We start from the raw sequence: 218,934 nt of genomic DNA, 5'->3' as shown, positions 1-218,934 counted from the left end.
AAGTATAACCCATAAGTGCACATAATAGACCCTTTTCTACTTCTAGTGTTCGTAGAGGTATAAGCAAGAAAAAGTATTCAAAGAGAAGTTTCATGACAGAAGTCTTAATCTGTGAACTCGGGAAAAGCTGTTCACAACAAGGATGCCATCCTCGTCTTGGGAGAAATTTCCCTGATTATTTTTACCTTAAGGGTTCCAACGGGTGCACAGCTCCAAGAGTGTGGAGGGACCCTTCTCAGTTGTGACATTATAAACCCAAAGTTCAAGGTCCTGAAGTTTTGTTGTAGTGTGGATGGCAAGGACAGTCTTTCTCTGATGTTCCCAGAAGATCTGAACCATAAAAAGCCTTTTTTCAACCTGGTGAAAATATACTGTGACAAAATAATCTACTGTTATAACATCAGTCCTCTTGCATGGGAAAGATTTTATACAACCAGAACACATACATCAAAAATAACAACTGAATGAAATCCCTTTATAAAATGTTTAATGGCTCACCAGGTGACCAAATGTATCTGAAGCTTTAATTGTTTTCCCAGGAATACGGGATCAAGCATTGGTTATAAACTATTTTACTAATTTGTAAGTCACTACACCAATGTATCCAATTTGGATCATTATATCGTTTCTATGATGAGTCATGGAATGCAGAAGTTTTAATAATAAAAGCTTTAAGGACTCAGGAAGGACAAGGTGGCCATCCTGGTTCTCCATGAGTCCATGTTTATATCCTTTTGGATACCAGTTGTTTTTCCAAATTAGGTGCATAGCACTGACAAGGAAATTTGGTTATTTTTGTGGTTCACAATAAAATAACATAATAACCATAATTATAATTGATGGAATACACTTAGACATTAGAATTTTAGAAATCTCATATAATTTAGGAATATATATTAGTATTATTCACAAAAATACAACCTAAAGAAGATTGAGCATAATTGTGGCAATCCTGTGTACCTAAACACATCAAATAATTCTGTTTACCTCATTTCTGGATGCTTTCAGGGGCTCTCTGATTCGTCCAAGAAAGCCAGGCATTAGGAAAGACAATTTTGAAACTGAAGTTTGATTTTGAAATTCCAGATTACCATTACTTACTTATTTTGTCAAAATGATGACTCAGACATTTTAAAGAAGGAAAAACCTTTTATAATCTTTAAAAAACACACACATGGCTGGCCGCGGTGGCTCACACCTGTAATCCCAGCACTTTGGGAGGCCGAGGTGGGCGGATCACCTGAGGTCAGGAGTTTGAGACCAGCCTGACCAATATAATGAAACCCCGTCCCTACTAAAAATACAAAAATCAGCTGGGCATGGTGGCATGTGCCTGTAATCCCAGCTACTCAGGAGGCTGAGACAGGAGAATCACTTGAGCCCAGGAGGCAGAGGTTGCAGTGAGCCGAGATTGCGCCATTGCACTCCAGCCTGGGCAACAAGAGTGAAACTCCATCTCAAAAAACACACACACACACATAGACACACACATTCTACTGTTCTTACACACTTTGCATGTAAAGCTGTTTCTAGCAGTCTTAATTGCATGTTATAATGGTGAATTTTAATGTAAGACCTGGTAAGTTATGTTCTGATACAGTTTGGCTATTTCCAGCACAGCCAGGGGTGTGGCCAACTCCACAAGTCCCCAGACCTTACCTAGCTGGAAAGCAGGCAAGTCCAACAATTTTCAAAACCCAAAGAAACAGTTTATGACCTTAAAGCATTTAGCAAACCTAATATTTGAACATATTTTAGACCATACGTTTACATTTTGAAGACATTTGTATTTTACCAATAATCTTTAAAACCATTTTTATTTCCCAAAGATTGCTAAAGTCACATGAACTAAAGGGCATTACACTTTCTACTTTTCTGACAAAATATTGGATTTAAGCTCTTATTATTATTAAACCAATTAATTTAAAACTTCACAGAGGAGATTCACCAGTTTGCAGAGAGAGAAAGAGGCCAGAGACTGACGTAAGAAATTCTTCCCCTTTTGCCGGCGTGCCAGGTTTCTGGGTTCTCTCTCCCTGAGCGGCCCTGGCGGCCCTGCCTGACTGTATGCAAACAAACACAAGGCCATGAATTCAGAATATTCACAGGTATAGTTGACACTTTTTGAAGAAACTCAGCAGAGAAAGAAAGATAACTCAAATCCTATTTGTAAGAATATACTCAACACGCTTAAAGTATCAGGAAGCCTAAAATCCCCAAAGTTCATTTAAGGATAAAAAGCTGGTGTACTCCATTAATTCCTGCATCCCGACAAAGGTAGCTTGGGAATTCCAGATAAATGGAAGGAATGATGACTTCCTAAAAATGCAGAAGAAACAAAATAACTATTCACAGAACGGAATAAAAGTCTTCACTCACATGGTTTTATATATGTAGATACACAAGCAAAGCCAGAGAATAAACAGCAAATGAATGAAAACTAAAAGCAAAAACAAATAAAAAACCAATCCTAAATTTTCATACTAAATGTGCCCTGGAGGCTATGGTTACGCAGGGCCCCAAAACACCCACATAATGAATATTCTATTCCTGATACATGATGTAATGTCCTTAAGTTTCCTAATATCATTAGACCTTCTGCGCAATCCAGAAATCCACTTTAGGCACATGACTGAGAAGTACTCCAGCACTACCCACACTAAACAAGAAACAATTTTCCAAAGTGTGAAGCATGTATGTGAAAATTGGCTTCACACTAAATCCAGCTTCATGCTTAACTATATTTTAAAAAAAAAAATTGCCAAGCTGCTGATGCATTTTACAATACTTCTTATTTTACTTTAATCAAGACTAAGAGCTTTAACTATGAAAATGTTAATTAGCCAAATGTCTCCAATTCTCTGTCACGTTTTAAAGATTTTATTATTTAAACTTTTTCCACATCTTTCTCCTGTACTTAATGGTTCCTTACTACATTGTTTCAGAAATAACCTTTTCAAATCTGTAATTTGAACTTTTAGATAACTTCTGAATTAGACAAAATTATTCTTTTTTTTTTAAACTAATAACGTAACCCTTTCTGGTACATTTTGTATACAGAATTACATGTTAACTAGAATTTTATCCTTAGTAACCTAAAACTTCAGTGAAATCCTAAAAAGCAGGAAATCCTGAACTATCAGATATTGGCATTTATAGATAAGAACAATTTCACAATTTCAGAAATATATTTCCCCATATCACAACCCTTTCTTTATTGGAAATGACCCAGATATTGAATGAGCATCAAAAATAACTTTAAGATTTTAATTTACACAAAAAGTTTACCTAAAACATTTATTTCATTCACTGTACTTAATTTTTACTTTCAACAAAGGAGACAGGAGATGTCAGTCAACATATTCAAAATGAACATTGGTTTGGTCCAGAAAGGTGGGAAAACTGGAGGCAGCAGGGAGGAGGCTTAGGGGTTTTTAGATCACAGGTGGGAGACAAACAGTTGCATTCTTCTGCGTTTCTGATTAGCCTTTCCAAAGGAAGCAATCAGATATTCATCGATCTCAGTGAGACTCTGAAAAGAATGGGGGGCAGGCTTGCCCCAAGCAGCTGCCAGCTGGAATTAATGCTGACATTTTAATCCAGCAACGACAAACATCAAATTCAGACAACATGTATGCTGACAATTTTGAAGGCATTTCTATTTTTATTCCACCACTAATTTTAAAGCTAGCTTGTTTACTAAAGTTATACTTGAGTCATGTGAAGTTGAAAATTGCTTAGACTTATTTACTTAATTTATGAGCACTCTTTTACTTATAAGCCAATTTGGTAGACACAACATATAACAATAAGTGTACATACAAATAAACACATCTAGACGTGTATACACACACATAAATGAAGACCCAATAGCTTGGAACCTTAGCTGTGAGATTGCAGTACAAGCTCGCCGGTTTGACTTTGCCCCAGTAGGTAATCCAAGGAAGGCTGGGAACCAAAATTTCGGGTAAAGCAGTCTCAACAAAGGCTAAACCTCCCGAGACTCCAAGGAGCACTGGAGCCAAACAGTACCAAAGGAGGGTGTCACGTTAACCAGGCCCCCTGCTTAGAACAGCAGCACAAAACCCTGGATCCATGCGACGCCATCCCACTTTCCCATTAGACAGTAAACTTCAGATTCTAAAAAATTTGGGGGCCAAGCAGCATTGCAACCGTGAGAGAAAATTCTAAGGAGGGCTTATTACTAGACCTCAGAACCTCTGCTGAGAATGTCCTCTTTGAAGAGCTTGAGGTCCGGAGGATCCCCTGAAGTGTCCTTCTGTGGGGTCCAATCTTAGAGCTCCAAACGTCTCTGGCCTTAGGTGGGCACCGGTGCCGCTCTGCATGTGTTCCCTCCAGCGCCCACTATGAGCTTTCCTTTGGTACCTGAGTGTAATCCCTGACTTTTAGCATCCTTATAATTTCATAAGGCCATGCTTTTCCCTGCTTCCTGTTCCATGAACTTTAAAGACAGGAACTGGAGGCTGGGTGGGTTTCCTTTGCCCTTTGCCAGTAGAATAGGGGAAGGGACGAATTTAGCATAAGAAAGGTTTTTTTTTTTTTTTTTTTTGAGACAGAGTCTTGCTCTGTTGCCCAGGCTGGAGTGCAGTGGCGAGATCTCCCCACAACCTCTGCCTCCCAGGTTCAAGCGATTTTCCCGCCTTAGCCTCCTGAGTAGCTGGGATTACAGGCACCCACCACTACACCCAGCTAATTTTTGTATTTTTAGTAGAAACGGGGGTTTCACTATGTTGGGCAGGCTGGTCTCGAACTCCCGACCTCGTGATCCGCCCACCTCAGCCTCCCAGAGTGCGGGGATTACAGGCATGAACCACCCTGCCCAGCCAAGAAAAGGTTTAAGTTGCCTGAAACGCGTGCGAGTTTGCTCCGAGCTGCGTCACACTTAGGGATCAGGGCCACGTGTCGAAAATATATATATATATATATATATATATATATATAAAGGCCTTTCCCCTTTGGGGCAACTATTCCCATTCGTTCCTAGGCCCTCAGGCAATACCGGGGTGTGACCCCAGCCAATTGCCCTCAATTCCAAGGAGCTACTAGGCAACAGCCACTGAAAGACTGAAAAAGAGAGGAAAAAAAATGAAAAAGACCCTGGTCCCTTAAGCAAATTGGTGGTGGCAGTCAGGTTTCTCCACATGGAAGCCCCTTAGTTTCACTGGCCACCGCCGGAAACCTACAGTTGCTTCCATGTTTAGGCGCTACCTACACATGGGTCCCAGTTTGGAAAGGAAAAGAGAGAGAAAGAGATTGCCCTGGATGAAGCAGAAAGGAAAAGGAGAAACAAACTTTGGGCTCACCTCTTTCTCCTGGCTGGCTTGCCAAAATATGTTAACGGTGGAGCGCGTCCAGGTTCTTGGTGTCTTGAACAAAGAATTGGACAACACGCACAAACAAAGCAAGGAAGAGATGAAGGGATCTATTGAAAATGAAAGTGCACTCCACAGGGTAGGAGCCGGCCCGAGCATAGGGGCTCAAGGGCCCCGTTACAGAGTTTTTGTGTTTAAATACCCTCTACTTGGGGTATGTCCTATGTAAATGAAGAGGATGAAGTAAAGTTACAAAGTCGGTGTATAGCCCTATGGAGAGGATATTTCCTGTTATAGTCAAAGTGTGAATCAGCCTCATGCTTCCTGCCTGCAGACCCTATTTTCCTGTCTCAAGAGGACAGCTTCAGCCAGATAAGGTGGCTCACTCCTGTAATCCCAACACTTTGGGAGGCCGGGGCAGGCAGATCACTTGAGGCCAGTTCAAGACCAGCCTGGCCAACGTGGTGAAATCCCATCTCTACTAAAAATATAAAAATTAGCCGGGCGTGGTGGCGTGTGCCTGTAATTCCAGCTACTCAGGTGGCTGGGGCCGGAAAATCCCTTGAACCTGGGAGGCGGAGGTTGCAATGAGCCAAGATTGTGCCACCGCACTCCAGCCTGGGTGATAGAGTGAGACCCTGTCTCAAGAAGAACAAGAGGTGGGGACAGCTTTGACTCCCTATAATTTCATCCCTGAGCCAACCAATCAGCACTCCCGACTCACTGGCCCCCTACCCACCACATTGTCCTTAAACACTCTGATCCCTGAGTTTTCGGAGAGACTCATTTGAGTAACAATAAAACTCCTGTCTCCCACATAGCTGGCTCTGGGTAAATTACTCTTTCTGTATTGCAATTCCCCTGTCTTGACAAATCAGCTGTCTAGGCAGTGGGCAAGGTGAAATCCACTGGGCAGTTACAGCAGGTGTTACAGGAAAGCAGTCCCAATCCAGACTCCAAGAAAAGGTTCTTGGATCTCATGCAAGAATGAATTCAGGCCAAGTCCACAGTGCAAAGCAAAAGCAAGTTTGTTAAGAAAGTGAGGACTAAGCTCTGATTTTCTCATCTTGCCCAAATTCCTGTCTCAGGGGTCTGGGGAGTCATGCCCTACAAACCATAAATTCTCATCAGATGGGTTTTATTTAATCCTATATATTGTGACTTACTTTCCAACCTGACCCTGGCATAATTTTATGAGACAAGGAAGAAAATCAAAATATTTAACCCCAAAACATGTTTCTCTGCCATATCTTGAGATGGCCCTACAAAGCTGTCCTTCGTGGGGGAAAATGTGCAACTGTGAAGAATCTCTAGAGACACAGCCAGATCTTTTCTTTCCAGGCCCTCCCAATCCTAAAGAGGTTAACTAAGAGTCTAACACCTTTTGAACATCTGAATAGGAAAAAATTGTCATCTATTGTCTCTAAGGGCAGCCACTATGAGACTTCAAAAGAACCTTGGTCTCCACAATCTTTTATCTTAACCTGAATATTTCCTTTCTATGGTTCCCAGGTCTTTAGAGAAACTCAACCAATTGTCAACCAGAAAATGTTTAAATTTACCTATAGCCTGGAAGTGCCCTCTCCCACCCCCACCCCCACCCCCTCCCACCCCCACACCCACCCCCACCCCCACTTAGAGTGGTCCCGCCTTTCTGGACCAAACCAATGTATTTCTTAAATGTATTTGATTAATGTCTCATGCCCCCCCCACCCCACCCCACCCCCCGCTCCATAGAAGATATAAAACCAGGCTGTACCCCGACAACCTGGGGTGCAGGTTCTCAGGACCTCCTGAGGGCTGTGTCATGGGCCATGGTCACTCACGTTTGGGTCAGAATAAATCTCTTCAAATATATTACAGAGTTTGACTCTTTGTTGACAAAAGTGGTGAAGGAACAGATACTCCATAGACAGAGTAGGGTGTTCCCAAAAGTAAGAGGAGGAATGTGTCCACCCACAGTACAATACTTGTTTATACACACGATAAAAAAAGATCATGGGGAGATGTGCTCTGCTACGAGGGTTTGTGATGAAGAGTTACTGTTCTTAATTACTATATTTTGCAAGAATCGATATTATCTTTAAAGCAAAATTAGGACTGCTTCTGTTCTCAAGATATTGGGATATCAGGACACTCTTAAGTCTGGATCTGTTTAGTAAATGTTGTCAATCTTTTCCCTTAACCAGAAACATCTAGAGGCTGGGAATACCTAACTTTCCGGCACTACAGCCCAGCAAGCCCCAGCCTCCTTTCCCAGCCCTCACTCAAGATGGAGATGCTCTGGTTTGAACCCCCCAACATGAGGAGCCCCCTCCCAGGGAAGGAGGCTCAGAAGTGGGAACTGTGGCCCCCACTGCCATCCTCAGCCTCTGTCCTCCTCTCAGTGCCTTGGGGCTCAGGTGGACTAAACGGACTAAACGGGGCCTACAGCACCCCAGTGTAACGGCCCAAGGGTTCACCTGGCCTGCTGCCTAGACAGAGCCGATTTACCAAGACAGGGGAATTGCAACAGAGAAAGGGTAATTCACACAGAGCCAGCTGTGCAGGAGACCAGCGTTTCATTATCACTCAAATTGGTCTCCCCGAGCATTCAGGGAGCAGAGTTTTTAAGGACAACTTGGTGGGTGGGGGGAAGCCAGTGTGCCAGGAGTGTGATTGGTCAGAGATGAAGTCACAGAGAGTTGGAGCTGTCTTCTTGTGCTGAGTCACTTCCTGGGTGGGGGCCATAAGAGCAGATGAGCCAGTTTATGGATCTGGGTGGTACCAGCTGATCCATCAAGTACAGGTTCTGGACAATATCTCAAGGGCTGATCTTAGGAGCAGTTTAGGGAGGGTCAGAATCTTGTAGCCTCCTGCTGCGTGACTCCTAAACCATCATTTCTCATCTTGTGGCTAATGTTAGCCCTACAAAGGCCATCTAGTCCCCAGGCAAGAAGGAGGTCAGCTTTGGGAAAGGGCTGTTACCATCTTTGTTTAAACTATAAACTAAGTTCTTCCCAAAGTTAGTTCAGCCTACGCCCAGGAATGAACAAGGACAGCTTGGAGGTTAGGAGGAAGATGGAGTTGGTTACGTTAGATCTCTTTCACTGTCTCAGTCATAATTTAGCAAAGGTGGCTTCACCCCGAAAGAATAGCAAATCATACTCCTGGAGTAGCTTGGAGGGAATTTAGAGCAAATATATTAATTGTTTTTACCCCTAAGAGGGATCATAGCACACCATAAACGTATGACATTCTTGGCCAGGCACAGTGGCTCACACCTGTCATCCCAGCACTTTGGGAGGCAGAGGCAGAGGGGTTACCTGAGGTCAGGAGTTCGAGACCAACCTGGTCAACATGGTGAAACCTCATCTCTACTAAAAATACAAAAATTAGCCGGGCACGGCGATGCATGCCTGTAAGCCCAGCTACTCGGGAGGCTGAGGTAGGAGAATCTCTTGAACTCAGAAGGTGGAAGCTGCAGTGAGCCGAGATCGCGCCACTGCACTCCAGCCTGGGTGATAGAGCATGAGTTTGTCTAAAAAAAAAAAAAAAAAGGCTAAGGTGAATTGGCGCCTTATGCAGATGAGGGGATGCCCTGTGGCCACTCCAAGGCCCTCGCCCTCTTGGTGGAAGTGGGAGGGCTGTAGGGAGAATGGCCTTTGATCCTCTGTTACGGGGTGGGGAGATGTTTTTCCTTTTGATCCAGCGTTGAGAAGTCAGCACAAATTGGCCTCAGATTCCCTGCCCCCAGACCCTGGTGTTCTTCCTTGATTCAGCACGCATTGGCCTGAAGTCCCTGCCCCCAGACCCTGGTCTCCCGCTCCACTGTCACGTGCGTTGCTTTCTGTAATCCTCGGCAAACTCAGTGAAGTGGGTTTTAGCACTATCTGCATTTAACAGACGGGAAGAATAAGGCCCATGGGGTGGCCTTGGAAATACTGCACACACTCTCTGTACACTTCTCTCTTTCCTTTATCCCGTTCCGGCAGGACTGGGCTCTGTGCTCTGCCAGGAGTGATGCAGAGAGAGGGAGCAGAGGACCCACCAGCCTGCACATTTTCCAGATGCTTCTCCCGAAAGCCGAGGCTCAGGGAAAGGCAAAGAGGGTCTCAGGGCAAAGAGCATGCCCCGAGGATTGGGGGGTGTGCAGTAGCCCCTCCCAGATGGCAGCCAGGGATGGCAGATGCTGGAGCAGCCAGCTGAGGGTGCCTGGGGCCACCCGCACGGGGCAGCTCCATTCCCAGCCAAGCTTGGGGCAGCAGAGTCCAGGGGACCACAGGGCCACCCGATGGACGTCTGCCAGCAAGCTCTGAAGACCGATAGTCCATTCCCTCCCCAAGGAAGACCACAGCCCTGGGCACACCCCCAGGGAGGACCTTTCCTCCCACCAGCTGAGTGCAGAGGGGCCTCAGAGGCAGATCAAGTTGTTACACATGACAGGGGGCTATTTCCTGAGAGATAACACCTGGCAGCTGTGAGAGGATCAGGTGAGAATTCGCAACTCTGGTTCAGGGAAGGGAACAGAGGGCGGGGCTGTGGGGAAAAGGCGCTCACTAGGGGATGAAGAACTCAGCATCTCTTCTATGCAAGATAGTGTACCTTCCACGAGCTCCTTTATTTTTTTAGAGACAGGGTCTTGCTCTGTTGCCCATTCTGGAGTGCAGTGGCGAGATCATAGCTCCTGTAGCCGTGGCCTCCCAGGCTCAAGTGATCCTCCTGCCTCAGCTTCCTGAACAGCTAATTTTTTTTGTAGAGATGGGATCTCACTTTGTTGCCCAGGCTGTTCTTGAACTCCTGGCCTCAAGTGATCCTCCAGTGTTGGGAGTACAGGAGTGAGCCAGCATGCCTGGCCTTTTTCTTTCTTTTGAGGCATTAATGTTGTCGATGAAAAGAGTCGAACTCTGTAAAATATTTGAAGAGATTTATTCTGAGCCAAACATGAGTGACCATGGCCTGTGACACAGCCTCAGGAGGTCCTGAGAACATGTGTCCAAGGTGCTCGGGCGCAGCCTGGTTTTATACCTTCTACAGGGGCATGAGACACCAATCAAATACATTGGTTTGGTCCAGAAAGGTGGGATGACTCAAACGGGGGCTTCCAGGCCACAGGTGAGTTTAAACATTTTTTGGTTGACAATTGGTTGAGTTTGTCTAAAGACCTGGGACGGCTAGAAAGGGAATATTCAGGTTAAGATAAAAGATTGTGGAGACCAAGATTCTTCTGAAGTCTTCTAGTGACTGCCCTTAGAGACAATAGATGACAAATGTTTCCTATTCAGATGCTTAAAAGGTGCTAGACTCTTAATCCTTTTAGGATTGGGAGGGCCTGGAAGAAAAAGATCTAGCTATGTTACTAGAGATGCAACTTTTCCCCCACGGAGGACAGCTTTGCAGGGCCATTTCAAGACATGGCAAAGAAATATGTTTTGGGGTAAAATATTTTGATTTTCTCCCTTGTTTCATAAAATTATGCCAGAGTCAGGTTGGAAAGTAAGTCACAATATATAGGGTTAAATAAAACCCATCTGATGAGAATTTATGGTTCCCCAGACCCCTTAGATAGGCATTCGGGCAAGATAAAAAAATTAGAGCTTAGTCCTCAATGTCAATGAGCAAAAATGGTGATAGGAGAAGAGAGAATGTGCCCAGCTGGGCATCCTGGCCTCCCACCTCTGTGTGGGCAGGGAGGATGGCAGGTGTGCGCCTGCGTGGCTGGAGGCAGGACAGCCAGATAAGGTGCAGCCTTGGTGGTAGGTGGGGTATTTGCTAATTCCTGGATGTTGGGAGCAGACATGGGAGAGCTGGTGTCCAGAGCTGCCTTGCGGAAGAGTACACAGCCAGTGTCTCTTACCCTCTGAGCAAATTGCAGGGGTGACTTTTCCCAGCAGCTGTGCCAGATAATGCTGTTACTGGTGGAGGGTGTCCAGGTTCTTGGTGTTTTGAACAAAGAATTGGACAAAACACACAAAGCAACCAAAGAAAAGCAGATGTATCAAAACAAAAGCCCACTCCACAGAGTAGGAACAGGCCAAAGCAAGAGGCTCAAGATCACGGGTTACAGAATTTTCTGAGGTTTACATACCCTCTAGAGGTTTCCCATTGGTTACTTGGTTTACACGCTATGTAAATGAAGTAGCGGCCTGCAACCAGTCTGATTGGCTGAGGAAGGTGGCCAATCACAGGCTGAAGTGAAGTTACAAAGCTACACATGAAGACTTAGCCGGAGACCAGTCTAATTGGTTGAAGGAGGGGAGCAATCAGAGACACTTTCATTTTTCATCTGCAAAGCAGAAAAGTGAGGCTTGCAAAGGGAGTAGCCTCTGGTCCGTTTGTTACTTGGGTGTGGAGAGATGAGGGTTTTCCTTTTGATTCAGTTCTAGGTAGTCAGAGAGAATCGGCCTTAGGTTCCCTGCCTCCAGACCCTATTCTCCCTGCCTCAACGCTGCTCTCTCCTGGTGATCCTAAGCCTGAGTCCTGCCTGCACCTGGATGTTTATTCCATAGTCACCCCAGGCACGTGAGCCCCACTCAAAGCCTCCTTCCCTGCCTTCCTACCTCCCGCGGGCTCCTCTTCCTGTAGCTGTGTCTTGGCAAACAGCACGGCCCCCTCTTTAGTCACCTGAGCCAGCCTCATTCTGCCGGCAAGTTTGGCTGTTCTTCAGCTGAGTGTCGACGAAGAGAGTCGGACTCTGAAATATTTGAAGAGATTTATTGTGACCCAAATATGAGCGACCATGGCCAGTGACACAGCCCTCAGGAGGTCTTGAAAGCATGTGTCCAGCCAGGCACGGTGGCTCATGCCTGTAATCCCTGCACTTTGGGAGGCTGAGGAGGGTGGATCACCTGAGGTCAGAAGTTCGAGATCAGCCTGATCAAATATGATGAAACCCTATCTCTACTAAAAATACAAAAAATTAGCTGGGCATGGTGGCGGACGCCTATAATTCCAGCTACTCAGGAGGCTGAGGCAGGAGAATCGCTTGAACCCGGAAGGCGGAGGTTGCAGTGAGCCGAGATCATGCCACTGCACTCCAGCCTGGGCAACAGAGCAAAATTCTGTCTCAAAAAAAAAAAAAAAAAAAAAAAAAAAAGAAGCAGCAGCATGTGCCCAAGGTGGCCGGGGTGCAGCTTGGTTTTCTGGATCAGAGGCTACTCCTTTTGCAAGCCTCACTTTTCTGCTTTGCAGATGAAAAATGAAAGTGTCTCTGATTGCTCCCCTCCTGCAACCAATTAGACTGGTCTCAGGCTAAGTCTTCATGTGTAGCTTTGTAACTTGCAGCTTGGTTTTATACATTTTAGGGAAGCATAAGATATCAATCAAATACATTTAAGAAATACATTGGTTTGGTCCAGAAAGGCAAGATAGCTGGGGTGGGGTGGGGGGGGGTGGGGGGATGGGTGGGGGGGCGAGCTTCCAGGCTATAGGTAAATGTAAACATTTTCTGGTTGATAATTGGTTGAGTTTGTCTAAAGTCCTGGGATGGATAGAAAGGGAATGTTCAGGTTAAGATAAAAGATTGTGGAGACCAAGGTTCTTTTGAATCTCATAGTGGCTGCCCTTAGAGACGATAGATGACAAATGTTTCCTTTGCAGATTTTTTTTTTTTTTGAGATGGAGTGTCACTCCGTCACCCAGGCTGGAGTGCAGTGGCGTGATCTCAGCTCACAGCAACCTCTGCCTCGCAGGTTCAAGCCATTCTCCTATTCTCCTGCCTCAGCCGCCCGAGTAGCTGGGACTACAGGCGCGCACCACCATGCACAGCTAATTTTTGTATTTTTTAGTAGAGACAGGGTTTCACTATATTGGACAGGCTGGTCTTGAACTCCTGACCTCATGATCTGCCCACCTCTGCCTCCCAAAGTGCTGGGATTACAGGCATGAGCCACCGCGCCCGGCCCTATTCAGGTCTTTAAAAGGTGCTAGATTTTTAAATCTCTTCAGGATTGGGAGGGCCTGGAAGAAAAAAATGTAGCTATGTTACTAGATACTCCATTCTTTACAGATGTAGATTTTCCCCCACAAAGGACAACTTTGCAGGGCCATTTCAAGATATGGCAGAGAAACATGTTTTGGGATAAAATATTTTGATTTTCTTCTTTGTCTCGTAATGTTATACCAGAGTCAGCTTGGAAAGTAAGTCACAATATATAGGGTTAAATAAAACCCATCCCATGAGAACTTACGGTTTGTAGGGCATGACTCCCCAGACCCCTAAGATAGGAATTTGGGCAAGATAAAAAAATCAGAGCTTAGTCCTCATGAGTTACTGGTCATCAGGGCCTTCCCTACAAAGCCTGGCCTGGGCCCCCTCAGTGTACCCCAAAAGAGCTCCACCATTCTCCTTTGACCCAGGGAAAGGGCTCGGCTAGAAGCGCAGGGCTCTTGGAGACAGTGTCTCTGAGCTTGGAATGCGAGCTCTGCCACTCCAGACGCAGCCTGGGGGCTTCCACCGAGGGGCAAAGCTGTTGTGCCGGGCTGGCTTTTGCTGGGGCTCTTGCGGAGGCCAAGGCTCAGTCCTGCCAGCTCTCGGCTCCAGCCAGTGCTCTGTCTTCCACTTGCCCAGCCAGGGGCCCCGAGGGCTGTCACACTGGCATTTTCTGGGTCCCCTTGGAGGGACCACTCTTCCCACCCTCCTGCCCCTGCTTGGCCCCTCTAGCTGATCACTGATCCTGTCTGTTTTTGGTGACGCAACGCGAAATGAGGCCAGCACTTACAGCCATGAGGGCCTGTTTCCGAGTCCCAGTTCATGTGGCCATGGACTATCTGAGCCTCAGTCCCCTCCTGTGCGAGATAAGGAAAGCACACCTCCCCTCGCTGGCTATTAGGAGGTAACAACACAGGGCAGGAGTGTCAGGCACAGGCACCACCCACCAAGCACTGTAATTTGCCAGGCACCAAATGCAGTGCCCTCGTGAACTCACGGAATCATGGCAGCCTCAGAGGGCAGTGCTGTTGTGGTCACCCTCATTTTAAAGATGGGGACCTTCACAGAGGTGAGTCGCTTCTCCAAGTGACACAGCTTCTTAGTAGCAGAGCCCAGATACCAGCCCTAGCTGTCCCCTGCTTTCTGCTCCCCTGCTATCTGCAGACTCTCCCACTGCCACCTCACACAGTGGCAAAAGCCTGTGTTCTCTTCTCTACTCCCTGCTGACCTTTCCCCATCGCCACCACGTGTCAGCAAAACTGTGGACTTGTGCTTTGAAAGAGACAGAGCCGGGTGTAGCGGCTCATGCCTGTAATACCAACATTTCGGGAGGCCTAGGTGGGAGGATCACTTGAGGCCAGGAGTTTGAGATCAGCCTGGGCAATATAGTGAGAACTTGTTTCTACAAAAAATAAAAAATTAGCCAGGCCTGGTGGCACATGCCTGCAGTCCCAGCTCCTTGGGAAGCTGAGAAGAGGGGATCCCTTGAGCCCAGGAGGTCAGGGCTGCAGTGACCTGTGATTGCACCACTGCGCTCCAGCCTAGGAGACAGAGCAAGACCCTGTCTCTAAAAACTAAAAATAAAAAAATGAAAGAGACAGGGTCCACGGGACAGACGAGTGTTAGGCATGTTGGTCCCATGTCAGTGTGCAGTGAAATTGACAGGAGGCACTGGCTTTGGGCAGGGCTCCCGCACTAAGCCCAACAGACCAAACCCAAACAGGGTTGTTTGCGCTGAGTTTCCACACCACCAAGAGAAAATTGTTTGAGCTTCTAAGAAATCAGGAGAGAAGGAGATCGTAGCCAAATCCCCAAACAGGCCAGTTTCAGCTAGCACAGTAGGGAAGCCCTCTGCTTAAACCTTTAACTGTGAAAAGACCAATCAGCTTTCTGTTCTGGTTTCTGCTTTCCTCGGCCCTTTTCTCTATTTTATCGAACGAGGTGTTGCCCATTCTAGAAGAGCAAACGCAAGCCAATGAAGGCCTCTAAACTAGATCTGCTGTAACTCTGTCTTCTGACACTACCTTGACTGGTTATTCCAGCCAGAACATTCTGCAATCTCTCACGGAGGAGCAACGGAGCTATTGCTTCATGTACCCAAGGACAAATAAACACGCCCGCCCAGCACTGCTGGGATTCCGGCCTGGGGGATCACGTCTAGCCTCCGGCAGGAATGTGACTTGAATCTAGTGGCTGCTTCCTGTTTTGAAGGTTTTCCAGCAAGCAGTCCAGCCTCTTTTCAAAGATCACCCTCTGCTTTCCACTCACCAGCAAAGTACAAGTACACACTCGAGACATGTTTGTGTGCACACTGTTTACAATGCGGAATATTTCATCATACCAACTCCTAACAATAGCCCCAGCATAGTACAAATATCATTGTGAATTCATAGAAAAGTGTTTTCCTGCAAGAGGGAGGGAGACAGATCAGTCTGCAGGCGCACAGCTGGGTGCCACAGAGGTGGAAGAATTACCCCTCCAGCGCCCGCCCCCTGATGGTCCCCTGTGCATATAGTGTCACTGATGTTTGAAGGTAACAGAAGAATTACATTCATTTGAATAAGCCCCCACCCACTTTTGCAGCTTTGCGAGTTATTAATAGAAGAGAAACAAATCACTTGTATTGTTCCTTCCCCCAGTGTTCTTCCCCACCCCACACCCACCACCGGGTGAAAATCTGGCCCCGTTTTCATGCCCATTTTCGATTTGGTCTCACTGAAGTAATTTTTGTGTCCTGGCCGGTGTAACCATCAAAACTCCCAACTTTACTCTGAGTTGAAATGCCTCCTGCTCCAGCCTGGGCTCTGCCCACTTCCTCTCCAGTTGTAGCTCCTGACCCTCTGGGGACAGCCCAAAGGCCAGCGGCAAGGGCCGGGGGTCTTTGCTGCCTACACACTGCTTGGGCTCCCAGGTGACCAAAGCTGACTGTCCCTCTTGGGCCACTTTTTCGGGGTCTGGAGTCTCTCTGCCTTCGGGTGAATACTTCCAGCCTCCTTCAGTTTCACTCTTCCAGGTCCCCACTTCAGGCAGATTCTAGACAAGCCCAGCCCCACTCCCCTTCACATGGGGTCCCCCTGGGTCCCAGAAGCCAGGTCCTTGACCTGCCTGCAAAGGTGCAGCTTCCCGCTCTGCTCAGCAACCTTTCATTTAGAGGGGCAGGCAGTGTGATCCCAGCTCTGCCCTCTCTGTGTGCCAGGACACGAGGACATGTTTGGGTGGTACCAGGCTGGGGAAATGTAGCAGTCAACAAGTGTCCACTTGAGCTGGTGGCCATGAATTTAAAATGAAACCAATCCACATGGCTGTGTCTCCTCTCTTTCCACTCCTGGCAGCTTGGGTGCAGGCCCGGTGCCCAGCTGGGCTTGGCCAACTGGGTGAGAGGGACAAGGCAGCTGAGGGTGCACTCCAGGGAATGAGCAGATGGAGCTGGACTAAGGCGTGAGGAGCTACAGGCAGCGAGGGGCCGTGGAGGGGAAGCAGGCAGGACCGAGACCCCTGAGCTGCCAGTTCCCAGCAGTGAGCACAGCCGGAGAGGAGGAAGGGCTTCATTGCTTCAGCATGACGTCCCTGCGGCTGCTAAGGCTGCGCGTCTTTTCAGTTCATTGGCCATTTCTCTGTTTTCATGAGGTGCCAGTTCTTTTTCGACTTACCAGATTGTACTGCTGGGGCCGGGTATGGTGGCTCACGCCTGTCATCCCAGTGCTTTGGGAGGCTGAGGCAGGTGGATCACTTGGCTCAGGAGTTTGAGACCAGCCTGGGCAAAATGGTGGGACCCTGTCTCTACAAAAAAAAAAAAAGAAAGAAAGAAAGAAAAAAAAATTAGCTGGGCACAGAGGGGTGCACCTGTAGTCCCAACTACTCAGGTAGCTGAGGTGGGATGGCTGCTTGAGCCCAGGAGAACGAGGTTGCAGTGAGCTGAGATCACACCACTGCATTCCAGCCTGGGCGACAGAACCAGACCCTGTCTCAAAAACAAACAAAAAAAAAGATTGTGTTGTTTGTACATTTACTGTGATTTTTAGATCCATTTGCATATTCCGTTACTAATCCTTTGCCTATTATGTGGGTGGTGGATATCTTTTCAGTTCAGTCATGGAGTGAATGTACAAAAATCCATTTTACCTCAATAAAACGGATGCGCCACTCTGTAAAAAAAGAACAGTATAATTCCTGCCTGCATGAGTCCTGGACAGTGTTAAACGGGTCATTCAATGGCAAGTGCTCAGAACATTGTGGGGCCCAGATAAGGCAAAGGAGAAGCTGAGCTGTCTTTATGATCACCGTTATGATCAGTTTTGTCCTTTAAGAACACGCTATGTCTTATAATCCTTAGTAATGGCTTCTTTTTCTGTTTTTAGAGAAGACCCGGTCAGCTTGGGTGCAGTCCTGGGTAGGATCTGGGGGCCCTGAATAGTGTCTGTTATATTTTAACATAAAGTTTTATGATTTTCTTTGTACGTGTCTTGAGTCTTGAACATTTTTCTTTTTTTGAGACAGGGGTCTCACTCTCTCACTCTGTTGCCCAGGCTGGAGTGCAGTGGTACGATCTTGGCTCACTGCAGCCTCGACCTCCCAGGCTCAGGTGATCCTCTGACCTCGGCCTCCAGGTAGCTGGGACCACAGGCACCTGCCACTATGCCCACCTAATTTTTTGTATAGATGAGTTTTTGCCACGTTGCCTAGGCTGGTCTCGAACTCCTGGCCTCAAGGGATCTTCCCACCTCAGCCTCCCAAATCTTTTTTTAAAATTAAAAAAACTTTTATTTTTTACTTTTTTAAGAGATGAGGTCTCTTTATATTGTCCAGGCTGGTTTCAAACTCCTGGGCTTAAGAGATCCTCCCACTTCAGCCTCCTGAGTAACTGGGATGACAGGCACAAGCCTTTCCTTGAACATTTCTTCTTAAATTTATTCTTAGATTTTGTTGTTGTTGCTCTTACAAATGAGGTGGTGTTCATCTCTAAAATGGTCATCACCAGCATATAAGAAAGCTACTGATTTATACATGCTCACCTCTCAACACATACTTTATTGCATTCTTATTTGTCAAATAGTTTTTCAGTTGATTTTCTTGGATTTTTTAGGTGAACAATTTTACTATTCTTTGTGAATTTATATTCAGCAAATGTTAACAGAATACCTGCTATATACCAGGCATGGTTCTAGGTGCTCAATGTACAGCAGTGACCCTAAAAGACAAGGATCCATACCCTCATGGAGCTTACATACGGTGGGGATGATAGTGGGCAATAGAGACAGTGTGTCTGTTTGGTATTTGAAAAACTTCATTTCTCCATCCTGCCTTAGGGCATGGCCTAAGCCCCTCAGAACACAGCTGAGTAGCAGGGGTGCTGATGACAGCCACTGGCCTGCTGCCCACTGAAATGGAAATGCCACTCATATTTCACAGCCAAGCACGGTGCTCACGATGGACTTCTGGTAAACATGCTTTATCAGGAAAGCTTCTGAGTTGCAAGTAATAGAGACCAGCTCTGGCTGATGGAATTGGAAAACACCTTTGCTGACAGTGTTGGAGGGCTCACAGGTGGCTGGGAGGGCCCAGATTTGAGAACTGGGCAGGAACAAAGAGCAGCCACATGGCCAGGACAGCAGAGTCAGCCAGTCCTGCAGGTAAACCATGGCCATCGAGGTGGAGCATGAAGCACAAGCACTACCCCTTCTATGCTGGCACCAGGGGTGGCTCACGCCTATAATCCCAGCACTCCAGAAGGCCTAGATCGGCAGATCACTTGCGCCCAGGAGTTCAAGAGTAGCCTGGGCAACATGGGGAAATCCCAGGTCTAAAAAAAATACAAAATTTAGCTGGATGGGGTGACATGCACTTGTATTTCCAGCTACTTGGGAGGCTGAGGTGGGAGGATTGCTTGAGCCCGGGAGGTCAAGGCTGCAGTGAGCCAGCTGTGACTGTGCCACTGCACTCCAGCCTGGATGACAGAGTGAAGCCCTGTCTCAAAAAAAAATTTCCCCTGGAGCCTCTGGAGGGAGTGCAGCCCTGCTGGCACCTTGGTTTCTGCCCAGTGAAACTGATGTTGAACTTCTGGCCTCAAGAACTGTGAGAGAATAACTTTGTGGTAATTTGTTATAGCAGCTACAGAAAACTAATATACTAGGACACAAGAAGCATGAACTATTAAGGAAATCAATAAATTGGACTTTGTAAAAATTGAAAACTTTGTTTTTCCAAAGACACTTATGAAAAGGCAAACCATAGACTAGGTGTAAATATTTGCAAACACATATCTGACAGAAGGACTTGTATCCAGAATAAACACAGAACTCAGAACTAAATAACACAACCCAGTTAAAAACTAGGCGAAAGATTTGAACTGACACTTCACTAAGGAAGATATACAAATGGCAAGCAAAGTTTGTGGGTTTATGAAAAGATGTCACGATAGGGAAATGCAAGTTAAAATCACGAGACGGCAGCACACACCCATTAGAATGGCTACAATTAAAAAGCCCGGCTAAACCACAGTTGGCGTGGGTGTTCAGCCACTGGCACTCTCCTGCTGCTGGGAAAGTAACATGTGCGAGCACTTTGGAGAACACGATGGCAGCTCCTTAAAAAGCTAAGCACACCCTCCCCATACGACCCAGCCGCTGCACTCCATGGCATTTACCTGCAAGAAATGAAAGAACATGTCGATACAAACGCTGGCACATGAATGTGAACGTTCCCAGCAGCTCGATTTGCCAGCGGCAAGAACTGAAAACATCCCAAATGTCCAACAGGTGAACAGTAAACAAATGGTGGCACATCCATACAACGGATGCTGCTCAGCCATAAAGAGGAACCGACTACTGATGAATGCATGCATCACCGACGAATCCCAAAGTCATTACACTGAGTGGAAGCAGCCAGATGAGGAACCTTTTGGAGATAACGGGCATGTTCATTATCCTGACGGTCTTGTGGTGTCTACAGATGTAAATTTCATCAAATTGTAACTTTAAATATGAGCGGGTTTTGTACATTAATTACATCTCAATAAAGCTGGTTTTAAAATTGCATAATTTTAAGGTCTTACGAAGCCTGAATCTGCTTCTGCTTTTGGACATTCTAGATTGCTTCCTCGTGTGTGTGTGTGTGTGTGTGTGTGTGTGTGTGTGTGTGAAGAAACAGGTCTCGCTCTGTTGCCTAGGCTGGAGTGCAGTGGCGCGATCATAGCTGACTGCAAGCCTCGAACTCCTAGTCTCAAGTGATCTGCCTGCCTCAGCCTCCCAGAGGGTTAGGATTACAGGTGTGAGTCACGTGCCCGGCCTTCCTGTGCTCTTTTATATTGTCAGTGTTCCTGTCACTTTGTCTTCTAGATGCTATTAACGCTGGTCCACTGAGGAACCCACTCTAGTTCTCCTCTCCATTGTGGGTTTAATCTCTTGCATATGTCTTTACTGTCATTTCAATGAGGTCTTGAGAGGAAGGCAAGACTAAAAAATGTGTTCAGTATGCTATAATTCTCACTTAGGTTGTAACACATATCGACTTCATAATCTTTTTTTATTATTGTGAAAAATATCCAACATATACAATAGTAGAATAACATGGACCCATATGTACCTAAGACCCGGTTTCAACAACTGTTAAGTCGCAGCAAATCCTGTTTCATCCATACCCTCAGCCACGCCCCCCTCCTGTGCTATGTTGAAACAAATCCAAGACATCATTTCATTTCACCCATATTTCAGCAAGCATATAGGTGACACATTAAAAGATAAAAATGCCAAAAGAATGCCAAAAAAAGACTGCGATACTATTATCACATCTAAAAGTAATTATCTATTTTAAATCTTCAAATGTCCATGCGTTCAAATTTCCAATTCCTTTTCTCTCTCCTTTTTTAGTTTGTTTAGATAAGGAACAAATCCATCTCCTATTTTTCCTCTTGCAATGTATTTACTGAAAAACTCATTTATCATACTTCGCCACTTGCTGTATTTTGCTGATTCCAATTCCACAGTATTATTTGTCTATTTTATTTTTTATAGAGATGGGATCTCACTGTGTTGGCCAGGCTGATCTCAAACTCCTGGCCTCAAGCAATCCTCCCACCTTGGCCTTCCAAAGCCCTAGGATTACAGGCCTGAGCCAACTTACCTGGCCCACAGTGTCATTTAATACGTTCCTCTGTCCTGAATTTGGTAGGCAGTTCTAAAGCCTGGATCAGGTTCAGGTTCTATTTTGCAGGGAGGATGTGGGAAAAGGACAAAACTATTTCTTTTTTTTTTTTTTTTGAGATGGAGTCTCGTACTGTCATCTAGACTGGAGTGTAGTGGCGCAATCTCAGCTCACTGCAACCTCCGCCTCCCGGGGTTCAAGCGATTCTCCTGCCTCAGCCTCCCAAGTAGCTGGGATTACAGGCGCCCGCCACCACGCCCAGCTAATTTTTTGTATTTTCAGTAGAGACGGCGTTTTACCATGTTGGCCAGGCTGGTCTTGAACTCCTGACCTTGTGATTCGCCCGCCTCAGCCTCCCAAAGTGCTGGGATTACAGGCGTGAGCCACCGCACCCAGCCGGACAAAACTATTTCATAGACTGTGTTAGGCTCTTCCATCAGGAGGCACAGGATTTCTATCAGTGTCTCTTTTTGCAATACTGGCAGCTGTGATTAGTAGTTAGATTCACTGATTCATTAGGTGTTATAAAATGTGATTTTTTTTTTTTTTTGAGACAAGGTCTTGCTTTGTCACCCAGGCTAGAGCGTAGCGGTGTGATCATGGCTTACTACAGCCTTGACCTCCTGGGCTCAAGCGATCCTCCCACCATGGCCTCCCAAATAGCTGGCGCCCTGTTAGTTTTAAAATCATTTTGGTAGAGACAGAGTTTTCTCATGTTGCCCAGGCTGGTCTTGAACTCCTGAGCTCAAGCGATCTGCCTACCTCAGCCTCCCAAAGTGCTGGGACTACAGGTGTGAGCCACCGTGCCTGGCCCTCTTTAAATTTATGTTAAGAGTAACTTAGAAGGATTTTTTTTTTTTTGAGATGGAGTCTCACTCTTATCACCCAGGCTGGAGTGCAACGGCGCTATCTCGGCTCACTGCAACCTCCGCCTCCCGGGCTCAGGTGATTCTCCTGCCTCGGCCTCCCGAGTAGCTGGGATTACAGGTGCCTGCCACCACGCCCAGCTAATTTTTGTATTTTTAGTAGAGATGGGGTTTCCCCATGTTGACCAGGCTGGTCTCGAACTCCTGACCTCAGGTGATCCACCTGCCTCAGCCTCCCAAAGTGTTGGGATTACAGGCATGAGCCACCGCACCCGGCCAGAAGGATTTCATAATTAACAATTGGAATGATTTCTGGCGGGAGGTTTTCTTTTTGCAGATGATGTTGAGAACAATATTGTATTCAGAATGCAGCCTGAATAATTTCTACTTTTGATAATTTGAGGTTTTCTGTTTTAAAAAACTGACCCAACACCTAGCAGATTGGAAAAAAAGATCAAGGGTGTTTGATTTAAACGTGTAGTTTCTGTGTGTTGCTATGAAAGTTCATATAGACATGTAAAATCAAGTTTGTTAACTGTTTTATTTCTATACTTGCTATTTCCCCTTTCCTATTGCTAGTTTTCTCTTTTTTTCTCAAGTAGTTTGAAAGTTGAGGGCCTAAATCTAGTCTTCTAGTGGTTATCTTTATATATATATATATATATATATATTTTTTTTTTTTTTTTTTTGAGACGGAGTCTTGCTCTGTTGCCCAGGCTGGAATGCAGTGGCATGATCTTGGCTCACTGCAACCTCCGCCTCCCGGGTTCCTGCCGTTCTCCTGCCTCAGCCTCCCAAGTAGCTGGGACTACAGGCGCCCGCCACCAAGCCCAGCTAATTTTTTGTATTTTTAGTAGAGACGGGGTTTCACCGTGTTAACCAGGATGGTCTCGATCTCCTGACCTCATGATATGCCCGCCTCGGCCTCCCAAAGTGCTGGGATTACAGGTGTGAGCCACTGCGCCCGGCCCAGTTATCTTTATATTTTAAGAAACATAGTTCAACTTCTACTTTTTCCATCAACATATTTAACATATTTCTATACACATCAGTATCTACAGCCTTTTCTTCCTGAATGTCCTGTAACGTACAAGTTCCTTGCCTCTCTTCCAATTTCTAACTGAAATCCTGTGGAATTTTAGTGCAAGATTATATTTTTATTTCATTCTATCTCAGGAATAATTTATTAACAATTACCTTAGGGTTTTCAGCCACATTAGCAGCAGTTATTTTCTACTGTGATGGGAGGGCATTGCGGGGTGGATGACACATGCAAAGAGGGGCGCTTCTCCCTTCTGGAAGCTTTCAACGACTCAGTCCAGGAAGTCACTTCTATTAAAGGGTTTGAAGTTGAGAAGCTGTGAGAAACCTCTCCTTTTTTCATGTGAAAGGCAAAGAAACCACTTGATCTGGTAACATTTCTAACTCTCCATCAAGTTCACATTTTCTATCTCCTTTTCTCTTAGTAGACCAGCTGGTCTGGTAGACAATTCCAGGGCCCTCCTCTTTCCCTTTATGTGTCATTGGGGCCTGTGCGGTGGCTCATACTTGTAATCCCAGTACATTGGGAAGCCAAAGCAAGAGGATCTCTTGAGCCCAGGAGTTAACGACCAGCCTGGGCAACATAGCCAGTCCCTGTCTCTATTTTTTAAAAAACATTTGTCATATGTCCGGTCACAGTTATCTCCCTCTGCTCAGTTCTTACTTTGTGCCTTTCAGGGACTGGGCTTCCCTCTGCTGCAGTTTGTACCTCCATTTACATGCTTCATTTTGCTTCAACTAACTTTTCTTTGAAAGGACTAGAGTCTGTAGTAGTTTAAAACAGTAATGTTTGGGCTGGGCGCAGTGGCTCACGCCTGTAATCCCAGCACTTTGGGAGGCCGAGGTGGGTGGATCAGCTGAGGTCAGGAGTTTGAGACCAGCCTGACCAACATGGTGAAACCCTGTCTCTATTAAAAATACAAAAATTAGCCGGGCGTGATGGCAGGTGCCTGTAATCCCAGCTACTTGGGAGGCTGAGGCAGGAGAATCGCTTGAACCCGGGAGGCGGAGGTTGCAGTGAGCCAAGATCGTGCCATTGCACTCCAGCCTGGGGGACAAGAGCTAGACTTCGTCTCAAAAACAAAAAACAAAAAACAGTAATGTTTGTCCTTAAAAACTCTGATCCGGAATGCTCAAATGCTTGAGACTGATTTGAATAATAATAAAACTCCAGTCTCCTGCATAGCCGGCTCTGTGTGAACTACTCTTTCTCTATTGCCATTTCCCTGTCTTGATAAATTGGTTCTGTCTAGGCAGCTCCACAAGGTGAAACCACTGGGCGGTTACAATATAAGTGGAGTTATATAGTATGTATTCTTTTGTGTATGGCTTTTACCTAATGTTTATGAAATTCATCCATGTTGTTACGTGTATCAGTAGTTCATTTCTTTTATTGCTGAATTCTATTATATGAATATACTGTAATTTATCCATTCTCTTGTTCATTGACATTTGTGTTATTTTAGACTTTTGGCCATTATGAATAAGGTAAATCTGTAAACATCATTTTATGGATATATGTTTTCATTTATCTTGAGAAATACTTGAGAGAATTATTGGATCACGTGTTTACCTTCACGAAAAACTTGCAATCAGTTCTTCAAAATGGCTGTACCACTTTGTTACCACCAGCAATATATGAAAGTTCTTTTTTTACCTTTTATCTTTATTTTTTACATTATATTTTAAGTTCTAGGGTACATGTGCGCAACGTGCAGGTTTGTTACACATGTATACATGTGCCATGTTGGTGTGCTGCACCCATTAACTCGTCATTTACATTAGGTATATCTCCTAATGCTATCCCTCCCCGCATCCCATGACAGGCCCCAGTGTGTGATGTTCCCCTTCCTGTGTCCAAGTGTTCTCATCGTTTAATTCCCACCTATGAGTGAGAACATGTGGTGTTTGGTTTTCTGTCCTTGTGATAGTTTGCTGAGAATGATGGTTTCCAGCTTCATCCATGTCCCTACAAAGGACATGAACTCATCCTATTTTTTATGGCTGCATAGTATTCCATGGTGTATATGTGCCACATTTTCTTAATCCAGTCTATCATTGATGGACATTTGGGTTGGTTCCAAGTCTTTGCTATTGTGAATAGTGCTGCAGTAAACATACGTGTGCATGTGTCTTTATAGCAGCATGATTTATAGTCCTTTGGGTATATACCCAGTAATGGGATGGCTGGGTCAAATGGTAATTCTAGTTCTAGATCCCTGAGGAATCGCCACACTGACTTCCACAATGGTTGCACTAGTTTACAGTCCCACCAACAGTGTAAAAGTGTTCCTATTTCTCCACATCCTCTCCAGCACCTGTTGTTTCCTGACTTTTTAATGATCGCCATTCTAACTGGTGTGAGATGGTATCTCATTGTGGTTTTGATTTGCATTTCTCTGATGGCCAGTGATGATGAGCATTTTTTCATGTGTCTGTTGGCTGCATAAATGTCTTACTGTGAGAAGTGTCTGTTCATGTCCTTCGCCCACTTTTTGATGGGGTTTTTTTCTTGTAAATCTGTTTAAGTTCTTTGTAGATTCTGGATATCAGCCCTTTGTCAGGCTGGTCGTTGCTTTGGCTTCCCAATGTACTGGGATTACAAGTATGAGCCACCGCACAGGTAGATTGTAAAATTTTTCTCCCATTCTGTAGGTTGCCTGTTCACTCTGACGGTAGTTTCTTTTGCTGTGCAGAAGCTCTTTAGTTTAACTAGATCCCATTTGTCAAGTTCTTGTTTCTCTATATCCTGGTTAGCAGTTGGTATTGTCAGATTTCAAAAAATAATTTTTGTCTATGAAATCATAAAAAAAAACTAATGTACCACTTGTGATGCCCCCTGCAATCCTGCAGCAGACTTTTTTTTTGTTTTTTGAGACGGAATTTTGCTTTTGTTGCCCAGGCTGGAGTGCAATGGCGCCATCTTGGGTCACTGCAACCTCAGCCTTCCAGGTTCAAGCATTCTCCTGCCTCCGCCTCCCGAGTAGCTGGGATTACAGGTATGCACCACCACGCCCAGCTAATTTTGTATTTTTAGTAGAGATGGGGTTTCTCCATGTTGGCCAGGCTGGTCTCAAACTCCCGACCTCAGGTGATTGGCCCACCTCGGCCTCCCAAAGTGCTGGGATTACAGGCGTGAGCCACTGCGCCCAGCCCGTTTCTTTAAATATCATCAGCAGGCCACATTTTCTGGTGTACGAGCCTTCACTGGTTAACCCTGCAGAAAGTAACTTCTTTAAATATCATCAGCAGGGCACATTTTCTGGTGTACGAACCTTCATTGGTTAACCCTGCAGAAAGTAACTTCTGTAAATATCATCAGCAGGGCACATCTTCTGGTGAACGAGGCTTCATTGGTTAACCCTGCAGAAAGTAACTTCTGTAAATATCATCAGCAGGGCACATCTTCTGGTGAACGAGGCTTCATTGGTTAACCCTGCAGAAAGTAACTTCTGTAAATATCATCAGCAGGGCACATCTTCTGGTGAATGAGCCTTCATTGGTTAACCCTGCAGAAAGTAACTTCTGTAAATATCATCAGCAGGGCACATTTTCTGGTGAACGAGCCTTCGTTGGTTAACCCTGCAGAAAGTAACTTCTGCTTCTGGCTGCACCCACCTCTCCACTGTTTCCAAACAGATATTCTCCAAATTAGCTCCTTTTGGGATTCCTACATCTGCTTTATCTACCCAGAGCTGTACCAAGAAGAAATCTCAACCCCCAAAACTCTGGGGACTCCCTGTCTGCAAACCTAGTCCAATAATTCTGAACACACTTGGCAGCTTTTACAGGGACTAGGCACAGAATCCTCCCAAATCCTGGACCACTGAGGGCCTCTCCCACTCCATTCCTGCCTGTAGAAGCTGAGTTCTCACCAACTGCCTGCTCCCTGCTGTCCTGCCACACATGACAGCTTCATTGTCCACTGTTGCTGCCGGAAAATAACCGTTTTCCTTAAATATCTGCATCAGAGACAGCAGAGGCGATGACAATGGGTGAGTGAATCCAAAATTTAAGGACAGAGAGGTTTATTTCACTGAAACAAAGATTCCCTAAAACGAAGCAGGTGGATTATTCAGTGCTTGCTGGAGAGCATTGAAGAGAGGCTCCAAGGCCGGGCACAGTGGCTCATGCCTGCAATCCCAACACTTTGGGAGGTTGATGTGGGTGGATCACTTGAGGTCAGGAGTTAAGAGACCAGCCTGGCCAACAAGGCAAAACCCTGTGTCTACTAAAAATACAAAAATTAGCCAGGTGTGGTGGTGGGCACCTGTAATCCCAGCTACTTGGGAGGCTGAGGCTGTAGTGAGCCGAGATCACACCACCGCACTCCAGCCTGGGTGACAGAGTGAGACTCCGTCTCTAAAAAAAAAAAAAAAAGGCTGCAGGTGGGAGATGGCCTTGGGTGCGGGGAAAACAAGTACATAATTCCCAGAGGACAGTGAGATTCACCCAACAAGCCAAAGTGTGAGAGCTGATGGGTAGGGCTTTGGTGCTCCACCTTCCCGGTCAATTCCAAAGCCCCCCTTTTTTGAATAAGGACTTTAGCCAAGGCTCTTCCTGATGCCTTGCCCCAGTTCTTTCCTAAAAATGTAGATTGGAGGAGAACTCAACAATGTACTCAAAGGTCAGACAAATCTCTGCTTAGATGTTTTGAAGGGTTTGTAAAAACCTTTAAATAATATTCTGGAATGCCTGTTAGCCTCCAAGATCATTAGAATGACTCCTCATAAATTCTACTTTCCTCAGTGGCTTAAGTGAGGGTTTGGTTACCTAAGTTAAAAAGATACCAGCTTAACCGGGTGAATATACAAACCCACAAATTAGTAAGCTATGCAGATCAACTTCCTAAGACAATTCAGAAGGAAGAAAAAAACTAAGGTCTCAAAGATTATGAATTTGCAACTACAAGAACTGACTAACCAAATGAGGCCTTTTAAGAAAAGACAGGGCCTCCTTCTAATGACAAAAGGGCTGTTTGCTTCTACTGTAAAAAGCCTGGCCATTTCAAAAAAGATTGTAGAAAATTTAACAGCAGGACCAGTGAAAAACCAGGATCCCACATGATGAACAGGATTGCTCTGATGATCGAAGGGAGGTGTTCCTATTTCTACTAATGCCTTAGGAGAAATGGACATTGCCATAAATGAAGAACAGACACATGCCCTCAAAGACACTGGTGCCACTCTTTTCGTCCACTTTAAGTTGTCTCCTTCCTTGGAGTAATGGAACTGTACAAACGGTAGGGTTATCTCATCAGCCTATCACTGGATACAAGTCCAAGCCCTTAGAATCCCAGGGCCCTCATTCTTTTCTTCATTCCCCCACCTCTCAGACATCTCTTAGGCAGACATTTTGTGTTGGAACGTCACAATGCATGCTTTCCTTCTCCCAAAAGGAAGAAATGGATTTAGGTTTAGAATGGAAGGAGCAAATGGAAAAACTACAGAATGAGAAATTACTGAAATTATAAAAATACAGATCAAACAACTTTTTTTTCAACTGGCACTAATGACACGGATGGCTTAGGGCAAGCTTTGTCAGACCACTTATGGTCAGAGTCTTCCACCGACATTAGTAAAATATATTCAGCCACTTTCATTAAAGTGGAAGTAAACCTGATTAATCCTTTACCCAATATCAGACAATATCCTCTAAGGCCTGAAGCAAATGAAGGAATAAGATCCGTAACAAAAGACTATATTAAAAGGGGTCTAATTATTCCTTGCGCCAGCATGTAATACTCCAATCCTTCTTGTAAGGAAGCCGAATGGGAAGAGCTGGTATTCTGTACAAGATTTGAGAACCGTCATCAACACTGTGATCCCCAGACATCTGGTAGTACCAAAGCCCCATCCTCTTTCGGCAGCTGGAAGTGAGACACTGTGACTCATTTATGTAGTGCCTTCTTTAGTATTCCAGTGGACCTAGAGTCAGTATTTGTTTGCTTTTACTTGGGATGACTGCGAGCATATCTGGCCTATCAGGAAATATTGCTGATGAAACTGCTGCCTCCATCACAGCCCAACAAAAAGCTACTGACTCACTGGCTAAGGCTGCACTGGACGACTGCATTGCTTTCGATTATTAGCTGAGCAAGCAAGTCTATGTATGGTGGCAAATACCTCTTGATGTGCATAAACCCTTTCCACGAAGTAGAAACTCATATGGGAAAAAGTACAAGCCACTAGGCTACACTATTCTGAACAATTCTCCATTTGATTTTCTTCGTAATACTTTTAGTTGACTCCCTCGAATAGGTTCCGTTTTTCATTCTGGCATACACATTCTCTTTTTCATTGTAATCCTTATGTGCACCGTACTTGGTAACATTTTTGTTTTAATAGAGATGGAGTCTTTCTGTGTTGCCAGGTTGGTCTTGAACTATCAGGCTCAAGTGACCCTCCTGCCTTGGGCTCCCCAAATGCTGGGATTACACACAAGAACCACTGCCTGGCCAGCACTACAGTTCTACTATCGAAATTATTAATGCTATGCTATGTATCTCTGGCGGTTTTTTTTTTTTTTTTTTTGAGACAGGGTCTCACACTGTTGCCCAGGCTGGAGGGTAGTGGCCTGATCATGGCTCACTGTAGCCCCTACCTCCTGGGCTCAAGGAATCCTCCCACAGCAGGTGCCACCATACCCAGCTAAGTTTTTTGTATTTTTTTAGGGGAGAGAAAGCGTTTCGCCATATTGCCCAGACTGGTCTCCAACTCCTGGGCTCCAGCGATCCTCCTGCCTCGGCCTCCCAAAGTGCTGAGATGAAAGACATGCGCCCCACACTGGCCTCTGGATGTTTGTTACTCCTGAGAAAACTAAAATCATGGCACTCCAAAGACTAGAGACGATTCAACAGGCAAGAGCAGGGATGAAATGCACGCAGCGACTGAGGTCTGGCTTCGCGGCTCTGTGACCCCGGTTCAGCTTCTGAGCGCCTGGTTCCTTGGCGGGACGCCTCCTCCTTTCCCGCAAGACCAGACACGACTGTCTGGGAAGCAGCGTTTCTGGGGCGCACCTTGACACTTGGATTTGGATCAACAATGCTTTCAAGAAGAAAGACTTTTGATCAAAAGCGGGAAATGAGAAAGCGACTTTCCTCTGAAAAGTGCCTCCCAGTCCCGAGGCTGCGAGGCCCCCACGCCAGGCTGGCTCCCACGGAAGCCGGGCACCCACCCGGCCCGACCAAGCGCCACTCCGCCCCGTGGACGGGGCGTCCCACCCCGGGGACGCCCGCCCCACACCGCGTTTGCACCCCGGAGGCCCCTTGCCGCAGAGGCGGACGGCGCGCCTCTCCCGGGCCCCTGGGGTCCGCGCCTCCCTCGGGCAGACTCTTTCGACTCTGCTCGAGCCTCCGCTTCTTCCTGCGGGCGGACGCCCCGGACACAACGGGCCCCGCTGTTCACGCAGGGGCGCCCCGGCGGGGCGGGCAAAGACCCGGGGACGCGGTCCCGTCCCGAGACGCTCAGCTCCGGCCCACCGCTCGCAGCTCCCGCCCCGGGCGCAGGTCCCGACCCCACGGGCCGTCTCGGAGCCGCAGCGGCCGCTTCCCTGCACGTCCTCACGCCCCCCGCACGGACGCCGCCAGCCCCGCGCCTCAGTTTCCCCACTAGCAGGATGGAAAGACGGGCCCCGCCCCGAAGCGTAGCGGCGTCTCCGTGGTAGCCAGTGCCCAGAGAGTCCGCCGGTCCCACCGCCCCTTCAAAGGAGAACCCGGCCCACCGCCCGCCGCGGCGGCGACCGCGCAGCCCACTCGTCACGCGGCCCGCGGCGTCCAGCCCGGGCCGGCTCACCTCAGGCGGTCGCTGCCGCCCTCGCGCCTGCGCGCCCCTCGCCCCGCCCCTCTCCCCGCCCGCGTCCCGCGCACCGCAGGCCTCTGCCCCTCGCCCACCGCAGGACCCGCCCCGCGCACGCGCCGCACGTGCCACACGCACCCCACGCCCCTGCGCACGCGCAGGCCCCAAGTCGCGGCCAATGGGCGACGCGGCCGCAGATCCGCCCGGCCCCGCCCTGCCCTGTGAGTTCCTCCGGCCGGGCTGCGGGGCTCCGCTCAGTCCGGGAGCGCAGCTGGGCCGCGGCGCTCCGACCTCCGCTTTCCCACCGCCCGCAGCTGAAGCACATCCCGCAGCCCGGCGCGGACTCCGATCGCCGCAGTTGCCCTCTGGCGCCATGTCGCAGAACGGAGCGCCCGGGATGCAGGAGGAGAGCCTGCAGGGTGAGGCGGAGGAGGCGGCGCGGGAGCCGAGGGGGCGCGGGGGGGAAGCCTGGGGAAGGCCAAGAGGGCGCCAAGGGGAGGTTGCCGGGGAGGCCTAGGGGGCATCGCGGGCCGGGCGAGGCTGCGCCATCCTCCCCTTCCGTACCCACCCCTCCTGCGGGCATGCGGAGCCCGGGGCGTGGGGACCCCGCGTACTGCCCGGGGTTCGCGGCCTCGCCACTCGGGCGGGGGTTGGCTTGGACCCGGGTCGGACCGCACGGGAAAGCCCCGATTCTCCAGCTCCGCGCGAGCTAGAATTCCACCTGGAGGTGAATCTGCGTCTCGCAGTTGGACCGAACAGCCTCAAAGTCCACGTTGCCCTCCGCGGTCTGTAGTTCAGACCAGTATTGGTTTTAATGACCAAACACCAAGGCGTGGCAAGTGGCCTGTTATGAGCTTTAATTTTGTTATTAATGTTTATATCCATGGTGACTGTTAGGATTTCCTCAAGGGTGAACGCGGAGATGGGAGGGGGTTACAGCGTTTTTAAAATATGGCATTAAATGGGCATGTTCCAATTTCACTAGAGGGTCGTTCCAAAACAAAGCTTTAAATGACTTACGGGTTAAGAAAACACAAGCAAAAGGACGCTGCCCGTGCAGCACTCAGTCGTTACAGCCTGCCTAATGCCCGAGTAGAGGCTCGCTGTGTGCCCTTGGCTAGATTCGCAAGACCATCCGTTCACGCAGCGGGAAACGCAGGCCCGGGGTGCAGGACTTGCCCCACGCACAGCCGGGTGGCGTGGAGACCCACCCCACCCGGTGGGTCCGCGTCAGAGTCCAGACGAGCCTTTGCTCAGGGAAGCGGGCACTGAAGCCGCCTTCCCAGGGTCCCTAGGGCCAAAGCCTCGGAGGAGGGACCTGGTGGCAGCTGACCTTTGTGTTCTTTGAAGCCAGAGTTTACTAAGCAAAATTAGCATGTAAATAAGCTTGGGAAAGGACTGCTGAAACCTCTGACAGTGAACTTTTAATCTTCATTGAGAGTTTTTAAAACCATATATTCACATAAATTTAGTGAGTTGCTAATTTTATTACAAAAAAAAAGATTTTACTAGGCAGGACTTAGTTACCGTAATATATTGAATAATATATATATATACATATGAACACTACAAGCTTTTTTTTTTTACCTTTTTTTTTTTTTAAGAGACGGGGTCTCACTGTGTTGCCCAGGCTGGTCTGAACTGGGCTCAAGCGATCCTCCCGCCTCGGCCTCCCAAAGTGCTGGGATTATAGGCCTGAGCCACCAGGCGCGCCTGGCCTAAAACCATATTCTTTAAAATCCTGTAATTCGGATTTTTCCTCTTGAAATTTAAACATTGGCTAATTACTATTTTGAAATAGATTAAGAGGTGTTTTCCTATCTTTTGTCATAAAATAAAGTCCAAGGGATGTTTTTATAAACTCTTTGCCATAAAATCACCCATTTTCCGGTTGTGAAGCCGCGTTACTCCTGACATTGTGCGTTTCACTGTCCGGCTGGGATCTGGGCGCTGGGAGGTGGAGGGGGCTCCGGGGGGCTCGGTCCTCTCTCCAATATGTAACTTACACAGGCTGCTGAGTCATTGGCAGTGCAAGGCGGCCAGCGCCGGAGTTACGAGATTTTTGTTTTTCTGTTTTGTTTATTCTATAAAAAGATAGTTACCCGCGGGGTGGATCCCATGTAGGCGATTCCTTGGGCCGCCCTGAGTGTCCGCGCGGCAGGACGGGGCCACTGTGGGCTCGGCGTGGGCGGGGTTGGCCGGTCCCGCGGGCTCCAGCTGCCTGCAAATCCGGGACGGAGCGGTGGCTCAGGCAGCGCTCACCTCTGCCTGTCCGATTTCACTGCCCCTTGTTGACCTCGGAACAGAGAACAATGGGAGCCTTGCAGCCAGACCCACGGATGGAAGCAGCAAGCACTCTCTCCTCTGAGTGTACCCTCTGGGGCCAACTGCTTTTCCTAAAGAGTTAATGGCAAAATGGGCTGATTCTGTTCCTTTCTATCTCTTGATCATTCTAGCTAAAGTTGTTGACTCGCAGGATGCTCGTATTTGTCCTTTTCCTTTTTTTTACAAGCCCAGTCTTACTCCCCCAGGCTGGAGTGCAGTAGCACAATCATTATAGCTCACTGTAGCCATGAACTTGGCCCTTTTCTCCTAGACATGTCACTGCTAACATGCAGGAGAGGTAGGATTCTGTGACGAGACCGTGTCACGGTGGCGGGGGCATCACTTCCTTGAAGGACCCACTGTCTTCACCAGGAGGGCATCAGTTCAGTAAAGTGCATGCCCATTTACTCTGGAGGGCCGTGTTTAATAATCCAAGCCCTCACCTCTTCACCCACTGCTGTGTCTGCAACTGGCAGATGGTTCTCTCTCTTGTCAGAGGCAACTCACCATGGGCAAAGTTGTATGAGGGGAAAAGATGTTTTCTACTTATTTTGGAGTGGAGTTGTAGCATTGTGTGCTTTGAGACCTGAAGGGGTTGCAGACATCGAGATTCTCGTCCAAGACTTGCATTTCATAGATGGTCACAATGAGGTTCTAGAGGTGGAGTGAAAGATAAGGCTGGCAACAACACTTAAGGAGAAGCCAAGGTCTCTGCATGAGGCAGCAGTGGGATACCTGGAGCCCAGATGCCTGAGGCTGCGTGCAATAGGCCCTGGAGGGTCCTGGAGGAGAGGAGGCCAGAGGTCCTGGAGGCAACAGGAAGGTGGAGGGAAACGAGCCCCGTTGGAAGCCAGGGACCTGATTTACCTACCCAGCTGACTTGATACTTGAAATCTTTTGTCAGGCGGGTCTCTTTTGTTCTCTCCCCACTAACCTGAGAAGCTTTAAAGGTAAAACAGCAATTTCTTAGAGCCCACCTCCCCTGGGGAAGAAGCCCTTTGTATGGTTTTGGGGTGCTAGTTCCCTCGGGGGTTCACAGCTCCTCTGCTTCAGGTTTTTTTTCTGGGATGCTGCCTCCCTCTGTTCTGACATTTATCCCAGAGCTTTTTCAATCTATTTGCCTGGATTCCACCCCAGCATCCCAAATAGTCACTTTCAGAGTGGGCTGAGGCTAGGCTTTTGGAGAACAATGAAAAAACACCACAGGTGATTCTCCCTTCATAGCCAGAGTTGAGGTTGTCACCCCAGGTTAGGGCATAGGGTGGCCTTGAGAACTTGGCCCTGTGTTTACTCCACGTGGGGCTCGTGGCTGTGGCCCATGAATCCATGTTGAGGAATGGGACCCAGGGAGTTGCCCTGGGACATACAGAGGGCAGTGAATCGAAGGGATTCCCTGGAGTCTGTCACTGGAGGGAGAACTGCTTTGGGCACCTAGAAAAGCTGGATGTCAGATGATTTTTTTTTTTTTTTTTTACACAAAGTGAGAATAAGAAATGGATTAAGAACTCTTGTTGGACTGTATTTTGTCTCTGAGGCAGACCTATCAGTTTTCTTTTTGTACTGTGATATAAATATTTATAGTCTAGGCTTTTCAAAATCTCATCTACCTTGATATAGGAGGGAGGTAAGATTTACTGGCTGTGTGTCTTGTTAGCAATGTAAATTATAAGTGAGTGAGGAGGGGGAGGAACATGAGAGGGACGCGAAATGAGATTAGGAAGGAGGGCTTTTCTTGCAGCAGCAACAGCAGCACCTTTCCGTCTGGGGCCTAATTATACTACAGTGATTTGAAGTGTAAACTGCTTGTGATTATGAGCAAGTTTTCTAAGGTTATTAAGCAACCTTACTGTAAGCCCATCTTTCTTTGAAAAGGTGAACGATCCGAGTGGAGAACTGTAACACGTGAGTAGATACACAGCACGCTCCATTCTCCAGGAAGTGCCTTCCTTTCCTACGCGGTTGCTGTGGGTTAATAATAAAACTCCTGTCCCTTAGTAAATCATTCCTGGGAATACAGCTTTTGGGCCCAAAGTCATTAGCCATGGACAATCTGGAGTGAGTTTTTTTTCCTTGTTTCCTGGATTTTTAGGTCCTTTCTGGGGTGATGTTTAAAAAGCACTGCTTTGGTTCGAATGTGTTCCTCCATGTTGCCAGTGGGATGGTAGTAAAAGGTGGGCCTTTAAGAGGTGGCTCGGCCATAGGGGCTCCTCTCTAGTGAATGGGATTAGTGCTCTAAGGGGCTGGATGGAGGGAGGTGGGTCCCTCTGTAGCCTCATTGAAGGGATGAGGCAGGAAGGCCCTCAGCCGACACCAGATGTTGGTGCGTGGATCTTGGACTTCCCAGCCTCCAGAACAGAGATCAGTTTCTGTTCGTAAATCACTAAGTCTGTGGGATTCTGTTGCAGTAGCGCAGAGGATGACAGAGATACACTTGTCTCTCCTTCATCTTCCTCTCCCTGTTGTCTTCAGCCTGCCCCTTGTGTGATAGATTACAGTATGTGTTTGGTCTTGACCCTACCTACTTCCTGGTGCAGAGCACCTAAACCCCTGGGGCTTCCTGAGCAGTGTCTTTTTTTTTTGTTTGAGACACAGAGTTTCGCTATTGTTGCCCAGGCTGGGGGGCAGTGGCATGATCTCGGCTCACTGCAACCTCCCCCTCTCAGGTTCAAGGGATTCTTCTGCCTCAGCTTCCCGAGTAGCTGGGATTACAGGCGCCCACCACGCCCAGCTAATTTTGTATTTTTAGTAGAGACGGGGTTTCACCATGTTGGTCAGGCTGGTCTCTGACTCCTGACCTCAGATGATCTGCCCGCCTCGGCCTCCCAAAGTGCTGGGATTACAGGCATGAACCGCTGTGCCAATAAGTGTCTTAAGCATGTTTATTAAAGAAAGTAAAACAGTAAAAAGATGGTGACTCCATAGGCAGAACAACCTGACCAGTGTGTGCGTTATTCATAAAGTCACCCTATTAGCAGTGTACTCCAAAAGTGCTCCTTGGTTAACCATTTTTGGTGTAAGTTGTAAGGAGCCCCTTCAGAATACACTGCTAATACAGTGGCTCAAGGGTGGCCCCAGGATAGTTACTTGAGGTAGAAATTCCCAGGGCAGCCCCTCCTAGGAGGGGAGGGGACTGGAGATGGAGATGGGGGAGCCATGAGGTGCGGGTAGCATGGTTGGGGTTAGGGTTGGGACATGTGGGGTAAGTGGGAGTCTGGTTGCAGAGAGTGTGGTTGGGGTTAGGGTTGGGACGTGTGGGGTAGGTGGGGATCTGGGCTGTATGTCATTTCCATTTGTCTGCCCTGGAATTGTTTCTGGTAAACTGATAAATGTAAGTAAAGAGTTTTTCTGAGTTCTGTGAATTGTAGTAAATTACTGAACCTGAGGCAGGTGTGTGGGATCCCCTGAGTAGGTAGAGGCACTGGCAGAAATACGGGTAACCTGGACACCCCATTCTCTGCTTGCATCTGTGGGAACAGTCTTGTGGGCTCCACACTAAGTCTAGGTAGATAGAATGGAATTGAATCGTTGGACACCCCGGTGGTGGTGACTTGGTGTCCCACATTTGATGTTAAGAGTGGCATCAGAGAAGAGACACCACACCTTCAAGTTGCATTTGTGTTCCATATCGTCAGATAGCTGAACAACACTTTAGTCAAGTAAATTGAAGCAGGCCCAGAATCTGAATACTGTAGATTCAGCGGAGAAAGACAGCTGGCCAAAACAGAGGCTGTGGTGCCGTTCTCTCAGGGGCAGGCCATGGCTAGCCGGCCGCATGGCATCTTGAACCGCAGAGAGGGAAGGAGGGCTAGTGAACATCAGAGTACTTGGCAATACTGTCTGGTCAGATGAGCGGCTTCAGGAATGGTGTGGTCTGTACATCTCAGAAGGCACCATGTAGCCTCTGCCAGAGTGTGGGGCAGACTGGCCTGGGCCTTTCTCCTCCATTGAGCTCCAGGCTCCGAGACAGACCCTGGCTTGCCTTTGTATTAGGGATGTGCTTCGTGTAGGCCAGGACATGAGGCAACGTGAGAGGCCAAAGAGAACAATCATGCGTTCATTTGAAAATTTGTGTGATCATTTCGTTAGCAGCTTACTGGGAGACTGTTGATGGCATAAGTTGCAAATCCACTTTTCCTTCCTGGGCCTTCGGTTTGCTTTTTTCTGGTTAATATGAAATAGACTCTGCAACAAGTGGCGTATGGAGCCTAGGCCAGCCCTCTTTCAGGAGAGATGCCTCGTGTGTGTGGAAAGCTGTGCACCTGCCTTTGCTTCCAGCGAACATGACGGATGAAGAGGCTGCTCCTTTCCCCCTAATTGCATGGTGTTATTAGTGCTGTGTTGGTTTAAGGACAGTCAGCAGCTCAGGGTGATTATTCTGCTTACTAAAATTATAGTGACTGCAAAAATGAGATAATTCCATTGTTCTCGTCCATAAGTTTCCCTGTCTTTTGTGGCCTGCACTTTCCTCCCACTGCACTCCATCCTCCATACGCTACCAGAGGAAGCTCCTACCAGATTTGCTTTAAATAAATAAACCTATGACACAAAGTAGAGAGATTATCTGGGGCCCAGAAATAGACGTGTGCCTATATGCACGCTTGATTTCTGACACAGGAAGCAGCCAGCGCAGAGTGAGGCGGGAGCTGTCTGCAGTAAATGGGGCATCCGTCTCACATCAATGGGAAAATTAATCCATGTAGATTTTGGATCTAAATGTGACTGTCATAACAGTAGAGCTGTGTGAAAATAATAGAATAGAATATCTCAGCTCAGGAAGGGATTGCTGCATTTGACTGAATTAAAATCAAGAACTTCTGTACATCAGAAGACATCAGAAGTGAAAAGAACAAGCTACCGAGGGAAAGTTACTTGCAACATATTTAAATGCAGAAAAACATATATCTAGAATACAGAATTATCCCAGAATTGCACTTTTAGCAGTAAGGGAACGGGAGCAGCGTTCCAGCCTCAGTTTCTATTTATAATGGTGACATGGAAAAAATACTGCTGGATGCCCACAAATAAGAGAAAGACAGATAATAGAAAAGAATAAGAGATTCGAAGAACCAGTTCAAAAAAGATGCTATCCAGATGGCTAGCAAACTTGTAAAACCGTCTTCAACCTCGTTAGAAATTATATAAATGCAAAGTAAGCCACACGATGCAAGTCATAGAGGCTGGGCATGGTGGCTCACGCCTGTAATCCCAGCACACTGGGAAGCTGAGGTGAGAGGACTGCTTGGGCCCAGAAGTTCGAGACTAGCCTGGGCAATATAGCGAGACCCCATCTCCTAAAAAAAATAGCCAGGAGTAGTGGTGCATGCCTGTAGTTCCAGTTATTCCGGAGGTGTCAGCTAGAGGATGGCCTGAACCCAGGAGTTTGAGATTATAGTGAGCCTTCATCGTGCCACTGCACCCCAGCCTGGGTGACAAAGCGAGACTCCGTCTCGAAAAGAAACAAAAAATAGAGCTTAAACCTTTTAAAGAAAACTTCAAATCCCTTAAGCTTATGTTGACATTAGTGTTGTTGTTGTTTTTTTTAAAGACCTCTTTTTCCAAATAATAGCCTTTTTCTTATAAAAGCTCACTGCAAGGAAGTATTCTAATTGGATTCTGTTGACTCAGCAGAGTTATTGGACATTGGCTTGGTATAAAGGGACTGCAAGAGCTGGACAGATACATGGTCTCAGCCCCAGGGGGCTTCCTTCCTGTACCCAGGGAGTGTGTGCGTGGACAGTCACTGCCATGAGAGTGGGCAGAGGGATGTCTTCAAGTCGGGGTTGAGGGATGGTTCCTGGTGTGGCACCATTGCTACCTCTTGGAAATGGAAGGGCAGGCTGGTTAGATATCAAGAGCAGATTCCAGAGTGGGTAGAGAATTCCATCTGCGCCCCTTTTTTTGTCCCCATCAGGCTCCTGGGTAGAACTGCACTTCAGCAATAATGGGAACGGGGGCAGCGTTCCAGCCTCGGTTTCTATTTATAATGGAGACATGGAAAAAATACTGCTGGACGCACAGCATGAGTCTGGACGGAGTAGCTCCAAGAGCTCTCACTGTGACAGGTAGGCGCGCATCAACAAGTGTATGTGTTACAGTGCCGATGTCTTCAGTGGGTGACAGTCACAGCTGGAAGTGCCCGTGTCACCTCTAGGACAGTGGGCTGCTGTTCGCCTCGGGCCGCGTTCTGGACTGGCTCCTGCTGCAGTCCGTCCTTATATAGGAGCCTCGCCCTCTTTGGGGATGCAGTGACCTGGGACTTAGTCTGTGGGGAGCCATGTTCAAGTCATCAGTAGGCAGCGGAACAGCCACAAACCCCACTCTGAGAAACGCACTCACGCGCCTCAGCGGGGCTGTGGTCGCAGGAGGAGCGGTCCCTGGTTAGCAGTACTTCTGAGTGACTCCAAGGTAGAGTGGCCGACAGTGGTCAAAGGTCGCGTGCCCTTGAGAGCTGTGCAACAGACCCAGACCGTGAAGGCGGCAGGTGACAAAGCCAGCTGCTTGCCAGTTGCCCCTGCGTCTTCTCTGGAAGACTGGCTAGCTCACTCCTGTCGTGCTCAGCCAAAAGGGCTGAGGAAGAGTTTGGCTCTGGCAGGTGCTGGGTGGAAGGGAAGACGCGTACGCTGACTGGCTAGAGCCCCTCATCACGGAGGCGGTTCACTGCCTTTGGGGTTTGAGCTTCTAATGATAGAATGTTCACATGATGTTCTGTTTTTCCCATTCTATTCACATCGCCAAGCCCACCTCGCTCGCAGACACCACAAGATACCAACAGAGCTTCTGAAACAGATACCCATAGCATTGGAGAGAAAAACAGCTCACAGGTAAGCTGGAAGGAGAATGTGCAGTTGTAAAAGTATTTGTGATCTGTTTGTACAGGAAACGGTTTTAAATGTAATTGAGCACCTCAGAGAAAAGTCGGGCTTTAAGGGTGTTTCCTGCTTTAAAAAAAACAAAAAAGCGAAACAAAAAAACCAAGAAACTGTGGGTGGGAACATCCACAAGCACATGGGCTGGACACTCAGCTGAGCGGGGGAGGCGCCGAGTGGGACAGGCAGCGGGGGCCTCCTGTCCCTCCCTGCCTGCCATCAGGGATACACCGGAAAGGAGGAAGGGCTCCCTGGTGGCTGCAGCCTAGAGAGGAGGGAGGGACCATTGGAAGGGGTGGCAGTGAGCCAGCTACTGGCTGGTCTTTCCTCGTGGTTGCTGGTTGGACAGTGAGTGGGTTTTAATATTTGCATGCTGTGTGGGACTCAGGAGTTACCCACGGGGCCATCTAAGGCCATGTGGCCACTGTGGCTGTGACTCTGAGGTGTCTTCCTCATTAGACACTCACTACCTGCCGGAAATTACACCCTGTGCCTTTCCTAGCATTAGTCCTGAGCTAACTGGTGCCGGAGCAGTGTAGCATTAGCGGCTGATCAGCCTGATAATTTAGTGTAAGATCACTTTTTCTTCTTTTTTAAAAAAGTTTTTTTTGTAGAGACGGGGTCTCCCTGTGTTGCCCAGGGTGGTCTTGAACTCCAGGGCTCAAGTGATCCTCCCAAAATACTGGGACTATAGGTGTGAGATACTGTGTCCAGCCTAAGATGACTTTTCTGTTAACAGCTATTGAATGGGCTTTACAGAGCGGCCTTCAGCATTGTTGTGAAAGCGGAGTGAGTCTTAGAGGAAAAAGTGTACCTGGGGTTATTGCCTTGGTGTACTATCGTTCTCCCTTCCTACTCCGGCACAGATAGGGTTCGAGGCAGTGATCAGTACTGTCTTGCTCAGTTATATCTGGCAGTGCCTTACCTTGCTGCAGATGAGATGCGCGATGTGTTTTCTTGGGTGTTCGTTGCTGGTGAGAACTTTGACGACGGACTGTGTTCTGTATTTTGGAAGCTCTGTGAGGAAGCATGGCCTTCCAGGCAGGGTTAGTAGCTGACCCTTCCGTGCTAGCGCTTCCCTCAAGGCTTTCTTCACCAAGGAAACAAGGAGTCCCTGTTACCCAGGCTTTCTCAGGGACATCCCCTGGCCCCACTCCGAGGGGCAGCATGATTTCGGGAGCCCCAGGAGCCCTGGCTGTGGGTGTGTGGGTGCATCCAGGGCGTGCGGCCTGCTCCTGGGCACTTGGGGCTGTACCCAGCTTGGGTGTACCCAGATGTTTGGTGGGTTTGGGGAGCTATATTCTTGAGTATTTTCAATTTTATTTCTTTTTTTTTGAGACAGGGTCTTGCCGTTTTCACTGTTTTACACAAAACTTCCCCTAGTTTTAAAAGGAATTAGATGTTCAGGTACAGAATTTTGAAAATGCAAAAAAGTAGAGAAAAACACTTAGACTCTCAGATTTAAAATCCTCTTTAATGTTTCGTGCTGTTATATAATTCTGAGGATTTGGCCGCAGCTGTGGTTATGTGGACATTTCTGCCTTTTCCCTCCTGCTTATCCCGGAAGCATCTTGTAAACCTGCTCACTATACAGTGTCCCTTCCTTCGTCATGTCCCTGTTTTGAGCCGTTTTCGGCTGTTTTCATTTTCTTTTCTTATAACCAGTGCTGCCGTCACCATCTTTGCCCTCATGTCACGTGACTTCCCTAGGACAGTGTTTGCCGCTGTCAGTACCCCCAGAATCTCACAGTGAACCAAATGTATTTACGCCCTGAGTGGGGCTCCCCCAGAGGTGATCTGTCCCTGGAGGCGGCGAGCGTGCTGTGAGCCGGGAGTGCGGCGCGGCCCGGGGAAGGCCCCCAGCCCCAGGACTCCCCTTGGACCACGGTCCGAGGCACTGACATGTGCCTCTGGGCTCTTGAATTGAGCCTGCGGATCTGAAGCTCGGGTGGGAGCTGGGTGCTTTCCCGTGTCACGTGTGGTACACTGATCTGCCTTTAACATTGACTTTATCTTAGTCTGAGGAAGATGATATTGAAAGAAGGAAAGAAGTTGAAAGCATCTTGAAGAAAAACTCAGATTGGATATGGGATTGGTCAAGTCGGCCGGAAAATATTCCCCCCAAGTGAGTGTGTTCTCAGTGTCACGGGGGCACCCCTTGACAGAGGACACATCAGCTGACACGTTTCTTCCCGCCTCAGGGAGTTCCTCTTTAAACACCCGAAGCGCACGGCCACCCTCAGCATGAGGAACACGAGCGTCATGAAGAAAGGGGGCATATTCTCTGCAGAATTTCTGAAAGTTTTCCTTCCATCTCTGCTGCTCTCTCATTTGCTGGCCATCGGATTGGGGTAGGTGATGTGACTGTGTGACTCCTGTCATGGCATGTCGTGGGGCGATTCTGGGTTGCAGTGATTTATTCGTAACCTGTTTCCTGAAGTCCAGATCATCAGTTACAGCTTGGTGCATTTTCACAAACACCCACGTAGTCACTGTTCAGGTCCAGAAACCACCAGCCTGCAGCCCCCAAAGGCCCCAGCACAGGCGCCCTGTGGTGCTGCTGTCTGGCCTGACGAGTCTGCCTGTTGCTCACTGAATATAAACGGAGTCAAAGCAGGGCTTCTTAGGTCTGACCTCTTTGTCCTGTGTGTAGGTGAAAGCAGTCTCATTTCTGTGTAGTACTGTGGCGGGAATGCACCCAGCTCTGCTGTAGGTGGAGGGTCTCAGTTACCTGCTGTACTTCCTCCAGACAGGACTGTTGTTCTAGTAACTCTCAGCAATGAAGGAACCAATGCAGTCTCCGACTTTACTGGCTTGAGTTTCGCTCTTGTTGCCCAGGCTGAGTGCAGGGGCGTGATCTCGGCTCACTGCAGCCTCTGCCTCCTGGGTTCAAGCGACTCTCCTGCCTCAGCCTCCTGGGTAGCTGGGATTACAGGTGCCCACCACCAGGCCTGGCTAATTTTTGTATTTTTAATAGAGACGGGGCTTCGCCACGTTGCCCAGGCTGATCTCGAACTCAAGGGATGGCTCACCTCGGCCTCCAAAGTGCTGGGATTACAGGCGTGAGCCACCGCGCCTGGCCTTTCCTGGCTGCTTATACTCACTCACCCTGCAGAAAACACAGAGACCAGGCAGGCGCCGCTGTGGGTTCTGAAGAGCGTTCGCCGCAGCGGTGGTGAAGAGCCAGAGCGGGAAGCCAAAACGGCTCCTCCTCGGGCTGGTCCCAGCCTCTCAGCGGGGAGGAGGGCTCTAGTCCTGGCGTGCAGACAGTGTTCTGTGGCTGCCGTGTGTTGGACAGACTGGAAAGACCGGAATGCCACTGGGGGCAGGTGGGTTAGGTAGGTTGGCCAGAGGGCTCACATCTGGGGTTGAAGGAAACGGGATAAAAGCCACTGAGTTTCCTGGGCCGGGACCTGAGCGCTGCCCGTGTCTCCACCTCGCCCTCCCGTGTGCGTGGCTTTCTCCTAGCTCTTGGGCACATTCTCACGTCCCCCCCATAACCCGTCACCTTCATTTCTGCTGGTGCTTTTGGGAGTCAGACCTACAGACTGCATCAGCATCACCAGGCAGTTTGCTTTCTGGAGCCTTTTCCAGAACTGTCAAGCAGACTCTGGGGGCAAGGCCTCGGGATCCTCATTTTAAATACAAGGTTTAAGCCCTTCGTTTCAGGATGGATTTCTGCAGCCACTACTTCCCAGCTACTGTCCTTCGTCCTGCCCGGGTTTTCAGAGCCTGATGCTGCCACTGGCGACCCACACCCCCTCAGCTGCTTTTCAGAACCACACGATAAAATCTGCCCCGAAAGCTGCTGCAGCACTGTCTGCGCTCACAGTGCCCACCACACCACCGCCCACAGGCCAGGCCAGCCAGGCTTCCGATTCTGCCCTTTCCTGGAGACCCATCCTCCTCCCTCCGGGAGTGATGCCCGCTGGTCAGCTGGAGCGAGCCTCTCTATTGCCGAAAAGCCTTTTCTGACACTCCTGCATCTTTAGTTTGGGACATCTCTCCCACTACCAAACTTAAACCACATGAGGGCAGGGGCTTCATTTTTAAGCAGTTGGCTTTGGTGAGGCTGGTGGTGATGAACTAGCAACACCATCTTGCCCTGGTAGGTGACTTCCCCCAGCACTGAGTTGGAACAAAGCAGAAGCTTTCTGTGTGGAAACAGCATTCGGTTTGGTGATCCTTCTATGTAAGAATACGATCTGATGTTTTCTAAGTTAATTAATACAAAATACATATTGATAAAACACTAGATAAAAGATCACAGATAGATTCATTACAAAATTTTTATAATGGGTATAAAATCACCAGTCCCCTTGCATAAGCTCTAACCACAGTGAGCTACCCTGTTTCAGCTGTAACACAGTCTCCTGTGAATCACAAGATACATTAACTACTGATAATTTTTCTGTGAAGGATCTATATTGGAAGGCGTCTGACAACCTCCACCAGCACCTTTTGATGAAGAACTGGAGTCTGACTTGGTTCGTTAGTGGATTACTTCTGAGCTTGCAACATAGCTCACTGAAGAGCTGTTAGATCCTGGGGTGGCCACGTCACTTGTGTTTATTTGTTCTGTAAATGCTGCGTTCCTAATTTAGTAAAATAAAAGAATAGACACTAAAATCATGTTGATCTATAATTACACCTATGGGATCAATAAGCATGTCAGACTGATTAATGTCTACTGTGAAAATTTGGTAGTAAATTTTCATTTGATATTAGATATAAATATCTGAATATAAATAATTTTAATATACTAGTCATGATGTGTGTTGTATTTTAAAAATTATCTGCAACCTTAATTCAGCTGAAGTACTTTATATTTCAAAAGAATGAATAACATTGATAATAAAATCGCTACTTTAAGGGGTTTGTCCAAAATAAATATTGTGGCCTTATATATCACACTATTGTAGAAAGTATTATTTAATTTAAATGGATGCAGGTTGTCTACTAAAGAAAGATTATATATAACTATGCTAATTGTTCATAATCAACAGAAACCAAGATAGAGCTACAAACTCAGCTGTACAGTTCGTACACTAAACTCTTCTTGCTTTTGCATTATAAGGAATTAAGTCTCCGATTATTAGGTGATCACCCTGGATGATCAGTTTTCTGCTGAAGGCACCTACTCAGTATCTTTTCCTCTTTATCACTCTGCATTGGTGAATTTAATCCTCTCCTTTGTGTTCAACTTTTGTGTGCTTTTAAAATCAGCTTTATTCTAAGCAAATCTGTGTCTACTTTAAAAAACTGGAAATGGAAAAAAAAATAAATCTTTGCCAAATCCTTCAGATTACTGTATTTACATATGGTTTAAAATCAGACGTCATGATAGCTTCTTAATGAAACCAGGACTGGTCCCTATTTTGACATTATCTTTCCTACAGCAAACTTTTTAGAAAGGCTGCCTGCCGCCTTGATGTTTCACCTTTCCACGCTTAATTCGGGTGTTAAATCTAACGTTTTCATTTGTAAAAATCTTTGTTGATGCTACCTTGGAAGCAGTCATCTCTCAGTCTTACATTTGGAGAATGTGGATGGCATGACATCAGAATTCCTTTATATAATTTAACTTCAGAATAGTCTGAGATCATCGAAGCACGATGGTCAAGGGAATTCCGTTTTTGTTTTAGAGCAAATATGTTTGCTGTTTGTCTTTCATCACAAACATCAGTGGAGTTTCAGCACCTTACAGAGCTCAGTGAACCCCCTGGTCACCATCAAAGTTAGCACACAACAAAGCCAACCACGTGTCCCCCTCACAGATGACAATGGCTGAACTCTGAGTGAAACCACCTGTATGGCCGGGCACAGTGGCTCACGCCTGTAATCCCAGCACTTTGGGAGGTTGAGGTGGGTGGATCACCTGAAGTCAGAAGATTGGCCTGGCCAACATGATGAAACCCCGTCTCTAATAAAAATGCAAAAATTAGCTGGGCGCAGTGGCACGTGCCTGTAATCCCAGCTACTTGGGAGGCTGAGGCAGGAGAACCGCTGGAACCCAGAAGGCAGAGGTTGCAGTGAGTGGAGATCATGCCACTGCACTCCAGCCTGGGAGGGAGAACGAGACTCCATCTCAAAAAAAAAAAAAAAAACAACCAGTTGGAGGTACTAAGCTCTGGGACTGGGCCAGTGTGATGGCTCCACACCTGTAATCTCAACACTTTGGGAGGCTGAGGTAGGAGGATCACAAGTCCAGAAGTTCGAGACCAGCCTGGGGGAGCATAGCAAGACCCTGTCTCTACACAAAATACAAAAATTAGCCTCGTGTGGTGGCACACACCTGTAGCCCCAGCTACTTGGTAGACTGAGGCAGGAGGATCCCTTGAGCCCAGGAGTTCAAGGCTGCAGTGAGCCAGGATAGTGCACACGGCCTGAGCAAGAGCAAGACCCTGTTTCAGAAAAAACAACTCTGGGACTGGAGTGCTTTAGACAGATGGGAGACCAAGAATCAAGTTTTCTGGAGGTGTTTTTCGTTAGATTGTAACATTAGACATTTTATTAAAAATGAAACAAGTTTGATGTGTGTGCGTATCTGAATGTTTTTATCTTTGAGGTAGGATAATGGCAGTGTGCCTTCTGAATAGCTTCTGTAAATAACCCTTCTTTTCTACAGTGGTTAATACAAATAACTGCCCATAACACTCATTTTAATCATTAAGTTTATAAAATTAACATTAAGTGATTCTGATATAAAAACATTGGCCACTTGGCCACTATTTACCTGATATTTACTCTGATGCAGACATTTGCCCATACACATCTGCTTAGGGTGTGGAACGTGACGCCGACACGTTGCTTAGAAGGAATGCACATGGCTGCAAGAGAGAGGAGTCGGCAACACCTCAAAAAACTCCAGCCATGCATCTATGCTTTGGACACACAAACCACTTCTAGGAATTCACTCTGGAGACAGACCTAGAAACTTCTACATGCACATGCACAAGGATATAACTAAATACGCAGTATTTATTATAACATGATTGTATTAAAATATATGAAGCAACCGAGGTGCCCACGCATAGAGACTCGAGAGAACGACAGTGCTGCCCTGCAGGGCCGGTGCTTTGCCACTCATGCACCAAGGGGAAGAGCTCGCGATGAGAAGGGATTCCAGGGTATGTGAAGTAAAACACAGTGCAAAAATAGATGTCTCCCTAGCAGAAAGGAAAGAACATTTGGAAGCAGCTCCTTGAAACAGGAAACCTGTAGCAGTTTGAAGACAGCCCCCGGCCAGGCGCTGTGGCTCACGTCTGTAATCCCAGCACTTTGGGAGGCTGGGGCGGGTGGATTGCCTGGGCTCAGGAGTTCGCGATCAGCCTGGCCAACATGGTGAAACCCCGTCTCTACTAAAATACAAGAAAATTAGCTGGGTGTGGTGGCGTACCTGTAGTCCCAGCTACTTGGGAGGCTGAGGCAGAATTGCTTGAACCCGGGAGGTGGAGGTTGCAGTGAGCCAAAATCGTGCCACTGCACTCCAGCCTGGGCGACAGAGCGAGACTCTGTCTCAAAAAAATAAAAGCCCCCTAGTTTTTTTGACAGCCCTTAATGAGTGATGGGGGTCTGTGCCCCTTCAGCTCTGGACTGGCCAACAGGATAAGGAGGGAGTGATGCCAGTGGTGCAGCACCACTTTCTGGGCCCACCCAGCCTTAAGAAACCGGCAGCCGCCACTTCCTGTCTCTGCGGGTGCATGCTCTTGGCGCCCAGCCTCCGTGCTGGGAAGAAGCCACATTGCTCAGTAGAGAGGCCTGGTCAGATAGGATCCAGCAGCTAGCACCCCTGCCAGCCATGTGGCCCCCTCTGTGGATCCTCCAGTGCCAGGAGAGATGCCCTCGCTGACAGTCTGGAGCACAGATGAACTGAACCTGCTGAGCCCCGTCCAAACTGCAAATGGGAGGACAAAATACAGGATTATTTAAATATATATATAGTATACTTTATGTGAAAAAAGCTAAGAAAAACACATAACTGCTCATTTGTGCAAAAAAATTAGGGTGAATAAGGCAGAATTAAATGAGATTGGTTACCCCGGGGTGGAAAGAGGTGGAGATGGAAAACGGAAGAGGGTGGAAGGAGTGCAGCTTTTTGTGTAACAGACTTAGAACCACATTAATGCTTCAGATGCTGCCAAATTCAATGAATAACTGTTTTGGGGGGGAATCCCAAATGGAATACCTACAGTAAGGGAACCTCACTGTTATAAATAATAAAGCCATACTGAAGGGGTGGGCTGGTGAGCTAAAGGACCAGAGAACACCATTCGGGGTGGATACTGCAAGGTTAAAGTGACAAAAAAAAAAAAAAAAAAACATAGTAAACTCTTGCTAGTGAATTTGCTTTCCATGGGTTGGCAATCCTGAAACCACAGGCATATTAACACTGTGTGATGTTACACGTAATGACAGCCTGATTTCCCACTGCTGGACAGTCACAAGGAAGGCTAGCACGAAGCCGTGGGCTTGCTGGGTTTGGGTTAGCAGTGAGTCGCGGTTTGAGCCGGAGCTGTGCATGGGGGAGTGTGTCTTTCCAAGTGCCACTCAACAAAAGGGCCTGGAAGCAATGATCCTCCAACAGCTGTGTGCACGGCCAGCCCTGGGTCCCGGTGGTGGTGACGGTTATTTGTCTCAAAAACAAAACAAAAAAAAAACACAAAGTCACCATTAGGCAAATACCAATAACTGCTGATTCGTCGACGGAAACTAAAGTTAGTGGGTTCTTGAGAGGATATTCTCATTGTGTCCCCGCAAGATACTCATTACACCAAAGAAAACAGTAACTCTACAGTGAAGAGACCTGGTAGACACCACCTACATCCTGATTTGATGCAGAGGAGGCCAGATCTCTTCCGTGTTCTTGCCAGAATGCATAATTGCAGTTTAATCACGAGAAAATATCAGGCAAACCAAAATTGAGGGGGAGTCTACAAAATGCCTGCCCACACTTCCCAAGTGCTCGGGTCCTGAAAGACTGCAGCAGAGACTGGAAGGCAGGGAGACAACGAAATACAACGTGGGCGCTTTGGGAGGGCCCTGGACAGGAAAAACCGACACTCGTGAGACAGCCAGGCAGGTGCCAAGGCAGGTGCAGGTGAGGCCACTAGCCCTGCACGGTGTGAGTCCCCATGAGGCTGCAGGACACACCATTGTTAGGGGGCTGGGTGAAGGCTGCAGGATTTCCAAAACCTGTTCAAAATTATTCAAAGTACAACGCTAAGAAGGAAAATAAATAGAAGATACCTTTTTACTAAAAAAGAAAAAAAAAGTGTGGTCCCTGGACTGGGGTGTCAGCGCGCTGCCTGGGGGCTTGTTAGAAAGGCAGAGCCTCAGCGCACAGCCCTGTGGCGTCAGAAGCCGCGTCCGACGTGTGGCAATGCCACCGTGCAGCAGCCAGTGAGGCTCCACGGACGGTGTGGACAGCCCGCCCAGACGCGCGCAGTGAGGACAGCCAGGCGCCCCACGGCATGCACAGGATGCTACCCGATGTGTAGAAACGGGAAACAGGAGTGAATCTTATTTGTGTTTGTATAAAAACTGGAAGTAACCCCCCAAGAAACAAGTATCCAAAATGATCCAGGGGGCCAGAGGCAAGGGCAAGACTTTGTCACCTCCTCTGGGGACTTGTGAACGCTGTACGTATGACCAGTTCACAGCTTCTTTAAGAAAAAACACTTCTAGTAAGAACCAGGGTTACACTGTGTTCAGATATTTAGGTTTGGATAACAAATTTCCCCTGAAAGTTCTTGGAATCATAAATTAGTGTTTCCCATCCTCCTGGAACAGACACACTTAAAAAGACATCCCAACCTTTTTTTGAGATGGAGTCTCACTCTGTCGCCTAGGCTGGAGTACAGCGACACAATCTCGGCTCACTGCAACCTCCGCCTCCTGGGTTCAAGTGATTGTCCTGCCTCAGCCTCCCAAGTAGCCGGGATTACAAGCGTCCGCCACCACATCTGGCTAAATTTTTTGTATTTTTAGTAGAGACGGGGTTTCACTATGATGGCCAGGCTGGTCTTGAACTCCTGACCTCGTGATCCGCCCACCTCAGCTTCCCAAAGTGCTGGGATTACAGGCGTGAGCCACCATGCCTAGCCCCAAAGATAATTTTCTAACAACTCCAAGGCAAGCAGACGGAGCTCTATCTGGACCTCTGATCGGCGGAAGTGCAGCCACCTCTCTGCCTTGGCTGGGCTGCGGTTGGGGGTGGAGCCCAGCAGGCAGTCACGTGGTCTGGGCCTGGCCATCTGCGGGGTTGGTGCCCAGTGCAGGCAGCCCCTGCCAGTTCTGACTGGGTGGTGCCAGTGTTTTGTTTTTGCATCTACACACCAGCGATGGACGGTCCCTGCAAATCTGCAAGGGACCCAGTCTCCAGCTGAGTTTCAGGTCCAGGAACACAGCCTGTTAGAAACGTCCAAGACACGTCCCAAGGATAAGAAGAAAATGGAGAGCTACAGAGCCTAAGACAATGGGAGTTGCAGAATCGAAAACTATTACTATCAGAAGCATTTCCCAGCCACCAAAAGGAAAATGAAAACGGAACGTGACTTTAACCACTCACCAGATGGAGACTGTGATTATTAAAGAAATCACAGGTTTCGCCTCTTTGCAATCTGCATCTGGTGAGTGAGTGAAGGTGACCGCGTGGAGCTGGAGAGCTTTCTTAGGACTGGACCGCCCCTCACCCCAAACCTGTTTCCCGTGCGTGATGATGACTTCACGAAACGCGGTTTCAGTTCTAACCTCAGCATTCCACTGTCGGGGATCCTGGCCACTGCGAGCCCCGCTGCTCGATTTGGTGTCATCACCGGGCAGCTAGTCTTGTATTTTAAGACACCAGTTTCTGTTATATTAAGAAATACACTAAAAAGGTTCTGATTGGAGATATTTATACAAAATCATCGTACAGGCCAGCCTCAGAAGCAGAGTCCCGGGCACCGGTGCTCCCCGGAGGGCAGTGCCGCCCCCTGGCCAGCTGCCTTGCTGGGCTCTCACTTCCAAAACCCCCGCGGGTTCTGACTGGCACAGGGGTGTGTTTATTCAGGAAATGCGTGCAGGAACTCAGGCGGAGGCGCATGAAATTAGGGACAGATGGGAGCAGATGGGGTGGGAGACTGTCAGTCCTTAAGATAATGTAAAAAAAAAAAACCCTGGAGGACATCAAGTGTGGGTTCCCGTCCTGGGTATGACACCACCACCTGCCCTGGCCAGAGGCAAGTCGCAGCCGCTGTGCCCTTGGGACTGGGTGCTGGCGCCAGAGCACACAAGGCGGAAGGTGAGGCCCGGCCCAGGACGGCAGCGCCTCTGCACCTGTCACAGCTTCGGGGGTGCCGCAGTTCCTAAAAGATCAAGGAGCCCTGGGTGTCCTGTAGGCAGCCCCGCACTGTCACCAGAGATCTGAGGGGCGTATGGGGCACAGAGGCACGGAGCTCAAAGCCAAGCCCAGTATCACCCCAGTGCCCAGCCGGGTGCTGTGGTGTGTGCGTCTGTGACCCATGGCCAGGGTGGCTGTAGGGAAAGCCCTGGCCCAGCGCCCACCTGCAGCAGGCACTTAGGAGGGGTTGCCACCCACAGCAGCCAAACCCCACAGCTCTGCAGGGCCTGAGCTGTGACAGCCCTGTGGGGCTGGGGGTGCTGCCTTTACTCACATCTGGTCTACACTCCACCCACCCCTGCACACCACCTGTGCAGAGAAGCCCACTGTCGGGGACTGCTGAACTTGGCTTTGGCAGGCAGCCCCCTCGGAGGACGGGACCCAAGGGAAGAGCGCGGGGCCCGCCAGGCCCCCAGGCCCAGGCCTCTCCCAGGGGTTGGGGAAGCGTCGGCCGCGGGCAGCGTCTGAAGGTGGTCTGTGGGCCCTTGCAGCTCCACCAGTTTGAGCTGCATTGTCTCCCCACCTGTGGCTGGATTCCTGGCTTGCTGTCTCACCAGCTCACGGACAGCTTCCGTCCCTCTCCCTTGGCGATCCCAGCACAGCAACGACAGGACAGCTCGCCACAGAAGATGCGGCTACAGCCCCACTCAGCACCCCTGGCCCAGCCCAGGACGAGCAGAGCCACGCCCTCATACAGCAAGCCCATCCTGTCCCTTTGCCTGCAGCTCTGGGAAGATGCGACCTCTGCTACCCAGCACAGCCCGGACTCCTGCTGGCTCTGACCTCACTCCCCCACTCCCTGGCTGATGCCAAAGCCGCTGGCCAAGGACGCACAGCACAGGTTTAGGAGAAAGCAAGCTTAAGGCCACCCGGAGAGCCTCCGCAGCCCCAGACCCACTCTTCCTCCCAAGCAAGCAAAGGGGTGATGCAGAGCAGCCGGGCCAGGCGGATCCAGGGCCAGCTTCTTCCGGCCGGGAGCAGGACACACACCAATCCCATGGCACTGGGCTTTGGGAGGCTTCTGGCACTGATGGTGATGATTTGGCTCCACACAGGACAGACAGACACGCACATGCTGCAGTCTCCAGCCACACCTGCCAGTCGTGTGGCCTCCAAAATCAGACTGAGTCTGTCCACGAGGGCATCATAAACTGGTTCATAGGAGCTCCATTTTTCTTTCAAAAAAGGCACGTTAAATCCACTTACGAAGAAAGTGTGTTCATGGAATCCGGGTCATCAGCCCAGAGAGCAGCAAACCTCCACCTGAACCACGGGCCCAGAATCCTCATCAATGAAAACTGTGCTCAGCATTAACCTTCAGAAGCTGATGACACTGTTCTACTTTAAGCAGGAAAGAGAAGTTTTCTCCGCACCTGTTGAGGGCACGTCTTCCTCCGCGCCTGTTGAGGGCACTTCTCTAAAGTGAATGGATCCTGCTTTTTGCGGACATAGGTGCGTGGAATTGCCAGCGCCTCTCAGAACATCAAGACTGCACTGGGGAGAACCCACAGAAACGGACAGGACTGCTGGCCAGGTGGCTTCCCCCGCAGGCGCCCCAGAGCTAGGTGACGACACCTCCAGGGAACGTGCGCCGCAGACCTCAAGGCAGTGGCAGTTCCACGGGAGCAGCAGTGCCACGTGGAACCTCTACACACGGGACCCGCCTGGGCTGCACCTTCTGCTCTGCCCTGGGGGTGGAGGAGGTGGGCTATTTAGTGGGAAATACATTCTAGAGGAAGATGGAAAAGGGTGTCCAAATACGCAGTGAAAATCCAGTTAAACATTTAAAATTTATTGAACTTTTTGGTCAAAATAGTTGAACAAATATATACAATCCCATTTTACTAGAACTGTCTTAAGGACCAGGGTTGACTAATGCTTAAATAACTGTTCCACACCTCAGACTTTGTAAATTGTGTCACAATCAATATACAGTATATAAATTATTTTTTAGTTAAAATAAAGGTACCTTTAGATTCTCAATTTCTAACTTAATGTGAACTCAAGTGGCACTGTGTTAGCATTGATTCAGGGTAATGACGGACATCCTGTTCTTGCCCATGTGGATTAGTAATCAGCACACACCTTCACCTCCACAGGGGGATGGGGGATCAACACACACCTTCATCTCCACAGGGGGACCGGGGATCAGCACACGCCTTCATCTCCACAGGGGGATGGGGGATCAGCACACACCTTCATCTCCACAGTGGGATGGCGGATCAGCACACGCCTTCATCTCCACAGGGGGATGGGGGATGAGCACACGCCTTCATCTCCACAGGGGGATGGCGGATCAGCACACGCCTTCATCTCCACAGGGGGACGGCGGATCAGCACACGCCTTCATCTCCACAGGGGGACGGGGGATCAGCACACGCCTTCATCTCCACAGGAGGACGGGGGATCAGCACACACCTTCATCTCCACAGGGGGACCGGGGATCAGCACACACCTTCATCTCCACAGGGGGATGGGGGATCAGCACACACCTTCATCTCCACAGTGGGATGGCGGATCAGCACACGCCTTCATCTCCACAGGGGGATGGGGGATGAGCACACGCCTTCATCTCCACAGGGGGATGGGGGATCAGCACACGCCTTCATCTCCACAGTGGGATGGCGGATCAGCACACGCCTTCATCTCCACAGGGGGATGGGGGATCAGCACACACCTTTATCTCCACAGGGGGATGGGGGATCAGCACACGCCTTCATCTCCACAGTGGGATGGCGGATCAGCACACGCCTTCATCTCCACAGGGGGATGGGGGATCAGCACACGCCTCCATCTCCACAGGGGGACGGGGGATCAGCACACACCTCCATCTCCACAGGGGGACGGGGGACCAGCACACACCTCCATCTCCACAGGGGCACGAGGAAGCAGCACACACCTTCATCTCCACAGGAGGACGGGGGATCAGCACACATCTTCATCTCCACAGGGGGATGGGGGATCAGCACACACCTCCATCTCCACAGGGGGACAAGAGATCAGCACACACCTTCATCCCCACAGGGGGACAGGGGATCAGCATACCCCTTCATCTCCACAGGGGGATGGGGGATCAGCACACACCTTCATCTCCACAGGGGGACGGGGGATCAGCATACCCCTTCATCTCCACAGGGGGATGGGGGATCAGCACACACCTTCATCCCCACAGGGGGATGGGGGATCAGCACACACCTCCATCTCCACAGGGGCATGAGGAATCAGCACACACCTTCATCTCCACAGGAAGACGGGGGATCAGCACACCCCTTCATCTCCACAGGGGGATGGGGGATCAGCACACACCTTCATCTCCACAGGGGGACGGGGGATCAGCAGTACACACCTTCATCTAGATAGGGGAACAGGGGATCAGTACACACCTCTATCTCCACAGGGGCACGAGGGATCAGCACACACCTCCATCTCCACAGGGCATGGGGGATCAGCACACCCCTTCATCTCCACAGGGGGACGGGGATCAGCACACACCTTCATCTCCACAGGGGGACGGGGGATCAACACACCCCTTCATCTCCACATGGGGATGGGGGATCAGCACACACCTTCATCTCCACAGGGGGACGGGGGATCAGCACACGCCTCCATGTCCACAGGGGCACGGGGGATCAGCACACCCCTTCATCTTCACAGGGAGATGGGGGATCAGCACACACCTTCATCTCCACAGGGGGACGGGGATCAGCACACACCATCTCCACAGGGGGACAGGGGATCAACACACCCCTTCATCTCCACATGGGGATGGGGGATCAGCACACACCTTCATCTCCACAGGGGGATGGGGATCAGCACACGCCTCCATCTCCACAGGGGCGCGGGGGATTGGCACACCCCTTCATCTCCACAGGGAGATGGGGGATCAGCACACACCTTCATCTCCACAGGGGGACGGGGGATCAGCACACCCCTTCATCTCCACAGTGGGACAGGGGATCAGCATATCCCTTCATCTCCACAGGGGGATGGGGATCAGCACACACCTTCATCTCCACAGGGAGATGGGGGATCAGCACGCACCTTCATCTCCACAGGGGCACGGGGGATCAGCACACACCTTCATCTCCACAGGGGGACGGGGGATCAGCACACACCTTCATCCAGACAGGGGCATGAGGAATCAGCACACACCTTCATCTAGACAGGGGGATGGGATGGGGGATCAGCACACACCTCCATCTCCACAGGGGCACGAGGGAGCAGCACACACCTCCATCTCCACAGGGCACAGGGGATCAGCACACACCTCCTTCTCCACAGGGGCACAGGCAATCAGCACATACCTTCATCTAGACAGGGTGACGGGCGATCAGCACACACCTCCATCTCCACAGCAGCAGGAGGAATCAACACACACCTTCATCTCCACAGGCGGACGGGGGATCAGCACACACCTCCATCTCCACAGGGGCACGGGAGCCCGACTCCCCACTCCCCTCGGGGACACGTAGTGGGCGTGTGTTAAATCCCACGGAAGCAAGCTCTGGTCACTCAGCATTGGTACAGCTCTGTATTATTTGTCTTGGAAAATCTTGATTTCTGGTATCAAAGATCCTACTTTGAAAATAAACCAACGTACTGGTGGCATCGTGTAATTAAAATTGCTTAATTTTGCTGGCTTGAAATGCAGGATGAAATTTAGCATGCATGTAATTTTAGCAATGTTTAAAAAGTATACTTTCCCCAAAGTGCTTTTTCAAAAGCCTTAGAAAGCAAGCACGTATTTCTTCAACTGTAGTGAATTTGAAGCTACTTTAAACCAGGCTTACTGGATGGCAGCAATTTTGGTTCTTCCTTGCAATTTTCTTTCTCAGAGGTGGCCTCGGTTCTGGCTTTTCCCAGACCTTACCTGGTGTATCTGATGGGCTACTTCTACAGAAACACAGCGGGCAGCAGCTTGGGGACAGAAATGCTGCACACATACCCCCACGCTGCCAAAGAAGGACACACATTTCTCAAACAGTTAGTTCCAAAGAAGAACCCTGCATAACTTCATTCTATGCAATAAAATTAAATAAAAAGACAATACTTCTGTTTGGATTTAAAAACACTTTATAGTGTGTTGTTTTTATTGAGCGCTCACACCCGAAGGGGTGGCGGCGGATGCTGTGGGTGAGTGGGGCCGCCTGAGCCTGCTCGGGCCACATCCACACATCCACAGAGTCCACCTGGACTCGGAGGAAGGCCGAGAGGACACGGACGGTGGCCACACCACGCTGCAGTGAAGGCCCAAGTGTGATGGCAGAGAAAGAGGGAAAGTTGGAGAAAGAGCGGTATCTGACAATAACTTTTCTCTTGGATGTTAATTTTTTGGTCTATAAATTGGAAAGGAAGGCTCGGACTGAAATAAATACATTTATTCTGAGTAATGACCTTTTGGGAGCAGTGTCCGTCAACTCTGCTTCGAGAGCGTCTCCACGTGAGCAGCAGCGCCTGTCTCGCGCCTCGCCGAGGCGGAACCACACCGGGCCTCCAGCGGAGGCGGCTTTCTCCTGTGTCTGTGAAGGGAAGTAGCAGGTGCGTCACTGTTCTTAATGGAGCGGACAATGATGCCTTTTCTCTGACAGAAAAATGTCCGGCTTAACTATGCAAGACAAGACTTGGTCCTCACGTTCGCGTCTCTAGTTGATTTTGTCCTGGAATATGTACAAGTTATTGGTGGCAGCCACGGCAATGACATTGTCCACGGGGTGCCAGGCTGTGTGCAGGATCTTCTTGTTGAAGTCCAGACTGTCCACACTGATCTCGTCTTTCCTCCGCTTACCCCCCGTACACACCTTCCGGGGTTTGAGGCTGGCGCGCGGTTTGCTGCTCTCTCTCGAGGCCTCCAGGGTCACATCCCTCCGCGTGTCTCTATCAAACATCCTGAAGAAGTTGTTATAGGACCCGGTCATGATGGCGCTGTTCAAAACAAGAGCAGACAGCAGCACTCCTCAGTGGGGGGAGCGGCAGCAAGGACTCAGACCCCACCCCTGGGGTGCACAGCGCACGCCACCCTCCCCCACAACCCAGTTACTTTCAGAAATCAGGAATGATCAATCACAATGGGCAGAAGAGAAATGCAGTGAAAATGTGTACCGAGCTTTATCTATAATCATGTCAGTAAGAATCCATGTCACAGGAGAAACAAAATAATGGAGTCACACTTTTAACATTAGTGTATTTTTTGAAACAACCCCACCTATTTATCTCACTCATGAATAACAGCACAGTTTATTTTTAAGCCTTATGTTCTGCAATTTGTCAATGATCCATAATGACCTGAACATAATCCTTATCATGTTCAACAGTTACTAGTCATATCTGTCAATGTTTCTTTGGAGTTAAACTGCTTTTCTATTAATTTCAAAAAGTTTCTTTCAAATGAGGCAACGGATAGAAATAGTAAAAATCCACTGGGCAAAGTGTGGCAGAATTTTAGAACAACTGCATTTCACACACATTCCAGACAATACAATACCGTCCATGCTTTTGTTTCTTCAAGATCAACTGTAATGGCTTTCAAATGTCTCTGCTGTCGAAAAATTCTACTACCGCACACATCCTCATGATATAACTTCATAATACTGGTAAAAACCTCTGCAATCTTACATTTTCTACAAAAATGACAGAAAAATAGCTGAATGATGCAAACGCTGCCATGATTTGACCCATGGCTTCATGAGTCCAGTTTCTGATGAAAGATGTGTTCAAACAATGCCCTTCTGGTTTCTCCAGCCGTCCTTGAAGCTCGCCTCCTCTTCCTATTTTGACACTAACCCGCGCCCTCACGTCCTGCCCCCATGGTCATGCGCGGTGAGAGGCCTTTCACGCTGGCGCGTCTTCAAGGTGCCATGAGAAAGAAGCGGGCCGCTTCCCTTCCATGGCCCAGCACTGACCCTGGCTGCTGGCAAATACCTAGTGTCTGACTGACCTTGTCTAAAACTTCAAAGCAGGGGAAAAAAAAAAAAAAAAGACGAACTCAGAGAAGAGAAACTGCATTCAGCGATCCATGTTTATTTCCCATCTCCTGCTTCCATCCAGGAGCCCACAGCGCCACAGAGGCGGGAGACACAAGGTGTGCCCAGCGCCCTCCAGCAATGCCAAGCTGTGCACGTGGTCTTGGAACAGGGGTATGCAGCCAAGTTGGCACGTGAGGGCCATTGACTGGGGGTTCCCCAAATTAGTTTCCACATAAAACACAATGTTTACGAAAGGGTAAGTAATAAGAATGTGTGAATCTGAAGCTTACATTTATGTTATTAAAACTCAACAGTAACCATTATTCAGAACACAGACGACAGATGATGTATGGCCGACACTGACTGGAATTGCTGGTGCATGGTAATAACGAAAAGCACATCAGCTTTCATACAGATTTATGATCACTTTTAAATTCTCGACAGATAGTGCCAGCCCCAGAGTGGGTGTTTCCACACTGCAAACAAGGGCGCTGCCCAGCAGCCTGGTGCTGGCCCAGGAAGGGAACAGCACAGACAGAGACACAGGCGTAAGCACATAACTGGTTCTGTGGGGCGACCTAGAACACAAGAAGGCGCTGCCACACGGAGAATCAGGATTGGGCTGAGGCAGCACTGAAACGCCTCACTCCCCTTCATCGCATCCCTCAACAGAAGTTTCCAGGTAGGAAGACTGGCGTGTTTTTGAGAGTGAATGGACTAAGCAAATGTTACTGGGAACGCTTTTAGATGTTCTTGGGGATATGTAATCTAAGGGTATTTTGCAATATTTGAAATATATCAAGAGGAATAAAAAATACAGTGACTATCCATGTACCCGCAAGTCACTGCTAAGACAGTGAACCCCCCGCACACTCGCAAGTCACTAAGACAGTGAACCCCCGCACACCAGCAAGTCACTAAGACAGTGACCCCCCCACACACCCGCAAGTCACTGCTAAGACAGTGAACCCCCCGCACACTTGGAAGTCACTAAGACAGTGAACCCCTGCACACCCGCAAGTCACTAAGACAATGAACCCCCGCATACCCGCAAGTCACTGCTAAGACAGTGACCCCCACACACACAACCACAAGTCACTGCTAAGACAGTGAAACCCCCTGCACACCTGCAAGTCACTAAGTGAACCCCCCGCACACCCACAAGTCACTAAGACAGTGAACCCCCGCACACCTGCAAGTCACTGCTAAGACAGGGACCCCCCGCAAGTCACTGCTAAGACAGTGAACCCCCCACACACCTGCAAGTCACTGCTAAGTGAACCCCCCGCACAACTGGAAGTCACTAAGACAGTGAACCCCCGCACACCTGCAAGTCACTAAGACAGTGAACCCCCGCATACCTGCAAGTCACTGCTAAGACAGGGACCCCCCCGCAAGTCACTGCTAAGACAGTGAACCCCCCCACACACAACCGCAAGTCACTGCTAAGACAGTGAAACCCCCCGCACACCCGCAAGTCACTAAGACAGTGAACCCCCGCAAACCTGCAAGTCACTGCTAAGACAGGGAACCCCCGCAAGTCACTGCTAAGACAGTGAACCTCCCACACACACCCGCAAGTCACTGCTAAGACAGTGAAACCCCCTGCACACCCGCAAGTCACTAAGACAGTGAACCCCCTGCACACCCGCAAGTCACTAAGACAGTGAACCCCCGCACACTCGCAAGTCACTGATAAGACAGGGACCCCCCCCGCAAGTCACTGCTAAGACAGTGAACCCCCCACACACACCCGCAAGTCACTGATAAGACAGGGACCCCCCCCGCAAGTCACTGCTAAGACAGTGAACCCCACACACACACCCGCAAGTCACTGCTAAGTGAACCCCCTGCACACCCGCAAGTCACTAAGACAGTGAACCCCCCGCACACCCGCAAGTCACTAAGACAGTGAACCCCGCACACCCGCAAGTCACTAAGACAGTGAACCCCCACACACCCGAAAGTCACTAAGTGAACCCCCCCGCACACCCGCAAGTCACTAAGACAGTGAACCCCCCGCACACCCGCAAGTCACTAAGACAGTGAACCCCCCGCACACCCGCAAGTCACTAGTGAACCCCCCGCACACCCGCAAGTCACTAAGACAGTGAACCACCCGCACACCCACAAGTCACTAAGACAGTGAACCCCCCCGCACACCAAGTCACTAAGACAGTGAACCCCCGCACACCCACAAGTCACTGCTAAGACAGTGAACCCCCGCACACCCGCAAGTCACTAAGACAGTGAACCCCCGCACACCCGCAAGTCACTAAGACAGTGAACCCCCCCCACACATGCAAATCACTAAGACAGTGAACCCCCCGCACACCCGCAAGTCACTAAGACAGTGAACCCCCGCACACCCGCAAGTCACTGCTAAGACAGGGACCCCCCAAGTCACTGCTAAGACAGTGAACCCCCCCGCACACCCGCAAGTCACTGCTAAGACAGTGAAACCCCCTGCACACCCGCAAGTCACTGCTAAGACAGTGAACCCCCCCGCACACCCGCAAGTCACTGCTAAGACAGCGAACCCCCCTGCACACCCGCAAGTCACTGTTAAGACAGGGACCCCCTGCAAGTCACTGGTAAGGTGGTGAACCCCCTGCACACCCGCAAGTCACTGCTAAGAGAGTGACCCCTCTGCACACCAGCAAGTCACTGCTAAGACAGGGACCCCCCTGCACTGTGTTGCCACTCTGGAAAGAAAGATGGTCTCCTATCCCATCCCCAGTTGGGGTCCTCACTTGCTAGAGTACATATGTGTCATCCCCACACACATTTATATTTTGTATACAGATTTTTTTTGTTTTTTTTTGAGACAGAGTCTCACTCTATCGCCCAGGCTGGAGTGCAGTGGCACAATCTCAGCTTACTGCAACCTCCACCTCCAAGGTTCAAGCGATTCTCCTGCCTCAGCCTCCTGAGTGGTGGGATTAAAGGCATGCACCACCATGTCCGGCTAATTTTTGTATTTCTAGTAGAGATGGGGTTTCACTATGTTGGTCAGGCTGCTCTCGAACTCCTGACCTCGTGATCCGCCCTCCTCAGCCTCCCAAAGTGCTGGGATTACAGGTGTGAGCCACTGCGCCTGGCCAATAGTTACAGATTCTTAAAACAAAACCGTCTTGTATGTCTTAAACATGTTGTATGTCATTGCACCGTACGCATTCCTCCTGAATTTTCTTTGTGGATTATCTTTGTGAGATCCACCTAGGTGATCCATGTAGTTCTAATAATTGATTCTCACTGCTTTTCAGTATATGTTATGATAGAGAACAACTTACCTGTCCATTCCTCTAATGATGCACCTGTGGGCTGTCTCCAGTTGTTTGCTATTTCAGGTATCTGAGCACGTTTTCTTGTCTGAACATGCAAGAAGCTCCCAACCCGACTGAATGTCACCAAGGAGGTCACAAGAAGGGTACTGGGTAAGACCACTGGTCTCCACCCTCTCCCCCAAACCATCATCATTCTGATGGGCATGAAAGGACGTCCCTCTGGCTTTACTTGCTGATCACTAAGAAGGATGAGCATTTCTATTTATTTTTCCATTTCTGCGAAACCCCATTCATGGTTTTTGCTCTTTTCTGAGTTGTTTGCCACCTTCTTGTTGACAACTAATTCTGCACCTATTCTGGATACTTAATCTCTGTTCGTTATCCTTTTGTGGATTTTGTTTTCACTTTTAATTTCAATATAAAGAAGTTTAAAATTTAATGTAGTTGAATTTCTTAATGTTTTCCTTGGGCTTTTGGGGCCTTCTTAAAGAAGCCCTTGTTTCCAGAGCTCACAAAGATGTCTTAGGCTTAGAAACACTCAGAGCTTATTTATTTATTGTGTGGGGCTGGTGAGGGCTCTAATTTTTCTCCCCCAAACACAGATAACTAAGGCCGTCCAGGTGGCAGAGCTTCAGAGTTTGCACTGCTCTTCCCTGCAGGCTGCGTTCCTCTGCCTATCTGTCTCAGCCCCTTTCTGCAGGGCCAGGCTCCCTTTACAGCTCGCTCTACTGAGTTTCCTGTTGTGATACATTGTTTCCCATTTGAAAATGCCTTTATCACAAGCAGATTCTTGAACGAGCATCTACTTCAAGGCTTGATTCTAAGCTGGCGGTGGAGAGTAAGGAGTCACACTTGCTGGATCTGTCACACGGCTTCTGGCTCCCACTGTGGCCGTGGCAAAGCCGAGTCTCAGTCTCGGTGTCCGCTCTCAGAGGTAATTTGCGTTTTTTCCTTGGGTGCATTTAAGATATTCTCTTTGCGTTTGGTGTCCTGCAATTTCATTATGAGATGGATGGATGCTGTGCTCCCGATCCTGTGTATTCAGGCTTTCATAATTTAGAGAAAATTGCTGGCCACTGTCACTTTAAGCCTCACACCCCCAAACTTTGTTTAAACGTGTGCTGTGCCTCACCCTGGCCTCCACGGTTCCTAGTGTCTCTTGTTTTCTGTTTGGCTCTTTAGCCCGCATTTCTTCTGGTTTTCCTTTCCATCCACTAATACAAGATCTGTTTAGCCAAAATGGACCTGCTGCTAAACCCACACAGTTTCATCTGTCATACTTGTCATTTCTAGATGTTCTCTGACTCCTTTCCAGTCTCCACGTCATGTTTGGCGGTCATGTATCATACTTGTCATTTCTAGATGTTCTCTGACTCCTTTCCAGTCTCCACGTCATGTTTGGCGGTCATGTATCATACTTGTCATTTCTAGATGTTCTCTGACTCCTTTCCAGTCTCCACGTCATGTTTGGCGGTCATGTATCATACTTGTCATTTCTAGATGTTCTCTGACTCCTTTCCAGTCTCCACGTCATGTTTGGCGGTCATGTATCATACTTGTCATTTCTAGATGTTCTCTGACTCCTTTCCAGTCTCCACGTCATGTTTGGCGGTCATGTATCATACTTGTCATTTCTAGATGTTCCCTCTGATTCCTTTCCAGTCTCCAGGTCACGTTTAGCGGTCATGTGGCTCCTGGTTCAGGCTGTTTCCTTCCTCTAGTCTGTGAATATCTCAAGCATTCTTAGTTTATCTTCTTTAACTTAGGATCTCAACAGCTGCCTTCTCGGAGGTTCAGTTCTGCTGTGGTTCTGCTGACTTGCTCACGGTGGCTTTTCCTGTATGTGCTTGGTAATTTTCACCTGTGAGCTCATGTTTAGATGATTTTAATGTGACGAAATCCAGAGAGACCTGGGTGTGCTGGCAGCAGCTACCCAGCATGCGTGTTCTCACGGAGTTTGCCAATGCCATTCTCTCCACCTGGGCCACTTCTCAGGGCTGTGCTTCCAGCAAGCGGCCTTGAGGAATGAGGTCATGTCTCTTCTAGTCAAAGTGCAGGTGTGTTTACTGCCCGCTGTGAAAGCAGTGGGGTTCTCCAAGCTCAGTGTGCATCAGCCACGGCCTCAAGTGTCCACCCGTGGGGAACCCAGGCCAACGAGAGGCTCATGCTGCCAGCTGTGCCATGAGAACCCGGGAACCTCATGTCTTCAGTCAACATCCGTGAGATGCTACAGGCTGGCAGGTCAGTCTGCAAACAGAGTAGAAGCCAGATCTGGAAACACGCCGGTCCCTCCCGATGCCCGCACACAGCCCTCGTGGAGGCAGGAGCTCCACAGTGTGAGATTTTACAGATCATGATGTAGCTGGCACAAACCCAAACTGCAAACCCTTGTGAGGGGAGGTTTTGCTTCCACTTCTCAGGGCAGTGCTGGCCACCCCCATGCAAGGCCTCAGACAGACAAACTGCCCTTTGGACCCTATCTGCCAGTGGAGGGAGACACCATCTTCAGGGGTCCCTGTTCCAACTCTACACCTCGTGTGGGCCAAGGCTTCAGCTCTTGAAAATTACCAAGCACATACAGGAAAAGCCACCATGAGCAAGTCACCTCGTGTGGGACAAGGCTTCAGCTTTGCACCATAACCTGCTGTTCACAGGGGCAGTGGTTCCTGCTATGGGCTGATGCTCCTGAGGCCAGCCGGGGCTGCAAGGCTGCTCTCGGAATAGACGCCTTCAGAGGCTGCCATTCTGGTTTCAGCTCCCTCTTAGTTTCTGGCCGTTGTGAGATTTCCCTTGCTTATCTGTGAGCTCAACTATGCACCTGAAGAGACACCTGCTGTATCATATCCAGCATTTCTAGGTGTTTATGCCAGAGGGTTTTGCAGAATATCCAGTCAATCACTTATTGCCAATAGACTCCTCTGTTCTCTTGAATTCTGAACAAAAATTCTATATAAAAATGGTGCAAGACAATCTTCCATCATCTGAAACGTAACTTTTTGCATAATAAAAAAAACGTAACTCTCAACCACACTAATCATAGCTATCTTTAAAGAATGTATACAAAATAAATTATCAAGGTACTAGAACCATCACATTATAAATTACATTGGTGTTTCAGACCAGCCATGACCACGCTGTGTCTGGGCATGACAGGCAGTGGCTCTGGGGTGTTTTCATCTACTTCTCTCCAGAAGGAAAGGCAGACTGCAACGCGGTCATTCCAGTGAGGTGAATCACTTCCCCACTTCCTTCCTTTTCACTCATTATCAGCATAATAAAAAGTAATACACTATCATTCACTAAGCATTTAACACATAGCCGGCCTGTACCTAGTGCTATACTTCTTGTCTAAATATAAATGGAATGACAAGCTAGGTGAGAAACTTGCTCAGAGATCCTATTTTCTCTACCTTGATACTATCATCCATCAATCAAAAGGTCTGGAAAACAACACCCTATGAGCGTCCTCCTCTGACGCTGGAGGACAGCTCGCCTCCCTCACTGACCTTGCACTCTCGGAAACCAGCAAGCTTGGGGCGACAGCTCATCTCCACGCAGGCCTTACCTATCCGAACCGTTCCAGCAACACTCAAACTTGTCAAAGATGCAGTCGTTCTCATAGAGAGAGCAGAGCTTGCTGCGCAGGTACTCGTGGACCTGGTGGGTCTCCACCGGCCTGCTCTCCATGTTGAGGTCCCACACCTTCACCGACAGGTAGTCTCTGGTCATCATGTACCGCCCACTATGACTGAATTTTACATCGGATATGGATGAAATTATTTCTGAGAAGAAGGACCTACTGCTGGGATCTTCAGGCTCTTCAAAAACTGAAAAACAAAATAAAATGTTTTCAGCTTCTGTTTAAAAATCAGAGAACAAATCATTTTCAAGTTCAAGTAGGAAGTGGCCCCTTCAGAGAGACTCTGGAAGGGCTTGGCCTCAACACTAGGTCTTCTGATCTTTCTGATTCTCTAGGTTTTCTGATCTTCTGTGACTTCCGTGGGCAAGAGCTTCGGATAAGACATTCTAGCACCAGCTATGGACAAGGGATGGGCATGAGAAGCGTAGACGCCCAAGTCTCACCCGGACCCTGAATGAGAATCTCTAGGCAAGGTCCTGGGCACTGCCATCTGTGGGAGCTCCTCGGGGCATCCTGATGTGTGCCCAGGTTCAGCACCACCGCATTCCTGTAGGAGTGTCTCCGCGTCCTCATGGCACCAGGCCCGAGCACGTGAAATTCTATCGCATACACATCACAGGAAGACACAAACAGCATTATATGGTCATGCAGACACAGCGGTCTGTGCCTCTAAGAAACTGCCTGCTTTTTGGAGGGTCGACAGTTTGTGGGTCTGCAGGAGTGACCACCTTGACTGGCAACGCTGTGGTCCTGATTTTAACCACCAAGACGGTCCCGCCGGTCAAAGCCAGCCAGCCAAGGTTTGTCTCCAATACTGAATATACACAAGCTCTACTGTGACAAAACTGGATTCCTATTTTCAGAAAGATCCTCCCGCCTCAACCTCCAGGGTAGCTGGGACCACAGGTGAGCACCACTGCACCTGGCTTGTGCTTCCTTGACCTGAAGCTGCTTTAGGTTTTTTCTCTTTTTTCTTGATGCAGGAGCCTGTGTTTGTCGGCTTAGCATCTGAAATTAACTTGAAGCCAGCTGTGCCGACGCCAAGCATTTACTCAAATAAATCACTCTGATGACAAATAGAACTGGAATCTGAAATTATTTACTCAAGAATTTTATGCTTAAGATACAGGCCAAATGCTACGAAACACTCATCCTCATCGCAGGAATTCTAGTAGAAATACGAATTCTTAAAAACACACTCAACCTCAGGAAAGAGAACAGGCGAAAAGGCTGCTGCACACGGTCCATGGGCACATTCCACCGAGGCACTGGGGGCGCCGCTGCACATGAGCAGCGGCTCAGTCTGGTGGGATTGACTGGCGGCTTCCCCATCAGAGGAAGTCACTGGACGTGTGTCTACCTGCTGGCACTGGAGGAAGGGTCAGCAATGTTTCAGGACACTGGGACACGCTGACTACAGTGCTCTATAAAGTCAAGCCCATTCTTTATGGCTAAAAATAAAAACAAAACCAGAACCTCCCTCACCTAAAAGGAGCTTGAAAGCTCACTGGATTAAAATGCTAGACTTTCAGCTAAGGGAAGTGGCTTCCAATCCAGCCAAGCTCAACATGAACAGGAGCTCATTCCAACAGCTGGGAATGGCCTCCTGTGTGCTGGCGGCCTCAGCCCAGGTCTCACGCACAGAGGCAGAGGCAACGGGTGGCTCTTGGCGGGACTCAGTGCTGGCAGCCTCTGAGGAGACACCCAGGCTCTGGGCAGAAGTGACCCCGCTTCTCGGTGGTGCCAAAAGCACACTCACCCTACAGCCATAAGCCTGTGGGAAGCATGACCTCGAGTTCCACTTATTAGCAGCAGCCTCTGACACAGCCACACTCGGACGGCCCCAGCAAAGGAGGGCTCCCCAGTTGTGCAAAGGCACTTGGGGAACAGGAAGAACTCTCTAAGTCTTTGGAGTGTCTGAAGAACAAGTGGCTCTAAATGAGATGCTTTAAAAGACGCCAGGCGTGACCAGGTGCGGTGACTCACACCTGTAATCCCAGCACTTTGGGAGGCCGAGGTAGGGGGATCACCTGAGGTCAGACCAGTCTGGTCAACATGGTGAAACCCTGTCTGTACTAAAAATACAAAAACTAGCTGGGCATGGTGGCACCTGCCTGTGGTCCCAGCTACTCGGGAGGCCGAGGCAGAAGACTTGCTGGAACCCGGGAGGCGGAGCTTGCCGTGAGCCGAGACTGTGTCACTGCACCGCAGCCTGGGTGACAGAGCCAGACTCCATCTCAACAACAGACGCACTTACACTTGGAGTGTCTGTCGCACAGGGCCGAGGAGCGCATGTCACACAGGCGGATGGTCCCTTTGCTACTGCTGTAGACGAACACGTTGCACTGGTGCGGGTGGAACTCGGCTGCAGTGATGACTTCGGTCAGCTCCTCCATGTTAGCAGGCTTGATGTCCACGATGTCTGGGAGTGCATGGTTAAGGCACAGTGCTCAGCTCAGCTGGTTGTTAATTAGTCTACATTCAGTCACGCGAAATAGGACGCCAAATAATCCACGCAGTGAGGTTTAAGGGATTAGCTATTAAGAAGGCTGGTTACACATCCCGAATTCCAAAGGAGCGCCTGGTAAGGGGATTGGGATGAGCACACTCAGACTACAGCAACGCCCCGGCCCAGGGGGAGACACAGACAAGCGAACACCGCTTTCATCTTGCTGCTATTATTAATGTTATACAGAAAGCCCTTAATAGCAAGATAGTACATACTTAATCATATAAATAGGAAAACCAAGCTAGTACCATCTGTGCAAAATCCCACACTCCCACACAAAACTACAACACAAGAATGCCGCCAAATTCCAAAAGATGCTGCTCTTCCTGACATGAAGAGCTTATTCTGTGTAGCTAGAACAGATCCAACAGAAATCCTATACAGAAATCCTTCAACTGAAAAAAATAAGAAAGGGCAGAATTCAGCTGTGGGCCAATTCAGACTAGCAGTCCCAGTTTCACCCTTCAAGCTGAAACAACTAAGAAAACCAACATACGACATGGAACCCCAGCTCAAGCCACTGGACAGCAGAGGGAGGACGGCAGGGACCCTGGAGAGGCTGCAGACGAAGCAAGCCCCATGCTCCCGGCTGCTGGCTGGAAAGGGGCCCATGTGAGGAGGGCTGGGGCCACCCAGACTGTGCACAGCCACAGAAGAACACAGGTTCTAACTGGAAGCTGCTGCTCAGATGGGTGATTAAACACTGCTCTAACCTAAGCCAGTATTTTCTATTATTCATTAGCAAATTTAGAAAAAAAAAAAGAACACATAATGTTGGTTTTTCAAATGTAGCCTATTTAAAACTGCCTCTGATTAAACCAGGCAGGCAGTGGACTTCAGGTAATTCCCATTATACAGATAACTTTTTCCCAAAGGTAGAAAGAAATTTGTATTTTTAGGGACAAACATTTCAAATCACAGAGAACTTACATCACAGGCTGCTGTGCAGTGATGGTATTTACAAGACTAGACTCCGAGATACAGGTGTATAAAGGGACGAGAGAAATTACTATCTAAAGAGCACCCTCGGGAAGACGCCAGTGTCCCTCTGAGGAAGGATACTAAAGCTTCTATCTGTGATTTCTAAGTGCCATAAATTAATTCTCAGGTCATCTGCAGAAAGATATGTTTCATGATCACTATTTACTGAAATGGAATTTATATGATATGTGTGAGCATTTGCAAAAATTCGCCGTGGACTCGCTTCTACCATAAGATCCATGGGCTTCAATATTGGGACCTAAAAATGGAAGGAAATAGGAATTCAAAACAAAGATCACAGCAGCACATAATTAGAACACTTATAGTAGATAACGAAAGAGGACAAGTTTATATTCATGGCTAAGTAATAATTCTGTACAGGCAATACCCCCAAATAACCAATTAGCAGAGTTATGAAAATATGCTACAAAATGGAATACTGTCTATTCCAAGTCTTCCCCTTGCTTCCATTACCGAGGTCGACATGTTCCTGCTGAAGAGAAGATCAGCTGGCAGGGTAACAAACTGCCCAGGCACCGAGGCCTGCGGCTCCCTCTCCTGTGTGTCCTCCAGTGGCCACACTGAGGCGCTGGACAGCAAAGTCCTCCTGGGTGGCTCAGCTGCACCCCTCCCTTTGTCCTCTCCTTGCAGCTAGATGCACACACCTCTTCTCACTGCACTAGGACTATGCTTCTCGGTGCAAACCCCACAAACCTCCACTGGCTCCAGGTACTGGCAGGGTGCACAGCAGGGTGCTGGGGAGCTGAGGATATTCCATTTCTTGGTCTGGGGCTGGCTACATGGGCATGTGCACCCTACAAACATTCATGGAGCTGGTCACTTATAGGGCAGATGTCTTATCTGGAGGTATGTATTATATATTACACTTCACTTGAGGTTAAAACAAAAAGTAGAAGGTACCTCCCGCCCCCATCTCTGTGTTGAGTGCTGTGGTCAGGGAGGCTTCCTAGGGAAGCCCAATTCGCACAGAAATAGAAAGGACAGAGAGGAGTGGGCGCTGGCTGCAGGCCGCCTATGGTCAGAGGTGAGAGCTCAGGCGTGAGGAATAGCATCACACATGAAAAAAGGAAAAAGGCCTGTGTCTCACTAACATCCAGCTGGAAGAAAAACATAAGCTTTAAAATCAAAACAAAAAATTAATGATAGTATTTTTTGTTATTCTTGTAATTAGAAACCAAAAGGGAGAGCCTTGAAAGCTTAGGGGAAAAAGAAAAGCTCTCAACTGAGTCTTGTCTGGCTGAATTCTGTAAAAAACCAACTTGGAAAAGTGTGTGTAGGGAGGCTTCCCTCATTTTAACCCAGGTAGTGCTGACCACACCCTTGGATTCTCTAGAGCAAGAAGAGTCAGTTCTACCAAGTTCAGGCTTAAAAACACACACCTACCCCAATCCTCTAACAAATTTCCCATTAATCAAAACATATGATAGCTGCAATACTTACAAAGATTCCTTCTTTTATTGAAAACATTTTAATTTGCATATAAAATAATTTGCTTTCATTTTTAGAGATGGGGTCTGGCTATGTTGCCCAGGCTGGTCTTTGAACTCCTGGGCTCAAGTGATCCTCCCATCTCGGTCTCCCAAAGTGCTGGGATTACAGGTATGAGCCACCATACCTGGCCAAGATTTCTTCTTTTAATTATATCCCTTTTCTGGCACTAAAATAATTTAAGAGCAAAAATTTAAAAACAGCAACATGTCTGACTCTTACCCAGTTAGGCTCAGATACATAAATAGCCCACTCTGAACTGTTAGAGAGGTAAGATCTCAAATACCGACCTAAGTCAATGTACAGAATTACCTGTCTGTGGTCTCTTCCCCATGCACCAACTAATGAAATAACTAGACTTCTCACACACCTTCAGTAGGGCCACCAATTATACCCGTTTTATTTAGGCTAAACCTACAAAAGCAGCCTTGAATAAAACCAAGACTGGGCCTAGTAAAGGCCTACTGTTCTCCCAAAATGAGCACGTGAGCTGATGGGTTGTGGCAGGGTCTGATCAGGAGGAACAGGGGTTTCTGAGGGTGGGGTGTGCACAGGTAACTGGGTGGGAGGTGGTGTTGGCTGCAGAAGAGATGGACAAGGCTGGAGGGGGTCAAGTGCCCACCCTCGGGGGTCCCATCACACTTCTACTTTAGGATCAGCAGTTTCATGATGATGGAACTGCACAACTCGTGTTACTGTCACTAAAAGTGATTTACACTAATTCAGGGGTGCAAAGGCGGCAGCACTGTGTATCAGACATCACCAACATTTTGGATCAAAACATCTTGGTTCAAATTAGGACCCTATAAACTAGATTTTCAGCAAATGCCACAGCCTTTCTCGCTTTGATGAACTCATAGGAAATACGGTGACAACATCGATGTGAGAAGTCTGAGGACACTCCTCCTGAGGAATGCACAACCCCAGGTGTAGCCACCCCACACGGCAAAGCTGGAGAAATGGCATCAGAACAGACCCAACATCACTCCCAGAGGCACATGTGTTAGGGAAAGGCTTCTGCGGTACAGCGTCCTCTGTAGCACTCTCCAAGACTAATGTGGAATGGGCTCACTCACTCAGTCTTCACTTGATAAACAATAGTGTAAAAGGGGCTGAAATCTCATTAAAAACCAACCAAACCACCCAACTCAACCACCCACCCCCCGCAACCAAACCACCCAACCACCCAAACAACCAACGGTTTTCCAATCTAGTAACGGCACCCCCTTGGGACCAGGCAGAGTTTCCTTCCAGGGGACACACCTCTGCACAGGTGCTGGTTTCTCACCAAGACACACCTGGGCTCGAGCCCAGTTTGCCGGACACCCTTCACCATGTTCCATCTAATTTAAGACAACATCAGTGGTGCGTAGCACCAGGCCAATTATAAGACATTGAGGTTTTGAGTTTTAGCCGGTTTCATAAATGTTAAAATATGAAAAAATTTAGGCATCAGAATTGATGAAATATGATCATTTCATACTACCAACAATGGAGCAAATAATTTAACAATTAAAAAAGTAATGATGCTCATGGATGGACAGGTGGAGAGTTCTGAACCATCAGCATCTGCCTAAACCAACCCCAAAGAAATTCCCCGAGAAGCGTCCTGAATGTACCTGTGGCCCACAGCTCATCTTTCGACCTGCAACCTGTGCTACTGCACCTGTGAGGTGTTCTGAATTTCATCTGAACTCCAACCTCCCAGGTGCTGTTCTGAACCTTCTGAGAGAAGGGTGGTTGCTATGTCCACAAAGATTTCTGCTGTAGAATTAAATATGAGTTTTCCCCTTAGTATTGCTGTGTTTCCTAAGGACCACATGTGACTTTCTGCCTTTGTGAAAACAGGAGAAAGACCTTGCTTTTAAACACACACATGAGTGCAAACGACTTTCAGGAATCACGAGGCAGACCTCACAGCAGACCTCACAGTACTCCACCGCGCAGCACTCTCCAGACAGCAGACTGAAACGTTTATTCTTAACTTCTCAACAGCATTGGATAAAGCAAAGGCAACGTGTACCCGTAGCGCCGTGATCCTAAATGGGTCTCGAAGTCTTCCATCTTCGTCTTTCAGGTTATAACCTTCTGCTCTTTTATCCCGTTCACTTATTTTCCATAATTTTATAGTTTTATCTGAAAATAAAAACCTCATTCTCCATATGAAAAGAAAAACTATAACATGCATCACTACTGTTTGAGTACTGGTATTAGAAAGCGGTGTGGTCCTATATTGGGTTATAAGCTATGGGGTCTCTGAACATGAATATTTCCAATTGGAGGTGTTTTGTACAATAAAGAAAGATGTGCAGACGTGCAGAGTAACAGCATAATAAAGTGCACGTGTGGTTTTTGTTGCATACTTTGAATTTTCAACCTATCACTTGCTACCCTAGATAACTTACCCTCCCCCCAAAATTTAAAGCAGGAATAACTTCTAAAATAAAAAGGAATCTACACACACACAGAAAATTAAAAATAAAAAACTAAATCAAACAGCCACTTAGAACACAATTCTTACCATTTGTAGACAGTAGAAAATGAGCAGCATTCTGTTGTGGTAACCACCTAATTTTATTAATTTTTTCCTCAATTTCTAGACTTTTCAAATAGTCAAACTCCGGTTCATGACTTTGAAAGGTGCTGTAAACATTATATTCTCCCCTAGAATGAGGGCGGCTTTTATTCTGCAAGGAAACATGAGAGCTGTTTTAATGAACAAAGCACAGTGTAGAGAAAATTTCAGTACTATAAATTTGAATATCAAATGACCATACATATTTTTTAAAGCTAAAAAATCCTGGCTCAAAAAAATCTCAGATGAAACTCAGGGAAAAAAAAAAAAAAAAGAACGAACTTGATTTCCGACTCTTCGACTCCACTTCTAGGTATGCATCTGGAGCAGGTCTGCCGAATGCAGCCTTGCTGTATTTTCTGGAGCAGGTCTGTCAAATGCAGCCTGCCGTATTTTCTGAAGCAGGCCTGCCGAATGCAGCCTGCCGTATTTTCTGGAGCAGGTCTGCCGAATTCAGCCTGTCGAATGTAGCCTGCTGTGTTTTCTGGAGCAGGTCTGCTGAATGCAGCCTGCCGTATTTTCTGAAGCAGGTCTGCCAAACGCAGCCTGCCGTGTTCTCTGGAGCAGGTCTGCCAAATACAGCCTGCCGTATTTTCTGGAGCAGGTCTGCCGAATGCAGCCTGCCGTGTTTTCTGGAGCAGGTCTGCCGAATGCAGCCTGCCGTGTTTTCTGGAGCAGGTCTGCCGAATGCAGCCTGCCGTGTTTTCTGGAGCAGGTCTGCCGAATGCAGCCTGCCGTGTTTTCTGGAGCAGGTCTGCCGAATGCAGCCTGCCGTGTTTTCTGGAGCAGGTCTGCCGAATGCAGCCTGCCGTGTTTTCTGGAGCAGGTCTGCCGAATGCAGCCTGCCGTGTTTTCTGGAGCAGGTCTGCCGAATGCAGCCTGCCGTGTTTTCTGGAGCAGGTCTGCCGAATGCAGCCTGCCGTGTTTTCTGGAGCAGGTCTGCCGAATGCAGCCTGCCGTGTTTTCTGGAGCAGGTCTGCCGAATGCAGCCTGCCGTGTTTTCTGGAGCAGGTCTGCCGAATGCAGCCTGCCGTGTTTTCTGGAGCAGGTCTGCTGAATGCAGCCTGCCGTATTTAAGGCAAGTGTTAGTGGAACACAGTCAGGCCCATGTGTGCACATACTGTCTCTGGCTGCTTCTGCACCATCTGGGTAGAGGTGAGTGGTTGTGAAAAGGCCGCATGAGCTATAGAGGCAAAAATGTTTGCAATCTGGCCCTGGAGAGAAAGTGTCTGCTGAGTCTGCTCTAGAGGAGAGCCAGCACGGGCCTGAGGAGCGTGACACAGCGATGTGGCAGCTCCAACACAGTGGTAGTGAACCAGACGCCACACATATGCCAACCAGAGGCGAAGGGCAACAGTAAGCCACAGGGCCATGCAGGGACCACCACGAAGCCGCTGAGATAAATGAGCCAGCACAGACAACCGCACAGTGCTGCACAAGTGAAGCAGGCTGCACAGGTGCCCAGAGTGAGGTGCTGCTTACGTACGTACAGAACAAGTCTGTTACAGAAGTGGAGAAACATGCTTGGGAAGACATATGCCATCTTCAAAATCATGAGCAACTCTGGGAAGCTAGAGGGAGAGTGAAAAAGACCAGGAGGAAAGTAGCAGGCTGAAATGGGGAGGGGACAACAGGAGCTTCATCTGTATCCCGAGCATTCTCCTTCCTTTGATGAAGGGATAACCTCTGGGTGGTGGGTTTGCAGGTACATCTATATTAACCTCTGAATCTTCTGTATGCCCTAAGTGAAATTTTCTATTAAGTATTAAATATTTCATAATTCAAAATCAAGGACGCCAGTACTTTCATTCTTGCTCTATAACCAATATCTAATATCTTAGGTGTTTAACACTTTAGTACATATGCTAAAGGAATGGAACTAAACGAACTTTCAAGTCTAAACAGATGTTCCTTGATATTTCCAATCTGATCAAGTATCAGGAGAAGACATCCCAAGAAGCTACCCACACCCGCACTGCTGCAGAGTCCAATGTGCAGGGCATTCCTTCCACCGAAGCCTCCACGGGCAGAAGCTGAGCGCCTCGCCTGCCCCGCGTCGCTGCACTGAGTCTGACGTGCAGGGCATTCCTTCCACCGAAGCCTCCACGGGCAGGAGCTGAGTGCCTCGCCTGCCCCTGTCCGCCGCACTGAGTCTGACAGGCAGGGCATTCCTGCATTCCTTCAACCGAAGCCTCCACGGGCAGGAGCTGAGCGCCTTGCTGCTGACTGCCCCGCGTGTGCTGCACGGGGCAGATGTTGAAACTGTTCTCCTTTGACCCTCTCCTACCACTCTACAAAAAAGCACAGCCCCTCAACAGACAGTTCTATTTCAAGGGAGAAAAGTGGAACCAAATTATTTAAAAAGAAAAATCTGTATAACTAAATTAGTCCTATGCCCAAGACATTCATCTACCAAGAAAAAACAGCGGAATAGAAGCAAAAAAATAAAATGTCCAAGTCAAAGTGCTGCCTGCACTGCCCTGGCCTTTCTCCTAAGAGCCAGAACAAGAATGGTCCCTAGGCTGCAGGCTTGTCTCTCTGCCATGAACGGGTTCCAACTCCCATCCCAGTCACCCCAAACCCAAGCAACCCCTCAGCCTTCTCCAACACTCCCAGATCTCATGGAGTGCCGCTCTGCTAGGAGAGAATTCTAAAGGAAGCCTCATGGGGACACGGGCAGGAGAGCAGGGAAGTAACACACAGGAAGAGGAGGAAGCGAGCACCTTCTCTTTTTGGACGTGCTGATTTCTGATTTCACCTGATTCCTGGCGGCTAGAGCTGAGCCTGGAGGGCAGTGGGCCGCACAGCCACACCCATACGTTCTGTGGGCCTTAGTTTTATTGGCTGGGCTTTCCTGTAAGACTTAATCTGCACAGAAAAGTAAGAAAAGCTTGAAACTCAAGGTGCTGACTATGCTTCCCACCTCGTCTTCTGCACAGCCAGAGCTTCCCAACGGGCCTCTATGGACCTGACTCCTGAATCTCAGGCCCTGCACCTTCCACAATCTGGTGCTCACTCACTAGCCTTCCGAATCCTCCACGCTCCTTCGATTCTAAGACGCACACGTGGACGCCTGTGAACCTTGCTGCAGCTTCTAACTGGGAGCTGGGGTCGCTTGATGGGCAGCAGCTTCACCCTCTTGGCGGCTGCAACACCATCCGCGGCCTCCGGCCATGGATGAACACGTGCACTGCCGCCCTTACCCACAGACACACTCAAGTCCACAGGGAAGGGCACATGGGGCAACCAGCCGAATGCTCTAAAATGGATGGACCGTGAAAGCCTTTCAGACGTGAACCGAAATACGAAGAAAAAGAAAAAAGGCTGCCTGGGGTTTGTCAAGTTGCAGCTGGCTGAACAACTTCAGTAGGGACTTGCTCCTGTATAAATCTGTCACTCACATAACAACTTCATCTTAAAAAAGCACTTAACACTCTATAATACCCAATATCTTTTAGAACGAGATGCTTGACTTTTATCAGGGTTTGTTTTATATTTGAGACTATTATTATTTAGGTTAAGCAACGATTCACAAAAACAAGAGAAATTCCATTTTCTAACCTAAAATCTGTTAGGCAGGGATGAGGCATCTTCCCTAAGGCTATCGCTACAATGACAGACTTTTTAAATAAGCTAAAAGTGAAGTCTTGCATTAAGATAGCCATGACTCAACAATTTGTTAAAAAATCCTCCTGCTGGCCAGGCGTGGTGGCCCATGCCTGTAATCCCAGCACTTTGGGAGGCCGAGGTGGGCGGATCACCTGAGGTCAGGAGTTCAAGACCAACCTGGCCAACGGTGAAACCCCATCGCTACTAAAATACAAAAATTAGCTGGTCGTGGTGGTGCATGCCTGTAATCCCAGCGACTTGGGAGGCTGAGTCAGGGCGAACCACTTAAACCCGGGAGACAGAGGTTGCAGTGAGCCAAGATCACGCCATTGCACTCCAGCCCAGGTGACAGAGCAAGACTCCATCTCAAAAAAACAAAAACTCCTCCTGCTTTAAAAGTAACATTTAAACACCACAACCCACTTTTACTTCTGTTGAGAAAGGTAAGGTGTATGGTTCTTTTTTTTTTTGAGATGAAGTCTCACTCTTGTTGCCCAGGCTGGAGTGCAATGGCACGATCTTGGCTCACCGCAACCTCTGCCTCCTGGGTTCAAGCGATTCTCCTGCCTCAGCCTCCCAAGTAGCTGGGATTACAGGCATGTGCCACCACACCCGGCTAATTTTGTATTTTTCGTAGAGACAGGGTTTCTCCATGTTGGTCAGGCTAGTCTTGAACTTCCGACCTCAGGTGATCAGCCCACCTCGGCCTCCCAAATTGCTGGGATTACAGGCGTGAGCCACTGCGCCTGGCCAAGGTATATGGTTCTTAAGTAGCATTGTGTGATATTCTACTTCTGAGATAAAAATGCAAAATTATAAATGTATCAAACTGTGAAGAAATATTAACGATATACTTATTATTCACAAAAGGATTTCTTACCATCCCAAATCAGAGAAAACAGGATTTAAAAAAATCTTTAACTACCTGGACATAATCAAAATAAAGCTGCAACAGGTATGTTTTGATAATGAAATTGGTTAGCACCTGTCAATTTTCCTCATGTGGCCCAGGGACAGTCCTCCTCCAGGCTCCCCTTCCTGGGGGGCAGGGCCAGCACTTCCTGTGTACAGATCTGCAGAGAGGGGAACCAGGGCCCACCAACCTCTAAACCAAAGTTCGTCACACAAATTTAGAGACCAGACTTTGGAGATGATAAACTGTCCCTTTCATCTGTTAGGAAACTCAGAGACAGGAAGGGCAAGGGACTGTATTTATAAGGAAAAGGCAGGACAAATATTTCAGACCCCAGGCTTAGCTGCACAGAGCCAGGGTTCTTGCCAGGAATCCTTGACTACCAAATCATGATCTTGCTTCCTTTATCACTGCTCATTAGGACCTCTGAGGAGGCTCAACAGAAAGAAGAGGGAGGGGGCTGGCAAGGCATCAGTGAAAAGGCAGTGCCGTGACCGGGAAGCCAGTGCTTGCTTATGAGCTGTGGGCTCCTCCAAGGCCCACACTCTGAAGGTTCCCTTCCCTCCAGACAGGTGAAGCCTTCAAGGGGGCATGGAGGAGTGAGTGCTGCTCACCTCTCCCTGAAGGGAAGAGAGAATTCACACCCCTGCCAGACTTCTCTGCAGGAAGTGCTGAGAAAGCTGCTCACACTTCATGGCAGGGCAGGACGGCGGGGCTGGGCCAGTACCTGCATAGGCGTATAAAGGGATTTTCAGAGAGAGCCGCGTGAGTTCTTATGGAATGAAAGCACATAAATGCACCTCACCACCACCCTGCATCCTTCATGGGGTCCCCAGCGGAATCTCCTCCCTACTCTGAAGACAAAGGCCTTGGAGACTTCACCGGGGCTCAGCAGCTGAGGCCAGAACTTAGATAATTTCTGAAAGGAGATTCTGTATGGCTAATGTGATGGAACTGAATCTTAATGAAATGAGACAATGAGAAAATAATTTTGCTTCCTCCCTTCTAAGTTATATGCGAAAGGTTGAATAATTGCATTTGATTTGTGGACTGAAAATTACTGACCTCTTGTTCACGCTGAAAAATAACAACTCTGCCGCCCTTGTCTCCTGTTGCAAGAAGATCTCCAGAGTAATTAAACTCAACGGTGGAAATGATGTCCGCTGTCAACAAAATACAGAAGCGATTTACCGGATGCGGTTTTGGGGAGGAGTCACAATACCAAAAAATTAATAAAAAAGAGCAAAAGGACGATAAACATATACAACTTTCTCCGAGACTAAAGCAAAACTGTCTTGGCAAACTTGTAATTACCAAGTGGCCACTTATTGGTTCTGGTGCAGAGAACCTGCCGGCACAGGTGAATGGGCGAGTTTTACTCCACCCCCATGCCTGGGCCCCTGGAGCACCAGGATTTATCTAGACTAGGTTGTCTTGATAAAAGGATAAAGGGTAGAAATTTAGAAAATTCATCTGTAAAAGAAAAAAATAGAGGAAAAAAATGGGTCCTGAAGAATGTTGCCTAATTTTATAATGCATACCTAATGTTAACTTTTAAAATAAATCTGATTCTTATATAATAGTAATAAAAATGTTGTTAATATTCTATGCAATAACTTTTGTTGGCTTCTGTACAATGTAATATTCTAGACAGTAGAAGTTCCATGTCATTGTCTGGATACAGTTACCACCACTGATAATGATGACATCATTACCAAGTGAGACAACTGTCAGGGAGGCCTTGAGATCTCTGACAGCATAACAAAGACCCCAGACACCAGCTCAACAGAGGCCAAGACCCCGGGGCAGAAGGAACACCACCACTAAGCAGTGAGAAAGTCCTCAGGTGTCCTGAGGCTAACCCTTCGGGTTGGGAAGGGAGTGTCTGGATTTATGACCAACTATTAAATTAAAAAAAAAAAATCCCAGGTCTGTGACTTGGACAAAGATTTTCTGTTTTCAGGGGGAGTTCCATGACAGACTCTGGAGGAGGCTGGCTTCTCCGCAGTGCTGCTGTGTCGCGTGCGGACTGAGGATAAGGCCTGGCGTGGCCTCCCGAGGGGCCATCAGAGCTTGTCCTATGGCCACAGTGGGACTCCTCGCCTTACCCTGCAGTGTGGGGGAGTCTCAGGAACAGCTAGAACACTACAAGCTCGCCTCCCTGCTGGGCACCAACTCAAGGGCTCGCAGTGACCTGGGCACACCCAGGGCCCACGGTACGTTTATAGTAGGAAGTAAAAAAACAACTAAATGGCTATTGTAAACAACCTACTAAGAAGAAATGGGCCCTAAAGCTGAAGTGACTCAAACAGCTCCCTCCAAAAGTGGCTAGAATGCAATTCTGACAGGTCTGCAAAGGCGTTTTAATCGTGTTAGTGAAGGATTTCCACCAACATCTACACAGCAAGCTCCCGCGGCTGGCACTGTTCGCTGGCCTCACACGGGAATCCCTGGCCTGGGAGTTCTTTCTTTTCAAAATCTTCAGACTTTGGAAGAAGGATTAGGTTGTTTCTTAGAAGCGTCACTATTAAATTACTGAAAATAACCTAACTTGCTTAAATGAAACTAAAATATTATGTATTGGATTAAAAAGGTCTAAATCTATGTCATTTATACCCAGAGGGTGTATAAAATTACATAATTAATTGTATTCTAGCTCTGTCAGTGATTTTCAAACTTAATTATAATGGACTGAGTCTTTTAAAAGAGAAACTCCTGTAACTGTCGGTGCTGGGAAGTTTCATTAAGCTACACAAACACGCGTGAACCTAAAATTAGAAACACTGCAGTGCTCAATCTCTAAACCCAAACTAAATACACAAAATTACAAAACCAACAACGTTTAAATTATCAACATCAAATTAATCTGATGGAGACAGTTTTTAAAAACCAGACTGATGCTGAAGGCATAAATATGGTACTAAAGGCACCAAGTTAGGTTTTTTTTGTGTGTTTTTTTTTTTTTTTTTTTTTTGAGACAGGCTGGAGTACAGTGGCGCGATCTTGGCTCACCGCAACCTCCATCTCCAGGGTGCAAGTGATTCTCATGTCTCAGCCTCCTGCGTCGCCGGGATTACAGGCGTGCACCACCACACCCAGCTAATTTTTGTATTTTTAGTAGAGACAGGGTTTTGCCATGTTGACCAGAATTGTCTCGAATTCCTGGCCTCACGTCATCAGCCCGCTTCAGTCTCAAGTGATCAACTTGCCTCAGCTTCCCAAAGTGAGTTAGGTATTTTAAACTACCATAAACTTCACCATGGCTGCGTTCTGCCTCCATTTCCCTGCTGGGGTAGGGGAGTGCTTCTGCCCACGGTACAGCCTGGCACCTCCTGGCCATCCCATGGAGACATCGGGTCTCTTCTCAGCCAGACAGGCCCCACTGCCATGTCACACTCCACCTGCCGTGGCACTGCTGCCAGCTGGCTGTCTGGCTGTGCAATCCTCATTCAACATCCGGGTCCCATCAAATCCGCAAAGTGTCCGCAGCCACCCCGAGTCCTCTCAGACCTCCCGCCGAACATGGTGGGCCATGCGTGTGTGTTCATCTCCTTTACCCTCCCACCCCCGCCCAGGTGTCAGAAGAAAGCAGAAAAAGCATCTATGTGAGCAGCTTTAACAAACGTGGGGGCAGCAAGGGGCTGGCACAGAGATGCAGAAAGTCTTCACAGAGCTGCTTGGTCCCCAGGTCGCCCCCCATTCACCCTGCCAGGTGGGAGCACACAGTTTCTTGTTCCTCAGACACTGGCTACCGGCCGCCATCCCCAGGGGTGCCCTCCGAAATACTCCAGCCCTGGGGAAAGGGCCTCAATATTCAAACATTTGGGTTTTACAAGGACATGGCCAACCACAGTGAAGCTGCCAGCTGAAAAGCCCAGGCCCACAGAAACAGCAGCCTCGCTACACTCAGAAATAGAAACCAACAGCCACGACCTGCAGAGCCTCAAGAAGTCACCAAAACAAAGATGGGTGGGGCCAGGCGCAGTGGCTCATGCCTGTAATCCCAGCACTTTGGGAGGCCAAGGCGGGTGGATCACCTGAGGTCAGGAGTTCGAGACCAGCCTGGCCAACATGGCAAAGCCCCATCTCTACTAAAAATACAAAAATCAGCTAGGCATGGTGGTGTGTATCTATAATCACAGCTACTCGGGAGGCTGAGGCAGGAGAATCGCTTGAACCAGGGAGGTGGGGATTGCAGGAAGCTGAGATCACGCCACTGCACTCCAGCCTGGGCAACAAAGCAAGATTCCATCTCAGTAAAAAATAACAAAAAAACAAAAACAAGGATGGAATCTGAACAAAGAGAGACGGGAAAGCCCGAATCATGTTCTGGAGATCTGCTGACTACTACCAGCCGCTACAGTACCAGGGTTTGGCTGAATGCTTACTAGGAGCCAGGTGCTATCCTAACCACGCACAAGCCCTGTACTAACGTAGCCAGGCCTCTAAGAGCCCCAGGAAGCAGGGCTATCATCATCCCCGCCTGATGGAGGGGAGAGGAGAGGGATGCTGGACGTGGGACCCTGCGTGCTCAAGGTAGCAAGCCCCTGCGGGTGAGTGGGGCAGGACACCTGGGCTGGTCTCAGCCAGGACACCCAGTGGGGCCCCCAGGAGAGGAAGAATATGCTAAAGAAGGAAAGAGGAGGAGAAAGTGCCATGTGAAATCCAAAGGGCAACAGTAATCATCAAAACCTTCAGATCTCCTCCAAAGGGCAGAGTGGAAAGAAAGACATGGATGACAGGAAGGATAAGACAATCAGAGGATCAGTTTCGGTGGCCCACCTCCCAGCTGACGAGTTCTAGAAACACAACAGAGAAAGCAAGGCAGAAGCATCCAAGGCCCCGTTCCCAGGCTCAGAGGCCCCGCATGGCTGATGGCAGACCCAGGCCGCGCACATCTCAACACCAGGGATAAAAAGGAGATTCTAAAAATTTCCAGAGCAAATGAACAGGTCACATGCGGAGAGGAAGGGAGTCAGATGGCATCACACAGGTTGCAGGAAACATGGTGGATGAAACCTCAAACTACCCTCAAAATTCTGGGAGAAAACAATTTTCAACCTGAAATGCTAGACCTAGTCAAGTTTTCAATCAAATCTGAGGGAGCAGTAAAAATGTTTTCGAATATGCAAAGAGCCAAAACAAACAAATGCTTTCTCAGGAAACTGCTGCGAGAGGCAATTTGGCAAAATGAGAGAAAAAGCCAAGAGAAGGAAGATGGCAGATCTGACTTCCAAAAAATGGTGAGGAGAATCTCAGGACATGAGCCAGGCGGCCAGCAGGCCTCAGAGTGGCCGTTCAGGCCAGGGAGACTGGTCTGGGGACAAGAAGAGCTGAGAGCTGATCTGATGTGTTGGTATTTGATAGACCTGTTGAAGTGTTTGCTAAAAAAAAAAATGCACTAAAGACACAGATAACTAAGCATATGAGAAAATCAGGCAATCATTAGACCTAGGAAAGTGAAAACTTGTGTGAAAAAGAAAAGGCACAGTTCAGTAATACACAATATTTACCTGTTAACGGAATACTATGTAACAAAAACTTGCAATAGATCTCTTTCAACCTCTTTTTTTGTGGGGAGTGGGGATACACGTGGGCTGAAGGTGGTATCAGTAAAAGGCGGAATCATCGGTTGCCATACAGGAGGTTGGCACTGACGGTTCGAAACCACGGAATGAAAAGTGAGCAGTCCCAGCACAGGAGTTACAACCGGGGCGGCCTCAGGTGGCAAGAGAGGAGGGGCAGGTGACGAGGAATGAGGTCCCAGGTTTAAAGGACATTCGGGTGCTATGAGGAAGCAGACTAAGGAGCTGTGGATGGGGAAGGGGAAACGGAGTCAGTGGGATCTGTAAAACATGCCCTAGAAGTCAGGACCATGTGCCCCAGGGAGAGTCAGCTGCCGGTGGTGGCGGGGAGGGAGGCACGGAGCACAGCCGGGAGCTGCTGTGAGAATGGAGCGGGCAGGTGTGGCGGGCAGAGCACAGCCCCTCAGGCTGCACTGTTTCCACGAGGCATGAGGGAGGGTCACCTGCTAGGAGTGAAAGAGAGGACACGGGCGATGTGGAGAGCCTATGGCGGAAGTCCCCTCAGAAGAGAGAAGAGTGACGAGTCTTGAGAAATGCAGGCCTGCCTCCCAGTATCCACGCCCACTTCACACCTGAGGCCAGCAGCTTATCTTTTTAAGCTGCTCCTACATCTGAGTGGCTCTAAACCAAGCACTGCGTGGGTGGCCTCAAGACAACACAAAGCCCGTCTTCACACGGCTTACGCTTTAGTGAACGAAACACTAAGGGCAACACCAGACCACCCAGCACAGTTCCCACGATGGCATTTCCAGCCTGCCCATTCCCATGATAACATTTCCAGCCTGCCCAGTGGCTGGGAGGAGGCAGAGGCTCAGAGGATCAGGAGGGGGCGCCTGAGCAGGGCCACTCTGCGGGAAGCACAGGAGACAGAAATCCAAGGGGGTGCCTGAAACCAAGATTTCCGAGGTAGTACAGGGGGCAATGACAAGGCCGTCTGGGGTCATCAGCCTTCAGGAGATCCAGAAACTGCATCTGGAGAGAAACACAACGAAGGCAGACAAACAACTCCAGGCGTGAGTTCTGGGGTTGAGGACAGAGGCGCCTGTTGTATTATTATTCTACTTTTCTTTTATACGTACATCATTTCTAACTACTTCCTTTAACTGGTATGTCAAATATGAATGCATCAGATCAGCTCTCAGCTCTTCTTGTCCCGAGAGACAATGTCTCCTGACCCGTCTGACCCGTCTCCCCTGCCTGGACGGCCATTTGGAGGCCTGCTGGCTGCATGGCTCATATCCTGAGACTTTTCCTAACTTAATAGTTTTTGAAAACCCACTAGGTTTTTCAAAACAAAATAAAAATGTGACTATTTCACTTCTCTACTTCTCTGGATCTTCACTGCCGCCAGCCTCCGCCCACGGCACCCACCACCTCTGCTGGAGGGTTGCCGCAGCCTTCAAGGGGTTCCCCCATTTCCTCTCCTAAGCCTCAGAGCCCAATGTCCAGAAAGCAGCGGGAGGAAGCTCTTGAAAAGCATAAAGATAACATTACCAGCCTGAAAAAACCCTGTCAATACCCAAGTACCACAATCAGTCTATTACCAAAAAAGATACAGTACTTAAAACGCATCACCTAAAATTACTGAGTCATTGTCAAAACAAAAGGGATCCCTGACAGACATGATGTGAAAGTTTCCCGCAGGTCCTCTTCGGCTAGTTCTGGAGTGGGTCATTTAAACACACTTCCTGGCACATAACCACAGACCAGGTGCTGCTCGCGAGGCCACTGCCCCTTCCTGATGGTCTCCACCTGGCCACCAGGAACTGAGGTGGCCTAGCAGCCCAGGAGGTGGTTATAAGGAAAACTAGCGCCCTACCGGAGGCACTAGCAAATCGGACCCTAGGCTAGTAGGCAGATGAACTGGTGTCCACCCTCCCTAGCTGTCAGGGAAGGGTCAGTACAAGCCACCCTGCAATGTCACACTCACACACCAGCTGAAATGAGACTGACTTTTCCAGGTATCCACGGCAGCTCTCGTAGACAGCTCCTGGAGCAAACATGGGTACAGCAACTCTGAAAACCATCGGACAATATCCACTAAGGTGAAACATGCATATCCCGTGACCCAGAAACTCCACTCCAGACACACAGCCCCCAGAACTACATATGTGCATCACTGAACCACTTACGAGAATGTTCACAGCACGTTCACAAAAGAATCAACTCAAATGTCCGTCAAGAGTAGAAAAGATGCATAAACTGTGGCATATTCATACAACAGAACATCACACAGCAATGAAAACAAATGACCATCGCGTAACACCCCAGGTTAGTTACAGAAAGCCAAACACTGCAGAGGACTTAGGGTGCAATTCCACTTATACCACATTCAAGAACGGGGTGTCCGATGTGCGATGCCAGCTGGGGTAGGAGCTGCCCCGGAGGGAGGGAGGGCCTGGCGTCCTGGCAACGTGCTCCTAGTGGGGCTGGGTATTTACTGGGGGTCTTTGCTGGGCGACAGTCAGTACTGCATATCTGGGACCTGTGCCCTCTGCAGGTATTCCATTCTGCAGCAAACATCATCCCGCTGACTTCAGGCCCAAGCAGCTATCCGTCTTCACTCGGACTCTCACCGCCGCCAAGCTCTGGGCCTCCTGTACTCCAACCCGCGCACCCGTCCGACCCGCGCACCCGCCCTCTCTGAAGGCTCCATTCATCCTCTTAGTCTGAAACTTGCAATCCCTGACAGCAGCTTCTCCCAGGCCCTCTCCATGGGGGCTCTCTGTTGTCTCACACCCCACTCCCCGGGGGGAGAGTTTCTCCTTCCTTCATTTGATGCTCCCAGACCACGGCTCCTCCCTCCTCAAAATGACTGTCTCACACCTCTCCTCTCCCCTCAAACTTCCAGCACCCCAGCCACTCACCCCACTTCCCATTAATGAATCTGCTTATTTCATGAAAAACAGAAGAACCCAAAAGAGAACAGCCATAATCTCCCCGTCAAAGACACCCCCTGCAGTGGAAGAAGCCACTGCTTCCAGCAGAGACCACCTGGAGCGGGATGACCCAAGCTAGGCAGCTCTTTGGACTCGTGGTCACCACACCCTCTCCTCCCAGTCCTTCATGAACTCGCTGTAGCCAGCGCTCTGCTACCCTGACTCGGCAAGTTCACCCATTTCAACGCACCCCTACTCTGGCAACGAGTTCGTTTCCTACCATTACCCACCCAATCACTTCTCTCCTCTACACGCTGGGCAGAGGCAAGGTGCCGGGCAAGGCCATTTGTTTCCTGCTCTGCGGCACCTGGCAGAGCTGTGTGCATACTGCAGGGACTCAAACGATGACACACAACAGTCAAAAAACACATCCAGCCAGAGAGTTTTTGGAAATCACAACTCCTTCACATAAAACTTCTCTGAGAAGAATTTAGTACATATGCAGAAAGAGGAGTAGAGCTGCCCTCCAAGGAGGCAGAGTTTACCGAGGCTGCCAGGCGGTGAGCTCAGCAACAGGGCACTCTGGATACGACAAACTGACAGACAAGAAAAGTGGGAAATTGTCTACCTTTTTTAATGTTTTGTGGAGCCAGGGTCTCACTATGTTGTCCAGGCTGGTCACGAACTCCTGGGCTCAAGCGATCCTCCTGCCTCAGCCTCCCAGAGTACTGAATTACACGCGTGAGCCACTGCGCTCAGCTGGAAGTAAGAAATTTTCTACAAGCAGACACAGATGCACACGCACACACATATACACACGTTTCTGTGTCTTTTCAAAGAAGCTCACCCAAAGGCAAAAAGTCCATTCTGTTCAAAAACCAGACATAAACTAATAGAAGTGAATTATAAGCCTCTACCATATATTAAAAAAATGGAAAACTATTTATGTCCGAGACCCAGTAAGACTCTAGAGACACTATAATCTAAAAGCATCCAAAATTGAGTTTATCCGAATTACTGATAGAGGCAGGAGACAGCCAAATGCAATACACAGGCAAACAGGGAAAGGTCCCAAGGGAATCTCTGCCCCGCCCAGGTCATTGTGCATGGGGTGGGGGAAGTCGCCTAAACATGCCCACATTGAAAAATCCCGTCCCTTAACACATGCCCAGTAAGGGAAATAAATCAACATGGAGTGGCTCAGACTAAGGGCCTGTGTGTGCGCTGAAAAACGGGGCGGAGCCACTAGGAATATGCACCTTATGCTGGGGAGGGGCCTGGCTTCTTCAACCTCTGCGTGGTGGCCTCGTATTCAATTTGTGAGGGGGAAACCTGCTTGGAGAATCCCTATCTTTGCTGAGAGCTTTCCTTTTGCTTAATAAATTCTGCCTCCTCACCCTTCAATGTATCCGCATGCCTAATTTTTCCTGGTTGCAAGACAAGAAGCTGAATTTAGCTGAACTAAGGAGCAAAAAAAATCTTGCATCATTATGACTAGACTGGATAAAATGTGACAAAATAGAAAATTCTGCATACTACTTTCTAGTCACTTAAGCACTAAAAAAAAGTTTGTGGCAAATTATTCTAAAATACAGAAGTCAGAAAGAACTAAAAATTTCTCTGCTACAGGAACAAACAATATTTTTGAAATATGAGAAGTATACCATATCCTAGGAATGCAAGGTTGGTTTAACATACAAAAACAAATCAATGTAATACACCATACTAATAACATTAAAGGACAAAGACCACATGGTCATCTCAATAAATGCAGATAAAGCATTTAACAAATCCAACACCTTTTCATGATAAAAACACTCAACCAACTAAGAATAAAATGCAACTTCCTCAACTTGACAAAGAGTACCTAAAAAACCACAGCTAACATCACACTTCATGATGAGTCTGAAGGCTTTTCCCCTAAAAGCAGGAACAAGACAAGGATGTTTGATTTGCTAACTTCTAGTAAACATTCTACTGGAAATTCTAGCTGGGGCAGTTAAGCAAAGAAAATAAATAAAAGGCATCCAGATTAAAAAGGAGTAACATATCTCTATTCACAGATGGCATTATATTGTATACAGGAAATCCTAAGGAATCCACAAACACAAAACCTATCAGAGATAATAAACAGGTTCAGCAAGGACACAGGATGCAAGGCCAATAAAGTCAACTGCATTTCTACACCTAGCAATGAAAAATTCAGAAATAAAAGCAAGAAAACAACTCTGTTTACAATATCATCAAAAAGAATAAATACTTAGGAATAAATTTAATCAAAGAATGACAAGATTTGTACATTGAAAACTGCAAAATATTGTAAAAAAAAAAATTAAAGACCTGAATATACAGAAAGTTATCCTGTGTCACGATTGGAAAACTTAAGAAAGTATCTCCAAAGTGTTCTACAATAGTCAAGGTATTAACCCTATGAAAATCCCAGCTGCCTTTTTTTTTTTTTGCAAAAATTGCCAAACTAATTCTAGAATCATATGGAAGTGCAAGGGACTCAGAATAGCCAAAATGATCTTTAAAAAGAGCAGAGGAGGAAGACTGACACTTCCTGATTTCAAACCTTACCATAAAGCTATAGTAACCAAGACAGTATGGTATTGGCATGAGGACAGACATATAGACCAATGGATCAGAGGTCAGAGTCTAGAAGGACACTTACGGTCAACTGATTTTCAACAAGTGTACCAGGACAATTAATGGTAAAAGAATACTATTTCAACAATGATGCCAGGACATCTAAATATCCACATGCAAAAGAAAAAAGCTGAACCCTTAACACCACATATAAAAATTATATATAAATGTAATTAACTGCACATAAATTCTATATATAATTATATATAAACATGGATCAGAGACCTAAATGTAAGAGCTAAATGAATAAATCTTCACAATCTTGGATTAGACAGTGGTCTCTTACATATAATACCAAAAGCACAAACTTCTGAAAGAAAAAAATAAGGTGGACACCATCAAAATTAAAAATTCTTGTGCATCTAAGGACACCATCAAGAGACTGAAAACACAACTCATGGAATGGGAGGAATTGTTTGCAAATTATGTATCTGATAAGGGACTTGTATCCAGAATACCTGAAGAACTCTTACAACAATAAAAAGAAAGGCCCGGGCACGGTGGCTAACACTGTAACCCCAGGAATTCAAGACCAGCCTGGGCAACACAGCAAGACCCAATCTCTATCAAAAATTTTTTAAAAGTTAGCCGGCTGTGGTGGTGTGTATCTGCAGTCCCAGCTACTTGGGAGGCTGAGGCAGGAGAATCGCTTGAGCCCAGGAGTTAACAGTGAGCTATGACAGCACCACTGCACTCTAGCCTGGGTGACAGAGCAAGACCCTGTCTCTAAAATAAATAAAATAAAAAGACAAGCCAATTGAAAATGTAATTTTCCAAAAATATATATATATAAATGTCCAAATAAGCACAGGAAATGCTCAACACCATTAATCACTAGGGAAATACAAATCAAAACCACCAGATACCAGTTCACAACTATTAGGATGGCTAAAATTAGACAGACAATAACAAGCGTAGGTGAAGAAAAACTGTTCATACATTGACGGCGGGATTACAAAATGTTGCAGCCACCTTGGGAAACTGTTTGGCAGTTCCACAAATACATTAAACACAGTTGCCATATGACCAAGCTCCATTCCCAGGAATATACCCAAGAGCACAGAAAACACATGTCTATACAAAAACATGTACAAGAATGTCCACAGGTGCATTTGAAAGAGCCAAAAACTAGGAACAACCCATCAACTAACGGATAAACAAAAATGGAAAACTGTTTGACCAGGAAAGGAGGGAGGACTGACGCATGCTGCAGGATATGCCTTGACCGGCATCACGCTGGGGAGAAGCAGCCGGGGAGCAGAGGGACACGTGGGCCATGACTCCATTTACATGACACGTGAACAGGCAAATCCACAGAAACAAAGTAATCAGTGGTTACCAGAGGGCAGAGGGTGGAGGGAATGGGAGGGACTGCTAGTGGGTTTCTTTTAGGGGTGATGGAAAGGTTCTAGAATTATCCAATTCAGATGGCCACAAAACTGAATATTCACCCGCACACTTCACAAAGGATGAGCTCTGTGCTCAATGAATTACAGCTCAAAAGCTGTTGTAAGTAAAACTACCCCATAAAAACAAATGGATCAAGTCACTAAAAGGGCCTCACAACTTGCAACCATTCTCAAATACACTCTAAAAGTAGACTAAATTATTCCAAGTTTTAAAAATAACCAACAAACAAAAATCTGATATAAATTTGTTTTCCACAAATTACTAAATTCATTTTCCTATTTAAACCTAAAGGGACTTTGTTTTCTTTTTGGCTACTTTCCAATTTTTTTTAAGAAAAAAATTGACAGATAATGGCCGGGCGCAGTAGCTCATGCCTGTAATCCCAGCACTTTGAGAGGCCGAGGCAGGCGGATCACGAGGTCAGGAGTTCAAGACCAGCCTGGCCAACATAGAGAAACTCTACTAAAAATATAAAAAATTATCCAAGTGTGGTGGTGTGCACCTGTAATCCCAGCTACTCGGGGGACTGAGGCAGGAGAATCGTGTGCACCTGGGAGGCAGAGGCTGCAGTGAGCTGAGATCAAGCCACTGCACTCCAGCCCGGGTGACAGTGTGAGATTCTGTCTCAAAAAAAAAAAAAAAACAATTGACAGATAAGTATGTATCATGTACAACATGATGTCTAAAGTATACATACATTGTGGAACAATTAAATTTAGCTAATTAACAAATGTATTAGCCCACATAACTCCTTTTTGTGATGAGGAATACTTAACATTCACTCTTTTTATTTCTCAAGAATACATCAGCATTAACAATAGTTACCTTACTGTAAATACGGCCACTTTAGTTCTCACAGTCATAGACATACGTAAATGACATGAGAGAGAAACGGTCAATCTTTTATTGTGTTTTACTCGGAAAATTAGTATTTGCATCATGCTGTGATCGTTAAGTCTTGCTTTGTCTAACAAATTTCAGAAGACTTCAGAATTTGGGAACCATATTAAACCACTGCCGTTGAAGTCTATGAGAGGTAGGGCCACTCTTTTCAAGGAAAATCTGATTTACTGAGAATATTCCAGGCTATTTCCCTCATGCCATGCTGAAAAATGAGAACGTCTTTATCCAAAAACAAAAGGCTGTCTGACTGAATATATTAACCTTTCTCTCAAACATATTAAGCAAACTGAATTACTCCTAGGCAATTTTATGCTCAATTTCATGCTTAGAAGTTCTTTTTGCAAATAACTATGTGAGCCATGGTAGACTCTGATTTACAGGCAAATCAAAAGCGCTTTATAACCACCAACGACAGGCCAGGGGCTCTGACACAATCACCAACATAGTCACTTTGGAAAATTAAAAATACACTCTCCCCAACTGAGCAAAAATGGATTCCAGCCCACCTCCGCACACTGCAGCCAGTGAGTTCTATTTTTTAAACTCAAATCCAACCATGCTGTTTTGAATCCTCACTGCCCTTAGTAAAGACCAAAATGCTCATCTTACTCCCTTTGCTTTCACACCCCATTGCCCCAGCCTGTTCTTCTCCCATGTCAAGTCCTCCCACCCTCTCTCCCCTTTGCAGGCTCCTCCCATCCCCCATCCCGGTCCAGGCCCATCCCTCATTTGCATCTGAGCTCAAGGGTTCCTTGTTCAGGGAAGCCTTTTGACTCCCAGAGCCCTCATCAAATGGCAACGGATGAACTCTTAACTGCCGAAGCCTTAGGACCCTGGGTGCGTGGGGCAGCGCCTTTACTCATGGTGCCTTCTCAACTGCACCTGCAAAGTGAGGCTGGGACATTCCCCCGGTCACTCCCTGCACGTCAGCAAAGCCTCTCTGGCCTCTCCCCCGTGGCAGATCTAGACATGCAACAACAAATACAACTATCTTTAAGTATTTCAGAGTCAGTCAAACTAGCAAGAAGGCAGTGACAAGTATTTCCCTTGCCTATACAGAAACGATCATCACTCTGAGAGCTGGTATCAAAAGGGGAAAAGCACATCTCAAACTTTAGGAAATGATCCTTGAACCTAGCCCATCATATTAGCAAAACAAAGCTGCTAATGTTTCTCTCCCAATAACTTGTTCCTGAAATTCATCTTCTATTAACATTTATTAGAAACACACACAACCCTGAGATTCCTGTTTCACTTTTTGTAAAGACAGGGTCTCGCTATGTTGCCCAGGCTGGAGCACAGTGGCGCAATCTTGGCCCACTGCAACCTCCTCCACCTCCCGGGTTCAAGTGATTCTCCTGCCTCAGCCTCCTGAGTAGCTGAGATTACAGGTATGCACCACTGTGCCCAGCAAATTTTTGTATTTTTAGTAGCAACGGGGTTTCACCATGTTGGCCACGCTGATCTCCCAACTCCTGACCTCAGGTGATCCACTCACCTCAGCCTCCCAAAGTGCTGGGATTACAGGCGTGAGATACTGTGCCCAGCAATAATTTTTTAAATAAACAAAAGTAGGTTAGAAACGTACCTCCTACATCAAAAATCCACATCTAATTCTGCCAAAAAAAGGAATGAAATTCTGACATATGCTACAATATGGCTGAGCCTTTGAAACATCATGTGTAGTGAAATATGCCAGACACAAGTGGACAAACACTATGTCATTATGTCCTTCCACCCACGTGAGGTCCCCACAAACACTGTGTCATTCCACCCGCGTGAGGTCCCTACACTGTGTCACTCCACCCACGTGAGGTCCCTACACTGTGTCATTCCACCTGCCTGAGGTCCCTACACTGTGTCACTCCACCCGCGTGAGGTCCCTACACTGTGTCATTCCACCTGTGTGAGGTCCCTACACTGTGTCATTCCACCCACGTCAGGTCCCTACAAACACTGTGTCATTCCACCCGCGTGAGGTCCCTATACTGTGTCATTCCACCCACGTCAGGTCCCTACAAACACTGTGTCATTCCACCCACGTGAGGTCCCTACACTGTGTAATTCCACCCGCGTGAGGTCCCTACAAACACTGTCATTCCACCCGTGTGAGATCCCTACAAACACTGTGTCATTCCACCCGCCTGAGGTCCCTACACTGTGTCATCCCACCCGACTGAGGTCCCTACAAACACTGTGTCATTCCACCCGCCTGAGGACCCTACAAACACTGTGTCATTCCACCCGTGTGAGGTCCCTACAAACACTGTGTCATTCCACCCGCCTGAGGTCCCTACACTGCGTCATCCCACCTGAATGAGGTCCCTACAAACACTGTGTCATTCCACCCACCTGAGGTCCCTACAAACACTGTCACTCCACCCGCCTGAGGTCCCTACACTGTGTCATTCCACCCACGTGAGGTCCCTACACTCTGTCATTCCACCCACGTGAGGTCCCTACGAACACTGTGTCATTCCACCGGCCTGAGGTCCCTATAAACACTGTCATTCCACCCGCGTGAGGTCCCTACACTGTGTCATCCTACCCGCCTGAGGTCCCTACAAACACTGTGTCATTCCACCCGCCTGAGGTCCCTACAAACACTGTCATTCCACCCACGTGAGATCCCTACATTGTGTCATTCCACCCGCCTGAGGTCCCTACAAACACTGTGTCATTCCACCCACCTGAGGTCCGTACAAACACTGTGTCATTCCACCCACGCGAGATCCCTACACTGTGTCATTCCACCCGCCTGAGGTCCCTACAAAGACTGTGTCATTCCACCTGCCTGAGGTCCCTACAAACGCTGTGCCATTCCACCCACGTGAGGTCCCTACACTGTCATTCCACCCGCCTGAGGTCCCTACAAAGACTGTGTCATTCCACCTGCCTGAGGTCCCTACAAACGCTGTGCCATTCCACCCACGTGAGGTCCCTACACTGTCATTCCACCCGCCTGAGGTCCCTACACTGTGTCATTCCGCCCGCCTGAGGTCGCTACAAGCACTGTGTCATTCCACCCACGTGAGATCCCTACACTGTGTCATTCCACCCGCCTGAGGTCCCTACACTGTCATTCCAGCCGCCTGACGTCCCTACAAACACTGTGTCACTCCACCCGCCTGAGGTCCCTACACTGTGTCATCCCGCTCGCCTGAGGTCCCTACAAACACTGTGTCATTCCACCCGCCTGAGGTCCCTACAAACACTGTGTCATTCCACCCGCCTGAGGTCCCTACACTGTGTCATTCCATCCGCCTGAGGTCCCTACAAACGCTGTGCCATTCCACCCATGTGAGGTCCCTACACTGTGTCATTCCACCCGCCTGAGGTCCCTACACTGTGTCATTCCACCCCCGTGAGGTCCCCACACTGTGTCATTCCACCCGCGTGAGGTCCCTACAAACACTGTGTCATTCCACCCGTGTGAGGTCCCTACAAACACTGTGTCATTCCACCCGCCTGAGGTCCCTACAAACACTGTCATTCCACCCGCGTGAGGTCCCTACACTGTGTCATCCTACCCGCCTGAGGTCCCTACAAACACTGTGTCATTCCACCTGCCTGAGGTCCCTACAAACACTGTCACTCCACCCGCGTTAGGTCCCTACAAACACTGTGTCATTCCACCCACGTGAGATCCCTACACTGTGTCATTCCACCGGCCTGAGGTCCCTACAAACACTGTCATTCCACCCGCCTGAGGTCCCTACAAACACTGTGTCACTCCACCCGTGTGAGGTCCCTAAAAACACTGTGTCATTCCACCCATGTGAGATCCCTACATTGTGTCATTCCACCCGCCTGAGGTCCCTACAAACACTGTGTCATTCCACCCGCCTGAGGTCCCTACAAACACTGTGTCATTCCACCCACGTGAGATCCCTACACCGTGTCATTCCACCCGCCTGAGGTCCCTACAAACACTGTGTCATTCCACCTGCCTGAGGTCCCTACAAACACTGTGTCATTCCACCTGCCTGAGGTCCCTACAAACGCTGTGCCATTCCACCCACGTGAGGTCCCTACACTGTGTCATTCCATCCGCCTGAGGTCCCTACAAACACTGACATTCCACCCGCCTGAGGTCCCTACAAACACTGTGTCACTCCACCCGCCTGAGGTCCCTACAAACACTGTGTCATCCCACCCGCCTGAGGTCCCTACACTGTGTCATTCCACCCACGTGAGGTCCCTGCAAACACTGTGTCATTCCACCCGTGTGAGGTCCCTACAAACACTGTGTCATTCCACCCGCCTGAGGTCCCTACACTGTGTCATTCCACCCACGTGAGGTCCCTGCAAACACTGTGTCATTCCACCCGTGTGAGGTCCCTACAAACACTGTGTCATTCCACCCGCCTGAGGTCCCTACACTGTGTCATTCCACCCACGTGAGGTCCCTACACTGTGTCATTCCACCCGCCTGAGGTCCCTATACTGTGTCATTCCACCCACGTGAGGTCCCTACACTGTGTCATTCCACCCGCCTGAGGTCCCTACACTGTCATTCCACCCACATGAGGTCCCTACACTGTGTCATTCCACCCGCCTGAGGTCCCTACACTGTGTCATTCCACCCACGTGAGGTCCCTACAAACACTGTCATTCCACCCGCCTGAGGTCCCTACAAACACTGTGTCATTCCACCCGCCTGAGGTCCCTACAAACACTGTGTCATTCCATCCGTGTGAGGTCCCTACAAACACTGTCATTCCACCCGCCTGAGGTCCCTACAAACACTGTCATTCCACCCGACTGAGGTCCCTACAAACACTGTCATTCCACCCGACTGAGGTCCCTACACTGTGTCATTCCACCTGCGTGAGGTCCCTACACTGTGTCATCCCACCCGCCTGAGGTCCCTACACTGTGTCATTCCACCTGCCTGAGGTCCCTACAAACACTGTGTCATTCCACCCGCCTGAGGTCCCTACAAACACTGTGTCATTCCACCCGCCTGAGGTCCCTACACTGTGTCATTCCACCCACCTGAGGTCCCTACAAACGCTGTGTCATTCCACCCGCCTGAGGTCCCTACACTGTGTCATTCCACCCACGTGAGGTCCCTGCAAACACTGTGTCATTCCACCCGTGTGAGGTCCCTACAAACACTGTGTCATTCCACCCGCCTGAGGTCCCTACACTGTGTCATTCCACCCACGTGAGGTCCCTACACTGTGTCATTCCACCCACCTGAGGTCCCTACACTGTGTCATTCCACCCACCTGAGGTCCCTACAAACGCTGTGTCATTCCACCCGCCTGAGGTCCCTACAAACGTTGTGTCATTCCACCTGCGTGAGGTCCCTACAAACACTGTCATTCCACCCGCCTGAGGTCCCTACAAACACTGTCATTCCACCCGACTGAGGTCCCTACAAACACTGTGTCATTCCACCTGCGTGAGGTCCCTACACTGTGTCATTCCACCCGCCTGAGGTCCCTACACTGTGTCATTCCGCCTGCCTGAGGTCCCTACAAACACTATGTCATTCCACCTGCCTGAGGTCCCTACAAACACTGTGTCATTCCACCCGCCTGAGGTCCCTACAAACGCTGTGTCATTCCACCCGCCTGAGGTCCCTAGACTGGGCAAATTCAGAGACAGAAAGTAGAATGGTGGTCGCCAGGGGCCGGGGAAGGGGAGAAGGGGAGTTATTGTTTAATAGGACAAAGTTGTGTTGGTAATGAGGAAGTTGTTTTGGGAACAGGTAGTGGTGATAGCTACACAACACTGTAAGTGCATTTACCACCACGCAACTGTACACTTATGAACGGCTAAAATGATAAATATTATGCCATGTATATTTTACCACAATTAAAAAAAATTCCTAGACCTCAAAAAAAAAAAAAAAATCCCAATCTATGCCAACCTGGGTGTCACATTTCTCTCTGTAGGTCAAGTGAAACATGGCCCAAACCACCCTAAGTTGCTGACATATAGATGCGAACTCCACAGAGCCCGCCTCTGGGTGCTGTGTGTGCGCCTCCACCACAGCCTGTCCTGCGGGGAACACGGAGGTTATCAGGGCGCGTGGCCAGAGAAAGGTTCCATCTACTTTTTAAATAACCCAGCAGCAGACATTTAATGGATTTCTATGGTTACTATTTTACCTACGACATATTTGACTGTGATCAGTACTTTAGGGCGTACACAGAAAGCCGTATGCTGATACCTTCATAATCCAAATAGATTACGCCTTTTACTACTGAATTCTTTAATGAACAGTAAGCAAATTGAGAATGGTTAAAGTAAAAACTTTCTCATTCTCTCCATTTTAAGATCACTATTACACACCTGAACTTAACCGGGGCTCTATGGCAGAGGAGATTAATAATTTTGGTTAATACTACTTCAACGATTATCTAATATTTCAGATGCCTTTAACAACATCTATCTGTTACCATAAACGAAGTCAACATCTAAGAAATGTGACCTGTGACACTGAACAGATCTCTAGGGTCTGACAAAGTTGCAGGGAGCTGGAGAAGCGCGGCCACGGCAGAGCTGCAATTCCCCATCGGCCTCTGTCTGATAAAAGGCAACCCATGGATCTATTTGGATAAACACTCAAGAGCAGGGACAGGCTATGAACCAATTTCACAGACAGTGCCTCCAGTGAGGAAGGAGTGCGGGCAACGGAGTTGGGGAGTTAAAACGGAGATGGACAGCCTCAACATGACCGTAGCCTTCATCTCTTCAAAAACCCAAAACAAGATGGACCGTTGTTAAGTGTGGAGTATGTGGGTGTTTATTTATTTTATGCAAATAATACATAATTATTTATTCTAAAAGCAACCTATCCCAATGTGAGGTGGCAAACAACGGAGCCTCCCGTACACAGGTTACTGCAAAGGACGGGAGCAAAGCTGAGACGCAGCCTTCAATGCCTACGAAAGCCAGGAACGTTTACAAACGCACTGGTACACGTAAGGCACGAATCCCCCCTTTTCAATCATTATTACTAGCTGAGTTTTTGTTTTGCTTTCTTTTAAATCTAGTTATGTACTAGAGCTTTTGTAATGAATACTCTTTTAGGGATACTACTTCGCCATTCTAGATTCTGGAACAGAACTATTGAAATTAAAAAAAAAAAATTTAAGGTATTTTCAAACATGACAAAATGGCAGCCTAAAACCATTAAAATTCCAGAAAACCGGAGCACAACAGAAGGTGGGGTGCTAAGCAGTGCTGAGTCACTATTAGGGGTGCACGGAGAGAAAAACCTTCCTCCTTCGAGTTGCTAGAACTCCCTCTTTACCTTTTCTTAAGGGCACTTTTCTCCTTATACCTACAAACAATGCATTCTTGGTGTGGAACATAAAATAATACAGAAATGTGCAGAATAAAAGCCAAAGTCTCTGTTCAGTGAGGCGTGACCACCCTTTCCCCACAGGCACCCCCGATGTCACCCCTGGATATCTGCTTTCCAGAGCAGCATTTACAACCACACTCAGCTTCGCCTGGGGTCACCGTTCTTCTGCAAAAGCTGCTGTTTTCACCCAATGTGTCACAGACTGCTCTCCGAGGGGCCCAGAACACTCTTACTCCACAAAGTGTGTGTTCTAACACATGTAACCGCCTCACTACTTTTAGGCATTTAGTGTTTTCAACGTTGTATCACTGCAGTGCACATCTTTCTGAAATGCTGGCCTATTTCCTGTAGGATTCCTACAAGTGGAACCTTGGGGTCCTAACCCTTGTGTTAAGTTTGAGAGAGAAATGTCAAATTACCCTCCAAAAAATGAGTGTACAGACACTCCTTCCAGAAATGACTAGGAAAAATGGAACATTATTATTGCTTTAATTAGAATGTCTTTGCTTATTTGAGACAGGGTCCACTCTGTTCCCAGGCTGGAATGCAGTGGTGTGATCACAGCTCACAGCAGCCTTGACCTCCTGGGCTCAAGGGATCCTCCTGCCTTGGCCTCCCAAAGTGCTGGGATTACAGGTGTGAGGCCGGTCATATCTTTGCTCATTAATACCATTTCTATGATGATTAATGTTAACTCTTTTACTCACCACCCACTTAAAACAAACCAGCCATTAGATGCGGTTAAACATGCAGACCTATTGTCTGTGTTTTTTTCACTCAAATGTTGCTAATTATCAGCAAACCTGCTGCCCCTTTCAGGCAGGTATGGTGACTCACCCAAGAATTCATAAAAGCCCTTCCTGTGTGCCGGTGCAGTGGTAGGTGTTGTGCACGATACAGAAAAAGATCAGCACAGCCTGTGTCTTCACACGGCTGCATTCCTATTTTAGTTGTGGTTTTATCATCTCTGGAGATCCAGATAAAATAAGCTCAAGTCTCTTTCATGCTCTGAGATATCTAACATCATTAGCAAGACTTCTGTCACTACTCCAGGATTGCCTGTTTTCATGGTTGCCCCTGCCTCTGAGCTCTAAACTCCTGACAGTCCACACCTGCCATGGCGTTCCCATGAGACAATAATGGAGGCCTGTAACGGAGTGAGCCCTACCACCTGGGCTTGGTAAGTGTACTCTCAGATGCTCGCATGCCAAAATCGCCTAACGACACATTGCTCAGAAAATATCCACCCCCATCATTAAGCCTCACATGATATTTCAGTTCAATTCACCAATCGCCTTTTGTCCCACACATTATTCCTCTTCCACCCCATTACTGACCCAAACATGGATCTCAGCCCTTTTTCTTCATTTCCAGAGTAGCAACAGCAATACAAAAAATCTAGTCAAAGACACATGTATAATAAATTCAGCTGTACTCGGAGAGGAGAGTGTGGAATGGGGGCAGAGGAATTAAAACTCAAGGTCAACAATTTTTAAAAACTCAGGAGACTAATATTCATAATGCATAAAGAACTTTTACAAGCTGGGTGCGGTGGCTCACAACTGTAATCCCAGCACTTTGGGAGGCCGAGGTGGGCGGATCACTTGAGCTCAGGAGTTCGAGACCAGCCTGGCCAACATGGTGAAACCCCAACTCTACTAAAAATACAAAAAAAAAAAAAAAAAATTAGCCGGGCATGGTGGCATCCCTGTAATCACACCTCGGGAGGCTGAGGCAGGAGAACCGTTTGAACCTGGGAAGCGGAGGTTGCAGTGAGCCGAGATAGTGCCACTGCACTCCAGCCTGGGTGACAGAGCGAGATTTCATCTCAAAAAAACAAACACACAAACCAAAAAAACCACTTTTACAGACTGACTTTTTTAAGTTCAGCAGAAAAATGGACAAAAGATGTAATCAAAGCAATTCAAAGAATAGAAACAAGAAATGTGCACAGCCTCTGACACCGTGTACCCACTCCTGGATGTCTGCCACCCAGGAAGGGCAGAAGGATGGACGAGACTCTCCTGCACTGTCATTAGAAACAGTGGACTAAATAACTAAGGGAATACTATGCAGCCATCAAAAAGGATAAAATGAGCCACATAAAAAGGCAGCCTGGTTAAAAACTTAAGTATGGGCTCTGGACTCAGAATGTCTGCATGCAAATAATGGGTATAGCACCTATTAGCTCTGAGACCTTCACCAAGTAACTTCATCTTCCTGATACTTGATCGTCTCATGTGTATGATGAAGGCAACACAGTAGTACTTACATTTCAAGGGGCAGTGGCCGGGGGTCAAATGAGCTCGAGTATGGCTGAGCAGAAAGCCCAGTTCCCTGTAAGATCTCCAATTATAGACTCTTAATGAAAAAAGGCAAGTGGCGGCCACATGCCATGGCTCATGCTTGTATTCCCAGCATTTTGGGAGGCCGAGGTGGGAGGATCACTTGAGTCCAGGAGTTCAAGACCATCCTGGGCAACACAGCAAAACCCTGTCTCTACAAAAAATAGAAAAAAGCTGGGCATGGCAGTGCAAGCCTATAGTTCCAGCTACTCAGGAGGCTGAGCAGGGAGAGGATTGCTTGAGCCTGATCAGGCTGCAGTGAGCTCTGATCGCACCACTGCACTCCAGCCTGGGTGACAGAGGAGTAAGACCCTATTTCCAAAAAAGGAAAGGAAAGGAAAAGAAGTAGCAAAAAACAATACTGACTAATACAGAAAATCTTATTCAAAGTCTAGAATAAGATTCCACATTTGTGGATTAAAAAAGATTGCTTATACACAAACTAGGTTTTAAAATATAAATAAATAAACACATAGAAAATGATCTACAAAGATACAGTTAGGAGCAGTGGGTCCTGAGGAAGACTCCAGGACAGCAGTGGGATGAAGAGGAACTTCCGCTCTGTGCTCTTGATCCAGCTGTTCTCAGCTGTTCTATCATTTGATTTTCTTTACATAATAAACACTCTATTTTTGTATTTTGAGACAAAACCAGTACAATCTGGTAAAGATGAGAAGGAACAGTTAATCCTGAAGTCTGCCCTGTCCTTGACACTCCTACTGCTAATAGCTTGCATTCAAGCAGCAGTTCTCAAAGTGCGGTCTGTGGGCCCTTGAGGGTGCAACGGTCAAGAACCTCTCAGAGGGTCCGTGAGGTCAAGACTATTTTCATCATAATCCTTGTACATCATCTGCCGTTTTCACGCTGTTGTCATTTCCACGGATGAGCAAAGCCAAGGGCAGGTGGAGCTGCTGGCGGCTCAGCATGATCTGTGGCAGCAGCCCCGAGCTCTCCTCTCCACGCCCTGCACAGGCAGGGAAAAGGGAAAGAAAAAGGAAAAAGGCCAGTTTTGCTTAGCTTATTCCCTGATGAACAGTTAAAATAATTCACCACTTTATTCAATTCCAACCCTGTGATAAAATGTGCCACAAAAGAACTTTTGCTGCATCCCCAAGTACAACTGTCTCAAGAAAAAGCACACGGTACAGTTGTTGGGGTTGAAAAACAAAAAACAAAATTCAGTTTCTCCCATCACATCCTCACAGCACACTTAGGACACCAGAGGTGTGGGGACCTCTCCCCAGCAGCAAGGAAGCAGTCAGTTCTGCAGCCGGACACTGGCTGGGGTCCTGATTCCATTAAATCTTGATGCTGGGAGAAAGCATCAAATCCCATAGGTTGAGTGCTCTGTCCCACAAGACTGCCCCCCACTTCGAGAGCCAACGGCAAGCCTCAGGTTGTGTTACTTGTGCTTCTGACTGACTGGCTATCAATCAGAGTGTCCACAACCCTCACTGAGCACGCAGATCTCAGGGAAACACTTTAGTTTAGCGGTTTATTATAAAGGAGACTACAGAGGACACTGAGGTGATGCACAGGGCGAGGGACGGGGGCTGAGACACAGAGCTCCCGTGTCCTCTCTGGGTGGGCCCCCCTCCAGAAACATCTGGAAGCTATCTTCAAACCCAGTCCATACATAGGCAAGACTGTTTGGCCACTGGTGATCAGCTTAACCTTCAGCTCCCCCACCCCTCACCACTCCCCGAGGTTGGGGATCGGGGCTGAAAGTCCCAACCTTCTAATCCTGCCTAGGTCTTTCTGGTGACCAGCCCCTGTTCTGAAGCTACCCAGGGGTTGCCGGCCCTTAGCCAACGCATTACGAAGACATCACTGACGAGCCCGAGGATTTTAGGAGTTGTGTACTAGGGAAGACCAAATACATATTCCACAGTATCACACAAGCTGAACTAGCCCTTTTTTTCATGGAATGCCATTTTTATTTGAAAGAACAACTGACCAACTTTGGTTATTAAGAATTTGGTATCTGGCAGAAATTGACTTGAAAATGAACACACTGCGTCCCTCACTTCACAGAAAGTAACTGACAGTATTTGTTACCAATGATAAAATCCAAGCTTTCAAGAGAAAATTAGAATTTTGGAAAACTTTTCTCTACTACTGCTAATTTGACAGTTTCTCACTTTTTCTTCTGATGAGATCAGTGATGACATTAAAAAATAGGATTTTCTTCAAGTTTACATAATGGAATGTGTTAACATTTAGAAAAAAAAACAACTCCATGTAACAATATTTCCAAACAACCCCCGTGTGATGTTACCAAATCATGTCCATGAGCAAAAGACCCACTCTGAGCACAAGACAGACCTCAGGGTTCTGACGGAAGAGAGTACAGAAACGTCACTGACTCCGAAAGGCCGGCACACTCAAACACGCTGCCACCTGGCGAGTTATGGTGCATCGCTAAGAGCCTCCAGGATGACCCCTCTTCTGCCCACATGGAAGTGTGACGCCACATTTTCCTTACACATTTCAATAAAGCAACTGGAACACACGGAATGCAGAAGCAGGTCTGAGAATCCAGCCGTCACCTCTTAAACCTCATATTTTAAAAGGATGTGCAAAAGTGTAAAACAACACTGTTCTTCTTGCTTAATCTTTTTGTTTTTGAAAAGTTGTTTCTCATTAAAAAGGTTATGTTAACATGTAGTAGATTCTTTTAAAGTAAAATAAATATTGTAAGTTGTTCTGTTTTAATTTCAAATATAGAAAACATCAACAGCGATAACCAGCACAAACAAAGGCTCTCTGGATCCTCAATATAACTATTAAGAGTATAAAATTATTCCAGCACCAAAAGACTTTGCAAACCAACTCTAGGTCAGGGTTTAGCAAACCACAACCTGGGCGACATCTGGCCAGCTGCCTGTTTTCTGTAGGCATGCTCCTGTGGAAGCAGGGCACAGAGCCACGCCCATCCATCTCTGCAGGGTCTATGGCTGTCTTCCTGCTAAAGGCAGAGTTGAATTCAGTCGTTGCAACAGGGACAGGATGGCCTGAAAGTCTAAGATACTTACCATTTGGCCCTTTACAAAAAAGCTTGGCCACCCCGAAACTAGAGTAAGCCCATTTTCCCAATCTTTATTATTGCAGTAACTTCCTATCTCCATTCTTACCCACCACCATCCACTCTCCAAAGGGCAGAGTGACCTTGTTAAAAACAAAGCTGATGTCGCTCCTCCGCTTAGGATCTGAAAAGCTCACAATCACTCAGAGTCCTGAGCACACGATTCAAGTCCTTTATTCATCATCCTGTGGCCCCAGCCAGCCTCCTGCTCATCACAGCCACTCCCTTTTCTGCCAGAGGACCATGCCAAGCACTGACCTCTCAGAACATACCATGCTCTGTCCAACCTCCACACCAAGCACTCTCCACCTGGAACATTCTCCTCCCCTTCCCTTCCTCCCTCTTCTTATACCCTGATGTCCTCCCCTCCACTCCCTACCCAAGTCTGTGTACTGGGTACTTCTTCACATTGCCTCAGTGTGCTCTGGTCCAGCCATGGTGCAAGGACCCACCTGCTTGTCTGTGTCCAAACAGCGTTTCCTGAAGGCAAGAACTGCATTTCTATTTCCAACAGCCAGCACTAGCAGCCCTTTGGTATGCTGTCGTGAACTTTTCAGATGTGCCAAGCTGAAAGCTGGCCCCTGCATTACCCTTCATTTTTCTTAAACTGGCTCCCTGAAGTGACAGAGTCAGCTATTTTCCTATGCAAGAGGGTCTCTTAAGACAACAGCCTCTGAACAGTTACCAGTTAACGTGTTTGTTTGTCAGAGCTTTCCATACATTTTCTGGAATCTTCACAGCAACCCTGTAATGGTCACAAGTAATAGTACCCGTTTAACAGATGAGAAAAGAGTAAGTAACTTCCCAAGTTAACACAAAGCCTGAAGAGGGTGAAAAAGGGATGTGTACCAAATTCCACGTGCACAATTCCTCTCCATCACCTGGTAATATCATGACATTCCATATGCTGACTGACATCCAGTGGGAGAGACGAGCCTAATAATACATGTGATAAAATAAGGGAACCACAAGCAGGACACAGCCAATTGCTAAACAACATGGAACACAGTGTGAAAGGGAAATCTGGAGTCTAAGACGACACTGAACGCTGAGGGGAGCTGGAGCAGGGACTCGCCAAGTGGGATTGGAGGTGGATTTAGAAGGATCAGCAGGGCTTAGGGAATGGACAGGAAGCAAAATAAATACTCTAGGCAAAGAAAGAAACAGGAGCAAAGATCAAGGGATGGGAATAATCACTGAATAATAACGTAAACATTAAGAGGCCAGGCCCAGTGGAAGGGATCTGGGTAGATGGACATGAAGCAGGTAAGGAAAAACAAGAAACTGCTATTTTTGTGTTTAAATATAGCTAAAACCAAGCCCCAATACTTTAAAATACAAGAGAATTAACAGTTGTATCTAATACTTGAAAAGCACTTTTCAAGTTGCAACAGCACTGCACATTGTTTGATCTTAACAAAAAGCTTCTGATTTAACTTCTAGATAAGCGAGCTGAAGCTCAGAAAGGGGCCCTCAGAGTTGAAAACAGCAGACACAAACCCAACCTGGAACTTCCCATCAGAACAGCAGACTGCTTAAAATCAGGGAACGTGGAAAATCACCAGGTATGATTCAATACCACCACATATCTTGTAAACTTAACTTCACGATGTAACGATGACCAGGCCAGCCTCCTGAGCGTTAAGATGTGGCTGTACTAAGCATGATGAGTCTGTGAATCTTTTTTTTTTTTTTTTGATATGGAGTCTCGCTCTGCTGCCCAGGCTGGAGGTGCAGTGGCGTGATCTCCGCTCACTGCAAGCTCCGCCTCCTGGGTTCATGCCATTCTCCTGCCTCAGCCTCCCCAGTAGCTGGGACTACAGGTGCCCGCGACCACACCCAGCTGATTTTTTGTATTTTTTTTAGTAGAGACGGGGTTTCACCCTGTTAGCCAGGATGGTCTCGATCTCCTGACCTCGTGATCCGCCCGCCTCGGCCTCCCAAAGTGCTGGGATTACAGGCGTGAACCACTGCGCCCGGCGAGTCTGTGAATCTTAAGGCATACAACTGACTTCCTAAAGGCAGAGGCTTCCTATGAAGCTCTCATAAGTCAAACTGCAAAATATTACTAGACTGTTTGCTTGTTTGATGGCCTTCCCCAGAGGATGCTTTCCTGAAGGTTCTCTTCAATGGCACAGATATAAATATTAAGTAAATGAAAATTCTACAATGGAATATAGAAATCAGACCGGAAATAATTCAAATAAGCAGACACCATGTCCCATTAAGACCAAAAAAAAAATATAAATGAATAAATACCAAATGCCCATTATCTGTACACAGAAGAAATCAATAAATATGACTGACAAGTTTTGCATTCACCAACACCGTATTTCATTGATTCTAAGTACATTTCCCCACATCTTAGTATCTCTGAAATTAGATGTAGATTTTATATATACATATAAAAGACATTATAGGAGATTATATATAAAAGACACACCTAATTTCAAAGATTATATATATACATATATAATTATTATTATTTTTTCTTTTTTCTGAGACAAGGTCTCACTCTATTGCCCAGGCTGGAGTGCAGTGGTGCAATCATAGCTCATTGCAGCCTCAACCTCCCTGGCTCAAGCGATGCCCCCACCTCAGCCTCCTGAGTAGCTGGGACTACAGGTGTGTACTACCATACCTGGCAAACGTCCCGAATTTCTTTCTTTTTTTTTTTTTTTTGGTAGAGACAAGATCTCACTATGTTGCCCAGGCTGGTCTCAAATTGCTGGGCTCAAGGGATCCTGCCATCTTGGCCTCCTGAAGTGCTGAGACTACAGGCGTGAGCCACCGAGCCAGACATTATCTTACATTCAATGAAACAGTAACTTTCTGGTGCTGATGCTACAGTTAACTTAATTTTTGTTACCTTTCTGCGACTTAAAATGTTTCTTTCAAAGTACCAATGTAAACTCCCTTGGAAAGGCTATCCTACCAGATTAACCAGATATCTATGTTACTTACATAACTCCCCAGACTCAAGCTTGACTTAAGCAAACAAACCTTTAGTTTTGTTTAGTCTATCTCTTTAGAAACAGGTTAATGTCTAATTCAAAGCAACAGATCATGGATTAAGAAACTGATTAAAGCAAAATCAACAAATAAAACCCCAATACACTTAAAACTACAAATTCTGAGAAGAAAGGAACCAGCTGTTATCAAGCTATAAAGCTATATAAAACCAGGTTCAATATAAGACCCTCCTCCCCCAACCCCTCCCCACGGTTTCTCCATAGGAGCAATTAGTGTAATATATAAAGGAGCAAGACCCATAGCTTCCCTGCAGGTAAGCAGGTTGCAGTCATGTGGAAAGTGACATCACAGGCAAAGGTGCTGCAGCACTTGCTTGACGTGCAGGTGTTTCACTTACTTACTGTCTCTGTGGTATCTACTCTTCAAATAGTTTGAGAATTGGTTGGAAAGTGATGCTATTCTTGAATCCTTGTTACTAATCTTCTATCATTTTGACACAGACTTCCTTTAAAGGCATTCCATTTTCATTTGCCTTCAAAAGCATTTTCACACGCCTCTTGGTAGTAAGATTTTCACCGAGCTTTAGAAGAACAGCTCCATCCCAAGGCTGGACGGCCGCATGCCACAGTGGGGCTTCATCAGTACTGTGCTGGCTGCAAATGGTCGCTGAAGCAGTACAGCGCTCCACGGCTCTGCGGCCAGTCGGCGTGGCTCCAAACCCTGGCCCTGCCATACACTCGCTTTGTGACCCAGGTTAATTGCTCCCACGCCTCGGATTCTGCATCTGAGACTGGGAAGAACAGTATTTCCTTCCTTCTTCGGTGGTGTGAAGATTCACTGACATAGGAAAAGCACTGCGAGCAATCTCTAGCACAGAATGACCACTCAGCAACTGTTACCTATCATGACCTTCGTGCTGGGTCCTCTACAAGGGCTGGGGTGGGAAGGGGGACAGCCAGCCTTCAAGCTTGAGGAGCTCAGTCTACCAGAGAGAGAAGCAAAGGATGAAATACCATGTGACATTGCAAAACACATCACATGCTGAATGAAGTACGTTCCAGGAGAGGGAGCAGGGGCTGGGTGAAGGTGATTCCATAACATGCAGAAAAAATCTGCACAACAGTTAACAATTTCCAGAAAGGAGCCACCGTTTAGAACCGCAACATCGTGGAATTAGAAGCTAACAAACAACTTTTCTACTTGCTTCCTGCTGGAAGCCCCCTGGTTTTACTATTTTAACTCTTGGTCAACTCAGCATATAAACTCACCTAGTCCCACCTTCCAGCAAAGGGAGGAGATGCAAGTCACCACTGACTGCTGCTTATACACCTGCTCATCAGCAGGACACTTAATAACTTCCTTGTGAGCTCAGCTCTACTCCTACCTGCAGGGGGATGGGAAGTCTGATGACCCAGTGGAATCACAACTCTTAGCAAAATGACCTGACCCATAGCTAAACCCAATTCTTTTAAAAAAAAAAGGGGGGTGGGGTGCGCATCAAATTTTACATAGGCCAGCACTTTCACCATAGGTTGATTCTGATTCCCCAGCCCAAAACTATTAGTTTTAAAAACAAAACAGAAATCAAAACAAAAACCAAAGGCTTTTCTATGTCACTCACTTCATGACCTCCAAAGTCAGGAGTGCCTACTCCTAGCCCTGCACCACTTCCTGTGCACTGGGCATCACCCCACTGAAGTCAGGAGAGGACCCAGGCCTTAATCTCTAAGGCTCCTTCTCCTTACCCATTGCAGAGAGGGCAGAAAGACGGCCAGAGTGCAGGGCTGTAGTAAAGCTCTACAGAGCTGAACTTGGCCCAGAACAAAACCTTCAAGAACAAAATGCCTCACAAGCCACAAATCTAAACAAACAAAATCTGCTATACCTTAAGTTCTACAGCCTGAGCAGCAGTGCACGATAAAAACCCCTGTGAACTGCCCATCTCTCTTTTTTTTTTTGAGACAAAGTCTTGCTCTGTCGCCCAGGCTGGAGTGCAGTGGCACGATCTCGGCTCACTGCAAGCTCTGCCTCCCGGGTTCATGCCATTCTCCTGCCTCAGCCTCCCAAGTAGCTGGGACTGCAGGCGCCCGCCATCACACCCGGCTAATTTTTGTATTTTTAGTAGAGACGGGGTTTCACCGTGTTAGCCAGGATGGTCTCGATCTCCTGACCTTGTGATCTGCCTGCCTCGGCCTCCCAAAGTGCTGGGATTACAAGCGTGAGCCACTGCGCCCGGCCATCTCTCTCCTTTTTTTTTTTTTTTTGAGACGGAGTCTCGCTCTGACGCCCAGGCTGGAGTGCAATGGCACCATCTCGCCTCACTGCAACCTCCACCTCCCAGGTTTAAGCAATCCTCCTGTCTCAGTCTCCTGAGGAGCTGGAATTACAGGCCGGCCCTGCCACGCCTGGCTAATTTTTGTATTTTTAGTAGAGATGGGGTTTCGCCATATTGGCCAGGCTAGTCTCAAACTCCTGACCTCAAGTGATCCACCCGCCTCAGCCTCCCAGAGTGCTGGGGTTACAGGTGTGAGTCACCGTACCCAGCCACCCATCTCTTATCTCTCACCAACATCTCTCCCTCAAGGTTGCGTTTGGGCATGACCAGCTTCTTGATCCTTGCTGCTCAGCAATCCCTGGTGACTAACGACTACACTTCCCTTCATCATCACTGACTCTCTGGTGTTAATACAAAGCAACGGTATCACAACTATGGGACAAATCGATGGTGACTTATAAATGTGTTAATCTGGATGGGTTACTATGGCCAAAGCATACATGGATTAAAATAGACAGCTCTGAATACACAGAATAACCAAAACACATGCAGATAATTACCACAAAGCAATGTTACAAAAGAAACCACGACAACTCGAAATACCAAACTTTTGGATTTACTCAAAATTTAACTTAAAATAGGGATTTAAAACTGCAAAAAGTTCCCATCAGTTTAATTCAGAGAACAAAGTATTTGTCAAGATTTTTTTTTTTTTTTTTTTTTTTTGAGATGGAGCCTTGTTCTATTGTCCAGGCTGGAGGGCAATGGCACGATCTCCACTCACTGCAACCTCCACCACCCGGGTTCAAGTGATTCTCCTGCCTCAGCCTCCCAGGTAGCTGGGATTACATGCATGTGCCACCACGCCCGGCTAACTTCTGTATTTTTAGCAGAGACGGGGTTTCACTGTGTTGGCCAGGCTGGTCTCAAACTCCTGACCTCAAGTGATCTGTCCACCTTGGCCTCCCAAAGTGCTGGAATTATAGGCATGAGCCACAACACCCGGCCCAAGATTTTTTTTAAAGAAAGAATACTATTTTCATATGTGTACAGTCACATTTAAAATATACTACCTTAGTTATACTTAAATTTTAATTCATTCAGCTTATCAATAATTTTTTTTTTTTTAAGTAAAGAAACCAGGCAGGTGCGGTGGCTCACGCCTATAATCTCAGCACCTTGGGAGACTGACGTGGGCAGACCACTTGAGCCCAGGAGTTCAAGACCAGCCTGGGCAACATGGCGAAATCCCCTACAACAATACAAAAATTAGCCTGGTGTGGTGGTGCACGCGTGTGTGTGGTCCTAGCTACTTCAGAGACTGAGGTGGGCGAATCGCTTGAGCCTAGGAGGCAGAGGTTGCAGTGAGCCCAGATCGCACCACTGCACTCCATCCAGCCTGGGCTACAAAGTGAGACCCTGTCTCCAAAAAACAAAATAAAGAGTTAACAGAAATTAAGGCAAGCATTAAGCCCTCTCACTTTCCTACTCCCAAACAAGTTTTGCTTTACTTGCGACAGAAATCACACTTGAGTAAGGCTGAACTGTCACTTGCTTAGCATATGCAAAATCAAACAAAAAAAGTAATGCATTTTAAAGAAATAAAATCAATAAACTTTTTAGATCACATAAAATGCACCTAGTTTTAATCTCAAACCATATATATTACGCATTTCTTAGAGCCCAGTTTCACCTGCTTAATAACCTAGGCCCTGTTTGTCCCAGGGGGCGCAGAATCTCCAGATGTCCTCAGGGGTCATGTGCCAAACCAGACACTGCCAGGGAGAGGTACAGGGTAGGGAAGAGGGAGTAAAAGTTCACGGGGTTGGGGGGGCCGAGATGGAGGGAAGTGAACAGGACGTCTGACAAGGGGCTTTTAGTAACTTGAGGCAGGGAAGGTGTATTTGGTGCAAACACCAATCATTTTTAAGAAAAGGTTAAAGGTTTACAATGTTCAGTAAGATGTATGAACAACAACAAAAAAGTCACTATGACTCTGAATCTGAAATATTAATCAAACTTCTAAGACTCGACCAAGTTCTCCATTCAACGGTGAAAAAGGAAAGCTACATAGCTTTTTAACTTTAAGGTGACAGGTAAGCTTCATGGGAAGCTGGGGTGGGAGGCACTTCCCAGTTCCCTCCCACCACCCTAAAACTTTGTGCCTGGGCCAATTTGAGAGTATGATTTAAGGAAAAGACCAGTGAACTTCAAGTAATACCATGAAGTTCAAGACTAAAATCTGGAATAGAGACCTTAAAATATATCAGTAGAGAAAGTAGCAGTACCTCACAGTAAAATTCAAGGATTTTAGAACCGCAGAAAGCAGACCTTAAGAATCAGGGAGCCGAGGCAACCAGCTCGCTCAAGAGCGCACCGCCGATGAAACGCAGAGCCTGGTGGGGGCCGAGGCCCCGACCCAGCCCTAGGCGCGTTCCCAGCCTCTGGGCCATTGTGCCGCGCTGCCCGAGCGCACGATATGGACTCCGTTCCCGTCCCCGGCTCCGCCGCGGTCTCCTCAGTTCCGCCCCAGGCAGGAGGCAGCCCCGGGCTTCGGTTCCGCCCCGGGCAGGAGGCAGCCCCAGGCGCTGGGTTCGGAGGACCCGGCCGCCCGTGACCTTGGTGACTTACATAAGTCCCGCCGCGGGCCCGACGCCTCCGCCCGTGCCCCGCGGGCCGGGACAGCGGACAGAGGACGGCCGCCCCCCGATCACGGCCCCCAGCTCGGCCCCTGGCCCCTGCCCCGCCCGGCCCCCATCCTCCTGCCTGCCTTCCACGGACGCTTGGGGCCCGGAGGCCGCGCGCGGCCGGGCTGGGAGCTGTCCGCGAGGGTCCCGGGGCGGGGCGCGGCGCGGGGCTCACCTTCGGCCACGTCCTCGTCGATGGCCCCCTTGACCTGCGAGAAGCACCACTGGAAGTCGTTGCCGCCCGCGGGGCAGCCGCCGCCTCCGGCTCCTGCAAACACAACGGGGCGGTCAGGCCGGCCGCGGCCCCCGCCCGCCCCCGTGGTCCCCGCCGGCCCGCGCAGACCCCTCACCTGCCATGGCAGCCGGCGGCGGGACGGGCGGGGACCGCGGCAGACCAGGGAGACGGCCTCCGCGCCGCTGCAGCCGAGCGCTCAGCCCCGGGGCCGCCACCACCGCCGGCGCCGCCGCCGCCGCCGCCGCCGCCGGGGAGGGATTTTTTTCCCTTTTCAAAATGGCGCCCAATGCCCGTCGCCCCGCTCGATGACGTCATCGCCCTCCGCCTCCTCGGACGGGCAGCGGACGGGGCGGGCCGCGGGGGCTGCCGGGGGCGCCCAATGCGCCTGCGCCCGGCGCCGCTCGGCTGTAGGGGGGAAGGGACGCCTGGGCGACTGCGGAGGGAAGCCGGGGTCGCCGGGCGCAGGCCAGCTCCTCGGCCCTCGGCCCTAGGCCTCCCGCAGTGGTCCGGTGTGCACCCGGCGCTCCCCAGAAGACTAGCGCCGCCGGCCGCCCCTACTCTCCGGGGACTCCCGGAGAGCCTAAGCTGCGGCCGGACACGCCTTCAGGGCGCCGCTTGGCCGGACACGCCCCCATCCCGCATCGGCCAATGGAAACGTGGGTTCTCCGTGGAACCGCCAATGGAGGACGCGCTTGGCGGCGGTGGGCGGGCATGTGGGCCGGCCTCACCTGAGCGCGCCGTACCTGAGCGCTGCCTCCCGCCCACTGCCCCCGACGCGGAGTCTCGCTCTGTTCCCCGGGCTGGAGTGCGGGGGCGCGATCTCGACTCCCTAAAAGCCTCGACCTCCTGGGCTCAATCCATCCTACTGCTTCAGCCTCGGAAGTAGCTGCGAGCACAGGCACGCGCCGCCAGGCTCGCTGATTTTTAAATTTTTTGTAGAGACGGGGGTCTATGTTGCTCAGGCTGGTCTCGAACTCCTGGGCTCGAGCCATCTGCCGGCCTCGGTCTCCCAATCCTGTCCACCTCCCTTTCGGAGCGCACCGTTGCTCACCAGATGGCTACCTTAGGGGTTCTTGGAGCTCCCAGTGCAGTCTTAGGGAAACAGGGCCGATCGTTTCATTTGCGGGTGGTTTTCTCTGGCATACTGAGCGATCATGGGTGCTCCTCGACTTACAGTGGGGCTACCCTCCCCGCAAATAAGCCCTTCCTAAGTCAAAAATGCATCTAATACCCAATCTACCCGTCGTAAAGTTGAAAAATCTGAAGTCGAGCTATCATCAGGGGGACTGTCCCTATGGGATTGATGTCCGGAATCAGAACTTCTTTCAGGGTAGCTGCGGTGGGCACTGATGGTATTGCACCACTAAAAGACAGTCGCTGCAAATCAGGAACATTCGTCCACTCCATTAATATTATTTATTGACAGCTCCTGCCACGTGCGGCACACTCCACAGCCCTGGGGGTGAGAGGTTAACAGAGCAGAGAAATCTCAGCCCTGGTAGAGCTTACCTTTCAGTGGGGGAGACAGACAATAAGGAAATAAATACATAATAAGTCGGAGCTGGAGAGAAAAATCAGGGAAGAAGGAAATGTGTATGGGGAGAGTTGGAGTCTTGCACGGGGTGACTGGAGAAGACTCAAGGATAAAGAGCAAACCATGCAGACGTCTAGGAAAGCTTGGCCAGGAAGGGGAGACCACCAAGTGCCAGGACAGGAAGGAGGGCCATGCCTGGCATGGGCAGGAGGCAGCCAGAAGCTGCGTGGGTGCAGAGTGAGTGGAGGGGAGGCCAGGGGTTGGAGTCAAGGCAGGGAGGTAAGTGGAGGAGGATGGACAGTGGGCAGGCCATTTAGGGGACTTGGACTCTGAATGAGATGGGCTCATGAACAGAAGACGATCGTGATGGACTTGGGCTTTTGGATGCTCTGCTGAGAATAGCTTGTGGGGACCCAAAGAGGGGAAGCAGGGAGACCAATCAGGTGGCCAGCTGGGCTGACCAGGCATGGGGATGAGGATAGAGTGGTGAACATGGGGTGGGGTGGTGAGAACCAGTCAGATTTCAGAGAAAAGTGCTTCGACAGCAGAGCCCCTGGGATTTGCTGATGGAAAAGATGCGGTGTGAGAGAAAGCAGGGACTTAGGAATGCCTGCTCTCGGGTGGTCTGAGCACCTGGAAGGATGGAGTTTCTGCAGCAGAAGGCACAGCTGGGTGGGGGCGGTGCAGCCCGACCAGAGGTTCGCTGTCAACACATAGTGCTGTTGCACAGACAGGCTGGGAGCACACAGGGAAGTCAGAGCCAGAGCATCAAGGTGAGAGCATTTAGAGGTCATTTCAAGTCAGGAAACTGGGTGAGGTCACCTCAGGAGGGAGGACAGATGGGGGACAGGACCAAGGACAGAGCCCTGAAGGGGTGAGGACGTGGAGGATGAGTGAGCAGCCTGCGAGGTGGGCTCCTGGAGAACCCATCTCCAGGATCCACTGAAGACAGGAGGGAGTGGCTGCTCTGTGATGCTATGTGATGAGTATACAGGAGTGACCATTTGGTTGTAGGGACTGGGAGGCCATTACTGACTTGGACGGAGCGGTGGCTATGGAATGGACTCAGATCACAAGTTTGCAGAGGGCTCTGGGGACAGTGGCAGGAGAGGAACTAGAGGCAGTGAATACCTACTTCTCTGTTGAGGAGAAGAAGAGCAGAAAAATGGGGCTGTAATCTTGTTTTTAAAATGTAGATTTAGCCTATCTGCCCAGGAAGACACTTGAAAACCTGAATTAATGACCAGATCTCTTTTATTTGTTAACTTAAAAACCTGACAATTTATAAATTTAGAAAAAGAGGAACTTTATTTCTTATAAATGGTTACAGCCAGCAAGGTGGCCATCCCCCAGGCCAAGATGGGAGATGGCTCTTCGTAGGAGGAGGAGTTGGGGCAGGAGCTCTATGCTGAACGGGTTGGCTAAACATACATAGACAACAGGCTTTGGGAGGAGCTATGAATACTCAGGAAGGGGCTCCTGACACGTGTATTATGTAACATAGGACCCAATCTCACTCTGTCGGGGAGACTAAACATTTGAATATATTACGACTGTAATCCCAGCACTTTGGGAGGCCAAGTCTGGCAGGTTACCTGAGGTCAGGAGTTCGAGATCAGCCTGGCTAACATGGCGAAACCCCCTGTCTACTAAAAATACAAAAATTAGCTGGGCGTGGTGGCGCCCGTATGTCTGTAGTCCTAGCTACTTGGGAGGCTGAGACAGGAGAATCCCTCCAACCTGGGAAGCAGAGGTTGCAGTGAGCCGAGATCGTGCCGTTACACTCCAGCCTGGGCGACAGAGCGAGACTCCGTCTCTAAATAAATAAATAAATAAATAAATAAGTAAATTAGGACTAGGCCCTGTACCTCAAGAGGTCTTTTCAGGACAGGAAGGCATGCAGATGTGCAACCTCTGTAAACCGGCCAGAACCAGTCCAAGGTCGGTGGTTTCTTATCAGGAGACAGTTACAGTCTTCTGTCCAATGAAAGCTGTAGTTACGGCTGCTGGAGCAGGGCTGGGGGTCACTTAGTGGCTGGTGGAGCTGCAGTTGCTTAATGTTGCTCCTATCAAGGCCAGTGCTTATTTAGCTGCTGGAGGGAAGGAAAACCCAACAGCAGTGGGAACGACGTTTTCTCTGTAAGTGTGCGGTGCGTGGCTTCACCCTCCCCCCGCACGGCCTTAGGCCCTGTTTATGATTTGGCATCTTACTGCCACAGAGTCCGTTCTGTCAGTCTTATGGTCTCTAGTTTAACGTTAACGCTGGTCTGTTGTGTCCAAACCACAAAAGGGCGGGGGTATCAGGAGGCCTGTCTGACCTCCCATCCCCCATTATAGCCTCAGTGTTGAGGTTTTCCTGGGGCCCCCCCTGGCCACAGGGGTGTTCGTTCAGCCAGTGGGGGATGTAGGATTTTATTCTTAGTTCCTATGTAACTGCTTTAATGTGTGTTAAATATGTCTTTTGAAGTGATGACAAGATAATTAGTTTTTGTTTAGAATGTATTTTCTGGTTCATTAGCTCCCATTAAATTAAACTAAAAACAAGATATAGCCACAAAAGTAACATATTCCTGAGACTGGGGGGCTGCCTTCCCTGCGTCCCACTGTGCATCAGCTGACCAGCAAGAGATTTTTAACTATTTTTTAAAAAGAGATTTTTAACTATTCTTCTTATGATGCTAAAAACTTAAAATATTTGGCTAAACCACAATGACTTTTGCGCCAACCTAATAGCTCAATGAATTTCTCTGTTTGGATTCTAATTGGTGTTTACAAGTTTCTGAGTATTGACAGCAATTTTATTTTTTAAAATTGTTTTTCAGATCTCACAGCTGAATTGAAAATGCCTGGTGTGTATTAGAATCTAGCCTATTGTAATCATAGAAGGCAGTACTGTTCAGTAACTAAAAGGCATGAGCTACTACTGATACAAACAGCAGTCCCAAATGAGTCCCCGAAATATTACGAAAATGAAAGGAGCCAGACACGGAGGCGTGCAAGCTGCATGCGCCCCTTTATTTTATCATACTTAGTCTCATGTGTCAATGTAGCGAGGGTATAGTATGTAGTTATTTCATCAGAACTAAGCCAAGTATTGCCACGAGGGTGTTTCGTGGATGTGGTTAACACCCACAGGCAGTTGACTTTGAGAAAAGGAGATTACCCTTGATAATATGAGTGAGCCTCATCCAATCAATCAAAGGCCTTCAGAACAAATACTGAGGTTTCTTGGAGAACAAATTCTGCCTCCAGGCTGCTGTATCAGCCCTTGCCTGAGCTAGCCTGCCGGCCTGCCCTGCTCACCCTGTGCACCCTCTGTTTTTGAACTTGTCAGCCTCCACAATTGTGTGAGTGAGTTCCTGAAAATAAAGCTCATTCCATACACGGTTTCTCTGAAGAATCCTGAAGTTCTAGAACAGGTGAGACTGCTCTACAGTGATTTTAAAAATGGCACAGGGGCTGGGCGTGGTGGCTCACGCCTGTAATCCCAGCACTTTGGGAGGCCGAGGTGGGCAGATCACAAGGTCAGGAGTTTGAGACCAGCCTGACCAACATGGTGAAACCCCATCTCTACTAAAAACACAAAAATTAGCCAGGTGTGGTGGCGCACGCCTGTAATCCCAGCTACTCAGGAGGCTGAGGCAGGAGAATTGCTTTAACCTGGGAGGCGGAGGTTGCAGTGAGCCGAGATCGCGCCACTGCACTCCAGCCTGGTGACAGAGCAAGACTCCATCTCAAAAAAAACGGCATGGGGCACGAGTGTGGGGATTGACTGGAGAGGGTGGGGGATGGACTGGAGAGAGTGGGAAAGAACTCCCTGGGTTGATGGAAGTGTTCTGCATCCTGATGGCCGCAGCTGTTAATGCAGCACGAATGGTTGTCAAGACTCATTGAAAAAGACACTTAAAGTGGACCCATTTTATTGTATGTGAATGATACCTCAATAAAACAGATTTTTTTAAAGGATTGTTTTATTTTAATGGCTGATCTATGTAATCACGGAGGCCAGTATGTACGGACAACGGGGGAGCTTTTATTTTTTGGTATCTTCCTCCTTGGACAAAGTCTTGAAGATCTCCTCCTTCTTGACTTGGAGGCGCTCTTCACGGCGCTTGCGTGCTTCCTTGGTCTTAGACCTGCGAGCCTCAGCCTAGTCAGCCAGGAGCTTCTTGCAGGCCTTGTCTGCCTTCAGCCTGTGGCTGTGTTCCATGAGAATCCGCTTGTTCGTGAACATATTCCCCTTCACCTTCAGGTACAGGCTGTGATACATACGGCGATCAGGCTTCTTCGATTCACGGTATCTTCTGAGCAGCCAGCACGGAATCCTCATTCTCCTCATCCACGTGACCTCCTCTGGCATTCGGGCATTGGCTGTACCCTTTTGCTTACCTATGCCTATGTGCCTGCCCTTCCGGCGGGCCAAGGTGCTTTTCCGGCATCGAGCTGGAATGGACAGTCACTGGCTTGGGGATGATCAGCCCATCTTTGATCAGCTTCCAGATCTGCTGACGGGAGTTGGCATTAGCGAGTTCATTGGTCTCCTTGGGGTCCAGCCAGACCTTCTTCTTCCCACAGCGGAGGACACTAGCAGCGAGCCTCTTCTGAAGCCTGAGCGTGCTCATGGCTGCGGCCACAGCAGCAAAAGGAAAGAGCTCAAATGAATTATTTTAAAGTCTAACTTACCATAAATTTTCTTCAAGTCTATGAAGGACTTTATATCTTAAGAGTCTGCAAATCACACTTCCCCCAAATACCTTTATTTTAAAATATGTTTTATTTAATTTTCTTTTTTTAAATTATTATTATTATTTTACAGAGTCTCGCTCTGTTGCCAGGCTGGAGTGCAATGGCGTGATCTCAGCTCACTGCAACCTCCGACTCCTTGCTTTAAGCAATTCTCCTGCCTCAGCCTCCAGAGTAGCTGGGAACTACAGATGTGCACCACCACGCTCAGCTGATTTTTGTATTTTTAGTAGAGATAGGGTTTCACCATGTTGGCCAGGATGGTCTCTATCTCCTGACCTCGTGATCCACCCTTCTCAGCCTCCCAAAGTGCTGGGATTACAGGCGTGAGCCACCGGCCCGGCCTTTAATTTTTATTTTTTTTGAGACGAAGTCTCGCTCCGTCGCCCAGGCTGGAGTGCAGTGGCGCGATCTTGGCTCACTGCAACCTCTGCCTCTCAGGTTCAAGGGATTCTTCTGCCTCAGCCTCCCAAGCAGCTGGGATTACAGGTGTGTGTCACCACGTCCAGGTAATTTTTGTATTTTCATTAGAGACAGGGTTTTACCATGTTGGCCAGGCTGGTCTCAAACTCCTGATCTCAAGTGATCCATCTACCTCGGCCTCCCAAAGTGCTGGGATTACAGGCGTGAGCCACCGCACCTAGCCTAAAATAATTTTGATTTATTTAGATTTCAACTACTAAATATTATTTGAAAATACCAAATGTGGATTATTTTCAATTTCAGACTTAGTAACAATCTCAGTGTTATCATAGATGTAGCCTATTGGTAGGATGTGCAATCTTTCCATGGAAAACAAACCACATTTAGAAGCTTGCTAATAGGAGGCGGAGGCACCCTGTCTGCCCGGCTTGTGGGCTGGCTGGAAGAGCAATGGCAGGAGGACCTGCACTGAGACTCTGTGATTAGAGGGGCACGTGCTGGTTTGTGTCTCTGACTTTTGACACATGGCTGCCTCGTACTGCTGGAGCCCGGCAAGGCGTTAGATGTCATCCCATCATTCTTCTTTCCTCCTGCCAGAAAAGATCCGATCCTCATATTTTTGTCACATGCTGAAGGAAGGGAAGAAAGATGGGAAGAAATGAAGGAACAGAAAAAAGAAAGGGAGGTAGGAAGAGAGGGATGGACGGAAGGATGTGACTAGCCCTGTGTTGTGAATTGAGAAGGAAAACCCCACAGTCACCTGCTCCTGTCTCCTGGGCCTTTCTTCTCCGGCCTGGGGGCATTTGCCTGTCCCCTTTCTTCCTCTGCACTCCTTCCTTGTTTCAAACAAAAAAAAAATCTCTACACGCTGTATTGAATGTGGTGGAGAGAACATCGGTGTTCCAGGAACAAGAGAGATGTGTGCATGTGTGTGGTCTGCAGAATAATGACCCTCCAAATGTCCATGCCCCAATCCCCAGAGCCAACTTGTGGCTATGTTACGTTGCATGGCTAAAGGGACTTTGCAGATGGCCTTAAAGTTCCAGGATTTAACCTCGGCAGATTATCCTGGATCATCCTTGCGGGCCTAATCTAATCGTGTGAGCATTTCAAAGCGAGAACTTTCTCCAGCTGCAGTCAGAGATTCAGCAGAAAGGAGAGTCAGAGCGCATCAGAGCACGAGAGGGACCTGGCCGGCGGGTGGTGGAGGGGTGCGTGAAGGGCATGAGCAGGAACCTGGGCCGCCTCGGGGAGCCAAGACTAGCCCCTGACTGAGAGCCGGCATGAAGATGGGAATCTGACCAAACGAACAGCATTCAGACCACAGCCTGGAAGAGTCTGGGAGGAGATTCAGTCCGAGAGCCTCCAGAAAGGGGCGTGGGCCTGCTGTCACCTTGATTTCAGGCTCCCACCACCCTAAGCAGAAGACCAGTCAGGCAAAACTGCCCGGCCTTCTGACCTGAGGAACTGTGAGAGAATAAATAGGTGTTGTAAGCCGTTAAGATTGCGGTAATGTGTTACAGCAGGGAAAGAAAGCAAGTACGTGTACATGCAGAAATACGCGGGCTTTCATAGACTCACTCATCTTGCTGTCCCCTGCTGTCCTTGAGCCTCGGTGTCTTGTTCAGTCATTGATTCACGTTGACATGCTGACACCATAGCCGTGTATGAGCAGTCCACTACTAATTGCCCCTGCTTTTATTCAGCAGGGGCCACCTTGTGAGCTGCTGGCAGGTGCAGGTATGAAGAGGGGTCGACTGTGCTCTTAGCGGCACCCTGGACACAGCCCAAGTGTCCAGAATGGCACTGAGCACTTCACCTGCTCCTCATTCAGCGCTTACAAAGCTCTACGAGCTGAGTATTGTCATCCTGCTTTTTCAGATGATGAAACTGGGGCATAGAGGGATTCGATAATTTGCTTAAGGCTTCACAATCACCAAGAATCGAAGTCCAGTTTAAGGTAAGTTCTAACCTTGAGGCTGGGGCTTGTGACCTCGAGTCTGGATGTTATTAAACACGGCGCAGTCCTGGGGCTTTTATGCTTCCGACTCCACCGTCCATGGCGTGGGGAGGCTGCAGGGGAGCCTCAGCACTGGCTCTGCCTGGCAAGAAGGACACCCTCATGCAGTGACCTGGAAACTGAACCCTCTGGTCACTGCCTCCCGGGATCGTCGTGCGTGGGGACAAGAGGATGGTGGTGGGGCAGGATTTTCCACGCAGCTGCTGTGGCTGATTGCTTCGCCGGTGCTGCGGGGAACACACAGTGGATCCTGTGCCGTGGCTGGAGGGGCCGCTCCTGACGCCCCATCCTTGACCTTTGCAGATTGGCCAGGGGAGCACGTCATGTGAACTCCTTAGCCCTTCCTCCCAATAGCTCTCTCTTTCAAGGATTTCCTGTCTTCTTCTCCACATGCGTGGCTGCTGTAGGCTCTGCTCCCCTCGGATTTCTCCCAGTTGCCCTTGGAGCAGCCTCCCGGCAGTTTCTACCGAGGCCCTCTCTCTGGTTCCCAGCTTCCCTCCAAGCCCAGCCACCAGGAAGGAATCCCACCTTCCTGGAGTTTGGTGTTCTTGTCTTCTATGCAGAAGGTTAAGCCCAGAGTGCCTGGCGGCATGGCCCTTGGACCTCACCTTGCAATGGCAGAGGCAGAGGCATGCATTCCTGAGGTCCTTTCCCAGATAGCTGGAGGGGAGTAGAATTGTGGGGAACCGAACCCTGTCCCCTTTTCTTTCCCCGGACTCCTCCCATTGGGTGGAGCAGCTCCTTTTCTTCTGGGCGTGGCCCTTCGCACGGAACCAGGGGACACACTCTCAAAGCCTTCACTGTTCAGTTTAAGATAACGAGCCGAAGTACAGGTGTAAGACAGAAAAATGTGGAAGGCTCCTTGCCCTGTGTGCCAGCTCTCTGTCCCTGAGTCTCTGGGTTGGATGTCTGAGCAGATGTCTGAGAGGACAGCTAGAGGGGGGCCTCGGAGGAGGAGCCAGTCTGCCACAAGCGGCCCCCCCCCCGCCGGGCTGGGTACACTGGCACCTGTGGTCGGCTGGAGAACGGCCCCCCAAGGACGTCCACGTCCCAATCCCTAGGACCTGTGACAGCAGCCTCTGGAGCACAGGGACTGTGCTGATGTGATTGAGTGAAGGATCCTGAGACGGAGAGGATCCTGGGAGACGCGGTGGCCAGGGGGAGTCACAGAGTGGGCAGGAGGGCTGGAGAGGGAGGAGAGGTGACTCAAGCAGAGGCTGGCGGGCTGGCCACCGCGAGGAGGCAGGCGGCCTCACGGTGGGAGAGGCAAGGGCTGGCGACTCCCCTGGATCCTCCAGAGGGCACCAGCCCTGATTTCAGCCCTGTGAGGCTGCTTTGAGATTTCTGACCTGCAGAATCTTACGAGGACATTTGTGCTGTTTTAAGCCACTAAATTTTGGTCACTAGGTAGAGCAGCCACAGAGAATGAATATGCGTCCCCAGGGAAGTTGGAGAATGTGGGGGCTGGGGGCCAAGCAGCCACTTTAGGAGCCTTGGAGCAGTGGCCTCAGCAGAGGCCCCGGGCCCTCCTCAGGAAGGGGACGCAGCTGCAGGGCACCAGGTTGCCCCAGAGTGTCCCCGAAGGGCGTGGAGAAGCTCCTGCTCCCCTATGTGGGTGAGGACTGAACTCAGCCTGCCTGTGTGTGTCTGTGTCCATATGTGTCCCTGTTGGGGCGTGCGCCTCTGTGAGTGTATCTGTCTCCGTGTGTGTCTATCTCTGTGAGTGTGTCTCTGTGTGTCTACTGTGTGTGTCTCTGTTTGTGTGTGTGTCTGTATGTCTCTGTGTCTGTGTGTGTGTGTCTCTGTATATCTCTGTGTGTGTATCTCTGTGTGTCTGTCTCTGCGTCTCTGTCTCTGTGTGTCTCTGTGTGTCCATCTCTGTGTATATCCCTGTGCGTGTGTCTCTGTGTGTGTCTGTCTGTGTGTCTGTGTCTGTGTGTGTGTCTCTGTGTGTCTGTGTCTCTGTGTGTGTGTCTCTGTGTGTCTGTCTGTGTGTGTGTCTGTGTGTATGTCTCTGTGTCTCTGTCTCTGTGTGTGTCTCTGTGTGTCTCTGTCTCTGTCTGTGTGTGTGTCTGTGTGTATATCTCTGTGTGTGTCTGTCTCAGTGTGTATCTATCTCTGTGTGTCTGTGTCTGTGTGTGTGTGTCTGTGTGTGTCTGTCTCTGTTTGTGTGTCTCTGTGTATATCTCTGTCTGTGTCTATCTCTGTGTGTGTCTGTCTCTGTGTGTATCTGTCTCTGTGTGTCTGTGTCTGTGTGTGTGTCTGTCTCTGTATCTCTGTCTGTGTCTCTGTCGCTACGTGTGTCTGTCTCTGTGTGTCTCTGTGTATGTGTGTGAGTGTGTAGGCCCTGAAGAGGTCTTGTGGTCACCATGAGGGGCCCCCACCTGAGGGTGAAGAAGGGTGTTGGCAGAGGGCTGGGAGGGTAGATGTGGGTCTGAGAGACGCCAGTGTGGACGCCTGCTAACGGAGAGCCAGAGCCCTCCCCTGTGAGAGACCAACAGAGAGAAAGAGGGACGGGGACCCCAAACCAGTGTGTTTATACAGATTTGACAGAGCTCGGGCCTAATATGAACCCTGAACCCAGTTGTAGAATGGTGCCATGCTTGTTGCCTGATGTTTGCAGACTGAGAAAGACAAACCCCCTGGGTGTGTGTCTCACCAGCACACTAGCTTTGTTCAGTGGGGAGGCCACTTCAGCACCTGCTCCCTAAGGCCTCCCCCAGTGTCCTGGGCCCGGCAGTGAGCGCGGGAGTGATGCAGGGGCACAATGACCCCATGGACGGCTGCAGAAAGAATGGGAAAGACCTGCGTTTCACCCACCTCCATGCGTATGTGAGCCTTGAGGTACAATCATCCCACCGTCAGAGATTTACTCATGTGGCCTCAAACAAAGGAGAAGGCAGTGATGGCTTCTGAGCAGATGGTGCTTTTCCCAAGACGGAGTTGACAGGATCTTAGAGCATGTCTGGGATTTTAGTTACTCCAGGCAAGGGAACCCGCACGTGGATCTCAGAATTGTGAATATACTAGTGTAAATCTAGGGTAAAGGTTGTTGACATTTTTTAAACCAAGATGATACCCTAATTGTTTTTTAATTTTTCAAATAATTATTTTTATTTTGTTTTAGAGAAGGAGTCTTGCTCTGTCACCCTGGCTGAAGTGCAGTGGGATGATCATAGCTTACTGCAGCTTTGAACTCCTGGCCTCAAGTTATCATCCTCCCTCAGCCTCCCAAATAGCTCGGACTACAGGTGTACGCCACCATGTCCGGCTCCTAATTGCTTTTTAAAATTAATGGACTTTATTTTCTAGAGAAGCTTTAGGTTTACAGAAATTGAGCAGATGGTACAGAGAGTTTCCATATACCCCCTTCCTCCACACACAGATACAAATTCTGCTATTAGTCATGTTTTGTACTAGTGTAACTAGTAATTATTGACATTAACTACAATTGATGAACTGCTATTATTGATATCTTGTTATTAACTAAAGTTCATAGTGCACATAAGCGGCCACTCTTTGTGTTGTATAGTTTCATGAGTTTTCACAAATGCATCATGTCATGTATTCACCATTATAGTATCATATAAAACCGTTTCATGGCTGAGCATGGTGGTTCACACCTGTAATCCCAGCACTTTGGGAGGCTGAGGCAGGAGGATTGCTTGATCCCAGGAGTTTGAGACCAGCCTGGGCAGCATAAGAAAGGAAAACTTAGCTAGGCATGGTGGTATGCACCTGTAGTCTTAGCTACCCAGGAGGCTGAGGCGGGAGGATTGCTTGAGCCTCTTAGCTACCCAGGAGGCTGAGGTGGGAGGATTGCTTGAGCCTCTTAGCTACCCAGGAGGCTGAGGTGGGAGGATTGCTTGAGCCTGGGAGGTCAAAGCTGCAGTGAGCCATGACTGCATTACTGTGCTCCAGCCTGGATGACAGAATGAAACCCTGTCTCAAAAAAAAAAAATCATTTTACTGTCCTAAAAATAGCCTGTGCTCCACCCATTCGTCCCTCCCTGCCCCCAACAACCCCTGGCAACCATTGCTCTTTGTATTGTCTTTATAGTTTTGCCTGGAATGTCATGTAGTTGGCTTCATATAGCCTGTGGCCATTCCAGATTGGCTTCTTTTAATTAGTAATAGACGTTGAAGACTCCTCCAGGTCTTTTCACAGCTTGATGACTCATTGTTTCTATTGTTGAATAGTATCCCACTGTATGACGCACCACGGTTTTTTGATCCATTCACCTTTTGGAGGACACCTTCGTAATTTCGACTTTTGGCAATTGTAAGTGAAGTTGCTATAAACATTCATTTCAGGTTTTTGCATGGACATGTTTCCAACTCATCTGGAATAATTCCTAGGGGTGTGGGTGCTGGATCCTATGGTAAGAGTGTGTTTAGCATTGTAAGAAACTGACAAACTGTCTTTCAAATTGGCTGCACTATTTTACATCCCCACCAGCAATTAATGAGAGTTCCTGTTGCTCTTCATCCTTACTAACATTTGATATTGTCAAATTTAAAGTTTAGCCATTCTAATAGGCATGCAGTGGTATCTCATTGTTGTTTTATTTTATTTTATTTTTTTGAGACAGAGTATTGCTCTGTTTCCCAGGTTGGAGTGCAGTGGCATGATCTTGGCCCACTGCAACCTCCACCTCCGGGGTTCAAGTGATTCTCCTGCCTCAGCCTCCCAAGTAGCTGGGATTACAGGTGGGAGGCCACCACGCACAGCTAATTTTTGTATTTTTAGTGGAGATGGAGTTACACCATGTTGGCCAGGCTGATCTCGAACTCCTGGCCTCAAGTGATCCACCCGCCTTGGCTTCCCAAAGTGCTGGGATTACAGGTGTGAGCCACAGCACCCGGCCTGTTGTTTTGATTTTCAATTACTTAATTATGTATGATGCTGAGTATCTTTTCATATGTTTATTTGCCATGTGTATATCTTCATTTGTGAGGTTCAGATCTGTTGCCCATTTCAAAATTGGGTTGTTTGTGTTCTTACGGTTACATTTTAAGAGTTCTTTGTATATTTTGGATACAATCTTTTATAAGGTATGTGTTTTGCCAGTTCTTTTCCAGTATGTGGCTTATCTTTTCATTCTCTTAACAATGTCTTTCATGGAGCAGAAATATTTAATTTTAATGAAGTCCAACTTATCATATTTTTCTTTTATGGCTTATGCCTTTGGTGTTGTATCTAAAAACTCGTCTCCAAATCAAAAGTCACTAAAATATTCTTCTATGTAATCTTGGGGGAGTTTTATTGTTTTGCATTTCACATACAGGTCTATGATCTATTTTACACTTATTATAGCTGAAAGGCCAAGAAGCAGTCAGGTCTATGATCCATTTTATTTATTTATTTATTTTTGAGACAGAGTCTGGCCCTGTTGCCCAGGCTGGAGAGCAGTGGCATGATCTTGGCTCACTGCAACCTCTGCCACCCAGGCTCAAGCGATTCATGTGTCTCAGCCTCCCGAATAGCTGGGATTACAGGTGTGTGCCACCACACCCGGCTAATTTTTGTCTTGTTAGTAGAGATGGGTCTCACCATGTTGCCCAGGCTGGGCTTAAACTCCTGCCCTCAAGAGATCTGCCCACCTCGGCCTTCCAAAGTACTGGGATTACAGGCGTGAGCCATGACGCCCAGCCTAAGAGGTTTTGTTTTTGTTTTTTTTTTTGTTTTAGAAATAATTCACAGGTGGGGATAACTTCATTTCAAAAATAAAAATATCAGCTTTATGATATTCCAAAACATGGTTTTGTTCTCTAGATTATACAAATCAGGCAGCTCTAAGGCAGTTCTGAGCCTAAATATCAGCAGAAGGCACAGAACGGAAGGCATAGACTCTGTTCGAAGTGTCTGGTAATTTCCCTTCACTGGGAGCCTATTTGAATTCAAATTATGCACAATAAGTGTCAAGTCTTCCCCCATTTATCTGAGTAACTTAAAAATCCTGTGCAGTGAAACAAGATCTCTGTACATCAAAGTCCCCTTAACCATGTGAATCTTCTCACGTTCTCATGGGAGGAAGTGCCAAGTTGACTGATAAGATGACTTTCTGCTTGCTCCAGAAAGAAAGGCTCCTCCACTCCCAGAAGACGCAGCGTGGGCCTTTGTCTCTTCCCTTCTCCCGCCACCGGCTCGGATCCGCCTTCTCCCTGGGAAACCATCATGGCACTCAGCACTTTGCTGTCTGCCGAGTGGGTCACCTCCTGAGACGTGCCACTGACAGGGCAGTACACCATTAAGAGGGGTGACTCATTCTCAGGGGTCCGGTACTGAGTCTTCTGTCAATACATTCAAACAAAAGGCGTTATAAAACCAACTGAAAACAAGAAATTCTAGAATGTGCCCTTTCCAACTTGACCCACGCATGCTGGTTCAGGGAGCACTTCAAGTCCTCTGAGCTCTAAAAATAAGCCTCAGTGAGTGTCCATGAGCCTGGGGGTGTAAGACCAAGACCCTGGCTCCTTGGGATCACGGTGGATGGGAGTATAACTGGAGATGCATTGGCCCCAGGCGGCCCACCAGAAGCAGGGTGGACAGATAGCTGGGTGGAGCTGGGGCAGGGCCACCACCCTCCTGGCCAGGCTGGGGCTGGGCACTGGGAATCTAAGTCATGGTATTCCCAGCCCAGCTTTAATTCGAGGACCCCGCGTGCATTTCCAGCCTCTCCGGGTTTGTTTGCTCATCCTTGATAAGTCACAGTTCTTGCTCTGCTGACCTACCTGCCATAAAGAGTTATGAGGCCAAAAGAAAATAAATGAAAGCTCTCTGAACACTGGTGACGTGCTTCCTACCTGTGAAATGCTCTTACTGTGAATCTTTGCAGAGCTGGGAAATCATTTTCTGGGCCCAGCTCTTACTGTCGAAGTACAAACAACCTGAGAAACACTGCAGACCCGCAATCCTGCCAGCTGAGCCCAGGCCTGCAGATACACACCCTGCAGAGCGCAACCCTCCGGCCCTGGGCGCCTCCCAGCCAGGGCGCGGCTGCCCTCTGCTGCCTCCTGCTGGCCGAGTGTGAGCAGCCCCTCAGCGCAGACTTTCCTTCCAGTCTGGCAGGTTTAGCCCCAGCGGGAGGCGGCATCACCCCAGTTCCTACAAACGACCTCGGGAATGGAAAGCGCACCCGGGCCGAGGCCCGCGCTCCTGCCCGTGCTGACCATGTGGACACCCAGGGACTTGGGGCAGGGCGCGGAGGCTGCCTGGATGTGTGGCGCAGGCGCCTGCGTGGAAACACCAAGTCCAGAAACCCTGGCTCTGGCGTGGGCCGCAGCAGGTGTCTGTGTCCCCCCCAGCAGGTGTCCGTCCCTCCCCAGCAGGTGTCTGTCCCTCCTCAGCAGGTGTCTGTCCCTCCCCAGCAGGTGTCTGTGTCCCCCCAGCAGGTGTCCGTCCCTCCCCAGCAGGTGTCCGTCCCTCCCCAGCAGGTGTCCATCCCTCCCCAGCAGGTGTCTGTCCCTCCCCAGCAGGTGTCTGTCCCTCCCCAGCAGGTGTCTGTGTTCCCCCAGCAGGTGTCCGTCCCTCCCCAGCAGGTGTCTGTCCCTCTCCAGCAGGTGTCTGTCCCTCCCCAGCAGGTGTCTGTGTCCCCCCAGCAGGTGTCCGTCCCTCCCCAGCAGGTGTCTGTCCCTCCCCAGCAGGTGTCTGTCCCTCTCCAGCAGGTGTCTGTGTCCCCCCCAGCAGGTGTCCGTCCCTCCCTAGCAGGTGTCTGTCCCTCCCCAGCAGGTGTCTGTCCCTCTCCAGCAGGTGTCTGTCCCTCCCCAGCAGGTATCTGTGTCCCCCCAGCAGGTGTCCGTCCCTCCCCAGCAGGTGTCTGTCCCTCCCCAGCAGGTGTCTGTCCCTCTCCAGCAGGTGTCCGTGTCCCCCCAGCAGGTGTCCGTCCCTCCCCAGCAGGTGTCCGTCCCTCCCCAGCAGGTGTCCGTCCCTCTCCAGCAGGTGTCCGTCCCTCCCCAGGAGGTGTCCGTCCCTCTCCAGCAGGTGTCCGTCCCTCCCCAGCAGGTGTCTGTCCCTCCCCAGCAGGTGTCCGTGTCCCCCCAGCAGGTGTCCGTCCCTCCCCAGCAGGTGTCCGTCCCTCCCCAGCAGGTGTCTGTCCCTCTCCAGCAGGTGTCTGTCCCTCCCCAGCAGGTGTCTGTGTCCCCCCCAGCAGGTGTCCGTCCCTCCCCAGCAGGTGTCTGTCCCTCCCCAGCAGGTGTCTGTCCCTCTCCAGCAGGTGTCTGTGTCCCCCCCCCAGCAGGTGTCCGTCCCTCCCCAGCAGGTGTCTGTGTCCCCCCAGCAGGTGTCTGTCCCTCCCCAGCAGGTGTCTGTGCCCCCCCAGCAGGTGTCTGTCCCTCCCCAGCAGGTGTCTGTCCCTCCCCAGCAGGTGTCTGTGCCCCCCCAGCAGGTGTCTGTGCCTCCCTCCCAAGGCAGGTGTCTGTCCCTCTCCAGCAGGTGTCTGTGCCCCCCCAGCAGGTGTCTGTCCCTCCCCAGCAGGTGTCTGTGCCCCCCCAGCAGGTGTCTGTGACTCCCTCCCAAGGCAGGTGTCTGTGACCCCAGAGCAAGTGGCCAGTGCCTTTCCTGGCAGGCCTCACCAGGAATTCTTCTGTCCCTTTGAGCTTCTCCGTAGGAAGCCAGTGGCACTGCCTGACCTCTTTTCTGCCAGTACCACTGTTTCCTAAGGTGAGTGCCCTGGGGTGAGTTTTTCTGGGGTGAGATCTCCTAGCGTAGGTGCCTCTGGGGTGAGCATTCCTGGGATGAGTTCTCCTTGGGTCAACGCTTCTGAGGTGAATGCTCCTGGGGTGGGTGCCCCTGGTCCAGGAGCCCAGTGTTTGCCACACACTTCCTCACCCCTTGGAGAAGGCTCTGAAGAAGCTGGGCGTTCAGTAGGAGAGACATGGGTGAACCAGGGAAGGGACAGGGAACCCAGCAGGTACATCACAGCCGGGTGAGCATGGTCACACTACACACACCACAAAACAACATAGACACCCCACACAACACACAACACGCCACACACACCACAAAACCACACACACACCCCACACAACACACACACATGCCACACACACCACAAAACCACACACACACCCCACACAACACACACACATGCCACACACACCACAAAACCACACACACACCCCACACAACACACACACACGCCACACACACCACAAAACCACACACACACACCCCACACAACACACACACCCCCACACAACACACACACACGCCACACACACCACAAAACCACACACACACACCACACAACACACACACGCCACACACACCACAAAACCACACACACACCACACAACACACACCACAAAACCACACACACAACACACACACACACACGCCACACACACCACAAAACCACACACACACCACAAACACACACACACACGCCACATACACCACACGACCACACACATCACACACCACACACCACAAAGACCACACGCAAAACACAACCACACATACACCACAAAACCTCACACACAAAAACACAACCACATACACTCACCACACACACATCACCGCATACACCACACACACACCAAAGCACACACCACATGCACCACACACCACACACATACCACATACTACACACACGGCACACACACACACAAAACCACACACAAAACACAAACACACACATACCACATTCCCACCATACATCACACACACACCACACAAGCACACATCACATGCACCACACTCCACACACACCACACACACATTACATATGCCACACACACCCACATTTCACACGCCATGCACACCACAAAACCACACAGAAAACACAAACACACATACACCATAAAACCACACACACAAAACCCACCATACACACTACACATGCACCACACACACAGATGCACACCACACATCACATAGCACATACACACCCCACACATCACAGCCCTCCCACATACACACACCACACATACTGAAAACTATACACACACACACACTACACACACACGGCACACATCACACTCCCCACCACACACTGCACGTGTGCACACACACACACTCACATACACCACAACACTCAAAGGCGTGGGCTGGTGCCAATGTGCCAACCCCACAGGTGCCTGCCCCCTGGGATGAGTGTGCCCTGGAAGGAGGCGGTCAGGGAGATATGGGTGGGCACCCCTGCGACTCTGCACAGTGTTTGGGGCTGCCAGGGGCTGGCGGGGGAATGGGGAGCAGGATCCTGGCTGGGCCCTCCAGCCCCCCACTGACTTTTCAGGCCATCTTGGCCATTTCTAGCAGGGTCCATGTGGCGTGGCTACAGGTTTTGGGCCACTCACCATGCCGGGCATGGCCAACTCACTGCCCTCCAGCCTCAGGGAATGCTCCAAGAAGTGGTCTGCAGGGAGCCCTCGTTTTTCCTGTCATCAGACCAGACAGATGTAGCCCGTGTGGTACTTGGTGTGCATGGTGCTTGGTGAGTGTGGTATTTGGTGAGCATGGTACTTGGTGTGCATAGTACTTGGTGAGCCTGGTACTTGGCATGCATGGTACTTGGTGAGTGTGGTACTTGGTGAGCCTGGTACTTGGTGTGCATAGTACTTGGTGAATATGATACTTGGTGTGCATGGTATTTGGTGAGAGTGATACTTTGTGTGCATGGTACTTGGTGAGTGTGATACTTGGTGTGCCTGGTACTTGGTGAGTATGGTACTTGGTGTGCATGGCACTTGGTGAACATGGTACTTGGTGTGCATGGTATTTGGTGAGTGTGGTACTTGGTGAGCATGGTACTTGGTGAGTGTGGTACTTGGTGTGCATGGCACTTGGTGAGCATGGTACTTGGTAAGCGTGGTACTTGGTGTGCCTGGTACTTGGCATGCGTGGTACTTGGTGTGCAGCCACCTCGGGGAGTAGCCTTGCACCCACTCCACAGGGACAGGCCTCTCTTCTGCCAGCCTTGGACTGGGCTGGATGTGGAGGAAGTCTGCTGTATCTTACAGCAACGATTCTTCCCATTGAGGGGAGAGGCCATTTCTCTTACTGTCTCCTGTCTCCAAAGAAAAGGAGGAAGTTAGAACTGAAAAATAACAGACTGATCAGCGCCACTGGCCAGGCCTGAAGGTTAAAGATCAACCCTCACCCTAAATCACTTGTGCTATCTATAGATCACAGACAATGGCATGGAGAAATGCTCGCCTTGCTTACCCCCACCTAGTCACGTACCCCATGCTTGCTCAATCTATCATGACCCTGTCACGTGGACCCCTTAGAGTTATAAGCCCTTAAAAGGGCCAGGAACTCTTTCTTTGGAGCTCAGTTCTTGAGACGCAAGTCTGCCGATGCTCCTGGCTGAATAAAGCCACTTCCTTCTTTAACCCGGTGTCTGAGGGGTTTTGTCTACGGCTCGTCCTGCTACACCACGATGTCCAGTGTCGGGGGGGGCATTGATTTCTCTGTTCTCTGGTGGATGTGGAGCTGTGTGAGGGTGGAGACCCCTTCCTACCATGGTGGTCTCCAGTCCTAAGCCCAGGGCTCAAAGCATGGTGTGGAGGAGGTGATGTTTGATATGGGGCAAGTGTCCCTGGTCATTCAGTCTCAGGATGTTTCCCCCCACCCTGTAACCAGGAAGCTCCCCAGTGCTTTAGAAGGTGGCTGCAAAGTTGCCCAGGGCAGGGCCGGCCTCTGCTCCACCAGAGCAGGGCTCAAGGAGGGAGAAGAGGAGCCTGGACCCAGTGTGGCCTCCCAGGGGATGTGGGCAGCCTCAGGGAGCGAGTATGGGGTGGGGCTGCGCTTCCAGGGAAAGCTGATTGGCCAGAGGCCTCCTGGTCCTCACTCTCTGCTGCCTCAGAGGGGAGGGAGATGATGGCCTTCTCTTCTCCTGCGCAGCCTCTCCCTGTTACTAGTACCCCCCCGAGTGATAGAAGCCCCCTGCAAACTAGCTGGGCCACTCTTGGGCAGAACCCACGTCAGCCTGATCTGACCTCTTCCCAGGATTTCTGACGGGACCTGGTAGGGGAGGATTTGGGTCATGAGGCTGTTGAGACATAAAGCCCAGTGTTGCCTGGAGCTGTTTCCCGGCTCCAGGCAACGTTGAGGGTGGGGGGTCAGAGGGAAGCAGAGAGATGGGTCAGAGTGAGAAATGCCCTGAGCCCAGGCAGGGATGGAATCAGCTCAGCCAGTGGGGCCGGAGAGTGCCGGAGCCCCCAGGATCCTGAGAGGACAGCGATGGTGTTAGCGGTGGGGAGGACCTCGCGGGCCTGGAGTGGAGACCTTGGCTTCCAGGACTCTGCCTGTGTGGGGGAGGACTACACTTTGGTCATCTGTGTCTCAGCCTGGGATGCTCTGGGGCCTGCCCAGGCCACTCCCTCACCCCATGCCCATGCCTGAGGCCAGAAGGAGGGTCAGTGGACCCAGGCAGCCCCCACCCATCAGCACCTGGGTCAGCCCCTGGGCCCCACCCTGCCTGCCTCCAGGGCTTTGGCCACGTGGACCTATCCGAGGGTCCTGGCTGGGCCCCACCCACACCCCGGCCCTCCCTGCAGACCAGCCTCCGGGCTAGAGCTACCTGCATCCACCTCATTGTTTGTGACTTTTCCGATGAAAGTTTTCCACACGCAGGCACACCTCCTTCCCCTCCTCTTATCACGCTTCACTGTATTGCATTTTTCACACGCTGGCTGTTTCCGGCATCACCACACAGGACAAGTCCATAGGCACCATTGTTCCCAGAGCCTGTGGTCACTTCATTAGTGTTTTTTTGCAATGAATATTTCAAGATGAAGGTATGTACATTTTTTAGACATAATGCTATCACTATCACACTTTATTAGGCCGCAGTGTAGTGTAAACATACATTTGACATGCACTAGGAAACCAAAAAGTGTGTGTGGCTGCATTTGTTGTGATCACCACTGTGCTGTGGCCTCTGGAACTGAGCCCACGATGCCCTGAGGTTTGCCCGTGCCGCCTCATCCTCCAGGCGTCTCTCTGAGCTCCACCTTGCACTTGGAAGAAATGCAGCGAGAGATGAGCTGACACCCAAAAGGAATAAAAAACCACGGAAAATCTTTGCTGTAGCCTCTCGAGAAGTGTCTGAGAGGAATGGTGCTGCATGAACAATGGATCCTGCCACTCCCCAAAACGTCTGTCCACCAAGCAGGGCGCTCTCTTCTCGGACTTCATCCAAACCCAGCAGTCCCCAGCCTCTCCCTGTGGGTCTCGATGTGCTGTCTTCTCTTCGGCGAGAACTCTTTCTTTTTTTTTTTTGAGATGGAGTTTTACTCTTGTTGCCCAGGTTGGAGTGCAATGGCACCATCTTGGCTCACTGCAACCTCCACCTCCTGGGTTCAAGCGATTCTCCTGCCTCAGCCTCTCAAGTAGCTGGGATTACAGGCATGCACCACCATGCCCGGCTAATTCTGTATTTTTAGTAGAGATGGGGTTTCTCCATGTGGGTCAGGCTGGTCTTGAATTCCCGACCTCAGGTGATCAACCCGCCCCGGCCCCTCAAAGTGTTGGGATTACAGGTGTAAGCCACCTACCTCGCCCAGCCAAGAGAACCCTTTCTAATGCTGATGTGGTTGGTCAATCATGGCTTCCACAGGTCAGTCCCCGTTGTGATTCTCAGAACCTGTGAATGTGACTTTACTTGGAAAAGGGGTTTTGTAATGTGATTAAGAGTCTTGGGATGGTGAGATCATCCTGGATCATCCTGGTAGGCCCTAAATGTCACTACACGCATCCTAATTAGAGAGAGGCAGGGGGAGACTTAACACACGCAGGGGAGGAGGCAGCGTGAAGACGGTGGGGAGAGTGGAGTGATGTGGCCAAAAGCCAACCACTGCTGGTAGCCCCTGCAGCGGGAGGAGGAAAGAAAGCCTCCCGAGGGGGCACAGCCCTGCTGACACCTTGATTTTGGCCCTGTGAAACTGGTTTTGGACTTCTGGCCTCTAGAACTGTGAGAGAATACAGTTCTGTTGTCTTAAGCTGTAAAATTGATGGTAGCTTGTTACAGCAGCTGTGGGAAACTGAGACACCCTCCAACCTGGTTTTGCTGGACTTCTCTGCGTACTTTGGATACAAGCCCTTTATCAGATGTGTGTTTTGAAAATATTTTCTCCCAGTCTGTGGCTTGTTTTTTCATTTACTTGACAGCATCTTTTACAGAGCAGAGGTTTGAAATTTTAATGAAATCAAACCTCAATTTGGGGTTGTATCTGAAAACCAAACCCAAGGTCACATACATTTTCTGTATGGCATATTCTGGAACTGTTCATTTTGCATTCTACATTTTGGTCTGTAATCCACTTTGAGTAAATTTTGTGAAGGGTAGAGGATCTGTGTCTAGACTGATTTTTTTTTTTTTTTGCACGGGGTATGCAGTTATTCCAGCAGCGTTTGTTGAAAAGATCGTCTCTGCGCTATTGTATTTGCTGGTGTGCCTTTGTCAAAGGTCAGTTGATACTTATGTGGGTCGATTTCTGCACTCTCTGTTTTACTATGTTGACTTGTTTGCTTGTTCTTTAGCCAATACCACACTGTCTTGATTACTGTCACTTTATAATAAGACTCGGAGTTGGGTGGTGTCAGTCCTCTGACTCTTTTCTCCTTTAATATTGTGTAGGCTATTTTAGGTCTTTGCCTTTCTGAATAAACTTTAAAATCAGTTTGTCAGTATCCATGAAATAACTCACTGGGATTTTGATTGGGAGTGCATTGAATCTATAGAGGAAGTCAGGGAGAACTGACATCTTGACAATATCGAGTCTTCCTATCCATGAACACGGAGTGTCTCTCTATTTATTTAGCTCTTAGATTTTTTTCATTAGAGTTTTGTTGTTTTCTTCATATGGGTCTTATACATATTTTGTTGGATTTATACCTAAGTATTTCATTTTCTTGGAGCTTACATAAATGGTGTTGTGTTTTTAATCTCAAATTCCAATTGTCCAATGAATGCTATAGAGGAAAGAAATGGACTTTTGTATATTAACCCTGTGTCCTGGAGCCTTGCTATAATCACTTATTAATTCCAGGATTTTTTGGGGGGTGATTCTTTGAGATTTCCTACATAGAAAATCATGTCATCTGTGAACAGTTTTGTTTCTTCTTTCTCAATCTATACACGTGTTATTTCCTCTTCTTTTCTTACTGCACTAGCTATGACTTCCTATACGACGTTGAATAGGAGTGGCCAGAGGGGACATCCTTGCCTTCTTTCTGATCTTAGAAGAAAAGCATCTAGTTTTTCACCATCTAATGTTAACTGTAGCTTCTTTGTAGATGTTCCTTATCTACTTGGGGAAGGTCCATTATGTAAAAAGTTTATTAAGTTACTACAGCCGAGCGTGGTGGCTCATGCCTGTAATCCCAGCACTTTGGGAGGTGGAGGTGGGCAGATCACCTGACGTCAGGAGTTCAAAACCAGCCTGGCCAACATGGTGAAACCCCATCTCTACCAAAAATACAAAAATTGTCCAGGTATGGTGGCAGGCGCCTGTAATCTCAGCTACTCGGGAGGCTGAGACACAAGAATCGCTTGAACCCGGGAGCCAGAGGTTGCAGTGAGCCGAGATCGCATCACTGCACTCCAGCCTGGGCAAGACAGCAAGACTCTGTCTCAAAAAAAAAAAAAAAAAAAAGAAAGTTTACTAAGTTACTATAAGACGTTCTCTTCTTAAAAAACCTATTTAGAAAGTTAGTTTCCAGAATTAACAGTGGAAACGTGGCAGGGAGCATCTCTCTCCACATGGCTGCCTGTAGATTCCCCTTTCCTCTTTGCTCCAGGACAGACCCCTCCTCCCTCCGGGCAGACCCTCCAGCTCCCACCCACTTGGGCCTCTCCTGTGCGTCTCCCGCAGCACCTAGGCCTCTGCCCTCCCCTTGCCCGCTGGTCTCTTCACTGTCAGAGTCTCCCGTGCTCCAGCCTTTCCTTCGGTCTGGAAAATTGCCAGATCACTGAAGTGACACCTTTGGATTTAATCAGCCTTTCTTAAAGGAAAAGTTGTTTTTCTAAAGCAGATTGGAAGAATGAGGTTTTATATGCTGGGTGTTGTAATACCTGATGAGGCTTTGTTCAATACCCTATTAGCACCTTCACGGGGCAACTAGTGTGTTGGGCCAGGATTCAGGGTCACCGCCCCTCCCCTCCCAGGGAGTCCCGTGCCTACCGGAGGAGGGGGGGAGTCTCAGGAGACAAAGGAAGGTGGAACCTAGGCAGAGTCCCAGTGACACTCCTGGCCGGGGGTGCAGCGACCTGGTGGGACGTGGCCTCCTATTATCTATCCCCTCTTACAGATGAGCAAACTGAGGCATAGCAGGAGGAAGTAACTTCCCAAAGTCACATGGCTAATTTGTGGCAATCCAGGCCTGGAGCCTGAAACCCGAGTCCGAGCAGGAGAAGGTGCTTCTCTATCTTCCCCTCCGATCCTGGCCCCCAGGCGAGGGAGGGCGGGCCAGCTGGGTGGGGAATGGTTCGGGGCCTGCAGTGACCACTGGCAGGGAATTGGCCATCTGTCCCCTCCCTCTCTGGGCCTGAAGAGACAAGAAGTCTGCCTCGAAAGACAGGAAGAGCTAAGAAGAGAGAAGTGGGCAGCAGGGCCTGTGGAGGGGAAGCAGGGACTGTGGGGTCTCCTCCGGCCACCGGAAGGAGAGCCTGAGCTCGACCCCTGAGGCTGTGTCCAGGATGCCAGCCTCCCTGCAAGGGAGGGGAGGGAGAAGCCTGGGTCCAGGTGGAAGCCCCTTCAGGCCCTGCGTGGCTCCTGGGGACTGTGCCCTAATGCCTGCTCATGTCCACCCTCCCACACCTGGAGGATTGGGGCTGGGGCTCTAGGGGTCCTGCTGATGGCCTGGAATGGGGCCGCCTGCAGCCGCCCAATGGGAGACAAAGCCCTGCATGTGTCACGGGCCGGGGCCTGCCCCCAAAGACACAAACCGTGCAGAAACAGAGGGCAGCATCCCCCTTGAGGCAGAAGCAGCTGAAGGTGTTGGGGGGCAGTGGCCTGTGGCTCAGTTTTCCTTAAGATCCACCCAGGCCCCTCAGCGCCACTGCCGTGTCCTCTGGGGAGGGGCAGGCGGGGCCAAAACGCTCTTTGGTAGGTTATGTAGACAAGGTCTAAATAATTTAGACTCGGGACACATTCCAAAGGCAAACATCCTCCCTGGCTGGGAGATCCTGACACCTGCCTCTTCCAAGGGAAAGTTCCCATGGAAACAAACCGCCACTCCCACCCGCCCCAGCTGAGAGCCCTCCACCCTTAGACTCCATTCTGGAGGGCTGGAGCTTTGCGGGGCACCTTCACACTCGCCCAGCTGGTGCTTCCCTGGCTGGGGAGGGCGGGCAGGGCTCGGGGCTTGGCCGGCAGCCCCTGGGGAGGTGCATACTCGCCTCCTGGCTCCTTCCTGGCATGGTCCCGGCAGCGGGAGGCAGCTGCACCAGGCCGGAGGAGGGGCTCAGAAAGCAAACGCAAGCAACAGCAATGAGAGGGACTTGCCGCGGGGTGGTGCTCTCGGACCTCATTTGAAAGGATTGGGAGCCGGCTCTTTCAGGCAACTTCCCTTTTCGTTGGACTTCTGTTAAATTGTCTGCAAAACCCACAGGAGGACATCTGAAATGAGATACAGCATTGCTGAAATTTATCACAGCTTTCATGTTCTGTTTCCCAAGACTACTCTCCCCTCCTCCTCGAGCTCCTCCTCGTTCTCCTCCACCTTTGTCATCCGTCATCACCTTTTAACTTTCATTGTTTTAGAGAGGAGGAAACTGAGGCATTTTCCTGACAGTCTTTGAAAGAAAGAGAAAAATCAAACAAAGAGAATGCCCGTTTCATTCACCTCATAAGAAACAGGTAGGAAAAAAAAATGCTCATTTCTCCTGAGTTTGGACACAAAATCTTCCTCCTGGGTTGGCCACTAGGGAACAAAGTTCTGGTCTCTGAGAAATGCTATTAAAATATTCCGTGACTATTTCATTTTAAATGTTAATCTGGTTTCCACTCGAGTTGTGAAGAAGAAAGTGGGAGATTCTGTCGCGATTCAGTCTTCAAAAAGGTTTTGTGATGTTAGGTTTAGAGCTTTGCTTATTGATGTCACCAAATCCGGCCAGTAAAATTAAGAGAAAAGAAGTAGGTTTGCCAAATCACGGGTGCAATTGCAGATGTGTTGTTGGTTACACGGACACCTCCACCGTTTCCATGGGTCCCTCAACTTTGCATTTCTGGAGCAGGGCTGGGCATGTGTAGCATTGCTGAGCCTCCCAGGAAGAAGCCAGGAGGTGAGTGTGCACCTCCTCGGGGGCTGCCCTCCAAACCCTGGGCCCTCCCACCCCCAGCCAGGGAAGCATCGGCTGGGTGAGTGTGGAGATGCCTCTCTAAGCTCCAGCCCCCAGAATGGAGTCTAAGGGTGGAGGGGTCTCAGCTGGGGGGTAGGAGTTTGTTTCCGTGGAATCTTCCCCTCGGAAGAGCAGGTGTCAGGATGCAGGAATGAGGGTCTCCCAGATGGGCCACGGGGACCAGTTTCCTGGGAGAAGTTGCACGGGGTCCGGTTCCAGCGCCCTGAGGGAAACAAAGCCATTTTCTAGCACAGAGGAAAGAGACACTGAGGCATTTTCCTTCTGGGGTGGGCGTGGTTGGGCCACTCTGCTTTCTCCTGGTGGATTTGGTCAGAGCCTCTGAGGTCTCCCTGCATGGCACTGGGCCTGGCCTGAGCACCATGTCCTTGGCCTCAGCCTGTCCTTCCCGGCCTCCCAGGAATTCCCCCCAAGCTCCGAGGTAGACCAGATACACGTTTGTTGAATTAAAGAATTAACGTTGGCCGGGCACGGTGGCTCACGCCTGTAATCCCAGCACTTTGGGAGGCCGAGGCTGGTGGATGGCCTGAGCTCAGGAGTTCGTGAACAGCTAGGGTAACACGGTGAAACCCTGTCTCTACTAAAGTACAAAAAATTAGCTGGGCATGGCAGCATGTGTCTGTAGTCCCAGCTATTCAGGAGGCTGAGGCAGGAGAATCGCTTGAACCCAGGAGGCGGAGATGGCAGTGAGCTGAGATTGCGCCACTGCACTTCAGCCTGGGTGACAGAGCAAGACTCTGTCTTAAAAAAAAAAAAAGTAGAATTAATGTCTGCTCTGAATTCCAGAGCTCCAGGAAGCTCTGATTATAGAAACAGGCCTCCTTGTTTATGGGGGTCCCCTACTGAGGAGACTCAAAGCCTGCGGCATCCTCTGACTTTGAAGGGGCTCCTGTAGGGAGTGGTTGCAGGGTGCAGGTGCGGACATGCCAGGCTGTGCAGGGGAAAGTGGCCAGGTGCTGTCCAGAACTAGCTCCAGCGCCTCAGGCCTCCGCTCAGTGCTGCCACAACCCGGGAATGAGGGCGTCCCCACAGCGCCCAGGAGCAGAGTCCACCCCTTCCAAAGCCAGCGTCCAGGGTTGCTGCGTGACCCGCTTTCCCCCCATGCCGGTCACACTCGGTACCACTGTTGACTCAGGAAACAGCTCCCTAGCAGGGGTGGAACCTGGAGTTGGGCTCCCTAGCCACAGCCACTTGAGGTTGTTCTGTGAGGGAGCTGGCAAGCCTGGGCTGCCCTGCTCCTGCCTGCTCGGAGTGCAGCACGAGGACGAGCCGGGACCTCTCCCCCGTGTGGTTAGTAAGAGTGGATGTGCAGCTCCAGGGAGTGAGCAGCAGGCTCTTTGGTTTCATGGAATCACGGACCAGCGCTGCCTCACTGAGGTCCCCGGGAGGGCATGACAGCCTGGGAACCTCTGGAGGATGGGATCCAGTTAGAGATCTTTTCCTCGTGAGGCTCAGCATTCGGGCAGCTCCTCTGTTGGATTAGGAGGGCCCTGACTTAGATCCCAGGCAGGGCAGGACCCGGGGACATCACAGGGTGCTTGAGGGAAGGGAGAGCCTGGGGTCTGGCTGAGTAGGAGGCGGGTTCGGCAGGCATGGTGACGCCTGGGCCTGTGAGGCCGCCCTGATGCACGGAGTGTTTGGGGCGGTGGCTGTGGCCATAGCACGAAGGAAGGAAGCACTAAGCCCAGAGCCCAGGGATGGGCACCGCTGAGGACCTGCAGGGACCCCCGTCCTTGAGGGGACTTGTCTACAGCAGTGGCACCCGGTGGCAGCAAGAGTGACAGTGGTGGATTCAGAAACCCACGCGGGCTCCTGGCATTTTGAGGGTGGGGTGGAGGTGGCGAGAGGGACTTCCTGGGAAGACATTATCTGGGAAACAAAAGGGAAGGGACCAGAATTATGTCCCAGGACACAGCACGCTGCCCTGTGTTCTCCTGGAGGGCCAGGGTGGGCCTCCACCTCTCTGGGGGTGCTCGTTCACAGAGGATCCCCTATGTAAGCCTCGGGTGAGTTGAGTTGGGGTCTGGCCAGGGCTCCCACTGATTGCCATTGTCTCCGCCTTCAGGGACCACAGAGACCCCCGGGCCTGCTCCGGGTTTGCCATGGGCTCTGGCTGCTGGGAATGGGGCCTGTGTGCCTGTGTCCCCGGCTCGGACTAAAGGCTCCCGCGTTGAAGTCAGGGGTTAATACCCTGCTCTTGATTCCAGAGCTGGAAAGACTCCACGTTCTCCTCTCTCTCTTGTCCCCTAGCTCCCTGTCATGGTGAGACCCCACTGGTCTGAGACAGCAGGGATTTCTGATTCTTCTGGTTACAGGTTGACGAACTCAGTTCCGACCTCTAGTCCCCGGGAGGACTTTCCAGAACCCTCTGTGCCACCAAGTTTCTCCTCTGGGTGTCCAGCATCCTGCCCTGAGGGTTGGCTCACGGCCCACTCCTGCTCCCGGCTGTGAGCCCTGGAGCCCCGGCGTCTCCCCAGAGCTTGGTACACCCAGCTGGTCAGAAAACCTTTGCAGGACCCAAGGGCAGGCCCTGCATGGACCCTGGGCCCAGGCTCCCGATTTCCTCTTGGTTGGACTCAGCCTGTGAGGGTGTCTGAAATCTGCAGCTGAGAATAGTGAGTGCCCCATGCTGTAGACACTCGAGACCCCTTGGTGCTGTGTAACCTCACAGTTCCTGCCACAAGGACGCTTCCAAGGAGCACGGAGTGTGACTCATTACATTTCACTGCATCTCTCAGTCACCTGATATTTTAAGTACACAGATTTCAAATAGGCTTCCAGGAACTTCTATCACTAGACCTGAAGATTCATTTGTCTTTATCTGGGAGCTCATTTTGTGTTCACTGTTTTAATACTTGTCATTTCAAACTAATATATCAGAGTCAAGCAGAGAATAATTTACTTGGAAAAATGAGACTCCATAGATAATATAAATAACAGTAAAAGAGTAATTTGGGTGCATTTGCAGGATATTTGAGGACTTGAATGGTGGTCTAGAATGGTACATGTTGTTTATTGTCACTAGTTTGCCAGGAAGGACATGTGATTCCACGAGTTGGAGGCATGGATGCTCTGGGCCCCGGGCCGCACCCTGTGACTTGCGGGCAGTGTGCTTCATGGGAAGGCGTGTGAGTAAGGGTGCTCTCTCGTTGGAAGCATCCTTGTCTCATCCCTAATCCTGCCATCTAGGCTGATAAGAAGTTAATGCCAGGAAAAGAAAATGTGTGTCTTTCGCCAACTCCGTCTGCTGGGTGGAGCTCCCATCTGTAATCCAGCCCCAGGCCAGATGGCTTCCCTCACCGCTGTATAACAGAAGCACACAATGTATACACAATGTATACACAATGTATAATCTGCATAAAAACCATGCATCTTCCCGGAGCACCGATCTTACTCCATGACAACTCACGGAAGCATTGTTTTCTATATTAAAATGAATAAGTATGTTATACATAGTGAAATATTGGCATTAAAAAAGAGTTAATAAATTTCGTAGGACGTTTTCTTTGTGTGGCTGGCAGGTCCAGGCCACATTCCAGATCCCTGGTGCAGCAAGCTCACTTGCCCAGAATCTGGGGAAAGCCCCGGCAGGTGTCATCCTGCCCAGCTTGGCCAATGGGCCCCGTAGTTACTCCCTGGGTGATCCTGGACGAGTTGCTCGGGTTGGAGAGCCTCCGTTTCCAGGCCGTGTTCCCTGGTGTGATCCCAGCAGGTGAGGGTGAAGGGACCTGGTCCTGGGCAGGCTTGCCCCTGCCTGGCCCCTCAATCTCCCCTGGCTGGAGGGTGGCTTCAGCTTCAGCCATTCAGACCTTTTGATTTAAACCAACTTCTGTTGTTTATTCAAGACATGACAATCCGAAGGTTTTGAAGCTTTTGCCTGGGAATTGATCTGGGTTTTAGTCTTTGGGCTCATTTTTACCCTTTAAAGATGACAGCATGTGCCATGTCGGGGGAAGAAAGGGGGATATTGTTGGTGAGTTGAGCTGTGGAAAGTATTTGGCAAGACAGGTCCTGGGGACCCAAGGACCCCCACAGAGCTCACCTGCACTTGCCTCCGCTAGACATGTGCTTATTCAAGGGGAAGGCAGTGCTTTGAAAATGCTGCTTCTCAGATGAGTGAGAAACCATGGACAGGCGTGTGGGAAGGCCCCGCAGCCTGGCCCCGCCAAAGGCACTTTGTTGCCTGCCCCCCGTTCTTGTGTCCTCCCCACCTCCCTGCCGAAGGATTGGTGGGTGATGGCCTCATGTTTATCACCACAAATTAAATACACTTATTTTGGACAACATTAACATGTTCATCAACTCTGATTTTTAAAATATTTGTTAAATTAGCAGGAGTTCAATTTTACTCCTTAAATGGGCTGAAAGTCAGTATTGATTTATTTAGTTGGCTCAACATAATTGCAAAGTAAGGTCTTAAACACAGCTTATTAACACTTTTAATAGGATGCAAAAAACCCAACATTTCAACAGAGATAACATTCTAGCATAAAAATAAGAGCAATTATGAAGGCTTTAGGAGGTGAAAAGTCAACTCTACCTTATATGGATGATGCTGGAGATTTTATTAGTAAATGTGGGTTTACGTCATCTGAGATTACTCACCAACAACGTCATTCTTCCGAGCCCGGCTGAAGCTGCCCTCCATTTTCCTGGGAGACCAGCACCGCTGCAGCTTCATTTTTGACTTCCACACTGTGGAGTATTTGGGGAGCGTCCACCCCGCATCTGGGCAGGAAGGCGGAGTCCTCTCAAGTTTCTCCTCTTGCTGCTGGGATTGTGCAATCCTTGAAGTAGATTTGAAACAACCAATCCTCCAGATCTGGGACCTTCATTCCCAGGCTGGGAGAATGTGGCCCTGAGGTCAGAATCCAAGTTTTACCCCCAGGAGAGCTCTGTGAATAGAACCTTCTAGAACTTCCCACCAAGATGAAGTGTTCTAGGTCTCTACTGCCCAGTGCAGCAGCCACTAGACACACAGAGCTGCTGAGCACTGGCAATGTGGCTGGTGTGGCTGAAGAAGTGATTTTCAGATTTCATTTCTTTATAATTAATTTGAATTTAGGCCAGGCATGGTGACTCATGCCTGTAATTCCAGCACTTTGGGAGACTGAGGCGGGTAGATTACCTGAGGTCAGGAGTTTGAGACCAGCTTGGCCAACGTGGTGAAACCCTGTCTCTACTAAAAACACAAAATATTAGCCAGATGTGGTGGTGGGCACCTGTAATCTCAGCCACTTGGTAGGCTAAGGCAGGAGAATTGCTTGAACCTGGGAAGTGGAGGTTGTAGTGAGCCGAGATCGTGCCATTGCACTCCAACCTGGGCAGCAAGAGGAAAACTCTGTCTCAAAAAAAAAGAAATTTAAATGCAATAGGCCTGTGTGCTTGGGAAAGTGCACCTCTAGCAGATGGCTTAGAGCTCCTCTCTCTCTCTTTGTAGGGATGGGGCCTCTCTATGTTGCCAGGCTGGTCTTGAATTCCTGGCCTCAAGTGATCCTCCCACCTCGGTCTCTCAGAGTGCTGGGATTATAGGCATGAGCCACCATGCCCGGCCATCTCTCTCTCCCTACAGCTGGCCTACCCTTCTCTCTGCAGCAGTGGTCCAGGTCACCGTGGTGCATGCTGGGAGAACCCCGGAATCTGGGGAGGGGACATCCAGCCACCCCTGTGCATGCTGGGAGCATTGGGCTGCCTTGAAGGGCAGCGGGAGGCAGGTGGCTAGGTACGACCACCACCTCCGCGTTGGCGAGACCACCTTTCCTCAGACCTTCCCTTTGATTCTTCTTCACGTGAATCAGTTTCCCCTCATCTCCATTTAAGTAGATTTAGGATGAAATTTACGACGACTCTTATTATGAACCACTGGTGAATCATGACCCCGTTTGCCCTCAGCTTTTCAACAAACCTCTGCAATCTCTTCCCAAGGCCTGGACAGAGCAGTGGCAGCTCTCCCTCAGCAAGGACAAGACTTTCAACTCCTCCATGGGGAGTAAAACCCACCTACCAGGTTTTAAGACTCAAAGGCTGCTCCAAAGTCCTTTTGCTTGTATCAGTCTATTTTTTGTAAAAAAGTCCTTAGTTGAAGAGTCCACATAGGTTTCCCATGGGTAAAGAACCCTATTAATATGGTCAAATAGAGAGTTTTCTTTTTTCTTTTCTTTTTTTTTTTTTTTTTTTTTTTGAGACAGAGTCTTGCTCTGTCTCCCAGGCTGGAGTGCAGTGGCATGATCATGGCTCACTGCAACTTCCGCCTCCCAGGATCAGGCGATTCTCTTGCCTCAGCCACCTGAGCAGCTGGGATTGCAGGTGCCTACCATCACACCCAGCTAATTTTTGTGTTTTTAGTACAGATGGGTTTTTGCCATGTTGGCCAGGCTGGTCTTGAACTGCTGACCTCAAGTGATCCACCTGCCTCAGCCTCTCAATGTGCTGGGATTACAGGAGTAAGCCACTGCACCTGGCCAAATAGAGACTTTTCTAGAACAGGACCACAAACCACTCCGCTCTCCCTGGGCCTAGCTCCCCATCTCCCCACCCCCAGCCACTGGAAACCACCACTCTGCTTTCTTTCGCTATGAATTCAAGTACTCCAGTTTCCTTCCATGAGTAGCGTAATGCGGTATTTGTCCTTTCGTGACTGGCTTATTTCACGCACCACAATGTCTTCAGGTTCGTGCAGGTTGTAGCATGTGTCAGGATCTCCTTCTTTTTAAGGCTGAATGATATTCCATTGTCTGGAGAGACCACATTTGGTTCATCCAGTCACATCCATCAATGGGCTCGGTGGCTTCCACCTTCCGGCTGTTGTGAATGGTGCTGCAGTAAGCATGGGTGTGCAAAGATCTGTGTGAGACCCTCTACTTTCAGTTCTTTCAGGTATATACCCAGCAGTGGACTTTTTTTTTTCCTTTGAGACGGAGTTTTGCTCTTGTTGCCCAGGCTGGAGTGCAATGGCACAATCTTGGCTCACTGCAACGTCCGCCTTCCAGGTTAAAGTGATTCTCCTGTCTCAGCCTCCGGAGTAGCTGGGACTACAGGTGCATGCCACCGCACCTGGCTAAGCCAGGAGTGGATTTGCTGGATCATATGGAAATTCTGTTTTTAATTTTGTGAGGTACAGCTACACTATTTTCCACAGCAGCAGCACCGTCTTGCACCCCCACCGGCAGTGCGCAGGGCTCCAATTACTCTACATCCCTTCCAACACTCGAGGACAGAAAAGGCAAGAATGAATGCGAGGGTCAGCAAATCGTGTGGAGTCGCTTGGAATTTTTAATGAGCGTGGCTGTCTTGATCTGCTCTGCCCAGAAGCACTTTGCAATTACGGAATATGGGTAGTTAATTTGCTAATTTCTGTCTTCTTGGTAGTGGCCATCAAGATGTGAGGCGTATCTCAGTGTGGTTTTGATTTGCATTTCCTGGATGATTTGTGATGTTGAGCATCTTTCCATGGGCTTATTGGCCGTCTGTGTGTCTTCTTTGATGAAATGTCCATTCAAGTCTTTCACCCATATTTGAATTGGATTTTTTTTTATCGATCCTTCTTGAACTTCAAACCCACTGTAAAACTCACTCTGCAGCATGTGCACCTGCAGGAAATCAGAGCCAGGATTTCTTTCTTTTCTTTTCTTTTCTTTTTTTTTTTTTGAGGTGGAGTCTCGCTCTGTCACCCAGGCTGGAGTGCAGTGGCGCCATCTCGGCTCACTGCAAGCTCCGCCTCCCGGGTTCACGCCATTCTCCTGCCTCAGCCTCCCAAGTAGCTGGGACTATAGGCGCCCGCCACCATGCCCGGCTAATTTTTTGCATTTTTAGTAGAGATGGGGTTTCACCGTGTTATCCAGGATGGTCTTGACCTCCTGATCTTGTGATCCTCCCGCCTCAGCCTCCCAAAGTGCTGGGATTACAGGTGTGAGCCACACACCAGGCCAGAGCCCGTATTTCTAATTTAAGTCAGTAAATGTTTGAGAAAACATGGGCCGGGGCTGTAGGGAATCGGTGTTTCTTTGGGACATCTTAAAGACTTGTTTTGATGCTCAGGTGCCAGCTAACAAGGTGGCCTTGGTTCCATTCAAAAGAAGAAATTGTGCTAAGGGCTTCCTCTCTGCTGTCAGCAGGAAGAACTCCTCGTACCATCCCAACCTTCAAGATAAGAATTTGGACAGAATGGGAGTCATTAGTGTCCTTTCACTGCAGGGAAGATCGAATCCCAACCTAATTATTTGTAAATGTGAAGTCCCCGCACCCCCCGAAAATTGCAAGCTTTTAATAATTGGTGTGAGAGGCACACTCTGTGCATAGGAGTCTGGGTGATTTAGTGATGATCGCCTAATCAGCCAGCATCGGCCACAAGTGCAACCGCATCCAGGGTGGGGGCGCCTGGGGCCAGAGCTGCAGTGAAAATGGGAAACACCTAAGCGAGTGATCCTGGGTCATTATTTAATCAGGGGAGAGGCTGGGGAGCTAATAACAGCTCCAGGAATAGGATTTAATGAGGAGAGAAAAGGCAAGAATGAATGCAAAGGTCAGCAAATCATGTGGAGTCGCTTGGAATTTTTAATGAGTGTTGCTGTCCTGATCTGCTTAGCTCAGAAGCACTTTGCAATTATGTAATATGGGTAGTTAATTTGCTAAGAAATAATAATAATAATAGTCCCGGCATTTATTTAGTTCTTGGCGATTGGCAAAGCCCTCTTGCACACACCGTGTTTGGTCCTTGCCAACACCGTTGTGGTGGGTGTCATGGGCCAGCCTGGCCCAGAGAGACCTGCCCAGGATGCTGAGCCTGAGGTCCGGTGATCAGGCTTCAGCTACCTGCCTGTCCCATCACTCCCTGGTGTGGCCACCGCCAGCCCCTCCAGCCCCCTTGGCCTTGTGGAGCCGCACAGTCTGGAATCACCTTCAAGGGCACACCCAGCAATGATAGTTCGTGTGGGCATCCCATGCCACAGCCAAGTAGACACGTTAAAATTGACTATCACAAAGTTCTTGACCACATATTTGTTTTGCAAATATCTCCCTCCAGTCAGTGACTTGTTTTTCTCATTTTCTTAACAGCGCCTTTCACAGAGCAGAAAAATTAATTTTAATAAAGTCCAACTTATCAATTTTTTTTCTTTCATGAATTGTGCTCTTGGTGTTGTATCTAAAAACTCATCAGTAAACCCAAGGTCACAGAGATTTTCTCTTATGTTTTCCTCTAGAAGTTTTATAGTTGTGCACATTACATTTATGTGTATTAACTATTTTGAGTTAATTTTATTTTATTGCCATATAATATAAAACTCATTGCAATACAATATAAAACTCACTTTGTTAAAATGTACAATTCAGTGTTTTTTTTTTTAGTGTATCCACAAGTTTGTGCATCTATCATCACTAATTTCAAAACATTTCAATCACTCCCTAAAGAAACCCTGGAACTATTAGAAGTAATTCATGGCCGGGTACGGTGGCTCATGCCTATAATCCCAACAATTTGGGAGGCTGAGGTGGGTGAATCACCTGAGGTCAGGAGATCGAGACCAGCCTGACCAACATGGTGAAACCCCGTCTCTGCTAAAAATACAAAAATCAGCTGGGCGTGGTGGCGCATGCTTGTAGTCCCAGCTACTCGGGAGGCTGGGGCAGGAGAATCGCTTGAACCTGGAAGGTGGAGGCTGTACTGAGCCAAGATCGCGCCATTGCACTCCAACCCGGGCGACAAGAGTGAGACTCTGTCTCATTAAAAAAAAAAAAAAAAAAAGAAAAAAAAGAAAAAAAAAGTAATTCATTTTGAACTCTTTACTTATTTATTTTTTTGTGAAAGGTGTGAGGCCCGTGTGTAGGTTCTGCTTTTTGCATGTGGGCATCCGGTTGTTTCAGCACCATTTGCTGAAAGGACTATCCTTTTCCCTTTGACTTGCCTTTGCGATTTTGTTAAATATCAGTTGGCTACATTTATGTCAGTCTATAACGGGGCTCTGTATTCCGTTCCATTGACCCATGTGTCTATTATTTTGCCAGTATTCAGCTGTCTTGATTACTGTAGCTTTATCCTAACTCATGAAATTGGGTAGAGTGAGCCCTCCAAATTTGTCCTTTTTTAGAATGGGTTATTCTAGGTCTTTTGCTTTTCTACATAAACTTTAGCATCAGTTTGTCAATATCTATAAAATGGCTTGCAGTGATTTTGATTGGAACTGCATTGAACCTATAGATCAAGTTGGGAAGAACTGACATCTTAACACTATTAAGACATCCAATCTGTAACCACAAATATTCTCCATTCATTTGGACCTTCTTTGACTTCCTTCACTGGTGATTTTTAGTTTTCTGCATATAGATGATGTGGTATTTTCTTACTTAAGTATATACTTAAATATTTCTGTTTTCAGAGCTATTGTAAATGGTATTGTTTTATAAATGTTAAATTCTAGTTGTTCATTGTTGGCATATAGAAAAGTAACAGCTTTTGCTTTTCTTTCTGTATGAGAAGAATGTGTATTCTGCTGTTGCTGGATCGAGTGTTCAATAGATGTCAATTAGATCCATTTGATGGATGGGGCTGTTCAGTTCAACTTGATCTTTGCTGATTTCTAGTCTGCTGGATCTGTCAGTTACTGAGAGAGTGGTGTTAAAATCTCCACCTGAGCGGTGGCTGCCTCCTTCTCCCTTCGGCTCTCCCAGTGTTTGCTTCATGGATGGTGACACTTGGGTGTCAGGATTATTGTGTCTTCTGGGGAATAGACTCTCTGGAATGCCCCACTTTTTTTTTTTTTTTTTTTTTTTTTTAAGATAGAGTCTCGCTCTGTCGCTCAGGCTGGAGTGCAGTGGTGCCATCTCGGCTCGCTGCAACCTCTGCCTCTCAGATTCAAGTGATTCTCCTGCCTCAGCCTCCTGAGTAGTTGGGATTACAGGTTCCCGCCACCATGCCTGGCTAATTTTTGTATTTTTAGTTGAGATGGGATTTCACCATGTTGGCCAGGCTGGTCTCGAACTCCTGACCTCAAGTGATCTACCCTCCTTGGCCTCCCAAAGTGCTGGGATTACACATGTGAGCCACCGTGCCCAGCCTGAATGACCCTGTTTATCCCTGATAATGTTCCTAGTCCAGGAATCTGAAATTATTACAGTAGTCACCCCTCATGTGCAATTTCACTTTCTGTGGTTTCAGTTACCCACAATCAACCATGGTATACAAGTATTAAATGGAAATTTCCAAAATAAGCAATTCATAAGTTGAACATTGCATGCCATTCTGGGTAGCGTGACAAAATCTCATGCTGTCCTTCCCCATCCTCCTGGATGTGAGTCTCCCTATGTCCATTGTACCCATGTCATTTACCCTACCTGTCAGTCACTCAGCAGCCATCTTGGTTACCAGATCCTCCCACGCCCCCTAAAAACCCCAAAAAACAGTATATACAGGGTTCAGCACTACTCTCGGTTTCAGGCATCCACTGGGGGCCTTGGATTGTAACCCTGGAGGACAAGGGGGGCTCCTGGACGGTGAATCTAGAGATCCCTGGAGGACAAGGGGGGGTCCTGGATGGTGAATCTAGAGATTCCTGGAGGACAAGGGGTGTCCTGGACGGTGAATCTAGAGATCCCTGGAGGACAAAGGGGGTTCCTGGATGGTGAATCTAGAGATTTTTCAATTACTGCTCCATGGAATAACTCTCTCCATCCTTTTACTTTCAACCTACTCTAGTCTCACTTGTTTTATGCACTCTGACCGTTTCTGTCTTATAATTGGTATATTGAGACCATTTGCATCCAAAGTGATTATCGATATTGTTGAATTCATGTTTGCAACTTTTTTATATTGTGATTATCCTTTGCTCCTTTTCCCTCCAACTTTTTCTGTCTTCTCTGGTTTTAATTGAGCATTTTCTATGATTCTGTTTTATCTCTTCTGCTCACATGTCAATCATACTTCTTTTTAAGCCACTTTTTAGTGATTGCTTCAGGGTTTACAATGGAGCAGGCCTTCCACATCTGTGGGTCCCGGGTATGTGGATTGAACTAACCACCAACTGAAAATACTCAGAGAAAGGAAAAAAGGATGGTATGCCTGCACCATGTACAGGCTTCTCTTTCCTGTTATCATTCCCTAAATAATACGTTATAACAGTGATTTACATAGCATTTACATTGTATTATATATCATAATATGGGAGGACGTGTGTGAGTTACATCAAATACTACACCATTTTAAATACGGGACTTGAGCATCTTTGGATATTGGTATCTGTGGGGGTCCTAGAACCAAGCCCCCAAGGATGCTGGATACACATTTTTAACTCATCTAAGTTCAGCTTTAAAGAACACCATTATCCCTTTCCACGTGGCACCTTCAACTTATAAGAAGGTCTTCTCAATTCCTCCCTCTCATTCTGTGACAATACTTTACTTTCATTTTTTTTTACTTGTCCATGTGTTATAATCACTTAATACATTGTTGCTATTATTATTTTATGCCGTTATTATTATTATTTTTTTGAGATGGAGTCTTGCTCTGTTACCCAGGTTGGAGGGCAGTGGTGCTATCTTGGTTCACTGCAACCTCTGACTCCCTGGTGAAAGCGATTCTCCTGCCTCAGCCTCCAAATTAGCTGGGATTATAGGCGGCTGCCACCACACCTGGCTAGGTTTTGTATTTTTAGTAGAGACAGCATTTCACCATGTTGGTCAGGCTGGTCTTGAACTCCTGATCTCAGGTGATCCACCTGCCTCAGCCTCCCAAAGTGCTGGGATTACAGGTGTGAGCCACTGCACCCGGCCTTGAACAGCTATCTTTTAGATCAATTAAAAATAATGAAAACAAATGCTTTTATTTAACCTTCATTTACTCCTCCTCTGACACTGTTCCTTTCTCTTTCTTCATTTATTTTAAGGATTTCATTAGTCTTATTTTAAGGATTGGCCATAGGATTGTGGAGGCTGCTGGTCTGAAATCTGCAGGGTGATTTGCAGGCTGGAGATCCAGTGAGGGGCTGGTGTTGCAGCTCGAGGCCGAGGGCCACCCTCTGGCAGAGCTCCCTCTTCTCCAAGGCACCTCAGCCTTTTTTCTATGAAGGCCTTCAGCTGATTGGCTGAGATCCACCACGTCCCAAACGGTAACCTGCTTTACTCCAACTCTACTGATCTAAGTGTTAATCTCACCTAGAAAGTACTTTCACAGAAACAGCTAGAACAATCTTTGGCCAAATGTCTGGGTACTGTGGCCTTGGCGAATTGACACATAAAGTGAGCCATCCCAGGGGCCGTAAGCAATGGCGCCCCCAAAGGAAGGCTCCGTGAATGTGCAGGAGAGCAAAATCCTTGATGTGAGACCTGAGCGGAAAGTTGAGCAGGTGCAGCTTCAAGAAAGGAGGCTGAGACCGGCAGGCTTGTCTGTGTGGAGGAGAAGCATTTGCAGATGGTGCGTGTACACAGAGCAACACCTGCAGAAATGCAGGGAGGTCACAGGTGAACGAGGTAGTGTCATGAAAACCTCAGTCCTTCCCCTATGGATGTGTGAACGGGATGCCACCTAAATAGAATTTCTAAAGAGATGTTTTCCATTTTCTTTTTTGAAATAAAAAGAAGTATTTAAATTCACATCGAGGAATAGTGTCTGAAAATAGTTGAGAATGTTTTCTAAAGAACAGTGAGCCAGGAATCACACCTTATCAGATACTTAGATCCCAACAGAGCCGATGGAATCCTGACGGCATGGTTTTGGCCCCAGGAACATGCAAGAAGAGCTGCCTGGAGTGGGTCCAAGTTCCAGGGGAATTTCAGGCAGCTCAGCGGGAACTGGGGGCTTGTATAACAGAAGGTGCTGGCATGATGGGCGATGAAGGAAAGATCCAGAATCCTGTATCGCACCATGCATAAAAATAAACCCCATCGAGAATGAAGAGTTGGATGTAAAGTGTGAAAATATTAAAAGATACCTAAAGATAGCATTCTATACCCTTGGGATGGGAGAGAGCTTCTCCCATAAGACGGGATATCTAAAAGCCATAAAGGGAATCAGACTTTGTCTTATGAGGTGCAAAATTTCCCCCTTCGATTATTTGCTTCTGGTACATTTTGCAACATTTAAACAAAAATTTTAAACAAAAAGTGAATATCTCTTATATTAAAGCGTTCTGACACCATGATAAAAAGACATCAATAGTAAAGCAGAGAATATGGAAAGGCATCCCACGGAACAGGAGACACAAATGGCTGGTGAAGAGAACAAAACAGGCTCCTGCTCCCAGCAGTCAGGACGTAGCTGTGGTGTGGAGGCTGCAAGTCAAGCCCAGCAAAGGTGACTGGGTGTCTAGGGACCAGGTTCCTATGCAGGTAAAGATGGCCAGTATTCAGTGGCTGGGGATCCCCAGACCAAAGCAATTTGTCAGCTCCATGGGAGTCGTGCAGGTGTGACTGGCTATCAGACTGCTGTGGAACGAGGCGACTGTATCAAGGTCCCCAGGCTCTAGTTACTTTAGGAGACAGCCTGGTGGCCAAAGAGAACTGGTTCTGTCCACCAGGTCACTGGGAGGGTCCTGGGCCCAGAAAAAGGCTTGTTCATGAAACTGCTTTCCAAGACAGTCACACTGGGAAAAAAATGTCTCTAAAATTCTGGTTCTTGAGCCATTTCATGAGGAGCTGAAGTCCTAAAAAAGGGATGGAGTTTGCAGTGACTCGTTGCAGTGACTCATTGCAGTGCCTCGTTGCTGTGACTTGTGAGGCTGAGTGGGCATCGCTACCTGCATACCTCTCCCCAGACTCCGTCAACCACCTAGGCTGAAAGCTGTTCTGATGGGAAGATTCCATCCCAAGCCCCTGGTGCCCTCCCCACTGGAGGATTTTTAGCGAGATGAGAGGCTGAGCCAATTCTGGACCAGCCTGGACAGCATCCCTGTGGATGACCTGAGACATACTCAGCTGTCCCCACTGGCCGGTCCTGATTCATCCCCAAGACTCTGAGGAAGAAACTCTGCACAGCTGACTGCTGCTTCATGTCCTCCCTCAAAACTACGTTTTTGGTGTTGCCACCCTCCTCCTGGCCATGTGGGTCTCCCACGTTCTCTGCTGCCGTCCAGCAGGTGACCCTGGGAGGGCTTCAGTTTCCCTTCCAGTGCGGTGGAGTCGCCTTAGCCTGATCTTTGCAGGGACCCCATGGCCCCACCCTTTGCCCTGCCTGCAGAGGGCGCCGGCCGAAGGGCCCGAGCACCTTTAAAGCCTGCCCTGAGAAACACCCGCCTCGACCGCTGTGGCTTGACACGCCTGGCTCACACAGCGTGAAACGGAGGCCTTTGGCCTACTTTAAAGAAAAGGGTGGATGTTTGGGGAAGAAAATGAGGTTTCCTGAAGTCTCCAGCCCCAGTCTCGATGCCGGAAACCTGCTCGTGTTTCAGTATCCGATGCCCCGCCCTCCTGGGCACCACTGCCCTGCTCTGCGATGAGCAAACAGTTGGTGCCTTCTGTGTGCAGCCAGGATTTCTCTTTCACCCTCCTCCCGACCGGCTGCCGGCAATGGCGCTTTGGCCCCACTGCTGAGGGGCCGCACTGCCGAGGGGCCGTCGAACCTGTATGGATCTAAGACCCATCACGCCTCCCGCCGTCACTCAGGGGTTGCGGCATCATGACCACACGCTTCAGAAACATTCTCTCTAAAAATTTGCCCCACATCTCTCCTGCTCAGCATTCCTTGGACTTGAACAGCTATCAGGAAGGTCCCTGTTCCCCCTACTCCACCCACTCACCATGCATTTGATTCTCTGAAGTCACTCCAGGCCCTTGGGGAGGAAATGGGGCGCAGTATTGTCTCATCCTGAAACCGGCTTAGAGCCTCCTGATGGGTTTGCAGCAGGGCCAAATCTGTTGAGACAGCTTCCTCCCACTCCGTGGCTCCATCCGTCAACACCAGCATCCTTTGTCTGGGTGTGAATGAGAGCCGGGAACGTTGGTCCTCGCTCCTGTTCTCGGGTGGCACGGTGGCGGCTGAGGCTGGCCTCCTGTCCCAGGCTTTAGAGATCGTGGTGCTGGCTTTGGAGTGGGCTGTGGCTGAAGGCTGTGCTGCCCCTGCCTGAGGACCAGATGGGGATGGGACCTCCACAGTCACTCCCCTGGGTGCTGCCAACCAACTCAGCATGGCCTCATGAGGACTCAGGGTCCTGTCCCCGCCCCCCCGCCCCTTGCCCTGTGGCCCTGGGCAGCCGCCTCAGTCAGAGGCAGGCTCTGAACCACTGCACGCTGACAATGAACTATACTAAGAGACCTGTTCGGGATGGGGGTGCCCAGGGCCGCCCCGGATGAGTCTCCGGTTTACGCATCTGCATGGACTTCTCAGAAAAGGCCATGGCTTCACCCCTCAGCACCCCCGACTCATGTGCCCTGCAGGTCCACGGCCTCAGTTTGACTTGCTTCTTCTGGCCATGCTGGGTCCATATCCTGCCCCAGGCGTGCACCCAGGCTTCTCCTCCATCTCTTCCTCCACACCAGACTGGAGAGTACCACTGGAGTTGGCAGAATCATGTCCCCAAGGATGCTGCTGTCCCACTACAGGACCTATAGATATGCTAGGCTATGGGGGGCCATGGGGGGTGCCGTGAGGGGCTCAATATGCTCATCAGCTGACCTTACCCGACGGGGAGGAGCGTGGAGAAGCCGAGGGGCTCAGAGCCAGGGAGGGCAATGTGAGGGCTGGGCTGGATGCTGCTGGCTCTGAGGACGGAGGCAGCTTCCTTCTAGAAGCTGGAAGGGGCGAGAGAAGGGATTCTCCCCTGGATCCTCTAGAAGGAACCAGCCCTGCCAGCACCTGGACTTTAGCCCAGAGAGCCCTGTTTCACTCCGTACGGACCCCTGGGGTGTGAAGAAAGATGCCTGTGCTGCTGTGAGCCACCAAAGTACGTGGCGGTTAGTTCCAGTGCCACAGGAAACGCGCATCGGCACCACCAAACAAAACACCAGGGCTGTGCCCGGCGCCCAAGGCCAGGTGAGATCCACTGTCTCCCTGGCTGGGCCTGGCCGCACCTGGGGCCGCTGCACTCCTGCTGCCCATCTCCACGTGTTCTGCTGGCTTCTCTCTCCCTGTGGCTGCCCGAGGCATTGATCTGAGCTCACGCCTGCCCTGACGGGTTTCTGGCTCACAGACCTCTACTGGCCAATCTCCACTGGCCTCTCTAAGTTCTGAGGCGTCTCTGGAGTGTCTTCCGCCTGCTTGCCTCTGGGAATCTGAGCTTTTCCTTCTGGATTCTTCTGCCATGGAGCTTACTCTGGGGCCACCATAGCTGTGCTCTGCCTACCCCACCAGTATTGGGGCTGTGAGTGTGGTTTAAGGGTCATTAACTGAACAATACGCAGCATGGGCCCCCACCCAGGCCATCTCCACGCAGCTGCCCGCGGGGCAGAGTTCAGGTCACTCCGGGGCTCAACACCCTCCTGAGGCTCCCATCTCAGACTCGGCCTAAAGCCAAAGCTTTGAAGGCCCACAGGGCCCTGCCCAGCCTCCCCCGCCCACCCCGCTCCTCTGATTGATTTCCCTCCCCTCTCTGCTCCCTCCTCCCCCAGGCTGGCTGCCCAGCCTTCTGTAGCCTGCACGTTGTAGGGCCCCAGGGCCTTCGCACCTGCTCCCTGCCTGGAAAGTCCCTGGGGTTCTGGAGGCTGTTCCTCACACTCCCGGGAAGCCTTTGCTCCTTTCCCTCCTCAGGAGGCACCACCCCGACCTGGGCACAGCTGTGACCATGGGCCCTCCTGCTCCAGCCTGTGAGGGCGACACCTCGCCCGCTCCTGACTTTCCAGGGCAGGAATGTTGGGGGTCGGTGACATTCAGAGTGTCCCTCTGGGGTTACAGACACCCAAAGATGTGCCCAAAGACACTGCCAGTCACACGCTCCGCCAGGGTGGGCACAGCCGGTCACAGCTCTTGATTTCCCCGGTGGAGATGCCCGCACCTGCATTTCCAGGGGGTCCAGCCTCACCCTCCTGGGCTCTACCCCACCACCGATTCCACCCACCTGTGCTGTTCGCTGTTGGCTTCTGCCCCAGAGCACCAGGGGCACCGCTGGCTCCTGCCGCTGCAGCTTCTGTGCTTCTGGGAGGCGTGGCTGTGGGAATGGGCTTTCAGCATGAAGGGTGCTTTGGTCTCTGTGCAGGGATGGGCACTGACAGGACAGGCCTCGGGGTCCTGGAGGGAGGAGCCACTCCCTGGGGACAGGCGGGCCATGGATGGGCCTGGTCCAGGGCATGGGCTCTGCCAAGGCCAGCGTCCGGAGGTGCTGGCTGTCCCAGAAATGCTGTGTCAGCCCTGAATGGGCCTCCGCTCGTCTTCCCCATAGCCCTGGGAAGGCAGACTTTTAAACTGGCCCCCAGGTGCCCGTCCTTGCAGGGCACACACCTTCCCCCTGTCATCCAATCACCACAGTCCAGAGGCTGCTGGGGAGGGATTCTGCAGGTGTAATGAGGGCCCTTGCTCAGTGAACCTTCAATGGGGGCATGTGCTGGGCCCTGAGCTGGTCAGGTGAGTCCTTAATGGGGCCTTGAAATTCTGGGCAGCTGGGGTTCAAAATGGGAGGGATCTGGCCCGGGAGGATTCCTCTGGGGCTGGGCTGGGTGACTCTGAAGATAGAGGAGACACGCTGACCTGGGTGTGGGCCTGGCTGACAGCCAGCAAGCAAGCAGTGACCCCAGTCTTGCAGCCACACGGCAGTGGACTCTGCCAGCACCCTGAGGCCAGCACAGGAGAACTCTGCCCGGCCCACACCTTGACCTCAGCCCTCGGCACTGGGAGCACGGTGCTTGGACACTTCCCACCCTCAGAACCAGTGAAGGGATAAATACTATTCTAGCTTTGAAGTTGGAGATGGCGTGTTTCCCAGTGGTGGATGGCAAATGCACCCCTGGGTGCTGGGGTCCACATGCCTGCCACATGGCCTGCTTGTCCTTTTCAGCCTCAGAACATGAAGGATTTTGGTGGCCGTCTTGTGTGTGTGTGGCACACACAGGGTAGTAGCCTCCTACAGTGACTTACAGGCAGCTCAGCTCCTTGGGGACACTGAAGACTGTCCCTCGGCCACCTCCCTGGAGTGGGCACAGCTCAGAGGCTTCCAGCTCCCAGCCCCACCTGCCCCCAGGCGTGTGACTGTCGCCTCCTGCCGGCTGGAACCCCTCGTCACTGTTCTCCCTGGCAGCAGCCAAATGACCTCTTGGACATTCTTTGTTTTCCCAGAAGGAAGCCTCACTTGGTAGGTGTGTCGGAGGGAAGGACAGAGAGAGGCTGGGGGTGCGGGGGAGATGTGCTGGACCCCCAACAAGTGATGTCAGAGAGAGGGTGGGTGTGTGGGGGAGATGTGCTGGACCCTCATGGTGTGGACAGAGAGAGGCTGGGGGTGTGCAGGACCCTCGTGGTGTGGACAGAGAGAGGCTCCGGAGTTGGGGAGATGCTGCAGGCTCCCGCGGGTGTGGCGTGAGGTCCTCGTGGTCTCTGCTGGCGTCTCACTCAGCCAGTCACGAGGAGCCACGAGTGTCCTCAGCTCCTCTCCAGGGTGTCCTGAAACTGGACCCGGCTTCACGCAGAGGTTTCTGCTGCGTCTCACCTGAGGGCCTGGACGGGTGCTCGGGGTCCCAGGTAGTTCCTGGAGGGGCCCTGTTGGAACCCTTGCCCCATAACCCAATACTTGGGCCTAGCTGTGGCCTTCCTGGGGGGCCGTGAGTTTTAAATGCGATGTTTCTGTGATTGGATTACTGTGGTATCTTGAAGACTGGGTGAAAGCAGATAAAACTCTACCTTCCCGCCTTCCTAAAACAACCAGTCGGTTTTCATATGCCATTTGAATAGATTTGTGATGAAGGTATAGATACAACTCTGTATCCGACTTCTTCCTGTGGAATGAGACCACCACTTCTCCTGTTGTCCTTCCCAGCTTCTCCCCCACCTCCGCTTTTCCCTCGTTTAGAAGACAGGAGAGAAGGGAGAAGGCAGAAGGGTGAAAAGAAACAGAAGTAAGATAAATAGCTGGACGGCCCTGGCGCCTCCGCCTGGCCGTGGTGGTTAAAATAATAACAATAATAATAATAATAACAACCCCTGACCAAAACTACTGGTGTTATCTGTAAGTTCCAGACATTGTATGAGAAAGCACGGTAAAACTTTTTGTTCTGTGAGCTGATGTATGTAGCCCCCAGTCACGTTCCTCACGCCTACTTGATCTATCACGACCTTTTCACGTGGACCCCTTAGAGTTTTAAGCCCTTAAAAGGGCTAGGAGTTTCTTTTTCGGGGAGCTCGGCTCTTAAGACGTGAGTCTGCCGACATTACCGGCCGAATAAAAACCTCTTCCTTCTTTAATCTGGTGTACGAGGAGTTTTGTCTGCGACTTGTCCTGCTACACCTGTATTTAAAAAATACTTACGTGTCACCATTTTTAACAACAGCTTACTCCTCACCCCCGACGGGCGGGCACTCGAGTCCCCGGTTGTCCCCAGATCATTGCGCACCCACGTAGGGGACTCTGTTTATGCATAAAGTGCTGTGGGTATTTAGCGTCAGCTCTTTACCTTTCATTCCCAGGAGTGCACGGACTGGGCCAGTGGGTCCTGTTACCTGTTTCTGAAATCCTGCTTGAATGGAAAACTCACATTTACCTTAGTGCCAGGTCCCCTGGAGAGGAAGGTGGGACCAGGGACTCAGGAGAAATGGAGGGAGAGGGGTCACCGGGGACCTGGGGAGACCCCGTCACCCTGCTCACGGGAGAGGGGTCACCGGGGACCTGGGGAGACCCCGTCACCCTGCTCACGGGACAGGGGTCACCGGGGACCTGGGGAGACCCTCCCATCCTGCTGACAGTGTCTGTTCTTGGACAGGGGTGGGAGGGACAGGACATGATCGTGGTGAGTGAGCTCACTGGAGGGCTGCTGCTGTGGGGAGGCCACGGGAGCCAGGGCCACGGCCTCTGCAGCCACCGCCTGGGTCTCCACCTGCCTCAGCCTCTTGGGGTCTGGGGTGGGTGGGGGACCCTGGGGGTTTGAGGTGCAGATGAGGGAAGGGGGCTCCCCGGGCCTTTGGGCCCACGGGCTGGGCAGCTCCTTTGCTGGCTGTGGAAACAGAGGTGCCTTTCACTCCGTGGGCGACAGAGGGCCCTGTCCCAACGCAAATGGCAGGCGGGCCCCGTGCCTCCCCTGTGTTGGGAGTTCCACGGGCAGAGGCAGAGCAGGGTGGGCTTCTGTTCCAGAACAGTCTTCGGGAGGGGGTGGTGATGGTCCTGGGGTCCTCCCGCACTTTGGGAGTGGTGTGCTGCAGGCCACCTTTGGGAAGGCTGGGGTGGCACTTGTGAGTGACAGGAAGGGCAGAAGTGTCAGAGCAACTTTTCTCGGCTTTCCCGAGGACCAGGCTGGGCAGCTGCAAGGTCTCCCTGGAGGGCACAGGGGTGATTACCAGCCTGGCGTCGGGGTCCTAAGGGGTGGTGGCACCTCATGGTGGGACACTGTCTGAAAGATGTAAATTGAACACTGTCTTGGACATAGCTTTTGGGTGCAAGAGTCATACATTATACTTCTCAAAAAAAAAAATCAGAAAACCGTCAAGGGGGCAGTAAAGTTCACCCAGGAGTTCACCCTGGAGATAAGCACCCCTGCTCTCGTGACGCACATCCTTCCAGATTCAGAAAAACTGACACAAAGGATCACACGGTAATACTCTTGGATAAGGCTTGGCCCACGTAGCAGTATGTTGTGCACATTAAACAAATCAGCAAACACAGATTTGCATAACCGCTTTTAACGGCTGCTCTTCACAGCACGCACGAGCGGCGCTGGTGTCGCATTAAATACTCCTCTCCGGCGGCCTGAGACCCAGAGCGCTGGGGAACCTCGTGCGTGCGGGAGCATGAGTGGATATTTAGATCGTCCCTGGCGATCCGTCGTGGAGAGTGAGCTCATCGCCGTTGTTCGAGTGCCTGTTTGTGCACCTCTCGGAGCACTTCCCGAGGATACATTTCTGGGAGTGGCGTGTGGGACGGAGCGGGCTGCATTTGAAGGACATTTGTTGGGGTTTGGATGCACCTCTCACCATGTATCTGCAGTGGGCTCTGTTGCTGGCTTCAAAGACGCCGGCCACGAGAGACACAGGCTGTGCGGGTGCTCGGTGGGAATGGGGTCTCCTCATCTTCTGTACCATCAATGGCCCCAGACATTAAACAGGGACAAAGCAACGATATGCCTGGTGCTGAGTAGAGACAGTCAATCCTGAGAAAGAGCTGCCCTTGGGAGGCCGAGCGTCTGATGGGGAGGGATAGAGAAAGGAAGGCTTGTTGAATGGATTGCGAAGCATCCTAACCTCCTCTGGACATGAATGTTTCTGGAATCCTCTTATGAATGACAAGTGCATATAGGATCGTGATTATTCCGGGGCAGACCCTCTCCCTGTCCCCAGCTGCTATGAAATCAATGGGGTTACTTTTGTGCTTGGACATTTAGGCTGCTTTAAAAAAATTAATGGACAACACTGTAGTGGCCATCCTTATACATATGTCTTTGTGAGCATTCACTCTACTTTTTAAACTTAATTTTTATTTTGATGTTAAAACATGACAAGTGTTTAGTTGGAAAAGTTACAAAGTACTGTAAGGCAACAAATAGCATCCACACTCCCATCCTCAGGCCTGGCCCCTTTTCCCGGAGAGAAACCCTTCGGGTTCTTTCAGCGGCATCATCTGGGTCTTTGCTCAGTTTTCATTTAACCGAGGCATTCCTTCCTGAGGTCTCTGGCCGACAGCGCCAACCTGGCTTTTGCTCACAGATATGCTATCGTCTTGGGATTTTCCCACGCCATCTCGCATTTTCCCGTGTCCTGTGTTGGGCCCCTTTTCCCGGATCCCATGTCTTTCTTTCTTTCTTTTTTTTTTTGGCTTTACTTTTTTGTTTTGATGGAGCATATTTTCCACTAGCTTCCTGTGAAAAGATTTGTGGCAGGTGGAAAGGTGTGCAGCAGGTGGAAAGATTTGTGGTAGGTGGAAAGGTGTGTGTAGGTTGAAAGGTATGTTCGGGTGGAAAGGTGTGTGTAGGTGGAAAGGTGTGTGCGGGTGGAAAGGTGTGTGCGGGTGGAAAGGTGTGTGCGGGTGGAAAGGTGTGTGTGGGTGGAAAGGTGTGTGCGGGTGGAAAGGTGTGTGTATGTGGAAAGGTATGTGTAGGTGGAAAGGTGTGTGCAGGTGGAAAGGTGTGTGTGGGTGGAAAGGTATGTGTAGGTGGAAAGGTGTGTGCAGGTGGAAAGGTGTGTGTGGGTGGAAAGGTGTTTGCGGGTGGAAAGGTGTGTGCGGGTGGAAAGGTGTTTGTGGGTGGAAAGGTGTGTGCGGGTGGAAAGGTGTGTGCGGGTGGAAAGGTGTGTGCGGGTGGAAAGGTGTGTGTGAGTGGAAAGGTGTGTGAGTGGAAAGGTGTGTGCGGGTGGAAAGGTGTGTGTGGGTGGAAAGGTGTGTGGCAGGTGACACAGTGGAGTCCTCCTATGTGTGAAATTGTCATCCCTTACCATCATGTCCAAGCAGTAGTTTGACTGAGTGTAGAATCTAGGCTTGAGATGATGTTGCACATTTTTTTTTTGTTGAGTCATTGGTTGAAAATTCTAGATTGACAATGAAGGTGAAGCTTCATTTTCCTATAGCTTCCACGGATGCTATTGAGAATGTGGATGTCATTCTGGTTCCAATGCCTTGTCATTCTCTGTGTGCATTTTCTTATTTGTGGAGGCTTCTCATTGGTTCTTGTTATTCTTGGAACAAGCCTGTTGGAGAAGGCGGCCCTGGGGTGGGAGGGTGGGCGCTGAGCCACAAGGGTTCTCCCTAGCGGGGCTTGGAGGAGCTCCGGGGCACTTGGGCCCCTGGAAGATGTGGTATTTCATTGTAAATGTCAGCACTTCGTTCCATCAAATCACGCGTGAGGGATGTGTCCTGGCAGGTACTTTGTTATGAAGGCACTGAGTCGGGTGAAGGCAACGTGTTTTCCTGTAACAAAGGCCTTGGGGGTCGGGGGGTGGCCAGGTCTGCCTCCTCCCGAGGTCCATCTGCATTAACTTTACGGGGTCGGGTGCGACTCACGCGCTCAAGGAGAATAGCTGCTCTGTCACGGAAGCCAGGCATCTACAGTCAAGCGCTCGTCTCTCTCTGTGATCTGGCCTTTCTGAGCCATCTCCGACCCACAGGCCTCTCGGTCCTCCAAGTAGGGTACTGCTTTTGACCAAGCCACGGGCTAAAGTCCTTCCCAAGGCCTCTCAGGAAGTGGCCTCCGGGGTGCCCAGGCAGCAGTTGCACTCTCAGCAGCTGACTGGAGCTTCTTGGGGGTCTTTAGAATTAGAGGAGGAGTAGGCAGTGGCATAGCCTCCCACAGCTCCTGGGCCCCTTTGTGCTGGGCGGCACCTGAGGGGCTACCTGCCTGCCACCCCCACCAGGGGTAACGCAGTAGGGCAGGCGTGAGCCGGCCTAGTCCTGGCCGGTTCTCATGAGCACCTGTTTAAGGGTGGCACACAAGCATCGGGCCCGGCCCGACACCCCAGGGTGCACAGCGAGGCCACTTCCTTTAGTTTTATTTCTTTTAATTTCTTTTCATTTTCAATGGTGAACTCAGGATATTTGGGTGATTATATTAACTCTTCCAGGAGTGTTGGTGGGAGGGGTAGAGATGGGACTGAGGTGGGTGGCAGAACCCGCAAGGGGCCGAGGGCCGCTCTTGAGGTGGGAGTGAGGGTGACCTGAGCCCTGGCCGTGGAGTCCCTGAGGCCACCTGGTCCAGAACCGCCCCAGCTCGGGACCTGAGGAGCTGCAAGGCTTGACCTTGGCTTTCTGCTGGAGCTGGAGTGAGTACGTGTCTCCTGGCTGCCAACTAGGAACCGCCGCCATCACCCCTGCACCCAGCCACCCTCAATGTAGCGCCCAGGGTCCTGGGTGTGGCGAGGCGGCTCCAACCCTGAGTGGCTTCGGCCGGCTCCGTGTCTCCGCACGGCTCTGGCTCTGGCTCCAGCAGTCGGATTTAGGGCCAGGTAACTTGATCCCATGAGATCGAGACCGGTCTGGGAAGGGGGACTTTCTCCCGCGTCCTCGGGGCCACCCAAGGGTGTCTGTCTGTGGGATCCACACGCAGCCTTGTTCATTCTAGAACAAGAGCAGCAGCTGCACCCTCCCCCTGGTTTTCTCAGGTGCCGGCGACACCTGCTTAATTGACCCCCCTGTGTGGTTTTGCACATTTGTGTGCAGCATGCACTTCTGAAAGCTGGGACTTGTGTTTTCTGCTTTAAATAGGCCTGGCTTCCAAAGCGGGCCCTGGACCTGCCAAGTCTCTGGCACCAGATGGGGAAGGGAAGCGCGGGCGGCCGTACACACAGGGATGCTTGGCGGCGCTGCCCGCTTCGTGAGGTCCTGGCACTTCTGCCAGAGGTGGGCCCTGCTGGAAGAGCCCACTGTGACCGCACAACTCCCCCAGGGGCCGAGAGACGGTAGCTTTTGTCTTCCTGTCACTTCAGCTTCGCTCCAGCCTCAGTCCAACGGAACAACCTTCCTTTGGTCCATGGTTCCCACCTGGGACCAGATGCTAGAAGTCAACTCCAGAGCTGGTTACCTGTGTGTGTCCCCCACACCTGAAGGAAGGCCGAGAGGAGGTTGCATCCATTTGACAGGCTGCCTGGTCCTCCTGAGAACATGCACGTGCAACTCAGTGGCTGACATCTCTTGTTCTGAGAGAGAGGCCTCGGCCTTTAAAGGGTGTGCCTCAAGTGCCTGGTCCTAGGAGACCTCAAGGGGAGGGGCCCGAGGCGGGCACCACACAGCACCTGTCCTGTCCCCGCCAGGCCCCAGGCAGCTCAGGGCTCCGCTTCCCGCCTCTGGAGCTGGGACTATGGACGCTTCAGTGGAGTTGTCCCCTGACCATGCATTGGCCAGATGGGGTGTGGGTGGCTCAGCGTCACCTTTGTCCAGTGACCAGTGGCTGGGCAGGCCTGGGTCGGGAGAATCAGTCGGAGCAGTGTCATCCTCATGGCGGCTGCAGCATCAGGTCTAGTTGTTAATTATCTGGTATTACTGAGTATTACCATTTTACCCCACTTAGGGTTTGTTAGAGTGGGAACAACATGGGTTATAAAATGTAGAAAATCCGTCTATTTTGTATGATTTAGAATTCCAACTCAATGACCAGCTTTGGTGTTTTCCTGCTTTGAGGAAACGACTTACCTGGTTAGAGTAGAAGTACCAAACAGACTTTCCTCCCTCCCCACTGTTGATTTCTGCTTGGAATTACTCAATTTTCATGATGCTGCCAAACATTTCCTGAGCGCATAGAGGGTGTGAGTGGAATAGTGGAATGCATCCTCTGATAGGATTAGGTAATGCATCACACTCGATGGATTGCAAATATTTAAGAACCAGGCAGTGTAGTTTTAAATCTCAGAATGAGGAGGAATGAGAAGAACTGATGTCTGTGTGCTGGGTGGGGGCCGAGGGGTGGGCAGGCAGGAGTAGCAGGCACTGCGTGTCACCCCTTGGTGTGTGTGGCCCCCACCAGCCTCGCCTGTGAGATGAAGGTGCAGAGGCTGAATGACTCCTGTCCCCTGCATGTGGCCTGGCTGGGTTGTTCACTCCAGGATGGCGAGGAGGCGGCCTCAGCGGCTCTGGCCATGTGGGGGATGCAGGAAGGACACAGCCTGTCCCTCCCTGGCCTCGGCCTTTGCCTGGCCCTTCCATGGTTCAGATGCTTCTCAAGCAGAGCAGCCTTTGAGGTCATTCACCCACACCTGCGGCGTTTTGCATTTTCCGTCCACACCCCTCACAGGCAGCGTGGCAGGCCCTGCGCTGTGGATTGACACGGAGCTGGCGTCCTGTACTGGTTACCCGGAGTCTGAGCTGAGACTGGCTTTCGTCTGGCGGCCCTGCTCATGAAGGTGGGGCTCTGCCATTTGTGGCTTAGCTGCTTTCCCCGGGAGTCGGAGGCTTAGGTTGCTGGAAGTAACCGGAAGCCACCCTTCAATGTGACGTCGTAACGGATCTTTGCGGCCAGAGGCGGAAGGGGCGCCCACTGGGCTGCTGGCGTTGTCTTCTGTCGTGACCTTTTACCTCTCAGCACCTTGCGCCCTCTCCTTGTCTGCTGTCATTTGGTGGCATTAACCAGATTTAAAAGTGCAACATTTGGGACCGTGCATGTAAAATCTTGATAGGAATGAGTTGGGTGCCGGCTGTGCCAGGAGCAGCCGTGGCCACCCTCCCTGCTGTCCTGGGGCTGGCGATGGGAAAGTGGCTGTGACTTTTCTGCCTGCTCTCGGGCCGGTGCACCAGGGGTCAGGCCGCAGCAGTGGAGCTGACCGTCACGTCTGGCGGGGAGCCCACTGGTCTGTTTCTCCTTTTTCCCACCCCTGCCCGGGCTGCCTGACCCTCTTCACCCTTTCACAGGCCATAGTCATTGCTGGGCCCTCCCCTCCCCAGCTCTCAACTCCTGACTGATCTGCCTGATCCTGGCCAGCTCACACCAGAGTCCCAGCCCAGACCCGGCTCAGAGTGTCACCTGAGGAGCAGGTGTGTGGGCGGTGTCCCCCGTGATGGGCAGCTAGCCAAGCTCTGGGCCGCCTGTGCTCCCCGGTCCCTTCCCTTCCCCTCTTATCCCCAGGAGGACATCAGGTGGACGTGGTGGGTGGGGTTGAGTGCACAGCTGGGATGGGCTGCCTGCACAGTCGGGCCTGGCGGAGCCAGTCTGGTGTGGACACCACTCGAGGGAAACTAAAAATACAGGTCTTCTTTGACCCAGTAACTCCACTGGGAGTCTTCATTCTACGAGGAAACCCCAAGGGAGCAGAAGGAACAGAAACTTGTGTCCTAGGAGGCTGCCTGGGACTTCGTTCCTGGAGCAAAGCCCTGGGAGGGAGCAGAGGATGGTGGACACGGAGGGCTGGCCACATGGGTGGGGCACGGGGAGGAGTGGGTTAGGAGAAAGAGCAACTCTCAGAAAAACGTGCAGATCACGTTCTTACGTTCATAGGACAAGCCAGGAGGAAAATCCTTTCCAAATGTGTATTTGCCTGAAGAGACGTGCATTTATGTGTGTATGAATGTGAGAAATTCATGTGCCACTGTTAACGCGGGTCACCTGGGGCAGGTGAGAGCTGATTGGTGGAGGGACAGGCAGCCAAGACGGAGGGAGGAGGTTGGTGAAACCTGGAAAGAGGAAAGCCTGGGCCTGCAGTGAGGTTTGTATGATGCAATTTTGCTGACGTGTACATCTGCAGATGTAAAGACATTAAAAATCTCATGTCACCATTAGACTTTACGTCTGGTCCATGGAGGGTAAACCCAAGGCCTGCGTCTGGCTCAGGCGAGGCCGACTCTGCTTCTCCCTTGGGCCTGGGGAATGCCTGGTCTCCCCCAGCGCTGTGTCTCCCAGCTGCTGACAGCAGCCCCAGGAGTTTCCATCCCATTGTGGTTTCTGGCTGGGACCCTGTCACCATGGTCACCATGGCCGCTCCCAAGCTGAGGAGAAGGCTTCTGACCTGATGGGAGGGAGCCAGGGAGGAGGCCTGCGGAGCTGCTCTTGGATGCTCTCAGAGGCCACGGGGAGGGTGGCGGGATGTGCCCAGTGATGAAGGTCTTGCCCAGGACGAGGCCTGCGGAGCTGCTCGCGGACGCTCTCAGAGGCCACGGGGAGGGTGGCGGGATGTGCCCGGGTGATGAGGGTCTTGCCCAAGACGTTGGAGGCGGAGGGTAGAATTCTGCTGTGGCCCACCCAGGCTTCCCTGGCGCGCTGCTTTCCAAAGAATGGCACCAAGGAACGAGGCTGAGAGACCGAGAATCGGCTTCTGTTACCGGATGCTTAAATGAAAACTTATGAAATAATCAGCTACACAACATAAAACCAAACATCTCCCATTTACTAGTAATTAAATGCTTAAACATTTAAATTATCCATATCTTATGTTTATCAACTTGCCAGTAGCCTTAAGGCTATAAAAACATGAGTTTCTCAAGCTTCCCAGATGTTTCATAGCTTGAGATGGTAAATCTCAAGTTATCAATTAAACCTCTCTCACAGCGGATTGGCACAACAAGTGGAGACATTCATTCCAGCAACAAAACCCGATCACGGCAAGATTTCCATTATTAAGAAAGTAAATCTCCTTCTTTGAGAATAAAGACATAAATACCATATTTTTTTGCTGGAGAAGTGATGTGGGAAGATGGCCTCCAGAGACTGTCTGTCAAACATCCTTGAAGAAACATGTCTTGCTGTGCTTATTGCAGCAAACATTCTCTACATTGAATGCCGACGGAAGGTCTGCTCTGCTAAACGCTGCACACATCACCCGCTTCTCCGAGCCGCTCGAAGTCGTAGCTTTTAGGAGCAGACGGGGCTCATCAATATCAGGCTGCCCAAGGCTTCTCCAGGACAGCAGGGTAAGCAGGAGTCCCGAGAAACCCCTGAGGAGGCCGCATTGTCGTCAGCAGCCTGTGAACGAATCTGAATTCAGAACAGCCGACGGCTGACATGGCGAAGCAGGGCCAACACCTGCCCATCTTAGCCAGGGTGGGAATGAGTGAATCCGAATTCAGAGCAGCCGACGGCTGACATGGCAAAGCAGGGCCACCACCTGCCCATCTTAGCCAGGGTGGGAAGAGGGGTGGTAGCTTCTGTAAGTGCCATTAACTCCCCTCTTTCGAGTAGGGAAGAAGGAAGCTGTGGAGTGGTTGGCTTGCCCTAGGAAAGTGTGTCCTCATTAGCACAGGGAAACGAAACACGTGTGTTGAGATTACTTCTCTGGTCTTCTCTCTCTTGCCCAAAGCTTTGGCTCTCTTGTGTAGAATGGAAAAATGAAACCATTGCGGTCACTGGCAGCATTTCACTTATGACTGCTGTGTAACAAATCACCCCAGAACCGAGCAGTCAGTTTATGGAGCTTTCTGGTTCAGAAGGTCAGAAACTTGCTGAGGGTGCAGTGGGGGTGGCTTGTCTACTCCAGCATGTTCTGGAACCTGTACTGGGAAGACTTGGGGCTCAGGACTGCTGGCGGGGTGTCCACACACGGCTTCTCCGGGTGGCGTGGCCTCCTCACTGCATGGCGGCCTCGGTGGGGGCGGACTCGCACCTGGCAGCTCATGCATGAGAGTTACCAGCAACACAGAAGCAACGTCATCTCATACAACCCAGCCTCAGAAGTCACCGTGTGGCCCCTCAGCTACCCAAATATGCACACCTTTCTTCTGTGGCTGATACCTGTGTGGACCTACCTGGGGAGGGACCGTCTCATAAACGCAGTCCCAGCCTCCAGCGACTGTGCTGCCCACTGAGGGCCCTGAAATCCCGGCCTCTAGCGACTGTGCCGTCCCCAGGGGTCCTGCTCTCAAGTGTTCTCCTGCCAACATGGACCTTTCTCTCTCTGGAGCTGGGGGTTTTATGAGTGGGGAGGCAGCATGGGGTAGACGGTGGGGGGTTCAAATGCCAGGGTCAGCCCTAGATTTACACCCGGGACCATTTTGTAGCCTATCTGGGTGGAGTCAGTGGACTCCAGTCAGTGGACTGATTGGTGAACTGGGAAAGGTGACTTCAGAGGGGTTTAGTGAGAGAATGTGCAGAGCCCTCACTGGTGTCTCGTTCAATATGCACCCACAGCAGTGGCTAATTACTGGGGACAGTGCATGCCGCAAAGCCGTGAGTTTGACATGTCTAGATTTCATGTATCTAAAGTGTCTCCCAGGAAGGAGTCACATGCTCAGGTAGAGGTTCTTCCTGCCCAGGCTAACAGAGAAGACACACCAGGAATGGGCTGAAGGGGTGTGCATACAGGACAGAGTTCAGGGACATGGTTGAAGTTGCTAGCTCTGACTTTGCAGGGGCTGCAGCTGGTTGGAAGAAAGGCGGCTGAATGCGTCCTGGTTGGACATCAGTTCTGTGGGCAGCGGAAAACATGTTTGCAAAGCCCGAGTGATTACATGGGCTGGAGCCACAGAGTGTTGGGTGTAGGGGATGGATGAGCCTGTGCCAACTCTGTGTCTGGGTGCCACCCTCGCCCGCCAGACCTGTCCCCACTCAAGCCCTCTGGGCAGCTGTCAGAACCTGGGTTGCTGTGGATGTGAGCTGCGGCCCCTGGCTGGCTGTGACCTGTGGTGTGGCCTGGCACCAAAGAGTGGCCCAGGCCCCTTGGTTTCTGGCCTTGGGGATGGCCAGGGGCAGCTATAAGGCCGAGAGATGCCCTGAGCGGGGGGCTGTGCTGACCCCACACCTAGGATGGCATCTGGTCTCTTTATAGTGAGGTTGAGGATCCACGAGTGAGGTCTGAGCTCCCTGCCCTGCTGGCCATAGGTCCGGTGAGCTGGGTCCCCAGGCTGTCGATGGCAGAGGTCGCCATGGGTGGGGTTGGGGAGGAGGTGGGGAGACAGGAGAACGAGGGTGCAAAGCCAGAGGGAGGGGGTGCAGCCAGGAAGGGCCCAGGCCTCAAGGAGCTCCCGGTTGGCTGCAGATGCCCCAGGTGAGCATACACCACGGAAGTCACAACCAGGAAGATGTTAAACGGGCTCCATGCCAAACATCCTGAGGGCTGGGCTTGTCCACAGGGCCGGGGCGCTTTCTGTGCAGGACAGTGTGTTGAGAAGCCTGCCCACGGCCAGAGAGTGCACTGCACCCTGGAGCCTGGTCCCCACCTTTCTGGTGCTTGAGAGCCCAGGGACTCAGCTTTGGGCAGGGACCCCTTGGACCTGACACGCCAGGCCCAACACTGAGGTCACAGGCTGACCTTTTCTGGACCCCCATAGTGGGAAACCCTGGGATCCATCCAGGTGGCTGCTGTCCCTGTGGGGCAGGGACTGGAACCCCAACCTGGGGAGGTGGGTGAGGGTCAGGACAGAGTGGCATCATCTTCTCTCTGGAGAAGGGGCACTCCCTCGCCACCTACAGGGGAAGGACTGGGCCTGTGGCCTGGAGGCCTTCTCCACGCATGACTGCTCTGTCTCTGTGGGTCTCAAGTTTGAGCCTGCGTGGCCCTCTACAGCCCTCTCTGGCCCTCTCTGGCCCTCTACAGCCCTCTACAGCCCTCTCCGGCCCTCTGTGGCCCTCTGCGGCCTTCTGTGGCCCTCTGTGGCCCTCTGTGGCCCTCTGCGGCCCTCTCCGGCCCTCTCCTGCCCTCTCCGGCCCTCTGTGGCCATCTCCGGCCCTCTCCTGCCCTCTCCGGCCCTCTGCGGCCCTCTCCTGCCCTCTCTGGCCATCTCCGGCCCTCTCCGGCCATCTCCGGCCCTCTCCTGCCCTCTCCGGCCCTCTGTGGCCATCTCCGGCCCTCTCCGGCCATCTCTGGCTCCATCTCAAAGGGCACGAGACTGGGGGCATTGTGTCCACCGAGCGCTCACACACGTCTCCCTCTAGGCCACATTCCAGGCACCTGGCACCCCAGGAGGCCCTGCACGGTGGGCCACGCCCCTTTCAGGGCCTGCATGGAGCTCCCCAGAGTCTGTCCTCCCAGGGAGGGAGGTGTCTCAGCACCGGTGCACACATGGCTGAGGGTGGCCGCGGGGCTGTCATGCAGGGACATGCACAGGAGTCCTTCCAGGTGAGTGGGGCCAGGGAGGAAGGCGGGGGCTGGCTGTGGGCAGTGCCCCTCAGGCTGCCACACCAAGGCAGGAAGCTGGACTTGAGCCTGGCCTTCCCTGTGCTGTGCAGGCTGTGTCGGGGTGGAGGGACGGCTGTATTTCATTGTTCCTGAGCTCGATGGCCGTCTCTCAATGTCGACACTGCATTCTCGCCCAGGACCCACGGAGCTCAAGGCTGGCCAGCCTCCCCAGCTCCCCTTCAACTCACGGAAGCCTGATCTGCATCATGTGCCACAGGAGGTGACAGCAGAGGGGAGGGGGAAGCAGGGCTGCGGGACTGCCTGCCAGGCAGCTCAGGACTTCCTCGTGTTTCCTGAGATGCCTCTGTGGCCTCATGCTTATTGGTGGCGGGAGTCAGGCTGGGCTGCAATTCCGTATCCTCTCCTTCTCCATTTAGTCCCGAGAGCTATCTGCACATCACAGGTGCTGCCCCTACACCCGGAGGGCACCAACGAGGCCTCTGCAGTGTGAGGCATTTCCCACGCCCCACGCGGGGTGTGCGGTGAGGCCCTGGGAAAGGGGCTTCTTCTCTGGGCTCAGCTGCCCCACAGTGAAGGCCAAGCCTCTTTGCTTGCCTGGGACAGCCCCACACCCCTGTGGACATCTGGAGTGTGTATGTGTGCTTATATGTGTGTCGTGTATGTGTGTCTGTGTATGTGTGTTTCTGCGTGTGTTTGCATGTGTGTGGTATGTGTGTTGTGTATGTGTGTTGTGTGGTGTGGGTGTGTGTGTTGTCTGTATTTGTGTTTGTGTGCATGTGTGTGCGTGTGTATGTGGTGTGTATGTCTGCATGTATGTATGTGTGTGCATGTGTGTGTCTGTATGTGTGGTATGTGTGTGTTTTTGTGTGCATGTGTGTGCATGTGTGTGGTGTGTGTCTGTATGTGTGGTATGTGTGCATGTGTGTGTCTGTGTGGTGTGTGTTGCCAGTTTGTGTGTTTGTATGTGTGTGTATGTGTGTGTGTTTTCCTGTTACAGGAGTGATGGAAGCCCTTGTTGCTCCCTGGTGTCCTGGGCACAGCCCCTGCTTGTGGCTGATTTGCCCAAGAGAAGGTTGATGGGATGTGGGCGGCAAGCCAGCCAGGTGCCGAGGCAAGAGACCAAGGGCACGAGCTGTTCCAGTGTAATAAAATATATAAAATAAGAATAGTTATACTAGATCTAGATCACAGATATGATTATATATGAATATCATTCATCATTAGTTTGTAACAATTATTCTTTATTCCAATATTATAATAATCCTCACTCTACAATCATAACCTAGGAAAAACCAGGCCATACAGAGATAGGAGCTGAAGGGACATAGTGAGACGTGACCAGAAGACAAGAATGTGAGCCTTCTGTCGTGCCAGGACAGGGCCACCAGAGGGCTCCTTGGTCTAGCGGTAACGCCAGCGTCTGGGAAGATGCCCATTGCCAAGCGGACCATGGTCTAGTGGTAGCGTCAGTGTCAAGGAAAAACACCCGCTACTTAGCGGACTGGGAGAGGGAGTCTCCCTTTCCCCGGGGGGGGGTTTAAAGAAGACTCTGCTCCTCCACCTCCTGTGGAGGGCCTGATTGATGGAGGGCCCACACAGTCAGGCCCGCCCACAGTTTTCCAGAGGCCTAACTGTGTCCCTGTGATGCTGTGCTTCAGTGGTCATGCCCCTAGTCTGCCTTCATGTTCCGCCCTGTACACCTGGCTCTGCCTTTTAGATAGCAGTAGCAAATTAGTGAAAGTACTAAAAGTCTCTGATGTGCAGAAATAATAGTGCAAGCTGTCTCTCTCTCTCCCTGTCTCTCTCTGCCTCAGCTGCCAGGCAGGGAAGGGCCCCCTATCCAGTGGACACGTGACCCACGTGACCTTACCTATCATTGGAGATGGCTCACACTCCTTACCCTGCCCCTTTGTCTTGTATCCAATAAACATTAGCGCAGCCTGGCATTTGGGGCCACTACCAGTCTCCGCGTCTTGGTGGTAGTGATCCCCTGGGCCCAGCTGTCTTGTCTTTTACCTCTTTGTCTTGTGTATTTATTTTTACACTCTCTGGTCTCTGCACATGGGGAAAAAGACCCACCGACCCTGTGGGGCTGGACCCTACAACCGGACCTGACTCCCCACTCACCAGCTGGCTCCAAGGGGATCAGGGAGCCTGAACCATGGCACAGGATGATTTAGGTCCCCTGCCTGCTGCAGGACGTCCCTATGCTCACAGACCACAGCGGGCTCAAGGCCGGGAGAGCCAAGCCACGGAGCTAGCTGTATCTGAACAGGAGTGGCCGGGAGTGTGGGAGCCCTGGGAAGGAAGCAGGCAGGTGAAGTTTGAGTGTTATGAATTCAGACGCCAGTGTTCTGTCCTCCAACAAAGGAACCATGTTTTACAAACGTGGCCTTCTTACTGATGTATTTTGCCCAAGCTCATAAATCCCGCTTGTCAGAGAAAAGGCCACAGAGGAGCATGCCATTTCAGACATTTAAGTGGGTGCTTAAGTCCGTCTGCTTAGCTTGTGTACCACGCCTCTGGACTTGCATAAATCTTTCCCCTTCATCACTGTGGCAGGAGCTTCCCGGCCAGCTTGGATGTATGTGCAGGGACAGCAACTGGGGGGGATCTGGGGACAGAGGGGCTACACCGGGGCAGGCACCGGCAGACCACAGGACTGCTTATATTGCCTTGGGAGGCCAGTCTTCAGTGAAAGGGCAAGAGAAACCATCACTGTCTATGTGCTTATTCTGTTATCTGCGTATCGTCTTTGCAAAGTATGTGTTTAAATTTTTTGCCATTAAAGAGACCTGTGCCAGGCGCAGGGGCTCACACCTGTAATCTCAACACTTTGGGAGGCCGAGGCAAGAGGATTGCTTGAGCCCAGGAGTTCAAGACCAGTCTGGATGACAAAGTGAGACTCTGTCTCTGTTTATAATAGAAAAACATATAAAAAGAATACCTGGGTTGTTAGATTTCTCATGATTGAGGTAGAGAGTTATTTATATATTCTGAATACAAATTATTTATCAGATATGATTTGAAAATATTTTCGCCTCATCTGACTTATCTTTTTGTTCTCTTAACAGTATCTTTCAAAGAGTAGATATTTCTAATTTTGACAAAGTCCAGTTTACCAACTTCATAGGGATTATGCTTTTGGTGTCTCATTCAATGGCTTTTTGCCTAACCTCAAAAGTTATATTTTTTTCTATCTTCTCTTTTAAGAGTATTATAGATTTTCAAATGATGCTTAAGTCCATGATCTATTTTGAGTTAATTTTTGTATAAGGTGTAAGATATAGGGTGAAGTTCATTTTTTGTATGTATAAGTGTTCAAATTTCCCAGAAATATTTGCTGAAAACACAATTCTTTCCCCATTGAATTGTCTTTGCACTTTTGTCAAAATTGATTGACCGTGTGTGTAGGTCTATTTCTTGACTCTATTCGGATCCATTGATCTATATGTCTACCCTTTCACCAACATTACACTATCTTAATCAGTCATGTTTAAAGTAAGTAAAAATATGGCATTGTGAGTCTGCCAGCTTTGTTCTTTTTCAAAAATATATAAATTTTAGAAGCAGCATCAGCATGTCTATAAGAAATCTTATTGGGAGTTCATTTGGAATTGTATTAAATTTATAGATCATTTTGGGAAGAATTGATGTCTTAACTAAATCGAGTATTCCAGTCCATGATCATGGTATGTTTTTCCATTTATATAGGTGTTCTTTTATTTTTATTTTTTGGAGACAAGGTCTCACTTTGTCGCCTGGCTGGAGTGCAGTGGCATGAACACGGCTCACTGCAGCCTTGACTTCCTGGACTGCAGTGATCCTCTTGCCTCAGGCCCCCAAGTAGTTGGGACTACAAGCATGTGTCACCACACTTGGCTAATTTTTGTATTTTTTGTAGAGACAGGGTTTTGCCATGTTACCCAAGCTGGTCTCAAACTCCTGAGTTGAAGCAATCTGCCTGCCTTAGCCTCCCAAAGTGCTGGAATTATAGGCATAAGCCACCAGACCCAGCTGAATTTCCATTCTTTTAAATTTGTGGTGGCTGTTTTATGATCCAGAATGCAGTTTGGCAAATGCTTTATGTACACTTGAAAAGAGTTTGTATTTTGCTGTTTCTGGATAATGTGTTCTATAAATGCCAGTTCAGTCAAGTTGGTTGATGATGGTGTTCAAATTTTCTATATATTTGCTGTTTTTCTCTTTACTTGTTTTATTGATCACTGAGAGAGAAGTTTTGAAATCTCAAAATATAATTTCAGATTTGTCTATCTTTCCTTTCAGTTCAATAAGTTTTTGCTTCATGAATTTTGCAGCTCTGTTCTTAGGTATATATACATTTAGAATTGCTATGTCTTCTCAGTGAATTGAGCTTTTTATGATCATGTGATATGTCTTGTTGTGTCTGGTAATTTTTCTTGTTCTGAATTCTGTTTTGTGTGATATTAATATAACTACTCCAGCTTTCATTTGACTAGTGTTTTAATCATATTTTAAAAATCCTTTTCTTTTAACCTGTATCATCATATTTAAAGTGGGCTTTTAGACAGCATGTAGTTGGCTGAAGTGAAGTATCTGAAGAATGAAAAACAAATACTGTATGTTCACACTTATAACTGGGAGCTAAGCTACGAGGACATAAAAACATACAGAGTGATATAATGGACTTTGGAGGCTGGGGGACCAGGTTGGGAGGGGGGTGAGGAGTAAAAGATTACATATTGGGTACAGTATACACTGCTCAGCTGGAAGGTGCACTAAAATCTCAGAATTCACCACTATAGAATTCATCCATGTAACCAAAAAACACCTGTACTCCAAAAGCTAATAAAAAATCAATTTGACAATATCTGTCTTTTAATTGGTATTCTTGACCATTTTATTTTAATATAATTATTGATCATTGGATTTACCTCTACTATTGTATTTTTTGTGCTACTTATTTCCTTTGCCTTTGTTTTCTGTTTCCATTTTCCTGCCTTATTTTGGGTTATTTGAATATTTATTTTGCGTTGTATTTTAATGTACTTATTTGCTTTTAATTATATCTACTTGTGTAAGTTTTTAAGTGATTGGTCTAGGGATAACTACACACACACATACACACATGCATATATACACGCATATATATGTGTATATGTACACACACACACTTATCTTTTCAAAGTTTACTGAAAATTAATATTTTACCACATTAAGTGAAATGTAGAAACCTTATAGCCATGTAAGGCCCTTTACTCTTCCCTTTGTGTTTTGTAGTTACCTTATATATTACAGCTACATTTCCACAGAGCAAGGTTTTTCTCATGTATATTTCTTTTAATCATACATATTTTAAAGTATGTAAGAGGAGGAAACAGCCTGAATGGGTAATTCTTGAAGCTTCACTTCCTTCTGGGATTCCTTTCCTTCTCTCTGAAGAACTTCCTTTAGCATTTCTTTAGAGCAGGTCTTCTGGTGACAAATTCTCTTTGCTTCTCTTAAAATGTCTCTGTTTTATTTTAATCTCTGAAGGATACTTTCTCTGGAGGTAGAACCCTAGGTTGACAGTTCTTTTCTTTCAGCACTTTAAGTGGTTGCATCTCTGTCTTCTGGCCCCCACGATTTCTGATGAGAAATCTGCCGTTATTCAGTTTGGTAGTGCCCTATACATAATATGTCTTTACTCTACTTAAATTTTTTTTTTGTATCTTTGGTTTTCAGTAATTTTATTATGATGTGCCTCGGTGTGGTTTTCTTTGAGTTTATTTTATCTGGGATTTACTGAGATTCTTGAATCTCTAATTTTTTTTCTTTTTCCCAGTTTGGGAAGTTTTAATTTATTATTTTATCATATATGTGTATATATATTTGTACCATTTTTTTCTCATTCTTTTTTATTTTTATTTTTTGAGACAGATCCTCACTCCATTACCCAGGCTGGAGTGCAGCGGCATGACTACAGCTCACTGCAACCTTGACATCCCAGGTTCAAGTCATCCTCCCACCTCAGCCTCCCAAGTAGCTGGGACTACAGGCATGTTGTAGTCCACCACAGCTGGCTAATTGTTTTAAAAAATGTTTTTGTAGAGATGGGGGTCTCACTCTGTTGCCCAGGCTGCTCTCTAACTCCTGGGCTCAACGATCTTCCAGACTCAGCCTCCCAAAGTGTTGAGGTTACAAACACCAGCCATTGTGCCTGGCCTATTCCCTCATTCTGAGATTTCAACAATATGTTAGACTTTTTGATGTTTTTCAGAGGCCGTGAGACTTTGTCTTTTTTTCTTTTAATCAGATTGGATAATTTCTATTGATTTGTCTTCAAGTTTACCAATAATTTCCTGTGTCATCTCCATTCTGCTATAATGACATCCAGTGAATTCTTTATTTCGATTATTATATTTTTAAGTTCTAAAATTTCCATTTGGTTCTTCAATGTAGCTTCCATTTTTCTGTTGACAATTTCTATCTTGCCATTCATTTTATGAGCATTTAGCCTTACTTCATGGAAGATGGATATCTTAGCTGTTTTAAAGTCTTTGATGATTCTAACGTCTATGTCATCTTGAGAGTGGTGCCTTTGATGGCTTTTCTCTTTTCAAATGGCTAGTATTTTAGTTTTTCTGTATTGTGAATAATTTTGTATCATATTTCAGAAACTTAGATTTGATACTAAGGCACCCTTGATGCCCTCTGGCTGCCAGGTTCTGGGCTGAGGCTGTGAAGACACGGCTTTAACCTGGAGGCTGTGGAGTTTCCTGTGGGGAATTTCACTAATGTCCTAGTCTTGGTCCTGGCTCCAGAACCTTGTATCGGAATCACCTGTGGGGGAGTTGGCACACAGAGGGCTGTCCCTGGGGTTGTAGCTGAGTAAGCTATATCAGGGTCACCCATGGGGGTGTGGGTACACAGAGGGCTGCCCCGAGGACTCCAGCACAGTGAGCTGTGCTGGGGTCACCTGTGGGGGTATTTGCACACAGAGGGCTGTCCCGGGGCAGCAGCACACTGGGCTGGCATGTGGCCACACAACTGGCCTTTTAAATGTTCCTTGGATGACTGTCCAGTCTGTGGGGTGGGTGTTCTGGGGCCCAGAGTCAGCCTGTGCCCTCCCCATCACCCAGCAAGGCCCTCCTCGACCTCCGTGGTCGTGCCCATGCTCTGTGGCTCCACATACCCTCCCGGTGGTCTCTGAGGCAAGGGGGCCACTCCCCAGGCCCTCACCCTGAGGCTTCCTGGGCCTCCAGCTCCCTAATTTTGGTAGGGACTCAGGACTGCCCTAGGCTGCTGTCCCTGTCAGGGAGGGATGACACATTTGGGGCTTCCCTGGCGGAACAGGCAATGGGCCCCTCTCACCCTGTTGCTGGAAGGAGCCAGGCTGTGCGGTGGCCTTTTGGTTTTACTGTGACTTTGAGTTGCTCCCCAGGCCTAGGTCTGACAAAGGTGAACTTGGCGTTGAGTGTCCAATGGAGGCCTCAGGGGGCAGGGTCTGGGACTGCTGTGGGCTGGACAGGGCAGCTGGTTTGGCCTTGAGTGTCCAATGGAGGCCTCAGGGAGCAGGGCCTGGGACTGCTGTGGGCTGGACAGGGCAGCTGGTTTGGCCTTGAGTGTCCAATGGAGGCCTCAGGGGGCAGGGCCTGGGGCTGCTGTGGGCTGGACAGGGCAGCTGGTGCAGCGGGAGCTGTCTGCAAGCCTCTCCCACCTCGCTGCACTTTATTGAAATCTGTGAGAAAGACAAAGGTTTGCGCTGACAGTCCCTTGGGGAAAACTGCCTTCTGGAATAGGTTTCCATGTCCCTCTCAGGTGGGTGTGTGGGTGGGGATGAGAGCTGTGGCCACAACTGCAACCTTTGCCAGGCCCTGGTCATGGACCAGCAGGGGCTCCTGAGGGCCGTGAGTCCCTGCAAAGGCTGGTGAGCGCCCATGGGCTGCAGGAGGAGCCCACAGGTCTGAACACCTGCTTCACACGCCAGGGCCTTGGGCAGGCAGCGCCTCTTTCAGCCTCTGTGTCCCCAGCTGCGATGTGCAAAGGGCGTGTCCCAGTAGGGTGATGTCACAGAGTGGGTGCTCTCCTGCTCGGCCTCCAGGGCTGTCCCTCTGAGAGGGGGTGAGCTGTGCTGGGCTCTCCCTGAGCTCCTCCATCATCAAGTGGTCATTGTGCTGGGCTGACCTCTACTCACAATGGGCTTCCGTCTGCCCAGTAGAGCCTTCTCTGGGTGCACAGATGCCAGCACTCAACGATGGGGTGGGGACCAGCCTGGGCACGGGGGACGTCCTGGCCCATCCCAGGGTTTCTGGAGGGCGAGGGAAAACTCCTAGAATGGAACTGCCAATGGGCATGGGATTTCTTTTGGGGAATGAGAATGTTCTGGAACTGGAGCTTGGGGCAGTCGCATGGCCTGGGAAGTGCAGTAAATGCCACTGAGCTGTGCAACTTGAAGGGTGCATTTCATGCATGTGAATTATGTCTGAATAACAAGAAAAGCAGTCCCCAAGGATTTGCACGATGACTCACAGGGGCTATGAGAACTGGACTCTCTTGGAAGCTGCTGCTGCACCACAATTCATGTGACACCCGCTGTCCAGTGCATAGCACGGTGGGAACCTGCCATCCAAGGAGGTTGGGATTGGCTGTTGGTCAGGTATGTGCTCAAGAGGGAAATCAAAATATGAACAAATGTGGGGTTTTCCCTAGTCTTTCATTCGGGAGAATTCAGGCTCTCAATGAGGTGAAGGCCAAGCCAGGTGAACCCACAGACGCTAGCCTTTTGCCATCTTTGCTTTTCCACATTTGTGTGAATAGAGCATTTTCTTTTTGTTGAGCCATTTGAAAGTGACCCACAGCATGACTTTCTGCCTGTGCCTCCCCAAAAGTACAGCTTTCTCATGCACGGCCCAGTCCCTGTGATCCTGCCTAAGGAAATTAGTGAGAATTCCTTAAATCTGAATTCAGATCGCCCCAACTGGGCAAATCAATTTTTTATGACCCTTTCCATTGAACCAGGATCCAACCAAGGCTGGTGCGTTTCATTTGGGGGTTTTTCTCTTTAGTCTCTTCTGTTTCTACCTTCTTTTTCATGAAAAAGCATGACCCAGACTTTTTGGGGTGCCCAGGCCGGGCCTGCTGGTCAACGGGGCTGGTTGCGAAAGCTCCCAGGTGTGCACACCCATCTTCTCCACACCTCCACGCGGCGCCTGGGGTCTCCCAGTCTGGGCTTTGTGGGCTGAAGCCTATCAGGGCAGGAGGCTGGGCCTGTCTGGTTGGAGCCCGGAGGTGGTGGCAGAGCAGGTATAGAGTGTTCCCTTCCAGTTCTCCGCTCCCCTCCTTCCTGCCTCTCTCCGCTCTTCTCCAGGCCCTCTCCCTCTGCTCCCAGCTGCCCCAGAGGCGATGCTCCATCATGTTCTCTCCAAGGGAGACTGGCAGCACCTATTTCTGAAACCCGAGGCCGGGCTGCATGGCTCATGGAAGGGGCTGAGGATGCTGGGTCAGCTCAGGTCAGCCTCATCCCTGCTGGCATAGGGGAAGGGCATCTGAAGTGACAGACCCGGGAGGCCTGCACCAGCCACTGCACAGGCCTCCCCAGCACGGCTTCAGCTTCCACGTTTGGCCAGGAGAGACTGGGCTCTTCCCCGGGCACTCGGCAGTCCACTGTCCATCCCTTTTTATCTCTTCTTGATTCCAGATTGGTTCCTTGTTGTTTTCCTTTGTCCCGGAGGAGCCTCAGGGCTTTGCTCAATCAGGGCAAGGCCCACACACAGTGCTCAGAGCACAGCCGCGCGGAGCAAATGTCACCTTGCAAATAAACCAATGTCCATGTGGTACACTGAGCTGGACTGGGGAACATAGGAAGGCAAGTTTACACCCCTGCCTCTCTGTGGGACCGGCTTCCCCAGGGCTGCACTCCCAGCCGCACAAGCGTGGTGAACTCTGCAGCTGCCCCAGGTCTCTGGTTCTCTCCTTGTTCTCTCTGCGCCCCGCCCTCCAGGTCCCCGTTTCCCCATAGCCCTCGTCCCCTGTTAGCACAGCATGTAGCTCCCTTCTGGGCGGGGCTTGCTCTTGGCTCCACCAGGTCAGGGGCCGTTGCCTTCCCGTTCACCAGCCGGCCTGAGGGCCTCCATGGAGCCCACGCTCCCTGAGCATGCAGGAGCCACGCCTGGGCTATTGTGAGTTGAGTGTGATGGCGAGTAAAGGAGAGGTGGCGGGTAAAGAGGTACCTGTTGATGGTTGCCCTGCGTTCATGGCAAGCCATCCTGGCTTTCTTTTTAGGGAAAAAATGTGAACCTGGCAAAAACAGAAAGTGTTATTGAATTCTCTCTAAATCCTATTCTTTCCAGAAAGCTGGAAGCCCGCACCTGCTCTCCCTTTGTTGAAGGAGAGATGAGCAAGAGGTATAGAGGTGCAAACAGAGACCTTCTCTCAGAGGAAGTGGAGGGAGGGCAGGGCGTGGGGCAGGGACCTGGCAGCACTCTAGGAGTGAGTCAGGCTTAGCTAAAGCCACCTCCATGTCCCACCTGGAATCCATGTCCACATCCTAGATTCAGGGAATACAGCCCGAGGCTGGCAGGGTGGTGAGCCTCATGTGACCATTACAGCCTCAGTAGGGTCTGAGGGCAGCATCCGTCCTCCAGCTTGGCTCCTGCCTCCTGTCAGCTCTGAAACTCTTTGATGTCTAAGTGGACATGGTGGTCTGGGATCTGGCCTGGCTGCCAGCCAGGGTTTTGAGAGCTGCCCTGGATGTGCTGAGCTCACAGTGCTGTGGGTGGATGCGGTCAGTGGAGTGGGCAACCCCAGCAGGTGCACGTGATTCTGTGCACAGAGGGCTGGTGCCCAGGACCCGCTGACCCTCCACAGCCCATCGTCAGCCCAGTGTCCCCTCAGCACCTGCACCTGGTTGCCTGTTCATTGGATGGCAACCATAACAGGTTTCAGAGCTCAACCGCAGGGCCCTGGGTCAGGCACACGCCTGCAGCCAGGGACCCAGGGACTCTTGCAGCCGCTGCTTCCTCATGCCAGAGCCAAACTGAAGGAACAGCCGCTGCCCGGGATGAGCCAAGCTGCAGTGACACTCAACCCTGGAGCAGGCGCAGCAGCACGGCCCAGCCTGGTGCCGTCCCCAGTTCTGCAGACATGAACAATGGAGCAGCAAGGGCCATTTAAAACTATGAGGTGGGCTGGACATGGTGGCTCATGCCTGTCATCCCAGCACTTTGAGAGGCCAAGGAGGGCAGATCACCTTATGTCAGGAGTTCAAGACCAGCCTGGCCAAGATGGTGAAACCCCATCTCTACTAAAAATTCAAAAAATTCCCCGGGTGTTGTGGTGCATGCCTGTAATCCCAGGTACTTGGGAGGCTGAGGCAGGAGAATCGCTTGAACCCGGGAGGTGGAGGTTGCAGTGAGCTGAGATCACGCCATTGCACTCCAGCCTGGGCAACAGAGCGAGACTATGTCTCAAAAACAAACAAACAAATAGACAAACAAACAAACAAATAAATAAACAACAAAAAAACTGTGAGGTGCCCCGAATGCATTTTTTTCCCTTAAAGTTATGAGCATTCTTTCCTAGAGCGATGATAGCCTCACACACGTCTTCTCTGATAGAGGAATGCTGCAGGGCTTGCGTGGTGATTTACGCAAACCTTCTGCGTTGGGCGGACGTAAAGTCGTCCTGGATTTTAGGTGGGGCTGTTGACCTTTGATGACTGGAATCGTTTTGAGCAGGGGGATCACAATGAGAAGTGGCGTTGACAAGAGCATTGTCTGGTCCTAGGCACATTGCACAGGTGAGGAACAAGCTGGAGCCATCTGGGGGAGAGCAGGGCTTGACCCAGAAGGTTCTGGTGGCATGGACATGGAACTCCGTGGGATGTGGGGGTGAGGGTGGGCGAGTCGAGGAGGACTTGACCCAGTCGAGTTGCTGGGGAGGGGGTGTGGGAGCTGATGAACGTGGTTTGGGAGGTGAAGTCTAGAGTCACACAGTGTCTTTGTGGCTTCCCCAGTGGCTGTCGTGGCCTGCAGGAGGCTTGCCAGCTGGTGCAGACTCACACTGAGGGGGATTCAGAGGAGCTCCCTGGAGTGGGGCTGCCCCGGGGAGCTTCCTGCCAGGGTGGGGGTGCTGGGATCCTGGGCCCACTGCAGGCCATTCGAAATCCTGCCTCCTCCAAATCTCAGTTCTAGGCTTTTAGGATGGCTCTTAGTTATCACCAAAAATGTCATGGCCAGAATGCAAGGTGCTGCCTGGGGTGACAGTGCAGGCTGCTGGCACTGTCCCCAGTGGAGGGACTGCCTCAAGGACCTACTGTGTCCCAGCAAAGGTGCAGTGGCCGGGACAGGAACCCCTGTGGGCAGCTGGCCCACATCAGTGTTCTGTGAGCCCGATTTGGACTCTCCTGGTCGGATTGCTGGCTTCAGACCTGCCTCCCTGTTTCCTGGTGGGTGCAGCTGGTGATTCCCCTGAGATCCCAGGTGGGAAGTCCATGCCCTGGAGTGCAGCCCTGGAATCCCGGCCAGACCTGGCCCTTGGCTCTTCCCTCCTTATGCCCTGGATTCCTCAGGAGGGAGACGCGAGTAAAGTAGGAAGCTGCGGCAGCGAACGTGTGGATGGGAAGTTCTCTTCGGTTGTGGGATGAGCCAGCACTTCTGGCAGAAGAAAAGTAAGTGGCATTGGCATCTATGACAAACCCACAGCCAGCATCATACTGAATGGGGAGAAGGTCGAAGCACTCCCCCTGAGAATAGGAACAAGACAAGGATGCCCACTCTCACCACTTCTATTCAACATAGTTCTGGAAGCCCTAGCCAGAGCAAGAACGCAAGAGAAAGATTATTGGAAAAGAGGAAGTCAAAATATCACTGTTTGCTGACGATATGATTATATACCTAGAAAATCCTAAAGACTCCCCCAAAAGACTCTTGGATTTGATAAACGAATTCAGTAAAGTCTCAGGTTACCAAAGCAGTGTACACAAATCAGTAGCACCAACAACAACGAAGCTGAGAATCAAATCAAGAACTCAATCCCTTTACAATAGCTGCAAAAAAAAAAAAAACTCCCACAAAAAACCAAAAAACCTAAGTATACACCTAACCAAGGAGGTGAAAGATCTCTACAAGGAGAACTACAAAACACTGCTGAAAGAAATAATAGATGACACAAACAAATGAAAATGCATCCCATGTTCGTGGATTGGAAGAATCAATATTGTGAAAATGACCATACTACTCAGAGCAATCCATAGATTCAATGCAATTCCCATCAAAATACCATCATCATTTTTCCCAGAATTAGAAAAAAAAATCCTAAAATTCATATGGAACCGAAGAAGAGACCTAATAGCCAAAGCCATCCTAAGCAAAAAGAACAAATCTGGAGGCATCAGATTAGCAGACTTCAAATTATACTACAAGGCTATAGAAACCAAAACAGCATGGTACTGGTATAAAAGTAGGCACATAGACCAATGGAATAGAATAGAGAACCCAGAAATGAAGCCAAATAGGTACAGCTAACTGATCTTTGACAAAGCAAACAAAAACATAAACTGGGGAAAAGACACCCTATTCAATAAATGGTGCTGGGAAAATTGGATAGCTGTATGCAGAAGAATGAAACTAGATCCCTATCTTTCACCTATACAAAAATCAGCTCAAGATGGGTCAAAGACTTAAATATAAGACCTGAAACTATAAAAATTCTAGAAGATAACAATGGAAAAACTCTTCTAGACATCAGCCTAGGCAAATAATTCGTGACTAAGACCTCAAAAGTAAATGTAACAAAAATAAACATAAATAGATGGGACCTAATTAAACTAAAAAGCTTCTGCAAAGCAAAAGAAATAATCAGCAGAACAGACAACTTACAGAGTGGGAGAAATATTTGCAAACTACACATCCGACAAAGGATTAACATCCAGAATTTACAAGGAACTCAGACAAATCACCAAGAAAAACACCAAATAATTCCATTAAAAAGTGGGTAAAGGTCATGAATAGACATTTCTCAAAAGAAGATATACAAATGGCCAACAAACATATGGAAAAATGCTCATCACTGCTCATCAGATAAATGCAGATCAAAACCACAATGAGATACCATCTCATGCCAGTTAGATTGGGAATCAGTAAAAAGTCAGGAAACAACCGATGCTGGAGAGGATGTGGAGAAATAGGAACGCTTTTACACTGTTGGTGGGAGTGTAAATTGGTTCAACCATTGTGGAAGACAGTGTGGCGATTCCTCAAGGATCTAGAACTAGAAATACCATTTGACCCAGCAATCGCATTACTGAGTATATACCCAAAGGATTATAAATCACGCTACTATAAAGGCACATGCACACGTATGTTTACTGTGGTACTATTCACAATAGCAAAGACTTGGAGCCAACCCAAATGTCCATCAATGATAGACTGGATTAAGAAAATGTGGCACATATACACCATGGAATACTATGCAGCCATAAAAAAGGATGAGTTCATGTCCTTTGCAGGGAAATGGATGAAGCTGGAAACCATCATTCTCAGCAAACTATCACAAGGACAGAAAACCAAACACCGCATGTTCTCACTCATAGGTGGGAACTGAACAATGAGATCACTTGGACACAGGGCAGGGAATATCACACACTGGTGCCTGTCGCAGGGTGGGGGCCTGGGGAAGGGATAGCATTAGGAGAAATACCTAATGTAAATGATGAGTTGATGGGTGCAGCAAACCAACATGGCACATGTATACCTATGTATCAAACCTGCACGTTGTGCACATGTGCCCTAGAACTTAAAGTATAATTAAAAAAAAATACGCCCCCGACTTCATCACTTTACTTCCAAGTGCATTTCCCTACTCTGGTCCTGGTTACAGCTTAAATGCAAACATATTCCTGGAGTAGGCAGAATTCAGCTACTGCTGTGGGAAATACTTTTATAAGTTATGCAGAAATGGAACTGAAGGGAAGTTTATTTGTTAGTAAGCGTAACTTGTGCCTGCAGAAGAAAAGCAAGATGTGGGAAGAAGCCTGTGTTTTGGGGAGTCTGTTTCCTCCCGCTGCAGCTGAGGAAACCTACGGGCCTGGGAGCGCATGTGTCTAGCACATGAATGGAGGGGAGAGGATGCCCTTCCCTCCCGTTCTGGTGGAGGAGCAGAGGCAGGAGAGGGCAGTGCACATAGAGCGTTTGGTCATGGTCCTTAGAGCCGTGCTTCATAGAGCATTGTGGATACCCAGCGAACAGAAAAAGGCAGCCACACCCGTGCATGCTTCGAATTGGGCTGCCATGCTGGGAGGGCAATGAGATGTCCCCAGAACTTGCCCTGGAGGCCCAGCACAGGCTGGGGCCGGGAGCCCTGTCTGCAGAACCATCAGGAGAGGCTGCAGCGGAGCCTAGTGATGCCTCCAGCAGGCCCAGCTTCCTGGCCAAGCTTCCACTGAGTCAGTGGACTTTTTTATTTGGGAGCAACTCGGCTCACAAACTGGCCATCAGGGGATGTGCAAAGAAACATCTCTAAGAAAACCCTCTGTGACACCTGCTCAAAGAGATCGATGCTTTCTGTTTGCTTTAGGATCAGACCTGTTTTTATTTACTTGAGCGGCCAGTCACCTGGGGAGAGGGCTGGAACGCTGAACTGACTTGGCCGTCCAGAGAGCTGGCAGCTCTGATGCATAGTTCATATTTCTCCACTGATTAAAAAAAAATCCGTACTAATTTTAAAAATAGAACCAAAAAGGACGTTAAATTCAATGACTTCATTAGTGGAATACATTGTTTAGTTATTTATCTTAAAGTAAACTATTTTCGTGACTATTTTCTACCATTTGGAGAACAGAATTTATTCTCTCAGGGAACACATTCATACATTCAGACATTTCAAAAAAGATGAGCTTCAAATGATTAAAAACTCAAGGGACTGCAAGTTCCAACGGAATCGTTGAAAGTTACCGCCAGTTCTGAGGGCTCTTGGTCTCTGTCTCCTGAGTCAGAGTTGCATGCAGAGCCGGTGCTGGAGGAAACGTCCCACTCAAACATTCTCAGCAAGTACAAAGGGACGCAGCTGGTGCTCCGTACACACTTCAGGGCTGCCTTGTAATAGGACTAGAAGGGACTATCTGCCCCAAAGCATCAGAATCTTTCATGTGAGCGTTCCAGCCCCGTGTGCGCACACACCAGTAACCTGAATTCTGATGTCTAGCACAGGGTGAAGAACACAGCTGTTTTCTAATATTTAGCATGCTGATGTAATCACAACACCCACTGTTTGATTTTGTTTTTCTAGTGTCATTAACATTCTGTGTTTCTTTTCCCCTGGAATGTGTCTGGAGAAAGTGGATAAAATCCAGGGAGGCTACCCTAGAGGGGCTTCAGGTCAGCCAAGTGGGTCTGACCGACTGTGTCCCCTAAGCTTGTGGAATGGGACTGGAAACCTGGCACGTGGTCTGTGGGTGGGGTCTGATGGTGGAGGTGGTCTAGGAAAGGTGGGAAAGCTGCCGAAGGAAGAGGCGGAGGAGGAACAGGGGGCAAGTGAAGGCCCCAGGTGCCGTGTGTGCTGCCTTGGTGTCTGGGGACATGGGGGTGGGGGGACATCACTGCTGGCTCCCCTCCCCCTCTGCTCCTGAGGACAGGGGCTCTCAGCCACACAGCCCAGCCTGTCATCCCCGAGCAAAGGTTCCGGCTCCCTGCTGGCCCGCAGGATGATTCAGAGCAGCTCACCCCATCCCCCTGCGGGGCCCGCGGACACCACCCTCTTGTTCCTGAGCTGTCCACCCCTGCAGCCCTGCGGCTCACTCTGCCCCGAGAGCTTCCTCCCTGTGACCCTGTGTGGCCTGAAGTTTCCTCCCCTGGGTGGTGAGCCTGTGGGACTGAGAAACTGTTGCCCCCTCGTCTGTCCAGTGCTGGGCACCCTGCGTCTGACCATCCCTTGAGCCCTAGGCGGGGAATCCCTTCCTCACCAGCCCCGTGAAGAGGACTCGGCTAAAACACAAGCCGCCTCCCAGGTCGCCCTCTGAGCTCTGCCGGAGCCCTGGGCAGGAACTCCCTCCTCAGGCTCCCTCCTCCTCAGGGGTCTTCACTGGCCTCTCGGGGCTTCCTCTGGCCCGCACAGGTCTCTGGGGCACACACTCTCGCTTCCTAGGCAGTCCTTCGGGTGCAAATGACAGATGGCACCTGTGGGCCGCGTGCCTGCCAGTGCCAGCAGGGGAGCCCCCCAGGCAGACACCAGTCTGGCCACTGCCCACCCATGGCTCCCCTCTTCACCCTGGAGGCTGAGCTGTCTGGGCTGAAGCCACCACAGGGAAGACCTCAGTGGCCCAGTTAGGCTCAGTAGGGAGAAGGGGAGGGAGGTGAGCGACGGAGGGGCTTGACTCCTTCAGCTCCTGCCCTGCCCAGCAGCGCAGGTGGACTCCCTATCTGGGGCCTGCGTCTCCTGTGGGGGTGCAGGTGACTCCCTATCTGGAGCCTGCGTCTCCTGTGGTGTTGTAGGTGGACTCCCTATCTGGGGCCTGCGTCTCCTGTGGGGGTGCAGGTGACTCCCTATCTGGAGCCTGCGTCTCCTGTGGGGGTTTAGGCGGACTCCCTATCTGGTGCCTGCGTCTCCTGTGGGGGGTGCAGGTGACTCCCTATCTGGGGCCTGCGTCTCCTGTGGGGGTGCAGGTGACTCCCTATCTGGAGCCTGCGTCTCCTGTGGGGGTGTAGGTGGACTCCCTATCTGGGGCCTGCGTCTCCTGTGGGGGTGCAGGTGACTCCCTATCTGGTGCCTGCGTCTCCTGTGGGGGGTGCAGGTGACTCCCTATCTGGGGCCTGCATCTCCTGTGGGGGTGCAGGTGACTCCCTATCTGGGGCCTGCGTCTCCTGTGGTGTTGTAGGTGACTCCCTATCTGGGGCCTCCGTCTCCTGTGGGGGTGCAGGTGACTCCCTATCTGGGGCCTCCGTCTCCTCTGTGGGTGCAGGTGACTCCCTATCTGGGGCCTGCGTCTCCTGTGGGGGTGTAGGTGACTCCCTATCTGGTGCCTGCGTCTCCTGTGGGGGTGCAGGCGGACTCCCTATCTGGGGCCTGCGTCTCCTGTGGGGGTGCAGGTGACTCCCTATCTGGTGCCTGCGTCTCCTGTGGGGGTGTAGGCAGACTCCCTATCTGGAGCCTGCGTCTCCTGTGGGGGTGTAGGCGGACTCCCTATCTGGGGCCTGCGTCTCCTGTGGGGGTGCAGGCGGACTCCCTATCTGGGGCCTGCGTCTCCTGTGGGGGTGCAGGTGACTCCCTATCTGGTGCCTGCGTCTCCTGTGGGGGTGTAGGCAGACTCCCTATCTGGAGCCTGCGTCTCCTGTGGGGGTGTAGGTGGACTCCCTATCTGGGGCCTGCGTCTCCTGTGGGGGTGCAGGTGACTCCCTATCTGGGGCCTGCGTCTCCTGTGGGGGGTGCAGGCGGACTCCCTATCTGGGGCCTGCATCTCCTGTGGGGGTTGCAGGTGGGCTCCCTATCTGGGGCCTGCGTCTCCTGTGGGGGTGTAGGTGGACTCCCTATCTGGGGCCTGCGTCTCCTGTGGGGGTGCAGGTGGACTCCCTATCTGGTGCCTGCGTCTCCTGTGGGGGTGTAGGTGGACTCCCTATCTGGGGCCTGCGTCTCCTGTGGGGGTGCAGGTGGACTCCCTATCTGGGGCCTGCATCTCCTGTGGTGTTGTAGGTGGACTCCCTATCTGGGGCCTGCATCTCCTGTGGGGGTGTAGGTGGCTCCCTATCTGGTGCCTGCGTCTCCTGTGAGGGTGCAGGTGGACTCCCTATCTGGGGCCTGCGTCTCCTGTGGGGGTGCAGGTGGACTCCATATCTGGCAATTCCTCTGGGCTCCACTCTGCTGGCCGCCCCCTCCACCTGAGTGATAGGAGCCATTGCCAGCCCAGGCACCGCGCTGACCTCATCCTGGAGGCCCCACCTGCTGCCCCACTCTCACCCCCACGGAGCAGTGTCTGGATCACTATTTATTGGCTGTGTTCATTTGCCTCAGACTGAAGCCTGATATTCCCTTCTGGCTGGGCATAAGGGGAGGATATATGAGGGTTGATTTGGAGGAGGTCCGAGCTCAGTCTTTTTATCAAGGGAAATGGTGATTAGTACTTCAAATAAGCTTGGAGGCCTGGGTGGAGAAGGCCACGTTTCTGTGCAGATTTGAGCTTACAGATCCGCGTTGCCGGCCCCTCGTTCCTGGGAAGACCTGGCTGGGGTCTGCGGGCTCTGAGTGGCTGCTCCAGCTTCCTCTCCAGTGCCCGGCTGCTGTGCCTCTGGTCATGACGGACCCTTTGTCATTTCTTGTCACTTCTGGGCCCTGCGCCTGCAGGCAGTCCTCGGCTGGAAGGATTTTTGTAGATCCCCATCTCCCCTTCTCTGACCAAGGCCTGCCATTTTCTTCTGATGACCTCGGCTGCCTTGGCTCTGGGAAGGGTGACCTCGTCCCTGCTGACTGTCTGTGGGGGTGGCTGTGTCCCTCATAGCTCAGACTTTCCTCCATCGTGAACTTCTTTGGGCTTCATGCCCTGGCATCTGGTCTCCTCTCTGTCGGAGGCCTTGAGGGCAGGGGCCATGTTCCTTTCATCCTGAGTCCTGGCCCCAGTCCCTGCACCCTCTGCTGCCTGGAAAAGGGGCTTCCTGGATGCTGGAGATGGGCGTGGTGGGGCACACACACTCCTGTGTACACCATCGCCACTCTTCTGTCTGTCTCCAGCAATACGGGACATGTCTAAGGCTGTAGAATGGTCCCATTCAGCCCTTCCAGTTTGGCGAAAAGGACAACTTTGCAGACTCTTTTGGGAAGTCTTGCTCATGCATCATGACTTTCAACTCTGAACGAAGACCCGAGAGATGAGACCACATGGAGAGCTGAGAACTCGACGGCTGTGCTGTGGGCATTTCCACCTGTGGACTGTCCAAGTGGTAACTCCCAACCTGGTGACTTTACCCACATGGGTAGAGGTCAGAAGTATTGATTGATTCTTGTTGAATTTTGAAATCTTTGTGACCTAGAGGTTCTTTTCTTAAACTTTTTTTTTTTTGAGACAGGGTCTCTCTCTGTGCTCACTGTGGGTAGGAGACACCACTGGCTTGGCCCAGGGCGTATGATGTGGGTTGGGGGTGTGTCTCTGATCCCTCCCCTAGTCTAACCCGCCATCCCTGAGGGGTGTGGGGCTGCTGGCTCGCTTTCTGAGCATCCATGTGCCCCATGCTGCCCACATCTCTAGCTTCTAGTATTGCTGCCATGAAATTCATTTGGTTTCATATATCTGCATAAATAATTTAATTTAAATGACTTTCATCACTGAGACCTGCCTGTTACTGTGAAATTTACAAAGATGAACCTACCCACTTTGAATATTGATCAGCATGGTAGAAATTTTTTTTTAGGCTAAACAGTGACATAATTGTGGCTAGGGAAAAAAAATCTAGTGAACTCTAAGCAAAATGGCCTCAGATAATTCCCAGGGTTCTGACTGCTAACATGAACCACTTAAAAAGCGTCAGAAAGGAGACTTTTAAATAATGGAGTAAAGTGAAGGTACCAGCTGCCTTTTACTGCTGTAACAAATGATCACAAACTTAAAACAACGCAAATTTATTCTTTTATAGTTCTGGAAGTCAGAAGTCTGAAATGGGTCTTACTGGGCTAAAATCAAGGTATCGGCAGGGCTGGTTCCTTCTAGAGGCTCCAGGGAGGATTAGTTTCCGCACTTTCTCTGGCTTCCACAGGCCACCCTGTGTCTTGGCTCATGGCCGCTCCCTGCATCTTCAAGGCCAGCCTCTTTCCTGCCCTGACCCTCCTACCTCTCTGGCATAAGGCCCCTTACAATGCCAAGGACCCAACCAGCAAGCCCAGGGGACTCTTCCTGTCTCAAAACCCTCAATTTAATCGCCTCTGCAAAGCCCCCTTTGCCACATAAAATAACATATTCCTGCGTTTCAGGGTTGAGACACGGACACATTTTTCAGGGCGGTGTTATCCTGCGGACCACAGGCTGGGTCTTCAGATCCATCACGAATCATCACTTTTGGGACAGGCCATGTAAATCCTTTTCCTGTGGGTGGAAAATGAGGCAGGTGGAGGGAATGGGGGTGCATGCTTTTGTCGTGATGCCGTCCAGCCCGGCTTCTTTAGAAACATTTCTAATTAGGAACACATTTATTGAAATCTTTGCAACCTAGAGATTTTTTTTTAAATTAATGGCATTCCCAGTGACCTGGATAGATTGGAGACTATTATTCCAAGTGAAGCAACTCAGGAATGGAACACCACACATCACATGTTCTCACTCATAAGTGGATGCTAAGCTATAAGGACGACACAATGGACTTTGTGGACTTGGGGAAAGTGTGGGAAGGGGGTGAGTGGTAAAAGACTACAAACTGGGTGCAGTGTATACTGCTTGGGTGATGGGTGCACAAAAATCTCACAAATCACCCCTAAAGAACTTACCCATGTAACCAAACATCACCTGTGCCCCAATAATTTAAAAAATTCTTCACCTTTTTTTTTTTCTTTGAGACGGTCTCCCTCTATCACCCAGGCTGGAGTGTGGTGACACGATTATGGCTCACTGCAGCCTGGACCTCCTGGGCTCAAGTGATCCTCCCTCCTCAGCCTCCGGAGTAGCTGGCATTACAGGTATGAGCCACTGCACAGGACCCTTTTAAAAAACTTTTTATTTGGATATAATTGTAGGTTTACATGCAATTGTAAGAAATGATAGAGAGAGACCCTGTGAGCCTTTCACCCAGTTCCCCCATGGAGCATCGTGCCTAACTCACTCCAGTACAGGGTCATAGCCCTTCACCCAGTTCCCCCATGGGGCATCTTGCCTAACTAACTCCAGTACAGTGTCACAACCCTTCACCTACTTCCCCCATGGAGTATCTTGCCTAACTCCAGTACAGGTTTGCAGCCCTTCACCCAGTTCCCCCATGGAGCATCTTGCCTAACTAACTCCAGTACAGGGCAGGGTTGCAGCCTGGAAGTTGGCTTGATGAAGTCCAGTGTGCTCATGTGATTTCACCAGTTTTATGTTCATCTACACAGTTTTATCACAAGTGCACACTCGTGTAACCACCGCTGCAGTCGGGTACGCAGCAGTTCCACCACGCAGACCTGCCCCCGCCTTTATGACCGTAGCCACCCCCGCAGCAAACCCAGCATGGTCCTTTCACTCAGGCCGATTCTGGGGAAACCTGAGTAGGCCCACGTGCGGAGGTGGGGCTGCCTGGTGGGCTGCGCCTGCAGAGCCTGGGGTCAGTCGTGATCGTTCTGCCCCTTGGCCTTGCACCCTCCCTGGGGAATGTGCGGTCACAGCAGCTTTAACCCACGAGCCCCTGCTGTGACACCACACGGCCTGAAAGAGAGAGTCTCGCCATATGGAGATGCCGTGCAGAGGGCAGTGTAGAAACCCGGCGCATGTTCAGTTGCAGAGGGGGCCGCAAGTCTCTGTGGCTAACTGCTCCGGTGTCCGGTGGTTTTTGTTTTTAGAGGACTGGACCCTCTTTAGTGGAAAGCTGGTTGAAAAGGAAGAGCCACCAGCCTGGGACTCCTGGAGCGTGTGGTCACTGCTCCGCCCCTGGGTCTGACTCCAGAAAGCCCAGATGGAGATTTGGGTGATGTCACTTGAGCCGGTGCTGCCGGAGGTGTTTCATTCAGAATATAACCTGGGGGCACTATCCTGCCTCCTCTTGGCTTGGTGCCAGGATGTTGTTCCTTCGAAGGCTCTCGGTCGTCCATGGAGGGTGGAGTGCCAGGTGCATCCGCAGTCTGGGGGCTGGGGCACGTGAGCGGCTGACCCCTGCGGTGTTCCAGTGGCTGTGATGCGTGCATGAAATTTCACACAGAGACCCCAGAGCTCTCAGGAACTCACCTTTTTGCCCACCCCCAGCCTCCTCACATGTGGCATCTGCATGTGAATTAGCCCAAGATCCTAATTGTGTTCAATCCCTACACACTGTGTTCTCCAAAGGGAAATGGAAAGGGACTGTCTTCACTGCCGCTTTCTTCACGCCGGAGTTCTCGGAAAGTACAGTAGGGAGGCCATGGGATCAGCACCTGACGGGGGACAGCCGGGCTCACACCGGAGGGCGGCGGGGTCTCCTGGCACCTAGGCCACTCTCCCCCGGCTTGTTGCACTCCCACAGTGTGGGGCTCTGCACCAACCTCTTTCCCTCTGTGGGTTTGCATATGCTGTTCCCTCTGCCTGGCATGCTGTTCCTGCCACACTTCACCTGGCCTGTGCCTGTGTGTCCTTAGAGTTCCTGCCTGAATGTTCATGGGAGACCTTTCCTGGGTGCACCACATCTGAAGTCATCCTCCTGGTCGTTCTCTACTTCAGCTCCTTGCTAGTTTCTGTCCAACCAAGTAATTACTTAATTCATGGACTTTGAGGGTGGTTTCTCCCACTCGACACACACTCTGTTGGGGAGACTGCATCCTCTCTGCACACTCCAGCAGATAAGAGGTGAGTAAACAAGCAAAGGGAGGGATGCACACCTTCCCCAACCCACCACACACCAGAGGGACACGCAGCAAGAAAGCCACTTCGCTGACCCTCCAGACTGCGGGGGAGCAGAGCTGGCCAGAGGCACCCGAGGCAGGGAGGAGTCCATTGTCCTCTACGGTCAGAGCACCTGGCCGAGGGCCCAGCCAGCATCTCAGCCAGGGGCCCTGCCTGTTCTGCTGTCCTCTATCTGCCCCTCTATCTTACTCACCTTCCTTCTTCCTGCTCCCCTTGCTTCCTTCCTTCCTGCTTGCCTGGCCTGAGCCCCTCGGGGAGGGGTGGGAAGGGCCTGGCCAGGTGCTCGGTTCGGTTTCATAAACTTCAGCGCAGTGGGTGCAGAGTGGGAAGTGAGCAGTCTCCACCAGCCCGTCTGCAAAATGTGCATTAGTGTGGACAACAGAAATCAATGCATGGATCAGTTGTGCGTCTGTTGAACATGTAGGATTTGGGTCTTTTGCCACCGAATTACATACGGGCAAAGCTGCTCTGTTCCTAACAGAAAACACCTTTTTGACAGATTCCGACTTTATCAGCAGGGATGTTTTGTAGAAGCAGAATCAGTTTTATAACTCATGCATCTGCCAGGAAAACTCAGCTTCGGGTGACTTCTGGTCTTCCCCTTTCCTCCCATCTGCTCATTTCCTTGTCCCAAATGCACGCATACCCACACACTCGGGCACACTTGTGCATAAACACACACTCACACAGATGAGCACATAGACACACCGTCCTCCCCTGTGGCCAGACACACTCCCCCACAGCCCCACACTCACTCTCTAACCCCTTCAGCTCTGAGTCACCACGTGGACATCATCTGATCAAGATTTGCAAAAGTGAGAGCTTCACTTTAAGGGCTGACATCCACTGGGATTTGGGAATTGTTGGTTTTTGCAGCTTAGCTGGTCTTTTCCTGCATAATGCCCACCCCACTCCCTGCATCTCTGACCTGGCATGTTTGTATCTGCCTTGCACACCCAGGACTATGGGAGATCCCACACCTGGTAGCGAGGAGCACCAGGTAAGAGGATGATTTATGCGACACTTGTGTGAAGGACCCACTCTCTGTGAAGATGTCCTTCATTAAAAACAGAGAGAGAGAGAGAGAGCGCAAGAGTGTGCCAACCGGAAGCAGTCAAGCATAGCTCTGTCTTGAACCGCGAGCAGCCTTCAGGGGCTGCAGTTTCTGGACTAATGGACATGGTCAAGAGGCCACTCCCGACCCCTTGTTTGTGAACTTGGAGTGATGCCCCTTGACTATGACCAGGCATTGCTTCAGCTGAGACTAATGTGAGCCGTGCGTGTCGTCTATCTTAAACTTTTGTGTGTTCCTAATCGCACCCTCAATCCATCTTTCTGATCATCATCATCCGTCTTTGCCAGCCTGTAGCTCAGAGAAATGTCTTCAGTGTGTCCCTTCACTTTGTTTTGTGTCTTTGGAATGTTTCTCATCCAGTGAAGTTTCCTCTCACTCCCGAAGCCTCCGCCTCAATGTGGAGCCGCTTTATCTTTTCCTTTAATCACCAGGGATGGAAAATGCCCAGTGGATCATTTCTTCCAATTTATGTCTGAGCTTTTCCCTGCTCCAGTGGGGCTGGGTGATCCTAACAGGACAGCAGTGAGGGACCTGGTGATGCCCCCGGCCTGGACTCCTCAAGGAAAGACCTATTCCCGGTCATGGGGCATGTAGTGGGTAGATGGGAGTCCCCCCGCTCCCCAAGCATGGAGTGCAGGTCTGCCCACTTTGGCCCAAAGTGGGACGGCTCTGGTGGCCATGGCCCTGTCAGCCCCAGAGCTCCGGGGGTGACCAGCTGCTGTTGGGGTTTGCGGTGCAGCTCCTCTCCTCCCTCTGCTCACTGTATTCTTCCCTCCCTTCCCGGGAGCTTCCCCACAAACGTCCCGGCACCTGACTCCACCACAGCTTCCGCTTCCCAGAGAACCCGACCTGCAGCCAGGAATGACCTTTGAGAGAGGCAGTGGTGGGCGCACTTGGCTGTTGGACACCTGTCGGGTCCAGGCGTCTGCAGGGCACTTGGAATATGTCACAGGCTTAGTGCTTCATCCCAGTGATCACACCAACCTTAGGAACTATTTCCACCCCTGTGTTTTGACGAGAAGTGAAAGTTCAGGAATGGGTGCGGCTGCATGGCGGGGACACAGGGAGGAGGGTTGGCTCCCTGGCTCCAAGGCCCTGCTCTTAGGGGATGGGCCAGCAGCTGCTCCTTCCTGTTGGTGTATCCTCTGCCTCTCCACAGGTGCTGCTGCTCCATCTGCCCCTGCCCCATGGGCTCTCTGACATCCTGGCCCCTTCTCGTGGGCAACCCTCACGCCTGTGACATCAGCCTGTGACATCCTGCTGCTGCCTGGACCCCTCCTGGTGCTCCTGGGCTCTGCTCACTTCTCTCCTAGGTGCTCACTCATCTTGGCCACCCCCATTCCATCTCGGAATTAGGGGGCACCTCCTGTGAATGCCTGGGGCTCTTCATCCCTGTTCCTTCTAAAATTAAAAATAAATTATAAAATACATCAAATAGGGAGAGAGTGTGAAAATGTGCAGGTTCACTTCAAGAAAAATAGTAAAATGAGGCCCCGTGTAGGCACCGCTCATCCTGAGGAAGAGAACACCCTGGGAGGTGAGACCCCTGGGACCCCGCCCCACGGCAGCTCCCTCCCTCTCCTCTCACCCCCGGGGAAACGCTACCTCCAGTTTCCTGATGATTCTTCCTTGTTTCTCTGCACAGTCTGCTGCATCTCTGTGTTTCTCTAAAGAAGGAATGGTTCTGCTCTGTTTGCTGCTGGCTGTGTGTGTGTGTGTGTGTGTGTGTGTGTGTGTCTGTCCCCGAGTTTCTGTATTTGCTGATGCTGGATTCTGAGATTCATCCCAAATGAGCCTCATCTGCCCCTGGGCAACAAGTTTAATTGGAGAGAGGTCACACCCACCCACTTCACATTGTCAACCACTAGGTGTGGCAGAGACCACAAGGACCCAAAAGCATAAACGATGTCAGCACTGAGGTGTCAGGAGGCCCCGGGCACCCACCGGACAGGGCGCGCCTGCCCAAGAGCTGCTGGCCACGGTCCCCGGAGCATAGCTGAGCTCTGAGCCCATCCTGCAGATCTCTGCTGCCTGGTTACTCTGCAGGTGCACGCAGGGCGTGTGATAAACTTGGCAAGTGGACAGCGATCTACAGGGCTGGGGGGAACTGGAACTTGGGGATCCCAGAAGTGGTCTGGGCTGCAGGTGAGGGGTTGCCAGGTTCCCCTGGCCCCATGCAGGACTGTGCCATTTCACTTGGGTAGTGGTGAGGGGGCTGCTTCCAGCCTGTTGCTACTGTGGCCATTTGCCTGATGTCCACGTGCACAAGTGTCTCTGTACCATGGGCCGGCAAATGACAACACTCCACCTGCCTCTGGGCAACAAGTTTAATTGGAGAGAGGTCGCACCTACCCACTTCACATTGTCAACCACTAGGCATGGCAGAGACCACATGGACCCAAAAGCATAAACGATGACCCGGCCCTGTATGGAAGAAGTTGCTGACCCAGCTCCTGCTGACGTGACTTAGCAGAGAAACGCAGGGCCCAGCACTTGTGCGTGCTCCGCGGAGGGGGAGGTGCGTGCGCCTTGCAAATAGGGCACTGGCGGTGACCTTGAGCCCTCGCCTGTGCCTAGGATTTGCTGACCTTTAAACTTTGCCAGCCTGATGCTGTGGAACGATCTCTCATTTTGTTTTTAATGTTCTGTCTCCTGATTACATAAAAGGCCAGGCAGCTTTTTTTTTTTTTTTTTTTTTTTTTTTGAGACCGAGTCTGGCTCTGTCGCCCAGGCTGGAGTGCAGTGGTGCAATCTCGGCTCACAGCAAGCTCTGCCTCCCGGGTTCACGCCATTCTCCTGCCTCAGCCTCCCTAGTAGCTGGGACTACAGGCGCCCACCAGCACACCCGGCTAATTTTTTGTATTTTTAGTAGAGACGGGGTTTCACCGTGTTAGCCAGGATGGTCTCGATCTCCTGACCTCATGATCCGCCTGCCTTGGCCTCCCAAAGTGCTGGGATTACAGGCATGAGCCACCGTGCCTGGCTGAGGCCAGGCAGCTTTTTACAGGCCTGTTGGCCATTCTTGCTCCCTCCTTGGTGAAAGGATTCTTCAAGTCTTTGCCATTTTCACATTGTGTAATTTGTCTTTTTCTTACTGGTTTGTGCCTTCCTTATATATTTGGAATACTGGCTGACTGTTCACTGGTTTTACCAGTTCCTTCTTTACATCTTTGTAATCACATCCAGAGCTCAGATCCTGTGACCTCAGGTCTGGATGTGGCATTTATGTGCCTGTGAGTGTCTGCTCAGTGTTTGTGTGTAGGTTTGTAGGCAGCCATACTCTACTCATTTCCAAGATATCTGAAGTGTCTTAGTATAATGCATAGAAGTGGAAAAGCATAGTGACAAATAAAAATAAAATGGCACAGAGAAACCAGTTTTATCCTGGAGAAAGTAAGAGTGCAGATATGCAGGATGCAGAGGGCCTTTTGAGTTTGAGAAAATGTGCTTTCTAGGGACCCACATGAAAAGGGCAACATGATCAGCTACATGATCTAATCTGTCCATAAAGAAACAACAAAGCTCATTTTACACCATTTGTTTGAAGGGAATAGTGGGTGTGCGTGAAGTGGAGGTGAAGGTTGCCATGACATCTGGGGAGCAAACAGTGAGAACTTCAGATTTCTTCCACCGATTTATCTTGAAAACTGAAAATGTGTCGGCAAAGACCCTCTGTGTGGGCCAATCCTAGGAGCAGGACAACACCTGCCTGTCTCTGATCTTGTGTCCTGAGCAGCTGCCATCCACGTCACGTTCTCCGAGGTGGCTTTGCCATCTCACCGGGCCTGGGGCGGAGGTGGGATTCCTCTGAAGAAGGACACAGGGGTTAACTTTGAGGAATCCATGCTTTCTTCATAATTTTCTGTTTTGAGGCTGCTTTATTTTAAAAGTTACAATCTTGCTGTTACATGAGATGACTCTTGCATTTCCAAATACAAGCCAGAGCGTACAGGGCAGCAGAACATGCCTGTACGTCATTGGAATAAACAGGAGCAGATTCTGCGACAGGGACTGGATGCAAGCTTGTTTTTCGGGAGCCAGTTCCAGGAAACAGCAGTGGGGGTGTGGAGGGGGGACGTGGGCTGGGGAGAATGCAGCCAACCAAGGCTCGGAACCTAGCGGGTTCCCAGTGCTGGCAACTGGGGCTCCATCCTCCTGGGGGATTCTGAAACTGGGCAGAACACGCCCCTCAAAGTCTTCCCCATCCCGAGGAGGTGGGGGCTGGGGACGTCACCCACCACTCCCATCGCCACGGGTGGACTGCCGCGCCTGGCACTTTCTGGCTGCCATATGCATGGGCAGAGCAGGCTCTGCTGCCAGAGGCGCCCAGGGCTGCCTGGGAGGTGGGGCCTGCGGACCTGAAGGTGGCTCCTGCTAAGCAGCCTGGGAAGTCCTGCTGGTGTCTTTGCCGGGCACAGTCTCAGGAAGATCGAGGGCAATGATGTTGCTTTTTCAAATTATCTGGAGATTTACCTGCAGGCAATTGTTTCATCCAAACCTTTAATAAATTAAATGTATTACTTATATGAGTCTTAATGAAGCTGGGAATGATTATTATATGGGTCTTGATTAAGTTGGAAATAATTATTCATAATTAAGATTCTGATAACCTCCACTATGTAGAAAATATATTTCAAAATAAAACCAAACAAACAAATGTAGAGGCGGGACAATTATTGCACGATGGTAGGGTTCTCACGTGGACAGTAGGGTTCCCACGTGGACGGTAGGGTTCCCACATGGACGGTAGGGTTCTCACGTGGACGGTAGGGTTCCCACGTGGACAGTAGGGTTCCCACGTGGACGGTAGGGTTCCCACATGGACGGTAGGGTTCTCACGTGGATGGTAGGGTTCCCACGTGGACAGTAGGGTTCCCACGTGGACGGTAGGGTTCCCACGTGGAACGGTAGGGTTCTCACGTGGACGCTAGGGTTCTCACATTGTTGTTGATGCTGCTTCAGGGTCTATGTTAACGGCAAGGCCACCCTCCCACACCACCTCGGCTGTGCCCTCTGACCTCCCCCTCTGCCCACAAGGGCAAAGTCCCAGTCATCACCAGGACGCTCCTGATGTTTGGCTGATGGTCACCTCTGCAGGTGGCGGTGTTGAATCTGCTGGGTGTGTCTGTCCTGATACGCTTGGTCATTAATATCTTCTGGGAAATTCATGTCCAGTCTTGAGTTAGAGCCCATGTTCCCCTGGATCCCTGTGAGACCCCATAGAGGGCCATTGGTGCAGGGCATGGGCTGGGGGGTGACCCCTCAGACCTCACCTCCCCAACCTGCCAGCTCACCCTGGCCCCCAGATCACTCCTCTGTGGCCCAGCATCATTCCAAGATCCTGAGATGCCAAGAGCCAGCCTCCTGGAGCATCGGTCCTAGCAGCCAATGATTCTGTCACTAGTTTTAGACACTTTGCAATTAAAATGCTGTCAACAATTTCCCAACGCCCTAGTGACAGAACCCAGATCCATCTTATTTTAATATAAAACCCACCGTTTGGCATTTTGCAACTTCTAGCTCACTTTTCTAAACAGAAGACAAGCAGTACCACGAGGGAGAACGCAAGGCCACCCCATCCTCAGAACTGGGAGGGATGTCGGCACTGAGGTGTCAGGAGGCCCTGGGCACCCACCGGACAGGGCGCGCCTGCCCAAGAGCTGCTGGCCACGGTCCCTGGAGCACAGCCGTGCTCTGAGCCCGTCCTGCAGATCTCTGCTGCCTGGTTACTCTGCAGGTGCACGCAGGGTGTGTGATAAACTTGGCAAGCGGACAGCGATCTACAGGGCTGGGGGGAACTGAACCTTGGGGATCCCAGAGGCGGTCTGGACTGCACATCCTTGCCGAAAATCCTTTCTGCTTGAGTTTTCTCACATTCCTGGAATCCCACTGGTGCTCTGACTGGGCTGGGAGCTGGGGTCTCCCAGCCACGCCCTCCGCTGGTGTGCAGCCTTCCCATAGCCTGTCTACATGCCCTCCACCCTGGAAGGACCCCCGAGTCCCTGCTGGTCTCAGAGTGCCCTCTGCCTCAGACACCAGGAGCTGGAATGGCCTCTGCACCCTGCTGGACCCATCTGGATGGTCCCCGAACCTTGCCATGTGTAGCTGTACCCAGGAGGCTTTGCTGAGGATCCGATGGACAGGGTGGGAGGAAGGCCCTGGGGCAGGGGGTTCCTCTGGGTCTTTGGAGCCAACGGCTCGCCTCTGAGGTTGATGCTATCATGGGGTCCAGTAGCAAGTCCGCCAGAAGGCAGGCTGAGGGCCCGTGGGGTCAGAGTCCTCCTGCAGTCGTGTGACTGGCCAGCTCTTCCAGTTGCTTCAGTCCAGTAGGTCCGGGTTGGCTGAGCGCACCACGTGGCCAGGGGAGACGGGGGAGCCAGTGCTTGGCTGCCATCAGCAGGGGACATCTGGGAGAGTTCTGCATGCTTCTGAGAGCCCTGAGGAATTGGCCCCTTGGTGCACAACAGCCATTGCACAGCACAACCTCACGCTATGCTCCCTCTGTCCCCGAAAACTCACCTGCCCCTCACTCCTACTTCCTGCATCACCTCCCTAGAAGCTGCCTACACCCCAGTCCCTGCTGCAAGGGTGCATTGGGGGATTCCACTGAAACAGGCCCCCGCAGCAGCAGCAACAGGGTCTCAGAGCTGCATGGGGAGGCCCTGCTCAGGCTGAATTTTGCTCAACATTGGGTGAAATTCAAAGGCCTCTCTACTCAGGACATTCTGAGGACACAGGTGGGGCCCAGTGGTGACACTGACCAAGTGGTTTATTCTCAGTGAACGCAGCTCCCTGTGGTCCTGTGACCCAGGATGACACACACCTGTGCAGGCATGTACAGCTGCGCCACTGCTGTGCTGCCTGCCTCCCAGGGCCTTTGCCATTACCCTCCACCGACCCCTTCCCTGAAACCCATAGCGGTCCGAGCCCGCTGTGGTTTTGGGGACCGCCACTCCTCCATCATCCTGCTTTTCCTCCTGCCTGTCTTGTCTTTCTCCGAAGGGGACAGGAAGCCAGGCCCTGGTGCTAGCAGGCCTGAGTGCTGAGTGAAGATTCGCAGTCTCTGCAGGTGCCGCCCCTGAAAAGCTGTGCCTCCCTCCTATGCAGGGCAGACACACTACACCTGTCAGGAAATAACGCCATCTCCTCCTCATCTGAGGGCGCCTATTGAAAATTCGTTTGATGTGCAAATTCCTTGGAAAACAGAGAAAATCTAGCTAGTTAGTGCTTTCTAGGTGAAAGTCAAAGGAAAATATGAAACCCTGTCCCGAACCAGACTGTGTGCTCTTTGATGGTGGAGACGTCTGTCTTTTAGTGAGTGCCTGGAAGGTCTGTTGCCCGGGCCCAGCAAGATGTTGCTTAATTATAAAATGTGTGTGGCTACGGGGAAGACGGCATTTGTTGAATGAGCAGGTGCTTTAACCAGTGCTTCCAAGCATATTCTGTGCCAGGTACTCTTGCTGGGAACCAGCAAGGCACAAGGCAGAGGGTAGCTCCCCTCGGAGAGCACATCTTCCAGTGGGCTGTTGGTGAGGGCGCGGCCATAAATACATGTTGGGGAGGGGGATGAAGAAAACGCAGCGGGAAGTGAAGTGAAGGTTGACACGAGCTGGTTGTGCTGATGGATTGTTTGAAATTGGGAAGAAAAACACATTTTGTCATGGGAGCAACCTTTTCAACCTGGCTTGGTCTTCAGAGACTGGCGGTGCTTCCTGGATCTCCTGGGCACTGGGGGTGAATGGCAGATGGAGGCTCCCCAGATCTCCTGAGCCCTGAGAATACTGGGAATGAATGGCAGATGCAAGTTCCCTGGGTCTCCTGGGCACTGGGAATGAATGGCGGATGCAGGCTCCCCAGGTCTCCTGGGCACTGGGAATGAATGGCAAATGGAGGCTCCCCAGGTCTCCTGGGCACTGGGAATGAATGGTGGACGGAGGCTCCCCCGGTCTCCTGGGAACTGGGAATGAATGGTGGACGGAGGCTCCCCGGGTCTCCTGGGCACTGGGAATGAATGGTGGATGAAGGCTCCCCCGATCTCGTGGGCACTGGAATGAATGGAGGATGGAGGTTGCCTGTCATAGGCTGAATTACTACATGCAGAAAGATGTGTCCAAGTCCTAACCCCCAGGATCTGTGAATGGGACCTTCTGTGGAAACCCCATAGGGTCTGTCAGATGGAATTAGCTAAGATGAGGTCATGCTGGATCAGGGCGGCCCTAGTCCAGTGATGTGGACTTAGAATCGCTCCTTTTAAAGAGACGGCAATTTGGAGACACAGAGGCACAGATAGAGGGAGGATGGCCACAGGAAGACGGCGTGGAGACTGGAGAGACACAGCTGGGAAGTTAAGGGGGTGGTGACTGCCGGGAGCCGCCGGGATGTGGAGGAGGCAGGGAAGTGCTCCCCTGGAATTTTTGGTTGGAGTGAAGCCCTGCCGATGCCTTAATTTCAGACTTCTGGCCTCCAGAACTGGGAGATTGTAAAAGTCTGTTGTTTCAGATCCCCTAGTCTGTGGTTATTTGGCAAGGCAGCCCCAGGACGAGATGTGAATAGATTCCCTGGCCCTTTGCTCTCTGAGGCTGGGCATAGATCTCGGGCAATGCCCAGGGAAGATCCATTGGGTGCAGGCATGTGAGCCTGGTGTGGAAGATCCATTGGCTGCAGACAGGTGAGCCTGGTGTGGAAGATCCATTGGCTGCAGACAGGTGAGCCTGGTGTGGAAGATCCATTGGCTGCAGACAGGTGAGCCTGGTGTGGAAGATCCATTGGCTGCAGACAGGTGAGCCTGGTGTGGAAGATCCATTGGCTGCAGACAGGTGAGCCTGGTGTGGAAGATCCATTGGCTGCAGACAGGTGAGCCTGGTGTGGAAGATCCATTGGCTGCAGACAGGTGAGCCTGGTGTGGAAGATCCATTGGCTGCAGACAGGTGAGTCTGGTGTGCAAAGCCCATTGGCTGCAGGCAGGTGAGTCTGGTGTGGAAGGTCCGTTGGCTGCAGGCAGGTGAGTCTGGTGTGGAAGGTCCGTTGGCTGCAGGCAGGTGAGTCTGGTGTGGAAGGTCCATTGGCTACAGGCAGGTGAGCCTGTTGTGGAAGGTCCATTGGGTGCAGGCAGGTGAGGCTGGTGTGGAAGGTCCATTGGCTGCAGGCAGGTAAGTCTGGTGTGGAAGGTCCATTGGCTGCAGGCAGGTGAGTCTGGTGTGGAAGGTCCATTGGCTGCAGGCAGGTGAGTCTGGTGTGGAAGGTCTGTTGGCTGCAGGCAGGTGAGTCTGGTGTGGAAGGTCCATTGGCTACAGGCAGGTGAGCCTGTTGTGGAAGGTCCATTGGGTGCAGGCAGGTGAGGCTGGTGTGGAAGGTCCGTTGGCTGCAGGCAGGTGAGTCTGGTGTGGAAGGTCCGTTGGCTGCAGGCAGGTGAGTCTGGTGTGGAAGGTCCGTTGGCTGCAGGCAGGTGAGTCTGGTGTGGAAGGTCCATTGGCTACAGGCAGGTGAGCCTGTTGTGGAAGGTCCATTGGGTGCAGGCAGGTGAGGCTGGTGTGGAAGGTCCATTGGCTGCAGGCAGGTGAGTCTGGTGTGGAAGGTCCATTGGCTGCAGAAAGGTGAGGCTGGTGTGGCACATGTGGTTAGTTGCCTCCTGTTTCTTCCCAACAGTGTGTTGAGGCATCAAAATGCTCATTAAAATACCCCCTTTTCCAGACACCCCTGCAGCTGGAGTTGGACCAGCCTGGAGCTGGCCTGAGACAGACCCGTGGTCTCATTTTTCCCTCCTCCCTCCCTCATCCATGTCTGGAAGCTGGGTCTGATGCCTCCACCACCTCCCAGCCAACAGACTGATGTTGCATGCTATGCATTAGGATTTGTGTTCTCCATTTCATCAGTGGAGAAACTGAGGCCTGGAGAGCTCCGTTCATCTGTGTCAGCTCACATGGGGTGGATGGCATGGCCCTGCCCTCTGTGCCTGCTGCACCGGCTTTCTCTCGCCCACGTGGGTTTGCCAGGCCACTCTGGGCGAGAGGATGGCACCCTGCTGTCTATTTCCAAGGCAGTTTTGGAGACCAGGTTGCTGAAGCTGCACACTTCTGCGGCCGCAGTGTGTCATACGCCCCATGTCTTCCGAGACACCTCAGGCGAGCAGAAATCAATGCCGGATAGTTGCTGTAAATGTCCATCTCTCGCTCAGAAGCACTTTGTCTGGATGTCTTCCCCTTTGCTGTCAAAGCAACTTGTCGTCGACACTGTAGGCTGTGAGTCATTTTGAAAACATTAAGGGCAGATGCAGGCCATGAGGCCCCGGCTTCTCATGTCCCCATCTGTGCTATTTCTGGAAGGTTGGCGGGTCTCCGAAGGCCCAGCCCACGTGTCAGAGACGGCCTAGCAGAACTTTGACGGTGGTGTCACAGCCGAAGAGCACCGAAGGCTGCGCTGACTGCCCGACATATTGGCATCCACAGTAAGGCCAATTCATCCAAAGCATCAGGCTTAGGTCAGCAAGCAACACACTCCTTGGCCTGTGGGCAAATTGCCCTTCAAAGGAAAACAGCCAAAAACTGTCTTTTCCATCTCTTTCCAGCTCTGCGCAGTGCCTCTGTGGGCAGGAGGGTGAGCTCAGACTTCCCTTTGGTCTCACGTGGTGGTTTTCACAAAGCATTTTGCCTCCGGCACCAGCTTTGAAGTTTTACTGTTATTTTAAGGTAGAAAAGGTGGGGTGGGGGCACGTCAGGATTAGCAACAACCAGCTCCACCTGCGGGGCAGAGAAGCCCCAGAGTTGGGGCTCAGGGACAACCCCGGCGTCAGGCCTACAGTCCCCAATGGCCGCTTCGCCCGTCAGCGCTCACTGCAGCTGGGGGTGCAGAGACATCTTACAGAGTGGGGGCAGCTCCAGGGGGTGTCTTGTTCCTTGGTGGGGACAGGTGCTGGGGAGGGTCCTGTGGTTTATGGGTTTCCTGGGAGAAGCTTGCAAAAAGGATTTGTGTCATGGTGGTGTTGCCTCCTGTGTGGGTCAATGGTGTGGTCATCGCAGGGTACTCGTGGGGTGTGCGGTTCCCATCTGGGAGATGGGGCAGGGTCCCTGTTGTGCAGGGCAGGTGTGAGGACTGCCTGGCTCATGTGTCAGCTCCTGTTGCTCAGGAACTGCTGGGGATGTGTGGACTGCATGTGTCTCCTGCACACTGAGCTCCAGTCAATGCCCAGTGAGAGAATGGATGGGCGAGGGAAAGAGGGGGTGCTGGGTCCGTGCTCCTGTCACCCCACTCCTCTTGCCCCCGCAGGGTGCCCTCAGCCCAGCACACACCTGGTCATACATCATAGCCCCTGTGCCCATCTGTACGTTCCCACTCATGCAGAGCAACTTCTGCTGTGTGAGAAAACTAAATTAGGGTGGATGTGAAGGTGGATCTCACATTAAAAGGCCAAATGAGACCCTGAAGCCAATGACATTCTTCACTAAGGCCTATTTTTTTTTGACAGAATTTCAAACTCAAGTTTCCCCTTTGTTTTCTAATCAGCACTGAGCTCCCCTCTTTGGAGAAGGAAGGAAGCTTTGTTATTCAGAGACAGCCACGGGAAAAGGAATAAAATTAACATGAAAGTCCAGGTGATTCGATGAATATTCATATGGACAATTTAATCAGTGTCTGTTCATTATCCGCATTTCCATGAGAAGCAGGTTCCTAGAATATAAATAAAGATTGCATAGCAATTGTATTGACTTTCATTTTGCTCTGAGATACTCAAGCCTCTATCTGCAGCTTCAGGACGTGGGCTCTGTGTAACTGGAGATAGAGGCAACGTGGAAACCTCAGGATTCATTACCTGAGGAGTGAATACCCTGAGAATTCCAGTTGCAGCTTGCAGGTACCTGGTATTCTTATCTGATTACATTTAAGTGGGTTAGACAGCACAATTTTCCAGAAAGTTGCCCTTTATCCTTAATAATAACAAAGAAGTCCAAAGTGGCGTGGGTGGTTGGAAACACAACTCTAGAGACCTGCGACCCCGCTTGGGGGCCCGTGAGACCTCAGCACTCACTTCTCTGATCCTCGGCCCCGGCTTCCGGGGACTCCCAGTGACAGCTGTGAGGGTGACGATGAGTGTCTTATATGTGGTAGCCTTGGTGATGGTTGTTTCCTGGCTGTCGGAGATGAGAGGGGCTATGATAAGGAGGGGTGCAGTCACAGAGAGGAGAGAGGAGCTGAGAACTTGCCTGAGGTCCTTGTGCTTGACTTCCTCCAGCTCCTAAGGGCTTGACTTGAAGTAGGCCTGAGTCAAAGACACACAAACATACACATCATGAGGAAATGCTTGACTTCAGTGGCAGTCAAACACTAAAGGCAGTCGGACGCTAAAGGATGTAATGGTGACCATCATGACAAAAGAGAAACACCAGGATGGGCGAGAGGCTGCGGCCACATGGCGGAGGCTGTGCCTCTGGAGGGCAAAGTGTCAGCATCATCGTCAGAAACGTTAACAGGGTTCAGACCCCCTAACCCATAGGGTCACGTCCAGAGATGGATCCTGGAGGCAGTGTCGGAAATAATTTTTATATAAGATGTTAATTAAAAGGCTGTTAACGATAATGAGAATTCGAAACATTGTAAATGTTAACAATGGGAAATTGGTTAAACACTAGTATGATCTCTCAAAAGATTTGCTAACCATGCAGACGTTCGAAATCGTGCTAAGCCTTTCTGGCAGGACCGGGGAATATCCGAAGGGTGGAGTCTGGCTCAGCAGTTCTAATTTTAGGTGCCTATTTGACAGCTTTGTGGTTCACTGTGGAAGAGGCAGGGAGGTTGGGTATGGACGTGAGAACAGCAGCAGGGAGAAAGCCCCCCACAGCCAGCCACAGGGCAGGGTAAACGTGGTCTGGCTTAGCCTTCGTGTCCGGGGAGCACAGGTGAAGGGACGAGGCCATGGGGGTTTCGGGGGCCTGGAAATGCTAAGGGAAATCCACAGACAGCAGGTGGGCTGACTTGGTCCCCAGGCCAGTTTGCTAACCCTGCACTGGAAGGCAGGTACCCTTTGTGGCAGGCCAGGTCTCACTAACGCAGGCCTCCATGACAACTGTCCCGGCACTGACTGAGTAGCTAGGTTAAACATTAAAAGCTGAAAGAGCTAGTGCCTTTATATACAGGCTGGGCCACCAAGAGTTTTGCCTAGGCTTTTCCTGGGCCTTGAAGCATGACAAGATAACGAAGGAATTCTTAACAGGACCCTTTTACAACTAAACAAACTGTGTTGGGGATCTGAAGAAACTCCCCAGGCCTCCACAGACAAGTTTATTGGGGTCTAAAGGAACTTCCCAGACCTTTATGATTTCTCAGAGACGGGGCAATCACCCCAGCACCTGGACCCATCTAGATGAAGTAAACTTACTGAGGCTCCACAAGAAGGTCTTCAGGACTCAGACCTCAGTTATAGATTAGAAAAAGGTCTTCAGGACTCAGACCTCAGTTATAGATTGGAAGTTAATCACTTCTGGCATTAGGTGAATGCACTCTTACACATAGACATGTAGCTTGGAAGGTATATAAGCTCTGGAAGACTCTGTAATTTTGAGTTGGTCTGGCGATAATTTCCAGGCCTTCTCTCTGTAACCGGTTGCAGAAATAAACACTCTTCTTCCTCAGTTCATCTGCATCTTGTTACTGGGCCGTGAGAAATAGCAAAACGACCCTCAGTTTGTTCCGGGAACAAATAACCTTTTAGATTTGATGAGGGAGGGATTTTGCCACTTTCTTTGGACTCTTCTGATTCTTTGGGGGTTTCTCCAGTGAGCATTGTTCACTTTTGTAATCCCAGAATATATGCAGTAAATGTTCTATTAAAGAAACACCCTTAGTGCTTTTCTCTTTTCTTACTTCTGTTTGTCCCTTGCACGTGCTGTGCTGCTCCGGCCCCGCTCCGGCCCCACTCCAGGGTCCTCTGCTGCTGAGGCGCCTTCCAGCTGTCTCTAGGGTGCAGCCTGCGTGCCTGACCGCCTTCAGAATGTCACATCCAAGCTGTATTGTCTTTGCCTCGTCTGAACCGGCCTCTCCTGGCATGCTTTAAGAAGGATGAACCCCTCTCGGAGCCCGTGCGTTGGAGATTATAAAGGAGTAATGATTCGGTGACTTAAAAGATTTAGTAGCCAGGTTGTTACAGTCTTGGAGCAGAAAGAAGATTAATGAGGTACTAGCTTAACATATGTCTCAGAGAAAGAACAGTCGTTTAATTTCTAACTTTGTAGAACTTGTATCTGCTCCCATTTTGCAGGAATAGAAATTTTGCAACATGATTTTTTTTTGCTCTCAAATTAGCTGGTTAAAAGAAACCAATGAAATTACCCCAGGGTTAAAGAAGGTGGCTCAGAGACAGTGTCCTGGTTTCCGGAAGGGCCTGGGAGCCCAAGTGTCTGCCTCCAGGGCTGGACTCTTGGGGCTTAGCTGGAAGTGAGGCCCTTCCCTAGGCCCCTGTTGGATGTCTTCCTCCTCACTGGGGACAAGGGCCAGTTCCTTGGGCGATGATTTTAAACGACACCCACAAAGCCATTGAGACTCCTTCCTTCAGAAGGTGAAGCCTTATTCAGCACACCTTGACCGCGATGGGCTTAGCGACTGCTTCAAAACCAAAAGGATGTAGTGACATGTAGGTCCTTCTCGCCTTTTCTCATAGAGGCCTGTAGGTGAGGCTTTTTCCTTCAAGAAGGGAAGCCCAACCTCTTCACCTTAGGAGGCATCACCCAGAGACACCCCCAAATGCTCTCAGAGCAGTTTACCCATTCGCGCCCCCACGGCAGCCTAGGGAGCCTCCCGCCCCACCCTCGAGCCATCAGTGGGTACTGACGCTTGCTTCAGTTCCGGCCAACCCGATGGCGTGAAATGGCATCTTACTGTTTTGATTGGCATTTCCCTAGTGTTTTATTACTGTTTGTTGGACAGTCAGGCTGTCTTTTCTATGAACAGCCTCAACAGAGCCTTGGTGCATTTTCTCCATTGGGCTGTTTGTCTTTCCTTATGGATTGGTAGGAAAATCATGCTTTCTAGCTGACAATCATTTATAGGTTGCATAAATTGCAAATAATTTCTCCCAGTCTGTGCTTTAGTTATTTACATTTGTTTATGGTGTCTGCTGGTATACCAAAGTTTTAAATTTTGTTCTAGTCATATTTGTGATGCTTTTCCTTCAAGATTTACGTTTTTCTCCCTTGTCCCCCACCACAGTTCATTAGAATATTTTTGTACATTTTTTTCTAATTTGTTTTTGACCGTGCGATCTTTGATCACTTAGAATTCACAGTTTGCTCTTGTTGAGAGGTAAGGGTCTACGATTTTCCCAATCTAGTAAGCCCTGGATAGTCATCCTTTTTCCTCTGACTTGGGATTCTTCCTCTATTATACGACAAAGTCCTGCTGCTTGTGGATGTGTGGTCTGTGGGTCTGTATCTGTGGATACAGAGAGGCCTATGGGGCTTTCTTTTCTGCTCTGTTGACTTAGTTGTTCAGCCTGGACCCTGAAAACACACATCTTAATTCTGGGAGCTTGTATGAAGCCTTGCTAATCTCGGAAGGAAAGTCTTCCTGCCGTCCTCTTCTTTTCCAGAATTTCTTGACTACTCTTGGACTTTCATATGAATTTTAAAATGTGTCTTACGGCTGGACATGGTGGCTCACACCTGTAATCCTAGCAATTTGGGAGGCCAGGGTGGGTGGATCGCCTGAGGTCAGGAGTTTGAGACCAGCCTGACCAATGTAGTGAAACCCCATCTCTACCTAAAAATACAAAAAATTAGCTGGGCGTGGTGGTGGGAGCCTGTAATCCCAGCTACTTGGGAAGCTGAGGCAGGAGAATCGCTTGAACCTGGGAGGTGGAGGTTGCAGTGAGCTGAAATTGCGCCATTGCACTCTAGTCTGGGCAACAAGAGTGAAACTCCGTCTAAAAAAAAAAAAGGGTCTTACAAGCTCTACAAAAATAATCTCTTTGGGATTTTGATTAGAATTGCTTTGAATTTACAGATTAACTCAAAGAGAGTCGACATCTGTATGAACTTAGGTCTTCTTACTGCCCTGCTTCCCTACTCGCTCACAGTTTTCATGTCCTTGAGTAATGTTTATGACTTTCTCTATCAGTATCTTGGACATCTTGTGTTATGTTAGATTTAGTTTTAGATACCTTATGGTTTCTTTTTTCTCCTCCCATTGTGAATGGGATCTTTTATAAATCACATTTTTAATTAGTTATTGCTGATGTGTAACAATGCTTAGATTTCTCTGTGTTGAGCTTATGAGCAGTAGCCTTGCTGAAACTTCTTATTAGTTCTAATTGTAAATGTTCTTTCATCTTTTTTTGCATGCAGCTATAAAGATCTGTTAGTAATTACCTATCTTTTATAATCTGTCTGCTTCATTTTTCTCAAATTAACATATTGCCTCGGCAGGAACTCTGGCAATGCAGTGCTGACTGGTGTGGGAGGTATCAAGCGTCCTTGCCTCATTCCTTGGGTAAACCCTACTTAGTGGCCATTGAAAATACTTCTGGCTAGGTCTTAAAGAACAGCAGAGTTTACCAGTCAATGGAGGAAGCATAAAGGAAAGTGTTCTATCCAAAGGAATCGGTATATAGAGGACACGGAAGCAGGAAGCACATGGATATGAGGATTTGGAAGTGTTTATTGCAGCTGCAATATAGTGTGTGATATTTTGGGGAGGGAAGAGGTTGAGGAGATTGCGCCCAGAGATGAAGTTGGAGAGATAACCAGGGCCCAGATCATGTAAGGCCTTGACTTTTTCTCACAGGCCATGGGGGACCATTACAGGGTTTTTAGTTGCGAGTGGCAAGATAAGTTTGTTTGTTTGTTTGTTTATTTTTGAGACTGAGTCTCGCTCTGTCGCCCAGGCTGAAGTGCAGTGGCATGATCTCAGCTCACTGCAACCTCTGCTTCCCGGTTTCAAGTGATTCTCATGCCTCAGCCTCCTGAGTAGCTGGGATTACAGGCTCATGCTGCCACGCCCAGCTAATTTTTTGTATTTTTAGTAGAGGTGGGGTTTCACCATGTTGGCCAGGCTGGTCTCAAACTCCTGGTCTCAAACTCCTGACCTCGAGTGGTCCACCTGCCTCAGCCTCCCAAAGTGTTGGTATTACAGGTGTGAGCCACCAAGCCCGGCCAAGAAAACTATCTTTAAATCAGCCTTATTACGGCAACATTTCCTTATAAATGTTCCTTATAAATGTTCCTGAATAAAATCCACATATTTAAAGGGTACAATTCAATGAGTTCCAACAACAGTGCACAGCCGTGCAGCCCTCCTCACAATCAAGCCACAGACCAGTTCTGCATCCCCAAGGTGCTCCTGAGTAATTTTGCTGTTAGCCTCTTCATGCTCTAGCAGCTCCTGTAATTTTGCCTTTTTTAGACTTTCTTCTAAATGGAATTCTATTGTGTGTAGTCTTTTATGTCTGGCTTCTTCCACCTAACATGATACTTTCGGGATTAACCCATGTTGTTGCCTGTATTGGTAATTCATTCCTTTTTCTTGCTGAGTAGTATTCCATTATATGGACATACCACAGTTTATTTAGAGAATTTGGGTTAGTTTCAGGTTTTGGTGATTACAAATAAAGCCATTATGGCCATTTGCAAGCCCATCTTCATGGGGATATATATTTCATCTCTCTTGGGTAAATACCTAGGAATGAAATTGCTGAATTACTTGGCAAGTGGATGTTCAACTTATAAAAACCTGCCAAGCTATTTTCTAAAGTGCCTTTGTCATATTGCATTCCCCAGTAGTGTATTAGAGTTCCAGTTGGTACATGTTCTGACTGACACTTGGTATTGTCAGTCTTTTAAAATGTAAGCATTTTAGTAGATGTGTAGTGGTGTCTTATTGCAGTTTTAACTTGCATTTCCCTAATGACAAATACTGTTGAGCATCTTTTCATACACTATTGACTATTTGTATATGTTATTTTGTGAAGTATCTGTTTAACTCTTTTGTTTTGCACAATTAAAACAATTTTTTTCTTATTTTTGAGCTATACTATATTTTATATATTCTGGTTACAAGTCTTTATTAGATAACATATTTTGCAAATATTTTCTCCCAGTCTGTGGCTTGCCTTTTAGTTTTCTTATTGTAGTTTTTAAGAGGTAACAGTTTACAATTTTTATCAGTCCACTTTGTCAATTATTTCTTTTATGGTTGCACTTTTTGTGTCCTATCTAAGAAATCTTTGCCAACCCAAGGTCATACATATTTTTCTATGAGTTTTATAATTTGAGCTCTTACATTTATGTCTATGGTTCATTTTGAGTTAGTTTTTGTATAGGATGAGGAGATAGGGACTGAGATTCTTTTAATACCCCCACATTGATCTTCAATTGTTGTGGCATTGTTTGTTGTATGTTAACACTTATTTTGGGTCTTTTTTATCTCTCTCTGCTTTAGTTTAGATTGTCCATATTTCTAGTGCTCAAGTTCACTAAACATTTCTTCTGCAGTGTCTAATCTGCTGTTGATCCCATCTAGCGTTCTTTTAAAATAAATTGGTAATTTTAGAATAGTTTTAGATTGATAGAATTATTGCAAAGATAGTACAGAGGGTTTCCACCTACCCAACACTCCATTTCCCCTCTTATTAGCATATGTTCCTATGATACATTTGTCACAATAAAATGCACCAACATTGATAGGTTATTAATTAAATCCCATATTCTGCTCATATTTCCTCAGCATTTCCTTAATATCTTAGAATTTTTGATAGGGGCTTTCATCTATGTTCATAACTGAGATTGGGTTGCCATCTTTCTGCTTTGTATGGTTTTGGTGTCCATACATGTGGTGTTTCCCTCCTTTTCTGCTCTGAAGTACTGTATACATGTGGGCAGCATCTATCCCTCTGTCTAGAATGCCTTTCCTTGTGAGTTTGGACCAGATGGTCTCTCCTTGGCATTCAAGCTTCAGTTGATTATCACATACTATGACTGCCTGGTGGAGGTCACTGCATGGTGACTATCACAGCATCCCATTGGTGTTTTTGTGTTCAGGGGTCTCTAAGAGAAGAAAAAAGTGACTAGGAAGGAGAGGCACATCTCTCCTGCTTTCCCCCCTCAGAATGTTTTTGTAAAGTAGAATATTCTCTTTAACTGCATATGTTAATTTCTTATTTTCAAAACTCAAGTTCCTCTGTGAAATGGGGTTCTGAAGTCTCAGCCCTTGGGCTGACTATAGGCCAGTGAGGATGTGGGTGCACACTGTTTGCTTTAGGACCTGGGGAGCCAAAGCATACTGGTGGAGCTTCAGAATCCAGTGCAGAGAAGTCTGGCCCCTGGGAGAGGTGTTCTCTCCATTCCAATCTGACTTAGCCCTGCTGTGGAACTCTGGGGCCAGCAGCTAAGAGTGTGTGAGTGACAGAGCCCTCAACCAAGGACATGTATCTGGTGGGTGCCAGCATACAGATGGGGCACAGGACAGTACTTCCTTTTCCTGTAGTCCTCAGAGGCTCTGTGGTGGGGTGGGCCTGAGTCTCAGTGGGGTGGAGCTAAGACCCGGACTTGGGGGGATTCAGGCTGTCATGCTGGTGTAACCCTTTGTGTTAAAACTGCAACACTGGCTCCACTTTCCAGGGAAAGTCCTGGTATGGGACCTATGAAAGGCTTCAAGTTCTTTCAAATGAAATATTATTATTTCCTCAAATCAAAATCAACTGTATCCACTCTTTATATAATTATATAAGTTGCAAGTACAGGCATTTCTGAAATTGTATGTTACTCAAAAGAACTAATTGAAACAAGTTAATTTTAAAAAGCAAAATATGATAAGAGAAAACTCCCACTGAAAGCATGCTGGTCAGGAACAAGGCAAGGATGTTCCCTCTCACCAGTGCTTTTCGATGCTGTGCTGAAATCTCAGCTAATGCAATAAGACAAGAAAAGGAAATAAAAGGTGTATACATTGGGAAGGAAGAAGCAAAACTGTCTTTATTTGTGGATGGCATTCTCATCTAAGTAGAAAATCCAGAAGAACTGACAAACTGAAGCTAATGAAAAATTCTAGAAAGGCTTCAGGGTACAAGGCTAATATATAAAAGCCAATCACTTTTCTATATACCAGCAATGAACAAGTGAAATTTGAGATTTGAGATACATTATTATTTATTCTAGCACTCAAGAAACAAAATATTTAGATATAAACATGACAAAATATGTACAAGGAAAACTGCCAAACTCTGATGAAAGATATTACAGAATAACTAAATGAATTAAGGGATATTCCATGTTCATGGATAACAAGACTCAATGTTGTCAAGATATCAGTTCTTCCCAAATTTTTCTATAAATTCAATACTATCCCAATCAAAACTCCAGCAAGTTATTTTGTGGATGTCAACAAACTTGTTCTAAAGTTTATATGGAAAGGTAAAAAACACATAACAGCTAACACAAATCCCAGGAAGAACAAAGTTGAGGACTGACACTACCTGACTTCAAGACTTACTATAAAGCTGTAATAGTCAAGACCATGTGGTATCGGTGGAACAGTAGACAAATAAATAAATTGAACAGAATACAAAGCCCAGAAATAGACCCACACAAATATCCTGAATGAATCTTTGACAAAAGAACAAAAGCAATTATATGGAAAAGGATAGTCTTCTCAACAAATGGTGTTGGAACAAACTGAATATCTACATAAGAAATGAATCTAGACACAGATTTTACATGCTTCACAAATATTAATTCAAAATGGATCATAGACCCAAATGTAAATGCAAAAGTATAAAACTGTTAGAAGATAACATAGGACAAAACTTAAATGACCTTCAGTATAGTGATGACTTTTAGATATAACATCAAAGTCACAATCCTTGAAAGAAAGAATTGATAAACTGGACTTCATTAAAATAAAAAACTTCTGCTCTGTGAAAGACAGTGTCAAGAGAATGAGGAGAGAAGCTGCAGATGGGGAGAAAATATTTGCAACAGACGCATCTGATAAAGGACTAGTATCTAAAATATAGAAAGACCTTTTAAAACTCAACAATAAGAAAACAAGCAACACAATTAAAAAATGGGCCAAAGATATGAACAGACACTTCACCATAGAAGAAGACAGATGTCAAATAGGCACATGGATATATGGAAAGACTGGCTGCATTGTGTGGCATCATGGAAATGAAAACAGAAACAACAGAGAGATATCACTACACACCTATCAGAATGGTCAAAGTCCAAAGTGCTGATAACATTAAATGAGGCAACAGGGGCCCTCCCTCATTCACTGCTGGTGGGAATGCACAATGGTATGACTTTTTTGGAAGACGGTTTGGCAGTGGGTTACAAAACTAAATATACTCTGACCATATGATCCAGTGCTATGGTTTGGATGTGGTTCGTTCCCACCAAAATGAATGTTGAAATTGGATCCCCAATGTGTCATGGGAGTGGCAATGTTGTCATGGGAGTGGACCCCTCATGACTAGATTAATGCCCTTCCATGGAGGTGAGTCCTCACTCTCACAGGAATAGATTAATTCCCAAGGGAGCAGGTTGTTATTAAGAGTCTGGCTTCCTTGGTTTTCCTCTCTCACTTCCTCTCTTAATGTGTAATCTCTTTGCACACACCATCTCTCCTTCTGCTTTCTCCCATGGATTGAAGCACCATGAGGCCCTTATCAGGAACAACTGCCCAATCTTGAACCTTCCAGCCACCAGAATTGTGAGCCAAATAAACCTCTTTTTTTTTTTTTTTTTAATAAATTACCCAGCCTCAGGTATTCTGTTATAGCAACACTAAATGAACCAAGATATTCAGCAATTGCACCTCTTGGTATTTATCCAGGGAGTTAAAGACTCAGTTCCACACAGAAAACCTGCACATGGTTGTTTATAGCAGCTTTATTGATAGTTGCCAGAACTTGAAAACAACCAAAATGTCCTTTAGTAGACAAATTTATAAATAATCTGTGGCACATCCAGACAATGGAACATTATTTAGCACTGAAAGGAAATGAGCAATCAATCAAGCCACGAGAAGATGTGGAGGAAACTTAAATGAATATTACCAATAAAAGAAGCCAATTGGAAAAGGCTAGAGACTGAATCAATCCAACCATATGACATTCTGGAAAAAACAAAACTATGGAGAGAGTAAAAAGATTAATGGTTGCCAGGGGTTAGGGGGTAGGAGGGATGACTAGGTGGAGCACAGGAAGTTTTTAGGACAGCGAAGTGATTCTGTATGATGTTACAGTGGTGGATGCATACTATTCTACATTTGCCAAAACCCATAGAAGGTGCAACACCAAGAGAGGCCCCTAATGTAAACTGTGGATGTTGGGTGATGATGACGTGTCAGTGTAGCCTGATCAGTTTTAATAAGTGCACCACTGTGGTGGGGGACATTGACAGTGGAGAAGGCTGTGAGTGTATGGGGCTGGGAGGCACATGGGCACTCTTGGTACTTTCTGCTCAGTTTTATTGTAAACCTAAAATTGTTTCAAATGTTAAGCTTTAGTATTTAGAAAGTCTCAGAAAAAGCATGCTGAATTTTTAGATTGGATAATATTGTAAAATAACTTAAAAAAATCACCCATATTTAAGTAATGGTTCTCTAATAGCTATTTCTGGGAGTGTTTTATGTAGCCCACTTCTTCTCCTAGTGGAAAGGTCTTCCTCTCATAAATCTGCATAGATGGATAGTGAGTTAACTGAATCACTTTATTTCTACTCCATTTTCGCTTGATGACTGCTCTGTATTTTTTTTAGAACTCCTGAAATAATACAGACAAATTAATTAAGATGACAAGTTGAGTATGAATATTACATTTCCTTTTTAGTATC

General features: G+C 49.5%; 2 protein-coding genes, 3 long non-coding RNA genes and 1 pseudogene across 16 annotated transcripts, besides 28 other annotated features; 2 read left to right on the top strand and 4 right to left on the bottom strand.

Moving 5' to 3' along the window:
* Positions 1-1,798: 1,798 nt before the first annotated feature.
* Positions 1,799-16,923, bottom strand: LOC124902525 (uncharacterized). Its single transcript, XR_007062339.1, has 2 exons — positions 16,893-16,923; positions 1,799-2,319 (listed from the first exon to the last, which is right to left on the bottom strand). It is a non-coding gene; the product is annotated as an uncharacterized LOC124902525 (long non-coding RNA).
* Positions 3,225-3,749: an enhancer, noted in NCBI's record as "OCT4-NANOG hESC enhancer chr10:133823019-133823543 (GRCh37/hg19 assembly coordinates)". NCBI's record gives its function as "activates a minimal SCP1, AML or CMV promoter by ChIP-STARR-seq in primed H9 embryonic stem cells {active_cell/tissue: H9 hESC(primed)}" and the evidence as "EXISTENCE:reporter gene assay evidence [ECO:0000049][PMID:30033119]".
* Positions 5,860-6,384: an enhancer, noted in NCBI's record as "OCT4-NANOG-H3K27ac-H3K4me1 hESC enhancer chr10:133820384-133820908 (GRCh37/hg19 assembly coordinates)". NCBI's record gives its function as "activates a minimal SCP1, AML or CMV promoter by ChIP-STARR-seq in primed H9 embryonic stem cells {active_cell/tissue: H9 hESC(primed)}" and the evidence as "EXISTENCE:reporter gene assay evidence [ECO:0000049][PMID:30033119]".
* Positions 16,248-17,234: an enhancer, noted in NCBI's record as "H3K27ac-H3K4me1 hESC enhancer chr10:133809534-133810520 (GRCh37/hg19 assembly coordinates)". NCBI's record gives its function as "activates a minimal SCP1, AML or CMV promoter by ChIP-STARR-seq in naive H9 embryonic stem cells {active_cell/tissue: H9 hESC(naive)}" and the evidence as "EXISTENCE:reporter gene assay evidence [ECO:0000049][PMID:30033119]".
* Positions 30,671-30,790: a silencer, noted in NCBI's record as "silent region_2952". NCBI's record gives its function as "represses an Ori minimal core promoter by ATAC-STARR-seq in GM12878 lymphoblastoid cells {active_cell/tissue: GM12878}" and the evidence as "EXISTENCE:reporter gene assay evidence [ECO:0000049][PMID:35858748]".
* Positions 30,831-31,020: a silencer, noted in NCBI's record as "silent region_2951". NCBI's record gives its function as "represses an Ori minimal core promoter by ATAC-STARR-seq in GM12878 lymphoblastoid cells {active_cell/tissue: GM12878}" and the evidence as "EXISTENCE:reporter gene assay evidence [ECO:0000049][PMID:35858748]".
* Positions 31,071-31,370: a silencer, noted in NCBI's record as "silent region_2950". NCBI's record gives its function as "represses an Ori minimal core promoter by ATAC-STARR-seq in GM12878 lymphoblastoid cells {active_cell/tissue: GM12878}" and the evidence as "EXISTENCE:reporter gene assay evidence [ECO:0000049][PMID:35858748]".
* Positions 31,071-32,162: a biological region, named in NCBI's record as "H3K27ac-H3K4me1 hESC enhancer GRCh37_chr10:133794606-133795530".
* Positions 31,238-32,162: an enhancer, noted in NCBI's record as "H3K27ac-H3K4me1 hESC enhancer chr10:133794606-133795530 (GRCh37/hg19 assembly coordinates)". NCBI's record gives its function as "activates a minimal SCP1, AML or CMV promoter by ChIP-STARR-seq in naive H9 embryonic stem cells {active_cell/tissue: H9 hESC(naive)}" and the evidence as "EXISTENCE:reporter gene assay evidence [ECO:0000049][PMID:30033119]".
* Positions 31,341-45,580, top strand: BNIP3 (BCL2 interacting protein 3). The gene is made up of 6 exons (NM_004052.4): positions 31,341-31,503; positions 39,321-39,471; positions 40,146-40,230; positions 42,294-42,400; positions 42,477-42,626; positions 44,695-45,580. The coding sequence occupies exons 1-6, from the start codon at positions 31,458-31,460 to the stop codon at positions 44,738-44,740; spliced, it is 585 nt and encodes a 194-aa protein (NP_004043.4). The 5' UTR covers positions 31,341-31,457; the 3' UTR covers positions 44,741-45,580.
* Positions 31,601-31,830: a silencer, noted in NCBI's record as "silent region_2949". NCBI's record gives its function as "represses an Ori minimal core promoter by ATAC-STARR-seq in GM12878 lymphoblastoid cells {active_cell/tissue: GM12878}" and the evidence as "EXISTENCE:reporter gene assay evidence [ECO:0000049][PMID:35858748]".
* Positions 40,127-40,997: an enhancer, noted in NCBI's record as "H3K4me1 hESC enhancer chr10:133785771-133786641 (GRCh37/hg19 assembly coordinates)". NCBI's record gives its function as "activates a minimal SCP1, AML or CMV promoter by ChIP-STARR-seq in naive H9 embryonic stem cells {active_cell/tissue: H9 hESC(naive)}" and the evidence as "EXISTENCE:reporter gene assay evidence [ECO:0000049][PMID:30033119]".
* Positions 41,731-112,256, bottom strand: PPP2R2D (protein phosphatase 2 regulatory subunit Bdelta). 12 transcript variants are annotated; one of them, NR_033191.3, is made up of 10 exons: positions 112,109-112,256; positions 111,934-112,026; positions 78,709-78,806; positions 78,258-78,370; positions 73,068-73,233; positions 72,570-72,682; positions 69,119-69,169; positions 67,805-67,969; positions 65,473-65,734; positions 53,430-57,580 (listed from the first exon to the last, which is right to left on the bottom strand). NR_033191.3 is itself a non-coding variant. In NM_001291310.2 (10 exons), the coding sequence occupies exons 7-10, from the start codon at positions 69,276-69,278 to the stop codon at positions 57,301-57,303; spliced, it is 867 nt and encodes a 288-aa protein (NP_001278239.1). In that variant the 5' UTR covers positions 69,279-69,296; positions 72,570-72,682; positions 73,068-73,233; positions 78,709-78,806; positions 100,666-101,702; positions 111,934-112,026; positions 112,109-112,256; the 3' UTR covers positions 53,430-57,300. The 12 variants fall into 12 exon arrangements, 11 of the variants coding, with proteins under 11 accessions (XP_006717977.1, XP_047281429.1, XP_047281430.1 ...); NM_001291310.2 differs by lacking the exon at positions 78,258-78,370 and adding an exon at positions 100,666-101,702 and having other exon boundaries at positions 69,119-69,296; XM_006717914.4 differs by lacking the exons at positions 53,430-57,580; positions 78,258-78,370 and adding an exon at positions 41,731-43,637 and having other exon boundaries at positions 69,119-69,296.
* Positions 64,280-64,781: an enhancer, noted in NCBI's record as "H3K4me1 hESC enhancer chr10:133761987-133762488 (GRCh37/hg19 assembly coordinates)". NCBI's record gives its function as "activates a minimal SCP1, AML or CMV promoter by ChIP-STARR-seq in naive H9 embryonic stem cells {active_cell/tissue: H9 hESC(naive)}" and the evidence as "EXISTENCE:reporter gene assay evidence [ECO:0000049][PMID:30033119]".
* Positions 67,480-68,309: an enhancer, noted in NCBI's record as "H3K4me1 hESC enhancer chr10:133758459-133759288 (GRCh37/hg19 assembly coordinates)". NCBI's record gives its function as "activates a minimal SCP1, AML or CMV promoter by ChIP-STARR-seq in naive H9 embryonic stem cells {active_cell/tissue: H9 hESC(naive)}" and the evidence as "EXISTENCE:reporter gene assay evidence [ECO:0000049][PMID:30033119]".
* Positions 77,704-78,903: an enhancer, noted in NCBI's record as "MED14-independent group 3 enhancer chr10:133747865-133749064 (GRCh37/hg19 assembly coordinates)". NCBI's record gives its function as "activates an origin of replication core promoter dependent on BRD2, BRD4, P300/CBP and CDK7 cofactors, and independent of MED14, by STARR-seq in HCT116 cells {active_cell/tissue: HCT116}" and the evidence as "EXISTENCE:reporter gene assay evidence [ECO:0000049][PMID:35650434]".
* Positions 91,645-91,939: a silencer, noted in NCBI's record as "tiled region #4393; K562 Repressive DNase matched - State 5:Enh". NCBI's record gives its function as "represses a minimal TATA promoter and a strong SV40 promoter by Sharpr-MPRA in K562 cells {active_cell/tissue: K562}" and the evidence as "EXISTENCE:reporter gene assay evidence [ECO:0000049][PMID:27701403]".
* Positions 91,645-91,951: a biological region, named in NCBI's record as "Sharpr-MPRA regulatory region 4393".
* Positions 91,667-91,850: a silencer, noted in NCBI's record as "fragment chr10:133734918-133735101 (GRCh37/hg19 assembly coordinates)". NCBI's record gives its function as "represses an EF-1alpha promoter that drives an FKBP-Casp9 reporter gene in an ReSE screen in HepG2 liver carcinoma cells {active_cell/tissue: HepG2}" and the evidence as "EXISTENCE:reporter gene assay evidence [ECO:0000049][PMID:32094911]".
* Positions 91,902-91,951: an enhancer, noted in NCBI's record as "active region_4221". NCBI's record gives its function as "activates an Ori minimal core promoter by ATAC-STARR-seq in GM12878 lymphoblastoid cells {active_cell/tissue: GM12878}" and the evidence as "EXISTENCE:reporter gene assay evidence [ECO:0000049][PMID:35858748]".
* Positions 111,447-111,496: a silencer, noted in NCBI's record as "silent region_2948". NCBI's record gives its function as "represses an Ori minimal core promoter by ATAC-STARR-seq in GM12878 lymphoblastoid cells {active_cell/tissue: GM12878}" and the evidence as "EXISTENCE:reporter gene assay evidence [ECO:0000049][PMID:35858748]".
* Positions 111,677-112,076: a silencer, noted in NCBI's record as "silent region_2947". NCBI's record gives its function as "represses an Ori minimal core promoter by ATAC-STARR-seq in GM12878 lymphoblastoid cells {active_cell/tissue: GM12878}" and the evidence as "EXISTENCE:reporter gene assay evidence [ECO:0000049][PMID:35858748]".
* Positions 112,147-112,656: a silencer, noted in NCBI's record as "silent region_2946". NCBI's record gives its function as "represses an Ori minimal core promoter by ATAC-STARR-seq in GM12878 lymphoblastoid cells {active_cell/tissue: GM12878}" and the evidence as "EXISTENCE:reporter gene assay evidence [ECO:0000049][PMID:35858748]".
* Positions 112,897-112,996: an enhancer, noted in NCBI's record as "active region_4220". NCBI's record gives its function as "activates an Ori minimal core promoter by ATAC-STARR-seq in GM12878 lymphoblastoid cells {active_cell/tissue: GM12878}" and the evidence as "EXISTENCE:reporter gene assay evidence [ECO:0000049][PMID:35858748]".
* LOC100134362 (60S ribosomal protein L19-like) lies at positions 117,519-121,398 on the bottom strand (annotated as a pseudogene).
* Positions 121,399-133,480: 12,082 nt separating this feature from the next.
* LOC105378566 (uncharacterized) lies at positions 133,481-137,813 on the bottom strand. The gene is made up of 3 exons (XR_946488.1): positions 137,609-137,813; positions 134,217-134,305; positions 133,481-133,679 (listed from the first exon to the last, which is right to left on the bottom strand). It is a non-coding gene; the product is annotated as an uncharacterized LOC105378566 (long non-coding RNA).
* A 123-nt stretch (positions 137,814-137,936) lies between these two features.
* LOC105378565 (uncharacterized) lies at positions 137,937-152,602 on the top strand. The gene is made up of 2 exons (XR_946487.4): positions 137,937-138,521; positions 151,897-152,602. It is a non-coding gene; the product is annotated as an uncharacterized LOC105378565 (long non-coding RNA).
* Positions 170,894-171,510: an enhancer, noted in NCBI's record as "H3K4me1 hESC enhancer chr10:133674090-133674706 (GRCh37/hg19 assembly coordinates)". NCBI's record gives its function as "activates a minimal SCP1, AML or CMV promoter by ChIP-STARR-seq in naive H9 embryonic stem cells {active_cell/tissue: H9 hESC(naive)}" and the evidence as "EXISTENCE:reporter gene assay evidence [ECO:0000049][PMID:30033119]".
* Positions 171,511-172,128: an enhancer, noted in NCBI's record as "H3K4me1 hESC enhancer chr10:133673472-133674089 (GRCh37/hg19 assembly coordinates)". NCBI's record gives its function as "activates a minimal SCP1, AML or CMV promoter by ChIP-STARR-seq in naive H9 embryonic stem cells {active_cell/tissue: H9 hESC(naive)}" and the evidence as "EXISTENCE:reporter gene assay evidence [ECO:0000049][PMID:30033119]".
* Positions 187,580-188,565: an enhancer, noted in NCBI's record as "H3K27ac-H3K4me1 hESC enhancer chr10:133657035-133658020 (GRCh37/hg19 assembly coordinates)". NCBI's record gives its function as "activates a minimal SCP1, AML or CMV promoter by ChIP-STARR-seq in naive and primed H9 embryonic stem cells {active_cell/tissue: H9 hESC(naive and primed)}" and the evidence as "EXISTENCE:reporter gene assay evidence [ECO:0000049][PMID:30033119]".
* Positions 188,566-189,553: an enhancer, noted in NCBI's record as "H3K27ac-H3K4me1 hESC enhancer chr10:133656047-133657034 (GRCh37/hg19 assembly coordinates)". NCBI's record gives its function as "activates a minimal SCP1, AML or CMV promoter by ChIP-STARR-seq in naive and primed H9 embryonic stem cells {active_cell/tissue: H9 hESC(naive and primed)}" and the evidence as "EXISTENCE:reporter gene assay evidence [ECO:0000049][PMID:30033119]".
* Positions 189,554-190,541: an enhancer, noted in NCBI's record as "H3K27ac-H3K4me1 hESC enhancer chr10:133655059-133656046 (GRCh37/hg19 assembly coordinates)". NCBI's record gives its function as "activates a minimal SCP1, AML or CMV promoter by ChIP-STARR-seq in primed H9 embryonic stem cells {active_cell/tissue: H9 hESC(primed)}" and the evidence as "EXISTENCE:reporter gene assay evidence [ECO:0000049][PMID:30033119]".
* Positions 206,289-206,885: an enhancer, noted in NCBI's record as "H3K4me1 hESC enhancer chr10:133638715-133639311 (GRCh37/hg19 assembly coordinates)". NCBI's record gives its function as "activates a minimal SCP1, AML or CMV promoter by ChIP-STARR-seq in naive H9 embryonic stem cells {active_cell/tissue: H9 hESC(naive)}" and the evidence as "EXISTENCE:reporter gene assay evidence [ECO:0000049][PMID:30033119]".
* Positions 206,886-207,483: an enhancer, noted in NCBI's record as "H3K4me1 hESC enhancer chr10:133638117-133638714 (GRCh37/hg19 assembly coordinates)". NCBI's record gives its function as "activates a minimal SCP1, AML or CMV promoter by ChIP-STARR-seq in naive H9 embryonic stem cells {active_cell/tissue: H9 hESC(naive)}" and the evidence as "EXISTENCE:reporter gene assay evidence [ECO:0000049][PMID:30033119]".

This window comes from Homo sapiens, chromosome 10 (assembly GCF_000001405.40).
Source record: "Homo sapiens chromosome 10, GRCh38.p14 Primary Assembly".
In the NCBI taxonomy this organism is placed as follows: Eukaryota; Metazoa; Chordata; class Mammalia; order Primates; family Hominidae; genus Homo; species Homo sapiens.
This window is presented reverse-complemented; position numbering and strand designations above follow the sequence as displayed.

Bases quoted from the DNA above. Each gene is read 5' to 3' on its own strand.
- BNIP3 (NM_004052.4), top strand. From the start codon at position 31,458: ATGTCGCAGAACGGAGCGCCCGGGATGCAGGAGGAGAGCCTGCAGG. The intron at 39,472-40,145 runs GTAGGCGCGCAT...CACATCGCCAAG, and splicing joins AAGAGCTCTCACTGTGACAG to CCCACCTCGCTCGCAGACAC. The intron at 40,231-42,293 runs GTAAGCTGGAAG...ACTTTATCTTAG, and splicing joins GAGAGAAAAACAGCTCACAG to TCTGAGGAAGATGATATTGA.
- PPP2R2D (XM_047425471.1), bottom strand. From the start codon at position 75,290: ATGCCCTGCCTGTCAGACTCAGTGCGGCGGACAGGGGCAGGCGAGGCA. The intron at 69,297-72,569 runs GTACACGTTGCC...TTCCATTTTTAG, and splicing joins TTAGGATCACGGCGCTACGG to GTCCCAATATTGAAGCCCAT. The intron at 65,735-67,804 runs GTAAGTGCGTCT...TTTGTTTTTCAG, and splicing joins GTGCGACAGACACTCCAAGT to TTTTTGAAGAGCCTGAAGAT.